Genomic DNA, 234,334 nt, shown 5'->3' on the forward strand with positions numbered 1-234,334 from the left:
ATGCACAGTGGCAGCAGTGTGTACCATCAACAAGGTGCACTGCAGGAACTCACCAACACTCCTTAGACAGGACCTTCCAAACCCACAACCACTACCATCTAGAAGGACAAGGACAGTAGATAGATGGGAACACCACCACCTGGAAGTTCCCCTCCAAGTGACTCACCATCCTGACTTGGAAATATATCACCATCCCTTCACTGTCACTGGGTCAAGATCCTGAAACTCCCTCCCTAACAGCACTGTGGGTGTACCTACACCACATGGACTGCAGCGGTTCAAGGCAGCTCACCATCATCTTCTCAAGGGAAATTATGGACGGGCAATAAATGGTGACTTAGCCAGCGATGCCCACATCCGATGAATGAATTTACAAAAGATAGTCGTTCGGTAGTACAGAACTTGAGTATTGCTGAAAAAAGACAAATGTTGAAGCTTTTCGTCTTGCTTTCACCAGGACACTTCGCAAGAATACCAATATAAGGGGAAAACAATTTATACTGTATGTGAAGAGAGTGCTGATTGGTTGGCAAGTGTACTCTGATTAGTAGAGGCGTTGACATGGAGAATGCACCAGTGATGGTGGCTGACAGTTAACTGCCAAGCATTGTTTGAAATTTAAACCAGGCAACCTGACCCTGATTAGTCAAGGCATTGCCCTGAGGAATGACTCAGCGAGTAGCTGTCACTTATTTTGTTTTGTTCTTTCTGTCTGCAAAGAACAGCGCCCTGTGTGTTAATATAGGTATCAAGCAAACTCATGAACGGGCCTAAATCAGTCACTTTCGGCCCTGAAAAGCACCTCAGATATCCCTGAAAGGGCAAGGTATCTCGAAAATTTGAGCAACAGGTGAAGCTGGCTGTTTTGTGCTGCTACTATGCAGTAGCAATACAAGTGGTATTCTCCACTAACAGAATGCTGCCACCAAGCCAAAAAGAGGTTCTGCCTATCACACAAATGAATAATGTGGTATATGAATTTCATTGCCAGTGTGATACTAGTTATTATGATTGGGGGATTATATCAAACAGCATGCCCCTTCCACTGTTCGCAATGGGCGAGGTACAGACCGTACCCAACCAGCTCGTGCTTGCAAAGCTCAAAACACAGTGTCCAACATTAAATGTGATCCTGCGGTTGGACAACATTTGCTAAATAATCCTCAGCGTGCTAAGAATTACACTGCCAACCAATTTAAGATTGTCAGTCGGGCTCACAGTGTGGTGCATTTACTTGTACTGGACGCTACATATATTAATATACAGGGCCCTGCTCTTTGCAGACAGAAAGAACAAACAAAATAAGTGACAGTCATTCACTAACTCATTCCTCAGGGCTATGCCTTGATCAATCAGGGTCAAGCTACCTGGTTTAAATTTCAAACAATGCTTGGCAATTAACTGTCAGTCACCATAACTGGTACATTCTCCATGGCAATATCTCTACCAATCAGTACTCTCCTCACATACAGTATAAGTTGTTGGCTTGCCATTCTGTTAGTGGCAAATACCACTTGTGTTGCTATTGCTTAGTAGCAACGTAAAGCAGCTAGCTTCACCTGTTGCTCAAGTTTTGGTATTCTTGCGAAGTGTTCTGATGATTGCAAGGCAAAAAGCTTCAACATGCCTCTTTTTCAGCAAAAAAAAAGATATAGGAAACTATTTGTTCTGGTGTATTAAAGAACAAGGGCTAGAGCTGCATCATTCAAGAGTGAAATCACACTTTTTCAAGTCTGAGAGTGATATATTTTTGTTGGATAATGATATGAAGTGATATGGAGCAAAGATGAGTACCATAAATAGGTCAATTGAGCTAATTGAATCATGGAACAGGCTCGAGGGTCTAAATGGTCTCCTCCTATTTCTACTCTAAGGCTAACAGGAATGAAAGACATCAGATATGTGGAGAGACTGAGAAGCTGGGGTTATTTTCCTTAGGTCAGAGAAGATTAAGGGCAGATTTGATCAAGGCGTTTTCAATGAGGGATTCTAATAGACTAGATGGGAAGAAACTGTTCTCGCCAGCAGAAGGCTCAGTACCCAGAAAAAATAGATTAAAGAACCAGAGGGGAGATGAGTTTTTTTTGTGCAGTGCTTTATGTGCCAGAATGCATTGCTTGAAACCAATGGTAGAAGCAGATTCAAACGTAACTTTCAAAAGGGAATTGGGTAGAGTACACTTGAGAAGGGCAAATTTGCAGTTATGAGGAAAGCAGGGGAATGGGACTACTTGTCCAGCGCTTTCAAAGAACCAGCACATGCATTATGGCCAAATAGCCTCCCCCTATCCTGCAAGGTTTTATTATATAAGACAAAAGGATAACTGAGGGAAATAGTTGCCATCTATTTCCAGGCACCACAGGGAAGCCTAATGCACCCTCCAAGATGCTTGTAAACCAGAGCAGAGATGTCCCACCCTTTTCTCAGAGGGTGTTGCTGGTTAAGGCACATTAAGCATTTCAGCACTAATCTTGTGTAACATTCTTCTTGAAATTTTCTGTATTACACATCATGAGTTCCACTATTTAAAGTTATTAGTCACATGCAAACTAATTTAATATTATGCATTCCAGCCACAAAATGAGACAGGATGCAAACATTTTATTTTCCATTTCTGTCTTCATTCCACAAACATTTGATGCAGAAACATGTGATTAAACGTTTTGCAGACCTTTTTCAGATAATAATGCATAGATTCAGGAATCTTAACTCTAATGTCCTACTTACAAAGAATCTATTTTAATTCTCTGCAAGGCGATGTGGTTATCATGTCTGAAGAACAATATGAAAGTAGTAAAAAGGAGCAACAACATTTCAAGGGCTATTAATCTAGGGCTATTACCATCAAGCCAATTTAAAATGAATAACCGATGAACAATTATAACAACCTGCATCTATGTGGAGCCATTAATATAGTACAACATTCCAATGTGTTCCATTGGAGTGTTACCAAACAATATTTGACACTGAGCCACATAGATATTAGATAAGTGGCCACAAACTTGTCCAAAAAAGATTTTCAGGAGGATCTCAAAGGAGGAGAGGTTTAGGGAGAGAACGCCAGACCTTAAGACCGAGGCAGTTGAGGGAACGGCAGCCAATGGTGGCACAATAAAAATGAGGGGGGCAAAGGAGGATTTACAAATATTTCAAAGGCTAGAGATAGAGAGGGACAAGACCATAAAAGAATTTGAACGCAAGGCTGATAACAATTGACACCTCCTAGGACCAGTTCAACTGAAGTCCCATCTGGGAGCTGGTCCACTTATTCCAGGCTCAAATAAAAATCAACTGAAAGAAATCAGTCCCTTTCTGGAACAAAACAATGTGTGTGAATGGATGTGCTCTGAATTAATAATTGCGATTTTGAAGCAGACTTTGAAGTTACATATTCTCCATTTGTCCAGACAAAACACTGAATTTTTTTTTATTGTGAAAACAGAAATATCACAAAAACACTAACTCAAAAAAGACACCACAATTTTACACATATAATTGAAGTTGGGCTTTCATTTTTCTATTTAGATCTTGGATCTTCTCTGTGATGTAACTATTGACCCTCGCAATCTCTTTCGAGACAACCTCCTCACTCATCCCGTTTGTGCGGAGGTGATGGGCGAAACATGCTACAAATATAAATGAGTAGAGAAGGGAGGAAAAAGAAGTTACTTATTGAGACCTTTAAAGTCACAACTGATAAAAAGGGGACATCCATGACAGTGAGAATGTGAGAATTTAAAAAACCTACATCAGAAACATGGAATGTGAATGCAATTTAAAATAAAGTGTTTGTGAGGTTACCTTTGAGTGCACTCAGCTTCCTTGGCGAGAGTGGGGGTTTTGCCCTGGGAGGAGTATCACCAGCGTTAATGAAGTGAAGACACACTCCCCCATAGATGGAACTATCCCTGAGCACAGTGGATCCCCAGATGGCAACAGCCAGGGTCTTGACAAATAAGGAATTGGTTCTCTAATTGCAAATGGACCACCACTGGGACTCAGGGATCTTAATACCCCCCTGTAATTGCACCTGTGGGGAAAAAATCAGGGACATATCAGTATTGTGCATGCATGATTTGAAAATAATACAGACTAAATTACTGTAAGTACTTGACATGTATACAGATATCTTTAAACATAATTATAAATATATTTTAATTACACATAATTAAGACTCACTGATTGATTTGAGAAAAGGCAAGTTTAATATTCCAATCAGCACTTATCATAGCCATCACTTTTAAAGGTGCTTTTGCATGAACTGGCAATGATTTTTATATACTTGGAGAATTGATAGAATCAATACCTTCCCATCAATTGGAGTGTATAGTTGGTCCTCATGCATGCTTGCCTGCCAAGCCATCAAAATTGTTGCGGACACTTCACTCTTCACGTACATGGGCAGTGTTGTTGCACCAAGAAGTGTGGTCCTGAGCTGCGTTGCCACATTGAGAGGCTGGCGCAGTCCTCTTGCTGCAACGGGAAGCAAAACAAAAAGTTCATTATTCTTATATCAGAGTTTGGGGTGACAATAGATCTATCATCTTTTTCCAACCAGAGGAAAGCATCTCTTTCAGCACTGAAAGAGACGTGCAGTGTAACATAAAAATTGCAGTTTATATAAATATATTACCCTGCCTGAAGGCAGCAAGAATTTCTTCTTGAAGGCAAAAGTTAAGCGTAGAAATCTCCTCCAACTTCTCCTGGAGCACTTCCTTCTCCGCTTCCAACCTCCCAAGCTTAACAAGCAGCTCTTCCTGCTCCACTTCCAACCTCCCAATCTTAACAAGCAGTTCTTTGCAGCACTGGGCCGGTTTCATCACCTGCCTTTGGGAAAGCAAGGGAGAGACTTTCGTTGAGGCACAGGGGTGCTCTGCAGTGGCCTCCAGTTGCGTCTAGGGTCAGGAAGCATCAACTCGTAGGGGCAACTTCAGCGTCCCCTTTCTCATCAGCCACCTGTCCATGATGGACTCCAGTTGCTTGATTCAGGTGTCCTCTGCTCGGGCTGACTTCGCCTTCTATCAGGAAATGAAAATAAAATATTTTAAAACTTTTTTACAGTAATTGACAATGGTGATGTGACCAGATTTGTAAGTTCCATACACTCTTTATAGCTAGACATTTAATTGTCCATGTGATAATAAAATTTTAAACTATGGCGATGAAAAGCAATGAGTAGATAGCTGCTGGAGAACATACCCTGCCTGTATCTGCATCTTTCACTTCCCTCTTTGCTCTGAGAGTTGAGAGGGGAACATCATTATCACTGCTGTCCATTTCAACCTTTGGGACCCGTAGTCTCGAGCTGCATTCCATTTTAAGTTGGATATCTTTGCGGGACTCTGCAGGCAGAGAGCAAAAGTAACTTCACATGCCTCAGAAAATCACACACTGATCTTGCCAAGGCTTGCGGCTTCTCTCGGCTGTGGTTGAGAAATCAAATTTTCTTTGTCTCATTGAGATTTACCTGCAAGCATAAGTATCTGAGCTTTGCTGAACCTGTCATCCTTTTCTCTGTCCTCCTTCCCTGAGTCATGATCCAGAGAGCCACCAACACTCACTTGGATCCAGAGCTCAATGTAGACCTTGGACTCATAGTGGGACTCAGGACCAAAATGTTTCTTGCCTTCTCCAACACCAGACATGATGGAATTAGATCTAGCATAGAGAAATAGATTAAAATATCTGATTTAAATTAGTGGTGTTAAATAAAATCATGTTTAAAAAATCTTTCTCTTCCCCCAGTTGCAAAAACTAGAGCCACATCCCCACTATTTCTCTCTCTCCCCAGAAGCAGATTCCATCAAGTCCAACTTTTACAGTCTTACTCTCCCCCAGTTGCAAACACCCATGAAGCCCAGGTGAAAGACTCTCTCTCTATTCCATGTCCCCCGGTTGTAAAACGTCCATGAACGGCTTTTAAAATCAATCAAGCTCCCCCCCCCCGCCGCGAGGAAGAGGCTGAGGCTCCAGGCCCAGGTGCAGGATGTAGAGACAGATGCCACAAACCCAGGTGGGAGAAAGAGAAAAAGACGATCATGGGTGATTGCTAGAGACTGGGCAAAGGAGGAAGATCGAGGGAATGGAGAGAAAGGGGTGGGGGGATCAGAAGAGGAGGAGGTGAATCAGGAGCCAGAAGGTATGGGGGTAGGCAGTGAGGAAGAGGAAGCTCGATGTGCTGAGAGCCACTGGTGGCACCTGCCTCCTCTGTCATCGCGCCGGCAGAGTTACCTTGAGGGGAACACCATCAAAATCACTTGGAGTGGGGTGGGGGAAAGGAAAAGGTAGAAAGGGTAAATAGAGAGAGGCAAAAAGTATGATATTACACCTCTCTTGGGCTTCTCTTAAAAGGCACTGAGAGGAAGGATGAAATAGTGGAGTTGGGTCTCTCACAGCCAGCTGTGCAAAATGGACATATTCCATGCCGGTGTTTCATCTGTACTGCAACCATGTGATAGAAACAGGATCTGAAGTAAACAGAGCCGGCCATGAGAGCCAGATCTGAGCTGGCAAGCTAAATCCGAGTGGGTTTCAGGGTCCCTGGGGAAAAAGGTCTTGCTGCAGTTCCTGAGGTGGGTTTATCTGCTGTGATTTTAACACAAATTGCATTGAATCTACAGCTCAAAACAGGCCACTCGGCCTAACTGATCCATGCTTCAGACGAGCCTACTCCAATCCCTTTCCATCTCACACTAGCAGCATATTCTTCTATTCCTCATGTGCTAATCTACTTTCCCCCTTAATGCAACTGTGCCATTCACCTCAACCACTTCTGGTAGTGCATTCCACACTTGCCACTCTCTGTGTAAATAAATGTCTCCTGTATACATTATTGGATTTATTTTTGACTATTTTATATTAATGACCTCAAGTTCTGACCTCTTCCCCTGCAACCACCCGTCCCCTCAGCTACTTTTCATAATCTCAAAAACTCCTATCAGATTACTCGAAAGCTGCCTTTTCTAGAGGAAAGATCACCATTGTACAACCTTTCCAGATGTGTACCTTTTATCATCCTTGTGAATCATTTTTGCACCTACTTGAGTGCGTCTATCTCAATTTTATAATAGAGACCAGAATTGTGCACTTTACTCCCATAACTCTCCTATACTCTCTGGAGGTCGCACAAAACAAGGCCTCCTCGAACAGCCTCCATCTTCACTTCTACAAATCAGAACAGTTAAGGTGATGCACAGCTGGCCTAGTCAACCATCTCTGTAATAATTGCGCCTCACTCTCCAGCAGCCAAAACTGCCCACTCTTCCCAAGACATCTAGCAGGTGAGGGCATACCTGATCTTTCATTTCTCCATCACTAGCATCCTCTTCAAACTCTTCATTGTCCATCCTCTACTTACCTCAATTCCAACTATGAAAAGCTCATTGATTTCTGTATCTCTTGCATACATCAGGATCATCCAAGCAACAACTTTTGCTCCTTCCCTCCATAGTGTCCTACATACTGCAGCTCTAATTCTTCATCGTTTTGTCATTTTTCCAAGTTCACTCCCTCCATAAGGCCTCCTTGTTTGAAGCCCTCCCTATTAAGTTCAGTCCTTGGGCACCATCCTGCCTGCCTCTCACAACCATGGTCAATCATCTCCTCTTCAAAGCACCAACTTGAATTTATATAGCATCTGTAATATCACAGAAGCATAATCACATGCACATTTGACACTGAGCACAGAAGGAGATTCCAGGGCAGTGATTAAAAGCTTGCTCAAATAGATAGCCTTTAACTTAAAGGAGGAAAGAGGGGTAGAGAACCAGAGATGCTTAGGGAAGGAACGCTAGAGCTTAGGGCCTTGGCAACTGAAGACAGCATCATTGTGAATTGGGAATCCACAAGAGACCAGAATTGGAGGAGTGCAGAGATCTCACAGAACTGGAGGAAATTGCAGAGATAGGGAGGGGCATGGCCACAGTAGAATTTGAAAACAGGACGAGAACTTTAAAAACCGAAGCATTGTGGGATTGGAGCCAATGTATGTCAACAGCACAGGGTTGATGGGTGGACAAGACTTGGTGTGAGTTTGGAAACAGGCCATGGAGATTTTGGATGAGCTGAAGTTTATGGAATGCACCCAATCCACCTATACACTCCAACCACTACTCCACTCCTAACCTCCTTTATTTCCAACTCCACAACACATCCTCTCCATCAAAACCCTCCTCACTGTCCAGTGCCCCCCTCTCTGGCCTCCCAAACCTCAAACTCCAATCTCAAACATCAGCTCCCCGCATCTTGTCCTGCAGTAAATCTTACAACTTTGTCACCCCTTGTCCTTGGCTGTCTACCACAATACATTAAAGTTTAATTTTTTTTTTGCCTGGACTACAAATCCAATTGACAGGAATGGGGCAGGCAGGCAATTAAGATTATGGTGGAGTACATAATGGTGCGTTCCTAACACGCTGCCAACCACCAGTATTATTTTCTGATGTTGCTAAGGAAAGAAAGAACTTGCATTCATATAGTCCTCATCACTACTGAAGGAAATCCCACAGTTACACAGGCAATGAAGTACTTTTGAAGGGTAGTCATTGTAACATAGGGGAAACAGCAGTCAATGTGCACAGCACAATCCAACAAATGCATCTGATATAATGACCAAACCTCTCAAAATACAGGTTAGATAGTTTCCCTTCAGCCTCCACTCCAACTGAGAGTTAAAACCCAGGCTTTTTTGACAACTTCCCCTAATTTTGCCCTACTTGATGTCTGTAATTTCCTTGAGCCCCATTTCTACTTTCATACTCTGGTTGTCCCACTGGCCTTGTACAAGAATCCTGCCACATCCCTTCATTTCATTGCCAGTAGCAGTGTGTTTGGTCTGTTAGGCCCCAGGCTCGATCCCTCTCTGAACCCTTGAGATTCTCCCATTCTTTTTCAATTTGCACAAAACAAATCTAACTCCAAGATTCCAGTCACCTCTCCTAATCTCTGCCTCACACTCTGTAAGAGTTAAACAGGGACTTCTATTAGTAAAAAACAAAGGTCAGCAGAATTCTCCAGGTGAACTTGTACACCATAGGGCCAATATTAGCAGAACTCTCCAGAAAGACCTTGGAGATCACAAGAGATTAACTAGATAGGAGACGGAAGCGGGGAGGATAAACATTTAAGGTAAAGACAAACAGTACCATGCTAGAACGAGATAGAGGCCCTGTTTGGGTAAGAAAAAGATATATACCTGGGACTGGGGACATCTGCTTATGTACTGACAAGATTGGAATTTGAATAACGCAATGTATATGTAACTTTGTATAAAAAAGATGGTTTTCCTGTAATCGGTAGAGTTCTGTTTTAGCTAGTCTAAGGCAGACTCTCCCTGTATTCGCTTGAATAAAACAATCGTTAATCTGTATCTGAGTCTCCAGCGATGGATTCTGAGAAGGCACCACAACACACTCCATTCCTCAATTGATTCCTGTCTTTAAAGAGCTTCAGAACATTTTATAAATTGAAGATGCCATACAAACACAATTTATTGTTTGAATAAAAGATTGAATATTTGTTTTCAGGTGTGACTTTTTTGTCTCCCAGAACTGGATAATGGACTTTAGACTTTCCTCTGATCTCAAAAGAAACCAGTGGTGTAGGATTTTCTTTTCTTTTTGCTGCTTATAGATTACCCAGTCATTCACAGTCATAGGTGGCTTCTGCTCTATTTAGGATTTAGTGTGTTTCAGAGGTAGCACCCTCACCTGAGTCAGAAAAATTTGGTAATGTCAGTGCAATACCAGGGGTGTGCCACACTGTCCGAGGTGCCATCTTTCAAATAGACTTTAAACTGAGGCCCCATCTTCACTCAGGTGGATGTAAAAGATCCCATGGCTTATTGGGAGAAGAGCAGGGTAATTATTCCCAGTGTCCTGGGCCAATCTTTATCTGTCAATCAACACCAAACAAAAAGATTTTCTGGTCATCATATTGCTGTTTGCAAGATCTTGCTGTGCTCAAATTGGCTGTCATGTTTCCTACACCGCAACAGTAGCCACACTTCAAAAGCGCCTCATTAACTGTGAAGTGCTTTGAGAAATCATAGAGGTCTAAAGCACAGAAAAAGACCCTTCAGCCCATTGAGACTGTGCCAGTCAAACAAGTACCTAACTATTCTAATCCCATTTTCCAGCACTAGGCCCATAGCTTTGTATGCCATGGCATCCCAAATGCACAACCAAATACTTCTTAAATGTTATGAGGGTTTCTGCCTCTACCACCCTTTCAGGCAGTGAGTTCCAGATTCCCACCACCCTCTGGGTGAAAAAATTCTTCCTCAATCCCCTCTAAATCTCCTGCCCCTTAAATCTATGCCCCCTGGTTATTGATCCCTCCACCAAGAGGAAAAGTTCCTTCCTGTCTACCCTATCTATGCCCCTCATAATTTTATACACCTCAATCATGCCTCCCCTCAATCTCCCCTGCTCCAGGGAAAATAACTCCAGTCTATCCAATCTCTCCTCATAACTAAAACTCTCCAACCCAGGCAACATCCTGGCAAATCTCCTCAGCACTCCCTAGTGCAATCACATCCTATAATGCAGATTCCAGAACTGCACGTAATAGTCTAGCTGTGGCCTAACCAGCGTTTTATACAGTTTCAGCATAACCTCCCTGCTCTTATATTCTATGCCTCGGCAAATAAAAGCAAGTATCCCATATGCCTTCTTAACCACCTTATCTATCTGTCCCACTACCTTAAGGGACCGGTGGACATGCACACCATGGTCCCTCTGATCCTCGATACTTCTCAGGGTCCTACCATTCCTCGTGTATTCCTGTGTCTTGTTTGTCCTGCCCAAGTGTATCACCTCACACTTATCCGGATTAAATTCCATTTGCCACTGATCAGCCCATCTGACCAGCCTGTTTATATCCTCCTGTAATCTAAGGCTATCCTCCTCACTATTTACCATCCCACCAGTTTCCATGTCAGCCGCGAACTTACTGATCAACCCGCCTACATTCAAGTCTAATTCGTTTATATATACCACTTGAGTTTGTTAAAAGTGCTATATAAATGCAAGCTTTTACTTAATGTCTCATGTTCTCACTGGAATATGGTTTTAAAAGGTCTATTCCAAAATGATGCAATAAAATTGATATCTTGTGGTTGCTAAAAGTGTGCCTCTTCATCACATCACAGCTTGGTTTGCCCCCTCCTCCAGCAGTTGCTTCTTTGAGCATCTTACCTTGTTCCACCCCTCGTCTCATTTAAAATTCTCATTCTGTACCACCCTCCCAAGTACCATGAAAAAATTTCTCACTGCTATGGTGATAGCTTTCCTTCCTTACCCTCTGCACCGAGCAATTTCTCGTCCTTAATGATTTCAATCCCCAACTTGATTCATAAGACCCTTCCTCCTGAGTTCACTCCATCCTGATCTCCCTTAATTTCTCCCTTCATATAACCTGCCCAATCCATATTGATAACCACCTCCTTGGCTTTGTCATCTCATGTGGCCTTGCTACTCCCACCATGCCAGTCACAGATAAGAATAAAGCTATCTCTGATCGTTTCGAGTCCTCATGGCCCTTCAACAGAAGGGTCATGAGGACTCGAAACATCAACTGTGCTCTTCTCCGCCGATGCTGCCAGACCTGCTGGGTTTTTCCAGGTATTTCTGTTTCTGTTTTGGATTTCCAGCATCCGCAGTTTTTTGTTTCTATCTCTGATCTGTTCCTTTTATCATTTGCCACCCACATCCCTCTCCCAACCTTACTTCTTTCTGTGCCCACCCCTGGGGGGATGGGGGAAACTATCCCCAATTCACCACAGCATTTCTGCAGCTACTGATCTGCTCAACTGCACCCTCACCGTCAACATCCTTATACCCATTAAAATCATTACACTCACCCTTATCACTTGCTCTGAGGCCACCCTCCTCCTCCCTTAATTCCAAGTGACACAGACTTGATCATATATGATGGACAACTGGCATAGCCATTCTGCTCCAGATTTGGCCAGGCCACAAAACACTGCCCTCATCTGCCAAAACTGCTCAATATTCCAGGATCTTTCTGGGATGCAAAGATAATCCCTGGTTTCTTTTCTCTACTGCAGTGGTTCCCAAACTGTAGTTGAGGTTCACAACATGTTTCCGGGGATTCGTGGGAAAAATCCCATAATGTTGGAAGAAGTGTCTGCGTGTCAAAATGAATGACAGGTGTCAGTTCGAATAGTAGCCTGTCATTCAGGATGGTCACTGTCAAAAGCAGCCAATCAGTTATGCAGACCATCCTGATTGACAGGCTATTTGGCCAATGATTGCTGTTGTTCGGAACAACAGTAATCATTGGCTCAGTGGAACACACCTTTTATTGCAAGTTGTGACTGGAGTTGGAGTCGTCAGTGGTGTCCTGCGTCTTCTGCTTCAGAGTCTGTGCCTGTCGGAGTGGGCTCTCAGGTAAGTACCTGCATTTTAATTTTAATGTATTTCCCTTCCCCTTCTGACCTTACCTGCAGGATTTTAGACAAGAGGTGAGAAGATTGGACAGCTCTCAGTGCTGTTGCTGGACTGGGGGGGGGGTGGTGGTGGGAGTCAGACTCAGGAAGTGAATAACATTCTAAATGGCTTCAGAATTCAACTTGGTTTCTTGTGCAGCTGGAGGCTGCTGAATCCTCTTCATGTTCTACTCAGGTGGTGCTTACCACACAGGCATTAAAGGCAGCAATTCATCGTCGTGTATCCTCCAACATGGGAGGGGTCATTGAGGAAGAGAATAAAAATCAAAATAAATGCGGCAAGGTAAAACTGGTTTTGGATCCTGCTGTGAACTGGCCATTTGAAGCCACTTGTTAATCTCTGTTCTAATGAGCTTTCTGATTTCTCATCCAGCTCACACCTTTGTGCTTAGCCTTCAAATAAATAAGGGAGAAATTGTGGGTGTGAGAGGCCTGAGCGTGGTCGACGACGATGGAAGATTGCAGCAAGCAGATGGGCAAAACATTAACATACTTTTAATTCCTTGGGAAAACAGTATGGCTGCCAGCTGTTATAACAGATTGAAACCATTATCTTCAGGTCCCTACCACAAACATCATCCCTCCCAACTACCTAAGGCTGAACCAGACTGTTTTCAACCTGGTGTCATATCTGACTCCAAGATGAGTTCCAACCACAGATCTGCATCAGCAAAGACCCTCCCATTTCCACCTCTACCCAACTGCATTCCTAGTACAGCTCATCTGTTGTTGAAACCCTCCTTTATGGCTTTTGTTACCTCTGGACTCCACCCAACTCCTGGCCAAATCACCCTATTCTAGCCTTCCTAAAATTGGTCATTCAAAACTCTGCTGCCCATGTCCTAACTCATCCCAAGTCTTGTTCAAACATCACCCAGTTAAGCAAAGCCTCATTTTTAAAATGCTTATCATCTTCAAATCCTGCAACCCTCCAATTTGTGAGCATCTCTGATTGTATTCACTACTGGTGGCTCTGCCTTCGGCTGTCTAGGCCTGAAGCTCTGGAATTCCCTCTCTAAACCTCTCTTTCCTCATTGTAAGAAGCTCTATAAAACTTGCCTTTTGACCAAGCTTTTGGTCATCGGTACTAATATGTCCTTGTAGCTTGAGTGTCAAATTTCATTCGATAACACTTCTGTGAAACACACGGGACATTTAACGATGTAGGGGAGCAGGAGTAGGCCCTCAGGCCTGCCCACCATTCAGCAAGATCATGGCTAATCTGCGACCTAATTCCATATACCCACCTTTGTCCTATGATCCCTTTTGGTTAAAATTAACGATTGATGCTAGATCCATTATTGTTTACATAAAGTTCCAAACTTAAACCAACTTTTGTGTATAAGGAAGTGTTAATTTTAGCCTCGAAAGGTCTGGCTCTAACTTTTAAACTATGACCCCAGGTCCTGTACTCCCCAACCAACCATCTATCCCATTTAATAGCTTGAAAGCCTTTATTTATTTACCCATTAACCTCGTATAGCCCTAGGTTCTGTTCTCTGTCCTCGATACCTTGGAATCCAGATATCATTCCGGTGAATTTATGTTGCTCTCCTTTCAAGCTCAATTTATCCTCCCTAAGCTGTGGTGCCTAGAACTGCTCACACTTCAAGTGTGATCCAAACATACAAATTAGGAGTAGGCCATTCAGCCCTTCAAGCCTCCTCTGCCATTCAATAAGATCATGGCTGATCTGAATATGGCCTCAACACATTTTGCCTACATACCTCCCCATTATCCTTTGATTCCCTTGTTAGTCAAGAATCTATCTACTTCTGTTTTAAAAATATTCAATGACCCTGCCTCTACCCATCTGGGGAACAGAATTCCACGGACTCAATCCTCAGGGAAAAAAAATTCTCATCTTTGCCTTAAATGGGAGACCCTTATTTTTAAACTATGTCCCTTTGTTCTGGGGTCTCCCGCATGGGGAAACATCCTTTCAGCATCCACCCTGTCAAGTCCCCTTACGATCTTATATGTTTCAATAAGGTCACCTCTCATTCTTCTACATTTCAAGGCAGTTCAACCTTATAAAGGTAAGCCCTTCAACCCTGGAATCAGTCAAATGAAGCTTCTCTGAACTGCTCGTAATACAATTATATCGTTTCTTAAATAAGGAGACCTAAAGTGTACACAGCTGCAGTCTCACTCATGTCTTGTACAAATGTAGCAAAACATACCTACTTTTATATTCTATTCCCCTTGCAATGAACAACAATAAATAAATAACAATGAACAAAAGACTTTGTACAGCTGAAGTAGGATTTCTAGCCTCACCTACTTCCATAAATTCAAGCTGTTAGGTCTAGAAAAACCTCGGTGGCAGGGTCCACTGTGATAAATGAAATTGGGGTGGTGGGGTGGCAGGGAACAGAAAATAGTGCAAAACAAAAGGAGAGAAGAGAATGAAATAAAAGACTGAGGAATAGTTGAGCAGAGGACGAGGGAAAGTGATGTGCACCTTAGACAAGAGACTTATCTCTATGATACTCTCTCCAGCCGATAGCCTTGTTCCTGGTTATTAAACTGTTCTATGTAGCTAGTTCATGCACTGGAAACTGCGGTTTCTTTTCCGGCCCTTTTTGGTCGGCCTGATTGCCTATTCTGACAAGGCATTGAGAATAATTTTTAGAGCAGAGAGAGCGAGCGCGCGGGGGGAAAGAGGAGGCAATGCGTGGGGGCAGAAAGATAAGAGCAGAGAGAGCGCGCGAGGTGGGGGTGGGGGGGGAGGACAGAGAGACAGGGTACGTGCGGTGGAAGGGGGCAAGCGTGAGCGACAAGCAGGGAGAGGGAGCGCATACGCGCGGGAGCAAGTGGGGGAAGGGGTGGGTGCAGAGCCGGAGGAGACAAAGTGCGACATGTCCGAGAGTTAGGCAGGGAGCGATGCTTATTTGTAGCGGCAGGGTCATTTCTTGCTTGATCAACAGTTGTATGGTTTTTGCCAATAGTCATCCTCCACAGAGCCAACATTATAAAAAGGAAAGCTTCAACTTCCTTGTTAATTGGTTTGCAGTCTGACTTTAATTAAACCACAGTGCTAGGAACCTTCTCAACTGCTTTTATTTTGACACTGAAGTCCCCTGATGCGGACAATCTCGCCTGGATCGTGTCCCCGCCACAGGCTTCAGGGTCGGAGGGTGGCTGTTTATCATCAATGACTGATTTCAACGCAGGTGCCCACGTTCTTTCCCCCATTGGCTGCCTCCTGCTGGTTCTCGGTTGCTCTGGCCACCCTAGAGTGAATTTCTCCTGTCTTGGCTAAGCCCTGAACATCAGCTCACTTTTATTTCAACCAACTATGGGAAATGACAAAGGCAATTAGATTGTATAAAATGTTGCTGTCATTGATTCTTACGCACTTGCACATGCTGCATAAATGTACTAAAAAAAGCAATTCAGACAAATACCTGAACGAGTTATTTATTTCAAATGATACATTTCTGTAGAGTGTACAATGATGTCCCTCCTGGCAGAAAAACAATATATATTTTTTTAAAAGTTAACATGAAATTTTCGAACTATTCCTGGTAATTTGGCATGCATTAGGCTCAGCTTTTCTTTGAGCAAAGTAAAATTAATAAAGCGAGCATTTTTAAAAACATTTTGCTACATGGTCAACATTCAGAAATTTTTACAAAATTAACCATAAAAAGTGCAATTTTTTCATGGAAGTCATTATTCAGCTCAATATCTCATCCATAGGACAAGGCATTAAAACCCCAGTTTCTGAGATAGTTCTTTTTTTTTTATTAACAGGTTGGTCATCTCAGCAGTCACTTCAGTTTTAACACTGAAAAAAATTACCTTCAAGTACCAAATGTCAGAACTGTAAGTGATTTTCATCAATGATCCCTTATCATTGCAGATTAGCTCCTGGCAACGCGCTTTGTACAGTATAGCTTCTAAAGGAATGACATTAGAAAATTAAACAGTTAACTCAAGAGATCCTGAAATAATTTTCCAGAATATAAACATCAGGATCTCTCCTCTCCAGTTCAATGATTCTCATTTTAAACAAGTTACAGCAAATGTCCAATGAAGGAGAATTGCAATAAAATATTGACCTACTGTTATTAAAAAAATACTTGATACAAAATTTACATTTGTGAAGACTGTTCCTCTCTACTGGATTTCATCATTAGGAGTCATTGAACGCTTACACTTCAGTTACTATATCAAGTGCATTCATTATTGCTTAAAACAGAAGCAATGTGTCTTTTTAAAAAAAAACGTTTGTCTGGTTTTCTACATAGGTAAGTGAGAAAATGGCAGATTTGCAATGGAAACCAAACATTGGGATTCATATTGCACAGTCATACACTGTACTGTCACCTGAAATTTGGTTCAATGTACAGCTATTGCTTATATATTTTGAAAGGAGGCACAGAGATAAACAAGATAGTCAATTTCCCGATCATATCCTGGGGGTGTACAGACGAAGTGAGTACACTGTGCAGCAAGGGTCAGGCTGGTGCAGGTCCGTGCAATTCTCTTGGGCACCTTTGTGGTATGGCTTATCCGTAAGATTTCACAACACAACACAACTCACTAATAAACCAATTGCGGACAATTCATGATGAATGTGGGGTATCATCCCTACCCCTATTTCCTGCCCACCGCCAACTAAAATGCTAAAAGTGAGTAGTTCTACTAACAGCAGAGGCAAGGAAAATTTGAAGAATTTCTTTTGGTGGAATTTATTGAAGCAACAATTAAATGGTTGTGGTACAAATAGAAACACTAATCCTTAGGGACTGGACTTCTAAACCAAACAGTGGGCTCTGTGATATTGGGTACTGTGTTCTGAGCATTGTAAATCGATGCTATACAAGTGACAGGGAAACAGTTTGCAATATTTGAATGGCATGTTTGATTCGGGTTGGTGTTAGATCTAGATTTAACTATTAGTTGTGAACATGCACAAGTTACTGGGTTTTTTTCAATATTTTCCCCAAGGAACATCAAACAGATGGAGTTTCCACTCGATCATGGATTCTAAATAGGATCTTCCACCGAACATGGAGATGGACTTCTAATTACAGTTGTCAACTGGATGGGGATTACACCATCAGTAATGGTCATCATCCATGGAACTAGAACAGAGGTGGATGGAGTCAGAGAGGAGGCCCATGAACAAGTTCTATACCTGTTCTCAGAATAATGAATAGGCAGTACAGGAAAAGCAAATTAGAGGAGAAGAGATAAATTGGAACAGCTTCCAGCTATCCATAACCAATATTTTAACTGGAAATCTAGGAATAACCATGTGGAATGCAGATTCAAAAATGTACAAGACTAGAGCTCCTAGTCTCCAAACAGAGACTGATGCATCAATGTAATCTGCACTTGGCTTTTAAGCAGTGCATCCCCTCAACCCTTCAAATATACAAATGATCTGTAGTAGGCACTACCTCTTAACTAGCTGTGTCTAGCTCCAGTAATGAAAAAAAAATGACTCAGCAAAATGGCACTCCCAGCCATGTGGCAGACATCTAGTTGGTAAATGGTTCATGACAGAATATCAGCATCTCTTCCAGCAATGCTAATTAAGAATACCTTCTCCACCAGCCACCACTGCAACACCCCACCCCCTTGCTCCACACTCATTGGTAGTCCCCACCTCATGCAGAATACAGATTGCTTATGCAAATTTCTGCCGGTTCCCAGTGAGATGCAAAAAAGGTAATGGGGAAACCAGGAAGCTCAGTGGTTTAAGTTGTCAAGATGAGGTGGAGATTTAAAGAAAGATGGCTATCCAGCTCGAGTAAGAGAAGCTCGAAGGCATTTAGAATTAGTGCTTCAATGTGAGAAATCAATTTATTTGATGCAATACCACCAGAGGCAATGGGTGAGGGCAATGGGAGTGCACGAGGAGGACAAAGGGAAATATAGGGTTTAGATGACCAGCAGGCAGATGGTGAGTGTCCAGTTATTTAGTAAGGTCATCTTTTCCAGCTGGTCACTGATCAGTCACATGAAGCTCTCTTAATTCTAAACCCAGGGGTTATCACAAAAACAAAAAAATTGTTGGAAATACACAAATGCCTGTTGGGTAATTTGAGTGTGGGTCTTCCCCCTCCTTAACCTGGCTTTCCATTTGGCAGATTCTAAGGAGCCCATGTATCTCCTGCACTTGCAATCACTCTTTCCTTCTATTTCTGTTACTGTGTATATTGCTCAAAACTTCAATAATGGTCCCATAAGCCATCTCAATAGGGGAAAAAAAACATATCTTGTCCAAACTGCTCCACCCCTAGTTTATGTGACATGTGTAAATCCATAATGCCCTCAGTCTCAGAGGCTAGGACTTTTGAGGACTGGATCATCTTCCACGTGGATCATTCCCCAAAACACACCAGCATCCCGTGTGAGAATGAGTCAATACGTGACCCAGAACAAAGGTGGGGCAACTAATTTTAACCCAGAACCAGTCTTGAAACCCCCAATAACACATCGCCACTCTCACTCCTGGCAGCATGTGTGAAATATATATTTCCTCGTCATGCTTTTGCCACTGATTCCCCATATTATACAAAAGTAAACCTCTATTTGCATTTTTTTTTTTTGCAAATCTTGTTCATTGTCCCAACCTAGATACTACTTAACATAAGGTACCTACTCAGGCAGCGTTTGCAGAGTAGTGGGAGGATAGCTGGAGATCTATGTGAAGTGCTCGCAAGCAGTTGAGTTAATACATTATGGTTTTCCTCCTCTTTCTCTTCAGTCTCGTGACTGGGATCAAATGTTCAAGCGAAACTGCTGGAGCTGAGACACTGAAACTTATCTCTTAGAGTCTGCACAATATTCTGCTGGCTGGGAGAGGGTTCCCGCCAGAGGTAGTGGCTCAGCTGGTCAGGCTCGGCCAACACAGTTAAGGAGCCCACTGCACTGGCATTGCTGTTCGACAGCGGGATGCAGGAGACACGAGCTGAACGAGAGTTGCCAGGTTCTGGAGTAGATTCCACCCTGCAATTGGGCTGGAAGTTCAGATCAGGAGTGAGGGTTCCCTCGTCCAGGTCTTCATAATCCTCATCTTCAGACTTGATCTCCACATAGTCTTCATCATCTTCCCCTGTGTCATTGAAGTTGGCAAAGTAGTTCCGTGTTGCCAATTGTGCATCAAGTGGTGGAACCCTGTTGATCACAAGGACCTTTTGCGAGTCTCGCAACGTCAACACTGGCTGCTCGACCTCCTGGCTCCCACAACGCAGCCTGTCTGAGGGAGAGTCCTGGCTGGGGAATGGTGCACCCCTGTCAGAGACATGATCGATGGAGTCAGAGGAGTGGCTCATTGCCATGGAGGGTGAGGACAGTGAAGCCCCCCATGGCTTGCCCTCAGTTGTCCTGCGACCCAAGGAGCTGTAGCCATGCGCCGTTGAACTGGGTGGGACGGTGATGGTGCTCCACCGCTGCTGTGTTGGCGCTGGTGGGCAGGCCGCAACAGAGGGCACCGAACCAGCCAACACCCCTCTGCTCTGAAGTCGCCCACCAGCCACGCTCTTCTGGGCGGAATATTTGGCCGCAAGTTCCTGAATATCCGGCCAGGCAACAAAGTCTGCCAGCTCACCGTTACTGTAGGTGGAGTGTAGCAGCCAGTCCTCAGTGCCCAGAGACTGCCCATGGGGGGGGCGAGTGGCAAGCAGGTCCCGCGTTGAGTTTTGGGCCCACACCTCACCGGCGTCATCTGCTGGCACACTTTGTAATGATTTAGAGGGAGTCTCTCTGAACAGGAGCTGGTCATACAGCTGGGAGTATTCAGCAATTCGAGCACCTTAATTAAAAAAAACAAGCGTTAATCATTAAATAAATGTAAACAGAGATAATCCTGACATTATAAACTGTATAATGAAGATGAAGTAATAAGACATGTTGTTACTTGCACTCACTCTGAAGTTTACAAAGTCTATTCAAATCTTCAGTATATCTTGGACAATCCTGTTGTAACAGTCAGTAAACACAGGAATACAGGAACAAGAGTAGGCCATTTAGCCCCCGAGAATGTTCCACCATTCAATCAGATCTCCATTTACTCCCCTTGGTTTCCTCAACAACCCTGAACAAAAACCTATCAATCTCATATTTGAAATTCTCAACTGATCAAACCGCAATAGCTTTTCTGGGAGACAGCATTCCAGGTTTCCACTCTTTTGGGCATCCTGGTATCACCACAGTATGGCCTAATTCAAATTTTAAGATTATGCCCCCTTGTTCTGTTGAGGGCTCCCTCAATAGACAAAATAGTTTTGATCTACCCTACCAAATCCCTTTAATCATCTTAACCACCTCAACTGGATTACTTAATCTGCCATACACAAGAGAATACAAGCCTCTTTTACACAAGCTGTCCTCATACGTTAACCCTTTATAAGCCAGGTATTCTGGTGAATCTGCTCTGCACCCCAAGGCCTTCCCAAGGTGCAATGCCCAGAAACAAACGCAATACTCTAAATGGGGTCTAATCAGAGCTTTATACAATTAACAAAGCTTCTACCTATTTTCTAGCCTAAAGTTCTAAATTCCTTTAGTTATTTTAATTTTTATATATGCCTGCCCACTAGTTTGCGATTTCAGTACATGGAGCCTGAAATCTCCCAGCTCTTCCACAATTCTTAGCTTCTCACCATTTAGAAAATACTCTGATCCACCATCTTTCTTGGGTCAAAAGTGGGTGAGCTCACACTCCCCCCCACATTAAATGCCAACTGCCAGTTTTGCCCACTCATCACCTAATCAATGTCCATTTATAAGTTTCTGCTCCCATCTATTTACAGTGCTAATTTGGATTTAGAGAAACATTGTACCAACAGGATCATTTAGGTATATTTACAGTTTAGAAAAGCGGGACCTTAGTAAGACAGTGATCAAATTCTCTAATATTGCTGGAGTCAGTTAATTGTAGCACTGAATTAAATCACCTCTTGGTTTAATGAGGTATTCATCACGGTGATTCTAGACCAGTTTGGTTTATACTGCACATATCACTTCCTCATGTCCTTAGAGCATACATTTGGTTGTTTCATCACACAAGGACTTTTACAGATCTGCACAGGATTATGCAATCTTGTAGCAAGGCAGGTGAAGCAGGATCCAAGAAATATTTAATAATGCTAGACATTCATCTCACCAAGTGCTGGTACTACAGATTAGTTTATACTGCTGCTCAGAGATGTAATGGGGTATTGATCACCACTGTCTTCAATAAGGGAACTGGACAAGTTCTTGGGCGAAGGAACATTGCCAGTGAGAAAGAGCTAATTGCTAGTTAACTGGGATCAAGCCTCGTTTAAATGCTTTGAGTTGGAGAGGAACTTTAAGAACAGCTGCAGTTTTTCTCCCCACTTTGTTTTTACCCCCTCTGGAGACTGGATGGATTGATGGTTTGAAAGACTGAAACTTGCACTGGTGGTCTGTTTGATGGACCTTATGGTTTGCCCTCACCCTTCCTTTTGTAAGTTTCTATTATGCATAAATTGGAAATCCCCACATGTCCAGCACAATGGCATCAAAAGCAACTACCAAATCGCCTATGAATTCACCATCAATCTTAGAAATAAAGCAGTACAGTTTTATCACCGCTATTAATTGCCAGCAGTGGCACAGTAGTATCACTCTTTCCTCTGGAGTGGGACTTGAGCCCTGAGCCTGAGGCTCCGACTTGTGCACATAATCCAGACTGACACTCCAGTGCAGTATTGAGGGAGTGCTGTATGACAGGAGGTGCTGTCTTTCAGATGAAACCGTTCGCGGGATATAAAAGATCCCACAGCACTATTTCAAAATTAAGCTGGGGGATTCTCCCCTATGTCCTGGTTAGTATTTATCCCTCATCCAACATCAAGAAATACACTCATTGCTTTTTGAGGGATGTTGTGCACCAATTGGCTGCTGCTTTTCCTGCATTAGGCTTCAAAACACTTCAAAAAGACTTAATTAGCGATAAATCACCTTGGGACTATCTGAAGTTATGAATGGTACTGTATAATTTCAACAGTCTTTCTTTATCTCTAAAGGGGATATTCCTGCAGCTCATAACATTACTGGACAAAAAATAGACTGGGGCCCTGAATTCTCAAGAATGTCCAATCTACTGGATATTGGCAGAAGTTGCCAAGGCTTCTTAGGCAAGATCTTCCATCTAGAAAAACAAGGGCAGAAGATACATGGACCACCACCTGCAAGTTCCTCTCCAAGTCGCACACACTCCTGACTAGCGACTATAATCACCTTTCTTTCACGGTCACCGGGTCAAAATCCCTAAAAGCACCGTGGGGCTATACCTATACCACATAGACTACAGTGATTCAGAAGGCAGCTCACCACCTCCTTGACAGTAATTAGGGATGGGCAATAAATGCTGGCCTTACCAGTGACACTCCTATCCCATGAAAGAATTTTTTAAAAAGTGGCTGATAAGTTGCTCAGGACAAACTCCAAGCTGGTCATCCTCAGGTGACAAGCCACTTTGCTATAGCCTCCACACAATTGCTTAATAGCTTCTGTACTTGTAAAAAGTGCATTTGCATGAACAGAAGGGAAAAGGCTACAGTAAACAGAACCAACACAAATAGAAGGGCAAGATCAGAGAGTGAGAGAGAGACAGAGAGAGAGACAGACAGACAGACGACGCAAGATGGAAGGCTAGCTAGCACTGTGTCTGAATTGTTAAGTTGGAGTTAAAGGCTTAAAGACATGGTCAAACAATTCAGCAGATAAGCTGTGGCAGGGGCAGAGAAGGTGAAAGTAGGTCGCTGTGATACAGGAGATATGGCACTGGAAGCTCATCTCAGAGTCAAATAGAAGGTTGGGAGGAGATTCTACATACCAATGGCAGTGCCACCCTGTTTCTTTTCCTCTAGAATAGCCACCAAGTCCTTGCATTTCCTCTTGGGCTGATCAGATGGCGATTGCTCTGTGGTGTTCTTCATCTTGAGGAGCTGATTGGCTTTCTTGATTTTCTGACTATACTGTCGGGCCATGTAATAGACCCTGCGTTTGGTTCGATCCATGATATCCAGATCCTGGACAACGGTCTCGGTGTTGGTGCTGCCCATGGGGCTCTCTGCCTCATGTGCCTCATCATCCAAGGAGGAGGCAGCACTTGTGGTTACCTCCCCCCTTGGCTCACTGTCATCCGCCTTGACATTGCCAGTGCTTAGTCTGCTGGGTTTGCTCTTTACCGCTTCGACAAAACTGGGGCTTGCTTGGGCTAGCCTCTCCCTCCGGCGGCCCCGGGAGCTGGCTGGTCCACTCAGGTCATCCTCACTGACCGGGAAGGCAGCAGGCAGCCGGTCCCGCCTGGTCTCCTCACTCTTCCTGATGTAGTCCTCCAGGTCATTCCAGATCTCGTCCACCTCCTCAGACAGTTTGTCTGGGACTGATTCGTGTGACGCAGAGTGGGAATTGGGGGAGCTGTTCCAGCCTAGGCAACTCTTCTCCGTCGAGCGGTTGTGATCGGAAGCATCATCGCCACTGAACCGAAGGCTCTCCTCAGAAACAAAGCCGCCGAGCCCACAAGAGCCCAAATCACTGTCAGGACCCAGGAAGCTATCCCTCTCACCGCATTCTTCCCAATCGTTCTTCAGCTTCTTATACGCTTTCTCGGACAATGCAAGCCTCTCATCCAGGCACTCAACAGCCTTCAATTCCCGCTTGGGTGAAGCCAAAGCACTCTGGCTAGACATAGGGTGGATTTCAGTGACTTGAGTGCAGCTGGCTTTCTTTCCCCACTTCCCCTGGCTCCCGGCATTCATGTGGCTTTGGCTGCCACCTTGGTCTTCCTCTTCAGCCAGATCATTTGACTGGAAACTGGCACCGGTCACCTCTCCTGCCCTGCAGACAAAGCCCTGCTCCTGGGCAGCCAATCTCGTCTCGCTGGCGAGCCCAATAAGCTCGTATACACCATCATCGGTGCTGACTCTCTGCGTTTCCCCATCTGGCCCTTCAGATCCTGCGGAGATGGCATGTCGGCAAGTGGGGTTTTGCGAGCTGGAAGCTCTCTGTGTCACTGGGGAGCGATACTTGCTCTCAGCAGCTGATTGGTGCCGGAAAGCAGAGTGGCTCTCCCCGGCGCTGCTGGCCCTCCTCACAATCCTACCCCCGTAATGGCGCGCCCGAGCAGAGGTCGCAGCGAGACGGCCGCATGGCATATCTGAAGCACGGTATAATGGACGGACCGGGGTGGAGTGGAGGTCCGGCGTGGAGGCTGTTGTCACAAACGTTTGGAAATCATCGTCCCGTATGGCCCCATGGGGCACCACTTGATTGGGGAATGCGACATGCCCAATGGGAAGCTCAGGCCACACATCTCTCACCCCTTCTGTGCCCAGCAGTCCACCCACACAGTCTGTGGTTTCAACCTCTTCTGCAGCTTGGGCAACTAGCTTAGAACTCCAACATTCTAGTTGAACATTGAGCTGCCGAGACTCCTGTGTTGAGGATTTGGAAGAGACCTGAAAAACAAAATTTATTTTACAAGAGTTAGAGAGGAAATTGCTTGGAACTGCTTGGGACAGGGATAGCTGAAGGCACAGTCACTATGGTGGGTTAAAGTGAGTGGGGATGGGGACGGTGTGGGGGGCTGTGTGTGTTTGTGTGTAGATAAGAGGCCAGAATTGCAGGAAGGCAGAGCTAGGAAGGGTTGTAGGGTGTTAGAGAGATGGGGAGAACCAGAACAGGATTTAAACAAAAATGTACATTTTAAATCTGACGTGTCAAGATCCAAGAGTCAATCTAGGTCAGCAAGCACAGGGACGATGGGTCAACAGGCCATGTGTGAATAAGGATACAGACAGAATTTTGGATGAGCTCAATTTTATCAAGGGTGCAAAATGGAAGACTGGCCAGAACATTGTCTTGTCTGGAGGTAACAAAAGCACTTTAGGGTTTCAACAACAGATGGAATGAGGGAAGGGTGAAGGCAGCTAGTATTAGAGATAGCAGTAGGCAGCATTTGTGATGGAATAAGGAGTGGAGCCAAACAAGGACAATCTTGAAATAAAAACAAAGTGCTGGAAAGGTTTGGCAACATTTGTGGAGAGAAAAAAAAACATTTAACTGTTCAAGTCCAATAGGACTTCTTCAGAATGGAACAATCTTGAATTGGACAATGAAAGAGGGGCTTTGGAGGGAGCCAGTCTGTTCAACTGTGTCAAAGACTGCAGACAGGTTGTGAAGAGTGAGGAGGGATAGTACATGGTTCCAGTCAAGCAGGATACCGTTTGTGACTTTGATTAAGGCCATTTCAGTACAGTAGCAGGGGCAAAATCCTGACTGGAGGGATTCAAACATGGAGTTATGGGAAAGATAGGCACAGATTTGGGAGGTAACACATTCAAGAACTTGAGGGGAAAGCGAGATTGGAGATGGGATAGCAATTGGCAAGAACAGAAAAGGTCTAGGCCTTTTCTTGAAAGAGGGGTGTGATGTCAGGCTTTTTGAAAAGGACCTTTAGTTGAAAGAACTAGTTACAGCATCAATTAACCAGGCAAGTAAATTTGGGTCATCAGCAGTTTGGTGGCAATGGGATCAAAAGGAGCAGGAGATGTGTCTTATGGACAGGATGGGCTTAGAGGGGGCACGAGGAGAGTTAGGAGAGAAACTCAAAAGGATGTGGGATCAGGGCTAGAGAGAGGGAAGGGAGAACTAACAGATTACTGAATGGATGGTCTCAACCTTAGCAAGTCCCTTACTCTTGGAGGCAAAGATGGCAAAGGTAAAGGGTTTAAGGATACAGTTCACAGTGACAAAGTGAAGCTGGGAATTAACTTTGTATTCCAGGATTATTTGATTAGTGAGCAGTTTTAGCAGAGCCTTTGTGGTCCAGCTAGGTCTGGGGATGAATGGCTAAACCAGTTGTTCATTATTAAGTCTGTGCCCCTTAGACTTGAGGAACCAGAGATGGGTGTCATACCAGGGGAATGACTTGGATGGGAAACAGTAAGGGTTTTACTAAGGGTAAAATGCAGCAAAGGTGCAGTGAGGGTGTGACTGAGCTAATCAGTAACTGCAGAAATGTTGTGGTGAACGGAGGACCAAAGGCTGGACAGTTGAGAGTTTGGAAGTTTAATGTGCCTTGAAGGAAGCTTTCCCCCTCCCCCAGTTGCAAAACAAAGTGTAGCTGGGAGGAAGTAGGGGGGGATGCGAGTGGAGAGGGATACAGGTGACCAGCGATAGCCTTATTGGGCATTGAGACAACTGGAAGAGAAAACATGAGATGGCAAGGCTGAGACCATGAATATAGGTAGAAGAGTTGAATTGGAGGGAAGGGGAGGAAGGTAGTGAATTCAAATGATAGCAAGCAAGGTACAAATCACTACATGGTGTTGAAATAGTCACAACATTGATAACTTAAGAATATCAGAATGTAAACGTTCAGGCAGGCTTCCCTCAACAGAACGAGGCAGAACAGGACTGGATTCAGCTAGGCAATGATGCCTTTCCTGGTCAAAAAGCCTCCTGGCTTGGCTCCTGCATCATACTTGGGCAAGATACCAACAGCATCTGTGGAACTCAGTTAGGGCTGGGAAAACCAGGAGATTTTTTTTTCCCACAAGGCTCCTCTATCTCCACAGAGCCTGGTAACACAGTGAGGTTGGGTTGGATGCTATCAGTATTTCCAATCCTCGCTTGAATCTGGTGAAGCACCAAGGCAGCAGGGGGAACCTTACAAGATCAGCCTTGAAGGCTGAATGTGGTTCAGCTGATGGCCTTTCACCTCAGGTCAGAAGAGTGAGCTATTGTCCCACAAAAATGTGCATGAAATGTAGGTTGCTACTCAAATGCAGTACTGTACTGTTAGCAGTGTTATTCTTCAGTTAATGCCTTAAATCAGAGGAATCATCTGACCACTCAGATGGATCAAGTGGATATTAAAAGATCCCAAGGAATTATTTGAAGAGTAACAGAGTTCTCCCAGTGTTCTCCTAGTCAACATTCCTCCTTCGACCAACACCATTCAAAGCAGGTTATCTGTTCACTTAGCTTATGACACAGGAACATGAAGTCTGTCCTGGCCGATGTTTATCTCTCAACCAATTACATAAGAGCAGCTAATCTGATCAAATTGTTTTTATTGTGGGAGCTTGCTGTGCACAATTTGGTTGCCACACTTCCCTATGTTACAGCAACAACTGCACTTCCAAGGAGTTTACAATTGGTTCTGAATTACTTTGGGCTGACCAGAGGTCATGAAAAGTGCTATAGAAATGCAAGTCCTTTCTTTTTAACCGACGGAAACAGAAAATGAATGAAGTGGTCTACTTAACTTGAGTAAATTTTACTGCATTTCTTCCCTTCTGCACCTGCAGATCTTCAAGTTTGTAAAAGATCAAGTACATTGAGTTAGTAAAACACTAGGTTTAGTTGCTATTCTGATGAGGTGGTGATACCACCACTACCGTGAGTGCTAGGGATCAGTCACTAGGTGTCACCCATGCACTGCATTATAGTGCACTTTGTAACAGAGTCCCAACCCATCACTCTCTGGGTGCAAGAGGTACATTACAGATAGGCCTTTATTCTATTAATGAAAGAGAAACATGTTTTAAGTGGCATTTGATGTTTCAAACTAGAGAATAAATAAGATAGGGCAATGTCTTGATTTTAAATTTGCCATCCGTGTTTTCAAATTCCTCCATAGCTTTGCCTTCCTCATCTCCATGACCCTCTCCAGTGCTAAAAGCCTTTACATTCCAATTCTGGATACTTGCGCAGCCTTGATTTCCCCACTATTGGCAGTGGTGCCTTCACCTGTTTAAGCACCAAGTCTAGAATTCCCTCTTAAAACCTCTCCCTTTAAGTCACTCCTTAAAAACTTACTCCGGTGACCAAACCTTTGGTCACTTGTCTTGATATCTTATGTCTCGGTATCAAATTTTGTTTGATATAGCTCCTGTGAAGCACCTTGAAATGTTACTACAAATTGTGGTACCAACACAATAAATCAGAAAAAAGCTGGCATTTATAGCCAACTGATCACATCTTCAGGATGATCAACAGTGCTTTGCAACCAATGAATGATTTTAAAGTAAGGTAAAACATGGTAGCTCATTTGAAAAAAACCTCATTAGAAAGGGGATTTTTTTTTTAAAAAAGTGGTGTTGGTTCAGGAAACAATGTTGATCAGAATACCAGGAACACTTACACTGCTCCTCAAATTGGGATATTTTATATCTAACTGAATTGACTTAACAGTACTTAAAGTAACATCTCATCTTCTTTACAATTTCAATAGTTTCAGCAGTGCTTTGCAACCTATATTGTGTGTTTGTGCCCGTGGAGTGTAGGTTTAACCAACCAACCTTCTCTTGTTTGCCGCTCAATGATTTTCAGCTTTGGACAGAGTTAGAAATTACTCAGGATAACAGAGTCAGCGTCACAGACAGTAACAGCATAAACAGGGCAAATTTCAGGACAGGATCCGGATAATGCGCATACATTAAAAAAGATGCATCTTGATATCAGCAACATTAGAACAATCAACCTGTTCAACGTCAACTTCCTCTTCATCATCAGCATCAGTCTGCTCCAAAGTCCGTAGCTGGAGACTTTCCTCTTGGTCACTTGGATAGGCGGGCTCCAAGGACTCTTGCGATCGGTTCACTGTCTCACCGTGACGGAGTGCACTAATTTCACACTTGGAGTTGGGCAATACTTTACTGGATAATTCTTCCATAGACGGAGAAAGGAGAGATCCTTCAACACTGGCACGCTGTTAGGGGAGGAAATATCCATCACACACTGCTCGCAAATTTCCATTGCATCATACATACATATATATTGAACTGGAATTCAAAACAGTAAGTTACTGCACAAACTACAAAAATGGGATTGTAGAAAACAAAAAAAAATGAAAAAAGTTTAATTGATATTAACAAAGGGCACCCAAAGTTACCATATTTAAGAGCATAAGAACACAACATAAGAAATGAGAGCAGTGGACAACTATACTGCCCCTTAAGCTTGCTCTGGCATTCAATACAATCATGGGTGATCATCTGCCTCAACTCCACTTACCCACCTGCTCTATGTCCCTCGATTCCCTGAAACCCCAAAAATCCTTTCTCAGCCTTGACTTTATTCAACAGTGGAGAATCCACAAACCTTTGAGGTAGAGAATTCCAAAGATTCACAGCCCTCAGAAGGAAGGAAATTCTCAATTTCAATCCTAAATGATCAGCCCCTTATCCCAAGACCGTGCCTGTGTTCTAAATTCCCCAACCACCTCCCGGTGTCTACACTGTCGAGCCCATCAATATCTTGTATGTTTCAGTGAGATCACCTATCATTCTTCTAAACTCCCAATTTACTCAGCCTCTATCTTTCATCCCAGGGATCAATCTAGTGAAACTTCTAATGGCCGCACTCCTGCTTTTTCCTCTCAGCCCTACAAACCTCTTCTTTTCAAGCATTATCCAATTTCCTTTTGGAAGGTATTATTTAATGTACTTCTACCAGCCTTTCAGGCAGTGCGTTCCAGATCATAACTCTGGTTTTAAAAAATTCTCATCTCCTTCTGGCCGTTTTGCCAGTTACCTTAAATCTGTATTATATTGTCTTAAATTAACTTAGACATTAAAAAAAAACTTTGGAAAAACCTTCTCTAGGGAAATAGCCGCCTAAATTTTAGACCAGTACCCTCATCCAGGTCCTCAGATTCAAGAAAATCTCCTGATGGACTTTTCACCAGAAATGATTAGGTGATCCCCTCTGATCAGGGTGAAATGACTGATGCAACAAACTGCACTGCCTCCTGGACATGCACATGTTCAAATCGTTAGTTTCTACCAATGTAGATGCCTAATTTTAAGCTTTTCCATCTAAAAAGGAAGAACTTCCCTTTCACTACCTCCAATATCCCAAATAATTTCACAACCAATGATGTTTGAGTCCCACTCTAGAGACTGGAGCTCAAGTTAATACTCTCAGCAGAGGGCAAGTCCGATAGGGTTTTAAACTGAAAAGCCATCCGTCCTCCCAGGTCCTGGTCACTCTTTCCGATATTGCCAACTCTCCAAGTGGCCCAAATGGGTCATGAAAGGCGCTATTAATGGTGCAAGTCATTTCCTTCTAATCTTCAATGTTATTTAAAAGGTACAGCTCTCTGGCAATTTTAACAGGAAGTTCAAACCCAATTTTTTTGTACCTTGTGCCAATACTTCACATTACTGGACAAATACACCCAAATCTTCCTAGTGGACTGTAAAAAACACCAAACTACCAAGGTGACGCTTACCTTGTCCTGTCTTGTCTCTGAATAGGAGATGGGAGGGCAGGTGGAGAAAAAACAAAACATTTAAAAAATACTCTTCAAACTCCAAAGGCAATCAATCATGCAACCTCCAGCTGATACTAGTCACAGATAGGTGTTAGTTGAAGCATTGAACTCCAAAATGGCACTGCTTGGATCAAATCAGCATTGCACTCTGATGTCATGATCTGCCTGCTCTGCATATTCCCAGCTCATGCTCACTGCTTGTGTACTAACACCTGCATCAATATGGCATCCAGTTCAATTCATCCCACAAGCGTGATTTAGACATGAATATAGGAGGTATGATCAGCAAGTTCACAGATGACACAAAAATTGGTGGTGTCGTAAATAGCAAGGAGGAAAGCCTTAGATTACAGGACGATATAGATGGGTTGATAAGATGGGCAGAGCAGTGGCAAATAGAATTTAATCCTGAGAAGTGTGAGGTGATGCACACAGCAAGGGAATACACAATGAATGGTAGGACCCTTGAAAGTACACAGAATCAGAGGGATCTTGGCGTGCATGTCCATAGATCTCTGAAGGCAGCAACACTGGTAGATAATGTGGTTAAAAAGGCAAATGGAATACTTGCTGTTATTAGCTGAGGCATAGAATATAAGAGCAGGGAGGTCATGTTGGAGCTGTATAAAACATGAGTTAGGCCACAGCTAGAGTACTGTGTGCAGTTCTGGTCGCCACACTATAGGAAGGATGTGATTGCACTGGAGAGGGTGCAGAGGAGATTCACCAAGATGTTGCCAAAGTGGAGCATTTCAGCTATGAAGAGAGAAACTGGATAGGCTACGGTTGTTTTCCTTGGAGCAGAGAAGGCTTGGGATGGGGGGGGGGGGGGGGGGTGCAGGGGGGGGAAAAGAGGGGAGAGGGACCTGGTAGAGGTGTACAAAATTATGAGGAGCATAGATAGGGTAGATAGGAAGAAACTTTTCCCCTTTGCGGAGGTATCAATAACCAGGGGGCATAGCTTTAAAGGTAAGGGGCAGGAGGTTTAGAGGGGATTGAGGAAACAATTTTTCACCCAAAAGGTGGTTGAAATCCGGAACACACTGCCTGAGGGGGTGCTGGAGATAGGAACCCTCACAACATTTAAGTAGTATTTAGATGAGCACTTGAAACACCATAGCATACAGGGCTATGGGCCAAGTGCTGGAAAATGGGATTAGAATAGATAGGTGCTTGATGGCATGGACACAATGGGCCGAAGGGCCTGTTCCTGTGATGTATAACTCTGACTCTAAGTGCAAGCATGTGCTGCTTACGCACATGTGTAAGTTAGTTGGAAAACAATATAAAATGTGTTAACTCAGTCTATGGCTGTAAACATGCATGGCTGAAGATGGCACAGATTAATAATTGTAGTAAGAAACATAATTGAATAAACTATAGATTAAATTCTGTTTAGTATTTGAAGTGAAGGTGGTTTGTTACCGATTTGTTTAGCAGACTTCAACCTTCCTGATGGTTCTGCAAAATACAGAAAAATAGAATCAAGGATGGCATTTTTGTACAAGGTAGAATGCTATTGGTGCAAATGCATATCTGCTGCTAAGCACAGAAAGCTCCTTATAACCCAGGCGTTTGCTATGGATGTACGTTTCCATCAAGGAGGAGAATTTAAAAATCATTCTGCAGATATGGGCATCACTGGTAAGGCCAGCAATTATTCTCCACCCCTAGTTGTGCTCGAGAAGGTGGTGTTGAGCCTTCTTGAATCGCTGTGGTGAAATTGCTATCACAACACTGTTAGGTAGAGCACACAATTTTGATGTAGCAATGATGAAGGAATGGTCATATATATCAAGTCGGTAAGGCGTGCAACTTGGAGGTTTTGGCGTTCCCATGCACTTGCTAAGTTCCTTGTCTTAGGCGGTAGAAGCTGCGAATTTGGGAAGATGTTGCGGCATATTCACCAACCTGCCCTACCATGGCTTCACAACTGCTTTTGACTGCTCATCTGTAGAGGACGAGGCAGGCACAGCACACTTCAGCTGTCAAGTGCTTGGACAGTGAGGAGCCACAAACATTGGGTTCCATATGTTTTTAAGCTCTGAAGTCCACTGAGCTCAGTGGGTAGCACTCAACTCTGAACCAGAAGATTGTGGGTCCAAGACTCACTCCAGAGACTTCACAATCCACGTTGACACTCAGTGCAGTACTTAATGGGTGCTGCACTGTTGGAGATGCCATTTTTCAGATTAGACATGAAACAGAGGCCCTGTCTTCCCTTTCAAGTGAGCATAAAAGATCCTGTGGCACTAATCCAAGAGGAGCTAGTCCTCAGTGTCCTTCCTGTCCAACATTTATCCCTTGACCAACATCACAAACCAATTATCTGGTAAATTTGTAAATGGTTTGTGGGACCTGCTGATTTCAAATTAGCTGCTGCCTATTCAATATCTATTAACCTAACCTGTAACGAACACTAGCCATCATTCAGCATTTTGCATCTTATTTGACAGTTCAAAATAATCTCAAATGATGTAGGAGTGAGAGGTAATGTTTGGCATTTAACTAAGGTGTTCATTTGAATGCTCAAATCCTAAAAGAGAAATTGAGGGTTTACAAATGACATGTGGAACCCAAGATTAGCAACAATACATTCCTACTTTGGTTATAACTTGTTCAACATTTTGACCTGAGCAATTAATTTTAATCCATCCCTGGTTTGTAAATAACAATGTTTCCAAGAAACTTGCAATTTGCTTCTGTTCCTTATCTCAGGAGAAAGGGAATGATCTAGAAAGGTCAACTCCCCTTGGACACTCCACTACCCCTGACTTCCCTATACATAGGACATTATCACCTCCACTGCACACTCAGTTATCACAGGAAGTGGAAAATTAGTTAGAATGCAAAGCGATTTTTTTTTATTCATTCATGGGATGTGGGTGTTGCTGGCTAGGCCAGCATTTATTGTCAAGAAGGTGGTGAGGTGTCTTCTTGAACCGCTGCAGTCCATGTGGAATAGGTACACCCACAGTGCTCTTAGGAAGGGAGCTCCAGGATTTTGACCAAGCGAGAGTGAAGGAATGGCAATATCAGTTCCAAGTCAGGATGGCATGTGGCTTGGAGGGGAACTTGCAGGTAGTAGTGTTGTCCTTGTCCTAGGTGGCAGAGGTTGTGGGTTTGGAAGGTACTGTTGAGGGATCCTCTGAATTGCTCAGGCATCTTGGAGATTATACACACTGCTGCCACTGTGCATCAGTGGTGGAGGGAGTGAATGTTTAAGGTGGTGGATGGGGTGCCAATCAAGCAGGCTGCTGTGTCCTGGATGGTGTTGAGCTTCAACTGTTGTTGGAGCTACACTCATCCAGGCAAGTGGAGAGAATTCCATCACACTCTTACTTGTGCCCTGGTGGACAGGCTTTGGGAGTTAGGAGCTGAGTTACTCTCTGCAGAATTCGTAGCCTCTGACCTGCTCTTGTAACTGCAGTATTTATATGGCTGGTCCAGTTCAGTTTCTGGTCAATAATAACACCTTTAATGTCAATCATGGGGGATTCAGTGATGGTAATGCCATTGAATGTCAAGTGGAGATGGTTAGGTTCTCTCTTGCTGGAGATGGTCATTGCCTGGCATTTGTGTGGCACAATTTTAGAATTTATTTACAGGATGTGGGCACTGCTGGCTAGACCAGCATTTATTGCCGATCCCTAATTGCCCTTGGGAAGGTGGTGGTGAGCTGCCTTCTTGAATCGCTGTAGTCCATGTGGTGTAGGTACATCCACAGTGCTGTTAGGGAGGGAGTTCCAGGATTTTGACCCAGTGACAGTGAAGGAATGGCAATATATTTCCAAGCCAGGATGGTGAATGGCTTGGAGGGGAACTTCCAGGTGGTGGTGTTTCCATGTATCTGCTGTCCTTGTCCTTCTAGATGGTAGTGGTCGTGGGTTTGGAAGGTGCTGCCTAAGGAGCCCTGGTGAATTTCTGCAGTGCATCTTTTAGATGGTGCACACTACTGCCATTGTTCGCCATGGTGGAGGGAGTGAATGTTTGTGGAAGGGGTGCCAATCAAGCAGGTGGCTTTGTCCTGGATGGTGTGAAGCTGAATGTTGTTGGAGCTGCACTCATCCAGGCAAGTGGAGAGTATTCCATCATGCTCCTGATTTGTGCCTTGTAGATGATGGACAGGTTTGGGGAGTCAGGAGGTGAGTTACTTGCCACAGGATTCCTAGCCTCTGACCTGCTCTGTAGCCACAGTATTTATATGGCTAGTCCAGTTCAGTTTTTGGTCAATATCCCCAGGATATTGATAGTGGGGGATTCGATGATGGTAATGCCATTGAATGTCAAGGGACAATGGTTAGATTCTCTCTGGTTGGAGATGGTCATTGCCTGACAGTTGTGTGGCATGCATGTTACTTGCCACTTGTCAGCCCAAGCCTGGATATTGTCCACATCTTGCTGCATTTGGACATGGACTGCTTCAGCATCTGAGTTGTCGAAAATGATGCTGAACATTGTGCAATCATCAGTGAACATCCCCACTTCTGACCTTATGATGGAAGGAAGGTCATTGATGAAGCAGCTGAAGATGGTTGGGCCTAGGACACTACCCTGAGGAACTCCTAAAGGTACGTCCTGGAACTCAGATGATTGACCTCCAATAACCACAACCATCTTCCTTTGTGCTAGGTATGATTCCAACCAGTGGAGAGGTATTCCCCTTATTCCCATTGACTCCAGTTTTTCTCTAGGGCTCCTTGATGCCATACTCTGTCAAATGCTGCCTTGATGTCAAGGACAGTCACTCTCACCTCACCTCTTTTGCCTATGTTTGGACCAAGGCTGTAACGAGGTCAGGAGCTGAATGGCCCTGGCAGAATCCAAACAGTGAGTAAAGTGCCACTTGATCGCACTGTTAATGACCCCTTCCATCACTTTGCTGATGATTAAGAGTAGACTGATGGGGCAATGATTGGCCAAGTTGGATTTATCCTGCTTTTTGTGGACAGGACATAGCCAGGCAATTTTCCATATTGCCAGGAAGACACCAGTGCTGTAACTATTCTAGAATAGCTTGGCTAGGGCACAGCTAGCTCTGGAGCACAAAACGTCAGTACCATTGCCAGAATGTTGTCAGGGCCCATAGCTATTGCAGTATCCAGTGCCTACAGCTGTTTGTTGATATACTGTGAAGTGTATCGAATTGGCTGAAGACTGTCATCTGTGACTCTGGGGACCTCAGGAAGAGGCAGAGATGGCTGAAAATGGTTGCAAATTCTGCAGCCTCGTTTTTAGCACTGATGTGCTGGATTCCCCCATCATTGAGGATGGGGATATTTGTGAAGCCTCCTCCTCTAGAGAGTTGTTTAAATTGTCCACCGCCATTCACGACTGGATGTGGCAGGACTGCAGAGTTTGTGGGATCACTTAGTTCTATCTATCCGCTGTTTGGCATGCAAGTAGTCCTGTGTTGTAGCTTCACCAGATTGACACCTCATTTTTAGGTATGCCTGGTGCTGTTCCTGGCATGCCTTCCTGCACTCTTCATTGAACCAGGGTTGATCCCCTAGATTGATGGTAATGGTAGAGTGGGGGATATGCCTGGCCATGAGGTTACAGATTGTAGCTGTACACAATTATGCTTCTGGACCATAGCACCTCATGGATGCCCAGTTTTGAGTTGCTAGATCTGTTCAAAATCTATCCAATTTAGCACTGTGGTAGTGCCACACAACACAAATGGAGGGCGATTCTCAATGTGAAGACTGGACTTCGTCTCCACAAGGACTGTGCAGTGGTCACTCCTACCAATACTGTCATGGACAGATGCATCTGTGACAGGTAGACTGGTGAGGACAGGGTCAGTTGGTGAGGACAAGATTTTTCCCTCTCGTTAGTTTCCTCACCAATTGCCACAGACCCCATGTAGCATTCCTCTACTCGACCATGTTGGTCAACAGTGGTGCTACCGAGCCACTCCTGGTGATGGACATTGAAGTTACCCACTCAGAGTACATTTTATGCCCTTGCTATCCTCAACACTTCTTCCAAGTGGTGTTCAACATGAGCTGAAGGTTTGGGGTGGGATGTGGGCATAGGTGGTAACCAGCAGGAGATTCCCTTGCCTATGTTGGGCCCCATGAAGTCTTGTGGCATCACACCAACAGTCAATGTTGAGGACTCCCAAAGCAATTTCCTCCTGACTGTATACTACTGTGCTGCCACCTCTGGAGGTGCTGACAGGACAGACCCAGAGTGGGTGATGGTGGTATCTGGGACATGGTCTGTAAGATATGATTCTTTGAGTATGACTATATCAGGTTGTTGCTTGTCTAGTCTGTGGGGCAGCTCTCCAAATTTTAGCACAGGCCCCTAGATGTTAGCAAGGAGGACTTTGCAAGGCTGGGTATGCAGTTGTCGTTTCCAGTGCCTGGGTCGATGTCGAGTAGTCTGTCCATTCCATTCATTTTTTTTAGACTTCATAGTGGTTTGATACATTGAGTGGCTTGCTAGGCCACTACAGAGTCAGCTACATTGTTGTGGGTCTGGAATCACACGTAGGCCAGACCAGGTAAGAGCGGCAGATTTCCTTCTCTTAGTGAACCAGATAGATTTTTATGACAATCGACAATGGTTTCATGTCACTATTACAGAGTCTAGCTTTTTAATTCCAGATTTATTCACCAAATTTAAATTCCACCAGTGCCTTGGTGGGATTTGAACCCTTGTCCCCAGAGAATTAGTCTGGGCCTCTGGATTGCTAGCCCAGTGACAGTACCTCTATGCTACCACCTCCCCTCGGAGGTGTTGGGAAGCATTTATATCTCCCCTTGTGCTCAAAGACGTTAGAAAACCATGACTCTAAAGCAGTCTGAAAAATGAGCTGGGAGCATTCTTGCAGGTCTTAGGCCTTGTTACTCAAAACTAACCCACAGAAGGATATGCAAGGGTGGACTGCTGTGGTAGCCCCTCCCATTATGAAGTGTATGAAGTACCAGCCCTCTGCTCATGTGAGCCAGGAATTACAGGCTATTGTAGTGTAATTGTTATAGTACTATCTAGCAACTCCAAAAGGATATGGGCAGGATTTTCCCGTCCCAAAATGGAGGCAAGACAACAAATAATGGTGCCGGCGGCCAGCGTGCTGGTCTGATACCTCCATTCTCAACGACATGGGAGCAGGGGGTGTCGGTTGGGTGGGAAAGTGAAGTTGCCCACCTTGTTAACTGGACATGTTGAGGTCATTAGGAAGGTTGCCTTCTGACCTCGCTAGATTTTCACAGGGGCATGCAGCTCTCTAAAGCTGACCAGCTGCAACCTGGTGGGAACCAGGCTAGAAGAATTCTATGATGAAAAAAGTGAAAGATTGGACAGAAAGACTACTGAGCAGCAATAACATTTTAATAACCAATCTTTTCCTTTCCTATCCTGGGTCCCAGCTCTCCATTTGCCTTGGCCACTTTGAAGATGAAGATCCTCTCGCTTTCTTTCCACGCACAGACAGCAGCCAAAGCAATGGCTGCTGAATCAGGCCAGGATGTCGCCTGCTTCCCTGGTGTCCTGCCTCCATTCCTGTCACCCTGCACACTAATTGGACAGCAGACCCATCTCTAGGGTCATTAAGACCCCAACCCCATTACGGGAGACGGGAACACAACGCGGGATCAGTCAACCTCCCAATTCCCACCTCTGAAGGGAAAATCCAGCTCCATGAGTTCAAATCCCACCATGGCCAATTGTCAAATTGAATTTAATAAAGCTGGTCAGTTGTAGACTGACCATGATAAGTTGCTAGATTGCTGTAAAAACCCAACTCATCATCAATGCCCTTCAGGGCAGGGAACCTGCTACCCCACCCCACATGACCCACATGTCACCGCAATTCTACACTACACTACATGGCTGACTCTTAAAACCCCCTCAACTGGCTATTCAGTTGTAAAACCAATCACTAGAAAGCACACCACTGCCATCTGGGAGCAATAAAGTACCACAGGTCCACCTCACTCTGTTCCTTAGCACAGCAATTTGGAGAACATCTAATCTCAAACACTCTTTTATAGTTAGTGTGCTATCCTGAACATTCCGTATTAGGAAGCGATAAGGTCAGTGTACCAGACTTCCTTCGGACTCTGCGAGGTGTGATTCTGTCTTCCTTCAAATGTGCTTCTGCCTTCCTCTCGCCCTCAGGGCTGTAGTGGAAGCCAGGGTGATCTGCAGGGAAAATAACGTCACAATCAATAAATCTTTTCTGGACAAGTTACTTTCCATTTCCCCACATACACCCAGCTAGGTTCTAATGGAGTCTTCTAACTTTAGCCTAGAACGAGGGGCAGGCAGAGAGTTAACGGCAGGTTGCACAGACACAGTTGTGCTTCTATCTGTATGGAAATGGTGCCTATAACCATCCTCTAGGACGGCTTCTTCCTTCCCTTCCTAGTCGCATGCTAGGTAGGTGACAGCAAGAAACCTCAGACAGAATACTGGAAACTGGAACTTCAGTGACTGAGGAACTAGGAACATAGAGGAGCGATTCTATTAGGTCATAAATGTTCTACACTTCAATTCCATTAACCCACTTTTGCACCACATCTTTTGATGCCATTACCTAACAAAATCTACCCATCTGGAGTATTAATTTGTTTATTGTCTGGTTTACAAGGGGAAATAGATACAAGGGATTACTAATTTTGTGCATTACATATTTCTGTGTTGCAAATTTCTATGAAATCCATAGGTGTAAGCATCTGCATACAGGTTTTCATACTGAAATTAAAGGTTCAGTAATATGTCAATAGGACAAAGCATCCCAAATCCCAATAAAAACTGTCCAACACAATGAATAACTTCCAGCAGCCTAAGACACTCTGATTCAACAGGATTAGATTTTTCAATCATCATTATTTAGAAGAGTAGAGCACAGAAAATTCTTCAGCCAACTGAGTCTATGCTAGATCAGTCCAAAATTAATCCTGCTCTCTGCTGCAAAAATTTATCCATTTTACCCTTCAAAAATGCAATGGTCTCCACCTCAACCCTTTGTAGCAAAGCATTCTGTGCTCTAATAGTATAAAGAAATCTCTCCAAACTGCTCTCCTCGTTTAGGGGCATCGATTTAAAATATTGGTTACATAATCCCCAGAGGAAACAAACTTTCCCCATTTACTCTTTTCAAAACCAGTCAATTTTCACTATATTAAATTTTTTCTTAGCCTTCTCTGCTGCAGAAGAAATCAGCCCAGTTATCTCAGGTCTCTCCTCATAACTAATTTCCCATCCCTGGCATTATCTTGGTGATTGTGCTCTCTATGGTTTTAATATTCTTTCCATAAAGGGGCACCCAGTGCTCTTAACTGTGGCCTAACTAGTGTTTTGTATAAATTTCTCATTATTTCACTCCTGTTTGTAAAACTCAAAACATTCCTGACTATGGTTTTATTAACCTACATTCATATTTTCAAGCTATTATGTATTTACATCCCTAGGTCTGTGTTCTTATCCTGCGCTAACTACCACTCACTCACCATCCCTGTCCTCAAGGACCTACATTGGCATTGGTTCCTCCAATGTCTATAGTTCAAATTCTAATTCTCTCACATTCAAAGCAGTTCATGGCCTTGCCTCACACTATCTTTGTAACCTCCACCTGTCCCATTCCATGAATCCTGCCTTCCTTCAGTTCCAGCTGTTTAAGCAGCCCTCCTTCCCTTTGTCCCACCATTGGTGCCTTCAGGTACCAAAGCCTTACAGTCCCAGTACACAACCCAAACTCCTGCGCCTCTTCATTTCCTCCTCTTTTAAAGCCTGGTAAGAAACACATTTCTCTGACTGAATTTTAAACGCAACTCTCCAATATTCCCTTCATTGGCTTGATCTTCATTTCTCTGATTGTCACATCCTTCTTCATTTAAATAGGTTATTACCAATGTTGGAAGACAGAGTGGAAAATCTTTGGATCCTTTAGAAGAATAAAAAACTAAATGGACAGTGAGGGGGGCGGGGGGGGGGGGGGGGGGGCAGTGGCCAGAGTCTACAACGAGATAGGGCCCCAGAGAGGCCATCAAGTGTACAGAGAGGGTATTGAATGTATACAAAGAGGGCCCTCAGCACATCTGGTAATAACAATGTCTAATTTTGTATTCTCTATCTGTAGCTCAGCAAAAAACAGAACAACCAGGAGTCACTACCTGGAAGACTCACAAGAAACAGATCACCTGAGACTAATGTGTTCCAGGAGTTTGGTATTCAGTTTGCAGTGGGGCAGGGGGCTGTGTGAGGTCAGCAGCCTGGGCAGGGTTCTAGCATAATGTAAACGTGAACATTTTCCCCATGGCTGTCTAGTGGATAACCCCAGGCACTGTTCTGCAGTTGCAGAACACGCTATATAATGTTGAACGGAATAACTTGGCAGCATACTCAAGCAGACCAAATTGAACTCTACTTACGAATGGCATCCATCTCCAGAATTGCTTGTTTTGCCTATAAATAAAAACAGTTCAGTTTATTCTTCAACCTCAGCTCAACCAATTCTCAGTTGTAACATGCCGACTTCAAAAAGGAGGGCAGCTGAGAGCAGTATTGTAATTAGATTTACACAGATCCCTCCCTTCAGAAACATGGGGCGCAAGTGTTGTTCGAGTTGGGAAACAGGACTTGCAAACAAGAACAGGCTTGAATTGCAACAAAGCTTTACAGCAGACTGTTTAAAAGGTGAACAACTTTAAAACAAACTATTAAGAAGCATCAGCATTAACAATGATTCTGTTTTTCACCAAGACATTAAGCTTGCAATGTGGAGTTAAAAAAAATCAGTTTGTTGACAAAGATAATTACTAGCAAAACTGTAACCAAAGAGTATAAGCTGGGTGGATGTGGCAAATCCATAGTTATACATGAAACAAATCTGAATAATGTGCCTTTAGCTGTGCAATTAACAGCCATTTCTTTCCCCACAAATTGGAATAACAAGCTTCATTTCCATCTCAGGCTGTGTAAACACTAGAGCTTGTAATGTTGGGATGAAGTGGATTTGCTTTACTCCCATGCTGTAGTTAATAGTGCAAATACAACCCGCATCTGGTGTTCTGGTCACATCAGGCATTGGGTGAGATGGGCTAAGATTTGAGGGAATTTCACTCTGCTTGCCACAGTGTGGAGTTTCTGCATGACTTATGCCCAGCAATCGAACAAAATTGTTCCAAAGATTGTGGAATTTTAAACGAGCTACATCCATAACTACTTTAAACTAGCGTTTCCACAATCTTTTATGCTGGTTCATTAGCTGAAGTTTTCCCTGCTCATAAAACTAGCCACACCCCCACCCCTTGGACAAAATGGCAAGTTTCCATCAATTGTGCTCGTTCAGGGATGTTCACCAGATCAAATGCAGATTCTCAAGAACACAGGCTGTCATTAATCCAGCATGAATGAGCTATACCCCCAATGACCAGCTGTCAAGTGAAGCCTGACCCAGGTCTGTTTCTCCTGTTGCTGCAATTACTTTAGATTCAGATTGAGTTGAAGTTCTGTCACTTCCAACAGAGGACACATTGTGGCACCTCAATTGACTATTGGTCACAGGTCTCATATACCAAGGGTACAACACTGATTTTTGTTTTAAACTTGAGCTCATGCTTGTGAGTTTTGCATGGAAATGTGAGTTTACCTTCACCTCAGAAAAACAGTGCCTAGTGTGTTCTAGGTGCATTTTGCCAATTGCATCCCTAGCTCAACACTCAAGCTTAGAGTAATTACACAGTATCAATAGTAAACTAGCATAAGAAGAATCTGAAAATCCAACTTGGTAACCCTGCTTCACACCTTAGCTGGGATCTTGGCCGGGTGATTTTCAAGAATAAGCCTCTTCAGATGAAGAATCCAAAGCCTCTTATCCTGCATTGACTTGGCCTGTTAGAGAATAAGACAAGAATGAAGAGAACCTGGGATAACCCAATGTTGAATAAAAACACTTGCAAGCAAGTGCAGATTGTCTGTCTATTTCGACCCATCCATCTAACTTAACCCAAAATTCCACCACATTTTTCACAAACAGGGGTGAAAATCTGAGAACTCTTCCCCCAAAAGTCAATTGAAATCTAAGACAGAAAACAACATATTTTTGCTAGATAAAAGTATCAAGGGATCTGGATCAAAGACAGGTAATGGACTTTAGGTACAGTTTAGCCATGTTCTAATTGAATGGTGGAACAAATTTGAGGGGTTGAATTGTATTTCATGCATCAGGACAGCTGTATTTCTTCAGTGTGTTCTCAGTGAGAGGCTTTATTGAACTCATGAGAAGTGGCAGCCTCCAGTCAACTTACCTCAAGCCAGGTTAGTAAAGATTGCATTTCCCAAAACCCAAACAAATTGCCTATTCCCATCCCTATGCAAGTATGAATTCGATTTGCTACCAGAAACTTGCCTGGGCCCTTTTTAAACTTCCTGAGGGTTCCCTGTTCCACCATCCCTGCCTGGAACCCATTCCAGATGTTGCATGACTCATTTGGTTAGGTAAATCTGTGCACCTTATCCTGTGTAATTAGGAGCACACATTATAAAAGGTTGACAGTGAGCATCAAATTTTAACCGCAAAGATTGGAGCACTGGGAGCGCTCTGGGTCTAGCCCAGCCAATAAGCTCACATAGCTGGGCTGGTAAATTTTAACTTTGAGCAACAGCATATGGACTAAGAATCAGCTTCCACGATACATCACTTCCAATTTTCATTTCCGTTGATATAATTTTCATAAAGCCTAGCAAAAGGCTGCAATTTCGGCCTGCTATTTTGTTTGGGAAACCCAGCCATTCAGTACCAGTTGTAAAAACAGATCTGAAACACAGACTTTAAAACACTAATCCTACCTGTACTGTGTGCTGCACTTTGGAATTCTTGTAGTGGAAGACACTGAAACTCAGGGGCTCCTTTGGTATTACCTCTACAAGCATCAGGTTACAACACTGGAGAATGAGGGAAATGTTAGAGCTATAATTCAGAGTACTAAATCTCTCATTTTTAAATCAGCTATTTTCACATGCTTAGAAGGAAAATAAATTGCATTAATATAGCATCTTTCATGCCCTTAAAACATCCCAAAGTTGAATTTCACACTGCAGAATCCAATAAACAGCGGCGTGATAACGGTGAGCTAATCTACTTCAGTGATACTGGTTGAGAGACATCAAGAGAATTCTCCTGCTATTCTCTGAATAATGCAATGGAAGCTTTAATGTCACTTGATAGGGCAAATAGGGCCTTGGTTTAATGTCTCATCCAAAAGAAGGCACCTCTGACAGTGCAGCACTCCCTCAGGACTGCACTGGAGCATCAGCGCAAATTATAGGCTCAAGGTCAGAAATAGAATTGTCACAAGCTACATTCATCCACAATAAAACTGTGGGGTATTCAGAACAATAGGGATAAAGCTACAGCAACTTGCATTTATATATCATCTCTAAAACACAGCCTAATGTCCAAAGGTCATTATCAGATCAAAGTAGACACTGAACCACATAGATGTTTTAAGGACAGGTGACCAAAAGCTTAATCAAATTGGTAGGTTTCAAGGAGCGACTTAAAAGAAAGAGGTGAAGAGGTTTAGGGAGGTAATTCCAGAGCTTAGGGTTGAGAAAGCTGAAACTATGGCCACCAGTAGTGGGGCAAAGGAAATCAGATGCATAAAAGGCCAAAATTGTGAGGAATATAGAGATCTCAGGGGGTTTTAAGGTTGGAGGAGGTTGCAGATACAGGGCATGATGAGGCCATAAGAGAGATTTGAATGAGGATGAGAATCTTAAATTGAGGTGTCAGAGGATCAGGAGTCAATGCAGGTCAGGAAGCACAGTGTGATACTGCAGCAAGACTTGGTGAGAACTTTAGATGAGCTGCAGTTAATGGAAGATGGGAAGCTAACCAAGAGAGAATTGAAAACTACCAGTCTTTTCTGACTTACACTGTAGGCAGTGCTAATAAGCATGCCTCCAGGATAACATTTTTGATTTAGCAGAGTATTTCCAAAAGTAAACCCCAATACTTTCAGGTAAATGAAGACTGAAAACACAGCCTCTTACCAAAATATGAGCTTTATAGGTGTAAGTTTCTTCTCTTTTTTTAGTGATGAGAAGTAGTTTGTCTAAAAGGAACAAAGTGCGTTCATTTTTGGCTCGCTGTATGCGGAATGTTCCTTCCAAGACCAGCTCTCCGTAGCTAGTCAGGTCCGGACCCTTCCAGTTTGTCAGCAGGCTCTGTATTTCCTTAATAAGAACACAGATAAATGGTCAAACATCAGAAGAGAAAGATCAACTAATACTACTATCAAAACATAGGAACCTTTGACCCTGCTCCACCAGTCAGTTGACCTGTTGCTCAAACTCCATTTACTCCCCTTCGTTCCCCATCCATCAATGCCCTCACCCTAAAAAAATCTATTACTGTTTTGAAAGCTTCAATATATTTAAGGGAAAACGTTCCAGATTTTCACTACCCTTTGTGAAAAAGTGCTTTATGACATCACCTCTGAAGGGCCTAGCCCTAATTTTAAGGTTTTGCTAAATTGTTCTGAAAATCTCCCAGGGGAAACAGTTTCTATTTACCTTATCAACTCCTTTAATCAACCTAAAAAACCTCAATTAGATCACATCTTGGAACACAAGCCTAGTCTACTCAGCCTGTCCTCATAATAGAATCAAAGAACAGTTACAGCACAGATGGCAGTCATTCAGCCTGTCATGTTTATGCTGGCCCTCTGAAAGAGCAATTCACCCAGGGACATTCCTCTGCCTCTTTCACATAGCCCTGCAATTTTTTCCTTTTCGGATAATGATCCAATTTCCTTATGAGCGCCTCAATTGACCCTGCTTCCGCTACGCTCAGGCAGTGCTTTCCAGTGTCATTCTAAGGGATTTGTGCAGCAGCCCCTCCAAGGCCAATAATATATCCTTACTGAGGAGGGAGAAGTGGTGGCATAGTGGTATTGTCACTGGACTGGTAGTCCAGAGACCCAGGGTAATGCTCTGGGGACCCGGTTTCGAAGCCCACTGATAAAAATCTGGAATTAAAAGTCTGATGATTACCATGAGACCATTGCCGATTGTCGTAAAAGCCCATCTGATTCACTAATGTCCTTTAGGGAAGGAAATCTGCCATCCTTACCTGGTCTGGCCTACATGTGACTACAGACCCACAGCAATGTGGTTGACTCTGAACAGGTTAGTTCGGGATGGGTAATAAATGCTGGCCTAGTCGGCAACGCCCAAATCCCATGAACGAATTTTAAAAAGTCAAGAACTGAATGCAAGACTTTAAATGGGGCCAAAGCAGGGCAAAGTAGAACTAACATTAACGTGATCTTATTTATATAAAGGACAGATGAGGGCCATCTTCTTGTTGTATTTTGGGGAGTTTGAAGATCATGATGCCCTTGCTTACTCTGTTATTAATTGGGAACATAATATTTTTGCGGATTAAATGCATCACAATTTTTGAACGGTTCATGAAATCCTGTTGTATTTTTGCAAGTCACACTGATGCTGTGGTAAGGGTTGTAAGATGGTTTAACAGACACCTTAACTAAGGAACATAATATATATATGCGCACAATCAGAAACACACAAATCAGAGCAGTTCCAACTTAACTTTCCTCTGAAGTGGCTTAGCAAAGCATTAGATTGAATTAAACCATTAGCGGCTTAAAGGTGGTTCATCACCATCTTCTAAGGGCAACTAGGAATAGGCAATAAAATGCCAACCTCAGTGACACCCATATCCCGAGAAGAAATTTAAAAAAACATTATTACCTGCAGCCTTACTGCATGCTCATGTTTCCTCTTCATATCATTAATGTGCCAAGCCACCCTCTGCATGGTGTCAATGGCGTCCTGCACTACATCATAACACTCTGTGTCCTTCTCCAGGTGGTTAACTATTTCCTGCACAAAATAACCAAGGGAAGAGTAAAGAGAGTGATAAGAAAATAAGTATCTGGGATGGATAGAAAATGGACGCTGGCCCATTATCCAGCAATTTCCCATTGGGTACTCAACTCCAACACAGAGGCCCACTCCCTAGGCCTCAGGCTTCCTGTCAGCAATTTCATCAATTTACTCAGTGTTTCTTGAGCCTCCATTACCCAAAGAGAAATTTTGTGCTACTTGCCTCATCAGCCATGGGTCTTCAGGTAGGATGGTGACGGGGTTGCAGGGGGGCAGGAGGCTGGCAACACAGTGGAATCAAGTTTAGTCAGGGGAAGGTGCTCAACAATGGCCAATATCTATCCCAAATCAACTTCCAATTGGCTGCAAATTTATCAAATCACAGAAATGGAGAAAATTTACAAACTGTGGTTGCCAAATTTCTCCCTTGCACAGCAACAGACTCTTCTTTGGCCGACAGCTGTTCCACTTCAAAAGGTGTAGACACGAGAACATTTCCACCAACTATTTGAACACAGTAGGAGACCTTCAGAAAGTCCCGTGCACATCAAAAGCAGCTCATCCTGACTAGTTAAACAGTCTCTATCTGCCACAGGTGTGCTCATTATGGTGTCAAATAGCAGACATTGATGATCATCTTGATCACATGAATGCAAACTCCAAAATGTCATCAATTGCCTGACCTCAGTTAACCATGTATTGGGCATGTAAAAGCTCAGTAGGGCTCAAAGGGTTCATACACAGGCCACCATTTTGAAATCTACAGCAGATGAGAGCCAGTAGGAGAGCTTATCCTGCAGAACTACGGATTCAGAAGGTAAAACGTAAAATTAAGAAGCTACAGTGAGTTAGGTCGTTACCTTCTATCACTGGATCCTCAACAGCTGCAGTAAGCTCAGTAGATCTTTAGTACCACTGACATTGTTGGATCCACTCAACAATCCAGTATAACTGGGGAAAGCCTCATAATAAGTGATTTTGGTTATTTAAGACAAGATACTTTCTTGGATGCGGGAAATGACGTCAACTGGCAGTAAAATCATCATCAAAACTGGTGTGGACTGAAAATCATTAATAACCACTTACATGCAAGAGGAGATGGTATTTTAGGATGCGTTGCACTGGTTTGAGAAGGTAGGATCCCAGAGGTAGGGAATGCTTCAAGGTCTCCTGTCGCTCTCTGAAGAATTTGGCAAGCACTTTGTTTCTCATACATTCTGTTAACATGGCCACAGACCTGCAAGTGACCCAAAAAGATTAGTGGCCCTGTTAAATAACTGGCCCCTGTACAAAACCATACCTGGAATGTATCTTTACTGTTACTTCAGTCTTGTCTTTTATGTGTTTAATGAATGGTCAAGAGCATTTCCTGTTCAGCTAATCCTAGGTATTTGCTTCTTCCTGACCTGTGCTCTCAAGTGACTGTTTCTTGCCTCATTTTAACTTGGCTGTACTCCTTTAGGGTTCTTTTTGCCTCAACATAGAATACTTGATTGATAAAAGTATTAGCAGTACCAAATCCCTTGCATCATTGGCACTTGGTCCCCTCAAGAGCTGAAATGAACTTGATAGATTCCTTGTACTGTTACTGGATCCACTCAGCAGCTGCAGATCCATTGTAACATGACTGGATCTCACACAGCTGCAATGTGTTCCACAGAGTACAGAATTCCACAGACGACACAAGAATACCTGGCTGAAAAATAAAATATAGCTCATCTCATCTTTGGCACCTGACAGCACATTTAAATACCTTAATGCAATATGAAACAACACATTTTGTACGTCAGTCATTCAGCAAACTCCATGCTGCAGGAACATTTTTTAAGAATTAATTACGGACAGAATTGTTTAACAAGTTGTTAATGGGCAAACTTTTTGCGGACTGTAATCTTCCAGTCAGCTGACTACTGGGTTTAGCTCCATTAATTCTATTGAGGGGGTTGGGAGGAAAGGAAAAGGTACCACCGCCAAGATGGTACCTGCAGAATAAATAGGTGGATGAGAGTTCATATTTCACTATTTCCGTGGAACAACAGGGATACCTGAATTTGAACTGGGTCCAAATATGGACTTTCTTTACTAAATGTCTGTCTGACACTTTTGGGGTGAGTTTTAACCCAACATGCCAGTTATTTAGTGGAAACCCAGGAGATTGGAGCAGGAAATCTGCTTTTGCAGTTCACCCACCATTACTTGCCATTTACTTTAAAAGAAAACTGAGTATAATGCCAGCATTTCACCTGATCTAGTCAGCTCCCTGACATGTGGGTTAGGTGAAAATTGGCCCTGTCGCTTTAGATTACAGAAAAGGAGCAAGATCGGCATAGTTATCATACTAGCTTCAGCACACCACGGAACTGGGCCCCATGTTGTGTCGCTCGCTTACCTGGGATAGTTCGTGCAGTACTGCGTGTAGATGTGAAACTCTTCGCTCTGCACAAAGAAGAAAACAATCAGACAACAGTTCCAGACTCATTCATCATGTTGAATAAAATCAGTGTCAGCAGACTTGTGGCTACAGGTTTAAGATACAGCAATATGGTGGTGAGGACTATAGCACACCAGGATAATCACTCAATCTTCAATGGGTTCAGCAATGCTAAACCTATATGAGGACAGGAAGCATGGGCGAAACTTGTATTCCCCTTAGAAAATTAGGAAGGGGCTCTAATTAAAGGGGTGATCTAATGTGAGATGCTTAAGATGATTGAAGAGTTGATGGAGGAGAGAAAGATAAACTATTTCCTCTGATGGGGGAAGTCCCAAACAAGGGGGCATGATATTAAAATTAGAACTAGGCTGTTCAGAGGAGATGTCAGGAAGAAGTTCTTTACACAATGGGTAGTGGAAATCCGGAACACTTTTCCCACAAAAAGCTGTTGGGGGTAGTTAGAACCTAAGTTACAGCACAGAAAGAGGCTATTCAGCCCATCGGGTCTGCACCAGCCAAAAAAAAAAAATTTTAAAACTAGCTGCCGATTCTAATCCCACCTTCCAGCACCTGGTCCATAGCCTTGCAAGTTACAGAACATCAGGTGCAGATCCAGGTACCTTTTAAATGAGTTGAGGGTTTCTGCCTCCACCACCACACCAGGCAACGAATTCCAGGCACTCACCACCTCTGGGTGAAGAAGTTTTTCCTCATGTCCTCTCTAATCCTTCTACCAATCACCTCAAATCTGTGCTCCCTGAAAATTGACCTCTCCACTAGGGGAAGCAGGTCTTTCCTGTCTGCTCTATATAGGCCCCTCAAATTTGAACACGACAATTAAAGTCACCCCTCAGCATCTTCTGTTCAAAGGAAAACAAACCCAGCCTACCTGATCTTTCCTCATAGCTGCAATTTTCAAGCCCTGGCAGCATTCTTGTTAAGTCTCCCCTGTACTCTCTACACAGCAATTATGTCCATTCTGTAATGTGGCAACCAGTACCGTACACAAAAATTACAGCTGTGGCCTAACCAGCATTTTATGCAGTTCCAGCATTACATCCAGCTTTTGTATTCTACATCTCATCCAGTAAAGGAAAGCATTTCATTTCCCTTCATTACCACCATATCCACTTGTCCTGCCACCTTCAGGGACCTATGAACATGCACTGCAAGGTGTCTCACTTTCTCTACCCCTCTCAATATCCTCCCGTTTATTGTGTAAACCCCAGCTTTGTTTGTCCTCCCAAAATGCATTACCTCACAATTCTTTGGATTGAATTCCATATGCCACTTTTCCACCCACTCAATCAAACAATCCAATTAATTCAAAACATTTAACAAATGTATCTTGATCCCTAAGGGTATTAAGGCACATGGAGCAACAGCAGGTAAATAAAGTTGAGATACACATCAGTCTTAATCCGATTGAATGTGGAGCAGGCTTGAGGGACTGAATGGTTTACCCCATCTAAGACACAACACCAAACGTTAAACAAAACCATTTCAATAACTCCTTTTCTTACAAAAATATTAGTTTGGTTGTCCCTACTCCCCAACAAAGAAGTTACTCAAAGAAACTTAGAACTTGCAGGCACCCAGCACCTTTATCAACTTGTTTGACCAGCCTCCACAAAATGAGTCAGATCCTCAGAGACAACAACAGGCTTTTGTCAGATGGCAGCCACAAGTAATATATCTGGGTTCCGTCAGGTGGGAGTGACAGATAACAGAGTCGCAAGTTTTACAGATGGACGCTCAGACAAATTGGGCTTTGTTCTGCCGAAGTTTGGACATGCTGAATTTAAGGATGAGAAACAAGCCTGGAACCAGTCTGGTAAATTTCCTCGACATTGTCTTGACATCCTTCTTAAAGTGTAGTGCCCAGAATTAAATGCAATGACCCCAACATTGACAGGCCAGGTTTGCCGAATGGCGTTGGGAGTGAGGGTTTGGTCAAGTTGGGAAGGGGGAAGAGGGGAGGTGGGAGGTGGAGAAGGGGAGTTGGAGTCAGAGTTTCAGTTGGGAAGTCAGTGTTTTCCTGTATGCTGTGGCATTTTAACTCCATAGCATGCATATTTGTGACTTACTGCTTAAAAGCAGCAGGATCCCCACCCAGATGTCAGTCTGATTGACATGCTTGGCTTCCAATGAGGCAGGGAATAGGTCACTGATGCTAGTGGGGGGTGGTGAAGGAATCTGACCCCCATGCAGTGGGTCTTTGTATGGGGGAAGAATACACTGGGGGTGCGGGGGGGAGGGGAGGGCACATTTGAGGAAACAACCTTGCTCTTCCTGGCTCACAAGCAACACCATAAAAGGCACTTGGCTTTTCCCCATAAAGCTCTCCTTGCCTCCAGGGCTGCTGGGTTTCCCTGAGGCCTAAAAAAAAGACAACCAGCCACAGTTAAACATAAAACAGGTTAAACCCAAGGCTGCCAGCCTCAGTAAAATTTTTAGATCACCAACCTGACTCCCAGGAGTGAATTGGCTGCCCAGCACTTGTCCCATTAATCCTGGAAGTGGACAGGTTGGAGCAACGTTCGAGATGTTCAAAATTTTTTATATCTCACTCTGACCCTAACTAACCCAGCTGTTTTAGAGGACAATAGAAGGGGAACCAGAGCTTCACTGACAAGCATTTTAACATTATAATGTAGATTGTGGTTTGGAATTAAATTCAGGATTGAGACCCCAGGATAAGCAGCAGACTGTTTCTTGCACCTATGCAGCAGAACGCACCTAATAAAATATACAGAGGAAATAAAGGAAATCACCTGAACATCAATCTTATATCTATGCATCATATATTTGAAACTGGCACTTGCTCCTCTTTCTTGCAGCAAAAGGGAGAGACTGCTTACCTTTGCTACAAAACATTCTGCAATTGCAACAGGATCGCTGTCACAGCTCTCCAGATCTTGCAGCAGTTCACTATCAGCAAAGAGAACAAGGTTACAATTTACACAGAAACTAGATCACACAAATACCTGACTGGTAGTCCGGGACTCGGAATGTTGAGTCAGATGCTTGTAGCAGTCCAGTTTAAAGAAAGAAAAAAAAAGCGTCTTTCACAATCTCAGGACCTCCCACAGTGCATCATGGTCAATGAAGTGATTTGGAAGTGCAGTTACTGTTGTAATTTAGAAAACGTGGCAACTAATTTGCACACAGCAAGCTTCCACAAACAGAAATGTGGTAATAACAAGATCATTTGTTTTATTGGCATTGACTGAGCGATAAATATTAGACAGGATGTCAGAGAACATTCCTGTTAAATATTACATCCATTAGCAATGCTGAAAGATGCAGGGTCACCCAGATATAAACTAATATTTAACTCTGCTTGCTTAAGTGATTAAACATTTGTTCCTCACTTATTCTCAGTTATTTATAATGTTTTATTTTGCTCTAGGGGGCCAGTTAGCTAAATACGAACATACAAATTAGGAACATTAGGCCACTCAGCCCCTTGAACCTGCTAGATAGCTAGCACGTGGCTCAGAAAAATGTTGACAGCACAAATTAAATTTCCATTTCAGCCAAGATAGACTTGGGATCTGCCTCTGTGCCCTGTCCCTGAGAGTGGAAGACAATGGCAAGCCACTGACAAAGACTGCCTAGAAAAAAGCTCAGGATGAAGCATCGACAGACAAAGAGCCAAGGACCTACTTTTGGGCAGAGTACACATGATGATTTTGCTGTACAATATAGAGTCAGTCATTTATGGCACACAAGGAGGCCATTCAGCCCATCCATCCTGGTTCCATGTTCCTTAATAACCTTACTTTAAAATGTATCACTCAGTTTTGAAATTTTCAATTAGCTCAAAATCCACAGCTTTTTGGGGGAGAGAAAGTTCCATATTTTAACTACCTTGTATGAAGAAGTGCTTCCTGACCGTCCCTGAAGACTCTTTGAAGGCCTAGCTCTAGTTTTAAGGTTTGTCATGTTCTCGAGAGTCTCCCACTTGAGAAATAGTTTCCCTCCAACCTATCAAATCCCTTAATCATCTTAAACACCTCAATTAGATCGCACTTTAATCTTCTTTACTCAAGGGAATAATTTAACCTCAATTCTCATGAATATGCACTGCACCCGCTTCTAAAGGCCAATATATCATGAGGTGCAATGCCCAGACTTGAATGCAGTGCTTCAGTTGGTGTCTCACCAGAGCTTTATATAGCTAAAATAATTTCTATCCTTTGTATTCTTGCTCCCTTGAGATAAAGGCCAATTATTTTAGTAACTGTCCATTAGTTTTGAGCGATTTCTGCATAAAAACCCTTAAATTTCTCTGATCCTCCACAGTTCCTAACTTCTCGGTTTATAGAATGCCCTGACCTATCTTTCTTAGGTCCCTTTTTATCCCCAAAGTACATGACCTCATGCTTCCAGTCATCTGCCAGTGTTGCCTATTCGTTCAATTTATTAAAGTCCCTTTGCAGCTTCCTGCATCCCCCTATGATATTTACTGTGTCACTTAACATGTGTTGTGTGTAAACTTGGATATATGGTTCTCTGTTCCCTCATAAGTTATTCATAAATAAAAATAAATCGAGAATCTATGGCCCCAGTGCAGATCCCTGGGGAAAAGCACGAATCACATCCTGCCGAGTACAGTATATACCCAAATACCCTACTCTATGTCTTTCTGAAAGTTGTTTTCTTTCCCAACCACTTCCCCCATCCCCAACGCCCCATTAGTCTGGGAGCCAGGATTTCTGGCTGAGGTCTCATCACTGTTACATATACCTTTTAATAAAGCTTCTATGAAAATTGTTGGGAGTGCAACAGTAAACATACAATGAAAGAGACCAAACAGTGTGCAGTCATTGTAATAACAAAGCTGCAAGTGTGCTTGTTTTCCAATTAGTGTTCCGAATCCTGTTGATTATAACACAATTTTTTATATAGGCAGTATCAGGTGCCACTCAATCTGTTATTTAATGCTTTTGTGTTATTCCTTCTCCCACATGACTTAACATGTTCAAGTACACAAAATACTTTAATCAATCAGCTTTGTTTCAGTGGTATCACTCTTGCCTCCTATACTTGAGCACATCATACAGGCTGACACTCAGGCTGCAACAACAGAGGCGGTGTCCTTTGGATGAGACGTTAAACCAAGGCCCCCATTTTCCCCCTCAGGTGGACATAAAAGATTTCATGACTATTGTCCTAGCCAATATTTACCGTCAACCAACAGCACAAAGAGACCGTGTGGTCATCATCACACTGCTGTTTGTGGGACCTTGCTGTGGCCAAATTGGCTTCCATATTTCCTCTATTACAAAAAAGTGACTACGCTTCAAAAGTACTTCACTGGTTGCAAAGCACATAGGAAGTCTTGAGGTTGTGGAAAGCACTATAAATCCAAGTTCTCAGCATGTGATTATTTTACATTTCATTGTTAATTTAACCATTGTCTATAACTGAGAAATTATGATTGTTTTATTTGTATCATTGCAACTTGGCACCAGCTGAAATGATGACTTTTCAATAAATCAAAATTCTATCTACAGGGGGGTGATTCAATAGAAACTTGCAAAAAAATTTGGATATATTAGGTAAATAGCAGGGAGTGTGACTAATTAAATAGCTCCCTCGAAGCATGATCATGATGGGTTGAACGCCCTCTTTGTATATGATTTTATGAGAGGGAACACTAGCAGTGGTGGAAGCAAAATCTACAGTAGTTTCTTAAAATAATCTTAGATAAGTGTGTGAAAATGAAAAATTAAAATAGGTGTGGGAGAAAGAAAAGTGTTTACTTAGAGAGCCTGCAACTGTACAGGGCAAACAGCCCCCTCCTATACTATTAAATTCTATAATTATCACTGCCTTAATGCCTCCCTCTTAGCCTTCATGAGCCTCCTAATCACCCTTCTCACTGACCATGGTTTTGATGCTCAACTCCTCTTCCCTTCCTGCTGCTCAGTGAAGTGGAGTACAACTTTCATTTATATAGCATCCTTAACACAATAATGCAACCCACAGTTCTTCGTAGGGGTGTTATAAAGCAAAATTTGACACTTGAGCTCCGCAAGGTAATATTAGGACAGATGGTCAAAAACTTGGTCAGAGATAGGTTTTAAGGAGCATCTTATAGGAGGAAAAAGAGAGAGGCAGAGGGGGTCTAGAAGGAAATCCGAGAGCTTCAGACATTGGCAGCTTAAGGCATGGTTACCAATGGCACAGCAATTAAAATCAAGGATGCACAAGAGATACTCCCAAAGTCATTACTGCCTTAAACATGACTTATTGGCGATCCAATACCTCAAATCAACCTCATTTGAGACGGAGAAAGTTGAGTTACAGCCAATGGGATACTTGTGTGTTTAAACTAGGTTTGCATTCACCTACAGGAGCCTTTCTGGGTTTACTAGATTAGGATCTGCTTGCCTGTTGAAACGATAGATGTCTCTAATGTTCCCAAACAGAGCCAAGCGTTCTTCAGTCCCCAGTGGGAGTCTTGATTGGTCATTGATGCAGTCAAGATAGTCCTAAGAACACAAACAGAATCAAATTAGAATACAGGTTGTAAGATACACATGGGGCCAATGTCAAGCCCCATCCTTCCAGTGAATTCTGTTCACCCACATTCCATTATCTCTTTCCCCCAAAACTCAACATCAACTCCTTAAATTATTCCAGAGTGTTTACTTCCACTCCCCTATTGGAGCCAATGTTTAGAATTGCTGCGAGATGAAACCCTTCCTAACGTCAGTCCTGAACTTATAGCATTACATAGAATTTAAAGCATAGAATGAGGCCAGTCAGCACAACTGGTCCATGTCAGTATTTATGTTCCACATAAGCTCTACTCCATCTGACCCTATTACTATATCCTTCTATTCCTTTGTCCCTCATAACTACCTAGCTTTCCCTGAAATACATCTTTGTTATTCACCTAAACTATTATGTGTGAAAGCTCCACATTCTCACCACTCTCTAGGTAAAAGAAGTTTCTCTGAAATCCTTATTAGATGTACTGTTTGGTGACCATCATATTTATGACCATAGTTTTGGATTCCACCCCAAATAGAAATATCTTCTCAATATCTGCTCAACAAACCATTTCGTAATTTTAAAGACCTATCAAGTCATCCCTCAGTCTTCTCTTTTCTAAAGAAAAGAGCCCCAGCCTGTTCAGTCTTTCTGGATACTTATAATCTCTCAGCTCTGGCAAACTCTTGTAATTTTTTCCACTTTCTCCAATGCTTCTATATCTTTCTTCTGTAAAATGGAGACCAGAACTGTGCACAGGACTCCTACGTATGGTCTAACCAAAAACTTTTCCTACTTTCTACTCATGTCTTCTTGTTCTGAACCATGGTCTTAGCAAAACAGTATCCAGCACAAATTTTCCTATTCCATCTATCTGAAAAAAATGATCAACCTCTAAAAAGACTCCCACTTGTTCACCTCCTATCAAAGTTAAAGGATCAGAGCTTTAACAGCTTTACCTCAATACTCAATTCTCTGAAGTCACGGATCAACTTTGTGGCTTCTGTACATTATAAATTGATAAAGGTTGATCAGTGATGAAGGCCCACTATAAACTGGAAGCAGCTGTGTACAAACCTAAAGTAAATTCACAATGCAATGATCTAGGTGCAGTTGAATGAGAGCACTAACTGGTTTTGGACAGATGCACAGAGGGAGATTTTCCCTTTTGAGATCCATAGGTATAGTGTGTCTCAAATGAGATGTCCCTAGGAAAAGATACAGTTGCCTGTGGTTTCCCAGCCATGACCAGGCTCTGCACCCAAATACAGTGACAAAACAGGAGTCCAAGTGCGAGCTGGGCTGGGGCCAGGGTATGTGTGGAAGGAAGAATCTCAGGCCCATGAGGATCCTGGGACAGGCTACACACCAAGATTCTTCGGGTACCTCTCCATTTGGGCAGTCGAGTGTTCGTGGAAGTGTTCACAGAAGAGGAATGCAGCAGGAGGCTTTGAATGACCCCTCCCACCTCATTGTAATAGCCCAAGGCAAATGCAGGCACAGCTACTCCTAATGGGAAAACCCCGTTGCAAAGAGGATGGAGATCAAATGAAGCCAGTCTCTGCCCTTTTTACTTTTCCCTTTGACCAGTTCCCCAAATGCAAAAAAGGGGTAAGTTCCACCCCAGGTATCAGCCATGACTCAATGGCAGTACTTGTGCTTCAAGCTGTGGGCTGTAACATGCTTTGGGACATCTTGATGTCATGAAAGACTCAGAAATAAAAGTTCTTTCTACTGATTTGGTAATTTTGGTTCAATGGTCTGTTCACATTCCAGATTGTTCCCTCACAACTACAAACTTGAATTTTACAATTATCGCTGCACTTCTTACAGCCTTTCCACTACATCATGCAAATGGGGTCTCAGTTCTACTTCCATGTAGAAGGTGTTGCATTTATCAGTATTGAGCTTTGTTCACCATAGATCTGAAAACTTTCAAATGTTTTGCAAGCCTAGATCTTTCAGTGGTTTCTGGGCCTCATCTTCATAAAGGGACTCACAGCCAAACCCTAGGGCTCTTAAAATTAACATTGCTCATCATAGCCTAAACGAGTACTCCACTAACCCCAACATTCAGCTAGTTTCGCATCTATCTGGTTCCATCCAGTTTTGAAAGTCAACCATCTGTGATGATTCTACTTTTACCCCCATTTTTTATTTCTTTACTTATCCCATCACCACACCCTTTTGTCTTGTACTACTATCCCTTCTGATATTAAATTTTTGCTGCCTTCCATCCTATCCCGGACTTTCTTTTTCTCCACCACCAATCCCCCCGTACTTGCTTAAAAACTTGTTGTACATCTCTAATTTTTCTAGTTCTGATGAGAGATCATTGGCCCAAAATGTTAACTTTCTCCCTCCACAGATGCTGCCAGATTTACCAAGTGTTTCCAGCATTTTTATTTCATATTCATAGTCATGTTTTGTCCATGGCACTCACTGCTTTACACTTGTCTAACTGCTTTTATGAAAGATCTTTATGAAAGGGTCTCTGGAAATCTGGGTTTGTGAGATGTTGAGCCTTCTAGAGAAAAATCCAAGTGGGCTAGAATGGCATTAATTATAGACAAGGAACAGATTGTACAGTTACGTTAATGCAGACAAGGGAAAATGCAAAATAAAATGAGTTCAGGAAAAATCAATCTAGAAAGAGGCACCATCATTTTACAATCAAAATTTCTGGTGACTTTTCAACTTAGAGCTACCTTGCAAGGCATATCTTGTGAAATGTGCATTCCTAATGTTACAAGATGCTGACTTGATGCAGCCAGTTGCAGTGAGGGGCAGATCACAAGGAGTTTGACTCAATCCTACGTAGCTGTAGTAACTGAAGGTAAAGCCTCTCCCACTGCCTATCAGAGGTCACGCAATTGTTCTTGATGCTCCAACCAATGAGCCCTAAGTGTGGGTAATCTGGGGTGGGGGGGTGGCAAGGCTTCTTGTTGAGGACCTAGTTCAAGCAAGTAGGATCTGAAAACCTCTGTAATAAAGTTACCTGTTTCTAGTTGAAACCTGTCCAGTGCGTCAAGTCATTACATTTGGTGACAAGGGTGAAATAGTTCTGACACTGCACCTTGCCTTGTTAACGTAAAATCTTAAAAGAAATTCTCACCAGTCATGCCATTCTTCAGCAGAATCGATCCTTACGATGCGACTATGAAAGACTGGAGCCAGTAAGTAGAACGTCTTGGTTCTTATTTTGTAGCAAACAAAATTACCATGGAGAAGCAGAAAGCAATCCTTTTGTGTGTATGTGGTAGCAAGACATACAATCTCATCCCTAACACTAACCCTGATGACCCTGAACACACCCAATTCTAAGTCTTTTAATGAATCAGTAGACCTCATGAAAATGCATCATCAGCTGAACCCATCTGTAATAATGCAGAGGTTTAAGTTTAGTTCCAGAGTAAGGGCCCCGGGACAGTCCATTGCATCAGATATTAAAACAGTTAAAGCAGTTGACTGAGCATGATGACTTCGGAAACACTCAATAATATGCTGCAGGACTGATTAGTTTGTGGAGCTCACGACTACGCCATTCAGCGCCATTTGGCCGCAGAAGTCAACATCGATTTGAAGTGTGCCATGGGAATAGCACTAGCCATGAAAAGTGCTGAGCAGACTCTCACAGGCTTTACAACACATACAACATGGCACTGTTCATGTGGGGCGGAGCCTACCACCAGGCGTGGTGCAAAAACCAGACACACAACAAAGCGAGCGGCAATGTCCGCAGTTAGAAAAACAAATAGGCCTAGTAAAAACATTTCAGCAGCGACTCCAAGATTAATCCATTATGTGGGGGTGACCAAGTACTGGACACCCTCAGATTTAAGGAGGCAGAATGCCATTACTGCCATAAGAGAGGTCACGTAATAAAGCAATGCAGGGCAAAATCGAAACAGCCCATAAGGCAGTAAACCAATATGACTGAATTGAATAATACAACAGAACCTGAAGCTGCCGATACCGACATCTACTCCCTGTACAACGTCACAGCGGTAAAAATCGAAACTATCACTCACAATCCAAGTGAATGGGAAGCCACTAATAGTGGAGGTAGATACAGGAGCCTCAACCACAGTGGTGGGAGAGCATACATTTAAATACCTGAATGAAGATACCCAGCCACTGAATCTGGAGCGAACAACAGCTCAATTGAAGACATACACTAGAGAATCCATACAGGTAAAGATCATTGCCATTGTACCTGTGTCCTATAACCAACAGACAGCCCAACTTCCAGTGATCATAGTGACAGGTTAAGGACTTAGTCTTCTGGGCCGATACAGTTTATGAAAAATTAGACTCAACTGGTTTGAAATATTTCACGAGAACAGGAGTAGTTCCTGAACTGTTAAGGAAATACGACTATTTTGTGACGGGTTAGGGCCGAAGTTAAAAGATTTGCAAGCAAAAATATGTGGATGCTCAGGCGACACCCCATTTCTTTAAGGCCAGACCTGTGCCATATGCCTTAAAAAGGAGAAAGTGGATGCAGAATTGTGCCGGTTAGAAAAGCTAGGCATCATCCAGCCAGTCCAATTTTCAGAATGGGCAGCCCCCATAGTCCCAGTGGTGCAACCTGACCAAACTGTATGCATTTATGGGCACTATAAATTGACCGTGAACAAGGCAGCCAAACTAGATAAATATCCTATCCTGAGGATAGATGACTTATTTGCCAAGCTAGCTGGAGGCAAATCCCATATAAAACTGGACATGAGCCATGCATACCAACAGTTAGAGCTGGATAGCACGTCTAGAGGATATGTAACCATCAACATGCACAAGGGTCTGTATCAATATACTTGCCTACCCTTTGGAGTATCGTCTGCATGTGCAATCTTCCAAAGGACAATGAAGAGTCTTATAGTTAATAAAAACAAACAGTTAATCTACTTAAAGCTACAAATATTTCATTAAGACCTACCAAACGGTATCTAACATCCTACAACATGGTGGCAGCGAATGGAAAAACTCAAAACTTCGCAAAAATGCAGAGAGAAACTAAAATCCTGCAAGAGTAAAGGAAAATTTGAAGCAGTCAGACCTGAAGAAAAGCTCGAGAAGCAGACACAGGAAAATTGCCAGGTAAGGCTCCAAAGAGAGGCTTGGAAGCTAAGGCAGAAACTTAAAATTCCTCACTGCAGCAGAAGACTCCATAGGACCTCTTGGAAGTCCAATTTCAATTCCCAGAGCACAGAATCAGCAGACCTAGTAGGGGTGAGCTAAAACTTTTAAATTCCAGGATACAGTAAGTCCTGAGAGAATTTTAAATAGTTCAGTGCTAAGAAATTGCTGTTTAAAAACTCCACTGGGTCAGACTCCCGAGTCAGCGCCTGAACATGTGGCATCCGAGCTCGCTCCAAGAAAAAAGAATTAATTTAGAAGAATCACGACTAAAGAATCAGCTTTAAAGACCAAAGGCCAGGATCTGACACTTTTGCAACCCTAAAGTACAGTGCTAAAATGGAGAAGTCTGCAGTTAATTGACCCAGCAGCCACTGTTTAACATTTTTTCAACACTCGCGAGTGCTAATGCAGCAGGAGCCCACCAAAGCCTGCATGCATCTTCAAATGAACAGTGGCGCCATTTTCAATTTCAGTAACTTCTTAAAGTTGAACCTAGACTAAAATTTCTTAACCATGGATCAGAAGTCCACTCTTCCAAGGCCCAGATCAATCACATAATTGGGGACTTTGGAAAAAAAGATTTCTTAGATACATGATTGCTTCAGGTCTGAATAAAAAGACAGACAGGAATAACATACTGCTTTATTCGGTAGCCCTGATAGCAGATTACATTATTGTTAGACAAGGAATCAACAAATCATCTGCTAAATCTGCTACTAAAATCATGCGATGTTTATTTTAACCTGAGAAGTAACAAAATCCTCAAAAGGGCTGACTAAGCATGTCCAGCAGTCAGGAGAGCCTGTCAACCCATTCATTAATACATTCATTCACCTGTACAGGATATCTGAAGGCTGTGAATACAAAGCTAAAATCTGAACTCATCAGGGATAGAATAGTTGTAGGAGTAGCAGACAATGCATTCTTAGACATGCTGCATGCAAAGAAAGATCTAACCTTTGAGAAAGCTATCCGTGCAGCACAGGTCTATTTTAAGTGAAGAAAGTAAATAGTGGTAAAAGGAAACCTCAGCCCAGATAGTTAATAAGGCACAGAAACAAGGACACTCCAAGGGAAACAAGGACCGGCCAAGGGAAACAATACCCTAACTGACCAGTAGAGCAATCAATCATGCCAGCACTGTGAAGCAAAGCGCCCCACAGGCAAGATCTAGTCATAGGCATGATTCTGGAACCATTAAGGTGTGGCAGCAAACAAATCATCAAGCTGATATATCATCTGTAACCTTTTTCTCTCTTGAGCAGAGCTGCCTATGTAACCCTGAATCTCCTCAAAACAGAAGATGTCAAGACAGCCACTGTCTAAATTATACAGAACTGAGAGTTCCTGAGAGCTCAAACAAGAAAGAGAGAGTGTATCCTGACTCTGAACTGTCTTCTCTCTTGGCAAAGCAAGTTTGCCCACTTTTATTCTAGGTGCCGGAAAACCCTCATTGGTCAGACCAGCCAACCACTGAAATGGTTACCACGACGCCGCCAGTGGAGGATAGAGAAGAGAGCAATCAACAACCAGAAAAGCCTCAACCTCTGGCTTCGATGACTGTTGATGAGGTCAACACTGCATCCACAGAGCAAACGCTGCAACTCCCAGCCAGCATGACAGTGCCACAGACGATGCTGGGACCAAATAGCAGCCATCCATTGCTGACAGCACACCACACAACCAAACGCAAAGGTGAGATTACTTAGATTAAAAAAAACATCCTTATAACAAGGATCTTCTGCCATCTTTCGTCACAGGAGGACATCATGGCGAACCCACAAAATACTAAAGCTATTAGAGTAATCAACCTCATCCTCAATTCCAGACCTCCAGCGATTCTTGGGGGTGCTGAACCAGCTGGCAATTTTTTTTTTAAACCAAATTTGGCACAGGTCACAGAACCTTTGAGGCATCTGCTTAAGACAAACCATGCTGTGACTCACATCAAGAGCAAGCATTCACTTGCATTAAGGCAATATTGGTCTCCACTGACATTCTGTCCCACTATGACCCATCTCTGCCCACCACCATACCAGCAGCTGTCTTGCCCATAGGCCTCGGAGCGGTCCTATTCCAGGAACAACTGGATGAAAGTTGCCAATCAATATACTACATTCCAGAGGGCTGTCGGACATGGAGATGAGATACGCCGTCATAGAAAAGGAAGCCCTCGCATGCCCAGTTATGTGTGCATGCAAGAAGTTCTCAGACTACATCAGCCTCAAGGTCACAATTGAAACAGACCATAAGCCACTAGCCTCATTACTGGATGAGGAGGAGCTAGCAAAGATGCCTCCCAGAATCCAAAGGTTCCACCTAGGTCTCATGAGGTTTGCCTACAAGATGGTATACATCCCAAGGTAAAAAATCAAACAAAGGCAGACACACTTTCCAGGGCCACAGTAGGCCACCTGACAAAACAGGACATCAATCTCATCGAAGAGCTGGAAGCTCTTGACAAGGAGACACCTGCCAGCGACCACAAGTAAACTTCAACAGGTTCGCCAGGAACAAATACATGATGAGGAGTATGCCCACATCTGCCATTACCACCAACAAGGGTGGCCACAACAGAGACCAAGCACTGGTTCCATAAAAGCTTGGTTTGAACAACAAAAACACTGTATACTATGGGCATTGATGATCTCCTGGTCTACAATAAGTCAACCCAATTTCCCTTCAGCTGACGATCCTCCAAAAAAAATACACCAGGGCCACCTGGACATTAAGTGCAGGGCACGAGCCCAATCCACTCTCTGGTGGCCAGGCATTTCTAGGACGATTGAGGACACCATAGCAAACTGTCAGGTGTGTGCGCTGCACAGGCAGGACCAAAGAGAGCCCCTCATCCCCACACAGTTCCCTATCAAACCATGGGAGAGGCTCAGCATTGACCTAGCAAATCGTTCCTTATAGAGGTGGATTATTTTTCCAGATGGGTTGAGGGGAAACAACTATACATGGCTACCAACAGTAGTTAAGACACTAAAAAGAGAGGATTGCAAGCAATGGCATTCTGGACAAGAGACTGTCCAATAACGGCCCACAATTTTCTAATGAGGACTTCGTGCACGTCGCCACCACATCCTGTTTCCACCACTGTGCCAGCTACCCAAGATACCCACAGTCAAATAGGGAGACTGAAAGAGGGGTCTGCACTGTAAAGCCCTCCTTAAAAAAAAAAGGAATGAGGACTTTCCCTACAGCACTTCTAACCTACAGGTCGACCCCATTACCACGTGGCCTGACCCGATCCAAACACATGATGGGCAGGAAACTCTGCACACAATTTTCAATCCAGCTGAAGAAACTCATACCAGAGCTAGTAACCAAGGATTACCAGGACATCCAAGTAAGAGAGCAGTCCTACAGGCAGAAGTGCCTACAACAAAAGGCACTTGCCACAACCACGAAAGGAATACAGGTCTGGATGAAAAGAGAGAGAGGGTACTATCATCAGGAAGGACGATGATCAACCTTCATTGGCACCCAGAGGGTACAGTGAAGAGAAACAGGTGGAGTCGTCTCCTCATCCCTAGACGGCCTGTTCCCACAGTACAATGGAGAGATATTGAAGAGGATACCCAGATGCCAAAACAACCTCCAAATCAATCGAGTTTACCTGCAATGACAGAGCATACCATTCCTCTGACAGTAGTGCGAACATATGGAAGGGTTATAAGGCCTCTAAACTACCTGAACTTATGGACTCAGAGACTTGAAGGGGGTAGATGGGGTAGTAATAATGATGTAAATACAAGGGGTAAACTAGAATAACTTGAAATACATTGCATATAGACTTGGCAGGGGGAGGTGCAGAATAAGGGTCTAGCACATATAGGGTTAGCATGGGACTGAGTACAGTGCCATCCATACAGAACAAATGACCCGCACCTAGGGGTCAGTCTAGTGTTAGAGCTATGTGCACAAGCAAGCATGGAGATAGCTCCTAGCTTGAACCCTTACTGTATATATGTACGTAGTTCTTGTAGTTGTTAAATACATACAGTTAACCTATTTATGACTGAAGATTTCATTAACTCCTACAGAATGGTATCCAACACTCCACAACAGCTAAATTCTTCGAGTGAATTAGTACCATGAAGGGCAGTGTGATTACCTAATGCACTATCACGTCAAGAAAACAAGGGAAGTCTTACATTTATATAGTACCTTTTTTAACCTTTGGGCATCCCAAAACACTTCGCAACCAATTCTGGAGTAGTCACTATTTTAATATCGGAAATGCAGCAGGCAATTTACACTCAGTAAGACCCCACAAACATTGATGCGATAAATAAACAGATAATCTGTTTTAGTGGCGTGGTTCAAGGATAAATATTGGGGAGAACTTCAAAATAGTGCTGTGGCATTCCTTTGCGTCCACCTGAGGGGACAGACACTGCCTCAGGTTAGCATCTTCTCCAAAAGACAATACCTCCAACAGTACAGCACTCCCTCAGTACTGGACTGGAATTTCAGCTTAACTTTTGTATTCAAGTTCCTATAGTGGGGCTTGAATCCATACAATTCTGACTAGGGCAAGTGTGCAACCTGCTGAACCACTTCTAATAACACAAACAACATAACACAGCCATGTCAAGTCCATTTGAAAGCCATCCATTGCCCAGGCTGATCAATTTTGGCAAAGCAAACCAGACACAGATCTGAGCAGCAGTAACAAGAAGCAGCTGGCACTTGGTAAGGCTTTACTACATCTCAGAGCTTCATGCCAAAGTAGTAACATCTGGATACCCTCTCATTAATGGTCCATAGTCTCCTGTAAATTGCACATGATTAAGGGGTTAAGATGCCAGTGACTGTGTAATGAAAACATTGGATTCAATTTTTTGATGCTGCCAAAACAAAAGCATGCACCAGTCAAACCTTCCAACTGACATCCATACACTTGGCTTCTTGCCTGGAAATCAGAACAGCAGTCTGTAAAGACAATTATCTTGTAAAATTAGAATGTCCTCTGCTGCCTGCATCCTAACTCTCACCAAGTCTCATTCTCCCATCACCCGTGCTCTTTGGCCTACAATGGCACCCAGTCCAGGAACAATTCTATTTTAAAATTCTCAGGCTCGTTTTCAAATCCCTCCATGAATTCGCCTCTCCGTATCTCTAATCTCCTCCAGTCCTGCAACCCTCAGATCGCCTCCCTCCTCCAATTCTGGCTTCTGCATCCCTCCACTGGCAGCCATGCCTTCAGCTGCCTAGGCCCCAAGCTTTGGCATTTGCTCCCTTAAAATTCTCCGGCTCTCCACCTTTTTTTTTTACTGCTTTAAGACATTCCACAAGACCTCTCCCTTTGACCAAGCTTTTAGTCACCTGTCCTAATATCTTCTTGTGATTTGGCATCAAATGCTCTTTAATGGCCTTCCTGCAAAGTGCTTTGGGACATTTTACTCTTAAGTGCATTATGTAAATGCAAATTATTTGTTTTCCAGCAAACTATTCTCCCTGCGTGCAATAGGACTGTTTCCTTCACAAAGCAAAAAACATTGAGGAAATGATTTCAGTGCTCTATAAAAGCCTGGCAGCATTCCTTGCAACACAAGTGAAGTTGAAATGCAAACCAGATCCCCACTGGCCAGCAGCACTCTGTCCTCCAAATGGAATGAGTCGTCTTTATTTGTTGGCAGTGTATCTAAAAAAAAGCGTAATCCAAGTGATGCATCCTTTGTCCATTCTACACAATGCTTACTTCATTTCAGTGTCGGGGTGCAAAAAGATAGATTTTTCTTTGCTTTGCTACCCAACATTGGTGCGATGAAAAGAGGAGCAACCTCAAGCAGCACACCAGGGTGAGCGCCCAAGAATGCCATGGGATCTTTTAATGTGCACCCAAAAGAGAAGAGCCTTTGGCTTCACGTCTCATATGAAAGATGGCACCTTCAAAAGAGCAACACACTCAATACTGCAGAGGTGGTCGGCCTGGATTCTTAGCTCAAATCTCTGCAAATTGAACTCAATCTTCAGACTCAGGCGAAAGTCAAATGCCAGTCTACTGTGTGACAGCTCTGACTCTTCAATACATGGAACTGTTCATGTATTAGGAAGGATGGAGGCAGTGATTACAATAGCAGCAGGTAGGATGATGTTACATTGATCCAATATGAGAGATTAATGTGATGGATATCCTTGAGAGAACACAATTTCCACAGGTAAACTATGCATAGCCCATTCTACTTAACTTTTTATACAACGTGTTATACAAATATCAACCAAGCTCTGGAAACTAAGCTACTGTGGATTAATAAAGGAACGATTAAAGGCCAAGTGCAGACTAGAGGTTAATTTGTAACTGGATATGGAGATGCTTTCTATAGTAATTGTATCAATAAGAAACTATTTTACCATCTCCCTACATTGAATGAAAAGCAGGATCTATTCTGTATGCCCTATGCTTTATGATACCAACAACAGTTGCTGTTGTATGTCCCACTCTCTTGGGAGCACACCTGCATCACTTGCTGATGTCGACAAATAGCAAGTTATTTTCTGGTATGCATTGGAGCTTCAAGAATTGAAAGAACAAATTTGTGCACCTTTCGCAATCTCAGGACATCCTAAAATGTTTTACCCCAAATAAAGTACTTTTAATAAAAACAGAAAGTGCTGAAAAAGTCAGCAGGTCTGGCAGCATTTGTGGAGGGAGAAACAGTCCAATATGACTCTTCTGCCTCTCTTCCCCTCTGAAGAAATCTCTTTTTAATGTTGAGTCATTGTTGCAATGTAGGGAGTAGCAGCAAATTTACCTGTGACAAGGCTCCACAAACAACATGATAATAATGACCAGATAATCTATTCCTATGATATTGGTTGAGGAATAAATACTGGCAGGACACCAGGGAGAACTGCTCTTCAAAATACTAATGTGGGATCTTTCAACATACATCTGAAAAAGCAAGGCCCTGTCTGCATTAATGTCTCATCAAAAGGACAGTAACTCCAACATTGCAGCAGTCCCTCAGTACTGCACTGGAGTGTCAGTCTGGATTATGTTTAAATCTCTGAAGTGGGACTTAATCCCATAACTAATTATGCAAAGCAAAGAGTGCTCGCAACAGAGCCACGGATGACACCTTAGCACCGGGTGAATACGCAGGAGTGACATACATCAAAATACATCTCATGTTTAGAGCACCAGTCAACTGTGTGACAGCTTTGATACATGGCAAATCCATGTATTGAAGTAACCGAAGTATCAAAGCAGTCACTACAATAGCAGAGTGTTTGATATTAAATTGGTTCGGTATTAAATGTGAAATTTTCTATTTTGGTAGGAAGAATAAAAAAAGCAGCATATTATCTAAATGGTGAGAGATTGCAGAGCTCTTGAGATTCAGAGGGATCTGGGTGTCGTGGTGCATGAATCACAAGAGGCTAGTATGCAGGTACAGCAAGTAATTAGGAAAGATAATAGATGTGAGTGGAATTTAATACAAATGTAGGGAGACTTCAGTTGTAAAGGGCACTGGTGAGACCACATCTGAAGTACTGTCTCCTTATTTAAGGAAAGATGTAAATGTGTTATCAGTTCAGAGAAGGTTTACTAGGCTACTATCAGGAATGGACAGGTTGTCTTATGAGGAAAGGTTGCACAGGTTAGGCTTGTATCCACTGGAGTTTAGAAGAGTAAGGTGTGACTTGATCAAAACCTTTAAGATCCTGAGGGGTCTTGACAGGGTCAGTATGGAGAGGATGTTTCCTCTTGTGGGAGAATCTAGAACTAGGGGGTCATGGTTTAAAAATAAAGGTCGCTCATTTAAAACAGATGAAGAGAAAATGTTCTCTTTTAGGAGGGTCATGAGTCTTTGGAACTCTTCCTCAAAAGGCAGTGGAAGCAGGGTCTTTGAGTATTTTAAAGGCCGAGCTAGGTAGAATCTTGATTAACAAGAGGGTGAAAGGTTATCAGAGGTAGGCAGGGCATTACAATCCAATCAGCCATTATCTTATTGAATGGTAGAGCAGGCTTGAAGGGCTGAGTGGCCTACTTGTATGCTCATACAATTCAATACGGGAGGTCAACGCAACGGATACAACAAAAACAACACAACATCATGAAATTAATGGGCAGAGAAAAAAAAACTCTGGGTCCATCCAGCCTGCCCCACATCACAATGGCTGGATCATCATGACTGAATAATTCTTCCCTCCTGGGAGAGGCATAAGAGGAAAAAAAAATACTCTAGGAAATTCCTCTCACACTAAGGTATAAAGGGGTTGGAAAGCGCAATTGTGGCAGGTAAACCATGTATGGCCCATTTTATTCAATTTTACGCATTGTGCGTTCTACAAATATCAAACAAGCTTCAACAACTGAGCTATTGATAAAGGAACAACCACATCACCTATTGCCCAAAGCAGGTTAATGGCACAAGTGCATGCTTGGAGGTCACTTTGCAACCAGAGGGGCAATAGTTTCTTCACTGATGTGAACCTGCAGGCAATACTATACTATCTCCTTACATTGGGTAAAAACCAGCATTCATGCTGTGATATCAGCAACAACTGTTGTTGTATGGCCCACTCATTCAAGAGATCTACCTACACTCTGAGGTGTCTCAGACAAATAGGGGATTTGCTTCCTGACATGTATAAGAGCTGCAAGAAATGAAAAAAAATTGCATTTACATAGGGTCATTCACAAACTCAGAATGCCTCAAAGCACTTCACAGTCAATGAAGTACTTTTTGAAGTGTAGTTACTGTTGTAATGTAGAAAGCATAGCAGTCAATTTGCACATGGCAAGATCCCACAAACAGCAATGCAAAAGGCCAGGTAATCTAGTGTGGCTGTTTGAACAATAAATATTGGCTAGATAATTGGGGAGGATGCCCATGCTCTTCTTTGAATAGCGTGGTGGGATCTTGTACCCTACCCAATCACAGAGGGGAGACAGCACCTCAAACAGTGCAGCACCCCCTCAGTGCTACACTGGAGTATCAGCCTGGATTACCTACTCAAGTTTCTGAAGTGGGGGTCAAATCTATGATTGACTCAGAGGAGAGAGTGCTACTACTGAGCCACAGCAGACACCTCGGCTTTATACATTGAGGCACTAAATATAAAAAAGGAAGGAAGGTTATTGAATTTATACAAGATGTTGGTGAGGCCTCAATTGTAATATCATATGTAGTTCTAGGTACCTAATTATAGGGAGGGTATTAGAGCAACTGGAAGAGATCAATGTAGATTAGAGCAGGAATTGGGGTCGAAACAGCTCAAAGGAGTTAATAGAAGTTTCAAAATGATGAACAACTTTGAGAATAAGAAAGAAAAAACTGTTTCCATTGGTAACAAAAGGACAGACCAAGGATTATCACCAGGAGAATGAGGAAAGTTAGAAGACTTCTCTTTGAGAAGACATGTTTTAACACAAGGTTGAAGAGGGATTATTCAAAAAGGAATTAGCCAAGTATTTGTAAAGGGATACAAGGAAGACACAAGGCAAGGGCAGGAGAATGGAAATAGAGTGGGCAGCTCTAGCTGAAGAGCATGCACTGGTACATGCATGTTGGGCCCATTACAAGTTTAGGTCTTGCCGTGGGTATCAAGGATACTGCAGTGCTGGTCACTCCCTTCACATTAAGGATTATGACAACTGCCCAATATTTAACTGTACAGTCTTGAACCCAAAGGCTGCAATCTTATTATCTGAATTGGAAGTTCATCTGTTTTGCATGTATCGTGCCCCAAGAGGCCTTAGAACCCCTTCACGCATGCACACACCTCCCCTTCAATGTCAAAATACTGCTGTCCAGGCCCAGTTGAAAATTAGATTTAGAACATTAGGAATTCTCTCACCTGCTTCATAACAAGAAAGGCAAAGGATGCACAATTTGCACTTCAGTGCCATTCAAATTCATTCGCAACTTTGTGCAAAAATCAGAGTGAAGACCCACATAAGCTGTATTTTCTTGCTCCTACAGAACCAATTGATATCTTGTTGGGTTGGCTACAATGGAAAGAATCAGATTATGAAAGCAATGCCCTTATTTTGATCCAAATTGAATACCAGCATAAACCCTCGTACACTGAGTAATCAAAATATAAAATGGTGTTTGCACGACTTCAGAAACAAAACAAACTAACAGATGGTTTCAAGTTCACCACTTCCCAAATGTTGAATCAATTTGGATTCCTATCAGATTAGAAGAATCTAACAAGCTCCCTACTGGAGTTTTCCTTCTTATTTCTTTATATTCTCTCCATTGCTGATGTTGTTCTGCAAGTCTGATCTTTTGTCAGTTATCTCATCACTTTCGATGCGCTCCTTCCTCCCCATTTATCTCTTGCTCAAGCAATGTCACACCTCATCCTTTCTCCAAATTTCTAAAAGGCATTTGATAAGGTGCCACATAAAAGGTTACTAGGCAAGATAAGGGCTCATGGAATTGGGCGTAATATGTTAGCATGGATAAAGCAGACAGTAGTCATAAACGGGGCTTTTTCCAAGTTAGCAGGCAGTGAATAGTAGAGTGCTGCAAAGAGCAGTGCTAGGGTCTCGGCTTTTTACATTCCATATTAATGGCTTAGATACCTCACTGTCTCATTATCTAAGTTCACTAATGATAGCAAGTCAAATCCAAACCGGTCAATTACCGCCCCAGTCCACTCTCGATCATCAGCAAAGTGATGGAAGGGGGCATCGACAGTGCTATAAAGCGGCACTGACTCACCAATAACCTGCTCACTGACGTTCACTTTGGGTTCTGCCACTCAGCTCCTGACCCTATTACAGCCTTGGGCTAAACATGGTCAAAAGAGCTGAACTCCAGAGCTAAGGTGAGAGCGACTGCCCTTGGCATCAAGGCAGCGTTTGACCGAGTGTGGCATTAAGGAGCCCCAGCTAAACTGGAATCAATGAGAGTTGGAAAGAAACTCTCCACTGGTTGGAGTCATACCTAACACAAAGGAAGATGGTTTTGGTGTCGGAGGTCAATCAGCACACTCCCAGGACATCCTCAGGGTAGTGTTCTAGGCCCAAACATCTTCAGCTGCTTCAATGACCTTCCCTCCATAAGGTCAGATAAGTGGATGTTCACTGATGATTGCACAATGTTCAGCACCACTCCCAACTCCTCAGATACTGAAGCAGTCTGTGCCCATATGCAGCAAGATGTGGACAACTTTCAGGCTTGGGCTGACAAGCAGCAAGTAACATTCATGCCACACAAGTGCCAGGCAATGACCATCTCCAACAAGAGACAATCTAATCATCACCCCTCGACATTCAAAGGCATTACCATTGCTGAATCCCCAATTATTAATATCCTGGGGATTGCCATTGTCCAGAAACTGATCTGGACTAGCCATATAAATACTGTGGCTACAAGAGCAGGTCAGAGGCTGGGAATTCTGCGATGAGGAACTCACCTCCTGACTCCCCAAAGCCTGTCCACTATCTACAATGCACAAGTCAGGAGTGTGATGGAATACTCTCCACTTGCCTGGATGAGTACAGCCTCAACAGCACTCAAGCTTGACGCCATCCAGGACAAAGCAGCCCACTTGACTGGCACCCCATCCACCACCTTCAATATCCACTCCCCCCACTGATGCACAGTGGCAGCAGTGCACCATCTACACAATGCACTGCAGCAACCCACCAAGGATCCTTCAACAGCACCTTCCAAACCCGCTAACTCTACCATCTAGAAGGACAAGGGCAGCAGATGCATGAGAACACCATCACCTGCAAGTTCCCCTCCAAGGAAATATATCACTGTTCCTTCGCCGTCATTGGGTCAAAATCCTGGAACTCCCTCCTTAACAGCACTGTGGGTGTAACTACACCACACGACTGCAGCGGTTCAAGGTGATAGCTCACCACCACCTTTTTAAGGGCAACAAATGCTGGCCTAGCTAGCGACGCCCACATCCCATGAAAAGAATTATAAAAGGTGGAAAGGTAAGCAGTAGGGAGGAGAGAGAGGCTGCAAGGAGATATAAACAGGTTAAGTGAGTGGACAACAAGATGTCAGATGGAGTAAAATGTAGGGAGGTGTGAAGTTATTCACTTTAGTCATAATAGAAAAGCAGATTTTTTTTTTAAAATGGTGTGAAATTTGGAAGTGTTCATGTTCAAAGAGACTTTGATGTGCTCATACAAGGAATGCAGAACGTTAGCATGCAGGTGCAGCAAGCAATTAGGAAGGCAAATGGCATGTCTGCCTTTATTGCAAGGGGATTAGAGTACAAGAATAAAGAAGTCTTGCTACAATTGTACAGGGTTTTGGGGAGACCACATCTGCAATACTGTGTGCAGTTTTGGTCTCCATATTTAGGAAAGGTTATACTTGCATAGGAGCCAGTAGGTGAAAGTTCACTAAACTGGTCCCTGGATGAGGGGGCTGTCCTATGACGAGAGGCTGAGGAAATTGGACTCATTTCTGGAGTTAAGAATGAGAGACGATCTCATTGAAACCTACAAAATTCTGAAGGCGCTTGATAGGGTAGACACAGATTGTTTCTGCTGGTCAGGGAATCTAAAACACGGGCAAAGTCTCAGGATAAGGGGCTTGAGCGGAAGAGAGATTATTTCACTCAAAAGGTTGTGAATCTTTGGAATTCGCTACCCCAGATGGTTGTGGATGCTTCATTGCTGAATATATTTAAGGCTGGGATGGACAGTTTTTTCATCTCCCAGGGAATTAAGGGATATGGGGAGTGGACGGGAAAATAAAGTTGAAGCCCAAAATCAGCCAAGGTCATATTGAATGGTGGAGCAAGCTCGATGGGCCATATGGTCTACTCCTGCTCATCCTACTTGTGTTCCTTCATGCCTCTTCTGTGATGAGACACCAAACTAAATGGAGTCGCGATTCACAGGATCTTCTTGGAGAACAGTCACTTGGACAAATGTGGATTAGTTAAGGAAAGCCAGCATCAATTGGTTAAGGGCAATCCGTGTCTAATTAACTTTTGATGAGGTAACAGTGTTGAAGGCGGTAATGCAGTTGATGTAGTATACATGGACTTCCAAAAGGTGTTTGATAAAGGTGCCACATATTAGGCTTGCCAGCAAAGTTGAAGCCCATGGAATGCAAGTGACAGTGGAAGCATGGATAGTAAGTTGACCGAGTGACAGGGAAAGAGTTCTGGTGAATGGCTGTGTCTTGGACTGACGATAGGTATGCAGTGGGTTTTCTCAGGGGTCAGACCAGATTGGCAGGCCTGTTAACTTGCCATCAGATTCCAGCATTTTCACAACAACTATTGCAGAAGTCCCAACAATACAGTTGGAAAGTCATGGTATGATCAGACAGAGTCAATGTGGTTTAACAAAGAGAAAATTGCATTTGAGACAAATTTAGAGTTTTTTGAGACTGTAACTAAGAGGGTAGATAAAGTGGAGCCAGTAGATGTGATGTACTTAGATTTCCAAAAGGCATTCAATAAGATGCCACACAAAAGTTTAATATGCAGGCTAAAGGCTCATGGAGCTGGGGATAATATATTAGCATGGATGGAGGAGTGGTTAACAGACAAAACACAGCAGGGAGAAAAGCACAAGTTGGCAGGCTGAAACAAGTGGAGTGTCACAGGGATCAGGACTGGGACCTCAGCTATTTACAATCTATATCAATGACTTGGTCAAAGAGGCAGAGAAGAATGCACCCAAGTTTACTGACGATACAAAGCCAGGTGGGAATGTAAAGTGTGAAGAGAATGCAAAGAGGCTGCAAAAGAGATATAGACAGGTTAACGGGCAATAAGGTGGCAAGGGAATTTAGTGTAGGGAAAAAAAGTGAGGTTATTTGCTTGGCTAGTAAGAGTAGAAAGCAGTATGTTTTTTTTAAAAAAGGTATGAAAGCTTGTTCAGAGAGACTTGGGGTGTACTCATACAAGAAACAAAGTTAGCATACAGGCACAGCAAACAATTTGGAAGGTAAATGCCATGTTGGCCTTTATTGCAAGGGAATTGAAGTACAATGAGCTCTTTCTACAATTGAATAGGGCTTTGCTAAGAGCACACCTGGAGTACTATATGCAGTTTTGGTCTCCATAGCTGAGGAATGATATACTTGGGTGGAGGCGGTACAGCAAAGGTGCACCCTATTCCTGGTATGAGGTGCTTGTTCTTTGAGACACTGAGTAAATTGGGTCAATATTATCTTGAATTTAGAAGGAAAGGAGGTGATTTAATTGAAACATAAGACGACTTTGAAGGGACTTGATAGGGTAGGCACTGAGGAGGGACAGTGCTTCAAAATAAGTTGATCATTTAGGACTGAAATGAGGAGAAATTTCTTCAAGAGTGTTGTGACTCTGGAATTCTATATGCCAGCATGGTGGATGCCCCGGCATTTATATTCATGACTGGATAAATTTTTGAATTCAGGAAATTGAGGGATGCACGGAGCAGGCAGGAAAGGAGTTGAGACAGATGATCAGCCATACAGAGCAGGCTTGAAGAATCTGCTCCTTTTATGTTCTTATTAAACTAAAATGTACAATTCTAAAATGGGTGCAAGAGACCGGGGATAAACTTGTACATAAATTGAAGGTGGCAAGGCAGGTTGAGAACGGGGATAAATGGTGTGAAGGGCCCTGAGCTTTACAAACAAGAGGCATAAAGGGTCTTTCAAAAAATGAATTGAATTAGCACCCAAAAAGAAAGAATTTGCAGGTTTACTGAAGAGGCTTGCGGGTGGGACTGGATAAGTTAGCTCCTACAGAGTGTCTCTGAAATGGGACTTGAACCCACAACCTTCTGGCTCAGAGACAATGCAGTTAAAGGTTCCAACGCACTTCAGAAAATCTTGACAGCAAGATACACAAGGAGCTATTAGGACAGGATAAAAGATTGTTCAAAAAGGTAGCTTTAAGAAGTTTCTCAAAAAGGGAGGCTTAAGGAAGAAATTTCAGAGCTTAGAGCCCAGGAAACATGTCCACCAATGGAGGCGTGAAGGAAATCAAGGATGCACAAGAAGCCAGAATTGGAGTAGTGTCAAGATGAGGTTCGAGAGATAGGGATGCACAAGGTCATTTATTTATTTAGCAAATCCAGATCCCAAAACCAAGTGCTAGTTTCCTCCTTTGCCGAGTTTAGGGTAATTAATCCACCACTTAGTCTGTAGAGAGGACACCCCTCAGTAATGTGCATGTGTCTCTACAAGTGCTTAAGGGGTTTGTACTGAGGCCCCAGCAGTGGAGGTTGGCTGCACAAGGCCTTGGCCTGTGCTGAAACTGTTTAATGAGGATCACCATCACCTTGGTAATTCAAAGCCTGCCATTCAACAAATGGGTTTGTCACAAGGAACTTTAGTGACTTCCCATGTTTCCCATTCCTTGATCCAAAGGATGTCTACTGGTAGATCTTACTCAGGTAGGGTGCTCCATATGGAGGTGGAAGGCAGGTAGTAGGTGGGTTGAACAGGTTATCATGGAGTGGTGAGGTATAGCACGGATGGTTTCAAGCAGCTTGTGGGTTTTTGTCCATCAATAGATGTGTGGAGTGATGTTTGCAAGGACAAGAAGCCAGAGGTCAGGTACGAAGCAGAGCGTTCCAGTATGATGCACATTGTTGCACTCCATTTAGCATATTATGATGTTCAATTGAGTATCCACATGTGTGAAACTACCTTTGCCAGACAGGTGCACAGTAATCTGCTGCTGAGTGTGTTGGCCAAGTGTTGAGGTCTGGAGTGTTGTGGCAGCAGCAGCCCATATAGATCTATCAAGTTTGGTTAGGTTAGTAGATAGTTTCTAGTTTTGACCTTTGCTGCTGTTTTCTTCAGATGTTCCCAGAAGGATAAAGGTTTTATCTAGGCTCGCTCCCAAGTATATTGGATTGGGATCATGCTTTAGTCTCTGGCCTTCCATGTAGATATGCAATTCTTACTGGTGAAGGTGAAAACACTGGCTATGGTTTTGGCGGGATTCCACGTGAGACGCCATGTGCTGCAGCAGTCTGTCAACTTTGTGGCGTCTTCATTAAAGGTCTGGGGTCCAGTGTTCAGAAGGATGGAGATTGTGTGGCGCAACAGATGTCATTAGTACATGTGAACTTGTAGGACACAGTTGTTGGCAGGTCATTTGTTTATTATGTTGAACAGGTGTAGGGCTAGTTAGTCTGTTGACCAGTCTCCTCCATGCACTTCCCCCTTGCCCAAGGTGGACTCTGAATTGTCTGTTGCAAAGGAATGTTTCAACAACTGTCACAATCCAGGTTGAAAGCACTCTGGACAACTTTAAGAGCAGGCTGGTGTGCCATGCTGTATTGTGGGCAACTGTGCTATGAAGGGATAAAAAAGGAGGTACAAAACCATCACTTTCAACTGTTGGAGCCTTTTTCATGCCTTCTGTCAGGGAATGTTTTGGACCAGGCACTAGTTTGTAACCAGAGGGTAGAAATTTAAGATCAGCACAAAAAGGGAGAGGGAGTACAGGTTAGGAAAATGCACCAAAATGGAGAAGGCTATTAAGACTTGGAAATCCCTACCAGGATAAGTGGGCAAACAGAATCCATTTACAGTTTTTAGAAAGAAGAAAAAAAAGACTTGCATTTATATAGCACCTTCCACAACATCAGGACATCTCAAAGCACTTTACACCCAATTTGATGTATAGTGACCGTCATAATGTAGGAAGATAGCAGCCAATTTGCACACAGCAAGGTCCCACAAAAAGCAGTGATAAAATGGCCAGATGATGTGCTTTATTCACTAATACGGTTGAAAGATAAATATTGGCACAGCACCGGGGAAAGTTTTCTGGTCTCTGACAGTGTCAGGGGATCAGAGAGCAGACAGGGCCTCTGTTTAATGTCTAATTCAAAAGATAGCACCTCCATACTGGATTGTCAGCCTAGATTGTGTGCTCAAGTCTCTGATGTGGGACTTAAACTTAAGACCTTCTGCCTCAGAGGCAAGAGTGCTAACATGGCTGAAGAAAAATGAATCAGAGCTTGAAAAGACAACAATTGCAAGAAATTGGACTATGTGGACAGCTCTTTCAGAGAGCTGGTGTACACGATAATTTCCTTTGGTGCAGTAAAAATGCTATTGTTCTGCTTGTGTAAATTTGACAAGTCTACAATTCAATCCAAGTTAATCCATAAGCAGATTCCTCAATTATAACGCTGTGCACTGGTCAGCACCATTAAAGCAAGTAACCGGATCATTAAGAATTCAGAGAATCCACCAAAAGTAAGTGCTCTTCCATTGTCTATAAAGGTTAATAGCTTGAGGAAAAAGGAAGGTCAGCAACCCATTGTTGTGTGCAGCTTGCTGTGCTCTATCCCAGCTATCAAAGAGACAGAAGCAAGGAGACTTCACTCTACTGAAGGGCTCTTTGAAAGGTCACCCACCACCTGTTACACTGACCCCATGCAGAAAACTTTATCCAAACAAACAGTTGCCTATGCTACTTTAAAAATTCATTTATGGGATTTGGGCACCACTGCGAGGCTAGCGTTTGTTGCCAATCTCTAATTGCCCTCGAGGTGGTGGTGGTGAGCTGTCTTCTTGAACCACTGGGGTCCATGTGGTGTAGATACATCCACAGTGCTGTTAGGGAGGAAATTCCAGGATTTTGACCCAGTAACAGTGAAGGAACAGCAATATATTTCCAAATCAGGATTGAGAGTCACTTGGAGAGCAACCTCCAGGTGGTGGTGTTCCCATGTGTCTGCTGCCCTTGTCTTTTTAGATGGTAGTGGATGTGGTATTGGAAGGTGCTGTCTAAGGAGCCTTGGCAAGTTCCTGCAGTGCATTTTGCGATGGTATGTACGCACTGTTGCCACTGTGCGTTGGTGGAGGGAATGAATGTTTGTGGATGCGGTGCTAATCAATAGCGCTACTTTGTCCTGGATGGTGCCAAGCTCCTTGAGTGTTGTTGTACGTCTGCTAATTGGAGGCACTGCAGGGAATCTGAGTAAAACAATGGCAACATTCTCAGACTATACAGAAGATTTGTAGACTGTAAAACCAATCATCGAAGAGAACAGACCACATTTCCATTGTTTCAACTACCTTCCACTGTGTGGTGATAACAGTGATCATCACTATATCTTGTGGTGGTGGTGGTGGGGTGGTGTGGTGGGGTCGGGGGAGTCGCTCCTGAGCAATGGGGTGGAGTGGGGTGCTTGAAGAAAGACACAGTGGGAGGGATGGACGGCTGGATTTTATGGGACATTCAAAGTCTGGACAGCACACTCCCCCCACCTGCTCCCACAGCCTCACTAGCAACCACGGCCTCCAGACTCTGAGTTCAGGCACCAAAGCAAGTGGGGGCAATTTCACCAAGGTCAGGCTGAAAGGCCCCAGGGGTGTGTGAGGGGAGGGGATCAGGGTCCCTCTAATGGGACCAGTGGACCCATAAAAGAGGCACCCCCCCCCACCTCGCCAGACGTCAGTCTTTGCAGCTAAAGCTGGCAGGCTACCTGATTGGCATGGGCTTCCCCCTGCTGTGGGTAAAATAGCAGTGGGGTGGGATGAGGTCCTCAAGTGGCCATTAATTGGCCACTTAAGGGCCTCAATAGGCCCAAAGGCAGGCAGGCAAGGGTAGACAGCAGGAAGATATGCATTGGATTTTACAAGCAACACTCCCACTGCCTTCAAATCCACCCCGAGAGAGGGAGAGAGCAGAGACAAGAGAAGATAAAAACCGAAATAAAAGAAAGGGAGCATTATTACAAAGTAGGTTTTTCTCCCATATATAAAAAACTTGCTCCAGTAAATCTCCAAGTTAAGACTTGTACTGTTACAAACCTACAAGACATTTAGTACATACTACAGCCTTGAAATTCTGTATGGATTTTTATTTCACTGGACGAAGAGAAGAGAGCAAGAGTTTGGGACAGGACATTAGGAGTTAAGAATCTCTGAATTAGAAGAACACTGTATGGTTTGTATAACATAGAGTCCTTATTTATTTTGTCAATGCACAAAAGAACATTTCAGCATATTGTGAACACATGTTGCTTCAGCTCAAAAGTACTCATGATTTTGATCTGTGATCTATTCAAAGCCAAAAAAAACTTGTGCATTGAATTAGACACTTCTGATTCTTAGTTTAAAAAAAATCAATTGCACCAAGCGAATCAAACTAATGATGTTACTTTAGAACAGGGTAATCTGTGGCCAGTAAGACAGAGTTAATTGCGCCACGTCATGACACAGTTACCAATAGAACTGCAACAGAATGGCTTTTTTCTAATTGTGTATTGCTTAATTTAGGAAGCTTCCCGCATTTCATACATGAAAGGAATAGCATCACTTCATGCCTGTGCTGGATTAGTTGATCTAAAGTGTCAGCCTGCCTCAAGTTAGTACCATGCATCTTGAATAAAAAGGTCACAAGCTCAAGACCTACTCCATCTAGAGACCTGAGCACATAATGAAGGTCGACACTTCACTGCAGTACCGAGGGAGTGCTACACTGACAGAGGTGCTGTATTTTGGATGAGACATTAAACCAAAATCCAGTTTGCTTGTTCATGATTATCAACAGCTCTGTTTATGAAATGAAAGCAAAAATACTGTGACTGTTGGAAATCTGAAATAAAAAATAGAAAAGGCTGGAAATAACTCAAAATCTGGCTGTTTTTCCCTCCACAGATACTGAGATACCATTTCAGGCCAAGGACCTTCATTCAGAACTGCTTATATTTATATTGTGCCAAGAACCTTCATTCAGAACTGCTTATATTTATATTGTGCCAAGGACCTTCATTCAGAACTGCTCATATTTATATTGTGCCAAGGACCTTCATTCAGAACTGCTCATATTTATATTGTGCCAAGGACCTTCAATCAGAACTGCTTATATTTATATTGTGCCTTTAACATAGTAAAAACGTCAAGGCATTTACAGGAGTCCAAACAAAATTTGACACCAAGCCACATAAAGGAGCTTAGCACAGATGACCAAAAGCTTGGTCAGAGAGGTAGGTTTTAAAGGAATATCACAAAGAATTAGAAAGAAGGGGAGGTTTAGGGATTCCAGATTTTAATGCCTTGATAGCTCAAGGTACAGCCGCCAATGGTGGAGTGATGAAATCAGGGATACGCAAGAGGCAGAGGAGCCAGTTAGGGCATGGCAGCAAAGTTTTGCATGACCTTACGTTTACAGAGAGTGGAAGATTGGAGTTCAACCAAGAATGCATTGAACTGGTCAAGTTTACAGTAATAAAGGCATGGATGAGGATTTCAGCAGATGAACAGACAGGGAAAGAGGTGGAAGTAAGCAGTCTTAGTGCTGGCATCAATATATTGTCAAAAGCTCATATACAAAATTAAGTTGCCAACAGCCTGATTCAACCTCAGACATTTGCCAGGGAGAAGGACAGAGTTGGTGACTGGGGAAGAGTTTGTGGCAAGGACGGAAGACAATGGCTCTGGAGTCCCAATATTTAGTTGGAGTAAGTTTTTGCTTATCCAGTGCTCTAAGTCAGATAAGCAGTCCCACAGCAGAGAGTGAAAGACGAGAGAGCTGAGGTAAATCTGGATGTACATGAGGAAACTGAGACTAAAGCAAAAACTGCAGACGTTTACAATCTGTAAAGAGAAAATGCCAGAAATGGTCTGCAAGTCAGGCTACATGCGAAGGTGGAAAGTTACCATCTTACGTCAGTAACTTTCACCCAGGACTGAAAAAAGTTAGAGATGCAAGGACTTAGGCAAGGAGAGGTTGGCGGGTGAGAGAGAACTAGAGGGAAGGTCTGCTATATGGTAAAAGATATTAAAAGGAAAGAAGCGATAGTGGTGCAAAATGCGATGACAATGGAACAAGTAGAAAAGCAAAGGATGAATCCAAGAAAGTTGTAGATGGAAATTACATCAACTAAGGAGGCAAGGGTAACGATCTGAAATTGTCAAACTCCGTACCAAGTCCAGAAGGCTATAAAGTGCCCAATCAAAAAGAGGAGTTGCTGTTCCTTGAGCTTGTATTGACTTTCACTGGAACAGAGCAGGTCGCCAGAGACAGAGTTAACAGTGTAAGATGCAGAATTTAAACAGGTGACCAGAAGCTCAGGGTCATGCTTGCAGACTAAATGGAGGGATTCTGAAAACTGGTCTCCCCATTGAAGAGAATGCACCGCGAGCAGTGAACACCATACACTAAACTGAAAGTAGTATACGTAAATCACTATTTCACCTGGAAGAACTGTTTGGGGCCCTGGGCACTGGGAAGGGAGGAGATGAAAGGACAAGTGTTGCACCTCCTGCACTTGAGGAAGAAGGGAAGAGTCAGAAATGGATCATGAAGGTGAGAAAAGGGGGGAAATTAATATCCAAGTTACTAAAACGTTTCAATTCAGGGCAAGAGCAGGAAAGGGCACCAATAGAGTTAACATACGGGAGACAGGAAAGGGCCATAGTAGGACAGAAACAAAGAATGTTCCACATATCTCACAAAAAGGCAGACATAGATAGGATCCATATGGGTTTCTGTACCAATACCTTTAATTTTGGAGGAAGTTAGAGGCGACGAAGGAGAAGTGAGAGGCGACAAAGGATAAGCGAGAATGGATTTTAAAGTAATTTTTTTTTCAATGCCTAGAAGTGGCAGCCGTGGCTCAGTTGTTAGCACCCCTGCCAGAGTTGGAAGGTTCTAGGTTCAAGTTGCACTTCAAGATTGGAGCACAACAATCTAGGTCAACACTTCAGGGCAGTACTGGGGGAGTGCTGCACAGTTGAAGGTGCCATCTTTCAGATGAAACATCAAGCCAAGATTCCTGTCTGCCCTCCCAGGTGAATGCAAAAGATCCTAAGGCGCTATTTTGAAAAAGGGCAGGGGAGTTATCCTGCGTATCCTGGCCAATATTTATCCCTCAATCAACATCACAAACACAGGTCTGGCCAGTATCACATTGTTACTGTGAGGCATTGTCAAATTAGCTGCTGTGTCTGCTCCATTACAATAGTGACTACACTTCAAAAGTACTTCATTGGCTGTAAAGTGCTTTGGGGTGTTCTGAGGTCATGAGAGGTGAGATCCAAATGCAAGTTTTTCTACTTTAACCAATGTGAAAACAAGCTCAGTCAGGGAGAGGAGGCTGAGGTGGACAGGGATTGGTTGGTGCCTCTGTTGGAGAGGAGTGGCAAGCTCTCAGGCCATCCTGATGGAGGATGGAGATGTAGAGGATTTAGATATCCATAGGAGGATATGGTTAGGCCCATGAAACTGGAAACTATTAGAGACGTCTGAAGAGTTGTGGATGTAGGTGAGAAGAGATGGGACGAGGGGAGAAAGAACTGAGATTGGAAGAAATCAGTTGTGCCAACCAGACAGTCCTGTTTGTCAATCTTGGGAAGGAGGTAGAAACAGGCAGAGTTGGGGAATTACAAGTTTGGAGGAAGATCTTCAGAGGAAGAGGGGTCAGTGACTGATCTTAGAAATTAAGACAGGTTTCGGAAGGATGTTGGTATCCAAGAGTTCAACAAGCTCAGACCATGAACTCTGTCCTCCACTGAATTTTTATTCCCCTCCAAGTACCAGTCTGTATTTTGTTCCTATGTTTTTGCTTTCAGACAGCACTCGTCTTTATTCTGCTATTGGGGTGTTCTGAGGTCATGAAAGGTATTGACACCTACCCTGGGCCAAAGCTTTAGTCTTTAGTACTATCATTACCACTCCCTTTGTCTTGTGTTCCATGACATCTATCATTTAGTCTCTCCTGCCTGCTAACCAATCCCAGACCTTCTATTTTACTTCACCTGCCCCTTTCCCCTTTTTTCAACAGCATAAAACCCATCACATTTCTGCCTCTCTCCAGTTCTGAAGAGGAATCATATTGGACTTGAATTGTGAACTCTGTTTCTCTCTCCACAGATACTGCCTGACCTGCTGAGTTTTCTAGCATTTTCTGTTTTTATTTGAGATTTCCAGCATCTGCAATATTTTGCTTTTATTATGCTGGCATCCAAGAGGTGCTGAACGTCCCCCCTCAAGTAGGATAACCCAAAAGAGAGATTAACTGGTCATTCATCTAATTTTCTGTCTGTGGGACCTTGCCTGTACAAATTAGTTGAGGAGCATTCTGGGATGCTTTGAAGATTAGATTTGTAACTGCAAGATCTTTTTTAATCAATTTACACGCACGGCAATCACAAATGCAGAGAAAGAGGGAGACACATGCAACAAATTTGCAATGGTGTTGATCTCCCTATACAAAACGAAATAGAGCAGGCTGTGAAGCATTACTTTACTTCCAAGATCATCATAAGCGATGGCACTAGAGAAGACATGGCTGATCTCAGAGTAGAGCAGAGAACATTAAGGACAGATTTAATAGGTATTCAAAATTATTAAGGGTTTTGATCGAACAGATGAGAAATTTTGCTCTGGCAGGTAACCAGAGGACAGCAATTTAAAATAATTAGCAAAAAGAACCAGGGAGGGAGATGTGAATGTTTAAAAAAAAACAAACTGGAATCACAGTTATCTGGAATGTCTTGCTTGAGAAGGGTGATGGAAGCAGAATCAACAGTTACTTTCAAAAGGGGAACTGGATACATAATTGAAAAGGAAAAAATTGGGGAAGACAGGAGAGGAGAGGAGGATGATGTGAGGGTGGGAGACGAAGTGTTGTTGATGGGAGGATTGGGACTAATTATAAATTTCTTTTAAAGGGTTGGTGCAAGCACAATGGGCTGATTGGACACATCCTGTGCTGTATGATTCCATGATCACTAATCTTCAAAGACAAACCGTAAAGAAAGGCACAATGTGGCAATCCCCCCACCACGCACCCACTGAATTCTTTGTTCATTATGGAGAATGATCAGTAAACGTTTTAAAGGCCCCACTCAAGGTAAACTCAGCAAATGCCGTCTTTCAGTGTGACTGATGTAAGCTAATGGTCCAAAAATAATTCCAGTCCTCTTTCAGACAATGAACGAGGCCCATTTCAGGCGCAGCATTGCAAACTGCAAGGACAAAAAAGGAAATGAGGGAGAGAGGGAGAAAAAGAGAGAAAAAAAAAGAAAAAGTAGCACTTTCTGTGAAGGAGCACAGCTCAATGTCCTTCAACACGAGGAGCCGAGGGATCTCCCAAGATTTGTCAGCAACATTTCAGCTCACACATGCTGTAGGTCACATAACTGCCTCAAATCATTCACATCGTGGAAGCCAAACACTGCTGAGTCAACCCTGGCCAATTGGAAAAGTTTAAATGAAGGTTAGACAAAGAAAGTTTAAACCCATTGTGAAACAACGAAGCAGCTGATCTGATGCAACATTTGGTCAACCAGTCAGAACTTTTCATATAATTTAAGCACAGTGTCATTTATATAAAATCTGACACTCCTGTGCAGATATGAATATGGATTTTAGCATGTTTTCAATAAGTGCACATGATTTCCAGGAGAACGGGAACAGGAGGCAGCCATTCAGCCCCTTGAACCAGTTCCGTCATTCAATTAACTCATGACATCAACTCCATTTTTCCCATCTTGGCTCCAATTACAGTTATCAATTTGTTTACCCAACAGAAATCCATCAATCTCAGTTTCAAAATTTCATTAACCCAGCCGAAACAGTTCTTTGAGAAAGAGTGCCCCGAATTTGCACACTTGTGTGAACAAATGACTTCCTTCTAAATGGGCTCGCTCTAATTTTAGAGGTCATGTCCCTTTTTCTGGACTCCAAGAGAGAAGCCATCTCTGTTCTAAATACTCTATAATTGTCAATACTCAAGGGAATACAGGCCAATGTGAATACAGTGTCTTCAAACTTTAACCCTCTAAGCCCAAGTATCGAGTCAATTTGCACCACCCCCCACCAACCACCCCCGGCTAATATATCCTTCCCATTGTGTGGTGCCCCGAACCGAATGCAGTACTTCAGATGTGGCCTAACTAGAGTTTTGTACATTGGTTTAACTGGATCTTTATGCAACTAACATAACTAACTTCCATTTGCTTGTATTCTAGTTCCCTTTAATAATAAATGCCAACATTCCATTTAACCTTTTTAAATGGTTTTTTTTTAAAACCTGAATTGGGCTCAATGTAGCAATACAGTATTGGAAGATGACAATGTTGTTAATGCAAGTGGAGGGTACATAACAAGCTACTGACAATTGCTGACTGCATTCAGCTGGAGACAAGCCTAAACCAGAAATGGCAGACAAGACAAGGTTGCTACTTTGATCCAATGGACAAGCATACCTTCACAATGCTCCTCAGATCTTGGACATAGGTCCGCTCAGTCTCTAGAATTTCCTGCACGACTCGATCCACATAAAGCAGCTTAGGGTTTGCAGATGCTGCTCCTGGTGACGTTGCACGATTCTTGTGGGAACCCCTGGAGTCGACTCTTTTGATTCCACTGGCGCCAGGCCTCTTCTCACCAACCTCTCCAGAATTTGTACATGCCGGCTTACTCCTTGTACATTCCTCCGCACTGGACAAGTGCCCAGTTGGAATCAACTCCAGCCGGATGGCCCCAGCCTCCTTCTCCTGGCCAGCAAGGCCCAAGTGGCTGTTGGAGACCAGGGTCATGCCGCTGGTTAAGGAGCAGTGACTGTCCCTAGAGGAGGCAGAGGACGACGTAGAACTGTAGCTGACTGGGCGATCACGGTCGGATGAATCCATGCTCCTCATTCCACCATACCGTCTATTATCTCTGTGCAAGGAGCCAACAGGAGCAGTCAAGGTTGCTCTATGGGAGAGAGTCTCTCGAACAGGTGGTAGGACATCTGGAAGCACATGGTACTCATCTGTAAAAGGAAAGCAAGAAAATGAAAGATTGCAGTTTGGGGAGAAACTAGATAAATCAAGTCAACTCTAATTGTTCGGACAATTTTAAAGGCAAATTTTGGTCATTTGTTCCTAAAGTTCGAAACAAATAGTTAAGAGTCACAAATAGATTTCCAGTACTTGATGCTAGCCTATATACCATTCCAATACAACTAAAGGTTTTTGTGGTATGTGGCCAGAAAGATTCTTCAGATTATTGGCAAAAGAACCAGAGGGGAGAGGAGGTTATCTTAAAAAGAAACAGCCGTTGTGATTTGTAACCCATTCCCTGAAAGGTTGATGGAAGCAGATTCAATCATAAAAGGGAATTGGTTATGTACTTGTAAAGTAAAGGTTAGGGGAAAAGAGCAGGGAGTAGGACTAAATGGATAACTTCCATAGAGACAGCACAGGTATGGTAGGCCAAATGGGCACCACCCGTGCTGCAAGTTTCTACAATTCTTAACTTGGGATCAGCCCCTGCAGCTCTCTCTCTATTCCTGTTCAAGTACAGTTGAGTTTCTCTGTGGTATGGGGACAATGTGCTGGCCAGGGTGAGAAAATCTCAGCAAATAATTGGGGGACATCTATTTCCTCATATGTTGCAACATTCGATGAGTTTTTTAAAAAAAAAGAGCCTTTCTTCCATTCTCAAAGGTTTTGACTCCCTGATAAGAGTACATTTGCCCCTCAGTACTTTACCTCCATTTCTATCATTCACCTTGATGGTCAACACTGGCAGGCTATTGAACTGCAGCAGGCCTCACGTCCATACCAAATTTCGTACATTTTGATCAAGGGATAACAGATACCTCATATCCGTGACTTTCTTCATGGTGAGTGCCCAGATAACAAGTACCAGCAGCTTATTCAACTGTCAAGGTCCTCACAAACCAATCCTTAATCCTGCCAATTTGCAGGAGTAGTCATTGGATGAGATCAGGAAACCTGGGGCAATTTCCCTACCACCAGCAGCCCCCATCCCACCCCTCTTCACTAGCCCAGTGCGGAGCCCAGTTCAGCTTTCCAACCATTAAATCACCCGAGATCAACTAACAACACACACCATAGAATGAACTGATCTGCACAGCTCAGCTACTCACTGGATAAACTTAGATCCATCATTTGTAGGGTTCAGAGAGATTGTAAAACTGTATTGTACAAGGGAGGTTGTACTCTCCCAGCAACTCGAGATTAGCCAGAAGTCACTTACAACGATGCATTGCTCAGACAAGCAACAGAATGTTACAACACAGAAACAGGCCATTCAGCCCAACAGATTCAAACTGATGTTTATGCTCCACATGTGTCCCTTCCCACCTAGCTTCAACTCACCCAATCATATCCTATTCCAACTCACCCCATCATCATATCCTTCTATTCCATTCTCCCTCATCTGCTTTATCAAGTTTCCCTCTAAATGCATCAAAATTATTTGCCTCAGCTGCTCCATATACACATTCTCATCAAACTGAGTAAAGTAATTTCTCCAGGATTCTTCATTGGATTTATTAGTGACTATGTATGACCTCTAGTTTTGGTCTCTCCAAAAAGGTGGAAACTTCGGCTCTACATCTACCTCATCAAACCCCTTCATGATTTTCATCCACTTCCAAACATCCCCTTAAATCATTCTTCTTTGACCCATCCAACCTCACCTCCAATAAGTGTGGGAGCATGCAGACTTTGTCACTAAGGTAGAGACCATTGTTCAACTATCTTAAGAGTACAGAGGAGGTTTACCAGTATGTTACTAAGGATGGGAGGGCTTCAGTTATAAGGAAGTTGGAAACATTAGAACTGTTTTCCTTGGAATGGAGGATGTTGTTAAGAAGCAACCAAACAGAAGTTTAATACTAGGGGTTTTGACAAGGGTAGATAAAAGAAAAATATCCCATCTGATAAGTGGGTTAATAACAACTAGAGGTCATAGATTTAAAAATCATTGGCAAAAGATCTGAAGAGGAGCTGGGGAGTTGTCAGGATCTGGAACACGCTACCTGAAAAGGGGTGGAAGCAGATTCCATAAACAATTTTTATTTTTTACAAAAAGAGTTGTCAAGATGCTGGAGGATGCGGAACTTAAGATCACAGACAAAAGGCAGGATGCAGGCCTAGGCACGACTGTTCTTTCAAAGATCCAGCACAGGCATGATAAGCCGACTGGTCTCTTTGTGCTCTAAATTTCAATAATTCTAGGTCATCCCTCAGCCTTCTCCTTTCTACAGAAAACAGCCCTAGCTTCAGTTTTTCCACATAGTTAGAACCTCTCATTTTCTAGTGCTTCTTTATCCTACTTGTAGAATGGAAACTAGAATTGCAATTGTACTCTAACTAAGGTCATTTCTGAAGTTAACTCAGGAAATCAGTCAACCCAACACTGAAAATAAATATCCACTCCTTTCACTGCCAGCATACTGCCCACAACTGTAGTGTACACCATCTACATAATGCACTACAGTAATTGATCAAGACCTCTTCCACACCACTTCGCAAAACTACAACCTTCACCTGAAAGAAAAAGGGCAGTAACTGCACACGGGAACACTTTACCTGCAAGTTCCTCTCCAAGTCACACACCATCCCAATCTGGACATATATTGCCGCCACTTCATCACTGCTGGGTCAAAACTGTGGAACTCCCTATCCAACAGCACTGTGGGAACACCTTCACCACACAGGCTGCAGCACTCCCAGGAGGTTACTCGCCATCAGCTTCTCAAGAGGAACAAGAGATGGTAATAAACACCAGCCTTGTCCACTTCGAGAAATAATTTTTCTTTAAAAATTCGTTGTTCCTTCCAGTGAACTCACTATTCTTGGTGGTTTCAACATTCACCATAAGCAAGGGTTCCTCCTCATTTCTGATCAGTTTGATGCTGATGTAATGTTTAGTCTTCCTGAAAATCAGCCATGATCTTTTAAAATTGCAAAGCAGGCTCGAGGGGCTGAATGGCCTACTCCTGCTCCTTGTTCGTATGAAAAAAGTAGCTTCTCATCCTACTCAAACATTCAGTTAATCTAAGCCTTTATCTCATTACCCATCTGAACTTTTGCACTGTGTCAGTAACCTCACCAAGAAATCCACACATCATCCTTGGGTGGCATGAAACATCCCAAGCCGACTGTTCCTCTGCTCCTAGTTTAAGTCCACTATCACTGTTGCCCAACGCAAAATTTATGGAAAAAAATATCAGCTGCCCACTGATGGCTGCCCATCCTTGTTCCTTGCCAAAGCCTCGGAACAATTTCTATGAGGCCTCCTTGCTATAACTATTGTTTCCATTGTGTAACCGCTTCCTTTCCTTCTTGGGTTATTTATCCTCCAACGCTTATCACAACAATTTGTGACAAAGAACCTCCCTGCATTGCTTCATTTTGTTCCAAAACTGACATCAACAGTTTTAATCTCGTTTGATCTGTGTCTTCTGCTGTTGGGCTGGGCGGGTTGTGGGGGAAATTGGTCTTTGACCTTCACAAAGGAAAATGCCAGCCCATTGACACAGAAAACTGGCTGCTGAAATCACTTGTGATGGCTCAAGTGCTTTTGGGGAAAACCTATTTTTTATATTGGTCCCTTTAAGAAATAGGTTTCTCTAGGAGATGATTTCTGGTAAAGCATCTTGTTTCCAGTACCTGATCAGGGGACGAAGTTGCCTGGGAGATGAACAATAGAAGGGTCAACAAGAAGCTAATTACAGGAGGGAGTAGATTGTGAGTGTGGCTCAAGTCTCAAACAGGGTTTTGGTTTTTAAGTTGAGAACAAGCTTACTGCTGAGCAGGGAACCTCTCTTTCCAAACAGGATTCAGTTGAAATTCCATGTGCTGGCTAAAAATTTTGATAACTGAAGGATTCCCGGTGAGCTGGACTTCTGGGATAGTCAAGCTGAGAAGAGAGCCAGAGAGGGGAGCAAGAGAGAATGTGTTTTAAATGCAAAACTCCAGAATTAAAGAGTATTAGAACCAGGAGAGTTCTGACCAGAGGTGGCTATGCATAAGATGCTAGCGACACCAGTATTGAACCTGGAGTCTGCAACCATGGGACAGTTGGAGATTTAAAGGGACAATCTTACAGGAACTAAAGTAGAAATCTCAGCCTTTATTAGGAATTTTTGAACAATGCTCAGACAAAGTGGTTAATCTTCCAATTTCTGGTAAATATTGGACTTAGGTTTAAGTGTGGGGGGGGAGCAGAAACAGAGGGTGGCAGTAATTCTGATGGGTATAAGTTGAGTTAAGAAGTTTGATTTGAAGTATAAGCATCTGTATTCATTGCACTTTTATACATTTAATGCAACTATTCAAGATAGAATGTAGCTATTAGCATTCAGGTTTTGATTTTTGTGCAGTAAAATTCTTTTGATTTAAACAGAGAACCTTGTCATTTCATTCTTTTAGAAAATACCTGCATTTTCAGATTATTAAAGCATGTGTGTGTTGCTGGTCTCTACCAAAATCATACACTTGCTCATGTTAAATTACCTCTGAAGACCAATTTGACCATGCCCTCATTTCCAGTTTTGACACTATCCCATTGGTCATTCAAAAAACCCATTTCCAAATTCATCTGTGCCTTGGGTGCTTGTCTCAATCTTGACTCCAATCCACTTTTGCTTCTTCTGGTATTTTGTTAACTTTCCCATCTTAAAGGCTTTAGTCAATCAAGTCCCATTTCAGAGACTTTCGGATATAATCTCAACAGACATGCCAATGCATCGCTGAGGGAGAGCTACACAGTCAGAGGTGCATCTTTCAGCAGAGGTTTTAAATCTAGGCCTCATTTGCCCTCGCAAGTGGATGTACTATGTGAAAAGGAGAAGGGAGTTCTCCCCAGAGTCAATTTTATCCCTCAGCCAATACTTAAAACAGATCAAGCAGCATCTATGGAGAGAAAATAAACCCAACACAGATTATCTGGTCATGTGTGCAAATTGACTGCTGTGTATCCTACATAACAATAGTGACTATACTTCAAAAGTACTTCATTGACTATAAAGTGCTTTGAGATGTTTCAGACTCCTGAAAGAAGCTGTATAAATGCAAATCATTCTTCTTGCAAATCTCTGTTGCAATCTCTTGTCCCTCTATTTTAACCAATAATGTTAGATTGGGTACTCCTCATAACTCTCGTTTCTCTGAAGCTGCAAACATGGTCTTAAACAGGGTTGCCTTTTCCTACATAACTTCCCAACAGTATGTTAGGTTAAAGCTGCTCCCCATGAGTCAGCCACGGGACTGAACTTTTCCTGGGAGCCAGGACAGGGTAGAGAGCATGCTTGCAAATCACGTTAGCGGACTCAATTGCATTCCTGATTCCTGTATCAGTTTGTCAACAGAAATTGTATTGATTACAATTAAACATCTTAATCTCATTTCACTACATGTCTCACCTACAGTGAAATAAAGTAGCATATAATCAGAACCAATTTTGCTTCATCCAGTGTTAACACAGCCCACCCTTGTTGCCATTTGAAGGAATACACCAGCAGATTCATAGTTACATTCCCAAGTCCTGCAGCTGCACAGTGTTACTAGTGCTCCAACCTCTTATGGGAGCATCAGACCCAGATTAACTGCAATATTCTTGAACTCAGCTCGGTCATAAGTAGACATCATGGGCTATAAACCAACACTATCCAGACAACCTCCATGTCAGAGATGAAGACAGGCAGACAAACACAAACAACAAAAACAATTGGACACCAAACGCCCTGAAATCCCCATTATTGACACCCATGCAGCACTAAAAATATTATGACGTGGCAAGTGATGTGTGTCAGGCGGATCAAATCCACGAGGGAAACTTGATCACGCGATCACTCCTGTTTTACGATTTGTATTTTATTTTGAGATGCGTGCCTTGAATTCAGAAGTATTAAGACTACCATGACTTGAGGTTTTAGAAAACTAAATTAAACATTTATTGACAAAAGAAAAGATTAAGCACATACATAGGTCTACAAATTACTACTGTAATAACTCCTAAAACCTCTAATTAATCTGGCTCCCAGTTACATCTCCGTTAAGGCATTAGTAAAATCAAATAGATTTAAACAGACCTAGGCAAAGCAACACAATACCATGGACAGTCGAATTCTACGTGAGTTTTCTCCGCTTCGGTTCCTGTAGACAGCAACTTGATGCACAGGGGCTGGAGGCTTAGAATACCTTCTCCTCTTACACATAGCTTCATACTCCTTTATACATGTTTTCCCCTTTTAATGCAAATTCCATTATTCCAATACGTCTTTGGAACTTTACCTTTCTCATAATATAAATCGCTCAGTGCTCATGTTGTCAGTAACCTTTGGAAAAATAAACTCACTGTTTGGCTTAGCTTCTTCTGGCTAGGTGTAATATCCTACTATCTCTGAAATTCAAAATACCCTAAATTTATCTATAAATGCAAATTTTCCTCACACCTCACATTCTAAAATTTCAGCCATGTTTACGTATTTCGCATTTCCAGACCAGCTGTCTCCAATTCAATTAAATCCCACAAAGAGAAACCATCCAAACCCCACTATTAACCCACTTTTACAACAAATCACAATAATTTGAAAGTTATATTTTCATGACAATATGCACATGACATCCCATGGTGCCCTGCTCAATTGAGAGCAAAATGTTTGCTAAATTCTATGAATCACTATCCTATGAACCAATTACATAACAGGAAGTTTTTTAAAAAAAAATCACAAGACTGATGAACTTGATGTACCAGACAGGTTTCTTACTTGAAACAGATAACTTTATTACAGAGCTCTTTTAGAAGATACATGCTTGAGCCAAACTGGAAAGCTCCATCCCGCCCTCAGATTACCCGTGCTTGGGGCATTTTTGTCAGGACAATCATGTGACTCCAAATAGGCAGTAGGAAAGGTTATACCTTCAATCACTACATTTCCTCCCCCTTTAATTTTTTTACATTTCCTATTTACATAGGATATTTTCATTCACAGGTGGGGGGATTAAAGATCAAGTCCCTGAGGTGGTTTTCTAATTAGGTTAGAGCAGCGTAGCTCTACCACTTGAGATTTTCCCACTGGATCGACATGATCAGGGACTGCAACATTGGGTACATTCTTAGAAAGTGGCAGTTCAGGATTAGGCAATTCAGAGACATCAGGTATGTCTATTCTAGGTCGATCTGTCACCTCAGGGATTAAAAGGTTCGACATCAATTACAGGCAGAATAGCTGGTTGCTGGAATGTGTCTCTACTCCTTAGGTGATCCACTTGTTTTTGAACGATCAGGTTTTCCACTTCCACTTGGAATGACAATGGTCCAGTTTCTGAGACCAATTATACCAGGAAACCAACTAGGTCTATTTCTAAAATTCCATACGAAAACTGTATCGCCTACAGTAAATCGGAGCTTTGATATGAATAACGTGAATCAATTTGATTACTCTGATTCTACTCTGCCATCCCCTCTCCCAGATAGCATTGTACATGCTCCGGTGCCACAAGAAGTTATGCTTGTGCTGAATTTCGTGAACTCTCGCTGGCCTGTGTGAAGCAAATGAAGGAATTGGACAAATAAAGATCCAAGTTTGTCAGAAGTCCAAGACTTATCGTAAGGGTGGTCGAAGTCACCAGTGTCTGAAGAGATGAGCCCATTCCATGCCAGTAAAACACAAGATGGAATATTGTTATGGGGATCAAGAGTTGTCGTCTCTTCGCAAGGAAGAGAACCAGTCCTGACAGAGCTTCGCAGTGTGCATCCAGGCAGATAGAAGATGAAGATGCTTCCGTGAAGCTACGTCTGGTGACCAGGCATAGATAATGACATTGAAAGCATTCTCAAGCACTGTCACCAGTATCAGCAACAACTCTTAAGTTCGGAAACACTAGACTTAACCATGTAAGTAGGCAGTATTTCATCAGTAATTCAGAGGGCATTGAACCTGCAGTTGCAGGAGTTGTCGTATAATAGTTTAGAAGAGAATGTGAAAGTAGAGTTTCTAGAATACCTTCAGATAACCTCTTCATTCCTGATTTGAAAGTTTGCATTGCTCTTTCAGCTAACCCATTTGATGAGGGATGATATGATGCCGTTTTAATATGCTCAATTCCATTTAAACTCATGAATCTCAAATTCTATACTAGTGAAGACCGTACTGTTATCTGAAACAATTAGTTCTGGTGGGCATGTATACTAAAACATTGGCGCAGCTTTTCAATGGCTGCACTCGATGTCAGTGATCTAACTTCACACACATCCATCCACTTAGAATGCGCGATGATCAATAAAAACATGGTACCTAAAAATGGACCGACACAACCTATATGTAGTCTAACCTAGGGTTGACCAGGCCACTCCCACTGATGCAGTGGAGCTGAAATGGGCAACTTCTGTTGTTGCTGACACTGGAGACAATACTTGATGATGCTTTCAATGTCACTGTCTATACCTGGTCACCAGGCATAGCTTCACGCAAGCATCTTCATCTTCGATCTGCCTGGATGCACACCGTGAAGCTCTTTCTATTCCTTGTGATCCCCACAACATTAATCCATCTTGTGTTTTACTGGCATGGAATGGGCTCATCTCTTCAGGCACTGGTGAATTTGACCACCCTTACGATAAGTCTCAGACTTTTGACAAAATTGGATCTTTATTTGTCCAATTCCTTATTTGCTTCACACAGGCCAGCGAGAGTTCAGGAAATTTAGCACAAGCACAACTTCTTGTGGCACCGGAGCATGTACAATGCTATCTGGTAACAGAGGATGATTCAGTGCGTCAGCATTTGCAATAAGCACACCAGGACAGTGCATAAAAGTATACTCAATATGCAGGTAATAAAGTCGATCGTTGAATTCTTGCCGAGGCTATTGGTGGAATGGCTTTATCTTCACTGAATAAACCCATTAGTGGTCCGACACAACGGTGAAATGTCGTCCATGCAGATACTGGTGGAATTTCTTCACTCCAAACATTATTGATAAACCTTCCTTTTCAAGTTGTGAATAACCCTTCTCAGCTACAGAAGGGGTTCTGGAGACATAGTCGATAGTTCGGAAAGACCAATCTTCCATCCTGTGAGATAATAGCTCCCAAACCGCAAGGAGTCGCATCACAGGTTAATATTAAATTATTTTGATGGGTCATAATGTACCAGTATACATGATGAATTTAATAGCTTAACTCTTTCAATAGCAAGTGTAACAGTGCTGGTACTGTTGACAAGCCTGGCAAGAAGCGATCATAATAATTAATCATGCCCAAAAAAGACTTCAGTTCAGTGATACTGATAGGAGCCTCTTTAATTGGTCTGACTTCCTCCTCTACTGGATGCAACCCCATGACATGCACTCATTGACCCAAGTAAGTGGCTTCAGTTGCTTGGAATGTACATTTCTCCCTCTTCAATCATACACCAGCTTCCAAAAATCATCTTAAACCTTCTTCTCGGTTGGCCAAATGTTCAACTTCCATTGAACTTGTGATCAGGGCATCTAGGTATACCACTTGGGGAAGTCCTTGCAATAGACTTTCCATGGTCCTTTGGAAGATTGCACATGCAGATGATACACCAAAGGGTGAGCACCTATATTGATACAGGCCCTTGTATGGGTGTTGGTTACATACCCTCTAGACATGCTGTCCAGCTCTAGCTGTTGGTATGCAGGGATCATGTCCAGTTTGGTGTAGGATTTGCCTCCGGCTAGCTTTGCGTACAAGTATTCTATCCTTGGAATAGGATATTTATCTAGTTTAGTTGCTTTGTTCATGGTTAATTTGTAGTCCTCACAAATGTAAATAGTTTAATCAGGTTTCACCACAGGGACTATGGACGCTGCCCATTCCCAGAAATTGAACTGGCTGGATGATGCCTAGCTTCTCTAAGCAACATAATTCTGCATCCACCTTCTCCTTTAGGGCAGAAGGCACAGGTCTGGCCTTAAAGAACCTGGGTAATGCCCCTGAATCTACATATATTTTTGCTTGTTTGCCTTTTATCTTTCCCAATTCATCACAAAATACATTTTCATGTTTCCTTAACAGCTCAGGAATTCCTCTTGTTCTAGCTTGAAACACTTCAGACCAGTTGAGTTTAATTTTTTTGTAACCAGTCACGGCCCAGAAGACTAGGTCCTCCACCTGTCGCTATGATCACTGGAAGCTGGGCTGTCTGTTGCTTATAGGACAGAGGTACTGTGGCAATGCCCTTTACTTGTACTGATTCTCCAGTGTGTATGCCTTCAATTGAGCCATGGTTTGCTCCAGATTCAGTGGCTGGGTACCTTCATTTAGGTATTTAAATGTGTTCTCTCACCACTGTGGTTGAGGGTCCCTTATCTACCTCCATGACTAATGACTTTCCATCCACTTGAATGGGGACAGTTATTGGTTCAGTTTTTACTGCTTTGACATTGTACAGGGAATAGATATCAGTATCAGCAGCTTCAGGTTCTGTTATATTGTGCACTTCAATCATTTTGGTCTGCTGACTGATGGGCCATTGCTTTATTACATGCCCTTTGCTGTGGCATTCTGCCTCCTTAAATCTGCAGGTTTCTGGTAGATGGTTACCCCCACATCTGTAACAGATTAACTTCAGAGTTGTTGCTGAAATGCTTCCACTGGGTCTTTGTTTTTTGAACCACAAAGACCGTCTCCCGCTTCGCTGCTGTTTCTTTGGTTTCCGTGCCACACCCAGCGGTAGGTTCCCACCCCAACTGAAGAACGGCACCATGTTGCACACTCTGTAAAGCCTGCAAGTCCCTCACAGCACTTTCCATGGCATGCTTCAAATCGATGTTAATTTCTGCACTGAATGGCATAGTTGTGAATGCCACAAACCAACCGGTCCCTCAACATGTGTGTTGGAAGTCACAGTGCTCGGTCAGCTGCTTCAACTTCACTATAGAAGTTGCGATGGACTCTCCCAGGGCCCTTACTCTGGAGTGAAACTTAAAGCTCTGCATTACCGATGGCTTCTACTGAAAACATGTCTTCACGAGGCATACCAATTCGTTAAAAGGTTTAGAATTTGATGCAAGCTAGAATAAAGCAAAAAACTGCGGATGCTGGAAATTCAAAACAAAAACAAAAATACCTGGAAAAACTCAGGTCTAGCAACATTTGCAGAGAGGAACACAGTTAACGTTTCGAGTCCGTATGACTCTTCAACAGAACTAAGGAAAAATAGAAGAGAGGTGAAATATAAGCTGGTTTAAGGGGGGGTGGGACAGGTACAGCTGGATAGAGGGCCAGTGATAGGTGGAGATAGCCAAAAGATGTCATAGACAAAAGGACAAAGAGGTGATGAAAGTGGTGATATTATCTAAGGAATGTGCTAATTAAGGGTAGAAAGCAGGACAAGCAAGGTACAGATAGCCCTAGTGAGGTGGGGTGGGATGAAGGAATTGAAATAGGCTAAAAGGTAGAGATAAAACAATGGATGGAAATACATTTAAAACTAATGGAAATAGGTGGGAAAAGAAAAATCTATATAAATTATTGGAAAAAAAATGGGGGGGGGGGTGAATCGGAAAGGGGGTGCGGATGGAGGAGAGAGTTCATGATCTAAAATTGTATTTATCTGTTCGTATTTGTTCTGATGATGCCACTTTCAAAAACAGTTCCTCTGACATGTCTTCCTTCTTCCTTAACCGAGGTTTTCCACCCACGGTGGTTGACAGGGCCCTCAACTGTGTCCGGCCCATCTCCCGTGCATCCGCCCTCACACCTTCCTCTCCCTCCCAGAAACATGGTAGGGTCCCCCTTGTCCTCACTTATCACCCCACCAGCCTCCGCGTTCAAAGGATCATCCTCCGCCATTTCTGCCAACTCCAGCATGATGCCACCACCAAACACATCTTCCCTTCACCCCCCCTGGCGGTATTCCGCAGGGATCATTCTCTCCGGGACACCCTGGTCCACTCCTCCATCACCCCCTACTCCTCAACCCCCTCCCACGGCACCTTCCCATACAACCGCAGGAGGTGCAACACCTGCCCCTTTACTTCCCCTCTCCTCACTGTCCAAGGGCCCAAACACTCCTTTCAAGTGAAGCAGCATTTCACTTGCACTTCCCTCAATTTAGTCTACTGCATTCGTTGCTCCCAATGCGGTTTCCTCTACACTGGAGAGACCAAACGCAGACTGGGTGACCGCTTTGCAGAACACCTTCGGTCTGTCCGCAAGCATGACCCAGGCCTCCCTGTCGCTTGCCATTTCAACACTCCACCCTGCTCTCATGCCCACATGTCTGTCCTTGGCTTGCTGCATTGTTACAGTGAAGCTCAACGCAAACTGGAAGAACAGCACCTCATCTTCCGACTAGGCACTTTACAGCCTTCCGGACTGAATATTGAGTTCAACAATTTTAGATCATGAACTCTCTCCTCCATCCCTACCCCCTTTCCGATTCCCCCCTTTTTTTCCCCCAATAATTTATATAGATTTTTCTTTTCCCACCTATTTCCATTATTTTTAAATATATTTCCATCCATTGTTTTATCTCTACTTTTTAGCCTTTTTCGATTCCTTCAACCCTCCCCACCCCTCTGGGGCTATCTGTACCTTGCTTGTCCTGCTTTCTACCCTTAATTAGCACATTCCTTAGATAATATCACCACCTTCAACACCTCTTTGTCCTTTTGTCTATGACATCTTTTGGCAATCTCCACCAATCACTGGCCCTCTATCCAGCTCTACCTGTCCCACCCCCCTCTTAAACCAGCTTATATTTCACCTCTTTTCTATTTTTCCTTCGTTCTGTTGAAGAGTCATACGGACTCGAAACGTTAACTGTATTCCTCTCTGCAGATGCTGCCAGACCTGCTGAGTTTTTCCAGGTATTTTTATTTTTGTTTTAGAATTTGGTGCATTTGGGACCGTAAGACTGCAGATGAGGTCTTGCTACCCCAGACACTCAAGGATTGCTTTCTGCTTCTCTGCCGTAGTTATTTCATTTGCCACGAAATAAAAACCTAGGCACTCTACGTACTGGCTTCTATCTTCCATGGGTGTGTCATAAGGGTTGATTCTGCCAAGAGTGGCCTGACTAATGAGTATACTTTTCTTTCTTTAAGAACTGTACTCACATTCACAAGGCCAGGTGCAGCGTCGGAGCTATTTTACCCTCATTGCCAAATTTGACTTGATGGACCGGACAGGTTTCTTATTTGAAACAGATAATTTTATTACAGAGCTCTTTTAGAAGCTATACGCTTGCACCAGGTCCACGACTAGAAATCCCCCAGCTCATTAAGTCAGAGCAATCACGTGACCCCTCATAGGCAGTAGGAAAAGTTATACCTTCAATCATTACAAAGACTTATTCTTAAAAGCAGACAAATGGCTGTGTGCGCAGTGTCACTCCTCAGGTCAGTATCTGTGGGGGAGCTCTGAATAACCCTGCAATGCAGAGGCCAACGCAACACTGCAGTGCAGTCCCAGCTGAATGCAAGGTACAGCAGGTGGAAGGTCATCAAAGCTGACCTATTTTCTGATGGAAGAATTTGTTGCTCGTTTACATGAATTGCAGAGACGTGCTTTTCATCATGCCTTCATATGATCTACAAAATTCAACATTTGCAGTTTTATGCTCAAAATGACAGGCAGTACCAATTGCTAACTTTCAGAACTCAAGCCAAGGTTCTTCCACCCCTCCTAGGTTCTACTTGCATTCAAATCTTTAAAAATCTGCTTTTATTTAACACCTTTCATGACCTCAGGAGGTTACTATTGAGATGGAGGGGCAACTAGCAACATCCTGGGGGTTACCATTGCCCAGGAACTGAACAAGGCACATAAATACTGTGGCTACAAGAGGAGGTGGTGAGATACGAGGAATCCTGCAGCAAGTAACTCGCTTCCCAACTCCAAAGCCTGTTCATCGACAAGGCACAAATCAGGAGTGTGATGGAATACGCTCCATTTGCCTGGATAAGTGCAGCTCCAACACCACTCAAAGCTTGACACCATCTGGGACAAAGCAGCCTACTTGATTGGCACCCCATCCACAAACCTTTGCTCCCTCCACCACCGATGCTCAGTGGCAGCAGTGTGTACCACCTACAAGGTGCACTTCAGAAACTCACCAAGACTCCTTAGACAGCACCTTCCAAATCTATGACCACTACCATCTAGAAGGACAAGGACAGCAGATACATGGGAACACCACCACCTGCAAGTTCCCTCCAAGCCACTCACCATCCTGACTTGGAAACATATTGCCGTTCCTTCACTGTCACTGGGTCAAAATCCTGGAACTCCCTCCTTAACAGCACAGTGGGTGTACCGACACCACATGGACTGCAGCGGTTCGAAAAGACAGCTCACCACCACCACCTTCTCAAGGGCAGTTAGGAATTGGCAATAAATGCTGGCCTAGCCAACAGCACCCACATCCCATGAATGATTTTTAAAAAGTGATAACGTCCAAGATAATGTGTTATTGCGATGTTGACAGAGGGATAAATTCTGGCCAAGAGACTAGAGGGGTTCCCCTGGTCTTCAAAAAAAAAAAAAATCTTCAACCCAAAGAGGGTAGATGGGACCCTGGTTTAATGTCCCGAGAAGCAGCACTCCCTCAGTGCTGCACTGGAATCTGAAACAGATGCGTCAACCTCCATTTCAATCATTTTACCACTTAAGGCAATGCCAACTTTTAGTCCTTCATCTAGTTTCAGATCAGACTGAATGCAATACAATTGCTCTTCTGCATTGTCACTGTTAGTTTCACTTTGATTTGTCTGGATTTGTTTCCAAGTAATGCATCTTTTTAAACTGCCTGTTTATTTTCAAGCGCGACTTGTCTGTGTGCTCCTCATTATGCCCTTTTCTTGGCGGTACTGTTTTACCGGTGATCAGCCTTTGATCTACATGCACGCTGTGTCATTTTTTTTCCCCCCACAGTAGAGACAATCAGCAGTTTTCCACTTACAGGCTTCTGCATGATGCCCTATGCCATTACAGTAGTAATGTGTTTGAAAGTGAATATACCCTGACTTTACTTTTTTTAAACTTCAGTATTGTTAGAATATGCTTTCAAATCTCCAGCTTGTTTCTCTGCCATTTCTATGCTTTGCGCAATCTCAAACACTTTCTTCAGTGTCAACTCTTGCTCTGCTAACAGTCTACGCTGAATTCTTTCATTTTAGTCCACGAGCAAGCGATTATGCAAAGCTTCTTCCAGGTTACCTTTAAAGTCACAATGTTCTGCTAATTTTCTAAACTCAGCTGGGAACCTGATTCACTCGCATGCTGTTCTCTTCAGTGAAACTTGAATCTTGGCAATAATTGCTAGTCTGGGATCGAAGTGCTTTTTCAAAACGTCCACAAGCTCTTTAAAGCTTTTATCTGCTGGCTTGTCAGGAACCATGAGATTTCTCAGTAAAGTGAAAATTTTCATTCCGATGACTGTAAGAAACACCGAGGCCTACTTATCCTCTTCAATCTCATTCGCAATGAAAAACTGTTCCATTTGCTCGACAAACTACAAAGTCCATAGCAGCTGGATCAAAAGTCTCTAAAGCCCCTAACAATGATGATCCCATCCTCATCGCCATTTTAATTGTTAAGAAGTGACAAAACACTTAAGACGACACACACCGCTATCTGCTTCTGAACCCCAGCTTCCTGTGTGAAAAAACAGAAGGTTCCTTTATTCCACAGCAGAGGGCAATACATCTGGGACTTGGCATACCCTACTGTTAGAAATGTTATATAAAAACCATCCTAACTAAAATGTCCTTTTACCAAAAAAGCATAAACATTGAACAAAAACATCACAAATATCTTTAGTAAAAAGCGTTTTTAAAAAGGTAATTGTTACAGATCTGTTAGTGTGCAAGAGACTTGCTCAATGGTAACTAGGTTTTTCAGTTGTGCAATTTTCAGCAAAGGTTGCCTTCAATTAAGAAACTTGAACAGCGAGGACCAGAAGCAGAGAATTCAATAGCCTGTTGGAGTCCCTTCATTCCAAAACTTGGCGATTTTCTCAGGATGCTAAGTGCAGCCCTGGAGAAGCACCAGAGGCTGGATCACATGCCCCAGCATGAGCTCCTGTTCCCTCACTTCTATGTTTTCTCTCCCATCAAAGGAGAAGCCAGTGCTCAGCTTTTCAACCTGTACAAGCTGATCCAAGGACCCCCTCAATTCTCATCCAGTAGTGGACTCAGCTGATCAGAGATCCCTTCCCCCTACCCCACTAGGGCCATCTGTCACTTGCTCGTCCTGCTTTCTACCCTTAATGTCACCATTAGCACATCCTTTAGCTAATATCACCACCGTCAACACCTCTTTGTCCTTTTGTCTATGACATCTTTGGCAATCTCTTCTTTGCCTCCACCTATCACCAGCCCTCTATCCAGCTTTACCTGTCCCACCCCCCTCAACCATCTTATATTTCACCTCATTTTTATTTTTCCTTAGTTCTGATGAAGAGTCATTCAGACTCGAAACGTTAACTGTCTTCCTCGCTGCAGATGCTGTCAGACCTGCTGAGTTTTTCTTCCAGCTATTTTTATTTTTGATCAGAGAACCCCTTCAACTCTCTTGCCCTATCCCACACTGCACTCAGCTAGAAAGCCTCCCTGGGTTTTGTTTTAAAAAAAAAAATCAAGGTTTGCAGAAACATTGTTAACTGATTTGGGAGATCAAGAGACTGTTTTCCTCCCTTCACCTTGCTGTAATAAATTAAATTGTTATTAGAAAGTTAGAAGTCTGGAAGAATAAACAGGTATATTCTGGTTAAGTGAAGAGAAACGGAATCCACTGGCAGGTAACCAAAGAAGATTGAGAATTAGCAAAGAATCAGGGGAGATGGGGAAAAAAAGGTGCAGAGTTATAATGATTTCTGGGAGTGCATTCCTAGAAAAGGGTGGTCAAAGTTGCTTCAGCGGCAAGCTACAAAGAATAAAAAAGGGGATTGGAGAAATACTTTAAAGGGCTGAAGAAAGGTCAGTAGGAAGTGGGACTAATTGGATAGCTCTAAGAGCAGTTATGAGCACAATGGGCTGAATGGCCTGTGATGTATGATTCAGTCTGTTGAGATATACTCAACCAGAGTGACTGCTGCAAGGGCAAAACAATAAGGTACATTCACTATTGAGCTGCTCAGCCTAGTCTATCAACTGCTGGGAGGCCTCTGTGTTTGGTATCACTTCAGCGAGTATAGCTCGTCACCGCTGTCATTAAGCTGGCATACTCACTCCTCAGACTCGAGTCGCTGCAGAAATCTCGTTCTCACTGCTCCTCAAAAATACATTGTTTAAAAACAAATAAAATATCTTAGTCAACAATGGCTCTCAGTTGGCTGGAAGAGTTCCCCTCTCGCTCATTCCTCATGGTGCTTTCAATCAGCCAATCTGAGCCAATAAGCAGCCTGCTCGGATCTGCTCCTAAACAAAAAACCCATCATTGGATCCAGGGGCTTTGTTCAGCAGTCTGCAGGACATCAGGCTGGCTTTAAGTTGTAATGCAGCCGTTGCCATGGTGACAGGAACGGGTCGACACGGCTGTAGCGGTCATATGCTGCTTGAGACGGGACGGAGGGTCACAGTGCGGAGTTGCTTGGATGCGCTGCAGCCCTCTGCGCGCAATAAAGGAAGAGCAAACGCTTTCAGCTCGGTAATTACCCAGGGACAGTGAATTAAAATCAGGAGGCTCCCCTCCCCTGAAATTCAGTCAGAAAAGGATGACGCTGTGTTAATGTTTTTTAGCTACGTTATTTACAAGACTTTCATTTTGAGTGGGGGGGTTGCTAGGAAGAGCAGATTTCAAGCTCTATACTAGGCTGGAGAGCGGGTGGGGGGGGGGGGGGTCAGTCTTTGTGAATCACGTAGGTACCAACATGGAGGGGAGCAGTCCGTCAGAAATTTGCCCCTCCTTCAATGTTCCCCTTTAGTTTTGGGGAGGGCGAGCTAGTGGAGGATTTGGAAATGCGTGTTTTAATTCCTCCCTATATTGCTTCACTGCACCTGTACTGCTTTATGTAATCCCAATTCATAACATTTGGAAGTCACCTGAAGGAGAGCTCCCTCGAAAGAGCATATGTATATAATAAATACTTCATACCCACTGCAACCATATTGACCCAACTTGCAAAAACTGCAAGTGTTTTGTTGCCTACATCTCTCATTTGGTACAATTCAGAATACTTTTATATTTTTTTTTTACAATTCATACAAAAAAAAGGATCAGGATATTTTTCTTCCCCAAATATTTTATGTCTACAGACATAAGGGGGAAATTGTAAATGCCAAGGTGCCAATGCCCGACACTTTCTCAGCTGAGTACAGTAGTTAACAGCAAATAAATACTGCACGCTTATCAGTCAGGAAATTAATACCTGACCAACTTTCTAATGCCAAATCACACGGGCCAACAGCGACAATCTATATTACCATTCCCAGAGCCAGGAAGCAAAAAGGGAAATAAAAATTTAAAGTATTACCTTGCTGTTATGGAAGTAGAGTTATCCCAGCATCCACTGTAGATGTGAAATCTCTCCATCAACACAATAGGTCCTATAGTTTTAATAGGGCTTTTGTTACCACTATGAATGCTGGGATCTCTTTCTCAAAGACCAAAAAGCAGAGACCAAATTGTAAAATGTCCCAAGGCACTTGACAGAGCATAACCAGATGAAAGTGGCACAAATAGAAGTAAATGATTTAGAATCACTATCAGACTCATGGTTACAAGGTGACCAAGGTTGGGAAATAAATATTCCAGGGCACAAAATATTTTGTAAAGACAGGCAAAGGAGGAGGGGTAGCTCCAATAGTAAAGGTTAACAAAGACATTAATGAGGAAGGATCTGGACTCAGAAGATCATGAAGTAGAATCAGTATGGGTGGAGTTTAGGAATATCAAAAAACACTGGTGGGAGTAGTTTATAGGCCCCTTAACAGTTGGGCAAAGCATTAAGCAAGGAATTATTGGAGCTTGTAACAAAGGCAATATAATAATTGCGAAGGACTCTAATCTTCATATAGACTGGAACAATCAAATTGGCGAGGGTGGTATAGAAGATACAGTAATCGGACGCTTTTGTGACAGTTCCTGGAGTGATACATTGTGGAACAAACTGGGGAAAAAGCTATTTTGGATCTAGTATTGTGTAATTAAGTATGTTTAATCAGTAATGTCATGGTAAAACATCTGCTAATACAGTTGAATTCCATGTGAAGTTTGAAAGTGACATACTCCAATCACAAACAAGAACCTTAAACAAAGCCAGTTACATAGGTATGAGGGGAGAACTGGCCAAGGTTCATTAGGTAATTAGACCAAATGGCATGGAGATGAATGAACAGTAAGAAACATTTAAAGAAACAATTCAAAATGTTCAAAAAAATACATTCCATTGAAAAAATTGAGCAAGAAAGGTCCACCCATGGCTTACTCGGAGTTAAGAATAATATTAAGTTAAAAGAAGAGGCTTATAATGTTGCAAAGAACAGTGGCAAGTCTGAGGATTTGGAGTGCTTTAGAAACCAAAGGGCCACCAAAAAGTTGATCAAAAGGGAACAAGAGTGAACTAGCCAGGATATAAAAACAATATAAAAACAAGTTGTAAGAGCTTTTAGAAGTACATTTTTTAAAAAAAAGGGAGAGAGTAGCTAAAGCAAACATTGGTCCCTTAAAAGCAGCCACATGAGAAATCATGGGGAATGAGGAAATTACAGAGGCATGTGTGTCTGTCTTCACAGTAGAGGACACAAGTTGCATGCCAGAAATAGAGGGTAACCTTGGGGCTAATAAGAATGAGGAAATCAAGGTAAATAATAGGAGAGAGAAAGTATTGGAGAAACTCAAGAAACTAAAAAACAGTGTCAAAACCAGGACTTGATGACCTACACCTTAAGAGTTCTAAAATAAATGTAGGTGCAGAGGTAGTGATGGAGTTTATTCCTTTCTAGATGCTTCCCACAGGCCAATTCAATCCTGTTCACATGGTCCCTGTGTTTATGAAAGTTGCAACATCTATATTTAATAATTCCTGGGTACCATTCTTCCAATGGCTGTAGTTACACCATCTGTGACTTAAAAACACGTCCCTGGAAAGAAATCAGCCCATCACTCACATTTATACTGAAAACCAAAGTAGTACCAACTGAGCCAGAGCTAACATCTAGTGGGACAGCTTCCAAAGTGTTTGCAGGCCACCAAAAAGCATGGCCAAATCATCAAATCATCGTGAAAATGTGATACAAAAGACCCTCACCCAGCCAATCCTCTCAAAGTTACCTTTAAATGTTCATTAAGGTCATGCAAATTTAGCTTCCCCTCCCACTTCTTAAAATGTGTTTACAGCATCTCACAACCAGCGTACAGCACTGCTCAAAACCTGTTCTGGAGCCAAGATAAGCCACTCAGGTGCCACAAGAGGACACAGCCACTTGGTCTGATCATGAATCAGGATGCAATGAAGTTTCTTTTAAGAAAACATCACATAATTTGAAATATTAGTACATCAGCAGAGAGCCAACAGACGATTGCAGTTCCCAAACCAATCGCTGGCAATAGGTTCCAAGTGTCCAACTTAAAATGGTATTGATATCTTGTGAGCAATAGGTTTCCAGATTTGGCTTGGGATGTTGAATCTACTGCAGGCACGTAGTGTCATCTGATACAAAATGGTTGAGGCGATGGCAGTGGGCGAGGTGGGATGGGGGGGGTGCGGGGAGAAACAGTGTGCTTACTTAAACATCGGTAACTTCCTACTTCTATCTGCCCTGGTAGCCCTCCAGTCTGCAAGTTGGGGTATCTGGGTGAATCTCTTGCCCAGCCTCCTTTTCCTCCCAGTCACAAGGTTATGACTTCCGCAGCGAGTCAATCTCACGCTATCTGGGCACTTCCTTGGACAATGTGAATCAAACTCATCAGCAGACAATAATCAAAAATAAAGAAATCTCTCCAATAGAATGAAAATTGGGAGAGCAAGTCAAGGCTTTTACCCCCATTGTAGGGAGACATTTGTGGGGGAATGGAGTGGGGAAGGGACCCCCAAGAGGAGAGGAAAGATAAAATTGGATTAACGGAAAGGTTGCAACCCAACTTAGAAACCATCTATAATGGGAAAATTGGCTCCTAGAAACACAGCAACCAAGGATTAGAGTCCTTATCAAAAAGACCATCTCGACAGTTATTTTTATTCACGTTAAAGGCAAACAGCTTACAACACAAATCCTGATTGTCTGGCTTTATGTCCGACTGATTGCTTATGCAGTTTGTCTATTACAGCAGATGAAAATTTCTCCTTCGAACCACAGATGTCACACACAAACAAAAATAAGCCTCCTAAAATCCAGCCCCTTTGCATCATACCTCTTAATCGTTCAGCCATGCAACAAGCCATTCATCTGCTGGATAATAAACCTAAAATAAGGGGCAATTATTCAGGGTGGGTACAAGCCTAGGGCAGCTGCTGGTCCTTGCCAGCTCACTGCAAACCTTTAAAGGAATCAGATTAGAGATCACATTCATTCACTCAAAACAGAATGATTTAAAAAGCACAATACAAACACACATGATGACTGCTTACCCTATGGGCTGGCCTCCCTGCAACGTTTTAAGAATGTATTCCTTGAACTGGAATCACAAAGCAATCTTGAAGTCTAATAGCACATCTTCAGTTTTCACTCAAAAAGAAAAGCAAAAACCCTTCATGGAGTCCCCTTAGCCAGTGCAGTAACTCTCAGCAGCTGAAGCTAGAGAGAGTTTTCTTCAGCTGGGTCTGTGCGGAAAAGGCGTACGTCACAATGTGCGGCAGTGCTCAACGCAGTCCTCAGCCCCAGTCGACCCGCAGCTAACTATTGCCACCGGTCAGAAGATTAACGATCAGCCGAGAGCCATCAGGCACATTTTAAATTTAGGCAGGAGGCTCCAGTTTTTGCTGATAACACAAGGTGGCAGTTTGCCAGCACTGCAGGCAGCATTTCTATTCAGGACACATTCACCACAAGAGCATTTAAAGAGCCTTCTAACACCTAAAAGATCTCTCTCTCTCTCATCACCATCTGCACCACTTTACACAGGCACTAATTTAAAAGATAAAGCTGATGTGCCCAGAAATTTTATTATTTGACATACCATACTTGGAGGCTCAGACATTGGCAAGAGTGATACCAACTGAGCCACAGCTAAAGTCAAAAGGTAGCAAGACTAAATCCCACTTCAGAGATAAACGTTCCAGTGCAGTACTGAGGGAGCGTTGCACTGTTGGAGGTGCTATCTTTGGGGTGAGACAATAAAACAAGACCCCTTCTGCACACAAAGATGGCCATAAAAGATCCTGTGGCAGTTCTTGGAAGAGCAGGGGAGTTCTTCCGTGTCTTGGCCAACATTTATGCCTCAACCAACATCACAAACACTCAGTTTGATGATATAATCTTGGTGTACCTGGGTGCCTTCTGCGTAAAAATAGTATGCCCATTTCCAACATTACAACAGTGACTACACTATCAGTGTAGTGAAACACTTTTCTGGCACTATAGAAATGCAAGTCTTATTTCTCTCTTTTGAGCCAATAGTATGAAATTGCAAAGTTGTACAAAAAAGGTGACAACTTCCCAGTTACTTCAAACTGGGCCAACTCGTCAACACTATGCCCATGATTTTCAAAAACTGAAGGCGGGAGGAGGTTGTGCAAGGGCGATTCATAGGTTAGCCAGGACCGTGCTTTTGAATTTGCCAGCTGGGCATGTCTAGTTTGGAGTACATAAGCTTGTCAGTTCTGCAGCTGTAGCAGAAGGGCTGGGAGTGTAGAATGGGGGAAATAGATACAGGTTATTGTTTTTGTATCCTTAATGTTCCCTTGAAGAGTGTGAAGTAGTGGAAAGATTCACAGGCTGATAACAGTCCACAACATGTACACTCCTTCCATCTTTATCCCGGTTGATAGCTTTTAGCCTTGTAGGAAAGATTTATGGGCTCCCACAAGACACACAACAGTTAGGGGGCACCTGCACCAGCATCCACCAGACCAGATCTAGTGGATATCAACCCAGAATTCAGAGCTGGAGCTCTAGCCTCCAATTGCTGAGGCCACCTGGAGAGGCTTTTGAACCCTACACTTCTGACTTGACTCAGAAGAGGGAATGGCTCCCAGTGACACTCACTCCAAGGCAGAAGAGAAAGAGAACAAAACACAGTTGAAACTCTTTCGAGTTATCAACAGTCACAGATTGCAACTCTTTCGAGTACAATCACAGTTCTTGGTTTCCGGGAGTGGGACATGAAACCACAACCCTCTGATTCAAAGGCGAGGGTGCTATGAACTGAGCCACAGCGTCAAATGCCAAAGGGAATGGGAAAAGGTGCGAATGTAGCTGTGATTCTTAGCTCCCAGTCATGGAAACACATAGCAGGAGGTTTCACCATTATAAACAGTTATAATTACCTTCTGACCACAAGACTCGAACACTAATTTATAGAATGCAAATGTCACAATGCACATGGGCCCCTCCGTTTCAATTAAATAATTTAGCTTCACACCAGCTGTTACTCATTATGCACTCCATACGCTTCACAAATTAAACTGCTAACCCTTCTCAAACTGTGGAATTACAAATAAAAATCAGAAACACATTAAAATAAATGAAACTGAAATGAAGCTTGACTGGTTGTGAGAGAGGTACTGGGAGGGCAAAAGATGGTCAGAAAGCAAGCACAGAGAACAAAAAGGTGGTGTTCAGGTAGGGAGGGGAGCAAGGAGGAATATTCAGGAAGGGGAAGTACTCAGGAGGGGAGAGATGGGTTACCTGTAAGGGGAGCCAAGTGAAGCAGGGAGAGGAGTATACAGGAGAGGGCAAGGAGGGAGTATTAGAATGTTCAAGTGCTAACTTGCACTGACTAACTACACATGAAATCTGAAAAGGTGAAAGGAAATTAATCCTTAGGATTGAGAATTAGGGACCAAATGGATTAAAATTGGAGATGCAGCAAGTTTCTTATGCGTTTGACCCTGAATCAATTCTGTTTGGGTTTTGTGTGCTGTGTTGGCTTTGTATCTCAAATTCCAGGCTGGAACATCTTAAAAGGATGGGGGTCAGAACAAGGGCAAAGTACCAATGGGGGTAGTGGTGTGTGTGTCTGTGTGTGTGTGGGGGGGGTGGGGGTGGGTGTTGGGGTGGGGGTGCAGAGAAACGATAATATTGTCCCAAAATGGCTTCCCTTTTTTAAAAGTTCCCATGGTATTTGCGACCATCTGAAATATCTTCCACTGACTTCCAGGCACTCCAGTTTGTCAGCCCCCTCTCTCCAGGGTCTTGTACAGTCCACACTTGGCCATTTATCAAAAGGAGCTAGGAATGAACTGGTTTGGTAGAACATTTTCATTTCTTTTACTGACCTAGATAGGGAGTGATTATTAAATGAGATCTACTAAAAATAAAACCCTGTCAAATCTCCCACCTCACCAGACCCCATTTCTATCTGCCCAGCTTTTCACGTAAATCAGTTCTCAAAATACATTTAAGCGAAAAGTCATTGACTTATCCTTATGAAAATATTTACAATTATGGAACACTGATTATCAATAGGGAATAACCAGGACATGATTAGAATGTACTGTCTCTACATAAATAAAATTTAACAAAGACGATAACAGAACTGAGAGGGTCCATATAATAGTGAAAAGACTGAACAAGCTGGGGGTCTTTTCTTTAGGGAAAAAAGAGAAGTTTGAAAGGTGACCTGATAGAAGTCTTCAAGATCTGAGGGGTTCAATAGGGTGGACGCAGGGAAGGTGTTTCAACTAGGAGCCATAAATACAAGATATTCATGGATAAATTCAGTAGGGAATGCGGGAGAAAAGAAGGACAACATTTTCCTGCCTTATTTTGTTTTGGCCCAGATGTGATGGGGCCTTGGCATGTGCACACTTGTTAAACACACGCACACATGCTCACGCTAGGTAGTGTGATTTCTGGTGTACCGAGTGGGGATATTATAGGTACCATTATTGCCCAATGGTAGGAGCGTGGCAATCTCCCAGAATACAGTCCATTGTATGGTTGCCAACCCTCCTGGAATGAATGGGAGATTACCAGAATCGGCAAATCATCTGGTGGTCAAAGGAAGCAGAAGGGAGATGGAACGCACCTGCTTCCATGTTTGCCAGTGTCCAACTCATGCCATGTGCATGACGTCATCAGGCACAACATCAGCAGTGAAGGGAGCAGGGGAAGCACAGCGAAGGAAGCTGTGGAAGCTCTGTTTGATCTGTGCCATCTTTACTGCAGGTAGCTGACATTCCATGTTGTTTGGGTTCTGCCAGAGCCACTCAGCTTCTGAACTCATTACATCCTTGGTTCAAATATGAACAAGAGCTGAACTCTAGAGGTGAGGCAAGAGGCAAGAGCCCTTGACATCAAGGCAGCATCTGACTAAGAGTGGCTTCAAGGAACCCCAAGAAAACTGGAGTCAATGAGAATTGGAGGGAAACTCTCCACTGGTTGGAATCATACCTAGCACAAAGGAAGGTTGTTGTGGTTGTCACAGGTCAATCATCTCAGACCCGGGAAATCCTGCAGGGCTTCCTCAGGGTAGTGTCCTAGGCCCAACCATCTTCAGCTGCTTCATCAATAACCTTCCCTCCATCATAAGGTCAGAGATGGGGATGGTCGCTGACGATTACACAATGTTCAGCAACATTCGTGACTCCTCAGATACTGAAGCAGTTTGTGCCCATATGCATCAAGACCTGGACAACATTCAGGCTAGGCTAAGTGGCAAGAAACATTTGCACCATAGGTGCAAGACAATGACAAATCCAACCAATTCCCCTTTACGTTCAACAGCATTGCCATTGCCGAATTTTTTATTCATTCATTGGATATGGGCATCACTGGCTAGGCCAGCATTTATTGTCCATCCTTAACTGCCCTCGAGAAGGTGGTGAGCTGCCTTCTTGAGCCACTGCAGTCCATGTGGAGTAGGTACACCCACAGTGCAGTTAGGGAGGGAGTTCCAAGAATTTGACCCAGTGACAGTGAAGGAACAGCAATATATTTCCAAGTCAGGGTAGTGAGTGGCTTGGAGGGAAACTTCCAGGTGGTGGTGTCCCCATGAGTCTGTTGCCCTCGTCCTTCTAGATGGTGGTGGTCGTGGGATTGGAAGGTGCTGTCTAAGGGAGGCTTGATGAGTTCATGCAGTGCATCTTGTAGATAGTGCACACTGCTGCCACTGAGTCAGTGGAGGAGGAAGTGAATGTTTGTGGATGGGATGCCAATCAAGCAGGCTGCTTTTGTTCTGGATAGTGTCAAGCTTCTTGAGATTTGTTGGAGCTGCACTCATCCAGTCAAGTGGGGAGTATTCCATCACACTCTTGATTTGAGCCTTGTAAATGGTGGACAGGTTTTGGGGAGTCAGGTGGTGTGTTACTTGCCACAGGATTCCTAGCCTCTGTCCTGTTCTTGTAGCCAGTGTTTATATGGCTAGTCCAGTTCAGTTTCTGGTCAATGGTAACCCCCAGAATGTTGTTGTGGGGGATTCAGTGATGGTAATGCCATTGAATGTCAAGGGACAATGGTTAGATTCTCTCTCGTTGGAGATGGTCATAGCCTGGCACTTGTGTGGTGCAAATGTTACTTGCCGCTCGTCAGCCCAAGTCTGGATATTGTCCCGGTCTTGTTGCATTTGGACATGGACTGCTTCATGTTCTGCAGAACCAGTCATAAATAAGATAGGATGTGAAGGGACATCACTTTTGTGTCTTAGGCATCCCATACATACGCAGATACAACGAGCCGTGAGGATGAGCCCTGTCATACATATCACGAGGCAGCTCGTTGCACTTACACAAGCCCAGCAAATGTTTTTTTTTAAGCTTACATTCGAGCAAGGCTGTCTGGACCTACCACTCAACATGACCAACGAATTCAAATTTGGAACCATCATTAAGAATGGCATATGTTTTGTTGGTGGTCTCGTCATGCTCGTCAAGGATGACTATTCTCGTTCATTTGTCAGATTTACTGATGGGCATGTCTGGATTGGTCTTAAGACCGCGCAACGCTGAAGACATTCGTGTTGCATGTGAAAATCAGACCGGTCACTTGGAATCCTGCAATGTGCATGCACTCGATCAGCTAGGCGCGCTTTGAAGGATTCAGCATCTTCAGTGGATGCGGGTTTGTGGCAGGATAGTTGGGAGCAGAGGAGTTCAAACTGAGCAAATACCTGTTTGATTTGGGCACACCAAAATTGAAACCATGTGCAAGAACAAAGTCCTCACTTTGATAGTACATGGTCAGAGAAATTTGTTATGTTTAGTGGCCTTGTTAATTGTGTTACCAAACCGCTTCCGCTTAAGTGAGGTCATGGTGCAGATCTATTTCAAAACGGGTACTGTATGGTATGGTCATCTATTGAAGCAATATAATGGCATAAAACAGATCAAACTGAAAAATGGGCGTGGCCTAACTTAGTAACCTTATTATCTGCCTGCTCAATCTCATTTTACAAAACGCTCGCTCGATTGTGGGACTGTGTTTCAACCTACAACGCGCTAACTCACGATTGAGCACTGTCAGCCCTGAAAAAAGTGCCCAGGCCACATCAGCTTACCCTGGAAGGGCAAGGTATCTCAAAAATTTGAGGTCAAGCTAGCTGTTTCACGCTGCTACTATGCATCAGCAACACGAGGGGTATTTCCCATGCTGTCAAGCCAAAAAGACATTCTGCCTATCACACAAATGAGTAATGTGGTATACAAATTTCAGTGCCAGTATGTTGCTAGGTATGTAGGCCATATGTCCCAAAGACTGGCAAGATCATATCAAACGGCATGTCCCTTCGATTGTTCGCAATGGGCAAGGTACATACCCAACCACTCTGTGCTTGCAAAACTCAAAACAGAGTGCCCAAATTAGATGTGATTCAGCGATTGGACAACATTTGCGAAATAATCCTCAGTGTGCTAAGAATTCGCTAACAATCAACTTGAGATGGTCAGTCAGGCACACAGCATGGCACATGTGTGTGTGTACTGCAAGTTACATATATTAATTGTTAGGAACTAGAGATAGTTTAAGTTAGTTATATTTGTATTTCTGGGTGTTAAACTTAAAGGTATACCTTATTCCCAAGTTTAATCTGTGTTTCTATAATTGTGTTAAGGGGCGGGGGGGGAAACTTGAGTTTTGGTTCCACTTTAAAAGATGCCTGCATTTTGATGAGGGTTTTATGACTCTTGGGGTTAAAACAAACAAGATAGAAAAAACTGTTGTTGTCTAGCAACAGGAGACCCACAAAAAGGTACACAACATAAAAGCAGTTTTGAGTTCAGTTGAAAGGAGTTGCCAGTAGAAGCAGCATAGTAAGCGGGACAGATAGCAAGTCCCAAACTAAAGCTGGAAGCAGCTGCCAGGAGAAGCTGAATACAGGGAGAGGGAACTGCAGGAAGCAGGTTCCAAAAACTAAAGAAGAAAGTCCTCAAAACCAGCGAATGGAACAAGAAAATGGTCCCAAGAGGACATTTAAGTCAAAAGGACAAGGACAGGAATCTGGAAAAGGTCCTATTAAGTGAAATTAAGAGTGAGGAACAGAGAGAGGCTCCAAGTTTAAAGAGGGATAGCTGCAGGACGCAGACTGAAAAGTAAAGTATGCTTGCAGGAAGCCAGAAGATCCCAGGAGACAGCTGATGGCCTGTAACCCTTCACCACGGGCATGTGAAGGAGTGGTGCTCTGTTGGCATGGCTGAGCAGTTGAGATAGAGTGCGTGGAAGAAAGCTCGGGTGTATGCGGCAATCCAGGGGAGAGGAACATCAGAAGGAGACTTTGAAACCCTGGAGGTGGACCCTTGTGGAAGGCACCTGAGAGAAAGTGCCATTTAGAGTTCTTAAGAGAGTGGATATTGGAAACCTTCATGTGAAAGACCGGAGTTCAGTGAGACTGGTTGGCTCAGTGTGACAAGTGTTTGGGGGAGTTGAGGTTTCCATAGCACCTGTTTGGGGTGGCATCTGTCACTTGGTTTCAGTGTGGTGTCTGACCACAGGCTGCCTATTGGTTTACAAGGACTGTATATTCTAATGTTCAAAAGTATACTTGTGGGTGAAGGAATATTGTAATATAGTTCATCTTTTCTTGTTTAATGTTTATTCTTTGTTAGAAGTTCATCAGCTGACTCTTTTCAGCAGCCACACTCCACATTTCTAAACAAAAATAAAAGTTTTTCAAGCTCTAAATACATCCAACCATTTCCTTCTTTTCTCCTAATAGGGTAATGCTTCAAGTGGGCAACTTCCTGCACCTCCCTATGCCAGTCTAGCCAACAAGCAATGGTAGGCTATTTTACAAAGGTGGCATGGGAACACAGAGCACTCATTCAGCCTGCTCCACCATTCAAGATGATCATGGCTGACGTGTTTTATAACTCCTTTAATATTCTCACCAATAAAGTAGTTTTGAAATTTTCAAACTGACCTCCAGCATCAACTTGTTGAGGGAGAGAGTTCCAGTTTTCTACAGCCTGAGTGTGAAGTGCTCCCTAACGTCACCCATGGACCAATTCTAAATTTTAATGTTATGATGCCGCCCCACCGCCCCCGGCACCTCATTCTGGATTCTACCAGACGGAGACATGGAGACGATCCGTTAGGAGAAGGAACTCATATTTCCACATCTTGGACCACGATCATAAAATCATGCCCAAATCAGTCCTAAATGTACATCAGCTAAAAATCAGCAGGAACCACAAACTGCCCCAGGGGCTTTGTGGTTTAATTTGTGACTGTAAACAAAGTTCTTGGTCTTGAAGCAATAAAGAACAATTACTTCACTGTAGGGAGAGAGAATGAGGCATTTAGCAGGCATTTTGGACAACGCCATAGTTAGAGGTTGGTTGGCCTCTGCTAGACAGCGAGAGAAAAATAAAAAAGCATGGGAGGGAACTTAGAGGCTTTATTGTAGCGCCCCAATCTTCATAAATCTCATGACTGAAAGATAAGGTGATTCACTTCCATTTTACTAGATTGAATTTCAGCTACCATTTATCCTCGATAGCTGCAAAAGTAAATATTTGAACAATTATTTCGATATTAGAACTAGAGCAGCTATTGAGCACATTTCCACAGAGCAAAAATCTGCATCTTCATCCCACAAAAGGCTGTGCATGCAAAGTTAAGACTGAGATTGATATATTTTTGTTGGATAACTGCATCAAGGATTATGGGTTAAAGGTGGGTAATGGACTCTAGGTATAGATCAACCATGATTAATGGAACAGGCATGAGGGAGTGAATGGCCTCAACAGCACCTTTAGTGTTAAAAAAAAGGTCTCAATGCACCCCTATATTTCACTAACTTTTGTAGAACAGGCTAAAGCTGATGCATGTGGTTATTTATTACCAGCAAGGTGATTTTTTCCATTGTGGTAACTGTACATGTCTATAAGAAGATAGAAACACAGTGACCAAGATTTGGCAATCCAAATCTACATGGAGACACCTTTCTATGTGGGGTTATGGGTTAGAAAAATGGGGTAAATAAGTGCCTCATCAGGCAAAGTACACAGTATTATTGAGTCAGATATGCAATTGGCTGTTCCCTGAACTATTTTCAAGAGCAAAATAATGGCACTATTCTGAGGGAGCTTTCCATTGATATTCATCCCTCAACCAACATTATGAAAACAAATCACAACTGTTTGCAGGACCTTGCTATGCACAAATTTGACTTCTGCATTTCCTATGTTTCAAACTGTGGCTAGACTTAAAGTACTTAATTGACTGCAAAATGCTTTGGGATGACCTGAAAAAGGACTATAGAATTGCAAGCTTTTTGAAAACTGAGGTGCAGCATGAAAAAACTGATCTTTGATTATGAAAATGGAGGATTGCATTCGAGAAGAACACAAAATCATTTTTTAAACACCATTGTGTACCCAAACAAATGAAGGAACATATGAATTAATGATGCAGAGTCAGAGTCATTCAAGAGAATATGGACTAAAAGAAGCTACTTAATTAAACAAGTAGTAATCGGAGCCAATTATTGAATGGAAGTGACAGAAGTTTGGATTTGTGCATACAAGTTTAGGGAAGCACCAACTACTCTGGAGTAGTGCCAACATGATTTGATGTGTACATCCTTTGAAGTGAAATTACAGATGTTGAACAAGTTTAGACTGCAGCCAACAGCAACATCCACCATGTCTTTGCCAATAAAAAAACGATTTATATTGTATATAACATCTTTCACAACCTTGACGTTTCAACATAGTTCATAGCCAATTACATACTTTTGAAAGTATATGTTCACAACTGCAATGTTGGAAATGGGCATCTAATTTAGACACAGCAAGGTCCCATAGCAATATGATAAATCACAGAATTTTAATGGCACAGAAGGAAGCCATTCGGTCCATCATGTCTGCACCAGCTCTCCAAATGAGCATCATGACCTGGCGCCATTGACCTGCCTTTTCCCTGTACCTCTACACATTATTTGAATAGAAACAATCATCTAATGCCCTCAAATGCCTCAATTGAACCTGCCTATATCACACTTCCAGGAAGTGCATTCCAGACTCGAACCACTTGTTGTGTAAAAAAGTTTCTCATGCCACATATGCTTCTTTTGCAAATTACTTTAAACCTGTGCCCTCTTGCTCTCGATCCTCTTATGAGTGGGAACAGCTTCTCTCTATCTACTCTGTCTAGTCCCCTCGTGATTTTGAGCATCTCCATCAAATCTCCTCTTAGCCTTCTTCTCTCCAAGGAGAAAAGAGTTCCAACTTCTCCAATCTATTCTCATAGCTGATGTTTCTCATCCCTGGAACCATTCTTGTGAACCTCTTCTGCACTTTCCAATGTGTTTACATCCTTCCTATAATGTGGCTCCTAGAACTGTACACAATATTCCAGCTGAGGTCTAACCAGTGCCTTATATAAATTCAGCATAACCCCTCCTGCTCTTGTACTCTATGCCCTGATTAATAATGCCCAGGATACTGTATGCTTTATTAACTACTCTCTCCACCTTTCCTATCACCTTCAATGATCTATGCACATATACATCCAAGTCTTTCTGCTCCTGCACCCCCTTCAAAATTTCACCCCTTATTTTATATTGCCTGTCCATGTACTTCCTACAAAAATGCATCACCTCACACTTCTCTGCATTGAACTTCATCTGCCATCTATCTGCCCACTCCATCAACTTATCTATGTCCTCTTCAAGTTCTACACTGCCCTCCTCGCAGGTCACAACACTCCCAAGTTTCATATCATCCGCAAATTTTGAAATTGTCCCCTGCACACCAAGATCTAGATCATTAATATATATCAGGAAAAGCAAGGGTCCCAATACCAACCCCTGGGGAACTCTACTACAACCCTTCCTCCAGCCCGAAAAATATCCATTGACCATTACTCTCTGCTTCCTACTTTTCTGCCAATTTTGTATCCATGTTTCTACTGTCCCTTTTATTCTATGAGCAATAACTTTTCTCAAGTCTGTTGTGTGGCACTGTGTCAAATGCTTTTTAAAAGTCCATGTACACCACATCAACAGCATTACCCTCATTAACCTTTTCTGTTAACTCTTCAAAAAACTCCAGCAAGTTAGTTAAACACAATTCCCCCTTTAGAAATCCATGCTGGCTCTTCCTCATCAACCCATATTTTTCCATGTGATTACTAATTTTATCCCAAATAATTGTCTCTAGAATCTTGCCCACCACTAAAGTTAAACTGACTGGTTTGCTGGGCTTATCCTTAATGTTTTTTGAACAAGGGTGTAATGTTTGCAATCTCCAGTCATCTGGCACCACCCAATCTAGGGAAGACTGAAAGATTATGACCAGTGCCCATGCAATTTCCACAGCCACTTCCTTCAATATCCTTGGATGCATCTCATCTGCTCCTGGTGCCTTGTCACCTATAAGTACCGACAGTCTATTCAATACTTCCTCTTTGTTAATTTTGAATCCTTCTACTAACAGTTTCCTTGTCGGTCACCATGGCCTGGGTGGCATCTACCTCCTTAGTAAAGACGGGTGCAAAGTATTCATTTAATACCTCAGCCATGGCCCCTTTGTCCACGTGTAGATTCCCTTTTCAGGTCCCTAATCGACTCTACTCCTTTTAGTACCCTTCTACCATTATTATATGTCTATAGAAGACTATGGGTTTCCCCTTTATGTTGGCTGCCAGTCTTTTCTCATAATCCTCCTTCACTTCTCTAATATGCTTTTTCACCTTCCCTCTGAAAATTCTGTATCCCTCTTGGCTCTCAATCGTATTTTCTACCTGACACCTGTCATAAGCGCACTTTTTCTTCTTTATCTTAATTTCAATCTCCTTTTTCATTCAGGGAGCTCTGGTTTTGTTTGCCCTACCTTTCCCTTTCGATGGAATATACCTTGACTGTGCCCGAACCAATTCTTTTTTGAAGGTAGCCCATTGTTCAGCTACAGATTTCCTGCCAATCTTACCTTACAGTCTAACTGGCCCAGCTCTGTTCTTGCCCCATCGAAGTCAGCTTTTGTCCAGTTACTTATCCTTACTCTGGGTTGCCTATCGTCCTTTTCTATCATCCTAAAACGTACAATACAATGATCATGTCTCCTAAATGTTCCCCCACTGGCACTTGATCTACTTGGCCCACCTCATTTCCAAGAACCAGGACAATGTGTCTTTCCTTGTTGGATTGGACACATACTGCTGTAGAAAATTCTCCTGAATGCAATCTAGGTACTTTTGCCCCTCTCTGCCCTTCACATTACCGATGTCCCAGTCTATAGTCGGGGAATTAAGGTCCTTCATTATAACTACTCTATAATGCTTGCATCTCTAATTTCCCTGCAGATTTGTTCTTCTACATCCTTCTCATTATTTGGCAGTCCATAGACAACACTGAGCAATGTAATTGCACCCTTTTTGTTCCTTAGCTCTAGCCAAATTGATTCTGTCCTTAAACCCTCTGGGACATCCTCTTTCTCCAGCACTGCAACGCTCTCCTTAATAAATACCACCACCCCTTCTCCTATCTCTTCTGAACACTTTGTACCCAGGAATATTTATTACCCAGTTCTGCCCTTCCTTGAGCCAGGTCTCTGCTATCACCACAACATCATATTCCACATGGCAATCTGCACCTGTAACTCCCCAATCTTATTTACTATACTCAATGCATTCACATACATGCACAGTAACCCTGATTTAGATTTTGTTCCTTTCTCCCTTGCCCCGACTTTACCTATTAACTTACTATTCTCTATAGTAGTGCTACCTGTCCCTCCCAGTATTTTGTGCACCCTGGTATTCCTCTAATATTTTCTCTTGGTTCCCACACCCTTGCCAAGAATGACCAGATAGTATCTTTCAATTATGTTGGTTGCAGAATAAACATAAGGTGAGTTCACTAGGGAGAACTCCCCTGCTCTTCTTTGAAATGGTGCCATAGGATCTTTCCTGTCCATCCGAGAGGCAGACAGGAATTCCAAAACACATGAAACATTCTTCATCCATTTCGAAAAGATATGCAAAACATAAAGCTAAAAATGGACATATTTTAATGAGAACATTAACCTAGCTAATGAAAAAGTCTAATCTTGATTGTTACATTTACTACTCTGCATTTTCAGACTGGTCTTTATATTGTATAATGTCGATAAACACGCAGAAGCACAATTAAAAGAGTATGGAGTTCTTATTCTGTCCAGTTTCTTAAAACTACGTTAGAGTATATCTAATGGCTCATTACTACAGAGGGAGTGCTGCATTGCTGGAGGTGCTGTCTCTCGGGACAAGATGTCTGCCCTTTCATGTGGGCCTCAAAGATCCCATGGAATTATTTTGCAAAATCCACAGGGGAGTTCTCCCCAATGGCTGGACAATGTTGATTGAGGGATAAATATCGCTAATGGGCAATCTAGCCATGATCACATTACTGTTTAAGAGATCTTGCTTCCTGTCAATTGGTTGCTGATTTTCCCTATATTATTACAACAATGACTACATGTCAAAAGTACATTATTTGTCATAAAGTGCTTTTGGACTCCAAGGTTGTGATAGGCGGTATTTAAATGCAAGTTTCTTTTTGCTTAACCTTCCTGTACTCCCCTGAACGTACAGGATTTTGTTGTATAGGGCTCCATGGTGCCAATATCCCTCCAGTTCACAATGTAAAATGGCCCACATGTGAAACCAGACCAGTATCAACAGGGTGCATGACTGTGGACAATGGGCATGAAACAATACATCAGCCTTTCCATCTGGGTTCTCAGAACTCCAGGGAGACCTCCCTTTTTCCTCTTCAAAATAGTGCCATGGGATCTTGTACACCCACCCAGGGACACCTCCGACAGTCCAGCGTAGTACAGAGGGAGTACTGCACTCTGTGCTCTAGAACAGACTCAAGACTAGAGTGCTCCACACTAAAACTCAACAGGCACTTAAGAATAACAATGATTTATATTGCAACTAAACAGCCACCCAATGCGCTCAGGGCGATTGCTCAATCATGCCCATCATCTAAAAATAAACAGCCATTTGCTTTGTTCCCATGAACCGTTGGAATTCCACAGATTGAATCCTTGATCACAGCCAGTCTTATGGGTCAGCATAAGCACAATCATTTGGTGAATGGACCTTTGGGGATATTAGATTACATTTAGAGTACTGCATAGTGTTGATGTATTCTGTTGCAAGCTTGAACTTTGTGCCATTTAGACAGAAGACAGAGCAACCAAGAGAGGTGAGGCAGATAGATAAATAAGTACTTGCATTTTAGAGAGGCAAAAAAATTACCAACTGTGAATCAAGGAGGGATGACCAGAAGTTTTGGTCAGAGAGATGGATTTTATGAAAGCTTTTAAAGGAAGGAAAGGAGAGCGAGAGAGTGAGAAAATTCCAAAAGCATGGAGCATTGTGGCTGAAGGCACAACCGATAATGGTGGGATGGGGGTCATCAGGGAGAATACACAAGAAAAGAGAGATAGAGAGATGATCAGAGATCAGCTGTGGCTCTGTTGGTAATGATCTTATCCCAGTCAGAAGGTGTAGGTTTGAGTTCCCACTGAGGACCTAATCCAAGCCAACACTCAAGTGTAGGACTGAGGGAGTGTCAGAGATGCCCTGTTTTTCAGAGAAACACATGGCACAGAGCAGAGCTTCTCTTATTGTTCTGACCAGCCCTCAACTAAAGCCCAAAAATATAGATTATCTTGTCACGACATTTTTTTTGTGCGGGAAATTGATGCCTGCAAACTGACTGCCGCAGTTCCTACATTACAACAGTGAAAAAAGTACTTCATGGATTGTAAAGTGCTTTGGGATGTCCAGAGGCCATAAGGTACAATATAAATGCAAATATTTCTTTCCAGATCCAGGAAAGAGATTCAAACATCACAATCAACCCTCAAAGACTTTACAATTACAAAACATGTCTATCTATACCAAAATAGGCTGTTACAACCTAGTTACAAGGTGACAGTAGCACAGAAGATAAAAGACTGGCAACCCAATGGGACATGTGACCCAATTAACTGTACCATTTTTTGAGACGCTAGGATGTAGGGCTGAGATCCATCGTGCAAGACAGTGGTCAAACATTTAAGTAAATTAATAAAAGAGGTAAATTAGTTAAAGATTACACCAAACTTCTTGTTTAAAGGCTATTATGGCACGGCTGATGGTAAATGCCGAGCTGCCCAAATTCCAGAGGGAAACTTGAAACAGCTGCCAAAACGGTTTTTGCGATTTGTATAGTATGAGGAAAGATTCTAAAATCAGGAAATTGATGTCCCCGACTGCTTGCGGTGATTTTATAGTAGGGCAAATATTTATTAAAAGAAAATGGGGGGGAAAAAAACTACACTTAAGTACAATAATGGCTTCACACAGTAAACATTACTTTAAAACAGTTCTACAAGATCTTATCTTAACTAACCTCAGAGCTAACTTTCCCCTTTTCTGTTCAGCAACTATCTTTATAGATTTTCAAAACCTATAGAATTCCAGTAATTTTTAACCACAGTTCCTTTTTTCCTTGGGGTATCCTCTGAGGCGGAAAGTAACTGGGTCTTCAGATCTGGCCTTGTTCACACTGTCTTCTGAGAGTTCTAAACAGCTGCCCCCTCACATAGGCTTCAGGATTTTCTTAAATGCGTTCCTTCCCTTTGATCTCTCTATTGTCTCAGCCAGTCTCTTTCTTCCCAAGCTTGATTAGACTATTCTTTAGTTTCGCCCTTAGGTTTTTTTTTACAAAAAAAACTTACCCTATCTTTACATGATTTACTTACACCTTTTTAAAACCTGCATATATTTCCCTTTGAACTAAAACTCAATTCAAAACTACTCCCGTTATTGTTTTATGTAAAACTGTGATTGAAGTTCCTGTTGGTTAATTAACATATCAAAACCACTTCTTACTACAAACACAGAATTACCTGGAAAAACTCAGCGGGTCTGGCAGCATGGGCGGAGAAGAAAAGAGTTGACGTTTCGAGTCCTCATGACCCTTCAACAGAACTGAGTAATATTAGGAGAGGGGTGAAATATAAGCTGGTTTAAGGTGGGGGGGGGGGGGGGGGGGGGGGGGGGGGGGGAAGAGAAGTTGGGGGTGGTTGTAGGGACAAGCAAGCAGTGATAGGAGCAGATAATCAAAAGATGTCACAGACAAAGGAATAAAGAGGTGTTGAAGGTGGTGATATTATCTAAACGAATGTGCTAACTAAGAATGGATGGCAGGACACTCAAGGTACAGCTCTAGTGGGGGTGGGGTGGAAAGACTGACAGGGCATTACAGGTATAGATTTAAAAATAATGGAAATAGGTGGGAAAAGAAAAATCTATATAAATTATTGGAAACAAAAGGGAGGGGGAAGAAACGGAAAGGGGATGGGGATGGACAAGGGAGTTCAAGATCTAAAGTTGTTGAATTCAATATTCAATCTGGAAGGCTGTAAAGTGCCTAGTCGGAAGATGAGGTGCTGTTCCTCCAGTTTGCGTTGGGCTTCACTGGAACAATGCAGCAAGCCAAGGACAGACATGTGGGCAAGAGAGCAGGGTGGAGTGTTAAAATGGCAAGCGACAGGGAGGTTTGGGTCTTTCTTGCGGACAGACCGCAGGTGTTCTGCAAAGCGGTCGCCCAGTTTACATTTGGTCTCTCCAATGTAGAGGTGACCACTTCTTACTGTTGGCTTTAGACTTTTGCAGTCACTCTGGTTCTTACTCCAATTATCATATTTACACCCCCAACAGCCTGTCTTCTAGTACATAAGAAGTATGATAGTTATTAACAGAAGAAAAGTGTTACAATTTCTTATTTTCTTGACAAGACTAAAGATTGAAGAAGCAAAAGACAATGGAGGGTAGGAAGAGTACCGCAAAGAAGAGTCCTCACAGTCTCAAACTCTAAACACAATGGACGCACAGCACGCAGAATGAGATTGTTGAAGGTTTGGTTTGGAACACTGATCATAACTGCAGCAAACAGAGAAAGGCAAAATGAAGAGGAGAAAGCTATACAATAGGCCAAACACCAAGGGGTTGTGGAGTGAGCAATCACCTATCAGGTGCTGAGCATTTTTTTGCACCTGTCCAGGAGCTAGAGAGAGAGAAGGGACTTAGAAAAGCCTCCCTCAATAGGATAGCAGAACTCAAAAGCTTTGGACAGACTCAGTTTTGTACAAATGCCAGCCCCCAGGACACAAGAAGGCCTGTGTATAGTCTCCAGGATGTGAGAGGCTCTGTATAAATCCCAGGCCCAAGGATATAAGAAGCCCTGATTAAACACAAAGACCTTTCTTAGTTTTCCTCTTCTTTAAAAAAAAATACAATCCAGCAGCAAACTTTGGGGAGAAGCAACTGAATCTCTTCAAAGCGAACCATTTGTAAATAAAACAAAATTAAAGTTTTTGCCGCTTCAGCCCAGAAATTCATGCAATTTAGATGAGATTGCCAAAAAGGGGCCATAAAAATAAAAGTTTCACCACAGAACTCAGATTTACATCAAACTCCCTGTGACCCTTGTATTATTTCTGACCAGCTCTTTTTTTTTTTCCTATACTGTCAATTCTTTTGAATTTTCCAAATTTATCTCCAAATTGGAATGTTGAAGTTCAGAGGCCCAAGATCATAAAGCAGGAAGACACCCATTTCAAACTGTTTCTCTTCTTTCCAACAGCTACCACCACCACAACGTCACCAGCCCCCCCTCAAACCACAACAGGAAACAAATCCAATGAGTTTTAGAACTTGAAATACATGGGACAGTCAGCTTGAAAAATCTCATTAAAACCCCTCCTCGATAAACAGCTGCCAAGAGCGCACATTCTCTCTTACACACTCTTCTCAGTGCAATACAAACTAAAGCACTCCTAGCCAAGAATTTAATTCCCATTATTTATATTGGGATAGGGAAAAGCTTATAAAATCAGTACATTTTCAAGGCAAGAAATTATTGAAAAAAAGACATGTTAAATTAAATTACTCCCATTTAATCCTGTTACATGCTTTGCTAACCTCCAACTGAAGGTGACATATCTAGAGAGGTACCAATTTGTGACTTGCATAAGTAATTCACCACATGAAACAGCCAACCTTTCCAAACTATTCCCCCAAATCCATCTTCAATATGATTTTCAGTCTATTTATAATTCTGGTTATTTCTTCTCTGTGTTTGAGGGGGCAGTGATTGAACTGGAAATCATAACAACTTCTTGGCATAGTTCAGAAGCCTCTAGTATGGTCTGAAGATGGTACAGCAGAAGAGAAATGACCCAAACTTAGATCAGCATTCCCCACACATTAAAAAGTGGGACAATATCATTTACACCAACATACCGCCGCAGTGATACGCATTTAGGCAGATAAATTAGGAGATGATCAGTGGTGTCTGCAGTGCCTTGTTCTATTACAAAAAAAAAGGTATTAATAACCTTTCTGCAAGACGTTTTGTAAGAAAGTCTTCTACACTTTCTTCCATCCTGATAGGTGCATAACGCAATTGTGATTCTATTACTTAATCATGGCAACTAATTTCTATTAATCTACGACAAACCCCAACATGAGGTGAGGAAAACCTCAGTGGAGGAAGGGCTTTGGGGATCAAAGTTAACCATTTCTCCCCAGCATGCAACAAATGGAAGCTCACAAGAAAAATACTTCACTAAGCACTTCACTAAGGTCTTTCATCTGTTTGTTCTGTTATGAGCCAGTTAGGGAGCAGTCATTTTTTGTTTTAAAGTAGACCAAATTTGAAATCTCAGATTTTTACAAAAGGAGAATAAAGCCACGAGATTCCAGTTTTAAACAAACAGGATAAACTTTACTATACAAAGTCAGCAAAGTGAAACACTTTACAATATCTATCTTGAGATGAAGTAAATATGAATTAGCAGGCAAAATGTGGTCGAACACACCACATTAATTGACAGAAATGACCAAGCAGACCCTATAGATTTCTCAGCAACCTACCCAGGCAGTGACCACTGGGAGTCTCAAAATCTCATTAAAACTGTTGCCTTCACGACAGATTTCAACTCTTCACTTTAGAAGATCTAGCCTCTGAATTCTCTCAAAAACAGCTCAGATTCTAACTGCCTCAAGGACTGCTCACCTCCCAATGGTTCAATCTCTTCTCCACAGGATTCAAAGCTACACTCCCACTTCCAATCACCAGCACACTTATAACTCTTACTCCGACCGCCAGCTTCACTAAGCTGGCACTGCCCCTGGGTTTCCCGGAACTCGAGTCTCAGCTGCACTGAGCTATAAATAGCCCCCAGGGCTTCTGAGCCCTAACTGCCTGACACAGGACCAGTGACCTTCTATCACCTTCAGCTCCCTCGGACTTCTGAGCTCTAACCGCCTGGAGCCTGCAACAGCTCCCAGAGCTACAAACGCCACAAGGTCCAAACTGCAACCACACCCTTCTCCCAGCAAACACATACATCGAAACCAAAGATCTTCAAGTTCCACCCATCTCCATGATGGCATAGACTTTCAGGGTTCACCGAATGCTTTTAAACTAATTTAGCTCTTAACTCCCAAAACAAAACATCTCTCTGGACTGCACTTCTTTGCAAGCAGTGTAGACATCACATCTCCAGTTCTCCAGCTAAGTAAGCCCACCTGCTGTTTTATGGCTCCATCTCTTCTATTCTAACTCTAGTAAACAAACATGGGTAACCTTATGAACCGTTATTTTCTTTTAGGTGTTCTGGCAATCTCTAAAGCCCAGAATTTAGTTACCGTATCTTTTATAATAATAATCTTCCCAGAAGTAAAAATTACTTCTAAAATATTAACATGAACTATATAGTCGTTACAGTTATAACAGGATGGGAAATTTTACATTACCTCTAACAAGAACAAACAGCATGGATTTTAATGGACTGGGGCATGATAGCTACATAAGCTCTCTTCTTTAAGCTTTTAATATTTTATTTGCAAATATGCATTCATTGAACCTCTGTGACATAAATTCAATACCAAATGGAATTTCCAGCTAAGGTTCTTCCACCTAGGATTCAACAATGAAAAATAAGCAATATTCATACTCGAGTATGAATCCTTCCACCAGTGGTGGCACTATAGCAACTCCAGTGGTGGGGAGAAGTCTACATAGATAGGTCCCACTTTAGTAAGCTATAAATGGCAAAAGTTACGAGAGACATATTTTTAGTACATTATGAATTCACACAATTTGAATACTTCAGTTCTTAACTTAGCTGCTTCCTCCTGGAAGGAGAGTTTGGAATGCAGGACATGGGATGTCACACCATTGAACTATGAAGAACGTATATGCTTCAAACCCACCAGGTGGTCTGTTGCAATTTTTGACCCTAGCAATTTGTTAAAATAATCAACCTAATTAAGTAACCCCAGACTATGGCAACAAATGGGATTACTTTAAAAATCTTGAAGGAAAATAACAGGCCTGAACATCTCTGAACTTCATTTCACCATCCCCAAGGTCTCAGAATGGAAGGAGGGGAGTGATGTCAGAAACTCTACCTAAACATTGACAATCAAAATGTTACAAAATATTTTAAACATGTGATCGGAATATGCAAGTTGGTTTAGCAAAGAAATCTAACAAACAAGGCTTACCATAAGCACACAATGTCGCAATAAAAATTATAAAAGGGTTGAAGTGGGGTAAGTTTTTTTTAACCATCATTCAGCCCAATTAACTTCACACTGCAAGAGGTCTACAGGGCATCTGGCACTTGGTTGAGGAGATAATCTTGGTCTCATGTATCACCAATGAGTTTAAAAAAAAGACTTGCATTCATGCAGCACATTTGTACAGCATCCAGTCACGACCATGGGACATCTCAATTACATATATTACAACAATAAAGTGGGAAATGCAGCAGCCAATTTGCACACAGCAAACTCCCACAAACAGCAATGTGATAATGACTAGATAATCTGTTTGAGATGTTGATTGAGGGATAAATATTGGCCAAGAAACACCCCTGCTCTTCAAAATAGTGCCGTGGGATCTTTTACATCCATCCAAGCAGACAGATGGGATCTCGATTTAACATCTCATCTAAAAGACAGCACCTCCAGCAGGTCAGCATTCCTTCAGTGCTGAACTGGAGTGTCAACCTTAATTTTTGTGAAGTGGGACTTGAATGCAAAACCTTGTAACTCAAGTACTACCAACTGAACCACGGTTGACACTTAAGGGGTTAAGGATTGGATTTAAGGATATGCAAAGGATCAGCACATATGTCAGAAATAAATGAGATGAATAGGGAGTGAGGGGGTGATGGAGAATGTAAAGTAAAAGCAAGATAGAAGTGTAAAATCTCCAAGGACAATTTATTACCCAAGATGTCCCAATTTCCGTTACTCCCTTCCTAGGCTGAAGTGGTTGAATGGCATTGCAGAACACAAATTTCTTCCTCAAAAATGTTGTGTTATAAAATACTAGCCCTAACCATCGGTGGCAAATTCAATACATATTTACATCACAAATGCAGCAATTTTTTGAAACTTATGGGCAGGTTGACAGCAAGCTCCCAATTCTGCAAATCATCAGGAACGTGTGGTAATTTGTAACTCATGCACATTGCTTCCTCGCTACAAATTGTTGGCAACTTAACCAACAGTACATGCTTTTAACTCACTGTTAGATCGTCAGAAAATTCTGGCCTAAAGCACCCTGCATGACAAAAACAAACTGCAGCTTTTCGCTCTGCACCTCTTTCAAGAAGACTTGAACCACTAAGATGTCTCAATACCCACACCACAATCTGGTGGAGCTACAACATCCTGCACAGAATCTCGCTCAATTACAGGAATGATTGCATTCTTCTGACCCTTTACACACCCTCAAATAGTGACAACTGTGAAGGAGGAGAGAAAACATTTTTTGAATCCTAAAAAACGCTAGTGATATGATTCAACTACTGTACTGGGAGAAGACAGAGCTGGATGGTTTAAATGCATTATGTCCTTGAGATGTGTATGTTATCTATCTAACTATGTTGTTATGTGACCTGAACAGTGTGTTACCGCAGGAAATGATCCTTCACACCCGGGTTTGGACGTCAAAAAGCGCTCAGCTTTTGAGACACTTCCTCAGGCAGTCCAAAGTGACTTTCCTTTGTACGTGCACTTCATTTAAATAGAAAAAAAGATCAAAAATGCTTGTTTAGCAAGAACTAGTCTAGATTCTTGTTGAATGTACTGGAGGTCTAGATGAGTAGCTACAAGGGTGGGGTGGGTTGGATCTAGTTCAGCTACAACACTCCCTTCCGCCTCTCAATGTAGTCAAAGTAGCCAATATGGCAGAAAACAAATCACATGGATTAAAATACAAATGGGAGGAAATTATGCTTAAGTTATACAGAGCTTTGGTCAGGCCTCAGTTGGGGTAGAGTACTGTATTTGGGTCCAGGCACTGCACCTCAGGAAGGATTTATTGGCCAATTTCACCAGAATGATACCAGGGCTAAAAAGGGTTAAATTGAGGACAGTGCATAGACTAGGTTTGTATTCTCTTGAGGAAAGAAATTGAAGGTTAAGTTAATAGAGGCTAATTTAATTGAAGCATTTAAAGTGATAAAGAATTCTTAGAAATATAGTCAATCTCTACCCTATATTCTTCAGTGGGGGAATTCAGAACAAGCGGACACTATCTTAGAATTATGGTCAGATTTAATGAGAAATGCGCTTCCCAATTTCCTTCCTAAAGGGGAGTAGTGCACATCTGGCACACTCCTCCTGCTGCCCCCCGCCCCCCCAACCACACAAACACTTGACAAAAGGCTGTGGATGCTGGTGGCTCAACTGAAGCTTTCAAGACAGATCAACAGATTTTTGTTGTGTAATGCTGTCAAGGGATATGGAACAAAGGAAGATAAATGGATTTAAGATACAGATCAGCCATGATTGAATGGGTGAACAGGCTCAAGTGGCTGAATGGCCTAATCCTATTCCTATATGGATTTTTTAAAAACAAAAAAAGTCAAACCAAAAATCATTCATATCCAGAAAAACAGGTTCAGGTACCTGGGTGAATGACAAGTCATTAAGGAGCGATTCACTACCCACTGATTGGAATCATGAATGCGTGTGAACTGCGACTCTAAGTCATTATGGACAAAGAATTGTTTTGTCACTTACCCAGGGGAATGGAGTCCAATCAACTGGAACCAAAAGCTCTCGGGTGTGCAACATGCACATAGAACAAAGTGTTTTGTATTTAATTCAAAAGTATACTGGAGTAAACTGAAGTAAAGCAAAGTTTTCCCAAAATCTACCGAACCCAGCTTAACAAGCTGGTGCTGATTGCTCTCAACCTCACTCCACTTGCTCCCTAAAGCAAGAAATGATTCCTTGTATGTAATTAGCCTTGAAGAAATGCCTCAATCCCTTTGAGAGAGAGAATCTGGTTGTTTCTTAAACTCTCAGAATCGGAAATATTACAGCACAGGAGGTGGCCATTCGACCCATCATGTCTGCACTGGGCTCTCTGAAAGAGCATTTCCCTCAGTGCCATTTCCTTGCTGTCTCCATCTACATTTTTTTTTAGAAAACTGTCAAATTCCCCTTTGAATACTTGGATTGAACTAGCCTCCACCACACTCAGACAGTGCATTCCAGGCCATAACCACTTGCTGCATGAAAAAGTTTCTCATGTCATTTTTGTTTCTTTTGCTCATTACTTCAAATTTGTGCCCTCTCATTCGTGACCCTTCCACCGAAGGGAACAGTTTTCACCCTATCTACTTGGTCCAGACCACTCATGAATCTGAATACCTCTATCAAATCTCCTCTCAACCTTCTCTTCTCTAAGGAGAACAGCCCCAGATTCTCCAGTCTATCCACATGGCTGAAATTCTTCAGCCCTGGAATTACTGTCATGGATCTGTTCCACACCCTCTCTAATGCCTTCACATCCTTCCTAAAGTGTGGTTCCCAGAACTGGACCTAACACTCCAATTGAGATGAACTAGTATTTTATACAGGACTAACATAACTTCCTTGCTTTTGTATTCTATATCACTCTTAAAGCAGCCGAGGGTACTATAGGCTTTATTAACCGCTCTCTCAACCTGTCCTGCCACCTTCAATGACTTGTACATATACGCCCAGGTCCCTCTGCTCCTGCACCCCCTTTACAATCATACCCTTTCTTTTATATTGTCTCTCCATGTTCTTCCTCCCAAAATGAATCAGTTCACATTTCTCTGCATTGAACTTAATCGGCCACCTGCCTGCCCATTCCGCCAACTTATTCATATCCTTTGGAGTTCGACACTATCCACCTCACAGTTCACAATGCTTCCAAGTATTAGATCATCCACAAACTTTGAAATTCTGCTCAGTACACCAAGGTGTAGGTCATAAGCAAGGGTTCCAACACTGGCCCTTGGGAGCTCCACTACAAACCTTCTTCCAACCTGAAAAATATCTATTAACCACGACTGTTTCCTGTCACTCAGTCAATTTCATGTCCATGTTGCTACTGCCCTTTTATTCCATTAGTATAAAACTTTGCTCACAAGCCTTTTGGAAGTCCATGTATGCCACATCAACTGCATTACCCTCAACTTCTCTCATCTCCATATGGCTATTAATTTTGCCCCAAATTATTGATTTTAAAAGTTTCCCCACCACTGAAGCTAGCCTGTAGCTGCTGGGCTTATCTTTACACCTTTGGGGTCGAACATATGCAATTCTCCAGTCCCCTGGCACCACCCCCAGGTCTGGTTGGACATATTCCTGGAAGTTTCATCACATGACCTCCCACCTCCAAATTATCCCAATAAGGTAGCTTATTTTCACCACTGCCAGAGTAGAAAATATTATCTTTATTCAAAATGTCAGTGGTTTTCTTCTTGGTTGCTCACAGCAGTGACCAAGCAATTAATCCTTAGTTTCAGAGATTCCAGAACAACCCCAGAGAGTTGGTAACCCAAAACGATTCCCATATTTTGGGAATGGTCATCAGATGATTTTTGGGTACGCTTCAATCAAATCAATAGCCAACATTACAGGCTGAAAATGCTGGAAAATCTCAGCAGGTCTTACAGCATCTGCAGAGAGAGAAACAGAGTTAACGTTTCGAGTCTGTCTGACTCTTCTTCAGAGCTAAAGAGAAGTAGATGTGATGGAATTTATATTATTTAACGGGGTTTGTACTATTTACATGCTCCAACCCCCCTAAACAGTATAAATTCCATCACATCTATTTCTCTTCAGCTCCGAGAAAGAGTCATATTAACTGTTTCTCTCTCCACAGATGCTGTCAGACCTGAGTTTTTCCAGCATTTTGTTTTTATTTCAGATTTTCAGCATCTGCAGTATTCTGCTTTATTATACAGACTGAATCCAAGTGGAAAAATTGTCTAATGTGTGGCTCATACAACATAAAAATCAACCTGCGGTGTAGCTGTAAGAGGAGACAATTAAGTTAATAGCACACGTTGCTGACTCTTACCTGTCATGTTTTCTCAGTCAAACATGAAAATGAACAGGGAGAGACTTGTTGGCCCATGAAGCCTACCTCACATTCACAAGGGATGGAGAATCAGGATTAGATTTTTCATGCCCCCTCTCACACTCTGGAGAGAAGAAAATAGGAGAAAGGAACCAGGGCCAATAAAAGGGGAAAATTAACCCATGGAATTCCAAAGCTTAGAGCCTAGACCATTCAGGCAAGCTAGCAATGACAGATTGGTAAAATTAGGAGGAAGTGTAAGAGACCAGAATTGCAGGAATGCAGAGATCTAGGAGGGCTGTGGGGCTGGGATGAGGCTGCAGAGACCCAGTGGGGTGACAATGCCACAGAGTTTTTAAACAAGATGGATGTAGCTGCTGAGTGTAGCCTAAACTGTGCCCATTGAGGAGTTTGAGAGAATGAGAATGTCAAATTTGAGCTGCTGCTGGACCAGGAACCAATGTGGGTCAAACAGCACAGGGGTGACTTGGTGCAAATTAGGATATGGGCAGCAGAATTTTGGATAATCCAGTTTCCTTCTATACAATGCGATCTCTGCTTCACAATACCAGGATTTTTAGAAATAATTAGCGTTTTATTACATTAATGACATCCAGAAAGGAGAAAGCATGACAGGCTCCCACTGTGACTGGAGAACATGTTTACATTAAATCAACCAGCACCAAGCAGTGATTGTAAAATTTAATGAGAAGAAAAAGCAGCCATGAAATTAGAAGCAAATCAATGAAGATAAGAAACACATGTGCTTTAAGGAACAACATTAGGAAGGGAGGAGATGATTGAGAAATGGGTCAAAACAGATGTAATGGGATTGAAGTAACTTTTTAAAAAAAAGAGCAAGCACCTTTCACAACCTCAGGACACACTAACACGCTTCACAGTCGGTCAATTAAATACTTGTGGTCACTGTTTTAATGAAGCAGCCAATTTAAGTATAGCAAGCTCCCACAACCAGCAGTGAGATAATGACCATAACTCAATGATATAAGGCGAGGGATTAATGTTGGCCGGGACATGGGGAAAAAACTTCCCCATTCTTGTGCCAAATAGTGCCATGGGAGTTTTTACATTCACCAAGGGTGCAAATGGGCCCCCAGTTTAACATTTAATTGGAAAGACAACACTTCCAACAGTGTATCACACCCTCCGTACCATTCGGAAGAGTCAATCTAGAATACAGACTCTTATCCCTGGAGTGGGACTTGAACCCACAACCTTCTGACTCAACTATGCAAGAGTGCTACCAGGCTGAGACAAGGCTGACTTAACTATACTCAGTAACTTGCCTTTTGTTGGCAATTTAAAAAAAATAAGTCATCCCAAGGTTTGTACAGTCAGGTCAATCAAAATCCCTATTAGTTTCCAAATGCTTGTAAGAATAGGGGAGCTCAGTTTGAATCAAATTTCAACTTCACATGCGAATTCACAGAAGGGACAACCTTTTTATAGAATCTGGACCTTCGTTTTTGTTTCAAAACCCTCCTCCACCTAGCAACCCAGGAATATTGTTCCAGTTCTCAATAGTTTTGTAAACCAAGAAACTCAAAAATAGCAGGCAGGAAAGCTTGAGCTCACACTCGAATTCTTATCACAGGAAGCCCCGATTCTGGGTGGAGGTGAACTTCAATGTTAAATGTTTGAGCGTCTCAGCACAAAGGAAAAGGCTCTTCAGCATCCGTTACCGTGAGGACAGAGCTAGTCAGGTTTTGAACTCGTTTTCATGCTTCTCGTGAATGCTTTCAACAATCCACTGAGCAGGATACCACTCAACAAGGGAACTGTCCTCTGTATCCATTTACTGATGTAAGCATACATGTTAGTGTAGTTGTGTTACTGATCTAATAATATAGAGAACTAGTTCAAATTCCACCATGGCAGTTTAAGACTTAGCATTCAGTTTCTAATGGGTCAAAAATTGCTGAAGCAACATCACTCGCATTAAAGGGACATGAACTGGATTTCCCACACCGCCGCCCCGCTTCAGATATCATCAATTTGCAGCACAAATAGTGTAAGAAATCTGGGACACATCGTACCCATTCTCTATCCTTCAGTTTCATTGGTTAAGGCAATAGAGCAAAGAAACGGTGAATTGCAGAAAGGCAGAATGAGAGTTAAATCAGAGACAGAAAAAGAGGGAATTAAGCGAGGGAGCAAGAGAGGGAAAAAAGGGACCAAAGAAAAAATAAAAGCAATAAGAGGATGTTAGAACAGTTGAGTTTGCGTATTGTTGTACTGGTGCTCAAGAAGTTAAGTGAATGGCAGGGTAAGCGTGCCAAACGTACATTTTTGAGCTGTGTGGCATTGGATCAACATGATCAGGTTGAGTGGGAGTCCTTTCATGGGAACAGCTGGATGAAGAGTGAGCTAATCTGGTTTGCTTTCTAGCACCCTGAGTCACATGATACAAGGTACAAGGATAATGGAGCTGTTGACTGATAGCAACCAATCTCCATCAGCCTACGACGGGAAATCCCCAGTGTTGGACACTTCGCCATATTCCCAAAGTTAACTGCTTTCCCCCCCACCAAGCACGATAAACTTACCATGTCATGTCTCAAATTACTCAAATCGTATCCCAAAATGTTATTTTCTGAAAGATCCAATTTGTGTGCATCAAAACAGATCTGGACCATGAAACGTATTGACTTCTGGCACTAACAGGAATATAGATGACAAGGCTGGGATAGCTGCCATGATAGATAAAGCTAATTTTAAAACCTCTAGGAACAAGTTACTATCTGGAGGAGTGAGAACTACAGCTTCATTGTTCCCCTTTTGGGCCTCGGAGGTTGAGTGGCATGTCAGAACCATTAACTACATAATTAACAGGATCCTTACGACATGAATGACCAACTTTAAAATGGCAATGGCGAGATTAAATTGCAATAAATTCAAAGGCAAGGCTCACATCAAATGTGTGATTGTGATTTAAAGCCAAGGCTAACAGAGCAAGTCATCAAGCAATTTACAGACAATTGCATCTCCTGACTTCTTTGCCAAAAATTGGTGTATTTATTTAATCAATGAATAATGGAGAGTGCCATTAATCCATTTTTTCAGCAATTTCTGGACCAAAATCTAGATACAGTTTTAAAACCAGTACAACTGAACCAAATTTAACATCCATCCTTTCTTATACCCTGACTACTGAGCATTGGAGACAGCTTGTATTTAAAAGCAACAAACATGGAAAATGCTGGAAAAACTCAGCCGGTCTAACAGCATCTGTGGAGAGAAAAAACAAGGTTAATGTTTTGAGTCCGTATGACTCTGCTTCACAGCTGTTAGACCTGCTGAGTTTTTCCAGCATTTTTGGTTTTTGTTTCAGATTTCCAGCATCTTTAGTATTTTGCTTTTATCTTATGTATTTAAATGCACCTTGCTTTACACAGATTTATGATTTTATTTGGCAAACAGTATAAAACATAGCAACTAAATTGGACCAAAAACCCATCAGCACTAAGCAAAAACAACTGATCTTACTGTATTTTCCACCCCCTAATATAGGGAGGGATATAGTTTTATCATTTATTTGAAGAAAACTAACTTGTGCAGTGTTTTGGCTTCATACGAAAATGCCTTTTCTTGCATGGGAGTAGCAAGACGCATAGGGGATCAACTTTAAAAGGGTAATGCTGTCATAAATTTATTTGGCAACCTTAGTACTACAGATGCAATCTGATAATGCAACACCTTGCATTGAGTAGTGTGGAGACAGAAATTGGAGGAATGCAAATAAATGCGCTAAGGAGAGTAGTCCTGTTCAGGGCTTGGAGAATGAGATAAGCCCTTAATTTGTAGTCATATTTCCAAGGAAAAGAATCAATGTGGTTAGCAGAGCAGGCACTTTTAAACCCGAGTGTCTTACATCATAATATGATCAATTAAACAGTTAAAGGCTGTTAAAGAATCGTTAAACAGTTAAAACAGCTAAAGAACCAGAGAAGAACGCAATAGTGGAAGGTTCCTAATCCAGGATAACTCGGGGATCAACTGGCTTCTAATGCCCCAGGATTAATGCTCATTCAAAACATTATAACTGCAGATAGTTGTTCAGGAGAACACTAACATCTTGATAATGGACTGAGCCCCCATTACCTTCAAGGGTGCCCGAGGATAATGAAGCACTGGACCATGCAATCAATAGTAGGTTTAGGGTTTGCCAACCCTCCACAATTGCCCTCGAGTCTCCAGGAGTTAATATCTAGGAGCAAGCTTGGTCACTGGTTATATAAGTATTGGATATGGGGAAAAAGGGCTGTTTGTGGACAGGAAAGAATCATCCAAACAGATATGTTTGCTTTCCAATTGGTTTGGGAAGGTGAGGCACCAGGACATGTGGCCAATCCAATGGTAGGAGTGTGGGGGAGAGGTACTTAGAGGAAGGTGGTCATGTGATGCCTCCCTGCAAAAGGATGTCTGGAGTTTGGCAACCCTAGGTAGACCTATCGTCAGAGGATCTCTGTGCATGACTAAATAGTAAATTATTTGGAAGGTTCAAGTTACAGGCTGGGGTCATGTTAAAAAAAAAAAATCAGGATTAAAAAAGTATAAAAACAAGTCTTAAAGATGCAGCTGATAGATATGATCTGATAAAGTAAGCATTGATTATTGAAATTGCTACTGTGGAGGAGCGAGACTTTGACTCAGTGATAATATTACACCCGAGTCAGGAAGCTCAGGATTTGAACGCCACTCCAGACAGTCACAGAGCTGTGGCGCTCAAAAGACTTTCCACCATACAGGACAAGTTGCCTTCGGCTACTATAAATACAGCTACGGCCATGGAAAGAGAACGTTCACATTATGGGCTGCCAGCTTGTTAGCCAGCCTGTGAATTCTTCCACAACTTCATCCTTTGAGTGAAGGGCAAGAAGATAGAGCAACAACAGTCATTGTCCTCCGAGCTCTCTTCCAGTTCTACTCAACTTCATCCGACTTATCCTTCTTACATGACTGAAAGAGATTTATCAAGACGTCAACCTTGCAATAATTCCCTTTTTCCACACATCTCCGAGCATCTCTACATCCTTTTCTCTAGATTTAAAACATTGCCTCATCTCACTGCAACTAAATTTGCCTGATTTCCTCTCCTCAATCTTGGCGCAGTAGTTTTTAAAAAAAAAAACTTAATCATTTACTCCAAGTAACTAATGGATGTTGTCCATGTTGATCTTTCCTTACTGATCTTCTGGCCAAATTAGCATTTAATCCAATTGTAAAACAACTAATTTCTTCAAGTCTGTTTACTGCAGACCAAGTCATTTGCCTAGTTTAGATACCGAATAACTTCACCAGGGAGGTGGAATATGTACTTATTCAATGTGATTAAAACAGAAGTGCTGCATCACAATGCTTTCATGTGCTTTGGAACAGAAGTTTATACTCAAATTTAATAGAGGAAGTTTCACATTTCACCCTGACCTGGAAACATTTGTATAATTGACAGCTGAATGTTTTGTACTAAAAATGGCTCATGAATTTGAACTATGTTTGTAGCTCTACAGTCTTTCCTAGCTTGGTACCATTTGAACTTAATATCAAATGCCACACCACATGCTGTTACTAATCCTGTTCATGTGTCATGAGGCCAGACTGGTGTCTCCCGCTGTATAGTGCAAATCCACATCAAGATCAACCAGTCTGCAGAAATTCACATTCGCTGCACGAACCAATAATCTATTCCAGAGGTAGATGACTGTGGAGACCAATATCCAACTTATAACCTAATTCCAAGCTTTTGTAAATTTTATGTCCACTGGTCCTCGTAAACATTTGTGCTCAAATTACTCATCTATTTGAATTAGGGATAATATTTTCATGACCACCATCTCATCTCCTTGAAAGTCTACACTTTCTTGCCACACCCTCCTCCCAACCCCCTCAAGTACCAGGCCTCTGCTTTTAGTCTGCCCTTGGTTAAGGGCCCTCAGTTATCAGTCATCAATCTAACAGCCCCTCATCCGAAAATTTCCCTGGGCCTCTATATTCCCACCATGAGGGGACGAAAACCGGACACCGTATTTGAATGGATTTGTCCCAAGGCCTATACAAAAACAGTACTTCTCATTTCATATTTAATTGTCATGTCATATTATTCCAACACCATATTTCACTGTCTCTTGGTAGTATAGAAGTCGAATATTGCTGAAAAGAGACATATTTTGTCAAGGCTTTGTCTTGCATTCATCAGGAAAAATGCAAGAATGTCAAATTTCAAGCAATTCAACAATTTACACCACAGGAGAAGAGGATGCTGATTGATGGGCAAAAATAGACTCCAATTGACCAAGGTGCTGCCAAAATTCCAAAAAGGCACAAGGCTTGAACATATTCCTGGTATTCCTTGGTATTTTCCATTATTAGGATACTGCCGTCAGTCCAAAAAGATGTTCTGCCTACCACACAATTTAGCAGTGTACGAATCTCAGTGCCAGTGTGATGGCAGGCCTTATGTCTCAAAGATTGGCTGATCAAAACAAACAATATGAAAACTTAAACATCTGTAAGATGTGATTCTGCGATTGGGCAGCACTTACTGAACAATCCTGAGGTGTGCCAATAGCTACACTAACAACCAATTTTTAGATAATCAGTCAAACTCAATGTGGCTCATTTATGCTTGTTAGAAGTGACATTCATACCTAGGGACCAGTCCTCTGCAAACAAAGGAAATATGTTCAAGCTTTGCACCTTTTTTTAATTACCCAGGAGCTTGTTGCTTTCTCCGTGGCAATACCGCAGCCAGAGTCAACTTGTCAATCAGTCAGCACCCTTTTCTCCTGTACAGTAAATTGTTGAAATCATTTCAAATTTGGCTCTCAAACACAAGATTGCAAGACGAAAAGCTTCGGCAACATTTTCAGCAATATTCGTATTCACTCAATAGACTCAAGGCATGGTTCCTTGAAGGTCAAACTATCAAAGCCTATGGGCTCATCATGCAAACCTGCATGTTGAGGAGATGGCCCATAACCAAGCTACTACAATAAAACCATAAACTAAAACTACAACCATATACAATAAAAGCAAAGCATTGAATGCTGGAGTTCTAAGAGTCTTACTGGACTTGAAATGTTAACTTTGTTTCTCTCCCCACAGATGCTGTCAGACCTGAATATTTCCAGCACTTTGTTTTTGTTGCATCATAAGCACACTTAAATCTAACTTATTCATCGACAGTCCTCCTTACATTACATAAAACAGTTAATCTATAACCAGCTCCCCCGATACAACCTCAACAATCTGGATAAAGGCAAGAGCAATGACCCCAAAAATCAAACCCTATGGTACTCCACTAATGAGCGCTCCCAGACAGAACCTTTAGTAACTACCTATTGCTCCCATGAATGCAACTAGTTGCTGATTCATGCCAAAATTTTCCATTAGTCACAAGACTGACCTTACTCAGTAGGGGTGGCAGTTTGGCAAAGATCGAGAGTCAAGATACATAACATTGACTGGGCTTCCAATATCCAGTGCTGTAATCTTCAAAAATCTTCAACCAAATTCTTTTCCAGAAGCCATGCCGAGATTCCGCACTAGCCTCTTCTTTTCTAGATGGTTGTACAGTGCATCTTTAATCAGGCCTTCTAGCAATTTGCTTATAAAACTTAAAGCCAAATCAACAGGCAGATGGTTTTCTGGGTCTGACTCCTTGCTGCTCTTAAAATATTGGCACATGAGTCTCGCTCTGGAATATGGATGAAAATTACATTTCCTATGATTTATGAAGGGCTTGGCCAGAGGTAGGTTTTAAGAAGCATCTTAAAAGGATAAAAGTCAAAGAGGTTTATGGAAGAGATTCCAGAGATTAGGGCCTAGGCAGCTGAAGACACTGCCACCAATTATGGGATGGTTAAAATCAGGATGGATCAAGAGACCTAAGTTAGAAGAGCACAGATATCTCAGAGGGTTGTAGGTCTGGAAGAGATTCAGAGATAAAGGAAGGATGAGGCCATCAAAGGATTTGAAAACAGAATGATGAGAATTAAATTAGAGGTGTTGCTTAACCATCAGGCACTGTAAGTCACTGAGCAAAGGAGCAATGGGTGAATGAAATTTGCTGAGTAAGGACACTGTCAGCAGAGTTTTGGACGACCAAGTTTACAGATTGGGGGAGACCCAACAGGAGCACATTGGAATAGCCAAATCTAAGGTGACAAAAGGCATAAATGAGGGTTTCAGCGACAGATGAACTAAGGCAGTGGCAAATAGGCAATCTTAGTGATGACACGTGGTCAGCTGCTCATCTCAGGGTCAAATATGACAACAAGGTTGAAAACAGTCTGGTTTAATCTCAGGTAATTGTCAGGTGGTGGTTGGTATCTAGGGAACAGAGTTTGGAGTGGAGATTAAAGACAATGGCTTCAGTCTTCCCAATATTTAATTAGATGAAACTTCTGCTCATCTGTTACTGGATATCAGATAAGCAGTCTAACTGAAGCAACTATGGAGGAGTCAAGAGATGTGCTGATGAGGTTGAGCTGGGTGTTGTCCACATATATGTGAAAACTAACACTTGTGTTTTGGATAATGTCACTGATAGACAGCCTGTAGATGAGAAATAGGAGGGGGTGAAGGATAGAGCCTTGGAAGGCACAGGTAACTGTGCTGGAGTAGGATGAGAAGCCATTGCAAGTGATACTCTGGCTAAGATAGGTGAGAGAAGTCCCAATTTGATGAGAATGGGGGTGTTAGAGGAGGATAGTCTGATCAACTGTTTCAAAGGCTGCAGATAAGTTACGAGAGATGAGAAGGGAAAGTTTACTTTTGTCACAGTCACATGGGATGTCATTTGTGACTTTGATAAGAACCATTTTGGTACTGTGGCAGGGGAAGAAACTTGATTGGAGGGATTCAAAGAGTTTCAGGAAAGATTTGGGAGGTAACAGCATGTTCAAGGACTTGAGGGGAAAGCGAGTTTGGAGATGGGGCAGTAAATTTGCAAGTATGTTCGGGTCAGTGGTTAATTTTGAGGAGTGGGTGATGATGGTAGACTTAAAAAGAGAGGGGGACAGCACCTGAAGACAGAGATTGAGAGATTCATTAACAACAGCAGATAACATGGAGACCAGGCAGGAAAGTTGGGTGGTCAGCAGTTAATAGGAATAGGGTCAAGGGAGCAGGAGGTAAGGCTCATGTACAAAAGGGAGCTTGGAGAGGGAAGGAGAGGATGAGAAAAAAGAGAAGGATACAAATTCAGGGCTTGGGAAAGGGGGAAGTTTTAAAAGGAAGTTGTAGAAGTGAAGGGGGATGCAACTGAGGCAGCTGCTTGGATGGTCTTAAACCTGAATGAAGCCACAGAGATAGAGAGGGGAAAGTCCATGAAAGGATTTGAATACAAGGATGAGAATGTAAATAAAAAAAAGTGCTGCTGGACCTCTGGAATAACGCTGACTGACAGAGATGAGTCAGGCAAAGTTTAGTGACTGGGTACGCAATGATGGGGTTAGCAGCAAATAGTTAGGAGCTTATCTTGAAAAGGAGGGGATATTTGTACAAAAAATTTTGAACATAAAACTTTGCCTTTCTTCCAAACCAAATTCAGCAGAAAAGTTCAATTTGACGAACACGCAAACCCAGAGATCTCAAACAAAGTAAACGCAGATGCTAATAATCCCGAAAGAACAAAGTTCTGGAAACACTGTCAGCACCTGGAGAGCAGAGACGAGTTAACAATCCAGTTATGGAACCTTTGTTGGAACTCATTTATTCCCTTTACAGATGCTGACAGATCTGCTCAGGTGTTTTTAGAATTATCTCCATTTCAATTTACATAATTCAAGCAAGAGCTGAATTGCTGAACACATCTGCACATGGATTTTTGATAATGTATATATCGTGACGACAAGAATCAATACCTTGGCCAAGTCAGATGTAAAGCACTCAGCTTACAATGTATCTACTGATAAACCAGACTAGGCTTTTGATGCCTTTCAGTGTTCCACAGGTAGCAAGATAGATTTTTAATTCTTGCACTTCTTCCACAACAGAGGGTTGTCATTTCTGGATACATTCCTGGAAGTTTCAATTAATCATCTCCTGCCTCCAACAGTCCATCCCCTCATTCCCACGATTAAGCACCCAATATGCCCATCCACACGTACCACTCTCCCACACCAATGGGACAGCTTGCAGATTGTGCTATCCAAATGGATGACTTTTGACTAACAACCTTCTCCCTCGCTTCCCCACCAAATGTTCAAAGAAAAATGAAAAATATCTTTAATACTCCCTATGATTTTTCTCCCAGAGTGTGTCCAGTAGATTAATCTTTTAAAAAAATCCCATGACACTATTTCAAAGAGCAGCAGGAGTGCCCTCAACCGTGTCCTCGCCAGAATTTATCCCTTAACTACCATTAAAAACAGATAATCTGGCCATTGTTACACTGATGTTGAAGGGACATTGCTGCAAGCAAATTGGCTGTCTGCAATTATTTACCAAAAAGTAATTCTTTGGCCGTGAAAACGGAGACACCCCAAGGACGCAAAAAAGGTCTGTGACATGTAGCATATTGTTTGAAATATTAATTTAGCAACTATGTCAAGGTACTTCAGATGTAAATAAACTATTACTTGCAGGAAGAGTTTGTGTAACATTCCAATGAGAGAGAGTTTTCAATCATCTCAGGTCATAGCTCATTTTGTACAGTTTCATTTGATAAGCTGAACAAAGTCCAAAGTTAAAATCTTACAGCAATTAATCTCGGTGTGGATGCTACAATGTACAAGACTGGCAGAGTATAGCTGTTTATTCATGACAGCACTCCCGAATAGTTCCAAAATAGAATATATAGAGCAAGTCCACATTCCTAACACTGAAATAAGGCCAGGAAATGCTTCAATTTCCAGAGAGGGATTGCTTGCTGAATGAGTGCTTTCTCTCTTGGATAAATGCTACTTTCTCCTTATGTACATAAGGCAGAACCCCACTACTTAACTTGTTTAAAACATTTATTTAAAAATAGCATCGAAACACAAACTAGAACAACAGCACTTTAATCAGTGGCACTCCTTGCTAACTTTGTAAAGAATTCTTTTGAGTTTACTTCTGGACCCTAAACTTCCTGGTCAAATGGAAAGGTGTGGCACACCGTCACTTCATTATAAAAAGAGAGGGGAAGGCTTTCCATAAGCAAACACCTTAGGAGTAGTAAACAGTACATTGTTGAACATATTACATTCTGGAGCTAGCACTACCACAGTACAAAAGAAAACCGGCATTGAAAACACCATGGCCAAGTTTCTCAGGGCATGCTTTCACATCCAGTTCATTTTTCCCCCCAGGATAAAAGAATGAGATTGATAAATTTAAACCAAAATTGTTCTTTATGACTCTTAGACTGGAAGCAGTTTTGAATCTGCTGGACTGAACTCAGGGCACTTGGTTTGTGTCAACTGCGACTCAAATGGGTAACACTCTTACCTCTGATTCAAAAGATTGTGGCTTTAAATCCCACTCCACGTTCTTGAGCACGGAATCTCACGTGGCCATATGGCAGTGCTGAGTTAAAAGGTGCCATCTTTCAGGTGACACCAAAATCAAGGCCCTGTCTGCTTGCAGATGAATGGAAAAAAATTTGTGCACTAAAGATAGGTGGTGTTTTCCTTTGTGTCCAAGACACTTACCCTCAACCAATATCAAAAACAGATTATCTGGTCAATATCTCTCACTATTTGGCTGCTGTGTTTCCTAGATTACAACACAGACTACACTCAAGTAATGCATTGGCTGTGAAGTGCTTGGGACATCCTTGGAGGTGTGAAAGGAACACAAGTGTAAGTCTTTATTGAGCCTGTTTGGAATTTTACACACATGGAAACTCTGTAGTAGAGGTGGTGAATACTGTTAAGAATGCCCCCAGAAAAATCTTTACTCTCACACAGCCCAGTTGTTCATCTTCACTTCCTTAATTCCAAGAGATGCAGAATTAAAACATACATAACATGCAACTGGTTTAGCCATTCAGTGCCAGGTCTGGCTAGATCACACCAAGCATTAGCTCCTGCTGTCCTTTGCCAAAACTACTCACTACAGGATTATCCTAGCATGCCAGCTAGCACCCAGCTTCTTTTTTCTGCTACCAAATGTCTCCTTTAACCCCTCATCCTCACCTGCATGTGTGAGGAACTTATGGACTTTGTCACCAAGACTGCATCTCAGATTCATAGACTGGCCCATTCCTGTGCTATAACCATTCAGCTCACCATGTCCTTGCCAGCACTCTGCAAAACCAACTCAGCTAGTCCCACTCCCCCACCCTTTCCCCAAAGCCCTGCAAATCATTTCTGTTCAGGTGTTTACACAGTTTTCTTTGCCACATTCGTCCTTTCCCCAAAACAAATGGCCAACATACCACCCTCCATGGTTTCCCCCTCTACCCTAGCCCTTAGTTTCTCTGCCAATTCCCCCCAAGATCATCTTTTTTGAGAGATCCATCCCCCACTCACTCAGTCCAAGTAAACTGCTGACCATCCAATTTCCCCGACCTCACTAAATGATATTATAAATGACTCTCTCTCTCCTCAAGCACTGTCCTTCCTCCTCCCCATCCAAGATTTAGGTTTATCATAATTCTATACCTTCCATTGCCAACAAATGGACTGTTTCTTCCCAAGCTGAACATATCTCTGCTCTTTGAAAACCATGGTGCCATAAACGAAGGAGAAATTTCAGAATTTTCCAGATGTGTTACTTACTGAAAACAGCAATCATATTTTCAAGGTTGTCTGAAATTTTCTCAGCTTGTTCCATCTCGAGTGCTTTTTCAGTCCGACTTCACAAATGATGGTGACATCAGTCCTGCTGCAACGCTGGTCCCTTCCACTGTGACAGGAAGTACTGTAGCAAGGCTGAGGTCACTGCCATTTGGAAACAGAAATCCTTGTGAGATTTCAACTCGTGCACTGAAACGGTTTTTTTATTTCCATTAAATTAGCACATAAAAGAAAAGACTTTTAAATAGTAACGCTCAAACAGGGCAGTGAGGGAATGCTGCACTGTTGGATGTGCTGTGTTTCAGTCTGTCCTCAGGTAGGTGTATGCCAAGGGTCCCCCATATGCTTTTTTGTCCAAATAACAGCCTTAACTTGCCCTTCCACATATGTAGAATCCCAGGTGTTTCTGCTCTTGCAGCCCTATTAAAATTGCACCATTTAGTTCACATTGCACCTCCTCATTCTTCCTACCAAAATGCATCACTTTACATTCCCTACATTAAATTGTATCTGTCATGCACCTGCCCATTCACCAGTTTGTCTATGTCCCGATTATCCTCTTCACTGTTTGCTACAGTTCAGTTGTCAAACTTGGAAATTACTTCCTTGATATCAAAGCTCAGGTCATTGGAGTAGTGATCCCTTGGAACACCACTGTGTACTTTCCCCCCTTTGAAATGCAACCATTCACCAATACTCTCCGCTTCCAGTTCCTTAACCAATTTTGTATCGCTGCTGCACTGTCCCTTTAAGAAGTCCAAGCTTGCTATCATTTATTAACCCATAATTTTTCAAGTAACAATTAATTGTCTTGTCCAACTGTCATCTCTAAATTATTTTGGACCACCGGCGTTAGACTGACAGGCCTGTCATTGCTAGGTTTACTATCTCTCTCCTTTTTATTTGAAAAACAGGTGATGCCAATATAAGCTGAAGTAGTTGGAGCAGATGCCCATAGAATTCACAGGGAAAAAGATGAAATTCTAGGTCAATATTTCAGAAGTTTCAGAGTCATACCAGAAACCAAGCAATGCAATTTGATTTTTCAAAAGAGAAAAGGTGAAAAGCAGGACATAGGAAATAATAGCTAGTTGGTCCATTATCTATAGTTGTTAAACTACAGATATTTTATTGGTCATGATCTAGGTTAATCTAGAGAACAAGATAACTAAGTTGGGATTACTTTAGGAGCAACTGGTCATGCCTAATGAATCAGCTGGAATTATTAATGTTAGATCAACATCGCAGTATTTTTACCTGAACCTTTGGTCTGGGGTCTTTTCAATGTGTAATAAGTAGAAGCACATCACAGCAACACTTCACCGCTAGCCACATTGACTTTCTAGTTTGAGAGCAAGCCTCTAGTTTGTCCTTGTGCAGGTACTATCAATGGGCACAATCAGCTTTTGAGCACAAATAATTTTGTGGTGGCAAGTTGAAAATTACCAGATGCCAAGATGGCCCCTGTGGATCATTAGATTTGTCTTTATGACATGGACAAGCCAAGATGTTGAACCGGTTCAGAATGTTTCGAAAGCAGTTTTAAAAAAAAGGAATACCCAGTTTAAAAAAAGTCTGTTAAATTAACCCAAACAAGGAGGTTACCATTTGATACGACAGACACCTAAATTGATGGCATCACTCTAGCCTTGCAGTCAGAAGGCTGCGGGTTCAAATCTCACTCCATAGATTGGAGCACATAATTTAGGCTAATGTACTGAGGGAGCGCTGCACTGTTGCAAATGGCATCATTTGGAGAATGCATTAAACCAAGTTCCTGACTCCTCTCAGGTGGGCATAAAAGATCCCACAGCACTATTTGAACAGTAGGGGAGGCCTCTCTGGTACACTGACAAATATTCATTCCTCAACCGACATTGCCAAGAGAGATTTTCTAGTTATCATGATGCTGCCAATATTTCACTGTTTATGGGACTTTGCTGTGCACATATTGGCTGCCACAATTCTTACACTTACATTACAACATGTCTACACTTTCAGAAGTGTTGACCTTGAGACATCCTACAAGTGGTCATGAAAGGCTCTATATGGATGCAAGTCTCATTTTTAAAGAGAAAGCCACAGATCAGTGGTACAAGTTAATGTGAACCTGAAGTTGCCTTTATTCAGGCGTGTACAATTCACTGGGGATTTGCAAAAAGAGTAAGTATTCAATGTAGCTATAACCTGAAAAAACAAAAGCAAAGAACAACAATATTAACGGTGTTTTAAGTCCCAAGGTGTTTACCACGAGCACTCAGAAAATTCGACACCTGGGCACATAAGGGAGATATTAGGGCAAGTAACCAAAAGCTTGGTCAAAGAGGTAGACTTTATGCAGGGTTTTAAAAGGAAGAGGAGAAAGAGGCAGAGAATTCCAGAAGCTAGGGCCTAGATGACTACCAGTGGTGGTATAAAAGAAGTAGGGATGCACAACAGACCAGAATTGGAGGACCACAAAGTTATAGGGAGGATTATATAAAACTGGAAGGGAAAGGGAGGGGGAAGAGGTGACAATATGAATGGAGTTCATGTTTGTACGACAAGGGCTCAGTGGCAGGACAGGATAGGAGTGTTTGCCTTTTGGGCAATATCAGTTTGTAGAGGTTAAGATAGGAACACAAAAGATAGGATATTGAGAAGCTGAGTCTGGAGGCAGCAAACAAAGAGGGAGGATAACGTGTAGGTGAAAAAAAGGCATTTTTAGCAATAAATAGGATATGGAGTTCAGCTGTGGGTGGAACAAGTTACCAAGAACAAGCACTAAAAGGAGGAAATATGAAGCATTCACTGGGAAAGCGAAATAGCTTATTTTATCTGCAAGTAAGCAGTCAATGTCAAGTCATTACTAAAACAAGCCCAATCAGTACTGGGATGCATCTCAAGGGCATTGATTATAAAATCAGACTGTTATTTGACCTAGAATAATTCTTTGGGAAGGCCACATGTGGAACATTATGTGCCATTTTAACACCCCTTTCTTCAAATGTATATATTAAATCACCAAACTAAATTTCTCATCCCAGGGGTGGGTAAAAAAGGGAACAGAGGGAAGGGACAAAAACCATAACTCAGTTCCTTAAAAGGACCCAAGGATAAAGGAAGGTTAGGTAGCCTCAACAGAGAGGAGGAGCGCACACGAGGGGTTCCTGGGATGAGAGGGTTTACCATAATGAGCAGCTGAGTAAATTGGGCATGTAATCTCTGGCGTTAAAAAGAATGAGGAAGTGATCTCATTGAAACAGGAGAGATTCTGAAGGGGCTCGACAGGATAAACAGAGGTCATTTCCCTTGGCTGGGAATCTAGAACATGGGGCAGTCTCAGGATGAAAAAAAAAGGGGATGATCATTTATGACCAAGATGTGGAAATATTTCTTCACCCAGTTGAGAAACTTTGGAATTCTCTGCCCTAGAGAGTTATAGATGTTCCCTCATCGAGTATATTCAAGGTCAAGATCAATTTTTAGCCTCAGGGAATCAAGGGATAGGGAGAGCAAGTGGGAATGTGGAATGAGGCCGAAAAATGACAAAGCATGCTTAAGGGGTAGTATGGTCTACTCCTCTTTTCTTAATGCTAACCTTAAACAAAAAATCCTTTTTTTAAAAAAAAGATTGCCCTCGAAACCATAGGTAGCACTGGCAAGGCTGAATTTATTGCCCATTCCTAGTGGAGATGAAGCTGTGGCCATCTTGAACTTCTGTGGTCTTTATAGTGATGGGGCTACCACAATGAAGTTATGTGGAAATTCCAGGATTCTGACGCAGACAGAATTTCAACATAGGTAAGAGTGTCCTATCAAAAGGAAGGGGGCTAACCAATTCAAAAAGCTGTGCTGATCTCACTGTTTTCTGGGTTTTTGGTCTTGAACTCGTGGATTACCTTTGGGTTACCTGTGCATTGCTGAGGTTTTTTGACTTGCACAGTTTGCCTAAAAGTGTTCCTGTCCGTTGCAGTGGAAGCTCTTCAGTTAATAATCCAAGTCTCTTTTGAAAGCCACAATTTGATTAAGACCAGATAATCTGGGATTCTGATGGAGGGATAAATATTGACCAGGACGTGCCCTGCACATCTTCAAAACAATGCCATGGAATTTTTTATATACACCCAAGCAGGCAGATAGGGCCTCAGTTTAACATCTTATCCGAAAGACAACATCAGCTCTTATTTGTGTGCGCTAGCCCTGGTGTGGGACTTGATCCTGGAACCTTGTGACTCAGGCAACAGTCTTACCAACGAAGCCACAGCTGTCACTAAATGTGCTCTTTGGTATATAAAGTGCCTGGCCAAAGAACCAGGTGTGAAAGAATGGTATCGCAGAATCAATAGCAAGATTCAAGAGAATTGGATAAATACTTGAAAGAGGAAAATGAAATTGAAGGGTTGTGGGGAAAAGCAAAGGGAGTGGGGTCAATTGGATAGCTCCACCAAAGCACAGGCACCAGAACAGAGCCGAATGAATAATTATTGTAGAGAAGGAAACCAACGATCCTATGAAATAGCATGGATAGAAGATTGGCTGTCTGGCAGGAGGCAGAGAGTGGGGATAAGGGGGTCCTTCTCAGGATGGCGGCTGATGACTAGTGGAGTTCTGCAGGGGTCAGTGTTGGGACCACAACTTTTCACTTTATACATTAATGATCTAGATGAAGGAACTGAGGGCATCCTGGCTAAGTTTGCAGATGATACAAAGATAGGTGGAGGGACAGGTAGTATTGAGGTGTCGGGGAGGCTGCACAAGGATTTGGACAGGTTAGGAGAATGGGCAAAGAAGTGGCCGATCGAATACAACGTGGGGAAGTGTGAGGTCATGGTAGGAAGAATAGAGGCATGGACTATTTTCTAAATGGGGAGAGAATTCAGAAATCTGGAGTGCAAAGGGACTTGGGAGTCCTAGTCCAGGATTCTCTTAAGGTTAACTTGCAGGTTGAGTCGGTAGTTAGGAAGGCAAATGCAATGTTGGCATTTATTTCGAGGACTAGAATATAAAAGCAGGGATGTGCTGCTGAGGCTTTATAAAGCTCTGGTCAGACCACATTTAGAATATTGTGAGCAATTTTGGGCCCCGTATCTCAGGAAGGATGTGCTGGCCCTGGAGAGGGTCCAGAGGAGGTTCACGAGAATGATCCCAGGAATGAAAGGCTTAACATATAAGGAACGTTTGAGGACTCTGGGTCTATACTCAATGGAGTTTAGAAGGATGAGGGGGGATCTGATTGAAACTTACAGAATACTGAAAGGCCTGGATAGAGTGGACGTGGGGAAGATGTTTCCAATAGTAGGAGAGACTAGGACCCGAGGCACAGCCTCAGAGTAAAGGGAAGACCTTTTAGAACAGAGATGAGGAGAAACTTCTTTAGCCAGAGAGTGGTGAATCTATGGAACTCATTGCCACAGAAAGCTGTGGAGGCCAGGTCATTGAGTGTATTTAAGATCGAGATAGATAGGTTCTTGATTGGTAAGGGGACCAAAGGTTATGGGGAGAAGGCGGGAGAATGGGATTGAGAAACTTATCAGCCATGATTGAATGGCGGAGCAGACTCGATGGGCTGATTGGCCTAATTTCTGCTCCTATATCTTATGGTCTAAATAGCGAGAGTGTAGGAAACTATGCAGAGGCACAGAGATTTGGATGTTTCTGTGCACAAATCAAATCAAACAAACAGGTACAAAAATAATCAAAGGCTAACGTAATATTGGCCTTTAACTAATGGGAGTGTGGTGGCTGGAATACAAAAAAGGGAGCTTTTGTCTCACTATAGAGCCTTGGGTCAGACCGCCCCCAACTGAAGCACTATGTTCAGTTTTCGGCAGCGCACCTCAGGAAGTTGATATTGGCCTTAAGGGAGTACAGCACACAAGATTCATCAGAATGATACTGCAGCTAAAGAAGGGTTAAATTTGAGGGCTAGTTGCATAAATATGGCTTGTCTATTCCTTCAAGTGTAGAAGATTGAAGGATAATTAATTAATCAATCAAGGTGTTTAAAAATAAGAACCTCTGGTTAAGTGTCATTGATCTGAAATGTTAACGGTTTCTCTCTCTCCAGATGCTGCTAAATCTGCTAAGTATTCCTGGCATTGTTTTATTTCAGATTTCCAGCACCCAGACTATTTTGCTTTTGAAATATGAATTGTTGGATGCATTAGCCATATTCTAGGTTAAATTCAGTCTAAGCACCAGCCATTTTACTTTGCCCTCAACAACCCAGAAGTGTTAGACTGTGTTCTGGGAAGTTTTATCACATCACCTCCAGCCTCCAACACTCACCCTCTGTGCCACTGGTCACTCAATATGTTAAAAAAAAGTCAACAGGCAGCCACAACACTCAAGTCTTTGGCACCAACCCACCCCCCCAAAAAAAGGCTCGATCCATTGCATTGTTTTACTGACGTGCAACAAGGCCCCATTGCATCTTGTGGACTGAGAGAAACAAGAAAACACCCGCAACAAATTTCTCACGAATTGCTTGCAGGAGCTAAATTTAGTCAGTGTAGGTTCAAGGGTGCTACCACTGACCCATAACCTATGACCTTAACCTTAGAGCTCAGAGGCAAGTCACACTCCAGAGGTGAGCATATAAATCCAGACTGGCGCTCCAGTGAAGCATTGTTTCACTGTAGGTGACCCAAACAATTGTATGAGATATTAAACAAAGACCCCCCCTCTGCCCTCTCAGGTGGGCACAATAGCACCAACTGGAGGTGCAGCAAGGGAGTTCTCTCCCTGGTGTCCCAGCCAATATAAATCTCTCAACCAGCATCATTGGTACATATAATCTGGTCATTATTACATTGCTGTTTGTGGGACTTTGCTGTGTGCAAATTGGCTACTGAGTTTGAGTGATTACACTTCACTGGCTGTAAAAGGCTGTGGGAAGTCCTCAAAAGCTTGACCTAAATTCTTTTTTTTTCAGTAATTCCAGGAGACTTCAGGACAATCAGTGTTGACATCTCTACAGTCCAGGATAGTGGAGGCTCAGAATCAGGTTTAACATGGTAGCGCAAAACTTTTGAGGCACGGTAACCTGATGCTATGATCCAAACAATAACTTTAGTTACTTTGACAATCCACAGCTCCCTCCCAAGTGTAATCCAAAACCAACATTGGTGTGTGTTAGGACTGAGCATTTTAGCTGTTCAGATACTATACCTTCATCCATGGAAACAAGAAACACAGCAAACAAAGGATGCCTTTGCAGAATTAGTCCAACAAAAAACTAAATAGTTCTGAGCCAAAGAACAAATCCCAGAGATACCAAGTCAGATTTCAAGGGTGCCACTACGAGGAAAATATTTGACCATTATTGTTATATATTTGTTTGCCAATACTTTACCGACTGATTGGATTAAAACTGATCAGGTCAGTTTTTTCTACAATCCGGCTTGGATGATCCCATGATCAGATTTGAAATTGATTATTCCACATACTGCCAAAAATTGAATATTTAATTTATTTGCTTGCTGTTTAACGGATCTGGTCATACACAAATTGGCTATGTTTTGCCTGCATTAAATGCAGGGACTACATTTACTTGGCTCTGGATATGTCAGTTTCACCCAGTCACTATAAAAAAAGGTGACGCCACTTAATTTTCCATACCATGTACTTATTTTTTTTTTTTAAATTCATTCCTTTCTTGGGATGCAGGCATCAACGTCATTTAAATACCTATCCCTAGTTACCCAAAGGTGGTGACTATTCTTCAACCCCTGGCAGTAGTTTGATACAAACGAGTGGCTTGCTAGACAATTGATCCTTAACAATATTATCAGAGTCAGGAATAGGCGGTATCGTCCATTGGGATAAGCACTACATGATAGTCATCCAGTGGCCTGCACTGGTAGATCCTCAGGTGGTGTTCAAATTCCACCATGACAGTTTCAGAATTAGAATTCCATCTTCTTTTAATACCTCTGCCTCCAAACCATAGATGCACAAAATAACTGGAAATAAAAAAGTTTGCATTACAAAAAAAGTGATCAAAAGCTGTTTGATTATTTTTTAAAAAGCCAACTAGTTCCTTACTTAAAATGGCATTACTGAATGTCCTTACCTGGTCTGGCCTAATGTGTGGCTCAGTTTCAGTGACAGATGGGCTGGGCTGAGGCAAGGTGCAGAAGTAATGAAAAATTAGGGAGGTGGAATTATGTGGTCTGTGCAATATAACTGTATAGGGGAAGTCATTTACATAGTTTGGTAGCAACCCAAGCACTGTGGGACAACACACCATCTTCTTTCTCCTGATCTAGCATAATGTTGACAATTTCAAAAAGCAACTTCTTATTCCGTGCCATGCTCTGCTACCAACTCCTGTGGCTTTTAGTTTAATTGCAAATGCATGTAGAACTTTGCCAAAAGCTTTGAAAGTTGAAAATGTATTGACAACGCCAATATTAACCATCCAGAGCAGCCTCAAAACAAGGATTGCGTCAGCCGAAATGGCTCTCTTGAATCCATGCGGGCTTTTTAAAGTTAGATCCAAACAGTCCTCAGGCCTGTGCCCGGCAATGGATTCTCTCTCTTTACCTCCTATTGTTTCATCAATAGGCCCACACACAATGAGAAAATGCAACTTACTGGGAAGAGAGAGAGAATATAAGAGATAAATGGGACAGAGTAAGGGGTTCGGAGATGGAGGCAGCGTAGCATGTATAGAACTAGAGATTTGCAGCACAGAAGACCATTTGTCTATGCCATAGCCTTACTTGAGCAATCCAAAACAAATCCCACTCACCATTGCCCCATATCTTTGCTCCAAATTTCTCAACCACTGCAGCAAATACCCCTTGCTCCAAACATACTTTGGTGCTCACCACATACTCCCATATCTCATTGATGAAAAATACCAGATCAAGTTAATATTGACTAAAATTACTTTGTGGAAAGATACTGTATTGGACAATGTATGAACTAGGGCCCAATGTTTCAAGAGCCAGGAATTCTTCAACCTCTGATGGAAAGTTGCCTGGACTGATTCCTCTTGGAAGTCACTACCGGAATTAGCAGAGAATTCCGTAGGGAACCAAAAAGATTAGTTGGAAGGTTAAAAACATCCTTTTCAAACAAATCTTTTGATAGTCAGGCAAAATCAAAACATGGACCAATTTTGATACTTAAAATTGACGAGAGAATTTTAAAAACAAAGATTATGAATAGAAGCACAATTCAGCTCAAACTTACATGATAACATTTCAAATAACCGTACCAATTTTCAAAAGTAACTAACTTTTTGGATCTAATGATACAAGGCATTTATTCTTTCCCACACACCAACCATCTGCTGTATTCCATTTTGAATTTCAGTAAGGGGGCAGCACTGGATACCATCCACTGCTGAGCAGCCCATTTGATTGGCACCCCATCCACCATCTTAAATATCCACTCCCCACCGCCAGCACAGAGGCAGTGTGTACCACATACAAGATACACGTACTGCAACACCAACACCTCGCCAAGCCTCCTTCAATAAACCTGCAACCTCTGCCAGTTAGACGAACAAGGGCAGCAGATGCATAGGAACACTACCATCTGCAAATTCCTCTCTAAGTCACACACCATCCTGACTTGGAACCATATTGGTGTTCCTTGACTAGGTCAAAGTCCTGAAACTCCCTACCAGCACTGTGCCTATACCACACAGGCTGCAACGATTCAAGAAGGCAGCTAGGGATGGACAATAAAATGGTGGCTTTGAGAGCAACATTCTATGAGTGAATTTAAAAACCCTCCATTTTAAACATAACTGTTTTACTGGTACTTCATTTAATTCAGACTGAGGGTAGTGATTAACTGAGTCAGTGTAACTCAACCATAAATAACTACAAACACTGGAGCTGCACATGACACCTCTGAGGAACACTGACCATGGGACAAAGACCATGGCCTCCATCGAGAGACACTGCTCCTTACAAAAACAGGAAACAAAAATACCAACCTTCATTTTTGGAAATGGCCTCTATCATTTCTAATGCCTTACCAGGCATCTCGGCACAGAGTAAGCTCACAGAACCTGAAGAGAAAGAAAGGAGTGGGTCTTAAACATGGCCAAAATATCTTTGTGAAAAAAAATACTCCTATACTAGACCTGGATACAGTCATGTCAACCCTGTCTCAACAATAGCACTGCACTCTTGCTTCAGTCAGCAAGTTGCAAATTCAAATCTCACTCAATCTAGGCTGATGCTCCCTGTATTAATACTGGAGTACTGCACTGCCATTTTGAACAAACCATTAAACAGGGGCCCTGTCTGCCCTCACAGATGGGTGTTAAAACTTCCACGGCCCCATTTTGAACAACAAGGGAGTCCATGTTGGTGTCCTAGCCAATATTTACCCCACAACCAAGTATCTGATCATCATTACATTGCTGTTTGTGAAAACATGTTGCATATAAATTGGCTGTTGTGACACAACTTTCAAGATAACATTAATAAAAACTTAATTCATTGTGGTCATTCTTTACCAGATTAGTGAGAGGTATTTGGCAAGAACGCGATCACAGAATGGTTACAGCACAGGAGATGTCTATTTGACTCAGTTTATCCAGTCATATATGTGCAATGGGGGTAAGAGAACCAAAAGGATCTGGGAGTACAAGTACATAAAATCAAAAGCTGTGACACAGGTCAGCAAGGCCTTAAAAGGCAAATGGAGCACTAGGATTTATTTCCGAGGGACAGAATTGAAAGTGAGAAGTTATGCTAAACTAAATGAACTTTTGTTGCACACATTTGGGAGTACTGTGTACAGTTCTGGTTGCCATAATCATTAAACAAAAACAGAGACATTGGAGTGCAAAAGATGATTTACAATTAACTCATTCATGATCTCAAAAATACAAGGTGCTAATTTGATTAACAATACCAAGTATTTCCAAATTTGCACTCATTTCCCACTGACTTCACATTTTTTGTGCAACGCAACTGAAATAGGTTAAACACTCTCAAATGGCATAGCTGAGCTAATTAATCACAAGTACTACAAAGAGCAGAACAAGACCCGGTAATAGTTTGTTAATAATTCTTGAGATTAGTTATGTGCAAATCATCAGTGAAAACTTTACTCTGAAATCACTAATTGAAAAGCACTCTTGGTTGAATGTATTTCTTCAATTCTACAGTAATGCTACTGTTCAGAAATGTGTCAAGTTATTAACGCTCAAGGTCCCTTCTGCCCTTTCAGGTGGAGGTAAAAGATCCCATCGCACTATATCAAGAGTAAGGTGTTCCACTTGGTGCAAAAGCAAAACACTGCAGATGCTGGAAATCTGAAATTAAAGCAGGAAATGCTGGAAATGCTCAGGCCCGATAACTGTTTTTCTCTCCGCAAAGGCTAACATTTCAGTTCTGTGACCATATCAACGACCTAAAATATTCGCTCCACAGATGCTGCCAGACTGGAGTATTTGCAGCATTTTCTGTAACCCCACCACCCCCACCCCAACCCCAGAGATCGTGAAAGGAGCTGCATAAATATAAAAATCTTTGATGATAGTTGAAAAGATCTGTGCTAAAAAGGATCAGTGGCCTAACAACATCCAGACCTTAGTACATCACCCAGCCCCAAATCCAAGTTTAGAGATACTTCACAAACATTGAGAACATTCAGAATATTGGAGGATATTCACCATCACACCCACCCAATTAAAAACACCAATAACTTGCATTTATTAAAAACATCTCAAGGCACTTTACAGGAGCATTAACACAAGATCTGACACCAAGCCACGTAAGGAGATATTAGCGCAGGTGACAAGGTTGGCCTAAAAGAGGCAGCCAAGGAGCATCGCAAAGGCGGCCAGAACTGGAGGAGGAGTGCAGATGTCTGGAAGAGCTATAGGGCTGGAGAAGACTATGGAGATAGGGAGCAGGAAAGCCTAAGGAGGAATTTGAAAACAAAGAATAGAATTGTACAAATGGAGGCATTGCTTAATGAACAATGGGCGAGTGGGATTCAATGCAAATTAAGATACAAGCAGAGTTGTGGCTCACAGTTTATGGAGGGTAGAAAATGGGAGGCTGACCAGGAGTATATTGAAATGCTCAAGTCTGGAGGTAACAAAAAAGGAAAAACACTAATGAGAACCTCGATAGTCAATGGGCTGGGACACGGCGGATCAGGCAACAAGAGTGTGGAAATAGGTGCTCTAGTGATGGTATGGCATTAAAATGTGATTGGAAGCTCATCCTGGGGCCAAAAATGACACCAAGGTTGAAAACAATCTGGCCCAGCCTCAAGCAGTTGCTATGGAGTCAGTAGCCTGGACGCACAGCCTGTGGCAAGGACTGAAGACAGCAGCTTCGGCCTTTCCAGTATCTGGTTGGAGGAAACCTCTGCACATCCAGCATTTGATATCAGACAAGCAGTATGACAATTTAGAGATGGTGGAGGAGTTGAGAGGTGGTTAACAGGGGGTGTCTCATTTGCAACTTTAATAAGAGCAGTTTCAATACTATGGGAAGACCAGAAATTGATTGGAGGAATTCAAACATGAAGCTCTGTGAAAGATGGGCATGGATTTATGAGGAGACAGCAAGTACTTAAAAGTAGAGGTGGCTGGAGATGGGGTGGTAGTTTGTAAGAAGGGAACAGTACCTGAGAAAAAAGGTCGATTGACAATAATAGCCAACATGGGAGCCTGGGAGGGAAGAAGTTGGGTGGTCAATTTAGTGGGACTGGAATGGAGGTAACACACTCCAGATGAGCTCAGAAGGCATGAGCTAGGGAGAGAAACTAGAGAAAGAAAGAGGCAAGTTTAGGGCAGGGGAGGAACTTTTATTGCTTTGCCTTGGCATGCTCAAGGAAGGGAGGGAAGCAGTCGAGACATGATTTGATGGCCTTAAAATCTTAACAATGAAGTCCCTGAGCTCCTTGCATTTGCTGTTGAAGGTGTGGGTGGAGGAGACAATTACCCTAAAATCAACAGTTTATAGTAGAGATAAAGAAACTAGGTGTTACCTTTGCATTCCAGAATGATCAGGAAGTAGTTTTGGCAGACTAGAGCATGGGCCAGTAGGGGTTTTATGGTCCAACCAGATTTGGCAGTGAATGGCTAAATCAGTTATCCATTCAAGACCATGCTCCTTGGATGTAAGGGAAAGGAGGTGAGAGCTGCATGGGAAGAGAAAAGCAATCGTCCACAATAAATTGATGAATTGCAAGGGCCTTGTTCACAAGTGAACAAACATTCTGAAGGGAGAATCGGTGAAGGGTGAGGAGCTAAATTGCAGATGGAGGTCACAGGGTCAGCATTGGGAGGGAAGAAGATTGACAAATTTAGCCCATCAGGTGATGCACTGGTTTGGAAGGTTGAAGGAAGCCGTTGGAATTACTGTTCATAAAGGAGGCAGCAATGAGTGTCTTGATGGGCCCTTCACAGGATGCCTAGAGGGGCACAGAGGGAAGCTTTAGGTTCAAGAGGGACTCAAGGCTGGGACAACAGCAGGGAAAGTTCAAAGATCAAAAAGAGAGTGAAGGTTTGAGAGATTTGGGAGAGCAGGGCTAGAAGGGGTTTCCATGCAAATAAACACCAGACTGAATTAATCACCAAACTGGTGAGCTCAGCAACCTATAGTGGTGAACATAGTTTACACTGACTCAATGCACCACCCTGGGGTTGCCAAAACAGGGGCTGTGATTCAGCCAGAGTTTCACAATCGAGGCGAGTGCCATCAATCTGAAAGCTTTAGTCTGGCTGCTGTGCGTGCAAGGTGTTAGGCATCTACAATCATATCAGAACGCTGAATCAGCAGGACATTGTAGCTCCTGTCCAGTCATGCTCTTCATTTTCTTGCTTGTGCTTTCAGTCAGTCACAACAGGAATCCATACACAAGGTGAAGAAAAACAAAATGATTCATTGAAAAAAAAAACTAGTATTTTCCCTCCATACCTCCTCTCCACAGTAAATCAGGCTTCACTATTTCATTCAAACAAAGCGAGGCTGTTCACATTAATTGCTACTATGAGAAATGGTCTATCCAGATCATCTTCTACAAACCTGCAAGTCACATGGCAATAAGTTGTTGCCTAATAGCAACGTCTTCAGTTACTGTAGTCTATAAATCGAGACAAGGTGAGTAAATCCCAGTGGACAGCTTTGGGATCCATAGGTCCCCCAAGTATCCAGCTCTTCAAGCCTGCTACACAACTTACGTGTAAATATTATTTGAAATATATATCCAAAGTATTATTTGAAATTAATCTAATTTTGCTTTCACCATTGCTAGGTAGCCTGGTCCATCGATTACATGCTCACTGAAAGTTTCCAGATCTGTGGGAATTTACCCCTCTTCAAGCACAGGCTGTAATTTCTGGTTTAATCAGTTCTTGATCAGGTAACAGTTTGTCACGGTCCACATTATCCAGTCCCTTTAGAATCCTAAAAACATTATATTCCCCTTCGCTTTTCCTGCATTATGGTCTTATCACAAAGATGCTTCCAAGATCATCAAGCCACTAACTTTGAGTGTAGGGTCCAACCACAAACATTTCATTGTCCCAAGTAATCTTGCTTTCATTAAAAAGAGATTAAATGTAAAGCAAACAGATGCTACACTTCAGACAATTAGATTCACACCACAAAATAAAGTAGCCTTTGCAGTGTCCAATGTGATTGGCTATGGGCCCTGACATCTCAGCTGTAGCATTGAAGACCTGTGCTCCAAACTGGTTGCACCTCTAACCAAACTGTTCCAGTATAGCTACAACACATCTAACCAATGTAGAAAATTGCACAGGTACATCCTGCCCACAAAAATGGACAAATCCAATCCAGCCAATTACTGCCTCAGCCATTGGCAGAAAGTTGTTGACAGCGCTTTCCTCCCCCACTCTGTTCAGTCTCTTTAAATTGATGGTTTGCACCCATGGTGGTCATCAGCTTAGAAGCCCCACTCTACCATAGCAGTCTCTTGCCACATTTGCTGCAGAGGAAGTCAGAGGAACAAGTTGCTGGCCTCTGGTTTCTCTGGGGCCTCTTCTCAGCTCTTCCAATGCCCTTCCAAACAGCCAGCTTCCAAGAGGTCATAGCTGCCAATGACCGTCTCCAAGGTGTCAGTGTCAATATCCACCATCTTCATAACCTCTTGGGTGTCCATACCTTTGCTACAAGGAAGCTGCAAGCAAGATGTCATCCAGTGGCCATTTCACCATTCAGAAGGTCTTTACGACTGTCATCCATCTGACGAACATGGCTGAGCCAGTGCAGACATTGTTGGCTTAGCATAAGCTTGATGGGTTTAGCATGCACCAGGGCCTCCGATTGGTGACTTTGCTAAGAGACGCCGAGGATACACCCGAGACAGCAAAAGGTGGAAACTGTTCAGCCTTTTCTCCTGCCTAACATATATTGTTGTCCAGGTCTGATAAACATGCTGAGGACACAGGCTTGATGGACTCAGTTTGCTGTTGTTTCCCATACACTCTTACTCAGCTTGGACACAACGGCTGTAGCTTTTGCTACTTGTGTGTTGATTTCAGCATCAAGTGACAGATTGCTGGCAATTGTGAACCTAGATGTGAAGTGTCCAATTGGCAACTTCCTGGACCATAGCAATTGTCGTCCTGATGCTGATGGTCAAACCACGAGGGGAGGGGGCGAGGAAAAGAGACACAGAGACAAATGTCGTTGCTGCTGACATTTGTCAGTATGGAATGTTAGTGTGGCATTGTCAGGGTACAGCAACTGAGGACTTGGTGTCTTTGATCTTAGGCACAAGGCTGAAGATCTTTTGTCAGTTCTGGCATGCAAGTAGATGCCCTCCATAGATGTCTTGAAGGCATATAACAGCAAGAAAAAAATTTAGCAAATGCAAAGTAGGAATAAAATATGCCAGAACACAACCTCATTTAACACCACTGAGGATCTCCAAAGATTCCAACATTGCCCAACCATAGCTGATCTATCATGTTGACATGGAAATGGGAGATCACATGGAACAACTTTGACAAGCAGCCAATTTTCTCCAGCATCTTAAATAGACCATCTCTGCTCACATGGTCAAATGCCTTTTTGTATAACTGACGAAGGAAACATTTATATAGTGGTCTCCTTTGTTTTGGGAGTTTCTCTTGCAGCTGCCAGATTGAGAAGATTGTCTCAATTGTAGATCTTCCAGTTCTGAAACCACACTAGGATTTGGGATAGTGGGCTCAGGCAAGATCTGCAGTCTGACAAGGACAAATACTTTTCTCACAATGCTCAGCAGGGAGATACCTCAATAGTTGTTGCAAATCACTGCAGTCGTCCTTGATCAGGTTCACAATCTTTGCATCTCACACATCCTGGGGTACTGTTCAGCAAAGACAGAAGTTTGTGCAAATACTGGGAGTGCTGATTTCCTGTGCTTGAGTTCACAAGGTATAGCACCAGCATCTGGAGCTTTGACCATGGTAAGTGAATATTCGCTTTGCTAAACTCCTCCACTGTGGGTTCAATATACAGTTCTGCCATGATGGGCAGGCAATGGTGTCTGCCGCTTGCTTGGTGACAGTGTTCTCCCTAGAGTACAGTGTTCCATCCATCCCTCCGATTGAATTATTCCAGCCAGTGATAACCTCCCCTGCCTTTGATGGACCCATTTCCTTTATATATAGGCCGGGGGTGGGGAGGGAAGGAGACACAGACAGACAGACAGAGACCACAGACAGACAGACAGAGACCACAGACAGACAGAGACCACAGACAGACAGACAGACACCACAGACAGACACCACAGACAGACAGACAGACACCACAGACAGACAGACAGACACCACAGACAGACAGACAGACACCACAGACAGACAGACAGACACCACAGACAGACAGACAGACACCACAGACAGACAGACAGACACCACAGACAGACAGACAGACACCACAGACAGACAGACAGACACCACAGACAGACAGAGACGACTGGTTATCAAATCCAGCTGGTGCCAATGCCCTGATTTTGGATGTCTCCGGGACATCTTTTGGTTTGTTCTGAAACAAGGAAGGTGTTAAGCTTTTGGTAGCAGCTAAGCTCAAGTAGTCTGTCAGCTCTCATTCATTGTTCCTAGGCCATGATATCTAAGGCTGGAGGCCTGTGCCTCATGGTCCACACCCACTTGTGTCGAAATCTCACTGATACTCAATAACCTGCTCACTGATGTCCATTTGGGTTCTGCCAGGACCACTCTGCTTTTCACTACATCAGAGTCTTGGTTCACGTACAGACAAGAGAGCTAAATTCCAGGCAAATGTGATTGCTCTTGACTGAGTATGGCATCAAGAAGCCCTAGCATAACTGAGGTCACTGAGAATCAGGAAAAATCTCTTCACTGGCTGAAGCCATACACATAGCATAAAGGAAGATGGTTGTGGCTGTAGGAGGCCAATTATTTCAGTCCAAGGCATTGCTGCAGGAGTTCTTCAAGGTAGTGTCCTAGGCCCAAGCATCTTCAGCTGCTTTAAAAGCCTTCTTTCCAACATAAGGTCAGAAAAGGGGATTAACTGTGTAATCACCAATGGCCAGTATCATTTGCAACTCCTCATATGCTGAAGCAGTCTGTGACCATATTCAGCAAAACTTGGACAACATTCAGGCTTAGGCTAATAAGTGGCAAGTGAGGCAAGTAACATTTACTCCACACAAGCAGCAATGACCATTTCCACCCCCCTTTATATTTTTTGGCATTATCACCAAATCCCCAACAAATCCTCAATATCTTGTTTTGGGGGGGGCGGGGCGTCACAATTAACCACAAATGTAAATAGACCAGCCACATTAACACTGGCTACAAGAGCAGATCAGAGGTTGTGTATTCTGGGACTAAAGAGGTGAACTGCTAGTCCCAAAGACTTTCCACCATCTACAAGTCAGGAGTGTGGTAGAATAATCTCCATTTGCCTGGATGACTGCAGCTCCAACAACACTAGAAGGTCCAGGACAAAGCAGCCCACTTGATTAGCATCCCATTCACTACCAACTCACCATCTACAAGATGGACAACAGCAATTTACCAAGGCTTCAACAGTGCCTTCCAAACCTGCTACCTCTACCATATAAGAGAACAAGGGCAGGGGAACCACCACCACCTACAGACTCCCCTCCAAGGGACATACCATCCGGATTTGAAATACATCACTACTGAATCAAAATCTTGGAATTCCTACCTCACAGCCCTGTGGGTGTACCTGGGTTATACAGACTGCAGCAGTTCAAGGTGGGATCACCACCTTCTTAAAAGGCAATTATGGAGAGGGAACAAATACTAGCCTTGCCAGCAACACTCACATCCCATGAGCAAATTTAAAAAAAAGACAGCTACATGGTCTCAATTCAGTCTTTGGCCAGTGATGCTCTCCCATTCTCTGCATCAACCAAAATTAATGGTAATTCAGGAAGAGAGAGTTATAATAACGTATAGTTGTGCTACTGGTCTAGTAAACCAAGAGTTTGGAATAACATTCTGGAGACTAGGCATTCAAATTCCAACAATTCACTTTATGAAGGAAAAACTGGTATCAGTAAGAGAGACCATGATACTAGAAATGTTGTATAAAAACTCAAATATCTTTTAAAAGCAAAAACTGTTGTCCTTACTGGGGTCTGGCCTTTGTGACTCCAGCCCCACACCAACACGGTTGGCTCTTAATTGCCCCCTCTGCCTGCTCAGTGAAACCAAGAGATCCATTCAAAAGGCAGGTGAGTTCTCCTGGCACATTGGCTATTATCTCTTATCCACCAACTATATCGATCATTTACAGTTTGAAACAAACTACAAATGCACAGAAGTTATGTGCGAGACACAGGACACTTGACCCAACCAATCTATGTCAGTGCTTTCCACCCACGAACAAATAGTTCGACACATTTACCTGTGCTGCTCCGATTTTCCTTCATCCAACTATCCAATTTAATCTTGAATATAGATCCATTTTCTCCCTTAACCACCAAGCACCTCACAATGCACTGAAGTTTCTTCTGTCCCCTGTTTTACATCTTGCATCCATGACCCTTTGTTCTTCATCCCTCTGCTGGAGACAGTCTGCTTCCAGGTACCTTGTCCCAACCCTCCATAATGACACTATTATATCACCCCATAATCTGTATAATTAATGACAAAAAACAATTAAGTATTTCATAACAGGCAGTTATTCTTTCAGGAAGTCTCCCCCCCCCCCCCCCCCCCCCGCCAATATACACACACACACACACACACACACACACACACACACACACACAAAGGCTTTTACTTTTCAATATTCCAAGTTTAAGAATTACAGACATCAGCACTACATCTGGAAACTATTTAAATCTATGCCCTGCAGCATTGAAACACACACACCGAGGAAGACATAACAAAAGGGAATAAATGAGACTGGTCAACATTACAGAGAAGCAATCCTTCATGAAAACTCGATTATCTGGAAGGATCAGATATTGGTCTCATTTCAAGAGTATATTATCTATGTATAGGCTACTCATGGGTTATATACACTTATTATAGAATAAGTATTGTATTTTCTATAAAATGTAAAAGAATAGTGGTATATATTCAAACAAACATTCAGTTCATACCCATATACTAGTCAGTCAATGCCCTAAACCTACCATGTCAGAAAGGAGTGAGATACAATTTAAATCAGGAGGTCCTTACCAACAGACTCAATGGGCAGAATTTTTTGCCTGTTGGGCAGGTGGGCCCGACCCAATCACCGGTGGGGGGGGGGAGCTGATCCCCGCTGGAGAAGCAGGCCCCTCCACCATTTTACGTGGGCAGGCAAATTAAAGCCCACCCAGCGTGACAACCGGTGGGAAGCACTATGCGCTCCCTGTGCGGGCAGGGGGTGGAGGGGGGGGGATTCCCTAAAAGCGAGGGTGCACTTTTTCGCGCATACGCAAAGAGCGCACATCTCCGAGGCCAAGTGCTGCCTCGGAGATCACTTACACTCTGAAAAATGTTAAAAATAGAAAACAAAAAATCACTAACATGTCCTCTTCATGTGACAATGTCACATGAGATGGGACATGTTCATAACATAGATACTAACTTTATTAAAATGTTTAAAACCCTGCATGAAACCTCGTCCCACCGGTGGATGAGGTTTCATGTTTTTTCTATTGCCCACTGGGACTCCTGGCCTGCCCGCCAACCTTAAGGTTGGACGGGCAGGTCCTTTAATTGTTTTAATGATCCTGTCAATGGCCTCAATTGGTCATTGACAGGTCGGCGGGCGCACAGCTGATTTGACTGTGCCTTCGCCTTCCTGAAAATTTAAATGGGGCGGGATGACGTCGGGGGTTCTCCCCGACGTCATCCTGCGTCATTTTATGTGTCGGTGAGCGGGCCCCATCTCCTGCTTGCTGACGGCCAAACTCTGCCCAATGTCAGCATGAGGCATTAATGAGTGGAGGCTAGGATCAGAAAAGTCATGTGGATTGCTCGAGGCCTGGACCAGTATTGCAGAAAAGCTTAAAACCCACCTTGACATTTGCAAAATTTTAATTTACTTTTTAAAAAAGGAACCTGGAAATTAATAATAGCAAGTGATCATGAAGCCTCTGGTTTATCACAAGCCTTTCACCTTCACCTAGTCTGACCAGTGTATGACTCCAGTCCCAAAATCAATAAGGTTGACCCTCGACTGCCCTCTAGTAGCAAGTCCGACAGTTGTATCAAACAGGTCAAGAGGGGGATTAATTTAAACAGCTCTGATTTCTCCTCTCACTACCCGGCTATAAGCAGAAAGGTGTTTTTGAGTTCTGATTTCCCCCTTTATAAGTAATGGTGTGTTTGCCCCAACCCTTCAGGTTAGAGTGATCCAATCCTCTATTAATAACCCCCAGCAGACTTGAGATAAGGTAAAATAAGAGGGCTGATTTGTTTTACACACAAAAATGCAGGAGACAGGTTTTGCAATGTCTGCCCCTTAGAACCATAGAACACTACAGCACAGAAAACAGGCCATTCGGCCCTTCTAGTCTGTGCCGAAATATTACTCCGCTAGTCCCATTGACCTGCACCTAGTCCATAATCCTCCAGACCTCTCCCATCCATGTATCTATCTAATTTATTCTTAAAACTTGAGAGTGAGCCCACATTTACCACGTCAGATGATAGCTCGTTCCATACTCTCACCACTCTGAGTGAAGAAGTTCCTCCTAATGTTCCCCCTAAACCTTTCCCCTTTCACCCTAAAGCCATGTCCTCTCGTGTTTATTTCTCCTAATCTAAGTGGAAAGAGCCTACTCGCATTTACTCTGTCTATACCCCTCACAATATTGTAAACTTCTATCAAATATCCCCTCATTCTTCTACGCTCCAAGGAATAAAGTCCTAACCTGTTTAATCTTTCCCTGTAACTCAACTCCTTCTTGCTCTCATACAGTAAGAGGGAGAAGGGAAAGTATGGGGTACAGAGCAAGACCACGATAAAAATAAATTATGGTTTCACGTGAGATCAGAGTCCAGAACCAAATGTCCAATGGTGTATTCCTTCAGAGGTTAGCAGGCTGAAACTGTTGCAGGGCGATGTGACTTTCCAGAAGGGGGGACTTCCATGATGGAAGAATGAACAAGTCCTATGGGAACTATTACAGGAGTTCCAATATTCCAGTAGTTCACAATGTAGATGAGGGCCAGGCAATTTACCTGAACTGAGCTCCTTCTGCTGCTAGCTGTTAGGTAGCAAAGTAGTAGACTGCCTGGGTTCAGTTCCACACGGCAATATTACAGGTTCTAGCAGCTTGGGGAGGTCATGTGACATTCCTCCCACTTCTCCTGGGTGTTGGACAAAGGATGCATTTTCCCAGGTCTAAAATCTGGAAGTATTTAGAGGAGTCAGGGTCCCTTTTATCCTTGAAGATATATTGTCTCTGTTGGCCAGAGCTCTCCCTTAGAAATGTAAAGGGTGCATTTTTTTGGAATTAGATTTTCTGCAATCACACGGGCATTAGCACCTCTTTAAAGATAACGAGGTCCCTGCTGGTTTCTCAAGGTTAGAAATTCTTCTGGTATGAATCATGGTTAGTCAAGGAAAAGTCTTCGTCCATCGTAATTTTTCTTTTAAAAAGACTATCCAGGTTGACAGATATATATTTTCCTTCCTGTCTTCTGGACAGGACAAAGGCAAAATATCACCTTCTCAGTGCAACTAGGAACAGGCAATAAATATCAGCCTTGCCAACAAAACCCATTCTCCAAGAACAATTTAATTTTTAAAATTGGAAGAAGGTATAATACATCCCTAGCAACCAACTATATAACAAGGGAAAATGTCATACAGGAAAAGAAATGAAGAGGGAGCAAAGAAAAAAAATTCAGGACGGGATACACTTTCTTGAAGTGGACAGAATTTGACAGGAGCCCTGTAACAAAACCTAATGAAACAAACGGTTGGGAATTTCTCCATTCTAAGTGCACATAGCCATCAACCTTAGCCAAGTCATGCACTTATGAACTGCAAAGGATGCACAAAAATGGAAGTTTAACTCTAACACATATTGGATCCAGTGTTAACTCTGGATGAATGTATTCCAGGAGGTTTCATCACATGACTTATCTCCAACTGCATGCCCACCCTCCCACAACACTTCCACCAGCGGCCATCCTCACGGTGCACAGACCTTCCACACCAATATTCAACTGTTACCGGGTTGGATGAATCTTGCACCGCAAACCCCACCTCCTTCTCCTACAACAAGTAAATCCAAAGTTTAAAATGATTTTAAATGCCGCTGTGATTTTTCTCCTGAATTGTTTGCAGCAGTCTCCAGATTAACTTTCAATTCCTGGAGACTAAAAGGACAATCCTGGAGGGTTGGCAACCATAACTGGATCTGAAATAAAAGCAAAAAACTGCTCTGAAATACTCAACAGTAAAAAAAAAACAAGGCAGGTTGTTTTTGGGGAAGTTTGGATATTTAAAAAGACTCTGTTCTCTCAGCAACATCTCCTTCCAGGAACACTGACAACAGGAGATATTCAAGGGGATTTCCATTTACTGATGGCTCAATAACATTCACCTAGAATTACACAGGATGCTTGACTGGTCTCACATTTTTAAACAGATTGTTTAGTTACTTTGGCTGCTGCTGGGATCATTTGGCTACGTTAGGACTAGCTTCACTTGCTGGACAAATTAAACACCATCTGTTGGCACAAGAATAAAAAAAAAGTTTTCCAACATTTTAAGTGCCACTTTAACAGTTCTATTATAATGGCAAGCAAACTTCAAACAGTTTCATTTAATTGAGAGTCACTGTTCCTTTACTGCATCCCTAAATATAATTGATCAAGTTTACCCATGGAGGGGCAAGTACCCAAATTAAGCAAATCAAATAGCTTTGAGCTGTAAATTCACAATACAGATCACTTTTACAGTCTGACCACAGATCAGTTATTTAAAAAAATACAGCTGAATTATTTAGAAATAAACTGAGCCAAACAAAAGATTGGTCATCCATTAATAATATAAACTAAAGCCCCAAACATAACTTAGATCATTCTAATGCAGCACACCAGCCTTCTCTGCATATTAAAGTAAGACTCACCCATACCCACGTAGCAGCACTGAAGTAACCCAACTCTAGGAAATCAAAGGCCCATTGAAATTACAAGCACTAATTAACTTGCAAGAGCACCTTCAAACATGTTTCCCCCCCCCCCCCCCAGGATCTAATTACAACTTTGGAAAGGAAAGAGAGAGAAAAATAAATCACCTCACACATACCCCTAATGACACTTAAGTCTTGAAAACTCTTTACTTTCCCAAACAGTTCTCATTGAGGATAATCCAGGACTGTTCTGTTGCCTCCAACTGAAAACAAATCTCAAACTTCCAAAATCTACTTTAATCCAAATTTGTCTGAGTCCATGGCATTTTGCTCTCCCTGATTTTTGGGTGTCAGATGGAGTGGGGGAGGGGCAATAATTATCTGATAATTATTTTTAATCATGTGCAGCTGTAGGAAATCAACATTGCCAATTACAGAAGAGTTACAGCTCCTTCTGACTGGCCATCTATTGCTCAAGTTAGTTAAACTCATCTTTTGTTCCAATTCATAAACTGGGAACTGAAATCGTGGCAATCCATGAAACAGCACATAGGAATTATGAGTTGTAAAAGGCCAAGCTCCATCTATAATCACGGCTTGTATTTGTATAATGCCTTTAATGTAGTGAAAAATCCCAAGATGCTTCACGGGAGTGTAGTTAGACAAAGGTTGACATTGAGCCAAAAAAGGATATATATATATAGGGCAGATAGCCAAAAATCTTGGCAAAGAAGCAAGCACAAAGGGCTAAAATTAGAGGAATGGAGAATGGTAATCGGATTGGAGGAGATTACAGAGATAGTGAGCACTGAGGCTATGGAGGGATTTGAACATGAAGAAAAAATGTTTAAAAACTCAGGCGTTGGTGGTAAATATTTGATTTCTACCATTCTGGTAGTCACATGATACAACAGTAATGGAGCTGTTGACTAAGCAATTGACCCAGACATAACAGGATTAAAAACCCCATTGGTGAAAAGGATAAAAACCACATTGGTGGAAAGGATAAAAACTGCATTGGTGGAAAGGATAAAAACTGCATTGGTGGGCATGATTTCCCCACTATTTTGGATCAATATTAACCTTTTAATACATTGCTACATCTAATTTGCCTTACTCCCTGCCACCAAGCATTGTTGTGATAGCTTCAATATATTGTCAACTCTCTTTCATTTTCCATGCATGCTATTTTATCTCAATTTAAATAATGAACTCCTCCTGGATTTTTAAAAAAAATATCTCCCTATGAAGTACTTTATAGTTCCCTCTGCTAAACTTCATCTGCCATCTGCCTGCCCAACTTCCAAGTATGTTCAAATCCTTCTGTAGCTTAATCCTGTTCAGTTTTGGAATCTATTAGCTTTGTGCCATCTGCAAATTTAACCATCGTGACTGTGAATGTCAGTTCCAGATCATTCATGAAGATATGAAACAAAAGAGGTCCCAAAACTGACCTCTGTGGGACCCCAATAATAATATTATCTCAAGCTGTTGATAATCCCTGTACTATTAACCTCCAGATTCTATTAGTCAACCATTTATGTATCCAAAAGTATTTCCACTGATTCCCACTTTCGTTACTTTCAGTACCAGCCTTTCTAAAAGAACTGTACCATAGACAAATCCAAGTAAAGCCCATCCCCTGCCTTAACAATATCAAGCTCCTCTGTCACACCCGCAAAGAAAACCTTTGTTAGCTTGGCAATATCTTCCCTTCATGAACCCACTCTCTTTTACAATTTCATTTCTATCCAGATACTCTTACCTTTAATAAAGGTTTCCCATAACTTTGCCCATAATAGAAATCAAATTCACCGGATTATAGTTTCCTGAGCAATTTGCTACCTTTTTTGAACATAGGAGTAGCATTGCTTTTCTCCAGTTCCCAGGCAGCTCTCCAATGTTCAGTGATTTCTGGAAGATTTGGACCAGAGTTCCTGCAATTTCCTCCCTCATTTCCTCAAGAATCATCAGATGATCCTTATCCGGCCCCTCAGATTTGTTCATCTAAAGTTTACACAGCTGTTCGGCAACTAGGCTTGTAGTAATGTGTCACAATGTACCACTACAACTGCCTCGTTCCTCCCACTTTCCATCAGGGACCTAGGGTGGAGGGTGTTGCACGTAGCAGTCCCCTACAACCGGAGATTGTGTAGGTTCACGGACTCCCAGGACACCTGCCCTTTTTGTGGTCTTGTAGAGTCCGTGGACCATGCTTATATAGGGTGTGGTAGGCTGCACTCCCCTTTCAGTTACTTGAAAAACCTTTTATTACTGTTTTGTTTGCACTTCAGTCCCACGCTCCTGATCTACGGACACCCGGTGCGGAGGGGGGGTCGAGAAGGAGGAGGACCTCCTCGTGAACCTGCTCCTGGGCCTGGCCAAGTTGGCCATTAACAGGTCCAGGCAGCGGGCGATCGAGGGGGTGGTCCCGCCTGATTGTTTGGCCCTCTTCCGCGGCTACGTTTGCGGCCGGGTGTCCCTGGAGAGGGAGCATGCGGTGTCTGCCGGCACCCTCGAGGCCTTCCGTGCCCAGTGGGCACCGCGGGAACTGGGGTGTTTTATCGACCCCTTTAATCACATTTTGGTTTAATGTTTGTAAGTTTCTTTTAAACTTTGTCCTTGGTTTTATAGCTGACCTGACTTAGGGGCTGTGTTTGTTTTATCCCTTATTTTGTTAATTTAGTTTAATTGTTTAACTCCAAAAGGCTGGTACTCATGTTTCCCCTCTAGGTAAATTAAGTTACCTGTCTCCTCCTCGGTGAGTGCCAAGGTAAAAATATTATTTAGCCCTTTTGCAACCTTTGCAGCTTCAGCTGTCATGCTGGTACCCAATTCCACTTTCAGTGGCCCAACTCCTTCCCTTGTTCTTATTTTTCTCTTAATATAACTACAAAAAGTTTTATTATCCTTCACTTTTGCCATATTCAATTCAATTATTTTTCTTTGCCAAATCATGGTCTTTTCATATTTCTGACATTTTTTTTGGTACTGAATCCATCTTAACCCTGTGCTATTTCTCATCATGACCTAAAGTGTTTTTTTCCGCTTTACTAATTGCTTGGCAGTCCTATTAAATCAGGCAAGAGTACCCGGAGACTTGGTACTTCATTTTGCACGTTGCTCCGTAGCATTCAAAATCACCTCCTTGAGGAAACTCTATATTTCCTCCATTCTCTTAGCCATACTCAAAACATCCAGGCTTACCCTAACTATTGTAGTCTTCTTGTAAACATAAAGTTGGTCCTCTTAAAATTTGGCTATTTTGTTTTGTTACCTCTTCAATTCTTGGAATATCAAATATGGTCAGATTATGCTCACTGGTAATAAAGCTTCACCCACCTTTGTACTGGAGATATGGTCATCCCTATTACTCATCGTGAAATCCAGGATGTTTTACCTCAGGGTTAAATCTTTTACAAATGGAGTCACAAAACACTTTTCCATTAACTCTAGAACTCCCTTCCCCACCTTGTCAGGAAAACTATTAGAAAAGAAGGGCAAAGAAAGACAGAAAGAAGAGAGAGAAAAAGAGAAAGAAAGAATGAGTGAATGAATGAATGAATCATTCAATCCTTTTGGTATGACACACCGGCCAGGATTTTCCGTGCCTGCTGGCGTTGGGCGTGTTTGGTGGCATGAGCAGACAATATGGCAGGAAGGCCAAAAATCAGTGTCATGACATCGTGAAACCAGTTTGCGATCGTCTGCTCAGCCCATCAATGGTGGGCCGTGTTCCCCGCCATCAGACATCAGGAATCTCATTGTAATACATCAGCATATTATTACAAGGCCAGCCCACCGGACTTATCCAACCCCAATGGATCGTCCACCCATGGTTCACAACAGCATATATAAGGCGTGCACTTGAAGGGCTGCACTTCAATCAGGACTTCAAGGTTTGTTTGCGTACCTTGCTTCGGTCAGCATTCGCAGTCATCAATGCCAGGCTTCACAGACAGCACCACATCACTTTTAGGGGGGCTCACGGGCAGGTCTCTACCTACCAGATCAGCGATATGCAGGTGGCTTTTCAATGGCTGCAGGGCTAGGGCTTGCTCGGGGAAGGGGGAGAAGTGGCCTCAGGCAAGGGAAGAGGCTGCAGGATGAGGGCTGTACTGCAGAAGGTGGGTATCCCAGGGTGTGTGTGGGGGCACATGTTGACCTGTACAAGTGGCCTCAAGATGGTGATGCCTGAGGAGGCAGTCTCCAGGGGAGAGCAGGCAGTCTCCAGAGGAGATGAGGCCAGATGGACATGTGAGGGTATGTGTATGAGAATGGGTGGTGATGTCCCTTGGCAGCTGGCAGTGAGTGAGATGCCACTGAATGTACGATGGGCTTGAGTGTGTGTTTAGAGTGATGAAATGTTTGTCACACCCTGGCGGCATAGATAAGATCATTTGTCCTCTATCTGCATTGGATGGCCAAACTCTTCTGTGCAGCAATGGCAGTGGGGATCAGTGCCATCGCCTACCAAGCCAGAGTGGTAATGTTGTTGCCCCTCCTGCGGCCAGAGTGGTGGTAGAGGACATCACAAAGGGCCTCCATAGCTCCCAAAGGCACTTGAGGGCTGCAGTCTTTCGGGGCCATGTCGTCTTTGCTGCAGTCCTGGGCTGGAAGCACTGAGTGCGGCTGTACTTTAAATGTGGTGTCTGGCATGATGAAGCGGCGAGGCAACAGCATGGCAGACGAATCAGAGCCCTGCCGCCATGGAAACGGCGTGTATCCCGAGAATGCATAATTAATGCGGTGGGTTTTGGACGATACGGCGTAAAAAGGTGCCATTGTGGCTGGCGGATAAAGCGTTGTTTTTCTTGCCCACTACCACATTAGTGCAAATCTGGGACGATTCTGCCCACCCTCTTCTAAGGGAAGAGGGGTAAGATATGAAAATAACGGCAACACTAATACCACCCTGTTAAACTGTAAAACAGCCTGTGAATCCTGCCATTAATGATAAAAGGATTGGCAACTCTGGCCGGACCTTATGTGGAGTTTTGATCATGTGATGTCTGGTCATGTGATGCTGGCCCACAGTAACTTTCTGATGTCTGCTGGGGTAGATAGATCCTGCTGCTGGCTGAGCTTTATTCTTACTGTGTGGGCTGACCTGTGCGACATATTCCAAGACACATTCCTGTGGCGCAAAGCCACATATCTAAATTGTAAAATTCCATTCTCTGGTGATATGTCTCAATGCACAGCTGTTTAGTTGCAAGCTGGAGCTACATTTGACATTATCAGCTGTTGTGTCTGTCATTTTCTGCAGACTCCATTCACATTTCAGTTTGACCTTGTGCCTTTTTAATTATCACCGACAGCGAAAAATGTTATACACTTTCCCAAGTAAATAAATATTACATTGTAAATATCTGTCATGAAGACTGCCTTTGCAACATGGTCAGCTCCTCTATTATCCTCCAAGCCAAGGTGTCATCTGTGGCTCAGTGGTAACGCTTCTGCCTCTGAGACCAGAAGATTTGCTGCTTAAATCCCATTCCAGAGATTTGAGTATATAATCCAGGCTGCCACTTCAGTGAGGTATTGAGAGAATAGAGCACTGGTGGAGTTGCTGTCTTTTGGATGAGATGTTAAAGCGAGGTCCCATGTGCTTCTCAGGTGTGTGTAAAAGATCCAATGGCATTATTTTGAAGAAGAATGGAAAGTTTTCCCTGGTATCTTCACAAATATTTATCCCTCAACCAAAACAGATTATCTGGTCATTCTCTCATTTCTGTTTGTGGGATCTTGCTATGTGTGAATTTACTGCCACGTTTCCTACATTACAACAATGACTACATTTCAAAAAAGTATTTTATTGGCTGTAAAGCACTTTGGGACATATTCAGGTTGTGAATGGTGCAATATTAATGCAAACATTTTCTTTATTTTCCTTTTATTCAATTTCAAACATACAATTACTCTTCAAATTGGAACTTAATTATATCACCATCATGCTGAGAACAAGAATTCAATGCTATGTTACTATCTCCATACACTTTATGGTAACATTGGGCTGAATTTAATGCTCCCCGCCGACAGTTCTGACCTTGGCATGCTCGTCAAATCCAGTTGGCAGCCTTCCCACCACCTACCTGCCCGCTCCTGCCCCAGCTGCAGGGGTGCTGTTGGGCAGCCCACCCATCAGTGGGTCAATTAAGGACCCTTAGTAGGCAATTAATGCCCACCTAAGGGCCTCATCCCACCGCTGCCAGGATTTAACCAGCAGTGGGAGAGGCTCAAGCCAAGTGTGCAGCTCAATTGGAAGGCCTCCTCCAAGGTTTTACGTCCCCCAGGTTGCCCTGCCCCCATAGCCTCCCAAAACCCAGACCCTCATTCCCCCTTTCCCCCCCTCACTGAGGCCTGCCAGCTTGGCACCCGGTGTTCCCCAAACACTTACAAATCCTGGATTCAGTGCCGCACGCCTCTGTCCAATTGGCCATTAAATGGCTGTGAGGCAGCTGGTGTTCCCCTCAGCGGGATTCCCCCTTGACTTTTTAGCTATGTGCGAACAGGGAATCCAGTGCCCATATAATTCAGCCCATTCTGTAACCTCAGTTTACATTGGATCCTAAATCAATCCAATATTCAAACTCCTCATCATCATTGTCCAATGGGGTCAAATTTGTGTGCCATTCAGAGGGAAAAGTATCCTTAAAAATAAAGACACTGAGGTTGAGATTAGTCTTGGGCAATAGGGCAATGTGTGATAGCAAATCAACAACTTATTTTACACATACCCTTTCCTTGAAATCAAGGAAAAGGAAATAGGGTGGGATGTAAATCAGACTGACGATCGCTATTGCCTGATTACGCTAATGCCCACAACTAATGTATCACCTACATATTTCAACAGCTTTGTCGAACTCTTAGCACAAGAAGCATTTTCCATAACCTTAAGGCACAGAACACCTGGCATGAATTCTATTATGATCAATAGAACAAGTGTTGGTTTATATTGAGTTTCAAAAGTAGGCGAATGGGTGGCAGAACAAATCAAAGGCTTTGTCCTTCCCTTTCTATTTAGTGGGTTGGAACACAGACCAGAAAAACAGAACCTCAATGATGTCCTTTAAAAATGAAGCAGGCAGTGGTGATAGAATGTTACCTTTTGAAATACACAACATATTCTTCCACCGAACTTCCATCAAAGTTGTGACTGTTGATCGGCAGAACCCTGGGTAATTTCTGGTATCTGCCCTTATTTTATACAAAAAACGTTATATTTATATTTGCTAAATAGTAAAACATACAGCAGTTTGTAAGGTAGAGTCGTAGAATATGAAGGAACAAAGGTATTTCCTTGCATTACAGACTGAGGAGTTAGCAGATGGCAAACTATGAGCTAAAGCACCATTACTGGCAGGATGGTGTAATTACAATGCGACAAGTTTATGTGACATAGGTTTATGTGACTACCTATGTGACATAGGTAGTTTCCACTGTAAATTTTTTATATCAGAATTTTTAATGGGAAAAGTTGAGAAAAAAGTACGATTAAAACACGACAGCAGGATGTAAGGTTTTGTAGGCAGGAATTAAATGTAGATGTAGGATAATTTACCATATTATATATAATCTTTTAAAAATACTCCCTCAGTACTGCAATGAAGTGCCAGTCTAAATTATGTGCTCAAGTCTCTGTAGTGATGATTGAACACAGATTTTCAGACTGAGACAAGACTGTTACCATTGAGTCAAGGCTGATGCCAATAAACTAGGAAACAGCAATGAAAATTGATTCAGGAGATGAAGATCCAATGTTACTCAACTTCTGCATTTCTTTGAATTAGCAACAATCTAAGTAGACTGTAGAAATCTCTACACTGAGTAGCACCTAGACTTCCAAAGGACATATGACACAGTGCCACATGAAAGAGTCATCAGTTAAAAATCAGTGTTCTGGGGAATCAGAGTAAATGTGTGGAATGGATGAAGAAATTGATTGCAAGGCAGAAAGCAATAAACGCTTATTCCAGAAGTTATGCACTCAGTGGGATGTCCCAAGGTCCACTGCTGTTTCTAATTTCCATTTCCAGCTGATGCTTAATACGGAATGATAAAGTTCACAGATGATACTGAACTAGAAAGGGGAAGGGAATCAGTGCAGTCAGCTTATACAGAATGGGCTGGATAATGGTGGATGAAATCTTATGTAATTCATTGCACATAGAAGGAGAAATTAACAGTTTGTGTTTTTCATGAATGGCGTTGAAATAGTTAAGAATGAAGCCGAAAGAAACCTGGAAACATCAGTAGACTCAGTTTGCCCAACCAATGCAGGGTAACAATCAAGAAAAGTGAATGAAATCCTGAATTATGCAGTTAGAATAATAGATTAAGGCTCAGAGAAAGTTATAATCAAATTCTGTAGGAGTGCACCTGAGTATTGTGTCACATTGAAGCACTGGTGGCGGCTCAGAGGAAGACAATAGGAGACCACTCATGTTAGAGTTCTGAGGAAAGGCTGGTGAAACCTGGGCTTATAGGGGAATGTATGATAGTAACAATGCGGAAAAAACTAATCCATAAATTTTATTAGAATCATACAGCACAGAAAGCCATTTAACCAATAATGACCGTACAGGCTCTATGAAAAAGCCAGGTCTTTTCCAAGAACCCTACATCATTATTTCCTTTTCAAGTATTTATTCAATTCTCATTTGAAAGTTACTGTCGAGTCTGCTTCCACTGTCCATTCAGCCAGTGAATTCCAGATCATAAAAACTTGCTGCGTAAAACATTTCTCCTCAACTTCTTCCCAATCTGTGTCCTCTGATTACTGACCGCACCCCCCCCACCCACCCTCTCCCTATCTACTCTTATCAAAACCCCTCATAAATTTGAAAACTTCCATTAATCCTCCCCTTAACTTTTGCTCTGACGAACAACCCCAGCTTCTCTGGTCTCTCTACAAAACTGAAGTTCCTCATCCCTGGTACCATTCTGTTAAACGTGCCCTCCTGATGAAGCTGAATTTTACCCTCTGTGACTAAATCAGGTTTGTGTACCTTAGTCCGATTAAAGCCTGTAGCCCGAATTACCTGCCAGCCACATTTGTTCCAGCAGTGGGAGTCAATGCAAGCTATCACTTTGTTCACATACTTGACATAGGATGACATAGAATTTTACAGTCCAACAGGTTCATGACAGTGTTTATGTTCCAGAGGAGCCTCCTTTCACCACTCTTCATCCAGCCCTAGCAGCATATCCTTCCATCCCTGTTATAATTCAGATATCCAAGCAGTGAAGGATAGAACTAGAGCCTAGACCTAATGCACTTACAAGCTTTTACTTACAGGATCACACATTACACATCATGCACCAACAGCCATACTTTCAGCTTGCCGTATATATATCCTGAATACTGTTAATGGCCAATTGTTACACTATTAAAATTCCTTTCTCCTTCATGTGTTTATTTAGCTTCCCCTTAAATGCATCTATGCTATTCACCTCAACTGCTCTAATGTAATAGTGAGTTCCACATTTTAACCACTTTCTGGATCAAGAAGTTTCTCCTGATATCCCCACTGAATTTATTGATGACTATTTTATATGTATTATCTCTAGTTTTGGACTCCCTCTCAGTGGAAACATTTCTCTACATCTACTCTGTCAAGCCCCTATCGTAATTGACTTCTATCAGGACGCCTCTCAGTCCTCTCTTTTCTAAAGAAAAGAGCCCCTGCGTGTTCAGTCCCTCCTGACAGTTAGAGCCTCTCAGTTCTGGTATCTTCCATGTAAACCTTCACAAATAAATTGGGCAAACTCACAGGCTGCTTGTCTTTGTGCCAAGATTATTTTATAATGGGGGGTGGGGGTGGGGGGGTGCGGGGGCGGTGGGTTGATATCTGACCGTATCCTGTTAATCCAAGCCTGGCTCTAATAACAGTGCGGTAATGTAAATGGCACCAACTGTACGTGACTAAGTTAAACGGACTCCACAGTAATTACGCAGAAACACTCCATAATTGTTTTCATATTGATGCTATTTTGGGACTCACTGTAGAACTGGATTTAAAATACATGGGGGAGGGGAGCAGTAGTTTCAATTTTTTTTTTAAGTTTTCCTTTTAATTAGTAGCAAGATTCAGGAGGTTGCAACCAATTTTCCTACAGACATTCGCGCCATTGAGCAATTTGCCGCCACCATGAGATATAATTATGTTGTCTGATTTGGAACATTCCTGTGGTGTTCTAAATGTTGGTGGGTGGAAGGGTGGGTGGGGGAGGTGGGGGGGTCGGGGGTTGTGGGGGGTGCGGAGAGGAGTGCAGGAAATATTACAAGAAAAAGAATTTAGGATTTATGTTTAAGGGGAGGTGAAGGCACAGTGGTATTGTTGCTGGACTAGTAATCCAGAGACCCAGGGTAAAGCTCTGGGGACCTGGGTTCGAATCCTACCATGACAGATGGTAGAATTTGAATTCAGTAAAAATCTGGAATTAAATGATGACTATTAAACCGTTGTTGATTGTTGTAAAAACCCATCTGGTTCACTAATGTCCTTTAGAGAAGGAAATTTGCTGTCCTTACCTGGTCCAGACCCAATGTGGTTATCTCCAGATGTAATGTGGTTGACTCTTAAATCCCCCCTGAACAAGGGCAATTAGGGGTTGGCAATAAATGCTGGCCTAGCCAGTGACACCCACATCCAATGAATAGAAAAAAATGTAGCAATGCATTTTGGTTGGCAGCATGATGAGAGGCAATATAAACTAAATGGTTCAATTTCAAAGAGGGTGCAGGAACAGCGAGAACTGGGGCAGTACTTACACATATCTTTGAAGGTGGTAGGACAAGTTGAGGAGGCTGTTTAAAATGCATTTGGAATTGTTGGCTTTATAAAAGGAAGCATAGAGTATTAAAGTAAGGATATTATGCTAAACCTTTATAAAACACTAGTTACGCAGCAACTCAAGTGTATGTCCAATTCTAGGCACCACTCTTTAGGAAGAATGTCTAGGCCTTAGAGAGGGCACAGAGGAGATTTAACAGAATTATACCATGGATGAGGGGCTCTTGTTATATGAAGAGACTAGAGAAGCTGCGTTGTTCTCCTTTGAGCAGAGAAGGTTATGGAGCGGATTTAATTGAGGTGTTCAAAATCAGATTTAAGGTAACTGGCAGAGACAAGGTGAGAGCAAGTCATTTTTCACACAGCAAATCGTAACCTGAATGCACTGCCTGAAAGAGCGGTGGAAGCAGATTCAACAGTAACCTTCAAGAGGGGATTGGATATATATTTGAAGGAGAAAGTTTTCAGGGCTTTAGGAAAAGGGCAGCGAATTGGAACTAATTAGAACTAATTAGATAGCTCTTTTAAAGAGTTTGTACAGGCATGATGGCCCGATAGGCTTCCTTCAGTGCCACATCATCCTAGGATTTAACTCATTGACCCTTTGCTCCTGGCAGGAAACCTCACTCCATCAAAATGTTGGCTGAAGAATTGGGACTACAGACAGCCCTAATTCTGACCCATGTTCGCTTTGTGCAAGGGTCTCCACTGGAGCATTGAACCTCACCCCCGCCCCCCCCTTACGTTCCACAATGCAGTGACCTTGCTCTCTGCTTAAGAGATTACACTTTAAGCAACAAACTGATGCAGTCCATGTACGACACAAGGAAAACTCAGCGAAGATCAAAGGTTAGTCAACTCCCCAGATGCAGAAGTGCAGAGCTTATGTTACCGGAATAGTAATCCAGAAGCCTGAACTAATAATTCAGAGAATGTGAGTTCAAATCCCACCATGGCAGGTTAAGAGTTTGAATTAAGTGCGATCAATAAAAGTGACCATGAAGGTGTCTGATTGTTGTAAAAACCCAACTGGTTCACTAATGTCCTTTAGGGAAATCTACCGTCCTGAGCCAGTGTGGTCTATATGTGACTCCAGTCCCGCCAGTGTGGTTGACTCTTCACTTCCCTCTGGAGTGTCCCAGAAAGTCACTGAGTTGTATCAAACTTCTCAAGGTAGCTGTCCACTGCCACCTTCTCAGAGCAACCAGGGATGGGAAATAAATGCCAGTTCTTGTCAGTTATGGCCACATGCCAGAAATGAATTTAAAAAACACATTCAGCTCAAAGAGGTTGAACTCATCAAACTGCATCATGAGCTCCCAAACATCTTGGACTACACTAATAATCTGGTAATTTTTCTAAATCTTTACAAACATAAAGGAAAAGATCCCCATAATAGCTGGAGAATCAGAGATTCCCCATCATTCCTGCAGCCACGTAATCTCCTGCCATTAGAGGATTATCACCCTTTCAGTAAAGATTTATTTTTCTAAAATCCGTATTAAGTTTAATTTTTTTCTCCTCTTGTTCTACCAGCAAGTGTGGCAACCAGGATTTCACACTGTGTTTGCGGTCTAGCCAGTGCACTATGAGTGTCTCACCACAATCTCTAGACTCGATTCCTGTGGATTTAGTATAATTAGTAGTCTTTCACATGAGACTTTGTCTGAGACTGTAGATGAAATCCACAACAGGGACTTCCACCTTCCACTGACATTCTTAAATAAATTGAGGAGCTTTGCCAAGCTGACATGTCCTCTCTGATCCGTGCTACCTAGCACAATGAGCTCTTACTCATGCATTTATATAGCACCTTTCACCACCTCAGGAGATCCCAAAATGCCTCACATTCAATGAAGTATTCACTGTCATAATGTAGGAAATACGACAGCCAATTTGCACACAGCAAGGTCCAACAAACAGCAATGAGATAAATGACCAGATAATCTTTATTTAGAGATGTTAGTTGAGGTGTAAGTATTGACCAGGTGTTACAACCAGTCCTCAGGCAAGATCCCCCAATTTATTATGATCCCAGAGAAGGTACCCCAAATTGTTAACTTCCCAAATGGGACCCCAATTTTGTTATGCTCCCAGATGAGGAGGAATGAACTGGCTCCCCTTCTTCATTCAAACTCCCTGGGTTGGTCAGAAGGTTAATTTAAAAGGGATCTCTTCCCTCAAGGATCCCTTTTCCCAGTCCAAATGTATTTATGTTTTAGAAGGAGCCAATTTAACCAGGGTTTCTTGAGTAAAAGAAAGAATAAGCTTATTAGTTACTAAAACTCAAGAAAAAATAATAAAAACGCAACACACATACATACACATCAGAAATGAGAAGTTGAGTCCAATAATAAAAGTTAAAAAGATATACGAATCAGTCTTTGGCTTGTCTGTGAGGAGTAGATGGCAAAACGTTGCAGCCATTAAGGTGGTTTATTCCAGTGGAGCTGACTTTGGCAGTTGAGCAGTTGTTTTGGAGACACTTGGTTCTGAAGGTTAATTGAAGGAGTTGTCCTGTTTCCTTTTTGACTGTGGCTTTGCTGACTTCTGACTTGCCTCCAGCAACAGACAGAGAAGAGAGAGAGAGACTTTCACCTGCAGGTTGCAGGGATGCCTAGTTACTGTTCTTCTGCTGTGACCTTCACAGCGCACACTATCACAACAGAACTAGAACACACAGATCAGGTTTTCAGCTGGCTTTTTAACCCATTCCCTTGAGTATTCCTGGAAGGGAAAAATACAAACATGTCTTTCGCCCAGAATCTGTTTTCTTTCAACTCAGGCCATTTCCACATTCTGAGGTATAATTCAACAGGAGGTGGATTCTGCTAAGATGTGGTAATCAGTCTCCATTGTCTCCACCACCACAGGAGATTAAAGTTCAGTCTTTTGGATTGTATTTCTTCCTTTCAAGGGCCTCTGTCTCAGGTTGGCCTTGAACTTTTTTAGGTGCGACATTCTAGGGCCTCTCTGGACTTGTCGGTCAAATATAATCCACATAGGAATTTTCCAGAAAGTGGTTACTTTACACACTTAGCCAGCTTGTATGCCCTTTTTAAAAAACATGTCTTCCTCAAAAAGTTCAATATGTCCGTAAGTAATTCGGACTGTAATCTGCTGTCATGACACAGGCCACTGGGAAGTACTCCCCTATTCCTTTCTGAAATAGTGCCACAGAATCTTTCGCATCCACGTTAAGAGGGTAGACAGTTTAGCATCTCATCCAAAAGGCACCAGCTCTGACAGTGCAGCACTCCGTTAGTACTGCACTGGAGTGTAAGACTACATTTAGTACTCAAGTCTCTGGAGTGGGGCTTGAACTCACAACCTTCTAACTGAGAGGTGAGAGTGCTACCATTGGGCCATCCCTAACACTTATAGTTTCCATCATTTTTTCTATTATTAATGCAAGGGTCTATAGTTATTTGGATTAGAATGGTCCCCAGTTTTAAAAAAAGCATTGCAATTTCTGTTCTATGGATTTGTGCTTCTCCCTTGCTTCCTTCAGTGCTCTGGGTATAACCCAGGGGATTTATTAATCTTCAGTCCTTTTATCTGACCAAGTATTAACTCCTCACTAATTTCAAAATATTCTATGATGTTTGTTGTATGCTATTTGGACAGCAAAGTATTACTATTCACTAAATTAATTCAACCACTGTCAATTCATCTTCAATAACTGCATCAGTTTTATCTATTAAGACTTTAACTTCCTCACAAACCACTCTCCTAGAACCATAGAATCATACAGCACAGTTGGTGGCCACTCAGCCTATTGTGCCTATGTCAGTTCTTTGAAAGAGCTATTCAATTAGTCCCATGCTCTGCACTTTCCTCCCAGCCTTGCATTTTTTTTCCTATTCAAGCATGCAATTCCTTCTGAAAGTCATGTTAAATCTGGTTTCACCACCCTTTCATGCAAAGCATTCCAGATCATAACAATTTGATGTGTAAAAGAAATTCTCCTAATTTCCGCCCTGGATGTTTTGCCGCTTATCTAAAGTTGGTGTCTCTGGTTACTGATTCTCCAACCAGTTAAAACAGTTTCTTCTTATTTGCCAAATAGAAATCTCATAATTTTGAACACCTCTATCAAATCTCCCCTTATCCTTTTCTGGTCTAAGAAGAACAATCCCAGCTTCTCCAGTCTCTCCATATAACTGAAGTCCCTCATACCTGCTGTTAGCATGTATATTAATAAACTAAAATTGAAAATACAGGTACACTCTCTTGAAACCAGCAGCCTTGGGATCAAGGCTTGGGATTTTGCCAGGTTTTGGGTCAGGTGCTTTGGACAGCGGGTGGTTTGGACCAATCTGGATCAGGTGCGGTCAAGGGTCGCTTGGAGATTGGGAATAGACTGGCATGCAAGCAGCAAAGGGGATAAAAAGTCTGGTGCCATGCAGTAACAAACCAAATTGTCCAGGTAAGTTAATTTTAATTGGGTTAAATATATAAAAAAAAATGCATGGCACATTCTGAACATGTCTGGCGTTTGGACAACACTGGTTTTTAGACAGCTGGTTTTGAGAGAATATACCTGTAACTTCAATTCCTCTGCTCAATCATTTTAGTTATATAACTCTCCAGTGTTCTTTCTACAGCCATACTATTTTTACTAACCAATTTGAACATTTTTTTAATGTATAAACCTTTCAAATCCTTTACTTGTAAGGCAATATGTGGAACAGGGACAAGGTCATATGTAGAGAGCAGTAAATTTAACATCTGTTGTAGGAGAAATCTTTGAAATAGTCACAAGGGGTTTAGTGCGCAATCACATGCTGTATAAAAGGCAAGGTCTACAAAAGCAACAATATTAAAACATAAGAAATGAGAGAAAGAGTAGTCTATCTGGATTCTTGAGCCTGCTGCACCTCTCAATAAGAGCATGGCTGATCTGACTGAGGCCTGACAAAGTTATGGTAAACCTTTATAAATCACTGGTTAGACCTCAGCTGGAGTGTTGTGTCCAATTCTGGGCACCATACTTTCTTGTTTGTCCTTTGAGGTGAAGGAGACCATATTCATCATCTTTGGTATTTGGTAGGGTTCCAGTGGGTGCATAGATGACTGCTAAGGCTGTCCTGTTCCTGGAAGGTTCTGCCGCAAATAGGACAGGAAACTGCAGACAATTGCGTTTTGAACAAGTTGCTGGCTGGGGATTTCCTCTCCTTGCATTCTCTCTCCCTCTAATATGCGCTTGCTTTCAAACCATTTTTTAGTTTGTTGCGCCAGCTGCAACTAGCTTCTTTCAGGACTTGAAGTCAATATCAAATCTCCTAAGTGAAGTCTTCAGAGTGTCTTTGTAGCACTTCCTTTGACGCCATGAGACCGAACCCCAGACTCAGGATCTCCATAGAAGATTTGCTTTGGTAAACAAGTGTCAGAGGTTCTGGCTACATGAGTTGTGCCTGAGTCAATGTAGTCCGGATGCTTGGCATGCCAGCACGGGTGAACACCTCAGTGTCTGTTATTTTGTCCTGCCATCTGATCTTCAGAAGCAAGGCAGCACAAGTGAAAATGGTTGAGCATCTTGGCATGACACTGGTACACAGTCCAAGTCTCATGTCCGTAGGGTAGAGTGGGCAGGACTATTGCTCTATTGACTTTCAATTTGAAAGTCAAACTTACTCCTCTTTGTTCCCAGACTGATGTTTGAAGCCTGCTGAAGGCTACACTTGCTTTGGCAATTGTTGCATGTGTCTCGTCGTCAATATAGACAGCTCGAGAGAGTGTGCTGGCAAGATAAGCGAACTTATCCACTGCTGACAGGTTCTGGTCATGGACTGAAACCTTGGCCTCAAGACAGAGCTTTCCTGAAGCAGGCTGATACATTACTTCAGTATTTTTCATATTGATCATAAGGACAAAGTTGTCGCATGCATTGGAGAACAGGTCCATGATACACTGCATGTCCAGCTCTGAATCAGCAGCTAGTGTACAGTTGGCTGCAAACAGGAAATTGTGAGGTATATCTTTGGAGATCTTGGTTGTTGCCTGGAGTTGTCACAGATTGAGCAGCTTCGCATCTATGTGATAATTGATTTCCATGCCAGGATCACCAAAATGTATGGCATCAGAGAGCATGACAGAGAAAAAAAGCCGAGGAGAGTTGGCGTTAACACATAGCTCTGCTTAACTCCACTAATGACTGAGAATGGGTTAAAAGACTCACCATCATCCAAAAGCATGTGAGCATGCTTTCATGGAACTGTCAAGCCATTGTGATCAATTTCTCAGGGCAGCCAAATTTCTCCATTATCTTCCAAAGGTCCCCACAGCTATTTGTGTCAAAGGCCTCAGTAAGGTCAACAAACATAGTGCAGAGGTCCATGTTCTGATCTTGGCATTGCTCCTGGAGCCATCTAACTGCAAACACTGTTTCAGTGGTTCCTCGATCTTTTCTGAAACCACACTCACTCTCTGGCTGTAGATCCTGGTTGAGCTGTTGCACTAAGATGTTCAAAAGCATCCTGGTGAAGATTATGCCGGCAATGAAGAGGAGTAAGATTCCTCTATGATTGTCACAAGATTGACAAATTCCTTTCTGCTTGCACAGGTAGACAATGGATGCATCTTTGTATTTTTGCTGGATGGCTCCTTGCTCCCACATAGACTGAACGAATTCAGTGAGCTTCTTTACCAGGCATTGACCTCCAGCCTTGTAGACCTCAGTTGGGATAGCTGGGAGCTTTGCCTCCAGACAGGAGTTTGGTTGCCTTCGTTGTTTCTAACAGCATGGAGGGCCATTAAGAGAGCAGTTGATGGAAACTTGTTGCAGCCTATTGATTGATTCTTCATTGATGGATGAAAGCCGATTGAGGATGTGGTTAAAGTGCTCTGCCCACCTTTCTAGAATTTGGAACAAAAACAGAAAATGCTCGAAAAACTCAGCAGGTCTGACAGCATCTATAGACAGAGAAACAGAGTTGATGTTTCGAGTCCGAATGACCCTTCTTCAGAGCAACAGAGAAGTAGAAATGTGATGAAATTTATACTGTTTAAGGGGGGATGGAGCAGGTGAATACTTAAACGTATAAATTTCATCACATTTCTACTTCTCTGTAGCTCTGAAGAAGGGTCATACGGACTCAAAACGTCAACTCTGTTTCTTTCTCCACAGATGCCGTCAGACCTGCTGAATTTTTCCAGCATTTTCTGATTTTGTTTCAGGTTTCCAGCATCTGCAGTGTTTTGCTTTTTTCTAGAATTTGGGCTTTTTTTGTGAGCAGTGTTGACTTGTTGGCACTGAGGATTGGTGATGAAACAGTACACTTTTAAAAAATTCTTTCACAGGATGTGGGTGTTGCTGGTTAGGTCAGCATTTTTATTGCCCATCCCCTAATTGCCCTTGAGATGGTGGTGGTGAGCTGCCTTCTTGAACCGCTGCAGTCCATGTGGTGTAGATACACCCCCAGTGCTGTTAGGGAGGGAGTTTTAATTCCTTTTTGTCGACTTTGCAGTGGTTTGATATAGCTGAGTGGCTTGCTCGGCCATTTCAGAGGGCATTTAAGGGTCGAACACATTGCTGTGGGTCTAGAATCATACGTAGATCAAACCAGGCAAGGGAGCAGATGTCCTTCTCCAAAGGACATTAGTGAACTAGATGGGTTTTTATGACAATTGATGATAGTTTAATAGCACAGTTTAATAGACAGATTTCAGAGCATCCTCGAAGATCTTCCAGTCGAATTGACTGAAGTTGGTTTGCTTTCTGATTCAGCCAAGTATCGTGCATCTCTCTGAGCTTGCGTTGGGCAGTCCTGCGGGTGTTTCAGTAGGCATCGAGTTTGGATAATGATGAATTGTCATTGATATAAACCCTGCAGATGTTTCTCCTCCAGTAGTTTCTGGGTTACCTCATTGCTTTTCATCGAACCATTGAATCTTGATGCTTACAAGAGATAGGGCCAAGGGCCTCTAGAGCAGTGGAGTTCACGATATCCCTGAAGGTCACCCCGTCATCCTCAATGCAGTGAGTTTCCATTTTTGCTGTACACTGGTGACTCTAGAGTTTCTCCGATGTCTTTTGATTGTCTTTTTGAGCCTCGAGACATTGAGGCGCTTCTGGGACTTTCATGCCCTGAGGGCATAAAAGGGGATAGATCTTGATGTTTTACTTTGAAATAATAAGATGATAGTCAGTTCAGCAGTCAGTGCCACATATGGCTTTTGTTACACAAACATCCTTCCAGTCCCTCTGCTTGATGATGACATGGTCGATTAAATGCCAATGCATAGAATGGGGGGTGCATCCAAGACATCTTGTTGTGATTAGGGAGGCAGAAAACTGCATTGGTGATTAAGAGTTCATGCTCAGTACACATCTTCAGCAAGAGGAGAGCTTTGCAGTTACAACTTCCACTCAGTTTTTCCCTATCATCCCTTCCCATGTCTGGTGATCTGCACCAACTCTTGTGTCGAAGTCACCAAGACTAATTAGCTTGTCTGACTTTGGCAATAGTAACAATCAAGGAATGGGGGTCATTATAGAATTTATCCTTGACTCCATCAGGGTTGGTCATAGTAGGGATATACATACTGATGAGTGTCGCTTGCCTGTTGCGGTACAGGGGCAGTTTAAACACCATCTGATGATCGTTAACACCCTTGGGAAGACAAGTCAACTTACTGATGAGATGGTTCATGACAGCAAAGCCTACATTTGACTCATGTCATTCTTCCTTTACACGGCCACTTAAAAAGAATGTGTAAACTGCTCAGGTAGATGAGTCTTGCTGAGGATGGCAATCTGGACGTTGTACCTATAGCTCTCTATCGACTAGAACATTTCTTGTCTCAGGTCTGTCAGCAGTGGTGTTATTCATGAGGGCGCACACATTCCATGCGCCAAAGTATCACCTTTACTTTCCTTTTTGAGATTGACCTATGACTGCATTGATAGGTTCCTTGCCAGCTGTGGCCTCCTGATCAGGGAAGTGAAGCAGAGAATGTTTAAGGCAACTTTTCTAGCCCCTCCCTCATACTAGGGAGGTGAGCAGTGTGATCCTGATTGGCCAGCAGCTTTTGGCTGGCAGGACTTCCACCCCCTGGGTCTTTGAGCCCAGGGAAGGCCTGCCACTATCTTGTCAATTGCCTGAGTGTCACTTGATGTGGCGGGCCTTTCCGAAAAGAGGCGATACAGGGCTCTCGCCTGCTCTCCAGCTTGCAGTCAAGATCCCTGATGCCTCTATTGAAATCCAGTTCAGAGTCACCAATCTGGATACAACTCATGGGGAAGGCACAGCTTACATTTGGACCTTACACCCATAGCAGCCACTTGCTAATTTTAAGATGGAGATACAGAGAAAGCCTTACTTATTCTAATTTGCGCCATTGCCACACACAAAGTGACAGAACCTAGAATACCAGCTTACTAGAATCTAAACTACGCTAGAATAATTTAAAAAGGCTAATGGGATGTTAGACTTTATCCCAAGAGGGCTGGAACACAAAAGGTGGAGAGGTTACACCACAGTTGCATAAAGCTCTAGTTAGAAACCATTTAGAATGCTCCATTCAGTTCAGGGCACTGCACCTCAGGAAGGATACTTGCCTTGGAGGAGGCCAGTACAGATTTATCAGAATGATACTGGGACTACAAGGGTTAAATTATGAGGACAGGTTACATAGAGTAGGCTGTATTCTCTTGAGCATAGAGGATTAAGAGGCAATGTAGTCGAGGTGTTCAAGATGATTATAGGAGTTGATAGGTTATTTCCCCCTACTGGGGGAATCCAGGATAAGGGGGCATAACCTGTTCGAGTGAGGCCTTCCTGGGGTGATGTCAGAAAGCACATATTCACACAAAGGTTAGTGGAAATCTAGAACTCACTCCCCAGTATTGCTAAAAAGGTTCTGTCAATTGAAAACTTACATATTGAGATCAGTAGATTTTTGCTGGCCGTTAAGCATATTAAGGGATATGAAGCTAAGGTGGATAAATGGAATTGGGGTACAACTTAGCCACGATCTAACTGAATGGCAGAACAGGCTCGAAGGGCTGAATGGCCTATTCCACTTCCTATTGTCTTAATGGCCTTCTCTTCACTAACGGGACAAAGCCAAGCAAGATTTGCCTGTTAATCCATCATGTTGCAGTTTGTTTCAGTTTTGCGACTAGAGCATTCCCACCAGTTTTTCAACGGTCTCAGTAGGAAACGAAGGGTTTGAGCCAGATCAAGAGCCCATAGATTTACTCGTCGTCAAATCGGACCGGTTCAGCTCTCCCGAAGTAACCAAAAACACAAACATACTGTCACTCATATCCTTGCAACAATGCACCTACCAGTAACAGGACGGCGTCTCGCGTATGGATCTAGCTGAGAAAATCCAGCAAACCCAGACGTTTTAACTGGGAACCATTTGCTCAGCTTCCAGCCGAACTCTCGAGCCTCATCACTCTGCTGCTCAACAGCATCGTTCAATCCGACAAGCCTCCTCGCAAGCTTCGGGAAGGTCTCTTCGCTTCTCCTCTTGTGTTAAACATTTTAATAAGTCAACTTGTGTAGTTTAACAAGCTCCTCTCCCTTCCCCACCCCCTTCCTTCCTTTCCTTGGCAGCAGACGGAAACCAGATGTCCCGATATTTTTTTTTCTCTTCCTCAAAAATTCTTGTCGATTTCTGCCCCTTTGGATGAGGCTGTGAACAGTCCAGTTGCTGTTCCTGGCTGAGTAATGAGCGAACGAGCACCTAAAGGTTGCGTGAAATGTTTCAACTGTAGCGTCCTACTCTGAACAAAACACCTATTCACTATCATAGACTCTCAGCAAATGCATCTCAAGATATTGCTGTATGTTACGACACAAATTGTGTGTCAACTTGTACTGACCACAGACAGTTCATACACTAGCATTCAACTTTTTTTTTAAGCCTGTTTTTGTCCCTTTTTTATTTTTGCAAAACAGGACCTGTTTGGAAAAAAAAATACCTTTACTCAAACACAGCTGGACCTGAAAACATTTTATATAACTTCAGGATTGGAGTACAGATGTGTTACCAAGGTTACAAAGCGCCAGATGTAAATAGGCGCAGGAAACTCTTGCCGGGAGGTAAATTTGTAAGAAGAATTCTATTTAAAAGAAATAAGTTATAAAAAAATTCCATGGCCCAAGAAAGATGAGAAGACTGTGGAAATCACTCGAAAAGCAGTCAAATTTAATGGAATGCATTGCAAACAAGTATGCAAATTATCTGGGTAAACTTCCAAATGTTTTGAATCTTTGAGAAGTATTTCATCCCTTTCCAAGTGAACACCAAGAGCTACAGTGTTAAATAAGTAATAGAATGTCAATAAATAATTTTTTTAAAAATCAAATGACAGGGCAGTATTTGTTATCAGCTAGCTCACTGCTTCCATAACCCTAGTAGGCATGACCCTAGTGAAAGAGTTCACATAGAGAAGGGGCAAAGCTCGCAAAATCACCATTGCACCTGGCTATCACCAACACTAATCACCCACATCCACAAATTAATTTTTAGCCCCATCCATGGCCAGGAATAGAGGTTGGTGGGCGCTCAAAAATGCACTGTTGGCCAGCATGCCGGTTCCCCCCTTTTTTCATTCATTCATGGGATGTAGGCATCACTGGCTAGGCTACTATTTGTTGCCCATCACTAATTGTCCTTGAGAAGGTGGTGGTATGCTGCCTTCTTGAACCGCTGCGGTCCATGTGATATAGGTACACACAGTTTTGTTAGGGAGCGAGTTCCAGGATCTTGACCCAGCGACAGTGAAGGAACAGTGATATATTTCCAAGTCAGGGTGGTGAGTGACTTGGAGGGGAACTTGCAGGCGATGGTGTTCCCATGCATCTGCTGCCCTTGTCCTTCTAGATGGTAGAGTTCATAGGTTTAGAAGGTGCTGTCAAAGAATTCTTGGTGAGTTGCTGCAATGCATCTTGTAGATTGTTCACAATGCTGTGACTGTGCGTTGGTGGTGGAGGGGGTGAATGTTTATTGTGGTGGATGAAGTGCCAATCAAGCGGGCTGCTTTGTCCTGGATGTTGTCGAGCTTCTTGAGTGTTGTTGGAGCTGTACTCATCCAGGCAAGTGGAGAGTATTCCATCACTGACTCCTGACTTGTGCCTTGTAGATGAATCAGGAGATGAGTTACTCTCCGCAGGATTCTTAGTCTCTGATCTGCTCTTGTAGCCACAGTATTTATATGGCTTGTCTAATTCAGCTTCTGGTCAATGGCAACCCCCCGGATCTTGAAAGTGGGGGATTCCACAATGGTAATGCCATTGACTGTCAAGGGGAGATGGTTTGACTCACTTTTGTTGGAGGTGGTCATTGCCTGGCACTTGTGTGGCACAAATGTTACTTGCCACTTGTCAGCCCAAGCTTAAATGCTGTCTAGGTCTTGCTGCATATGGACATGGACTGCTTTCAGCATCTGAGGAGTCGCAAATGTTGCTGAACATTGTGTATCATCCACAAACATTCCCACTTCTGACCTTATGATAGAGGGAAGGTCATTGATAAAACAGCTGAAGCTGATTGTCCTGGGTGTGAGATGATTGACCTCTAATGACAACAACCATCTTCCTTTGTGCTAGGTATGACTCCAGCCAGTAGAGAGTTTTCCCCCTGATTCCCATTGACTCCAGTTTTACTAGGGCTCCTTGATGCCACACTTAGAAACGCTGCCTTGATGTCAAGGGTAGTCACTCTCACCTCACTTCGGGAGTTCAGCTCTATTGTCCAAGTTTGGACGAAGGCTGTAATGAGGTTAGGGGTTGAGTGGCCCTGGCAGAACCCAGACTGAGCATCAATGAGCAGGTTATTGATGAGTAAGTGCTGCTTGATAACACTGTTGACAACACTTTCCATCACTTTGCTGATGATTGAGAATAGTCTGATGGGACAGTAATTGTCTGGGTTGGATTTGTCCTGCTTTTTGTGGACAAGATATAAAATGGGTAATTTTACACATTGTCGGGTAGATGCCAGTGTTGTAGCTGTACTAGAACAGTTTGGCCAGGGGCGTGGCTAGTTCTGGAGCACAAGTCTTCAGTACTATTGCCAGAAAGTTGTCAGGGTCCATAGTCTTTGCAGTATCCAATGCCTTCAGCCATTTCTTTATATCATGTGGAGTGAATTGAATTGGCTGAAGACTGGCATCTGCTGAGGATCTCTGGAGGAGGCCAAGATGGATCCTCCACCCAGCACTTTTGGTTGAAGATGGCTGCAAGTGCTTAGCTTTGTCTTTTGCACTGATGTGCTGATCTTCCCCATTGTTGAGGATCGGGATATTTGTGGAGCCTTTGCTCCAGTTAGTTGTTTAATAGTCCACCACTATTCACGGCTGAATGTGGCAGGACTACAGAGCTTAGATCTGATCCATTGGGATCACTTAGTTCTGTCAATCACATGCTGCTTTTGCCGTTTGGCATGCAAGTAGTCCTGCTTCACCGGACTGACACCTCATTTTTAGGTATGCCTGGTGCTGCTCCTGGCATGCCTTCCTGCACTCTTCATTGAACCAGGGTTGATCCCCAGCTTGATGGTAATGATAGAGGGGGGGATATGCCAGGCCATGAGGTTACAGATTGTGGGGTTGAGTACAATTCTGCTGCTGTTGATGGCCCAAAGTACCTCATGGATGCCCAGTTTTGAGTTGCTTGATCTGTTCAAAATATAACCCATTTAGCATGGTGGTAGTGCCACACAACATGATGGAGGGTCTCATCAATATGAAGATGGGACTTAGTCTCCACAACTACTGTGCAGTGGTCACTCCTACCAAAACTGTCATGGACAAGCAACAGGTAGATTGGCGAGGACGAGATAAAGTAGGTTTTTCCTTCTTGTTGGTTCCCTTACCAGCTGTCAAAGACCCAGTCTAGCAGCTACGTCCTGCTCCATCCCATCCCAAGCCATTTTCCCAGAGGAGGGGGATGCAGCAGGGCAACCTGCCTCCATGTGACTGGTAGCCAATTCAGCTTGTTAATGGTCACTTAAAGGAGGCTGATTGCTATTTTCCAGTTGGCCTCCAGGTTCCCAGAGTTTCCCTATTTTGAAGAGCAAGGGAACTCTCCTTGGTGTCCTGGGCAATACTTATGCCTCAACCAGCATCACGAAAATTGATTATCTGGTCACTGCCATATTGCTGTTTGTGGGTCCTGGCTATGCACTAATGGGCATTTCCTGCATTACACCAGCAACTACACTGCAAAAATAAACCATTCCTTGTATAAAGTGCTTTGGAATGTCCTAACGTTGCTTTTTATTGTGGTTTTGCATGACTCAAGAATGGATCTCAAAAGATATCCACTGGGAAATATAGAGGGTGTCCATCCCAATTGTTGACTCATATCAGTTCTTTTCGGTCCTGATCCAAATTGTGAGGTGAATTTGTGGAAAAGGGAAAAGTGCAGAACCCTGCAAGGGGAGTCAAACCATGGAAGGCACATCACTTTGCTAAAATCCCTCACGTGGAGACTTGGATTGGGAAGTTGTCGATAGGTCAGCCTGGTATAGTACACTGTCCTTGAATGTCTTGAAGATCAAGGCATTGTTTGGTACAACATAAGCTGCCCCAAGTGTGTCCTTCCATCATGCTGATAGGTGAAGGGTCTACACAGGGCTGCTGTGGCTGTGGTAACTGAGGAGCTGGAACAATTATTGCTGGAAGACAGTGCAGATTAAAGGAATAATTGTGCTGTCAATGGATTTGAAGATTTGGTGAGATGTCAACTACTATATATATATATGTATATATATATATACATACATATATATATATATATATATACACACACATATATATAATATATCAAAGAGCAAGAGAGCAAGAGCAGAAAAGAATTACAAGGATGTTACCAAAATTGAAAGGATGCAACTACAGTAAGTCCCTGTTTTAAGTTACCCCATTTTAAGTTGTTCCACTTTAACATCAGTTAGTTAATAGGGCCAGTATAAGAATAGATGAAGTAACAATAGAACTTCTAAAAGCCCTTGGGGAAACAGAATCAGAAGTGATAACAGAAATTTGTGATCAAATATATATCAAAGGATACATACCAAATGACATGAGAGTTAAGTTACCAAAGAATCCTAAAGCAATGGCATGCAATCATTTTAGAACTATAAGCTTAATGAGTCATCTCATTAGGCAAGAGGGGGAATATTTAACCTAAGAACAATCTTCGATAAATATCTACAAGTAAACAAGAATATGCTTCATAGACTCTGAAAAAGCATTCCATTGTGTTTATCACCAGAAATTAATAGGCATTTTGCTGATACGTGACATTGGCAATAAAGATGTGAGATTTATCCAGAGCCTATATTCGGGACCAAATAGCGAGTGTCAGGCTGGAAGAGGGGCAATAAGATATGTTTCAAGTGAAGCGTACAACAAGGATGTGCACAAAATTATTCAATATGTATGCAGAACAAATATTCGGAGAATTAGATGTAATTCCAGGGGAAAAGAGGCAAGAACATAACAAACTTGAGGTAAGCTGACGATACAGTGCTACTTACAGAATCAGAAGAGGTCCTGCAAAATATTGTAGATCAAGTAAAATCTAGAAGTCTAGAATATGTATTGAGTATGAACACGAAAAGACATAAACAATGATAGCTAAAGGAATACATTAGAAGAAACAAGAGGGAAGATTGAAGTGGATAGTGTTACACTGAACCAAGTAGATAAGATTATCTGTTTAGGACAAATGATAACAGAAGATGGTAGATGTGATGCAATTATAAGGAGGATAGAGATAGCCAGAAGTAATTTTGTGAAGATGAAGGATGTGTTAACAAGAAAACTCAAGCTTGTACCAAGGAAAACATGCTAAAAATTCCATATAAAGACCATAAGACATATAAAGAGGTACTTGAAATTGCAAGAACAAAAAAGAAATCAAAAAAGTGTCATAAAGAAAAGAGGATGTCAGTATTTCGGCCATTCGATCAAAGCTAAAAAGTTACAGAGATATCTTCTAGAGGGCAAAGTGGAAAGCAGCAGAAAGAGGAGTCACACAAAACAGATGGGCGTGACATACCTTGACAGAAGTTCTCCTGACAGGAGTAGCTACAAGCAGCGGTAGCATTTGAGTTTAGTGTCAGGAGATTTGTTTTAACACCATTTTGCTCCAGTCCTGACGTATAGGATCATGTGACCCAACTGGTGCCATTTTGGAGTAGCCTCTCCCGCTCCCTGACTCTCCCGGTCACTGCCGACCTCCCCTTTCACCAACTCTCCAGCTTACAGCTTATGTCTGCAGGTCTGTCACTCAAAGCTGCTCTTCCTGCCTCTCCCTGTTCATCCTGTGAGTCTTTGCTCACAGCAAAGGTTTGGGAGAGGGAAATGGCGAGAGGGAGGTTCAGGGACCATGATAGGCGGCAACCGGGATGGTAAGGGAGTGGGAGAGGCAGCAAGCCGGAGGGTGGGGATCTGGAGAGGCAGCGAACCTGAGGGTCAGGGAGTGGGAGAAGTGGCAAGCTGGAGAGGAAGCACAGTGGAGAGTCGGGGAGAGGGAGAGGTGGTGAGCCAGAGATAAGTAGAAAGGGTCAGCACATTTCTTTTATATTTTTATATGCATTTTATTTTATAAGTTATTTCAGTTATGCATATAGGAGTTTAGCAAGGTACTTCAAAGGGATGTTGGCAGTGACCGGGAGGGTCAGGGAGTGGGAGAGGCTGCTCCAAAATGGTGCCAATTGGATCACGTGATCCTATACGCCAGGACTGGAGCAAAGCGGTGTTAAAAACAAATCTCCTGACACTAAACTCAAGCAGCTACCACTGCTTGTTGGATACAATGCTTAAATGTCTTTTTCTGATGAGAAAGGTGCTACAGCCAGCTTGTTCTTCTTAAAGGCAAGCTGTACCTTACCTTAAAAGTTGCATAAAAATATTGCGGCAATATAAATTATTGCAATGTGAGCACCAGGGCAGACAGAGGATTCCATTGCAATGGATGTGGCACTGGAGACATTAATGGTGCAGGTGGGCAGGAAGAGAGGCAGCATAATTCTGCCAAGAAGTTCTCAAGCACAGCCCTCAGAAGGCAGTGAAGGCAGGTGGCCAGGAAGGTAAGTTCCAGTGCCACAAGAAATCTACATGGATAGTCAATGTCAGTAAATGCATCTTTGCATGACATCTCCTACCCACCACAACACCAGCCTCTCAAACTGCTCAATGCACCACACACCCTTCACTCACCCAGCAACACACCTTGGGCACTCAGGGCGCACACTAAACCAGATAATCCACCTCACCCTTACAAAAGCATCAATGCTGCCACCCTCACATCCACTTCTTACTGCCTCGGACATGTGTTAAAACTTTTAAAAAATTCATTCATGAGGTGTGGGCTTCGCTGGCTGGGCCAGCATTTATTGCCCATCCCTAGTTGCCCTTGAGAAGGTGGCGGTGAGCTGCCTTCTTGAACTGCTGCAGTCCATGTGGTGTAGGTAAAAACACAATGCTCTTAGGAAGGGAGTTCCAGGATTTTGACCCAGTGACAGTGAAGGAACAGCGATATATTTCTAAGTCAGGATGGCCAGGGAATTGGAGGGGAACTTCCAGGTGGTGGCGTTCCCATCTATCTGCTGCCCTTGTCCTTCTAGATGGTAGTGGTCATGGGTTTCTAAGGTGCTATCTAAGGAGCCTTGGTGAATTCCTGCAGTGCATCTTGTAGATGGTACACACTGCTGCTGCAGTGCATTAGTGCTGGAGGGAGTGAATGTTTGTGGATGTGGTGCCAATCAAGCGGGCTGCTTTGTCCTGTATGGTGTCAAGCTTGTTGTGGAAGCTGCACTCATCCAGGCAAGTGGGGAGTATTCCATCTCACTTCTGACTTGTGCCTTGTAGATGGTGGACAGGCATTGGGGAGTCTGCTCCAAAATGGCGCCAATTGGATCATGTGATCCTATACGTCAGGACTGGAGCAAAGCGGTGTTAAAACAAATCTCCTGACACTAAACTCAAGCAGCTACCACTGCTTATTGGGTACAATGCTTAAATGTCTTTTTCTGATGAGAAAGGTCCTACAAAACCTAACTGTAGCTTTTACATTGGTTATAATGGGAAAATCTGATTTGCTTAATGTTGTTTCATTTAAAGTCGCACTTTTCTGGAATGCAACTACAACGTTAAGTGAGGAATCACTATATCAGGAAAGTTTTGTCTGGCAAAAAGAAAACAAGAAGGAGAGACAGAAGTCTTTAAAATTGTGAAGTAGTTCAGTAGAGAAGTATGGCAAAACTCTTTCTACTTAGCCACCAAATAAAGGATTTAGGAAGAATCTTATTACACTAAGAATGGTGCAAATGTGGACTTCACTGCCAGGTGATATGAATGAAGCACAGGATATTGAGGCATTTGAGGGAGTTTGATGGACATACGAGGGAGAAGAGAATTACAGTGGGAGGAGGTTCCTTTTTATCTTATTCATTCACAGGATGTGGGCTTCGCTGGCTGGGCCAGCATTTATTGCTCATCCCTAGTTGGCTTTGAGAAGGTGGTGGTGAACTGCCTTCTTGAACCGCTGCAGTCCCTGTGATGTAGGTACACCCACAGTGCTGTTAGGAAGGGAGTTCCAGGATTTCGACCCAGCGACAGTGAAGGAATGGTGATATATTCCAAGTCAAGATGGTGAGTCACTTGGAGAGGAACTTCCAGGTGGTGGCGTTCCCATCTATCTTCTGTCCTTGTCCTTCTATATGGTAGTGGTCATAGGTTTGGAAGGTGCTGTCTCAGGCGCCTTGGTGAATTTCTGCAGTGCATCTTTTAGATGGTACACACTGCTGTGGTGGAGGGAGTGAATGTTTGTGGATGTGGTGCCAATCAAGCAAGCTGCTTTGTTCCAGCTTCTTGAGTGTTGCGGGAGGTGCACTCATCCAGGCAAGTGGGGAGTATTCCATCACACTCCTGACTTATGCCTTGTAGATGGTGGACAGGCTTTGGGGAATCAGGAGGTGAGTTACTCGTTGCACAATTCCTAGCCTCTGACCTGCTCTTGTAACCACAGTGTTTATATGGCTAGTCCAGTTCAGTTTCTGGTCAATGGTAACCCCTAGGATGTTGATAGAGAGGGATTCAGTAATGGTAATGCCATTGAACATCAAGGGCCGATGGTTGGATTCTTTCTTGTTGGAGATGGTCATTGCCTGACACTTATGTGGCATGAATGTATCCTTCCACTTGTCAGCCCAAGCCTGGATATTGTCCAGGTCTTGCTACATGGACTGGACATGGACTGCTTCAGCATCTGAGGAGTCGCGAATGGTTCTGAACATTGTGCAATCATCAGCGAACATCCCCACTTCTGACCTTATGACGGAAGGTCATTGATGAAGCAGCTGAAGATGGCTGGGCCTAGGACACTACCCTGAGGAACTCCTGCAGTGATGTCCTGGAACTGAGATGACTGACCTCCAACAACCACAACCATCTTCCTTTGTGCTAGGTATGACTCCAACAAGCAGAGAGTTTTCCTCCTGATTCCCATTGACACCAGTTTTGCTAGGGCAACTTGATGCCACACTCGGTCAAATGTGGCCTTGATATCAAGGGCAGTCACTCTCACCTCACCTCGGCAGTTCAGCTCTTTTGTCCATGTTTGAACCAAGGCTGTAATGAAGTCAGGAGCTGAGTGGCCCTGGCGGAACCTAAACTGGGCATCAGTGAGCAGGTTATTGCTAGGCAAGTGCTGCGTGATAGTACTGTTGTTGACCTCTTCCATTGCTTTAATGTTGATTGAGAACAGACTGATGGGGCGGTAATTGGCAGAGTTGAATTTGTCCTGTTTTTTGTGTACAAGACATACCTGGGCAATTTTCCACACAGCCGGGTAGATGCCTGTGTTATAGCTGTACTGGGGCTAGGGGTGGGGCAAGTTCTGGAGCGCAAGTCTTCAGTACTATTGCTGGAATATTGTCAGGGCCCATAGCCTTTGCAGTATCCAGTGCCTTTAGCCATTTCTTGATATCACGTGGAGTGAATCAAAATTGGCTGAATACTGGCATCTGTGATGCTGGGGACCTCCAGAGTAAGTTTATACTCCTGTGGAGTATAAACACCAGCGCTGACCAGTTCAACTGAATGTTTGGTTTTTGTGATGTAGATTCTATGTAATTCTACAGTAGGAAGTGGTTGCACAACTTACAAGCACAGCACAAAGATAAAGATTACTGCAAAATGGCCCAGCATTTTAAGTGTATACAAAAGAACCACTATCTAGACATGTTAGTCAGCCCGTAGAAAGTAATATCAGTGAAAATTTAATTATGCAAATGACTTTATACATGCTGTTACAATTCCATTTCCCTGTTAAAGGTCTCACAGCAATTGTTGTAATGAACTTTTACTCTTTTGATCAGGAAACGGTTCACTTATTTCATGTGCCTTTCCCAAGATCACGTGATCTGGGGCAAACAACTAGAATGCAGTAAACTGTGTATTGAAGGATACACAGAATTCCATAAAAATTATAGCATGAAGACAGGCCATTCGGTGTTGGTGTTTATCCCCCGCAGGAGTAATATCCTAATCCCATACATCCGTCCTGTTCTCATGTACCTTTTTTCCCCTTTCCTGCAATCACCTATATAATCTATTCTTAAAAGTTGACATGATCTTTGCTTCAGTCACTAACTCTGGGTCTGGAAATGTGCCACAGCTCCACAACCCTCTGTAAAACAATGTCTCCTACCCTCTGTGTTAAATCTCTTACATTTAACCTTTGATCGATGCCCCCTCATTCTAGACCCCTCAAACACTGGAAATGACCAGTTTCTATCTACTGGGTCCCATCCCTTTGTAATTTCAAGCACTTCTATCAAATCACCTCATAATCTCCTTGGTTCTAATGAAAACAGCCCCAATTTTCCAGTTTTTCTTATATTTGGAAACATCCTAGCGAATCAACGTTGTACCCTCTCTCTTGCATCAACATCCTTCTTATATTGTGAAACCCAAAACTGCATAGTACTTAGTAAGAACAGCATCTTATTAAGGTGTTTTGTAGATTCAACATTTCATCAAAACTTTTATATTATATCCCTCTTGTCATAAACCCAATATTTCTGTGTCCCAATCTTATTCATGCCTTGTGAGCCTCAACCCTAAATTCCTCTGCTCTTCAATGTTATCCAGCCTTCTCCTGTTCGAACTATAATTATTGCTTTTTCTTTAGCGAAATGTAGCGCCTCACACTTTATGACACTGAATTCCATCTGCCACTTTTTGGCCCATTCCACCATCTTATCAATCTTATCCCCTTATAGTTTCTTCTGGTTCTCAGAATTATTTAATTGACTCTTCAATTTTAGTACATCCATAAAGTTGGACATTTCCTCCAGCCCCACATCCAAATCATTGCCTGTAAACAGTGGAAGGCCAGCTTTCCTTTTTCTTTACCCGATCAGGTGACAAAAAAGTAACGTATACCTATTGTCCTGGGCTCAGGTGCTCTCCCCGACGCAGGCTTTGAGCATGGCTTGGGCCTGTCCTTTTCCCCTAACCCTGTGCTCTCCTGCATGCTGTCAGACAGGGCCAAGCACTGGGACTGAGGCCAGGACCTGGAGCTACACTGCTGGTTGCCAGCAGTGGGGCCTTCTGGCTGTTGCTGGAGATCAGAAGGCTTTGAGACTGAAAGATAATGCCTGGAAAGAAGAAGAACGTCCCAGTTGTAGTCAGTCTCCATCTTTGGGTTACTCCTGGTTTTTCCTCTGCAGAGGGTCCTGGGGCAAGCCTGCTTAATGGGGGCACTCATGCATTTGATCACTAAAGGTATATGTGGCAGAAAGTTGGATGTGAGATCAGCCTTGTTTCAAGACAAATATTGGGCCTTATACATTGTAAGCCAACTTAATCCCCATCTTGGCATCTCTAGGATAGGGGTTTTGATAGAGTAAGTCAGGAGATACAGTTTCCACTGGCTGGAGGAGGGTTGTTAGCCAGAGGACACAGATGTAAAATAATTGCCAAAAGAGCCAGGGGGAAGATGAGAAGATTTAATTTTTATGCAGTGAGTTTTGAGATGTGGAATGCTCCACCTGAAAGGGTGGCAGAAGCCATTTCAACAGTAACTTTCAAAAGTTGGATGAACATCTGAAAAATGTGCAGGGCTATGGGGAAAGACCCAGGATAGTGAGATATTTGAAATGCTCCTTCAAAGATCCAGCAAAAGCAAGATGGACCAAATGGCCTCCTTCTATGCTGTATGATTTTACTATATTGTGAGTGATGATAGGAAGTGTCTTTGCTCCTGAATGTTCTATAGGCGTAGCCCCTTCTTGATTCACAGGTGAAGAATTACCAGTTGGAGGGCAACCAGCAAGAACTGCGAGACTCAGCACCTTGACAGAGGAGGGCAGAGAGGAGGGGAAGGAAGAAATTGGAGGGGAAAGCATGAGCTGCTTTATTCATAGAGCACCACCCAACTAACAAACTTTGTTTTTTCTTTGATTGTTAAAAAATCTGAAAGAGTTAAAAGGGAAGCCAACTTTTGACAAGGCCAGCTGCACTTGATACCAATCGGAAGGAAATTTACACGTACACCCAGCAACCAGACTAGTTTAAGGACTCTCAACCTTGACTCATGACAAGCTTGTCAACTGTTTGGTCAACAATTGTTAATTATTCAAAAACACAAGCTTCCCAGCCAGCCTTGACAAAATCTTTTGTTCCCCCAGCAAGCTTCTATCCCTGAGGAAAAAAAACATTGCTTCAGGAAATGTCAGCTCACAGGCAGAAGAACTGATTACTCTCTGTCCGAAAGACACTCGAGTGTAGTGTTCCTCTTACCAACAGGAAACCAATTGTGAAAAAACACATGCAGCATTATGTACAAGTATTTCACATTATTCCAAGACACGTAAGGGGGGATTTTACTTGGTTAGTGAATCAACTGCTTGTGACAGAAAATATAAACTGTTGGCCAGAAGGTGGAGTGTGAAGATGAAGGCCTAGGAATTCCAGGGCATTTGCAATCGATAATTTCAATTCTAGCAACAAAATAGAGGCAGAAGCCAGTTTTCCAATCTCCCAAAATCGATGCCCCCGAATTCCCTTCTCCCGCGCTTTTTGCCTCACATCAAGATCCAGCCACTGAGTCCTTAGCAAGCTTATTTGCATATATTATAGTGAGGACCAGTGGCACTGCAGTTTCTTGCCCTTTATATCCACGAGGTGGTCAAGGGTAACTTACAGCAAGAGTTACAAAGCCTAGAAGGTGCCTTCAGGGAGGATTTTCTGAGCCCAAAGAGTTAGCATTTGGTATAATATGACTGTCATAGAAACCCAACTGTGAATGGGCCCTGCCATTACTACCTAGCCTGGCCTACATTTGACTCCAGTTCAACACTACATGATCAACTCTTAATGCCCACAGGACAACTAGGGATGGGTAATAAATGCAGCCTTGGCAACATCCCAAGAAAAAATATATAAATATACCCTGCGCCACATTGCAGGGACAGTGTCATTGGTATAGGAGGGAGGGTGGGTGAAGCTGTGGAATACCTCCCTTATAATAACAGTGGGTGCCTTGTGGTAATATTCCTGGATGTTTTACAGATTAAGAATCTATTTGGACTGTTGCCTGGAAAAGGCTGTTTATTTGGAAGTCTAGCTAGGTAGAAATCTTTTGTGAAATGTTGTAAGACCAAATTTAACTGTGTAACTGTAATCTTGTGTGTTTAAGTTTTCTTTTGTTAATAAATGTTTTAATTTAATCTTTAAAATCTCTAAAGGTGGTCATGGACTCTTTCCTTCTAACTTCAGTGCACACACCTTCTCATGATAAAAATACAAATTGCAAATCATTGTGATAGCTTGGCCAAGTTTCCCTTTGGGATTTGGTCAGGCCAGCAATTACCACCTGCCATATCATAACAACATTGATTTTTTGGGCATTGAAACTGATGGAGCAGATTGATGGAAGTGAAAATCCATCATTCCATATTGGATGGGTGATCAGGTTAAAAAGAAAGATCTGCATTAATATAACACCTGTCATGAATTCAAGTCATCCCAAGGTGCTTTCAATGAAGTACCCTTGAAGTGCAGTCACTGTTGTAATGTAGGAAATATAGCAGCCAATTCATAAACGTAGCAAGCTCCCAGGAATGAGATAATAACCTGATTATTTGTTTACATGATGTTGATTGTGGGATAAATATTGGGAGGACAGGAGATCTTCCTTGTTCTCCGGTAATGCCATGGGATCTTTCATGTTTACCTGAGAGGGTAGACCCAGCCTCAGTTTAAATCTCATCCGAAAGTCAGCACCTCCAGCAGTGCGGCACTCCACTGGAGCTGCAGCCTGGATTTTGTGTTCAGGTTGCGAGAATGGAACTTGAACACACAAACTCCCTAGCTGACAACCCCACACTCGCTTATTCCCAGAGAGACGAATAACATTCTGAATTTTTAAAAATGACTTTGTTCCCTGCACCTGTTGGATTAACTAACATGTACAGTAAATTTGGAAGATATTGAGGGTTCAGTCACTGTAGGTAACGGTCGGTGGAATGTTGCTATCGGCATTGTTCCCTAATCTCCATGTGCAGTAAAATATTTCCCTTTATTCCCATGTGTTTCATCTTGTTCTTTTTTAACACCAAGCTGTTCTATAGTTTCCAAACTTTGGCTCCGCTGCCCCGATGGCCATGGGACATGATCCCTCTTCTTCGATCCCCATGTGATCGCCAGTCCTTTCTCTTGGACCAACTCTTTGTCTTTCCTGTTCTTTTCACACAGTCCCTTCGTCTTTCTCCGTTGCACCTGCCCTCATCAGCAAAAACAACATCCTGCATTTATATAGCACCTTTAATGTAGTAAGATGGCCCAAGAGACTTCACAGACAAACAAAATTGGGCACCAAGCCATGTACGGAGATATTAGGACTGGTGGCTAAGTGGTGGTTTTAAGGAGTGTCTTAAAGGAGGATAGAAAGGTATAGGGAGGGAATTCAAGTGCTTAGGGCCAAGGCAACTCAAGGCATGGCTACCAATGGTGGAGTAATGAAAATCAGAGATCTTGAAGAGTCATAGGGCAGGAGGTAGGAGCTGCGAGGCCATGGAGGAACTTGAAAACAAGGATGAGAATTTTAAAATCAAGGCATTCCAGTCTAAGAGCAAATGTAGGTCATGTGTGAGATGTATGATTTGTTTCTGACTAGCTGTGGCTGACAGGCTAAATGAAGGGAATGGGAGCAGGGTTGGGTGAATGTGATCAGTAAGTCATTTTACCCACACCCCAATTGCCTGGAGTAGGGCAGCTCGATACCACAAACAACCAGCGCTGGCCCTGAAATTCTGACGGGATTCTACCAGCCTCCTGCCAAATCAGGAGACTGCAAGAACATTCCACAAAGTCCACGGCCAGTGCACCTTACCCATTGTAACACAATTGCACTGAAAGTTAATGGCTTTCAAAGGACTCCTGTATCAGATGTAGAATCTCAAGCTGAACCCTCTGCAGGGGGATATGCCTCAGTTGACAGAATGCCAAGGATCTGAAATCAGCACCTCGTAGTAGCCTGTCAGAGTTCACTTAATAATGTCCAAGGAGGCCTGCTTTGGTTGTGCCTTCGATAACAGCAATGTGTTTAGCTTACACTCGTCCATCATTGTTTAGACACGCACCATGTCTCCAATGCCCAGCTCACATGGATGTATTGTTCTTCCTAAGTTAATAGCTGAGAGTACAATAGTTGCCAAAATAAAAAGCAACAATTAAGTTCGAGTAAATGCTCGATGAATTCATCCTGACTGAAACAAAGTCCAATTTGTAGGCAGCTTGCTAACTGATGTAGCTGAGGAAATGATGCACGAGTTAATCAGTGAACAATCCCACTACAAGCTACCAAATGATAGACTCACTGTCAGCAGGGCTGGGACTGAAACTTCAGAAAAAAGTTAAGTTGAACCAGAAGGCTTTTGAAATAAAAACCAAAGAGAATATTTTTTAGCTGAAGTTCTTAAAGCAGATCTGTTCACAGTTGAAGGTTTCACATTCGAACAGTTTAATGAGCAACAGACATAAAATTGATAGATTTAATATATTTGCTCTTCTCCAGGGTTCAAATCTAATTACAGTTGAGATTTAAAATTCTCATCCTCGTGTTTAAATCACTCCATGACCTCTATCTATGTAATCTGCTTCACCTTACAACTGCATTCCAACTCTTGTATATCCTCGACTCCCTTTGTCCCATCATTGACTTTCAGCCACCTAGGTCCTAAGCGCTTGAATTTCCTTCCTAGATCTTTCTGCCTCTCTCTCTTCCTTTAAAACCTTTCTCTATCGCTTTTATGTCTGTTGCTCATTAAACTGTTCGAATGTGAAACCTTCAGCTGTGAACAGATCTGCTTTAAGAACTTAAGCTAAAAAATATTCTATTCGGCTTTTATTTAAAGAACCTTCTGGTTTGGCTTAATTTATCAATCCTCAGTAACCAAACTGTTGGTCACCCCTCTAACATCTCCTTTGTCCCCATGTCCATTTTTGTCTGACATCACTCCTCTGAAGAGCCTTGGGACATTTTTCATGCTAAAGGCACAACATAAATGCAAGCTATTGTTTGATTCCATCCAGGGCTCGACATCTACCTTGTTGTAATTAATTTCTACCAACGACCGCCAACAGCTGACTTATTTTTGAGAAGACCATTTTTAAAAAATATTGCTTTGGAGTCAGAAGGAGCAGGAGTATGCTCCTGCCTCCACAATATTCTGATTCTCCTCCCCTGGACTCATGTTCTCTAGATTATCAGTCTAGGCCTCTGGATTATGAGACCACTGCACTACTATGCCCAGGTTATACATATTGCACGTTCTGTGTTAGCCTGCACACACCCTAAGCCTTCCAAGTTCACCCTCCTTTCGAATTGGACAATAGGCTTCTCATACAACAATTATGGAGATGATCATTCTCTCTATCTCTCTTCATGTAACATCCTCATTGTCTGAGGGTTGCTAATCATGGCTTATGCCATGATATCACTATGGGGCAAAGCAAGGTTTCCGGTCCCAAGAACTACTTCAGCCAGTGTGGTGACTGAACCCGGGATCTTGGCGTTATTCTGCACCACACTCTAGCCAACTGAGCTAACCATAACCACGCCCCATTCCAGTGATCATTACCTATTCCTTTCTACACTTCTGATTATGCACCTTGAAACATCACAGCAATGAGATGGAGAGGTGGAATATTTGCTCATGGAGATTGTTTCTTGCAATATTCCTATTATTGTCACATCATGTGTTGGTTTTAACTAAGTGGTATCAGTCTTGCTTCTGAATCAGAAGGTCGTGGGTTCAAGCCCCATTCCAGAAACGTGAGCACATAATCTAGGCTAACACTCTAGTCATTAGGTGCTATATTTCAGAAGAGATCTGAATTCAATGCCCTGCTGGGGTGTTTGTAAAAGATGTTGTGGCACAATTTTGAAGAACAGCAGGAGAAATTTGCCTTGCCCCCAGACCAATATTTATCTCTCATTGGTTATCTGACTGAATTCAATTTTAACAGAAACAACCTGCATGGAGAGATGGTGGCTTGTGGTAATGTAGTACTAGGCTTAAGGCCTAGTAATCCAGAGGCCCAGGCTAATGCCCTGCCACCATGGCAGCTGGTGGCATTTAAATTCAATTGATTATTTTTAAAAATCTGGAATTGAAAGGTAGTCTCAGTAATGGTGCCATGAAATTATCAGCAATTTATTGTAAACACTGGAAACGACAACGGCAAATCCAACCCTGTTGACACTGCAAAGTTCTCCTTACTAATGCCTGGGCTTGGGCCAAAATTGGAAGAGATGTCCTATAAACTAGTCAAGCAACAGTCTTACATAGTCATAATCACTGAATCGTACCTTACAGCCAATGTCTCAGACACTACCATCACCATCCCTGGGTGTGTCCTGCCCCAACCAATGGGGCAGACCAGCAGAGGCGGCAGTGGCACAGTTATATACAGTCAGGAGAGTGTTGCCCTGGAAGTCCTCAACATTGACTCCGGACCCATGAGGTCTCATGACATCAGGTCAAACAAATGCAAGGAAACCTCCTGCTGATTACCATGTACCACCCTCAGCTGATGAATCAGTACTGCTCCATGTTGAACACCACTTGGAGGAAGCACTGAGGGTGGCAGGAGCACAGAATAAACTCTAGGCAGAGGACTTCAATGTCTATCACCAAGACTGGCTTTGTAGCACCACCACTGACCAAGCGGGACAAATCTGCCAGACTGGGCCTGTGGCAGGTGGTGAGGGAACCAATAAGAGGGAAAAAATTACTAACCTTGTCCTCACCAATTTAACTGTTGGAGTTGCAAATGTCTACGACAGTATAGTAGGAGTGAATACCACATGATCCTTGTGAAGTTGAAGTCCTGCCTTCACACTGAATGTACCCTCCATCGTGTTGTGTAGCACTACCACTTAGCCAAATGGGGTAGATTCAGAACAGATCTAGCAACTTTAAAGTGAGAATCCATGAGGCATTATGGGCCATCAGCAGCAGCATAATCTACAACCTCATGGCCTTGCATATTCCCCACTCTACCAATATCATCAAGCCGGGGATCAATCCTCGTTCAATGAAGAGTGCAGGAGGGTATAACAGGAAAACACCAGGCATACCTAAAAATGAGGTGAAGTTACAGCACAGGACTACTTGTAGGACAAACAGCAGAAGCAGCATGTGATAAAGTTAAGTGATCCTGCATCCAATGGATCACATCTAAGCTCTGCAGTCTTGCCACATCCAGTCATGAATGGTGGGGAACAATTAAACAACTAATGGGAGGAGACTCCACAAATATCCTGATCCTCAATGATGGGCAAGCCCAGCACATCTGTGCAAAAGACAAGGCTGAAGAATTTGCAACCATCTTTAGCCAGAAGTGCCAAGTGGATGATCCACCTTGGCCTCCTTCTGAGGCCCCCAGCATCACAGATGCCAGTCTTCAGCCAATTAAATACACTCCACATGATATCAAGAAACGTCTGAGGCACTGCAAAAACTATGGGCCCTGACAACATCCCAGCAATAGTACTGAAGACTTGTGCTCCAGTACAAGCTGCACCCCTAGCCAAGCTGGTCCAGTACAGCTACAACACTGGCACCTACCCAACAATGTGGAAATTTGCCCAGGTACATGCTGTCCATAAAATACAGGACAAATCCAATCTGGCCAATTACCACTCCATCAATCTCCTCTTGGTCATAAGCAAAATTATGAAAAGTGTCATTGACAATGTTATCAAGCAGCAATTACACAGCAATAACTCACCCACTGATGCTCAGGTTGGGTTCTGCTAAGGCCACTTGGCTCCTGACCTCATTAAAGCCTTGGTCCAAGCATGGACAAAAGAGCTAAACTCAAGAGATGGGGTGAGAGTGACTGCCCTTGACTTCAAGGTAGCATTTGACAGAATGTGGCACCAAGGAGCCCTGACAAGATTGAAGTGAATGGGTATTAGGAGGAAAACACTCTGCTGATAAGGTATAGGAAGATGATTGTGATTATTGGAAGTCAATCATCTCAATCCCAGGGCATTGCTGCAGGAGTTCCTCAGGGTAGTGTCCTAGGACCAACCATCTTCAGCTGCTTCATCAGTGACTTTCCTTCCATCATAAGGTCAGAAGTGGAGATGTTCACTGAATTGCACAATGTTCAGTACCATTCACAGCCCCTCAGATAATGAAGCAGTCCGTTCCAATATACAGCAAGACCTGGACAATGTTCAGTCTTGGGCCGATATGTGGCAACATTCACACTGCAATTGCCAGGTAATGACCATCTCCAAGAAGAGAGAATCTAACCAGCTCCCTTTGATAGTCAATAGCATTACCGTCACTGAATCCCCCAATATCAACAGCCTGGGGGGTTACCATTGACCAGAAACTTAATTCAAACAGCCATTTAATACTATGGCTACAAGTGCAGGTCAGAGGCTGAGAATTCTTAGGCAAACAACTCACCTCTGATTCCCCAAAGCCCATCCACAAGGCACAAGTCAGGAAGACGTATGATGGAATACTCGCCACTTAACTGAATGAGTGCGGGTCCAACAAAACTCAAGAAGCTTGACACTATCCAGGACAAAGCAACTCATATGATCGGCACCCCATCCACCAACTTAAACAGTCCCTCTCTCCACTACTGATGCACAATGGTAGCAGTGTGTAATATATAGAAGATGCACTGCATCAACTCGCTAGGGTTCCTTTGACAGCACCTTCCAAACCATTGACCTCTACCAGCTAGAAAGACAAGGGCAGCAGACGCATGAAAACACTACCACCTGCAAGTTCCCCTCCTAGTCACACACCATTCTGACTTGGAATTGTATCGCCATCCCTTTCCTGTTGTGGGATCAAAATCCTGGAACTCCCTCCCCAGCAGCACTGTGGGTGTACTTGCACCAGACTGACTTCAGCAGTTCAAGAAGGCAACTCACCACCACCTTCTCAAGGGCAATTAGGAATGGGCAACAAATGCTGGCCTTGCCAGCGATGCCCAGATCCCATGATAGAATTTTAAAAAAGAATCAATGGAAGAGTTCACAGTATGCTGCCGACTAATCCCTCCATAGTTTCACCCTCCTTATCTATGAAACCTATAATCCTCCAAGAACTTTGCGTTCTTCCAAATCTGGCCTCTTGGGCATCTCCTACTTCCTTCAACACACCATCGGTGGCCGTGTCTTCAGTTGTCGAGAATCTAATTTCTGGAATTCGCTCCTTAAACCTTTCCATCTCTCTCTCCTTCAAGATGCTCCTTAAAACTGAGCTTTTGGAGGCTTGTCTTTTCCTTGGCTTGTACCAGTTATTTTGTCTGATTAAGTTCCAGTGATACACTTCGGGGTGTTTTACTAGGTTAAAGATGCTAAACAAATACAATTTGTTGTTGTTGATTTCCCAGATCCCTATTGCTGCCTTATAAACTCCATTCCAAGTAGCACTGGGGAATGTGTGTTACAAGCTCGTGGTGTCAGTCACAAGTCAGGTAGCCAGGAGATTAGGGATTGTCGCTTCCTAGAGGATGGGTCAGGCTACTCACCAACTTGGATATGAGCACCACAGATCGATAAATTTTGGATTTGTGTCTAACATCAGCACAACTCTGTCTCACCAGAGGCGAGTAAAAGATAAATTGGTGACATTGCAGAACAGAGTAAAATTTCTCCCTGCTTGAAAAGATGGAAGTCGATGTCCAGTGATGAGCATCTAATTAGTTATGTGTGCTGAAGACTGTGTGCTTGCAAGATAATGGGTTGAAGACCAAAATAAGCTTTGTTCCAAAGCAGGGGATCCGTTTTATGCTCCAAATGGAAACCGTGCCCATTCAGCTGCAAATGATTTCCTGCATGGCTGTTTCAACAGGCCAGGAAGGCTTATAGCATCTGTGAGACCAGGAAGCAGTGCCTGATGCTTGTTCCTGTGCCAGAATAAACAAGCATCTCAGAGCTTCCAATCAGCACAGTAAATCAAATGGCTGCTTATCCTTGCCCACATTTTTGAAACTTTTCATCTCCATCTGCCTTATCAGCTATGGGGGCAGACATGACAAATAATGTAATTATAGCTCAGCTACTCACCCAAGGCATTTCTATGCTGGTCCAAGTAAAATCTTTGCGTCAGCCCCCAAAATTAGGACACAATCAACTCTATTTCATTGCCAGCCATGACTCAAGAGGTCGAACTCTTGCCTCTGAGTCAGAAAGTTGTGGATTGAAGTCCTATTCCAGACACTGGAACACAAAATCTGAGCTAGTACTTACAGTGAAGTGCCAAAGGGGTGCTGTATTACCAGAGGCACCCTCTTTTGGGTGAGATGATAAACCAAGGCTCTGTCTGCGCACAAAAATCCCATGGTACAAGACAAGCAGAGGATGTCTCCTTGGTGTTCTGGCCAACATTTTTCTCTCAACCAAAATCATTAAAACAGACTATAACTGGTGTTTGTGGAAGCTTACTGTGTGAAAATTGGCTGCTGCATTTCTGACATTACAAAAGTTACTGCATTTCAAGAAGTACTTCAAATAATTGCAAGTCTTTCTTTTCTTTGTTTCATGATTCTAGTGAGAAATTACATTTCAAGATTTATTTTTTTCTTTTGGTATCGCATTATCACAAATGATAGGTGAACTCTGAATTTAATCTGTCTGAACAGCACCAAAGAGTTTCCCAGGTCAGGAGTATTTTGTTCTGTGTCTGCGGACTCAAACTGCAAATTCCTAAACAGCTATGTAAGAACTTGCTCAGGATCCTCGCCTCAGATCCCTACAGGGGATTCTGGTGATTAGCTACAACATACTTAATTCGTACAGCTTTGGGTTACATGAAGTCCTGTCAATTCTTTTACTTCACATTAGGATATAATCTGAGGATTTTTTTTAAATTTGGAAATACTTGGATTACACAGATATGCTTTCAACCCAGTCAGCCCTATACCCAGTGACTTTCATTAGCTGAGGGGAGAGAGAAACTGTATCTGGATGGTTGTCAAAAATGCACTAAGAAAGAAGCCAGCTCTCGAATGGACTCCCCTGTGTGTCTGTGTCGGCTGGACTGATTTCCCATTCTGAAAACAGATGTCAAACATCAAAATAAATGTCAGTGCTTCTAGATGCATCACACAAGTTCAGTTTCTATTCTTCAATGTCAACCATGGGATCTTACAGCAGGCAAATCTTTATTTAAAGGACTCTAGTCCTCTTCTACCAGCAGACTGAAGCTTAACATGGCAACAGCATCATTCCATTGTACCTAAATTATAATTATCCTCCTCACTAAACTAGTGAGTGCTAAGTCAAAACTAGCAGAGACCAACAAAACGATTGTGGGGTGAGGCAGGCGATAGAGGGATTTGAACATGAGGGTGAGGATTTTATCAGCAAGGCATTGTTAAACTGGGAACCAATGTAGCTCAGCGAGCACAGGGGTGATGGGTTAACATGACTTGGCATGAGGTAGAAAAATTAAATATTGTAGATCATAGAAATTGACTGGTCCTTAACCTCCAGATTCCCGAGTCTGACAACAGACATGTGGCGGAGTGAGATTCTCAGGTGCCGCTGACGGCAATCGATGCAGGCTCCATCTCAAATCACAGTAAGTGGGGGGGGGGGTCATTAACATAATCAGGCTCCATTCCCATTAGAACACTTCAGGGATACTTACCCCATTCCACTGGCATCTGTCAGAGCAAAACACAGCCACTCTGTTAGGCAAGGGACAAGGATTAAAATGGCTTTTTTTTTGTAAATGATCTGCTCCCAAGAGAGCCAACATCCCTATTAACAAAGGCAATCAGGTACAGATTGCCTTCGTCTTGCTTATTTTCAGGACCTTCATGAGGCACCCATGTCAATTCTCAGTTGGTGAAAGTTCTGCTGGACTGAATGGGAGCACAAGTACAGAAATTCATGGGGTAGGTAAGGACCTTTCCTGCGCACTTCCCCCTGACCTCTCCACCTTCTAAACAATGGGAGTAGGCCAAGAATACTCACTCAATCCCTTCAAGACTAGAATTTGACAAGAGCATAAGTTTTATGGGGTGGAAACCTGGTGCCTCTGCATTCTACTTCAAATTGTAGGACCATAGGACTCAGGAACAGGAGTAGGCCCTTCGGCCCTTTCAGCTTACTCTGCCATTCGATAAGATCACAGCTGAGCTGGTTGTGGTCTTAACTCCATTTCCTGACTGCACTCCCCAAAAAAACCAATCTCCCACTAAACTATACAAGATAATGTTGCCATTTTCCATCCTCCCTCCTTTCACTGGAATTTCAGTCACATTGAACTTAATGTTACCAATTAACTAATGCAGGTGTCATCTTGGCACAGTTGGTTCCAACTCATCTCTGAGTCAGAAGATTGTGGATTTAAGATCAGGTTATAGGCCTTATAAGATTGTGAACTCATAGATTTCAAAATTGAACTGATACAGCGCTGCCTGAGTCAGAAGGCTGTGTGTTCAAGCCCCACTCAAGAGACTTGGTCACATAATCTAATAGTCCAGTACAGTACTGAGCGAGTGCTGCGCTGATCAGTGAACCAAGACCCAGTCTGCCCTCTCAGGTGGATGTGAAAGATCCTATGGCTTTATTTGAAGATGTGTAGAGGAGTTCTCCCTGAAAATCTGGGATGCCTCAAGGGCACAAAAAGCTGCATCTAAATGCAAGTTCTTTCTTTCATGAGCATGGATGCAGTGTTGCAACTTTGATGCTGATTGTGACCCTGTAGTTATTTGCCAGCTAACTAAGAAATGTGATAAATAAGAGCGGATAGGAAGGTAGGCTTTGAACTGAAATTAGGGTAGTTCTCCATTCTCTCTCAGAGGAGTTGTCCTCCAAATGGGATAGTTTGGGCAAGGTCAGGCAGGTGTCATTTTCAAGACTAAAGGCTTCAATATTTCATCGATTATCCGTCTGATGGGCTGACGAACAACCAGAAGCAAGTTCATCTGGAGTGCGACGGCCTTGTGACTTTTCTAGGTGAGATCAAGAGCACTTGACTCTATCAGGACTAGAGTTGCCAACCCACCAGGTTTGCCCTGGAGTCTATCCACGAAAAAAAAATTAATCTCCAGGACACTGCTATGAGCAACCCCAGGAGAAAAATCATACAGGCCTTAAAATAATTGTGCATTTTAAGGAAAATTTTCTGAACACATTTGTTTATTAGTTATAAAAACATTGCAGATGGGGGGGAAAAAAAACTGCTTGACTGACAGTCCAAGAAGCATCTCATTAGGTAACGAAAAGCCTATTCACTTTCCAATTGGCCTGGGAAGGCAGGGCACTGTGAGTATGAACATGTGCAATGACCAGTGGCAGGAGCGTGGTGGCAGGAGTTCAAGTACTGACATCTCCAGGAATACGTCTGACCAGGGTTGGAAACCCTGATCAGGACAAGACTGTTGAAGATTGAATTGAAGAAGACATAATCCAAATCTCCAGGTTAGAAAGCATAACGAGGAAAGCCATTTGTTCTATTTCAATATATGTTACTCAGTAGAAAAACTACAGGGCAGAATTTTAACCGTGGCTCGCCATTCTTGATGGCGAAACAGGAAGCGGGTGCCACTTCCATTCTCTCGCTTTTTTGCTGGTTCCCACATAATTCTAATTAAATTGAAAGTGCCGGGGTGCACGGGAGACATGTGCGATCACGCAATGGGGGAAGCTTTTCAGTAGTGAAAACCGCCATCAGCTGTCAATACAGGAGGTGTGATTGAGCTATAAAAGAGCCTCCTGGACAAACAGGGAGGCTCTTCATCATGGTCAAAATTTTCCCGCCCAACTCCATTGCTATAAGAATTATTGAGAACACAAGGTGGCACAGGTGTTTTTCAATTTGAAATAGCACTTGTAAATATTTCACATCACATTGGTTTCACTTTAATCATGTGTGCATCATCGTTATTTGCTGAGGTAGCTTTGTCACAGGGCTAAATGTGCTGGCACATCTCATGTTTGGCATGAATTGACGGTTACAGGGGAGTTAGAGACACTTCTTTATTGTGGAAGAAACAATGATGGGCGGAATCATCCCAGATTTGCACAGCGTGCGGTAGCGAACCTTTTCCCCGCCGGCCACAATGGCGGGTTGTCAAGCTGTATTGTCCCATTCTCAGCGTGTCCTGCCTCATTAATAATGCATTAATGGGAAACATGCCGGATCGCTGTGGGCAGGCTCAGATTTGTCCGCCATGCCATGATCTCTGTGCTTCCTTGCTCCGGGTGCCATATTTAAATTGCATCAGAGCGCATGTCTACTTCATGTCTTCAGACCAGGACTGCTCCAGGCAGATGGCCCCGAAAGCAAATGGTAGCCCCCAAATTTAGTGACGCCTCTGTGGGGCGCCTGCTGGACGCAATGGAAGTCTGCTGCGATGTCCTCTACCACAGCTCTAGCTGCAGGTCCATCAGAGTCAAACAATCCTCTCCCTCTTCTGCTTTTGACTCTGCTGCCATGCACTAATTATCTCTACTTTGGTTCACAAGGAGCTCTGCCAAGCGACCGACACCCTCAGCCAGCCAGCCCCTCAGCTCCATTCACATCCTCGCCTCCAGCCAAGAGGACACCCCCTCCATTGGAGAGCTGGAAATAAGCAGCCTGGAAGACCCATCACAGCGCTTGCCCACACCTTCCACCAGCGCATAGACACACACCTCAGTGGGACCTAGATCTAGAGCAGGCTCAGGTTCACAATCTGGTGGTCACCGCACGGACACGTGTCTGCAGCAGGAGGAGGCAGGTTTAGCCAAGCTCTCCGGCACCCAAAGGACTGCTGGGGAAGAGGCATCTGACTTGAGGTCCAAGTCAGATAACAATCCTCTGAATTCAGCCTTCCAACTCATTGTGGAGTGTCAGCAAAAGGCAGGGTAACATCACGCAGAGCTGTTAGAAGCATTCAACAGAGTGGCACACGAATCAGGGGAGTGCGACTGCCTGCTCTCTGATGAAGTGGTGCCCACATGTACACGTATGGAGGTCGCTATGGGAAGGATGGCAGATGCCATGGAGACCCTGGTTCAGCAGGAAGCAGAGATGTGCGCAGACCTACACGCCATCGCGGTAGCCATGGGAGAGTTCCTGCAGTGGAACTGCAGGAGGGAAATGGGAAGCTTGACGTCCCTCCAGGAGCTCCTTCCCCACGAGGAGTCAGGCCAGGGCCCTCGGGCGCCTGAAGGGAGGAGGAGCGGCAGCTGGACACCCCTGGGTCATCCACTCAGGAATCTGAGAGGCTGTCCTCTCCCTCCGAGTCCACTTTGCCTGTGACCCCCTCAAACTCATCCTCTGTCACCACAGAGTGCTCCCTCTGTGGCCCACAGGAGGACAGCCAAAGCAAGCCGGGGCCCCCAAGTCATCAAAGGCGACAGGGCCAACCATTGCACAGGCTGTCTCCACCCCTGCTGTGGATATCAGGGCTGCACATAGAAGAAGTGGTAGGCTTAACAAAGTCAAGAAACTGTGATCACAAGTGGTTGCACAGGTGAAGACATTTTGTCACTTTATAATCTGAAAATATATTCACTTTCATTGAATAATGTGTAATGTTGTCTTTCAGCTTCATCCCTAGGTTATCGTCTATTTCTGGTATGGAACTTGTGTCTTCTACTGTGAAGGCTGACACAAAATATTTGTTCAATGCCTCTGCCATTTCCTCATTCCCCATGATAATTTCTTCTGTCTCTGCTTCTAAGGGACCAATGTTTACTTTAGCTACACTCTTCCTTTTTATATACTTATAAAAGCTCTTACAACCTATTTTTATATTTCTGTTTATTCTCATATTCTACTTTTTCCCCTTTTCATCAACTTTTTGGTGGCCCTTTGCTGGTTTCTAAAACACTCCCAATCCTCAGACTTGCTCCTGTTTTTTTGCAACATTGTCAGCCTCTTCTTTTAATCTAACATTATCCTTAACTACCTGAGAGAGCCATGGATGGGTTCTTCTTGCTGAGTTTTTGTTCTTTAATGGACTGTATTTTTGTTGAACATTTTGAATGGTTTCTTTAAATGTTTCCCACTGTAAATTTACCTCCTTACCTTTTAGTCAATTTACCCAATCAACCTTAGCCAGTCCCCCCCATATCTATGTAATTGGCTTTGTTTAAGTTTAAGATTTTTGTTTGCGATTGGAATATGTCACTTACAAACTTAACATGGAATTGAATGGTATTATGGTCACTATTCCCTAGTCAATCTTTTACTATGACATTGCTAATTAACCCTGCTTCATTACAAAATACTAGATCTAAGATAGTTTTATCCCTCATCGGTTCCTCTACGTACTGCTCCAAGAAATGGTCAGAAAAACATTCTACAAACTCATCTTCCAGGCCATTCTTCCCAATTTGATTGTCCCAGTCATAGAGTCATAGTCATAGAGGTCTACAGCACAGAAAAATGCCCTTCGGCCCATCGAGCCTGCGCCGGTCAAACAAGTACCTAACTATTCTAATCCCATTTTCCAGCACCAGGCCCATAGCCTTGTATGCGTTGGCATCACAAGTGCACATCCAAATACTTCTTAGATGTTATGAGGGTTTCTGCCTCTACCACCCTTTCAGGCAGTGAGTTCCAGATTCCCACCACCCTCTGGGTGAAAAAATTCTTCCTCACATCCCCTCTAAACTTCCTGCCCCTTACCTTAAATCTATGCCCCGTGGTTATTGATCCCTCCACCAAGAGGCAAAGTTCCTTCCTGTCTACCCTATCTATGCCGTCATAACTTTATACACCTCAATCATGCTCCCCCTCAATCTCCTCTGCTCCAGGGAAAATAACCCCAGTACATCCAATCTCTCTTCATAACTAAAACTCTCCAGCCCAGGCAACATTCTGGTAAATCTCCTCTACACTCTCTCCAGTGCAATCACATCCTTCCTATAATGTGGATTCCAGAACTGCACACAATACTCTAGCTGTGGCCTAACCAGTGTTTTATACAGTTCCAGCATAACCTCCCTGCTCTTATATTCTATGCCTCAGCTAATAAAGGCAAGTATCCCTAATGCCTTCTTAAGCACCTTATCTACCTGTCCCGCTACATTAAGGGACCGGTGGACATGCACACCAAGGTCCCTCTGATCATTGGTATTTCCCAGGGTCCTACCATTCATCGTGCCTTGTTTGTCCTGCCCAAGTGCATCACCTCACACTTATCCGGATTAAATTCCATTTGCCACTGATCAGCCCATCTGACCAGCCCGTCTATATCCTCCTGTAATCTAAGGCTATCCTCCTTACTATTTACCACCAGTCTATATGAAGGTTAAAGTCCCCCACAATTATTACATTTCCTTTGTTACAAGATCCAATGATTTCTTGTTTAATGTTCTTCCCTACAGCATAACTACTGTTAGGGGGTCAATAAACTACTCCCACACCGTTTTCTGACTCTTGCTATTCCTAATTTCCACCATACTGATTCTACTTCATGTGTAACACAATGCTTTCAAATTATACCATCTTCAGCAGACAAGACCCAGTCTTTCCAAACAGCTTTAGAATTATCCCTAATCTCAAATGTTATAATTGAAATTTAAAACAAGGTTAGGATCAAAAACTTGGCATGTGTCTTAACATCGACAAATAATTACTATAGCATTTGTAGAATCTGCGGTGTGATTCCTCCATTGTGCAAATGATATTCAACAACAATTATGTTACATTGCTAGCCTTTGTTCAGTGATAGTATTCTTGCTGATATAGAGAATGTTTGTTCAATTATTTCTGAATACTAGAACTTAAAAGGGTTAAATTATGAGGGCAGTGTGCCATAAACTTGGCTTGTATTCTCTTGAGTTTAGTAGCTTGAGATGTAATCTGATCAGGGTGTTTAAAATGTTAAATGGTTCAATAAGGTAGATATAGAGAAATTATTTCCTCTGATGGGAAGTCAAAAATATGTTTTGGTAGAATTAACCAAGGCACATTAAAAAAATGGAAGTCACTAATTATTAAATTGTGAGATTGCATTTATGTAGCATCATTCATCTCCACAGGAAATTTCAAAGTCCTTTACAACCATAATGAAGCACTTTTAAAATGTAGTCATTGTTGGTCTTTTGGGCAACCGTGGCAGCCAAATTGCACACAGCAAGTTCCCGCAAATAACAATCCAATAATGACTGGACAATGTGATTTTGATGGTGGCTATTGAGGGATAAATATTGGCCAGAACACCCTTTTTTTCAAATAGTCCCATGGGATTTTTGTATGTCCATCCGAAGAAAGCTTATGGGGCCTCGGTTTAACTTCTCAACCTGAAAGACCACAACTCTGACAGTGCGGCACTCTCTCAGCACTGCAATAAAATGTCAATCTAAATTTTGTGCTCAAATTTCCGGAGCATGAATTGAACCCATAATCTACTGACTCAGATGTGAGTGTGTGACCACTGTGCCATGGCTGACAACTAGTCCCATCAGGCACTCAAATGAAATCTTTTAATTAGACATAAACAGGCAGAGATCTGGGCGTCAGAAAAGTGATTCAAATTTTTAAATTCACATGAGTCACTGGAAGTATTTTATCGCCAAACATCCCTTTAAAAATGCTTAGGAGTTGCCCATCCTACAGTTTCTAGGTGACTATCTCCATAAAAAGTGAAGCCTGCTACTGGTTTTGGGCAATTGCATCAGTGGCCCAACCTGACCGTTAAGTGCCGTACTTAAAAGCTTTACAGCTGATTCTACCAGCTTGTGAATAAACAGATAGCAGTGCGAGAAGTCAGACTATGTCTGCTTTCACAAGGGTAGAAAAGTGATTCATGCCAAAGCTGTCAACATATAGTATCTCCAAACATAAAGACATGCGTTCAAAATATCCACTGTTATGGAACATGTCTCTCTCACTCTCTCTCTTAGGATAATCACTGCTTGGAAGCACAGACATCAAATGAATCTCCCCCACTGCCTCTGCACCAGCTCCCTAGATAGTAAAGAATCGTCTGCACAACTTCTCCATTACTACTGAAACTGCACTTCCCTGTTCTCCTACAAGCACTTCACACGCAAAGTTTTTCTTTCTCCCTTTACAATCGTGGTTAAACTTCCACCAGGAAAAGTTATGCAACTTACCCAGCTCGTTAAGGTATATCCACAGCTTTTGCGGTGCTCCCAAGGCCGTTGAACAATGAGGTGCTTCTGAATGGTAAGAGAGCTGAGCTTTGATACAGCCTGCATATCCTCCAATCTGCTGACGCCACTCCCTAGCTACAGCACAGCCTCTGGCTAGAACTCTTCACTTACTGAAAAGGGATTGAATCGGCCTCTCTGGCTGTCAGCCAGCTGCACAGCTGAGCCACAAGTAACATCACAGCATTATTCAGAAAGCAACGACAAGGATACAGGGTGCTATCTAGGTTCTTTTTCTTAGTTATCTTCTAGGATCCAGAAATATTTTTCTTTAAAAACTTCAGTGGGACTTTGCTTGTTTTCCCACGTTAAGTAAATCTGATTATAGTCAGAGTCATAGTCATGGAGGTCTACAGCACAGAAAAAGGCCCTTCACCCCATCGAGTCTGCGCCGGTCAAACAAGCACCTAACTATTCTAATCCCATTTTCCAGCACTAGGCCCATAGCTTTGTATTGGCATCGCAAGTGCACATCCAAATACTGCTTAAATGTTATGAGGGTTTCTGCCTCTACCACCCTTTCAGGCAGTGAGTTCCAGATTCCCACCACTCTCTGAGTGAAAAAATTCTTCCTCACATCACCTCTAAACTTCCTGCCCCTTACCTTAAATCTATGCCCCCTGGTTATTGATCCCTCCACCAAGAGGAAAAGTTCCTTCCTGTCTACCCTATCTATGCTCCTCATAATTTTATACACCTCAATCATGCCCCCCCCCCTCCCCCCCACCCCCCACTCAATCTCCATCTCCTCTGCTCCAGGGAAAATAACCCCAGTACATCCAATCTCTCTTTATAACTAAAACTCTCCAGCCCAGGCAACATCCTGGGAAATAATCTCTGCACTCTCTCCAGTGCAATCACATCCTTCCTATAATGCGGATTCTAGAACTGCACTCAATACTCTAGCTGTGGCCTAATCAGTGTTTTATACAGTTCCAGCATAACCTCCCTGCTCTTATATTTTATGCCTCAGCTAATAAAGGCAAGTATCCCATATGCCTTCTTAACCACCTTATCTACCTGTCCCGCCACCTTAAGGGACCAGTGGACATGCACACCAAGGTCCCTCTGATCCTTGGTATTTCCCAGGGACATACCATTCATCCTGTATTCCTGTGCCTTGTTTGTCCTGTCCAAGTGCATCACCTCACACTTATCCGGATTAAATTCCATTTGCCATTGATCAGCCCATCTGACCAGCCCGTCTATATTCTCCTGTAATCTAAGGCTATCCTCCTCACTATTTACCACCAGTCTATATGAAGGTTAAAGTCCCCCACAATTATTACATTTCCTTTGTTACAAGATCCAATGATTTCTTGTTTAATGTTCTTCCCTACAGCATAACTACTGTTAGGGGGACAATAAACTACTCCCACACTGTTTTCTGATTCTTGCTATTCGGAATTACCACCATACTGATTCTCTTCATGTGTAACACAAAGCTTTCAAATTATACCATCTTCAGCAGACAAGACTCAGTCTTTCCAAACAGCTTTAGAATTATCCCTAATCTCAAATGTTATAATTGAAATTTAAAAAATCTTGGAGTCTTGTGTCAAATTCACCAAAGTTCCAAATTTTTTGCTTCCATTCAGATATGCATCCCTTTTCAGTTCATCTGTGCATCTTGTGCTAGCTGAGCAAGGCCCCAGACTACTCCCCTACTGCCACAAGAAGGGGCAAGTGAATAAGCAGCAAAAGATCTCCAGTAATGGTGGAATCTGTCAACACTTCATTTCAGACATAGGTCTGCAAACTAACCTAGTACCAGAACCCGAGCGAGTTGTTTAAAGGAACAATGTGCTCTTGAAAAGGTATTCAGATAACTCTTGTTTGGATGGAGGAAGGGGTAGCATTAAAGAAAGATGTGGATTTATACAGCGCTGTTCACGACATCATGACATCCCAAATCATGCTACAGCTGATGAAGTACTTTTGAAGTGTAGTCAATGTTGTAAAGCAGGAAATGCAGCAGTCAATTTACATACAGCGAAGTCCCAAAAACAGTAATTAGAATACTTACCAGAGTGATAAATATTGGCTGGAACACTCAGGAGAACTCCGCCGCTCTTCTTTGAAAGAGTACCATGGGATCTTTCTCATGCCTCTGACAGTCCAGCACACACACAGTACTGTACTGGAGTGTGAGCTGAGATTATGTGCTCAACTCTCAAGTCAAGTGCTCAAGTGAAGTAGAGCTTGAATCCATGAGATTTTGTCTCAGGGGTGGCACTTAATCAGCTCAGTTTCAAAATCTATGGGCACATAACCTTAAAAGTGATTCAGTAACCTGATCATTAAAAAATATAGATTACCACAGTGAAAAGGTTCCCAATTTAGATTTTTAATTAGTTGACATTACTGAGAATAACTCCAATTTTGAAGGATAAATTAATATAGTGTCATTGCAGCACAGTAACTAAATATAGAATTTTACATTGCATGTTAAAATATTACTGAACTGGAATGAAAATATACCTTAAAAGTGACCCACAGATAGATACGGTACATTACCCTGTAATAGAAATACCTCTTCATTAAATGTTTCTTACCCAAAAAGAAACATATGTTGAAATCCAGTCACAACTTATTTGCACAAGTGGCTCAGATGGTGGCTCTCTTACTACTAAGTCATGAGAGTCTGGGTTCAAGTTCCATTTCAGGACTTGAGCACAAAAATCAAGATTGATATTTCAGTGCAGTACTGAAGGAGTGCTGCACTGCCGGAGGTGCCGTTGTTTGGATGAGACATTGAACCGAGGCCCATCCATCCTCTTAGTTGGGTGCAAAAGATCCTATGGCACTATTTCAAAGAAGAAGAGGGGAATTATCCCTAGTGTCCTGGTCAATTTTTATCCCTCAATCAACATCACAAAAACAGATTACTGGTCATTGTCACATTATTGTCTGTGGGAGCTTGCTGCATGCAAGTTGGCTGACATGTTTCCTGCATTACAACTTAGAACTTCAAAAGGATATACTTAGTTTGACGGAACAAGCGTCAGAGTGTAAAGTGATTCTTTTTTGTAATAAATACAGAGAGACAATATAAAATGAAGGGTACAATTCTAAAGAGGGTGCAGGAGCAGAGCAACCTGGGTGCACATGTGCATAGATCATTGCAGGTGGTAGGACAGGTTGAGAGAGCAGTTAATAAGGTAATAGGCATCCTGGGCTTTATCAATAGGGACATAGAGTACAAAGGCAAGGAAGTTATGCTAAACCTATATAAAATACTGGTTCAGCCTCAAATGGAGTATCCAGTACTGGGCACCACACTTGATGCATAGGCAATTGAGAGAGTGCAGAAAAGTTTCACAAGAATGGTTCTAGGGATGAGGAGCTTCAGTTAATTAGAAAGGTTGGAGAGGTTGGGGCTGTTCTCCTTGGAGAAGGTTGAGAGGAAATCTGACAGAGATATTAAAAATCATGAGGAGTCTGGACAGAGTAGATAGAGAGAAACTGTTCCAGTTGGTGGAAGAACTGAGAACCAGAGAGCAGAGATTTGAGGCGATTGACAAAAGCAGCGACGAAATGAGGAAAAACTTTTTCATGCGTTGAGTGGTTAGGTTCTGGAATGCACTGCCCGACAGTGTGGTGGAGGCAGGATCAATTGAGGCTTTCAAAACTGAATTGGATCACTATGTGAAAAGGAAAGAATTGCAGGGCTATGGAAAAAAGGCAGCGGTGTGACACTGGGTGAATTCTCCTTCAGAGGGCCAGCACAGACATGATGGACCAAGTGCTCTCCTTCCCTGCTGTAACCATTGTTTGATTCTATAACAGTGACAATACTTCAAAAGTACTTCATTGGCCTTAAGGCGTTAAAGATGCCTGGTGGTCATGAAGAATGCTATATGAAGGCAAATTTTTTTTTTTTTTTGCATGAAGTGCCAGAAATTCTGGCGTGGAATAAACAATCAGGAACATAAAAACAGGAATAGGCCATTCAGCCCCTTGTGCCTATTCCAACATTCGATTTGATTGTGACTGATCTGCATCTTAATTTACCCATCTGTTACAGACAGGAGGGGGATTAATTTAAATAGCCCTGATTTCGCCTCCCTCTACCCATTCGTAAACAGGAAGGTGCTTTGGATTTCTGATCTTCCCCTTTATAAGTGATGGCATGTTTTCCCCAACCCTTCAGTTTGGAGTGATCCAATCCTCCATTAATAACCCAGAGCAAACTCGAGATAAGGTAAAATAAGAGGGTTGGTTTATTTTACACACGCAATGACTGCCCCTTTTGCACTCATACAATGAAAGGGGGATAAGCGAAAGAAAGAGGTACAGGATAAGGCCACGATAAAAATGAGTTATAGTTATATTCCAGAATCCAGAATCAAAAAAGTCCAATGGTGTATTCCTTCAGAGGTTAGCAGGCTGAAACTTTTGCAGGGTGACCCGACTCTCCAGAAGTGAGGGCTTCCATGATGGAAGAAGGCACGTAGAGATGAATGAGTCTTATAGGCACCGATACAGGAATTCCAGTATTCTAGTAGTACACAGTGCTGATGAGGGACAGGCAATTTACCTGGGCAGAGCTCTTTCTGCTGCTACCTATCTGATGGTAAGACGGTAGGCTACCCGAGTTCCATTCCATACGGCAATATTACAAGTTTCTGCAGCTTGGGGGGAGGTCATGTGACATACTGCCCACCACTTTTCCTGAGTGTTGGACAAAGGATGTATTTTCCCAGGTGTGGGATCTTGAGGGGTTTTAATAGCGGAGTCAGGGTCCCTTTTGCCCTTGCAGGCATATCATCTCTGTTGGCTGGAGCTCTGCCTTAGAAATGTAAAGGGTGTTGGTGCATTCCTTTGGAATTTGATTTTCTGCAGTCACAGGGGCTTTAGCGCCTCTTTAAAGATAACAAGGTTCCTGCTGGTTTCTGAAGGTTAGAAATTCCTCTGGTATGAGCCATGGCTAGTCAGCCTTTTGTCCCTTTTTAAAAATAAAAATAATAATTTTATAAAGTAGGCAGGGTGACAGAGATATATATTTTCCTCCCTGTCTTCTGGACAGGAAATGTCTTTATATCACTTGATACCCTTGCCCAACAAAAGTCTACCAATCTCAGTCTTCAAAGCTCCAATAGTCTTCCCAGCATCCAAAATCTTCTAGAAAGAGAATATTCCAGATTTCCCCTTCTTCCTGATTTCACCCCTGTGTGACTTAGCTATCATTTTAGGGTTATGCCTCCTTGTTCTGAAATCCCAGGCCACAGGAAATAGTCTCTCAGAATCATAGAATTGTTATGGTGTAGAAGGAGGCCATTTGGCCCATCGTGTCTGCACCGTCTTGCTAAGCATTTTAACTTAGTGCCAATCTTCTGCCTTTTCTCCGTAACCCTGCACATTGGATGGTTATTTAAGTAGAAACAATGTCCCCTTGAATGCCTCAATTGAATCTGCCTCCACCACACTTCCAGCCAGTGCATTCCAAACCCTAACTACTCGCTGTGTGAAAAGTTTTTTCTCACCTCGCATTTGCTTCTTTAGCAAAACACTTTAAAACCGTGCCTCTGGTTCTCGATCCATTTATGAGCAGGAATAGTTTCTCCCTATGTACTCTGTCCAGCCCCCTCAATATTTTGAAAACTTATATCAAGTTTCCTCTCAAACTTCTCCTTTCCAAGGAAAACAGTCCTAACTTAACCAATCTTTCCTCATAACTGAAGTGTCTCGCCCCGGGACCATTCTCGTAAACCTCTTCTGCACTCCCTCCAATGTGTTCAAATCCTTCCTATACTGTGGCGCCCAGAGCTGTACACAATACTCCAGCTGAGGTCCAACCAGTGTCTTATATAAGTTCATCATAACCTCCCTGCTCTTGTATTCTATGGCACTATTAATGAAGCCTATAATACTGTATGTTTTAGAAACAGCTCTCTCTACCTGTCCTGCCACCTTTAGTGACCTATGTACATATATACCCAAGTCTCTCTGCTCCTGCACACCCTTTAGAACAGTTATACTGTCTCTCCATGTTCTTTGCACCAAAGTGTATCACCTCAAACTTCTCCACATTGAACTTCATCTGCCTATCGGCCCACTCCAATGTTTCAATGTCCTTTAGAAGTTCAGATACAACCTCACCTGAATGTTTCCCGTATTTTCTCATTTTAGTTCAAGTAATGTTGCTGCTTAGGATGCATCTTCTTTTTAAATGTAGGCTCCATGTATGTTCGTATGGGTTGAGTCCCTGTGTTGTGCAGCAGAGGAAGGGTATAGCGAGCTCTCTAATCAGTAGACTCCTCCTCCTCTTAGAATCAATGGGGGCAAAATTGCCTTGCATGGCATCACCACAGAGATCACGCGCCTCTCTACCTGTCTGCTTCATGCATGGCCTGTGCTTGGTTTGCTGGATAAGGCAGGCACATGCAGGTGCATCCTCTGTATACACTGGAAGACCTTTAATGGGCACTATCCTGACATCACATAGTTCAGCTGAATATGATGCCAGGATTCCAAATTTGGTCAATGAATGTGTAGGCAGCCTTTTCTTAGTTCACTCCTTCGACAGCACCTTCCAAACCCGCGATCTCTACCACCTAGAAGGACAAGGGCAGCAAATGCACGGGAACACCACCACCTCCAAGCTCCCCTCCAAGTCACACACCATCCTGTCTTGGAACTACATTGCCGTTCCTTCAATATCGCTGGGTAAAAATCCTGGAACTCCCTTCCTAACAGTACTGTGGGTGTTCCTACAACACCTAGGCTGCAGCAGTTGAAGGCGGCAGCTTCCCATGGGCAATAAATGCTGGCCTAGTCAGCGACGCCCATGACTCATAAATGAATAAAAACAAGCAACAAACGTAAAGCTGTAAGATGGACTTTGTTACTTAAAAGACGAGACACCCAATTTGCAAGGAAGGTAATTTTTTGGAACTTTTTCTACCATAAAGCGTCAGTAAGTGTTCTTGGAGGTGATTTGGTGAGTTCCTGTATTTGCCAGAGGGTGTTGTTGCATCTTGGGGTGGGGTGGCTGTGCAGAGGAGTTGGTGACCTCTCCACACAAAGGCTGCAATAGTGGGCAGCGGTAGCAATGTCTCTGGGTCTGAAGCACACCATGTGATACAGCCAGCTTGCTCTTCTTAAAAGGAAGCTGCACAAAAATATTGCGGCAATATAAATTATTGCAATGTGAGCACCAGGGCAGGCAGAGGATTCCATTGTGATGGATGTGGCACTGGAGACATTAATGGTGCAGGTGGGCAGGAAGAGAGGCAGCATAATTCTGCCAAGAAGTTCTCAAGCACAGCCCTCAGAAGGCAGTGAAGGCAGGTGGCCAGGAAGGTAAGTTCCAGTGCCACAAGAAATCTACATGGATAGTCAATGTCAGTAAATGCATCTTCGCATGACATCTCCTACCCACCACAACACCAGCCTCTCAAACTGCTCAATGCACCACACACCCTTCACTCACCCAGCAACACACCTTGGGCACTCAGGGCGCACACTAAACCAGATAATCCACCTCACCCTTAAAAAAAGCATCAGTGCTGCCACCCTCACATCCACTTCTTACTGCCTCAGTCATGTGTTAAAACTTATTAAAAATTCATTCATGAGGTGTGGGCTTCGCTGGCTGGGCCAGCATTTATTGCCCATCCTTAGTTGCCCTTGAGAAGGTGGTGGTGAGCTGCCTTCTTGAACCGCTGCAGTCCATGTGGTGTAGGTAAAAACACAGTGCTCTTAGGAAGGGAGTTCCAGGATTTTGACCCAGTGACAGTGAAGGGACAGCGATATATTTCTAAGTCAGGATGGCCAGGGAATTGGAGGGGAACTTCCAGGTGGTGGCGTTCCCATCTATCTGCTGCCCTTGTCCTTCTAGAAAGTAGTGGTCATGGGTTTCTAAGGTGCTATCTAAGGAGCCTTGGTGAATTCATGCAGTGCATCTTGTAGATAGCACACACTGTTGCTGCAGTGCATCGGTGCTGGAGGGAGTGAATATTTGTGGATGTGGTGCCAATCAAGCAGGCTGCTTTGTCCTGTATGGTGTCAAGCATCTTGAGTGTTGTGAAAGCTGCACTCATCCAGGCAAGTGGGGAGTATTCCATCTCACTTCTGACTTGTGCCTTGGAGATGGTGGACAGGCTTTGGGGAGTCAGGAGGTGAGTTACCCATTGCAGGATTCCTAACCTCTGACCTGCTCTTGTAGCCACAGTATTTATATGGCTAGTCTAGTTCAGTTTCTGGTCAATGGTAACCCCCGGGATGTTGATAGTGGGGGATTCAGTAATGGCAATGCCGCTGAATGTCAAGGGGCGATGGTTAGATTCTCTCTTGTTGGAGATGGTCATTGCCTGGCACTTGTGTGGCATGAACGTTACTTGGCACTTGTCAGCCCAAACCTGGATATTGTCCAGGTCTTGCTGCATTTGATCACGGACTGCTTCAGTATTTGAGGAGTCACGAATGGTGATGAACATTGCACAATCATCAGCGAACAACCCCACTTCTGACCTTATGATGGAAGGAAGGTCATTGATGAAGCAACTGAAGATGGTTGGGCCAAGGACACTACCCTGAGAACTCCTGCAGTGATCTCCTGGAGCGGAGATGACTGATTTCCAACAGCCACAACCATCTTCCTTTGTGCTAGGTTTGACTCCAACCAGTGGATAGCTTTCCCCCTGATTCCCATTGACTCCAGTTTTGCCAGGGCTCTTTGATGCCACACTTGGTCGAATGCTGCCTTGATGTCAAGGGCAGTCAGTCTCACCTCACCTTGGGAGTTCAGCTCTTTTGTCCATGTTTGAATCAAGGCTGTAATGAGGTCAGGAGCTGAGTGGGCCTAGTGGAACCCAAACTGGGCATCAGTGAGGTTATTGCTAAACAAGTGCCGCTTGGTTGCACTATTGATGATCCCTTCCATTACTTCACCGATGATTGAGAGTAGACTGATGGGGCAATAGTTGGCTGGGTTGGATTTTTCCTGCTTTTTGTGTACAGGGCATACCTGGGCAATTTTCCACATAGCTGGGTAGATGCCAGCGTTGTAGCTGTACTGGAACAGCTTGGCTAGGGGCTCTCTCTGCAGAGACAGAGAGAGAGAGACAGAGAGAGAGAGAGACAGAGAGAGAGACAGAGAGAGAGAGACAGAGAGAGAGAGAGACAGAGAGAGAGAGAGACAGAGAGAGAGAGAGAGAGACAGAGAGAGAGAGAGACAGAGAGAGAGAGACAGAGAGAGAGAGACAGAGAGAGAGAGACAGAGAGAGAGAGAGACAGAGAGAGAGAGAGACAGAGAGAGAGAGAGAGAGACAGAGAGAGAGAGACAGAGAGAGAGACAGAGAGAGGAACATCACACCCAGGAGCAACATGCCTACTCTGTAACCTGTTTAGAAGTAGTACGAATAAATAAGTGTTAAACAGATACCAGCGTATGACTACAGTCTGTCTACTAATCAAGTACCACTCAGAGCTCACAGACAGAAGGAGCACCTCAGAACATTGCCCATTCATTAACGTGCACCAAGTCTTTCCACCCTGTGGTGCTTACTGACCTACATTGGCTCCTAAAACAGTAACACATTTACTTTAAAATTCTCATCCTTGTTTACTAATCTCTACACATCCCTCAGATTTCTGCACTCCTCCAATTCTGATCTCTTGGGCATTCCTAATTTTCACTACTCTACCATTGGTGGCTCTGTCTTCAGTTGCTTACGCCCTAAGCTCTGGGAAACACTTCCAAAATCTCTCCATCTCTCTCCTGCTTTAAGAGACTCCTTAAAACCTACTTCTTTGAGCAAAATTTTGGTCACCTTCCTAATATCTCCTTACATGGCTTTGTGTCCAATTTTGTTTGCTAGCACTCCTTGAAGCATTTTGCAACATTTTACTACATTAAAGACACTATAAAAATGAAATTGTTCTTGTTGCATTGTCGGAGGTGCCACCTTTCAGATGAGGCGTTAAACCGAGGACCTGTCTGCCTCCTCAGGCTGATGCAAAGGTTCTCATGACACTATGTCGAAGAAGAGCAGAGAAGTTCGCCCTGGTGTCCTGACCAATATTTATCCCTCAAACAACACCCAAACAGATTATGTGGTCATAATCTCATTGCTTTTTTGTGGTACCTTGCTGTGCACAAATTGGCTGCTGCATTTTCGATAATAGTACGTCATTGGCTGTAAAGTGCTTTGGGATGCCCCGAGGTTGTGAAAAGGGCTACATAATGCCCAGTTCTTTCTTTATATACAGCAATGAGCAGAATCAAAATATAGAAGGAATAGGCACTTTTCTGCATGTGAAACCAAACAAATGAGACAGTCTTGTCATAGACTTCTCTGGACAGAATTCCTGCTGTACCAGAAGCAGTTGGTGCTGAGATAATACAGTCAAAACAAATCTCCTGGTTAGGAGTCGGTCTCCTTGTATCCTGTCAACAAAATGATAAGAAAGCTTCTTTGCATTAGTGCTTTAACAGCAAAGCTGGAAATGTCCAAATAAGGCATGTTTGTAAATTAAAGGGCAAATGCTAGAAGACAGAGCAAATGTGAGAGTTATAACCAGACTTTAAAAGTTTTTTTGCTGTTTTCATCTCAATCTTAAAGGAGTCACAGCAACCTTTGGATCAGGATATCACAACAACCTGTGCCCAATATAGATCTTTGGATCGAATTAGTGCCAGGGGATTAATTTGGCATTAATGCTCTTCCACATTTAAAACTTTGAGCTGAGAACACATTTATATTTCTTTACACTTCTCAATCACTGCCACCTCCCCATATTTGTCTTAGATTTTAAAGTACGTACACTTACTACTAGCGCCTAGCCTTATGAACAGAACCAACGTCATACTGTAACAATTAAACTCTGGCATTGGATTAAAGCGGTGTGATTAACACCATAAGGGAAATCATAAATTCCTCCTGGTAATAAACCGAATAGAAATTGCAGTTCAGATGTCCTCCTTACAGAACAAATTAAGATTATTTCTCCTTTAACTGCTAGCCTTGACTCGGTGGTAGCATTCTCACCTCAGAGTCTACAGACTTAAGTGCATAATTTAGGCTGGCACTCCCAGTGTAGCAGAGGGTGCTGCATTATCAGAAGCAGTTTCTTTTGGATGAGATCTTTTGAGAAATATAGTAAAATAGGGCATTTGTCATCATCTCCCACTCACCATGTCCAACTACACTGGAAATCTGCTAATAGTATTTTTCATGGTTAATGAAAGGATCAGTGTTTGTGTCATTGCTGTACTTTGAGTGCCAGTGCTCCATTTTATAAACTGCTGAGGCTTATTGAAGCCAATAATAAGGTATTCTTGGAGAATGTGATGCATTCAGAGCATATACACTAATCACACAATTGGCTTGTCAAAGCTTTGACAGAACGCTAGTGAAGTCCATGGCCCATTTGAACTTGCAGCCCCTGAACAGCGCTCCAGATAAAAATGACAAATTCAGGTACCTTTGCCCTAACCTGTTTTCATGACTTAAGAGCTGATCTTATTAGATCACCTAAGATGCAATTATAACTATGTTGCATGCCTGCTTCTCCTTAATCTGAAAATTGAGAGGGATGATCAGGGTGATCTCCATAGCTCCTTGGGCAACACACAATGACAGTTCCCTAGTTAAACAATCATGTTTTAAAAATTCTGGAAATAAGAGGCCGCTATCAGTTGAAGTGACAATGAAGCTGTCAAATTGTTGTAAAAACCCAAATGACTCACTAATATACTATACTAAAGGAAACCTGTCATCCTTACCTGGTCTGATCTAAATGTGACTCTAGTCACATACATTAACTGCCCTCTGAAGTGGCCTAGCAAGCCACCCAGTTATATCAATCTCTTTCTCAAGGGGCAGGCAATAAATGCCAGCTTTGCCAGCAACGCCTGCAACCCATGAATGAAAAACATATTGCAGTTGGCTTTATTATTGCAAAACTGGGACAGAGGAAAGAAAAAAAACGTTTATCGTGCAGAAGGCCATTCAGCCCATTGTGCCTATGCATGCTCTTTGGAAGAGCTAGCCATCTGCTTCACTAATGCTCTTTTGGCCTATATGTGATTCAGGTCCCACAGCAATGCGGTTGACTCTTAATTGCACTCTGTAATGGTTTTGCAGCTACCCAGTTGTATTAAACCACCATGGAAAAGTTAAATAAGAATAAAACTGGATGAACCACCTGGTATCAACCTGGGCACCAAGTACGATAAAAGCACTCCCTGCTGCAAAACCCTCCTCACTAACATTTGGAGATTTGCATCAAAATTGGGACAGCTGTTCCACAGACAACAAATAACAGCCTGGCATAGTTGTCCTCACCAAATCATACCTTACAGCCAGTGTCCCAAACACCACCAGCACCATCCCACCAGACAGACCCACCAGATGTCTACAGCACAGGAGACGGCCATTCGCCAGTCAAAGATTTGACTACACGAATCCCATTTTCCAGCGCTTGGCCCATAGCCTTGGAGGTTATGGCAACTCAAGTGATTATCTAAATACTTATTAAATGTTATGAGAGTTTCTGACTCAACTGCCCTTTCAGGAAGTGAATTCCAGACTCCCACCACCCTCTGGGTGAAAAGATTTCTCCTTAACTCCCCTCTTAGCCTTCTACCTCTTATCTTAAATCTATGCCCCCTGGTTATTGATCCCTCCACTAATGGAAAAAGTGCCTTCCTATCCACCCTATCTATGCCCCTCATAATCTTATACACCTCTATCAGGTCCCCTCTCAACCTTCATTGCTCCAAGAAAAACAAGTTGGGAGGAAGCGGCCCTAGGAATCCTCAACATTGACTCTGGACCCTGTGAAGTCTCATGGTATCAGGTCAAACATGGGTAAGGAAACCTCCTGCTGATTATCACGTACCGCTATCCCTCAGCTGATGAATCAGTAACCTCCAGTTTGAACATCACTTGGAAGAAGCACTGAGGGTAGCAAGGGCACGAAATGCACCCTTGGTGGGGACTTCAATGTACATCACTGAGGGGCTGGGTAGCACCTCTACTAGCTGACCTGGCCGAGTCCTGAAGGACATATCTGCCAGCTGGGCCTGTGGCAGGGAACCAATGCAAGTGAAAAACCTACTTGATTTCATCCTCACCAATCAATCTTCACATACATCTGTCCGTGAAAGTATAGGTAGGAATGACAATTGCACAGTCCTGTGGAGACAAAGTCGCATCTTCACACCGAGGGCACCCTCCATGTTCTATTGCACTATCATAGTGTTAAATGGGATAGACTCATAATAGTTCTAGCAATTCAAGACTGGGGCATCCATGAGGCACCGTGGGTCATGAGCAGCAGTAGAATTGTATTCCGCGACAATCTGTAACCTCAT

The 234,334-nt window shown here is 42.8% G+C and overlaps 2 protein-coding genes across 2 annotated transcripts; both read right to left on the reverse strand.

Annotated features, from left to right (window-relative positions):
- Positions 1-3,411: 3,411 nt before the first annotated feature.
- LOC144689488 (uncharacterized) lies at positions 3,412-5,652 on the reverse strand. The gene is made up of 6 exons (XM_078556612.1): positions 5,468-5,652; positions 5,200-5,342; positions 4,634-5,018; positions 4,307-4,473; positions 3,802-4,030; positions 3,412-3,626 (listed from the first exon to the last, which is right to left on the reverse strand). Exons 1-3 carry the CDS (start codon positions 5,643-5,645, stop codon positions 4,986-4,988), a joined length of 354 nt encoding a protein of 117 aa, XP_078412738.1. The 5' UTR covers positions 5,646-5,652; the 3' UTR covers positions 3,412-3,626; positions 3,802-4,030; positions 4,307-4,473; positions 4,634-4,985.
- Positions 5,653-15,876: 10,224 nt separating this feature from the next.
- LOC144689483 (pleckstrin homology domain-containing family G member 1-like) lies at positions 15,877-221,052 on the reverse strand. The gene is made up of 18 exons (XM_078556602.1): positions 220,954-221,052; positions 155,980-156,054; positions 85,839-86,389; positions 55,456-55,556; positions 51,915-51,984; positions 49,009-49,055; positions 47,706-47,856; positions 46,485-46,616; positions 44,760-44,942; positions 43,554-43,649; positions 42,510-42,596; positions 41,135-41,168; positions 38,805-38,903; positions 32,172-32,207; positions 30,705-30,721; positions 28,953-29,180; positions 23,295-24,921; positions 15,877-20,243 (listed from the first exon to the last, which is right to left on the reverse strand). Exons 2-18 carry the CDS (start codon positions 156,026-156,028, stop codon positions 19,219-19,221), a joined length of 4,533 nt encoding a protein of 1,510 aa, XP_078412728.1. The 5' UTR covers positions 156,029-156,054; positions 220,954-221,052; the 3' UTR covers positions 15,877-19,218.
- Positions 221,053-234,334: the final 13,282 nt, after the last annotated feature.

This window comes from Cetorhinus maximus, chromosome 14, assembly GCF_964194155.1.
Source record: "Cetorhinus maximus chromosome 14, sCetMax3.hap1.1, whole genome shotgun sequence".
In the NCBI taxonomy this organism is placed as follows: domain Eukaryota; kingdom Metazoa; phylum Chordata; class Chondrichthyes; order Lamniformes; family Cetorhinidae; genus Cetorhinus; species Cetorhinus maximus.

Coding starts and splice junctions, on each gene's coding strand:
- LOC144689488 (XM_078556612.1), bottom strand. CDS start 5,645: ATGTCTGGTGTTGGAGAAGGCAAGAAACATTTTGGTCCTGAGTCCCAC. Junction 5,343..5,467: donor TCAGATACTTATGCTTGCAG/GTAAATCTCAAT, acceptor CTCTGCCTGCAG/AGTCCCGCAAAGATATCCAA. Junction 5,019..5,199: donor AAGATGCAGATACAGGCAGG/GTATGTTCTCCA, acceptor ATTTCCTGATAG/AAGGCGAAGTCAGCCCGAGC.
- LOC144689483 (XM_078556602.1), bottom strand. CDS start 156,028: ATGCCTGGTAAGGCATTAGAAATGATAGAGGCCATTTCCAAAAATGAA. Junction 49,056..51,914: donor CAGAATGTTTTGTAGCAAAG/GTAAGCAGTCTC, acceptor TTCTTTGTGCAG/AGCGAAGAGTTTCACATCTA. Junction 42,597..43,553: donor AAGTGCAGCACACAGTACAG/GTAGGATTAGTG, acceptor ATTCTCTAACAG/GCCAAGTCAATGCAGGATAA.